The sequence below is a fragment of the Notamacropus eugenii genome, chromosome 3, assembly GCF_028372415.1.
Source record: "Notamacropus eugenii isolate mMacEug1 chromosome 3, mMacEug1.pri_v2, whole genome shotgun sequence".
NCBI lineage: Eukaryota > Metazoa > Chordata > Mammalia > Diprotodontia > Macropodidae > Notamacropus > Notamacropus eugenii.
The window spans coordinates 488,743,915-489,002,171 of record NC_092874.1 but is presented as its reverse complement, the minus strand read 5'-3'; the positions used below and the strand labels follow the sequence as shown (position 1 = coordinate 489,002,171).

Genomic DNA, 258,257 nt, shown 5'->3' with positions numbered 1-258,257 from the left:
TACTGGGGGGGTGGGGGGCTCTTGGAGAGCATTGCCCACTTTGCCCCAGCCTTGCTAGGAACAGCGCTAAGGGACATATAGTGGAAGGCCAGGGCATCTTTCTTCCTTGGTCAATCAGACAGCGTGGGGAAAGAGCATGTGCCCTGGAGAGAGCCCAAAGCTGGTAGATCCCTGGGAACCCTGGAAGAGGTGGGATCTAGCTGAGGGAAGAGACTTTGGGGCTCTAGGATGAGGGCCAGGCTGGAAGGGCACTCAGCAGGAGGTAAAGGGGACTTCTTCCAAAAGTGCCTAAAGAACAGACCTAGGAGGAGGAGAGGGAGCTGAGGGAGTTTCCGAGCCTTCACCTTACTCACAAAGGGAGCTAGGGCACCCAAGGCCTCTGGAGGTGGGCAAGCAGACTAGGGCTGTGCTAACTGGCTCAGAACAGCATGGCTGGGGTGGGCGTTCTCCCAAGGTATTCTCTCTCACTCTCATGAGGTCTCTGTGTATCTCTGTGGAATGATGAGGCTGGCCCAGCCGTCTTTTGTGGTAGAGGTCCCGCTCTCACTGGGCCCTGACTGCTTGGGAGAGCGCTCCCACCCCAACCAGAGCAGGTCTCCAGCACAACCCTCCCACTGCCTCCTGGAAGCCTACTGCAGCAGTGCAGAGAGCTTGCATCAGGCAGGTGCCATGTGACTGGGGTACTCGCATACTTCCACTGACTTCAAATGGTCACTCCTCTTCTGGGGGCTTGAATGAAACACTCCCCTGGGCATGGCCTGGAAGTCCCTGGGTCACCTCACTCCAGGCCCCTGCTTGGGAACTGAGCTTTGGCTGCAGCCCCTCTCATGGGGGTGTGGACTTAAAGTAACCCTCCCACACACATAAATAAAAATATCCCTCCTGGTTCCCAGACAAGAGGCACTCGCAGACCATCCCAAGCTAAGGCAGGAGCTCTTCTTCCCAACAGGGCCACTCTGAGGCACAGAACCTGCAGAGGGACAAGAAGGAACCTGGACGCCCACATCCCACCCTTGCCTTCTCTTTGGGTGGAGGGAGCTGCCCTTTGGGCAGGGGGCGAAGTCCTTTTGGAAGCTGCTCTTGGTCAGACAGGCAGCCTGGACTCTACAGGGGCCACCCGAGTGCAGCCTGGCTTGGGGGCTGGACACTCTGCTTCCCTGACCAACAGCGCTAAGTGGATACAAACTGACAGGCACAAAGCCAACTATCCTCAAGATCAGAACTTGACCTCTCACTTTCTCACTTTCATTCTGCCTTTCCTTGACCCAGCCAGCTCTTCATGCATGGCTCAGTTCCTCCACTCACCAAATCTGTCAAGCCATCCCTACTGCACTGGCCAGTCTCTTTTCTTTTCCCCATCTTGACCTTGGTGACCCAATGCATCTCCACACTGTCCTCTTCTGAGTCTCCTGCCTTGTTGTCATTTTGGATGTTACGCCCAGACAAGCCTCAGTCTTGGATCACATCCACTTGCTCCTGCACCTGTGCTGCTGAAGGAAGGTGCAGAAATTGCCACTGTTCTGACAGGGTCCACTCCAGACTGATGCCATACAGCATGCCCTGGGCCCTCACAGCTGCCCAGCAAAGCTTACTGTTCCTCCCCTATCAGTTCATTCTCTAATTCTCTCCAGCTGCTCCTCCAAACCTTCTCTTCCCTCTTCCAACCTCCCATGGCTCCCTTTTCCCTCCTCTCTCAGCTGAGAAAAGTGCCTCCTACTTGACACAGACAAGGTAACCCTTTCGGGGTGAGTTCCCTCTTCCTCTGCTCCTCACTTCTCCTTTACCCCATCTTACAGGATGAGCAAGTGGCCTGACCCCTCCCTCTACTCCAGTGACCCCTCCATACACTTTCCTGCAGTAGATGGCCCCTCCCCGACCTATGGCTCCTGCCCTGTTGCCCACAAACATGCCCTCTTCTCCCCTATCTAGGTAAAGACCCTTACTCCATTCTCCCATCCTCATGAGAGAATACCCCCATGGTTACTATATCTGTTTGTTACCAGTTACCTTACTAGGCAGGTGTACTGCATGGAGTAAACACATTTAGCCAGGAGCCTCAGTGAGCCAAAGTCTTGCTCACTCCCACATGCTTTGCTGGTGTTTGCTGGCTGACTTAGCTGAGCTGTGCCCCTCTGATGGTAATTTAAATGGGAAGATCTTTCCCATTCATTAATAGGCCCAAGAGACCTGATTAAATTTCATGTCAGCCCAAGTTACATGTGGTGGGAGGAGCTTGCTGAACTGAGAGGATGAGAGTGAGAGCAGTTAGAATGGAGAGAGGGAGAGGACACAGGCAAGTGGACAGCTAGGCTCCTGAGTGTTTGTTTATTTGTGGGAAAGCCCCAGAAGGACAGGGAGACTTGGGAATGGCTTTGCCCCTGCAGTGATAATGTGCATTGACTTCTTGGCTACTATGATGGATTTGGCTTTCTGGTGTCTGAATGTTTCTTCTGCTATCTATATGGAGAGTCTGTTAGACTTTGCGATTAAGAACTATGCCTGCATATTCATAGTCATCACCAGGACTGTAAATATTGCCTTAGTGATACAGGCCCCCAAAGTGACTCAAACCAGACCTTCAGTCAGCTGTTTCTGTAAAACCTTCTGCTTTTGCATCTAACTGTTCTTGGGAAAGACAATCCATTCTCTACACTGATCCCTCCCTGAACCTCTCCATTGTGATTTTTTTCCTTTGTGGTTTTCAAACCACAAATAAATTGTCCCTGACTCTTCTAAGCTGGGGGCCCCCTTGTGTTTTATGCTGGAGTGCCTCAGCACTAGTGTCTGATTTTCCTCCTAATAAAACTTTATGCTTCCAATTCAGCTTGAACTCCTCTACATTTTGAGGGAGTTTTGCCTGGTTGACATTTCTGGTGTCAGACATGGAATTCAGGGCAGAGCTAAGATGGTGGAATAGGAGGATGGACCTATCCTAGCTCTCCCCCCATAACCCACAAAATACCTGTAAAAATGACTCTAAACAAATTCTAGAGCAGCAGAAGCCACAAAATAGCAAAGTGAGACAGATTTCCAGTCCAAGAAAGCCTGGAAGGCTAACAGGAAGGGTCTCAGAGTGACGCACAGCTCAGCCTGTACCACACTGCACAGACAGGACTAGAGCAGGCTTCAGGGCACAGAATCATGGGTAGCAGCTGCAGTTCTCAGATTTCTCAACTCACAAACTCCAAAGACAGCTTCAAAGGTCAGTAAAAAAATTCTTTTACCTATGTGAGAGGGTAGCACGGCCCAGCCCAGGGCAGCGGCAATGACTGTGGCAGCAGTGAAGCATCTACTTTTGGAACCCTCAGCCTAAAGACTCTGGAGGAAAAAAGCAGCTGATCTGGGTCTCAGTCCTGAATGGCAGTCCTGGGGTGAGTAGGAGCACTGGTATGGTGGAGCTGGTGGTGACTGTGGAGAGGGAATCCTACTTGCAGTTCCAGGGCAGAAAAGAATGCTTGTGGTTGCTCACAGACCAGTGCTCAGGCCAGGGGAGAAGTAAACTCCTCTCCCTTGACTGTACCACCTTGAAGGAACTGAGAACTTATGGGTCGCTAGATATATCTCAGAGAATAGCTGCACAAAACCTGTGAGGCCTAGGGCAATATACCCTCCATTTGATAAAGGACTCAAAAGTCAAGAAAATGCCCAAACAAGGGGAAAAAAATGAGGCTATGGAAAGGTACTTTCTCAGTGGAAAGGTACTTTCTCAGTGAAAAGGTATTTTCTTCCATCCTTTCAGATGAGGAAGAACAATGCATACCATCAGAGGAAGACATCAAAGTCAAGGCTTCTACATCCAAAACCTCCAAAAAAATATGCAATAATCTCAGACCATGGAAGAGCTCAAAAAGGAATTTGAAAATCAAGTAAGAGAGGTAGAGGAAAAATTGGAAAGGGAAATGAGATTGATGCAAGAAAATCATGAAAAGTGAGTCAAAAGCTTGCTAAAGGAGACCTATAAAAATGCTGAAGAAAATAACACCCTTAAAAATAGACTAATCCAAATGGCAAAAGAGATTCAAAAAGCCAATGAGGAGAAGAATGCTTTAAAAAGCAGAATTGGCCAAATCGAAAAGGAGGTTCAAAAGCTCTCTGAAGAAGATAGTTTTTTAAAAATTAGAATGGAGCAGATGGAAGGTAATGACTATATGAGAAACCAAGAAATTATAAAACAAAACCAAAAGAATGAAAAAATAGAAGATAATGTGAAATATCTCATTGTAAAAACAACTGACCTGGAAAATAGATCCAGGAGAGGTAATTTAAAAATTATTTGTCTCCCTGAAAACCATGATTGAAGAAAGAGTCTAGCCATCATCTTCCAAGAAATTATCAAGGAAAATTGCCCTAATATTCTAGAACCAGAGGGTAAAATAGAAATGGAAAAAATTAACCAATCACCCCCTGAAAGAGACCCCAAAAGGAAAATTCCTAGGAATATTATAGCCAAATTCCAGAGTTCCCAAGTCAAGGAGAAAATATTACAAGCAGCCAGAAAGAAATAATTCAAATATGGAGGAAATAAATCAGAATAACACAGGATTTAGCAGCTTCTACATTGAGGGATTGACGGGCTTGGAATATGATATTCCAGAGGTCAAAGGAGATAGGATTAAAACCAAGAATCACCTACTCAGCAAAACTGAGTATAATACTTCAGGGGGAAAAAATGGAATTACAATGAAATACAGGACTTCCAAGCATTCTTGTTGAAAAGACCAGAGCTGAAAAGAAAATTTGACTTTCAAACACAAGAATGAAGAGAAGCATGAAAAGGTAAATAGCAAAGAGAAGTCATAAGGGACTTACTAAAGTTGAACTGTTTACATTCCTACATGGAAAGAAAATATTTGTAACTCTTGAAACTTTTCAGTATCTGGGTAGTGGGTGGGATTACACACACACACACACACACACACACACACACAGAGAGAGAGAGAGAGAGAGAGAGAGAGAGAGAGAGAGAGAGAGAGAGAGAGAGCACAGAGTGAATTGAATAGGATGGGATCATGTCTTAAAAAAATGAAATTAAGCGGTGAGAGAGAAATATATTGGGAGGAGAAAGGGAGAAATGGAATGGGGCAAATTATCTCTCATAAAAGAGGCAAGCAAAAGACTTTTTAGTTGAGGGAAAAAGAAGGGAGGTGAGAGAAAAACATGAAGTTTACTCTCATCACATTCCACTAAAGGAAGGAATAAAATGCACACTCATTTTGGTATGAAAACCTATCTTACAATACAGGAAAGTGGGGGATAAGCAGGGTGGGGGGGATGATGGAAGGGAGGGCAATGGGAGGAGGGAGCAATTTGAAGTCAACACTCTTGGGGAGGGACAGGATCAAAAGACAGAATAGAAGCAATGGGGGGCAGGATAGGATGGAGGGAAATATAGTTAGTCTTACACAACACAACTATTATGGAAGTCATTTGCAAAACTACACAGATATGGCCTATATTGAATTCCTTGCCTTCCAAAGGGAATGGGTGGGGAGGGAGGGATGAAGAGAAGTTGGAACTCAAAGTATTAGGAACAACTGTCGAGTGCTTCTTGCTACTAGGAAATAAGAAATACAGGTAAAGGGGTATAGAAAGTTATCTGGCCCTACAGGACAAAAGAGAAGATGGGGACAAGGGAAGGGAGGGATGATAGAAGAGAGGGAAGATTGGTGATAGGCGCAATTAGAATGCTCGGTGTTTTGGGGTGGAGGAAGGGGACAAATGGGGAGAAAATTTGGAACCCAAAATTCTGTGAAAATGAATGTGAAAAGTTAAATAAATTAATAAAAAAAGAAAAGACCAGAGCTGAATAGAAAATTTAACTTTCAAATACAAGAATTATGAAAAGGTAAACATAAAAGAGAAGCCTTAAGGAACTCATTAAAGTTGAACTGTTTACATTCCTACATGGAAAGATGTTGTTTGTAACTCATGAGACCTTTTTCAATATTAGGTTGTTAGATAGAGGGAATATATTTATATATATATATATATATATATATATATATATATATATATACACACACATGTGTGTGTATGTGTATATATCTATATGTGTGTACATGTGTATACATATATACGTAGGTGTGCATGGGTATTTATGTATGTGTGTATTACATATCTGTAGGTATGTGTATGTACATGGGTGCGTGTGTGTAGCAGCCCTACATGAAACAAGGTTGGCAAATGAAGGCTAGCTTACTGAAGTTCGAGCTGCATACTCATTTGTCTGGAGTAGGTGCAGTGAAGGGGAGCATCATGAAGCTGGTATGGGTTTTGCAATCAAAATTGATCTTATCAGCAAGCTGGTATGCCTGCCAAAGGAGTGAATGACAGGCTCATGACAATGCAATTGCTACTCACAGGAAAATGCCACACCACCGTTATCAGTGCCTATACTCCCACCATGATGAATCTTGATGAAGTCAAAGAAAAATTTTATGAAGACCTAGAAACCCTCATTATCAATGTCATAAAAGAAGACAGTCTTATAATTCTGGGTGACTTTAATGCTAGAGTAGGGTCAGACTATCAGACTTGGCAGGGAGTCCTAGGGAGGAATGGAGTTGGAAACAGGAACAGCAATGGTCATTTACTGCTAAAGACTTGGGCATCACATGACCTTCTCATCACCAAGACTGTCTTCCATTTACATAAACACAATAAAACTTCATGGATGCACCCTCGCAGCAAACACATGCATCTAATAGACTATGTGATTTTAAGAAGAAGAGACAGACAAGATGTGAGAGTGACAAAGGCAATGTGTGGTGCAGAGTGCTGGACTAATCATAGATTTATCCTTTCCAAGCTAAATATTCGCCTTCATCAGAAGTGCGAAATGACCACCGGAAGAATTAATGTCAACAAATTAGAGCTTTTCTCTGAGTGTGAATAGTTTGTTGCTAGCTTGGAGGGAAAATTGAGCCAGCACACAGTTGGCAACAGTGGAGCAGAAAAGGAGTTGGCAGTGTTCAGAGATTTGGTGCACAGCACTGCATTTGCTCATCTGAGGCAGAACACTTGCAAACACCAAGACTGGTTTGATGAAAATGATGGGGAAATTCAGAAGCTGCGAAATGAAAAACAGGAACTCCACAGAATTTACCAGCAGGAGAGTTCATCCACATCTAAGAAGGCAGCATTTAATTCCATCAAAAGCAAAGTACAAGCAAAGCTTAGAGAGATGCAGGATTCCTGGCTCAGTAAGAAGGGCAGATGAAATTCAGTTTTATGCTGGGAGTAACGATCCAAAGCACTTTTAGGATTCCCTGAAAGCTATTTATGGACCAAAAACCTATGGTGCATCACAACTACTCAGTGCTGAGGGAGCCACATTGATTAATGATAAGGACATGATCCTAGAGAGAAGGGTTCAACGCTTCCATAGTGTTCTCCACAGACCATCATCAATCAATGCTGAGGTCATTGACCATTTACCTCAGGTTGAAGTCAATCCCTCCTTAGCTGAACTTCCAACTGAAGAGGTTTTGAGGGCCATTAGGCTCCTTTTATGTGGCAAAGCACCTGGTGCTGATTCTATTCCTGCTGAGATTTACAAGGTAGGGGGACCATTGCTCATACAAAAGCTGACTGAAATATTCCAGATTATATGGCAAGAGGAGGTTATCCCCCAGGAGTTCAAAGATGTCTCCATTGTCCATCTCCATAAAGGTAAAGGGAATAGATTGTCCTCTGACAATCACAGGGGGATGTCTCTCTTAGTCATTGCTGGAAAAATTCTTGCTAGAGTCCTCTTTAATAGAGTGATCCTTCACCTGGAAGATGGTCATATACCTGAGAGCCAGTGTGACTTCAGAAAGGGCCTAGGAACAGTCAGTATGGTGTTTGCTGCCCAACAACTCCAGGAGAAATGCCAGGAGCAGAATAGAGGTCTGTACACAACTTTGGTAGATCTGACCAAGGTCTTTGACACTGTTAGACATGAGGGTTTATGGAAAATTATGTCAAAATAGACTATACTTCAATTTCATGATGGCATGTTTGCCTGGGTTCTGGATAGTGGACAATACTCTCGTGCCTTCCCAGTCACCCATGGAGTGAAACAGGGCTGTGTGCTTGCTCCCATGCTTTTTTAGCATGATGTTTTCAGCCATGTTGACAAATGCTTTCAATGAGGATGAACATAACATCAAGGTCAACTACTGTACTGATGGTAAGTTCTTCAATTTGAAAAGGCTACAAGCCAAGACCAAAGTGGAGGGAATGTTGGTGCATGATTTTCTGTTTGCAGATGATTGTGCACTCAATGCAGCCTCTGAAGCTGAGATGCAACAAAGTATGGATCATTTCTCTGCTGCCTGTGCTAATTTTGGCCAAATAATTAACACAAAGAAAACACAGGTGCTCCATCAGTCACCATCACACCATCCGTATGTGGAACCATCAGTTACAACAAATGGAGAAGTTTTGAATGCTGTGGATAAGTTCACTTACCTTGGTAGTGTACATTCCAGGGATGTACACATTGACAATGAGGTTGATGCACACATTGCCCGGGCTAGTTCAGTGCTTGGGAGGCTCCGAAGAAAGGTTTGGGAGAGAAGAGGTATTAGAGTGACTACCAAATTGAAGGTCTACAGAGCTGTTGTGCTGACCTCATTGTTGTATACCTGTGAAACATGGACAGTCTACCAGCACCATGCCAGGAAACTGGATTGATTCCATTTGAACTGTCTTAGGAAGATTCTGAGGATCACCTGGCATGATAAGGTTCCAGACACTGAAGTCCTTGCTCAAGCTGAACTGTCAAGCAAACTATGCTTCAAAGAGCACAACTCCTATGGGCTGACCACAGTTTTCAAATGCAAAATATATGCTTGCCAAAAAGACTATTTTGTGGAGAAGTCATATGGGGCAGGTGATCACATGGTGGTCAGAAGAAATGATACAAAGACACTGGCAGTGTTTCTCTCAAGAACTTTGAATTTGACTGTGTAACATGGGAAACACTGGCACAAGACCGCTCAGCATGGCATGCACACATCAGAAAGGGTGCTCTTTTCTATGAGCAAAGCAGAATTGAGGCAGCACAAAGGAAATGTAGGATGTGCCAATTCAGAGTATCCATCCCAAATATTCACATGGACTATCTGTCCCCAACCTGTGGTAGAGCTTTCTGAGCTCATATTGGTCTGATCAGTCACAGCTGAACACACTGAAATTTCACTTTATCATGGTGATGTCATTTTGGTCCTCTTTGGAAATGAAGGACAACAACTATATGTGTGTGTGTGTGTGTGTGTGTGTGTGTATACATAGCCAGAGGACACAGGGTGAGCTCAATATGATGGGAGAATACCTAAAAAAATAAAATTTACTCTTGAATGGAATGTACTAGGAGTAAGAGAAAGGAAGAGGTAAAATGTAGTAAGCCATCTCACATACAAGAGGGAAGAAAGAGCTTCTCCAATGGAGGGGAAGAGGGAGGAGATGAAAGGGAATAGTTGAGCCTTACTGTCATGGGATTTGGGTTAAGGAGGGAATACACACACTCAATTGAATATGGAAATCTATTTTACTCTGTAGGAAGGTAGTGGGGAAGGGGAACGGAGAGGGAAGACAATAGAAGGGACAACAAATTGGGGAAAGGGATAATCAGAAGAAAACACTATTGTGGGAGGACAGTCAAGGGAGAGAATGGAATAAACGAAGGGCAGGATAGGACAGTGGGAAATGTGGTTAGTCTTTTACAACATAACTGTTATGAAAGTGCTTTGCATTGTTACACATGTATGACCTGTATTGAATTGATTGTTTTCTCAATGAGGGTAGGTGGGAAGGGAAGGAGAAATTATGGAACTCAAAGTTTTAATAATGAATGAATGTTAGCATGCGACTGGAAATTAAGCTATACAGGCAATGGTGTATAGATATCTATTCTGCCCTACAGGAAAATAGAGGTGAAGGGGGATGGAAGAAGGGTGAGTAATAGAAGGGAGCTCAGACTGGAGGAAGGGGTGAATGGGGTGCATGCTGTCCTGGGGTGGGGATGGGGAGAGATGGGGAGAAAATTTTGAATTCAAATTCCTGTGGAAATGAATGTTGAGAACTGAAAAATAAATAAATTATATGTATACATATGCATACATACATACATATATATGTATATGTATATGTATATAAAGAAGTAGGATTCATTATGGTGAAGGGCTTCTATGTGACTACTGGAGGAGTGACCCAAGTGCTTTGGTACCAGCTCAGACCCTATGATGTCCAGCCAGCCATTTCTATCTACCCTGGAGGCAGGGCAGAAAGGGGTATTGGGTAAGTGCTTACTTTAGTGCCTGTCTCTTTTGGTTGAGCTCATTTATTAGGAGAAAAAGGGGCTTAGATATTTGGAATGCCAGGGCTGGTAAAAGCCTGACAAAGGTTGATCAGCTGCTGAGCCCAAAGGGGATCAGGGGTTTGTGGCCACAGGACGGAAGCCTGTGAAGGCTCCACAAGGGAGGAATCTGTGAAGACTCACAGGGACTGGTGAAAACCTAAAGGGTGGTTGGGACTGATGAGTCATAGATCTTACAGTTTTGTCAGGGTTCAGGACTAATTAAAGACCTGGTTTTTAATTTAGGTAGTCCATCTTACTTAGTGGAAAAAAGAAAAAGAGAACAATTTTAGAATAAAGTAAGAACTTGGCCAAATTCCCTTGGGTAACCAAGCATCTCAATATGCTGAAGCTAATCAGACACCCCCTGGCCCCAAGGGAATAGCAACTGGCCATATGTCTCTACATTATGGACCTGAAACCTGAAAGTATTTAATTAATTGACAGAAATTGACCTGTGATGACTCTTATCATTGTTGGCCAACTCAGGGCACTTTTCAGGACACAATAAATTACCTCAAAAGTCTTGATGAAGCCAGCAAGAAAATTAAACACTCTGAATAAGATACTTTCTTGTTTTTTACTTACTTTATTTATTTTTAGATTTCAACATTCATTTCCACAAAATTTTGAGTTCCAATTTTTCTCCCAATCTCTTCCCTACCCCCACTCCCTAATACCTTGCATTCTGATTACCTCTTCCCTCAGTGTACCCTCCCTTCTAGCACACCCCACCCTTCTCTTATCCCCATCTTCTCTCTTTTCTTGTAAGGCAAGATAAATTTCTATACCCCATTACCTGTATTTCTTATTTCTCAGTTATATGCAATAATAATTCTCAACATTCGTTTTTAATACTTTGAATTCCAGCTTCTCTCCCTCCTTCCCTCCCTACCCATCCCCACTGAGAAGGCAAGCAATTCAATACAGGCTAAATATGTGTTGTTTTGCAAAAGACTTCCATGATAATCAAGTGTAATACTAACTATATTGCCCTCCATACTACCCTAACCGCCCCCCTTTTTATTCTCTCATTTGTCCTTTTCACTTCCCAAAAGTGTTTACTTCTAGTTACTCCCTTCTCCCATTTGCCCTCCCTTCTTATCATCCCCCTCACCCTACTTGTCTCCTTCTCCCCTACTTTCCTGTACTGTAAGACAGATTTTCATACCAAATTTAGTGAGCAGGTTATTCCCTCTTTAAACCATATGTAAAGAGAGCAAGCTTCATTTTTCCGCTCTCACCTCCTCCCTTTTCTCCTCCATTGAAAAAGATTTTTCTTATCTCTTTTATGAGTGATAGCCTGCCCCATTCCATTTCTCCCTTTCTCCTCCCAGTATTTTCCTCTGTCACCCCTTAATTTTATTTTATTTTTATGGATGTCATCTCTTCTGATTCAACTCAACCTGTTCTCTCTGTCTATATGTCTGTGTGTGTGTGTGGTTAATCCCTTCACCTACCCAAATACTGAGAAAAGTCTCAAGAGTTACAAATATTATCTTTCCATGTAGGAATGTAAACAGTTCAGCTTTAGAAAGTCCTTTATGGTTTCTCTTTCCTGTTTATCTTTTCATGCTTCTCTTGATTCTTGTGTTTGAAAGTGAAATTTTCTCTTCAGTTCTGGTCTTTTCATCAAGAATTCTTTAAAATTCTCTATATCATCGAATGACCATTTATTCCCTTGAAATATTATACTCAGTTTTGCTGGGTAGGTGATTCTTGGTTTTAATCCCAGGTCCTTTGACTTCTGGAATATCATATTCCAAGTCCTATGATCCCTTAATGTAGAAGCTGCCAGATCCTGTGTTACTCTGATTGTATTTCCACAGTATTTGAATTGTTTCTTTCTAGCTGCTTGCAATTTATTCTCCTTGAACTGGGAACTCTGAAATTGGCCATAATATTCCTAGGAGTTTCTCTTTTTGGGTCTCTTTCAGGAGGTGATTGGTGGATTCTTTCAATATTTATTTTGCCCTCTAGTTTTGAATATCAGGGCAATTTTCCTTGATAATTTCATGAAAGATAATGTCTAGGCTCTTTTTTTGATCATGGCTTTCAGGTAGTCCCATAATTTTTAAATTGTTTCTCCTGAATCTATTATCCAGGTCAGTTGTTTTTCCAATGAGATGTTTCACATTATCTTCTATTTTTTCAGTCTTTTGGTTTTGTTTTCTAACTTTTTGGTTTATCTCATAGTCATTAGCTTCTCTGAACTTCACTCTCTCTTTTAAAGAACTATTTTGTTCAATGATCTTTTGAACCTTGTTTTCCATTTGACTGATTCTGTTTTTTAAAGCTTCCTTCTCCTCATTGGCTTTTTGGACCTCTTTTTCCAATTGAGTTAGCCTATTTTTAAAGTTATTACTTTCCTCAGCATTTTTTTGGTTCTCCTTTAGCAAGTTGCTGACATGCTTTTCAAGCTCTTCTATGGTCTGGGCCCATTTCATATTCATTTTAGAGGTACTGGAGGCAGAAGCCTTGACTTTCTCTGACAGTATGCTTTGTTCTTCCTCATCAGAAAGGATGGAAGGAGACACCTGTTCACCAAAAAAGTAACCTTCTATGGTCGTTGAAGCTACATCTGTGAACCACCTTATACACTTTCATAATTTTTATAAGTGATAGCCAAAAAACATTCAAATGACAATTCACTAATGTAGTAAACATCATTACTGTTATTTGCTTTAAAACAAAATATAACTTGTTAAATATTTAACAGTTTTCAAATACCTATTTTTTATCACATTCTTCTTAGAAGTTCAATTCGTAAGACAGCAGCATCCAGATAAAAAAAAATTGTTTTTGTAACAACATTTCTGATACAATGGTCCCTCAAATTTTACAATATAAGAGAATTTAGAAATACAATAATAACGTAAACAAATCATGTATTTAAAACATGAAACCCAATTTGTTACCAGTCCAATAATATCAAGTCAGCTAACTACAGTTTCAAAATATCCTCTATAGAAATCATTAATCTTCTACTAGGACTATATCCCCAAGAGATCATAAAAATGGGAAAGGGTCCCACATGTACAAAAATATTTATAGCAGCACTCTATGTAGTTGCCAAAAACTGGAAGTCAAGGGGATGTCCATCAATTGGGGAATGGCTGAATAAATTATGGTATATGAATGTAATGGAGTACTATTATGCCATAAGAAATGATGAACAAGAAGACTTCAGAGAGGCCTGGAAGGACTTATATGACCTGATGCTGAGTGAAAGGAGCAGAACCAGGAGAACTTTATGCACAGCAACAACCACAGTGTGTGAGAGTTTTTTCTGGCAGACTTAGATTTTTGTAATAACACAAGAACTTCTTACCAAAAAAAAAAAAAAAAAAAATCCCAATGGAGGATCTCAAGGCAAAATGCCTGCCACACTCAGAGAGAGAAATATGGAAGTCACTCACATATTGTAGCAGATCATGTTTGTGTATGTGTATGTGTTTGTGTATCATGTTCTGATCTGTTATACGATTTCTTTCATTTATCTTAGTCTGACTACATAGCATGACTATAGTGAAAATATACTCAATAGGAAAGTATATGTAGAATCTATACAGAATTGTATGCAGTCGTGGGGAGGGAGGGGGGGCGTGGGGGGTAGGTGGGGGGATAAAATCACAATTGTATGGCAGTGACTGTTAAACATTACAAAATAAAAAAAAAAAAGAAATCATTAATCTTATTAACTTTGGCATTTTAAACCCACGTTCGAGTTATCAAGCATATAACAATTACATTCAATTAAAGAAATAATAATACCAATAGTTTACATTTCTATAATGTTTACCATATGTCACTATGGTAAGCACTTTCATTATCCTTTTTGATCCCCACAACAATCCTGGGTGGTGGGCACCATTATTATTTTTTCCCTTACAGATCAGGAAACTGAGAGAAAAGATAATTTGTTCAAGTACAACCCAGAATGTAGTTAGTTTTAATTTATAAGTTGGTTGTTGTCCATCTTCAAAGAGGACCAAAATGACATCACCATTGTAAAGTGAAATTTTAGTGTGTCCTACGGTGGCTGATCAGACCCATAAGAGCTCAGAATGCTCTACCACAGGTTGGGCACAGATAGTCCATGTGAATATTTGGAGTGAATATCTCAAACCTGCACATTCTGTGTTTATTTTGTGCTGTCTCAATTCTGCTTTGCTCAAAGAGCACAACACCTTTTCTTATGTGGGCACACCATGCTGAACAGTTCTGTGCCAGTGTCTCCCATGGTGCACAGTCAAATCCAAAGTTCTTGAGAGAGACCTTGAGAGTGTCCTTGTATCATTTCTTCTGGCCACCATGTGATCACCTGCCCCATGCAAGTTCTCCATAAAATAATCTTTTTGGCAAGCATACATTTTGCATTCGAACAATGTGGCCAGCCCAGCGGAGTTGTGCTCTCTGAAGCATAGTTTGAATACTTGGCAGTTCAGCTCAAGCAAGGACTTCAGTGTCTGGAACCTTATCATGCCAGATGATCCTCAGAATCTTCCTAAGACAGTTCAAATGGAATCAATCCAGTTTCCTGGCATGGTGCTGGTAGACTGTCCATGTTTCACAGGCATTCAACAATGAGGTCAGCACAACAGCTCTGGATGGTGTGGTGGTGGCCAATGGAGCACCTGTGTTTTCTTGGTGTTAATTATTAGGCCAAAATTAGCACAGGCAGCAGAGAAATGATCCATACTTTGTTGCATCTCAGCTTCAGAGGCTGCATTGAGTGCACAATCATCTGCAAACAGAAAATCGTGCACCAACATTCCCTCCACTTTGGTCTTGGCTTGTAACCTTTTCAAATTGAAGAACTTACCATCAGTGTGGTAGCTGACCTTGACATCGTGCTCATCCTCATTGAAAGCATTTGTCAACCTGGCTGAAAACATCATGCTAAAAAAGCATGGGAGCAAGCACACAGCCCTGTTTCACTCCATTGGTGACTGAGAAGGCACGAGAGCATTGTCCATTATCCAGAACCCGGGCAAACATGCCATCATGAAATTGATGTCCAATATTGATGAACTTCTCTGGGCAACCAAATTTTGACATAATTTTCCATAAGCCCTCACATCTAACAGCGTCAAAGGCCTTGGTCAGATCTACAAATATTGTGCACTGACCTCTGTTGTGCTCCTGGCATTTCTCCTGGAGTTGTTGGGCAGCACACATCATATGGACTGTTCCTCGGCCCTTTCTGAAGCCACACTGGCTTAAGGATCAGTCTATTAAGGAGGACTCTAGAAAGAATTTTTCCAGCAATGACTAAGAGAGAGATCCCCCTGTGATTGTCACAGGACAATCTATTCCCTTTACCTTTATGGAGATGGACAATGGAGACATCTTTGAACTCCTGGGGGATAACCTCCTCTTGCCATATAACCTGGAATATTTCAGTCAGCTTTTGTATGAGCAATGGTCCCCCTACCTTGTAAATCTCAGCTGGAATAGAATCAGCACCAGGTGCTTTGCCACATGAAAGGAGCCCAATGGCCCTCAAAACCTCTTCAGTTGGAAGTTCAGCTAAGGAGGGATTGACTTCAACCTGAGGTAAATAGTCAATGACTATTGTCATTGTCAGTAGTCAATAGTCATTGTTTGATGATGGTCTGTGCAGAACACTATGGAAGTGTTGAACCCACCTCTCTAGGATCATGTCCTTATCATTAATCAATGTGGCTCCATTAGCATTGAGTAGTTGTGATGCACCATAGGTTTTTGGTCCATAAATAGTTTTCAGGGAATCCTAAAAGTGCTTTGGATTGTTACTATCAGCATAAAACTGAATTTCATCTGCCCTTCTTACTGAGCCAGGAATCCTGCATCTCTCTAAGCTTTGCTTGTACTTTGCTTTTGATGGAATTAATTTATAAGTAAAGGATAAATGAAAGGTTAACTGTTAAGGGAATGTAAGTAAAGATATTTGAGCCCTAAGTTATGGTTAGTGAAATTTTGCTACTTGAGGCAAAAGTTCTCAGGACTATAACATTGCTATTTTGAGTTTTCGTTACAGGAATGGTTGTCTGAATTGTCATAAAGCCAATTGTAGAATATGGCATATGCTGCAATCTGGGAATTGTTAAAGGTGAATCTGTGTGCCTGGGAAAAGTTTTGGGGATGACCTAAGGTGGTAACCTCTTGACTCAGTTTCCCCATTGTGCTGTTTCTTTTCTGAACAGGAAATTTCCCCACTTGGTTAATCCTGAGCCTTGTTTTTGATATCCTGTGATTGGCTGTCAGATATGACTCATGTCTGGAATCCAACAAAACTAAGGGAGTTTTTCTCCTGTTATGATAGATGGCATTGTTCATAAAATTATGTCCCTCCTTTTCCTTTTATGGTAAATTTCTATAATCAGGACAGATGAATAGTAGAAATTTTGTGAGTACAATATGTATATGAAATTGATAATTGTAAAGAAAGTCCCCAGGCCTCCCCTGAGTGTTGCTGGCCATGCTGTGGTTGGTGGCAGAGGATAAAGAATCTGGAAAGGAGGTGTGAAGAGCCATGGGGGCTGCTGTTCCTGCCTCTGATTCTGCCCAGGTGTGGCAGGCGTGGGCCACAAGTACACGCCAGGGCCATTAGGACTTATCCCCAGGGTCACGGAGAAAGCAGAGCCCATGCACCACGTGTACAATACCTCAGCAATCCTAAGCACACAGAATCTGAGGGACATACACCGCAGGGCCACAGATACCAGCTGACACAAAGACTGTGTGGTCTTGGCTGGTGACATTGGATACTTTCAGGCACCTCCTGTCACAGGTTATCTCCGAACCTCACAACTATCCTGGAAGTGGGCACTCTTCCTCCCCCCTGCAAAGAGGCAGTGGTTAGCCGGGATTATACCGCTAGAAACTAAGGTGACATTTGAACTCAGGTCTTCCTGCCACCAGGTCCAGGCGCATCAAGTTCCCCTAGTTCAAGTTAGTGTGGTTTTAATTTTCTTACACAAATTGTAAGGTGTCATGCATAATTTTCTTCTGGTATTTGTTTATTTGAACAGGGTTCTGTGATAGGGTGAGGGCACTGTCACTCATCTTGGAATTGAGAGATGGGATGAAGCAGAGACACATGTTGCCGAGATTTTTCAGAAATGGAGGAGGAGTTTTCCAGTTACTGATGAGGAAGTTGTACATCATTGTTGACATAACTCTAGAATGTATCATCCAAGAGATAGTTTGTTAATCGCAAAGGAAGCGTTTCTCCTTACAATCACAGTGGCTTTATCTAGAACATAGGATCCCTGGACAGTGTCATTTGCTTTTTATTGGACAGGGCTACTGCCTGAGAGATGAGGGGATGGCAGATATAGTTTATCTAGATCTCAGCCAAGCCCTGGGTTCAGCTGTGGACAAAATGTAAAGAAGTGGCCAGATGACAGTCTGGGTGGGTGGACTGGTCAACTAGCCAGATCAAAGAACAGGTTGAATATGGAGGAAAGTCTCCAAGTCATTGACTTGATCAAGAAATCTCCCTGATGAGAACAGGCTAGAAAAGTTAGGATGGCAAAGTTCCATAGGGGAAAACAAATGACATATTTGGGTTCTGAAATCAATGTCCCAAGCACAAGATGGGTTAGAGGACATTAGTGGGTTCTAAGTGAGTCAACAGTGGGTGCCAGCAGCCACTACCGCTCATGTTTCTCAGGTGGTATTGAAAGCCAGTGCCCAGAAGGAGGAACAGGGTTGTCCTTTTGTATTCTTCCATGGTCAGATCACATCAGATGTTTTTAATTCAGTTCTGGAACCATATTTTAGGAAGGACATTGCTGAACTCAAGGGAACCCAGAGAAACATAAAATAATTAAGCATCAACTGAAGGTGAAGGTGGCTAATGTGGAGAAGAAAATCCTAAGGTGCCATGCTGCTGCTGCCTCTGGGCATTTTCTCTCCTCCCCTCTGACTTCTGACCCTAGCTTCCTTTAGGTTCCAACTAAAGTCCCATCTTCTACAAGAAGCCTTCCCCAACCCCTCTCGATTCCAGTGCCTTCCCTCTGTTGGTTCATTATTTCCTATTTATCCTGTATATAGTCTGTTTGCATAAATCTGTTTGCATGTTGTCTCCCCCAGGGGCTGTGAGCTCCTTGCGGGTCAGGAATATCTTTTGCCTCTTTTTGTATCCCCAGCACTTGGCCTGGACCTGACCCATGGCAGGCATTTGATAAAGCCTGATTGATTACCACATGGAAGAGGAAGGAACTCTGTTCTGCTCTGGCCGGTGGGGCAGAGCAACATTCTTTAGGCATGTGCCATTTGGGGAGGGTTCTTTCCTATGGTCATTCAAAATTCGTAATTATTTTGAGAACTGCTGATATCCTTTAACCACTTATCTATGGGGCATGGCTTTTGTTCTTACGTATTTTTATTAGTTGTCTATATATTTTGAATTTCAAACCCCTTGTAGAGAGATATCATATAATGATTCTTTCTGAGTTAACCCATTAGTAGTTCTTAAATACATTAATTTTCTTTATGCAAAAACTTCATAATTTCACATAATCAGAACTATTTAACATTTACTGCAGTCCCTATCTTCTGGTTGGCACCACTGGGGGGGGGGGTTAAAATTTTGTTGCTTCAGTTACGATGAATTGAAAAATGAGAGAGTGTCCAACAATTGAGGAATTGCTGGTGCCTTATCGTAAGAAATGATGAAGAAAATAGTTTCAGAGAAATCTGGGAAGACTTGTGTGAACTGATTTGACTGAAGGGAGCAGAGCTAGAATAAATTATATGATAATACCAATATAGTCAAGACCCAGCAGGATTGTAGAGAACCAGAGATGGGCCTGCTGACCACCTCCTGATAGAGAGGAGGGCTCAGTGCAGACAAGGACAGAACTGAACTCCTGGGGGCCTCAGGCGGACTTCTCCTGTTCCTTTTCCCTTTCCTCCCTTCTCTGGCTGGAGCCTGTGGATTGGCTTATGGATCCTACCAGAGGGTGGTGGCTGGAGGCAGACGGCAGGTGAAGGCTTGCTTAGCAATGAGCTTGTTCTGTTGCCAGCGTTTTTAGTGTATTAAACTGGGGTGACAGCTGAAATCACTGTCTCTGCTGAATATTTCCTTTTTGGAGAGCTCTGGCAGGTCGTTAGGATCAGGAGAAGCATCTAATCCTCCACCGTGTGGGTCACATCCACTTTTGTCTGTGCGCTTCTAGCCCTTACCCCAGTGCCCTGCACAGATGGCACTGAATAAATACTTGTTTTGTTGCATAATGGGGACTTTTCTTTCTCGGTGATTCTGGGTTTATTAAACACACTCTGTATTTGAATTCATAATCCCTAGTCTATCCCATCGATCTATTTTCTTGTTTTTTAGCCCAGGACTGATCATATTTTTAACTTTTATATCAGTGAAAGTCTTGCTTGCTTCTTATTTTTGCATGATTTCTCTTGGAATTCTTGGCATTTGTTTTTCTGTATCAGTTTCATCTAATTCCATTGGAGGCCTCACTGCTATTTAATTTTTATAACGTCCATTCCACAGATTCATTGAGGGTTATTATCTTTGCTAATTTAGCCCAACCTAACCACAGAATGAAGTTCTTTCCTTCAGCTCTCCATCCATGGAAACCTAGTCTTTTACTTTTCTTCAAGTAGTCTGTGTGTTTTGGTAGGTTAACTGCTAGGTGTTTAACACACTTATTTATTTGAATAACATACATCAGTTGTATGACCCTAGACCACACTAGGAGACCCAAGGCCACAACACAGACTTACATCAAAACCCACTGCTATATCCTGGTCCCTCTCCCTCTTTCCACTGCTGTGGCTTCTCAGGTCTTGACAACCAGCTTGGCCTCAGCCCTTCAGGAGCAAGTCTGTGAGGGGCTACAACCCAGAAGTACCAAAGCTGCCAAGCTCTAAACAGAGCCAGTGAAGAACTAAGGGGAAGAGGTGGGACAGGTCTTCAGGACAGGACACTGTGCATGGGGGGAGCTAGAAGTCCATCAAGCCCTGGGCAAGAGCCCTGTATCCAGGGGAGGGCCCAGTTCTGACCACCTGAAAGTCGGCTGGAACAGAGACCAAGGCTGGTGAATTCTGCATGGAATGAGGCCCCAGTGGGGTTGTGCTGTCTAAGTTTGTAGTGGACACTATTAGAGTAGCTGAGGCAGATGGAATATGTCCAGCCGGGTCCCTCAGCATCAATGTTGGATGCCATGTTTGCTGTCCCACGTTGGAATCTTGATGAGAATGGGATGTATGAAAATTGATTATACTAAAGAAAACTGCCAATTGTCCTCTTTTGATCCTCTCTCCTGTCTGGGATTTTGGGACACCATTCTTTCCTGGTTCTCTTCCTGCTTCTCTGACCGCTTCTCTTTCTGCATGCCACGCACATTACCCCGGGGGACCCCACGACTAGACTCACCATGGGCTAAACTGCCCTTCCATCAGTTCTCCGCAGATTATTCCTTATCCAGCCTAATCTCTCTCCAACCAGACATCCAGCATATCCAACCTCTGGTGAAAGCATCATCACTGCCCCAGGAGCCTTGACTCCTTCTGACTCTCTCCCTCATCCTACATTATCCCATCAGTGGCTGCCATAGTTCTCCCTTTGTAACTTCTCTCAGATACACCCTTCTCTCCTGTGACACTGGTGTAGACCCCTCCCCACCCACTTCACGGACCACTGCCTCAGCCTCTCCCCACTTGCCCATCGGACTGACATTACTAAAGTCACCTCTCCCCCACAACTAGGTGTTCCCTCTTGCCTCCAGGTTCAGTGATAAAATTCTTCACAACATGACTGACCCCCCTCCTTCCTTTCCACACTTCTTATATATTACCCTTCCATCTCCCCCATGACATTTGTCTCCTGAGCCTGAGCCTTGTCCCTAGTGGTCCCCTAGGAGGCATGTGCTCCTCATCTCCCCTTTCAGCCTTCCTTTGAGACTCAGCTCCAGTCCCACCTCCTGCAGAAGTCCTTTCCTGGTCCCCTATGCTGGCACCTTCCCTCTGAGACCACCACCTCCAATCTGCCCTATGCCTCTGCTTGTCTTCCCCCACATTAGACGGGGAGATCTTTGAGGACAGGGATCTCGAGAGCTCAGCACAGTGCCTGCCTGACATAGTAGGTGCCTTTCAGAATGTGTGTTCCCTTCCCTCCTAGCTCAGACTGCAGATGGTCCCATCGTTTGTCTAGAGGTGCACAAAGCCCATCTGATGCTGACATTATACATGCTTATTAGGACCACGGACACCTGTCCGTGCTGTCACTGGGAACCTGGTCTGAAGGCCAGCCTGGGACCAGAGCCCAGCTGGCCACCGAGCGGCCTTCTCTGGGAGGGCCTTTCCAGCTCCACCTCCATCATCTGATTTCTTTCTTTTATGGAGCATCAAAGAGAATCACTTATGCAGAACACTCCTCTTTCTGGATGCTGCAAGACTGAAACATCTCAATGCAATAGTAATGTCACCTACAGTCTTTTGGGCCACCTGGAAAGTGTCACCTCTTAACTAAAGTGACCAAGGAAGCAATGATTAAGCAGAGATGACTGTTGTGCCTGGCCCTGCCCGAGCGCTGAAGGCATCCTGGCACCTGGCCAGGACGCTGGGCTCTGGAGGGGCCGAGTGCCAGCTGTCCTCAGTCACTGCTTTCTGTGCCTTCTTCCCCTTCCCAGCTCAGCATGCGGGATAATCCTCATTTTTATGTAGCTCTTTATGCTGACAACCTCAAGTACCAAAGGCTGTGCAGACAGCCCAGCCTTAGGAACCAAGCGGAAGAGATAAAAGAGCAAAGAGGACGGAAGGCATCCACTAAATCCCTGACTCTGTGAAGTCCTGCCTGGAGGAACTGGGAGAGGAAGACCGAGATTCACTAATTAGTGAGCAATTAACTGGTCATAGGCAGGAGGACAGGAAGGGGGAAGGGTGCCCTTGTGCCTTCTTGTCTGGTCCAGTGGTCAGCTCTGGAAACCACACTGGGGGAAGGATCTGGATACACCTGCAGGCTGGCAGGGCCTTGGTCCCTGCCCTCCTGAGAGAAGGCAACAAGCCTCCCTGTTCTCTTTTGCCCCCAAAAGCAGGACCCAGCCCAGAAACAGAGTTGGATGGGGAGGGAAAATGCCCCAGGCCCCAGGACAAGGGGAATCCTAGTTTCTGAGGAGTCCAGAGGCACTTTCTAGCTCCCTGGCTGATGGAGCGGCTCAGGGATTACACTTCCCAGTTCTTTCCCCATTTTTCCCCAGTCTGCTGACTGTCCTACATGGTCCTTCTTAGGCTCCCATGGGACTAGCCTGACAAATGCCAGCCATACCAGTTGGACCTTCCAACTGGCCAAGGAAAAAGCCCACTTAAAGCATTGAAAGAAACAAACGGAAGAGTTCATTTCTGTGAGAAGGTACACTGGTGGTCCCGTCTCTGTCCAGGACCTCTCCTCTCTTTTGGGACAGCCCGGGTTTAAAATGTGACAGGAACACCACTGGTGCCACTTTGTTTTCCAAGTTACGTTATGTACAGTTTTATTGCCGGGGTACGCACAATGGAGAACACAGAACCATAAATACACAGCGTAATGAACAGTTAAGGAAAATGAGGTGCGGGGAGGGGCTGAGAGGACAAGACGTCTTCCCTCAATTCAGAAGATTCTCTGTCCACCTCTAACATTGAATGTGCCAAGAGGGCTTGGCCTCCGCGATGGTGGTGTGGCAGGGTCACGACACAGAGGTGGGAGCTGCCGAGGACTCACTGCATGGGACGACGGATGGCGTGGGCGCGGGCTCGGTGAGAAGAGCGAGCTCTGCAGAGGTAGAGAGGGGGTGGCCGAGAACAGGGGATCAGCTTCCTCCCTCTCCTCAGCCCTCAAGAGTACGTCTGCCTATGGAGGGAAGAGCGAAGGAGCATGCTGCCAGGCCAGAACCAGGGAACCATTCCCGGTCTCTCTCACTCGTCCAGAAAGTTGTGCGAGGCACCTAGAGCGGCTCGGAGGAGGGAAGCTGCTGAAGCTGAAGGTGGCAAGATGCCCACTCCCACCCTGCAGGAGGCCCAGCCAGCCCCATGCCGAGGGTGGGGGGTGGTCCGCGGGGGCTCCACTGGGCTTCAGCGGTCTGAGACGGCAGATGCCGTCCACCAGCATCAGTCGCTGTTGGGCAGGACCAGGCCGACTCCGTTTGTGTCTGAGGCCCCCACACCAACGGTGAGGGGCAACCTCCAGGGGGCAGTCTTACTTTTTCTCCACATCATTTCACGTTTCTAGCAAAGGACATGATAGTCAACAGAACTCAAAGTAGGAACAGAAATATTACTCTGCAGCTGAATCAAGGCAAAAATGTTTTCAGATTTCAAACTTGTGAAGCTCAAAGCATTCCTGTTTAATCGGCAATTTAAAAAATTTATACAATCGTAACACTGGCAGAGGTTAACGGGAAGACAGGGATGGGGACTGGTGAAACAGTGAAGCAGGTTCTTTAAAGATTACTTTGTGTTCATTAACCGATATTAATACTGTTTTCCTTGGATCTGGAACCACTCTATGTGATGGGTACATGCAGGCTGAGGACAGCCACCTGTTAAAGAAAACAAGAAGGGGGGTCTACAAGTGTCCCTTTCTGTCCTGGTGGCGCTCTGCTCGGCTAGCTCTGCCCAGGCACATCGGTGGCCATGCTGGGGTCGCTCCCTCCGGAGCCCGTCTGCGCCCGCTTGATGTACAGGTTTAACAGCTTCATCTGCAGAGGGGACAGACATACGGTGCCTTTCATCAGGTGGACACAAAATGCATGGCCGGAGAAAGAGCGCACAGATGCGGGAGCACACCCAGCTACCAAAGGCCCTTCCTGGCGTCAAGCATTCTTCAAAGGAGGAGTTTCCCCAAGGACAAGAAAAGAAATTTCACTTTCTTCAAAAGAGCTGCACCCTGTCAGTCAGCACTTAGGAAGCACCTACTATGTGCCAGGGCCCAGGCTACATGCTAGGGACACAAAACGAGGCAAGAGAAAGATCCTGTCCTTGAGGAGCGCACAGCCTCCTAGAGGTGACTAGAAGCAAACAAGACACACAGAGCCTAGGGTGGGGTGGGAAATGCCCCTTCTAGTACCACCCAGGCAGGTGCCAAGCCTTGTGTCCCAAGCTCCAGTGCCCACCTGCTCACCCATGGCGGCACCTGCCAGAGCACGTGAGAGAGCGCATCATGGAGCCCATGGATGCCACAGCATTCCTCTGCCCGGGGGACCTGGGAACTCCCCAGGTGGCAGTCTCTCTACCAGGGCATGGTGCCACCTGCTTTGTAACTGAAGTCTTAGAAAAAGCTTCATGCACCAACTGGACCCGCCCCTGGCTTCCTGGGCATCACTTACACAAGACTCTTCGTCTCCAGACTCTGGGCATTTTCTCTGGCTCTCCCACCTGGGCTACGACCCCATCTGCTACAAGAAGTCTCTCCTGACTCCCTTTCCTCTGTGGATGACCTGAGATGTATCTGTTTGTGTGGTGCTGTTGGCACGTCTCACCCCTAGAAGGCCTGTTACCTTTCTTTGTATCTCCAGGGCTTAGCCCAGGGCCTGGCACACAGTAGGTGCTTAATCAATGCCTGTTGACTGACTGGCTTGCCCAGGTCACGAAACCAGGCTCTCCACTGGGCCGGCCCCTCTGGGACCTGGATACATTATTAATGCAATGTCAGTGCCTTGAAAGGCTAAATCATGAACCCAGAAAGCGGGTTTCTCTGCTCTGTGTTCCCAAGCCCTGCGTGTTCTGGAAAAGTCTCATGGACTTCTCCCTCATCCTTCCCCTTGCTAACCGAGGCCAGGAGAGGGACAAGGAAACAAGGTGCGGCACAGCTGGCCTGTTGCCAGCCCCTGGAGGGACTGGAGTCTGCACTTACTTTGCTCCCCGTGAGCTGGCTGAGGTGGGGCTTCAGCTCATCACCGATGACAGCATGGATGGCCACTAAGCAGAAGACACAAGCTTTCCGGACGCTGCTCTCCGAGTTGTCATATCCCTAAGGAAGAGAAGGAGAGAAGCCAAGACTCACTATGTGAACTGTCTCAGACCTCTCCGCACACAAAGGACTGGGCCCGGCTTGCTCAAGACAGTGTCCACACTGCCTGCAAGCACCTTCTGGCCAGCAGGCCCAAGCAGCCACTCATCCACATGTGCCTCTGCTAGAATGAGCCCGAGGTCACTCCTCTGCCCAAGGTTGACTGGTGGGCTGTCAGGTCAGCGGAGGGCTGAAGGGGGGCCTATGGGCATCCACAGCAGGCACGGACAGAGGCAGGTGACCATGGCTCTCCTCTGAGGCTTGAACAGCCAAGGTGATGTCCTCTGTACACAGGATCTCCTCCATCAAACAGGGCTCATCTTTGGTAAGCACAGGTCTCTCCTGCTGTCTGTGATCAGAAGGTCACAGGGGGATCACTCTGTTCTGATGTATGGATGGGGGAGACACCATGTTGTTGGAAGGACTTCAGGGTGGACAGACAGCATGCTGGTGGGCCTGGGTACACTCTCTTTTAGCCAGTTGTGCTTCATTAAAGATGTCCACCGAAGAAGCCTAGCCTTTCCCTGATGAGGGCTCCCTCTGGAGGAGGCCCCGTATGTGGACAGAAATAACAATTCCAAAGAGATGGGGAAGGAGCTTCTAGGCCAGTAGGTGCTGATGCTGTCTCTGCCTCCTCAGTGCAAAGATTGGAAAAATGCACAGGAAGAGGAGGGCAGGGGGCTGCGCTTGCCTCAGAAACAGGACAGGTCAGTGGCTGAGCAGGAAGCACAGGGAAAAATCACCCCAAGCAGAACCAGGAGGGCATGTGGAAGCCTGAAGATACAAAAAGTGGCCAGGCCCTGGCCGGGCTCGGGGCGGGGGGGGGGGGGGGGGGAAGAGCTCCACCCTCCAGGTGGTAGCCTCACCTGCCTACTGACTGGTGAGATTTGTAAGACTATAGGGAAATAGTCCCTAGCTGATAAATAGTCTATTAACTGACAGTTTTCTGATGAAGCAATCAAAGCTATCTATGGTCATATGAAAAAATGCTCTAAATCATTACTGATTGGAGAAATGCAAATTAAAACAACTCTGAGGGAACACCCTCACACCTACCAGATTGGTTAATATGACAGAAAAGGAAAATGATAAATGGTGGAGAGGACGTAGGAAAATAGGAACAACAGTGTGCAGTTGGTAGAGTTGTGAACTGATCCAACCATTCTGGAGAGCAGTTTGGAACCATGCTCAGAGAGCTATAAAACTGGGCATCCCCTTTGATGCAGCAATACTGCTGCTAGATCTGTATTCCAACAATTTCCAAAAAAAGGGAAAAGGACCTATTTCTACAGAAATATTTATAGCCGTTCTTTTTGTGGTAGCAAAGGATTGGAAATGGAGGGGGCGCCCATCCACTGGGGAATGACTGACAAGTTGTGGTATGTGATTGTGATAGCAAATGACTGCTGTGAGGAATAACGAACAGGATGGTTTCAGAAAAACCCGGGAAGACTTCCCTAACTGATGCAAAATGAAATGAGCAGAACCAGGAGAACACAGTCCTGCACAGTAACAGCCACACTGCGCAACGATCAACCATGAATCACTCAGCTCTCCTCAGCAACAGAACGCTCCGAGAATGTTCCCAAGGAGCCACGATGGAAAATGCAGACGTTTGAAAAACTTCCTTTATCCTTCTTTTATTTGTTGTCTGTTTTCTTTTGCAACGTGGCTAAGGTGTTAGTATATTTTGCATGACTTCACACGTATAATCAATATCAAACTGCTTGCCTTTTCAAAGAGAGGGAGACGCAGGCAGAAAACAAGGAACTGGGAACTCGAAACCTGAAAAAAGATTAAATTTTTTTTTCTGCATAAGTGGGAAATGTTCAACGAGATCAATAAATATGAGTTTGAAAACTAAAAAAATCAACATCTCCAGGGCAATCCGTTGTTACGAGCACCAGGCTTAGGCCAGTACCATCTCCAGGGCAATCCGTTGTTACGAGCGCCAGGCTTAGGCCCGTACCATCTCCAGGGCAATCCGTTGTTACGAGCGCCAGGCTTAGGCCCGTATCATCTCCAGGGCAATCCGGTGTTACGAGTGCCAGGCTTAGGCCCGTATCATCTCCAGGGCAATCCGTTGTTACGAGCGCCAGGCTCAGGCCCATACCATCTTCAGGAGATCCAAGCCCGCTCTCAGCCACGCACCGCTGGGAGCAGCTGCTCGGACACTCCTACTTCTGTGTCTTTTTGGAAACTAACCATCAGACCATCAGTTACTCCTTTATCAGGTGTTTGGCTTGATCTCCCCACGTGCAGGCTAGACTCCTGGGGCCTTGCAGGCTGTGCCCTGTTCAGAGCGAAGGACTTTTCTAACCGTCGATGAACCCATGAGGTCTTACATTCCTGACACTTGTCAAAAGCAGGGTCTCCTCGGGGAAGAAGGTGCGACAAGCCCCTCAAGGATGGGCTACATCCACAAGAGGCTTTGCGTGAGTAGGTGCTGACACTTTCCCATTCACCTTGGTCAGGGCAGGTACGGCTGCATGGCTCTCCCAATGTGCCCCTTGGCTCTCCCTGGTCTGCTTTGGGACCCCTTCCACATACTTGTGTGGCAGCTTGAGGACTGAGAGCTGAGTCCGAGCAGGGCAGCTGTTTCCTCTCATGATGAACACAAGATGGCAGCAGGGAGGGTGCCACATTCCTCCCATTCTGCCTACCCATGTGTCCTCTTGCCAGTTAAATCTGTGGTAGCTCCTGCTGTTGGATGGGGGGACAGGGCTGGGGAGTCTGCTACAGACTGGTGGAGCTACCCTCTCTCTACTAGGCAAGGAGGCTGTATCTTTGCTTATAGTGATGCGCACAGAGATCCCTGTGATGCCACTAAAACTAGTTGCAGAACCTTCTCTGGCCAGGATCCTTGTGCCATGTTTAAGGAATGCAGGAAGACCAGGAATGTTGCTGGGATTCCTACACCATTTACTAGCCAATTTCATGGGGTAGGGATGACTTCCAGCACCCACCAAGCCTAGTGCCTTCTGACTCTGCCTCCCTGGCAGTCCCATGAGGTCACTGGAGCATCAACCACACAGGCGCACCCCAGGGAAATCACCACGTGTCAAAGCCCCACTGTGCAGGCTCGTGGGTGCTGGCCTACTTCTCTGCAGCACAAAGGCTTGGCAGCCACGTGGTTACTGTCAAAGCCATGGGCCAGGAGGCTCACAAAATGACATTGTGCTTCTTTCTGCCCACCTGAGGGCACTTGTGAGAAAAAGGACTGTCCATATGGGGTATCTCAGTGGGCCTGAGGGTCACAGGGCCAAGGCTACAGACAGTCAAGATTGCTATCCCCTCCAAAACCTTCTGACACATGCCACCATCACAAGGGGACAAGAGCATTTCATATTTCCTGCTTCTTCAATGAATATGGACAGCAATTCTATTGGCTACTCCGTTGGGCTGGGTCCTAGGACCAACCAGTCTGGCATGGGCAGGCCACTGCTGATGGAGTCACTGGAGGACAAAGTCCAAAGACACTCCTGAAATTGTCTGGGCGCTCTATGTCCACCCGCAGGCTCTCCTTACCTGGATGAGGCCTGGCACAATCTCTGGCAGCAGCTGGGCCAGGGTTTCCTTGGACACCCTCTCGATCACCTTGGTCTGCATCTTGATGGCAGCCAGGTTGATGGGGTAGTCGGCTGTCTGGATGATGGGACAGAGCACTTTGATGCACTGCTCTGGGCTGATGGAGGTGGCCAGCATGGACGCTGCCTCTTCAGCAGACCTCACCACCTAAACCCCAAGGGACAAGAAGCAAAAACCAGCTTTCTTACATGTTCTGCGTGCCTTCCCCACTAGGATGCAATGCTGTCTTCGGTGTCTGGGGATGCTCACTGTGGGAACATGTGTGACGAGTTGGGCACCTACTGACTGACTTCCTGGGTGGAGGCTGGAACTCTGGGCATGGCACAAGGTCCTGGGGAGGGGGCCTTCTCTGGTTCTCCTCGCACATCCAGGGAAATCATGGACCTGACTATGGAGCCAGGCCCCACCAGGCTGTACTCTTGGAGAAGCCGCTGGGGAACCAAGGGTCGTTCAGTCCTGGGGTCTCCCACCACCCCGTCTCTCCTCCAGCTTTTGTGCCCCGGCATCAGGGAGGTGGAAGCTGGGGAGACACGGCCCCGCCTCTCCGGGGAAGGGTGAGGACCCTGATGGAGCAGGTGTGCACCATGGTGGTGATCCCAGAAAGGCCCTCACCACAAAGACTGCTTTCTCTGAGTCTCCAAGCCTACATGCGTCCTGGTCATGACCACCGCATTGTCACCACCCCCCTGCCTTCCTCTCTGCTCATCCTCTGCCTCTCTTCTCATCTCTACCTTTCCTCACCCTTCACACAACTTTTGACTCCCTGAAATTTTGTCCTAGGGCTTTCCCTTTCCAATCCCAATTTCTAGAAGGGTTGGCTCTACTTATGACCTGTGCAGATGGGGGACATGGGCACACACTTTCCTGCAGGCTCTCCTAGGCCGGCAGAGCTGCCCCTGCAGCCATGGCTGACTTGGGTCATCAAAGCTGAGCCTCAAATGAGAGCCGAGGGTGAAAGGGTCACAGATGGAGAGCGAGAGGGAATTGTCACATCCAACCCTCCCAACTGACAGAGGAGGAAATTGAGACTCAGACCTTCCTGATCCCAAGCCTAGGGCTCCAATGCCTCAGTTATACAGACATGGAAAAATCAGGTGCAGAAAGGCCCAATGCTGGGGTACTGGACACAATCAACAGTCAGGTTAGTGTCCATCCCACTGCCGGCCAGGCCAGGCCAGGGGCTGCCTCCTCCCTCTCACGCGAGCTCATTTCTTGGCTGGTGGCAGGTAGGGCTTGATGTCAGGAGGTGACTGGTGTGAACATTCCCATTTCATAGATGTGTGTGGCAGACCGGGGGGACGAGGCTGAGCTGGGAGGGGTCACAGGCCAAGGGACTTACCTCTTTATGCGGGTCCTTGTGGGCCTCGAGAGTCTTCATGATGGTTAGCTCAGCATAGTTTTTAAATCTGGCTGGTTGGTTTCTTAGGATTTCTCTTAGAACTCTTAGGGCCAAAGCCCTGACCGAGTGCTGAGAAGAAATGCGTTAGGATTATTTGGGTGAAACCTTGAGCACATTGTATGAATGCAGACAGATGCCCCATGAGGACAGACCAGGCAGCCTCCATCCCACTTCCTCCCAAAGGCCAGAATCTCCTCTATGGGGGGGAGGGAAGAGGACCTGGGCAGAGACACCAGGCTCACTCCCTGCTGTGCTGGATGGAGACAAGGGGAAAACACCAGCCTCCAAATGGCCTGCTGTGGAGCCAGGGCAAATGAGGCGGCCAAGTGAAGGTCATCATTTAAGGAGCCAAGCATGAGATCGGGCCAGGTGAAGGAAATCCTTCCCTCAGCAGGCATCCACTTGTTTCCCGAGACCCTGGGTTGCACACAGTGGGCATCTTAACCCACATGCTCAGTGTGGGTAGGGGGGCGATCGACTGAGCAGACATGGCTGGGAATCCTAAAGGGGCTGGGATCCAGCCACCTGGTACGGGGAGGGTAATCACCTCTCTGTCCCCGAGTGTCTCGAGCAGTAAGAGTAGGATGGTTTTGAAGTGTTCGTCCCAGACCCCGAAAGCATCTTCCTGCGTCAGCTTGAGGAGCTCACATAGCGCACTTTTTCTCTCTTCCACACGCTCGTTGTGGTTGGACAGCTCCTTCAGCAGCTCGGCCACCAAGTCCGAGTGGTCCAGAGACAGGTCTGCAAAGGCAGGGGATTCTATGACTCAGCACCCCAACTACCCAAAGTCCCAGCTAACCCACTGTCACCAGACCCCTTCTCCCGGCCCCACCCTGCCCTCACCATCAGGAAACTGATCTGCATCGTCATCAAACATGGCTTCCTTCAAGGCTGACTTGTTGAAGGCGCTGACACCATCAGAGTAATTGTAGGGGTTGTAGTCCCGAGAGCGTGGGGAAGAGTGTGGAGGCATCGTGTTGAGCATGGAGGTCTTGTTGTCAAGAACTGCTCGGCCTGAGTCAGGGGCATCCCCTCCAGCGCGGGGGTCACTGCCCATCTGAATGGGCAGAAGAGACATGATGTTTTACAAACCCTGGTGGCCCAAGGGTCCTCCTCCCAGACAAATCTATGGCATCTGGCCTCCACGCCCTTCACACCAGTGCTGCTGTCATGGCAGAAAGGATGTTTGGGGCTCTGTCCAAGGGGCCTTGAATGACAGGACCAAACAAAAGACAGGCCTGGGAGTACTTTAGGACCAGAGTTTAAATCCTGAGGCTGACCCTGGGTGAGTCACAACACCTCCCTTTCTCTGGGAAACGACAGTGCTGGGCGAGGTGCCTGTCAAGGCCCCTCCCAACCCTAATGACTTACACCTCAGCAGTTCCCACATTACAAAGGTGGATGAAGTCTGAAATGTGGCCCTGGGGGCCAGCGATGCTGGAGGTAGAGGTCTGCGCACAGAGAACCCTGCCTCCCCCCCCAGCCCCCCAGCCATTTAGGGTCAGGTTGCAGTGTGCGACTACTCACCAGCTCTCCATCGCTCTCCCTCTTGGGATCCCTCTTGACTGGCTCATTCATGTCCTCCTGGCTGCGGAAGCTGAAGTTCTGGATGGCTTCTGTGACACCTCTTAGAGAGCTGTAGATGTCCTCTGAGTTCATGTTCTCTGTGTCGTAGTCAAATGTGCTGCCAAAGACAGGTTCAGTCAGGCTCCAGTGCTTCTACCACAGGACAGCCTGGAAAACGGCAGTCTTCCAGGAATGCCCCACGGCCAGGAAGGGCAGGCAGCCGCTGACCATGGAAACATGGTCGGGAGAGGGCAGGGAACATCCAGACTCCATGTAGACGCAAAAGGGGCAGAAGGCATCCAGCATTTGGCTGTCAAGTTTAGACAATCTGGGGGGAATGGGCCAGAAAACTCCAAAATGTCAATGAAGGGACCCAAGTTGGGAGGGATGACAAACAATGAGTCCTGAGCCAGGCTGGCCGTGGCCCGATGAATGTGTGCCATACCACTGCACAAAGGTGCCCTCTCCCCACTTGAAGGGGCGGAAAAGGCGCCAACAGAGAAACTATCTCCTTCAGGATGTTCTTGAAGGTAAAGGACAAGGAGGATTCCCACTGTAAACTCAAGGAGTGGTCCCCACAAGCTGAGTTACCAGGCCTGGCTAACAATCAGATGCACTGGACCACTGCCCTCTCTCCCTTTTGACTGGGGGGTCTCAAGAGCCATCAAGATTCATCCAAATGTCACCGGCTCCAGAATGGCCTGGTGGCCAGGGTCTGCTCCCCGTCCCCCACAATCACCCTGAGTTCATTGGCAGGTCTCTGTGATCTGCCAGAGTCCAGCACAGTGAGGCCTGGTGCATGGCCAATGAATTCCACTTTCCCTCCCTCATGAGGTACCACTGTGGTTTCAGCTTCAGGGGGGTCAGGCACTCCCAGGCTAGGACCCATCCGCTCTGCAGGAGCACTGTGTGACTACAATGGCCAGAGTTTCCCGAGGCCAGGTGAAAGGAGTGACATGCTGCCCACCCCAAGGAGCAGGGGACATCTTACCTCGGTAACAGAGTGTTCTGGGCGGTATTTGTGGGAGATGTAAGTGGACTGGACCAATTAGCTGGTGAGCGTGGAGTAGGCCTTGTCAAGGGACTCCCCATTGAACTCTAAAGGGGAAGAAGACTGTTAGCCATGCTGAGTCAGGCCCAAAGTCTGAGCCCTTGGTTTGAACTTTATGCTTCTCTGCCCCTCATGCCCTCTACTACTATTTTGCAGGTTACTCCCTTGGCCACCTCCTTTCAAAAGGGTGGATGACCTCTAGACCCCTCCCCAGGTCCTCTCACCACAGCCTTTGCCTGGTCTCAATGCCCCCACCCTCTGTGGTTGCTTCTCACCCAGGTAACCCAAAGTGGCTGCAACCCTTCATAAACATCACCCCCCAGGGAGGTCACAGGGTGCCAATCTGGGGGGGGCTGGGCCTTTTGCCAACCTGCAGCAGCTCCAGCTACTCCCTGGCATTACCTGGTTGCCACTGCCTGTGTTCCGAAGGTGATTGTGAAGTAGTTTGGTAGCACCATCCTGAAAAGTTTTTGGTAAAGCTCCCAGCAGCATTGTAAACTCGGGAGTATTGAGTTCAAATAAGGAGATGAGCACTGCCTGAGCTGCCTGTAAAGAAGGGACCAAGGCTGGGTCAGGGGAGAAGACTGTCTATGCAAACACCCACCCTGGGACCAGAGACTGCATGGTGCGCTAGCCCAGGCCTGGAGACTGGCATGGTGAGGTAGCTCACACCCAGAGACCAGCATAATGGTATGGTCAGCCTACCCCTACATCTTACAAGGTATGTTGGGCTGCCCAGACTAGGATCCAGGTAGAAAATGTGTCTCTGTTAGCCCAACAGACAGGAAAGAGGGTTGGGGAACAGAGATCACCTTTCCCACACACAGTCTTTCTCAGCACTTTTTCACTGTCACCACGGGCATTCACAGCCCTAGCTCCTGGTCCTACACCCCTCCCCCTGTACCCCAGACAGGCCAAGATCAACCTGAAAGATGGTACAAGGGAGGGAATATGGGCAGGGTATGACCATTGGCATGCCAGGTCCAAAGGATGTTCTGACTGTATTCAGAAGGCTGACATGGAAATGGGCCACGTTGCATTCCAGTTGACATGGTTCAGATGCTGCCTGGCATGTTCAACTCTTCATGAGATGGCCAGACCAGGCTTTGCTCTCCATCTTCTTCATCTGTGACAGGTCCTGCCAAAGGTGGCTCCAGGGGTTACAGGGAGCGAGTCCCGTGGGCTATGTTCAGAAGGGGAAAGTGCTTGATGGCCCGTGGAAGATCCAAAGGTCATTGGGAGCCACCCCCACCCCGAGTTGTGAGGAAGGTGCCCATTGGCAAATCTGTGTGGCCAGGCTGTCCAGCCAGTTGACCCGCTCGTGACGCCTGAGCCCCTTCCTCAGCCAGCCACGCATGGTGCTCTCCAAAGAACTTCTGTAGTGGGAAGCATTTAGCCAGTTGGTTCACTAAATATGTGGTTTGTTCACACTCACGCAGGCACGTGCACACGTGCGCACACACACACACACACATACCCCTACATCTACCATTTATATCTCTTTCTCTCCTAGCCAGCAATAAACTGATAGATGGTTTCTGCTCAGTCACCAGGACAGCTGGGGACTGTTCCCAAATGGACAGATGGTGGTCACGTGGCCACCAGGCAGGCAGTTCCTGCTTCAGACAAGGACCAGACTCTTGTAAAGATCCAAGGAGGTCACAAGATGAAGATTCAACGCAAAATTATCTTTGGAAGAGACAAATGTAACCTCTCATCCAAGCCTGGCCCAGCATGCACGGTGGGGGTCAGCTTGCATCAGCGCAGGATACGTGCCCCTCTGGGAGCTCCAGGCCTCTCCTTCCTAGGATAGGTCTTACAGTGGTCTCCACTAAGGTAAGGGAGGACAGGCTGTGGGTGCAGCTGCACATGTTTCCTGGAGGCAATCTTCTAGGCTCTGGACAGCATGCCAATGGGCTGTGATGGAATGGATATTCCAAAGAGAGATGTGGGACACGAAGCTGACAGATGATGGACCCCCGCAGTTCTGTCTGTGGAAGCTCAATCAGCACCAAACCTTCTTGCTTGGGTCCCCTCCATGGAGGTCAGTGATCTTCACCTTGTGGATGTCACAGCCCTGACCTACCCAAAATCAGCTTGCTCCCTTCCCCTGCCTCTGCCCACCAGAGGACCAATCAAGAGACTTATGCTTCATGGCTGGACCATGCCAATATCTCAGAAAGACAGCAATGTTCAAACACACACTCCAACTCAGTACTATTCTAATCCAACTGCCAGAGGAGCCTTGACAGAACAGAGGCATGTGGCTCAGCAGAAGGGTGGAGAATAATTCCTCAGCCTGTCTCCCTACTCCTTCAGCATGGTAATAAAAACAAGAGTCAGTGACAGACAGCAGGTGGGCCAGCCCAGCCCATCCTCAGCACCTAGCTGGCCCACCCTAGGGAGGTCCTCCCAGAGACCAAGGCAGGGGAGGGCCACAGTGGCAGAGCATGACTGTCCTGAAGACAGAGATCTGTCCTTTGGAAGACCCACCTCTAGGGAAAAACAGCAAAACCTCTCAACACAGTGAGAGATGTGTCATCCAAGACCCTCAGAAGAGGTCAGTGCCTGTGGGGTGCATTGGGACAGCTCCCCACCTCTGAGCTATCCTTGTCTCCATCCTCCCTCTGACCACATCCCTCGTGTGCCTAATAACCTCACGGCTCCTCCCAGGGCACAGGAAGGCATGCCTGCCCCCCGAGGCTCACTGTAATGGGTGCCGTGGGACGCTGCCGTCCACAGCAAGACTGTCCTGGTCCCCCATGGTGGCTAAAGTGCCCCTCTCCGAGCTAGCTCGCAGTCACTAGGCTGTCACTGAAAGCCCCCGCCTCCTTTTCCAGCTTTTGACACATTAATACATCCTTCCTTGCCCTCTCCAGGGTCTGGGCCAACGCCCCGATTCTCTACCATGCTGGCTTCTCAAGCATCTTCCCTGCAGCCAGCTATGGACCAGAGTACAGACAACCTTTCCCTGAAGAGCACCAAAGAAGGGTGTATGCCTGGGGTCACTGACATCCAACCAGCTCATCCACTAAGGCCACTGGTGAGACTCTTGTGAAGGATCACAGCCCCACACCCCACTCCACACTGGAGGAAGGGGAGGGACTCCTGGCATGCCACGCTCCCTGAAGATGCTTTTACCAAGGCACTGGTTGGAGTGGGCACACCCTAGACAACCACCGTATATGGGTCTGTCCATTCCACTGCTGAAATGGAAATGTGCCACTCTTTTTGATAACGGCATTGGCACAGTGCCTACACTTTACCAATACAATCTCTCTGAATCCTCACAGCCACCCTGTGATCCCCATTTTACAGATGAGGAAATGGCAGCAGGCAGCAGTCCCACGTCTTGGCTGAGTGTGCCACAAAGCAGAGGCTGAAACTGGGCTCAGGTTTTCCTGAGTCCAGTGGCACCCCTAGCAGCCTAATGTTCCCCTCCAATCAATATACCTTCCGAACGTCAGAACTTTTGGGCTCCGTGGTCCAAGTAATGATCCTAGACACGGCCAAGCGTGTTTCACTGGAGTTGACAAAATCTCCCGGATCCATCTGCTGCGCTAACGTTTCAATGTACTTGAGGATGGCGACTTTTACCTGCAAGGTCAGGGAAGGGAAGAACATCCAGTTAGCGTGTGGGGGGAAGTGGCATAGGGTCCATCCCTTTCAGAGAATCCATGTGCCAGCCCCTCCGAACCAGTGCAGGAGTTAGTCAGTCATCCCTGAACATTCTCAGAGTTACAAAAGGAAGTGAGACAAGAGGCCCCACACAGCCCAACTCGTGTACACAGGACAAGTGGCCAAGGGGATGGACCCCAAGTGCCTCACACCTTCCTTCAGCTGGCCCCCTGAATCTCCCAGCCTTCTCTGTCCTATGGTGGGGTCTCTAGGCACCTCCAAGCAGGTTTTGTTAGAAGGGCCTTCTGGGGGAGCTGGGAGAATGCTCTGGGGCCTAGTGTTACAGATGGAAAATCTATGTCTGGAAAGAGCCCAACTCAATCAGCAGCAATTCAATTCCATCAATACTTACTATGACCAAGGAGGGAACTAAGAGAGGGTTCAGAATGGATGCTTTAGTGCTTGGCGTAAGCCGGGGCGGAGGCTACAAGATGTATAACGAATAGTTTCAACAGTGGAAGAACTGTTGATGTAAACATATAACTTCCCAAGTGGGCTGCTCGGGAAGACCCGACCTCCTTAAACAGGGAATTCAGGAACGCTCTTTAAAACAAACATTGCTGTTCTGTAGACTCTACACCTGAGATTTCCAAGAGTTTTAAGAAGAGAAACTGATACGAAACAGCCACAAAGGGACCAGTTAAGATGTGCTGACACGGAAGGAGGGAAGCTTTATGTGGCATCTGCTTTTACACGCTGTGCTGGTGCTTTATCTCATTGGATCCGCACATGAACCCTGGGAGGTCAGTGTTGTTATCATGTCTATTTTTAAGATGAGGAAACAGAGGCAAACAGAAGTGAACTAAGTTGCCCAGGGTCACACAGCTTCTAAATGTCTGAGGCTAAATATGAACTCAGGTCTCCGTGGCTCCGGGCCCAGCATTCTCATCCTCAGAGCCACCTGGCTGTCTCCTGGCTCTGTTCACATAAAAAGGATCCCATAGCCTCACGATGTTGCTTGCTCCCTCTCCGACTAAGGCTCGCCGCCACACTCCATCCTCGGGATGATGTGAACAAAGCAGCAAACACTCCTCTCAACATTTATAAAAAGCCTAAATGCCGGAGGAAGAGTGCAGGTCCTGAGGAGTTACGTGGAAGGTCTGTGTTACAACTCTGAACCCCAGAATCTCTTCCCCCACCCAGAGGGAGGGTTGGCCAGGTGCCAGCACTCACCCTGGGCGTGTCCTGCAACACACTGGGGACACGGAAAGCTTCTAAGTCCCCCATCTGAGCTGTCCAAGAGACCCGAGAATAACCCAACTTCAATACCTCAAGAAAGTGGCAACAAGGCCAGCCCAGACCTTCCCTCTCTACAACAGGAAGGAGACTGGAAGAATGAACAACAGAAAAGAGAGAGGGTGCTGTGCCAAGAACTAAACCCAGAAGAACAGAATGACTCCAAAACGCCTACAAGCAATGACTCCACGAAGAACGCAACACGGGCACAAGTGCAGCTAGAATTCCTGGAAGAGAAAAATCACTTTTTCCAAGTGCTAACAATGTTTTAAAAAATCAAATGAGTGTACCAGAGGAAAGAACATGAGGAGGAATGAAAACTATGGACCTGGAAAGAGGACAAAAGGCATCCCCAGAACAAACTCTCTGACGGACCGAAGAGAAGCTAACGATCCCATGAGACAAGAAATGAGAAGGCAAAGTCCAATGACTGAAAAAGCAGAAGAAAATGTGAGATGTCAAATGACTGGGGGGACGCGGAGCCAAGACGGCAGAGTAACACCATGCGCTTTCTAGAGCGCTCCCATCAAGCCCATCTAAAGACCTGCAAAAAATGGCTCTGAACAAATTCTGGAGCTGCAGAACCCACAGAATGATGGCATGAAGCAAATCTCCAGCCCAAGACAGCCTGGAAGGTCATCGAGAAACGTCTATTGCGCCAGGCTGGGTGCAGAGTGCAGTCGAGTGGGGGGGGTGAGTGCACAAAGGGGACCTGAGCAGGCCTTGGGGGGACTGAATCTCTCACACCTGTGATGGTTTCCAGAATTCATGCCCCCAAAATGCTGAGGATAAACTGGAAGGTCAGTGGAAAAAGCCCGTCGGACCAGTGCAGGAGAGCGGAATGGTCTGGCCCCGGTCCCTGTGCGGCAGACGGTTGAGGGGATGGAGGAACCTGCAGCAGCCACAGCAGCAGCAGGGGCAGCTGCAACCACTGTTTCTGGAAGCTTTAGGCCCACAGATTGTGGAGGAATTCAGCAGCTGACAGTACACTCCTCCACTCCCATTGGAAGCAGAGAACTATGTTAATAAAGAGCTCAAAAGTCAAGTAAATGGCTGGGGAAACGAGCAGAAACCGGAAAAAGAATCAGGCTATAGAATCTTACTTTGGTGACAAGGAAAACCAAAGCATGCAAACAAAAGAAGACAAAGTCAAAGCTCCTCCATCCGAAGCCTCCAAGAAGAATATGAATTAGTCTCAGGCCATGGAAGAGCTCAAAAAGGATTTTGAAAATCAAGTAAGAGAAGTAGAGCAAAAATTGGAAAGAGAAATGAGAGCGATGCAAGAAAATCAGGAAAAACGAGTCAACTGCTTGCTAAAGGGGAACCTAAAAATGCTGAAGAAAATAACATTTTAAAAAACAGACTAACCCAAATGGCAAAAGAGATCAAAAAAAGCCAATGAGGAGAAGAATGCCCTAAAAAGCAGAATTGGCCAGATGGAAAAGGAGATCCAAAAGCTCAAAAATCAAGAAATTATAAAACAAAACCAGAAGAATGAAAAAACAGCAGACAATGTGAAATATCTCATTAGGAAAACAACTGACCTGGAAAACAGATCCAGGAGAAACAATTTAAAAATTATGGGACTACTTGAAAGCCATGATAAAAAAAAAAAGAGCCCAGACATCATCTTTCATGAAATTATCAAGGAAAACTGCCCTGATATTCTAGAACCAGAGGGTCCACTGATCACCTCCTGAAAGAGATTCCCAAAGAAAAACTCCTAGGAATATTGCAGCCAAATTCCAGAGTTCCCAGGTCAAGGAGAAAATATTGCAAGCAGCCAGAAAGAAACAATTTGAGTATTGTGGAAATACAATCAGGATAACAAAAGACCTAGCAGTTTCTACATTAAGGGATCACAGGACTTGGAATATGATATTCCAGAAGTCAAAGGAGCTACGATTAAAACTAAGAATCACCTATCCAGCAAAAAATACTTCAGGGGAAAAAATGGTCATTCAATGAAATAGAGAACTTTCAAGCATTCTTGATGAAACGACCAGAGCTGAATGGAAAATCTGACTTTCAAACACAAGAATGAAGAGAAGCATGAAAAAGTAAACAGGAAAGAGAAGTCATAAGGGACTTACTAAAGTTGAACTGTTTACATTCCTACAGGGAAAGACAATATTTGTAACTCTTGAGGCTTTTCTCAGTATTTGGGTAGGTGGTGGGATTATATACATATAGACAGAAGGCACAGGGTGAAATGAATAGGAAGGGATGATATCTAAAAAAATAAAATTAAGGGGTGAGAGAGGAATATATTGGGAGGAGAAAGGGAGAAATGAAATGGGGCAAATTACTTCTCATAAAAGAGGCAAGAAAAAGCTTTTTCAATGGAGGGGAAAGGGAGGAGGTGAGAAGGAAAAAGTGAAGCTTACTCTCACATTTGGCTTAAGGAGGGAACATGTAAACTCAATTTGGTAAGAAAACCTATCTCACACTACAGAAAAGTGGACAAGAAAGGGGATAAGTGGGGTGTGGGCGGGATGATAGAAAGGAAGGCAAATGGGAGGAGGGAGTAATTAGAAGTAGGCACTTTTGGGGAGGGACAAGGTCAAAAGAGAATAGAATAAATGGGGAGCAGGATAGGATGGAGGGAAATATAGTTAATCTTTTATAACATGACTTTTATGGGAGTCTTTTGCATAACTACACATGTATAACCTATAATGAATTGCTTGCCTTCTTAGTGGAGATGGATGGGGAGGGAGGAAGGGAGAGAAACTGGAACTCAAAGTTTTAAAAACAAACGTTAAAAACCGTTTTTATGTGCAACTGAGAAATAAGACATACAGGTAATGGGGTATAGAAATCTATCTTGCCCTACAAGAAAATACAGGAGATGAGAATAAAGAAAGGGAAGGGTGTGATAGAAGGGAGGGCTGACTGGGGAAGGGATAATCAGAATGCATGGTCTCTTAGGATGGGGCAAGGGGAGGGATGGGGAAAAAATTTGGAACTCAAAATCTTGTGAAAATGAAATGTTTAAAACTAAAAATAAATAAACATTACAAAAAGATGTCAAATAACTGAAAAAGCAGAAGAAAATATAAGATGTCTCATAGCAAAAAAAAAAAAAAAAGCAAAAAACAGCTCAAGGAGAGCTAAATTGAAGAATCTTTGCACTACCCAACTAAAATAGGGCCTACACAGCCTGTTTCATGAAATCTTAAAAAAAACAAAACAACAAAATAAACAAACCAAGAACAACAACAAAACTGCCTGGTCCTGCTGGAACCAGAGAGCAAAGTCGCCTCCTGAAGGAAACTCCAAAATGAAAACTCCCAGGAATATCACAGTCAAAATCCGGAGCTTCCAGGTCAAAGTCAGAAAGAAAGCGTTCAAGTCCTGAGGAGCCAGTCAGAATCACGTAAGATTTAGCAGCCATCACCACAAAGCAGTGGGGAGCTTGGAATCTGTCAGTACAGAAGACCCCAAAATAAATTACCTAACAAAACTAAATATAACCCTGTGGGGAAAAAATTGGGGGCCTTTAATGAAATAAAGGGGTAGCTAGGTGATACAGTCCAACCAGTTCCAGGTCTGCAGTCAGGAAGACTCGAGTTCAAATCTGGTCTCAGATCCTTCCTGGCTGTGTGACCCTGGGCAAGTCATTTCATCCTCATCTGTAAAGTGAACTGGAGAAGGAGATGACAAACCACTCCAGGATCTTGGCCAAGAAAACCTCCAGTGGATGTAATGGAATATGAGAAACGATGAACAGGAAGACTTCAGGGAGGCCTGGAAGGACTTATACGAACCGAGGCTGAGCGAAGGGAGCAGAACCAGGAGAACTTTGTGCACGGCAACAACCACAGTGTGCGAGGAAGTTTTCTGGTAGACTTAGAACTTCACTGCAATGTAAGGACTTAGAAAATTTCCAATGGACTGTTGAGGCAAAATGCCTTCCACATCCAGAGAAAGAACTATGGACTTGGATCACAGGGAGAAGCAGACCATTTTCTATTGTATTATGATTTGTTTTGTTTTGTTTTATGGTTTCCCCCATTCATTTTAATTCTTCTATGCAACATATATTTAATAGGAATGTACATGTAGAACCTATATAAGATTGTATGCTATTTCAGGGTGGGAGTGGAGAAGGAGGGGAGAGGGAGGGGGAGGGAGGGAAAAAAATCTAAGATATATGGAAGTGATTGTCAAACACTGAAAACAAATAAAATAATTTATTAAAAAAAAAAAAAACCTCAAATAGGGTGAGGAAGAGTCAGGACTCCAAACCAACTGAACAATCACAATGAAATAAAGAACTTTATTAAACTAAATAAAGAACTTTACTAAACATTACTAATAAAAAGATTAAAACTAAGTAGAAACTTTGAAGTAAAAACAGAGGAGTCAAGAGAAGCATAAAAAGGTAAATATGAGAGATTATAAGGGAATATCAAGGCTAAATTGCCCCTTCAGAACCCTACTGTCATCATGGAAAATACCAAATTAGACAGAGCTGAGGAGTGGTTGTATTCTGCTTTGACAATCTCACAAAAAGAATGGAAAGAAAGTGGGAAAAGAATACACTTGAATGGGGTGACAACAAAGGAGAGGAACCAGGGGGAACATTATCTCCCATAACTGTGGTGCCCAAGTAGCAGTCTATACACGTAAGGAAGAGGTGGAGGGAGCAAGTGACCCTTGGAACTCACTCTCATCTGAACTCAGAAAGGGAGGGAAGAACAGGCTGAAACACAGTTGGGTATAGAAATACTTTTACTCAACAAAGAAAGAGGAGAGAAAGTGGCAAAGGGAGAGGGAGGAAGGAAAGAAGGAGGTTAGATTATGGGAGAGAGGAGTCAACTGAAGCAAAACAAATTCTAACTAAGGAGGGTGAGTTTCAAAGAGGGGTTTAAACCTCCCCCCCACCCAAAAAAAGAGAAGAATGTATTACTGGGCCTTGGGTGAGGGATTACAAAGAGGAATCCAACAATATGCTGTTTACAAGAAACACACTTGAAATAAAAAGATGTATATAGAGAGTTAAAAGAAGGGACTGGAGCAAGATCAATTGGGCTTCTGTAAAAAAAAAAAAAAGGCAGCAATCACGAGCACAGGCAAAATGACAGCAAAAATAGTGAAAGATATAAACAGAGAAAGCACATTTTGCTGAAAGAGGTACCCTAGACAGTGAGTTAATATTAACACTACACATCTATGTAACAAACGGCATAACATCTAAATATTTAAGTTTAATTACAAGAAGAGACAGTAAAGCTATAATAGTGTGATGGGAGGTGGCTCAGATTCAGACAAACGCAACCAAAGAAATAAACCAAAAAGAAGTAAAGAACTTGAACTGAATTTTAGAAAAGTTAAGACAAGGCTAGAGCCTTGAGAGATGATGGAAGGGGAACGGAAAGTAGTATCCCTATTTCTCATCTAACTGGGGGATCTCTCCAAAACTGACCTTGTGCAAGTGCATAAAAATCTCACAAATCTAGCAAAGTATTAATGCATCTCTTGTGGGACATAGTGCAATAAAAATTATGTTGAGTAAAAGACTATTTGAAGAAACAATCACAAATTAATTGGAAACTGAACAACTTAACCCTAAAGGACTGGGAGGTCAAGAACCAATTCTAGAAATTTTAGGTAATGTCATTAAAGACAAAGGCAAAATTGAGAAAACATGCTGATGTTTCTGGCATGCAGCACCTGGGGAACCTTTGCCTTAAATGAGGAGGGAGATGAGGCGATTTCAGGGTTCTGAAGGAGGTCACCAGGGCTGATTGCCCTCCTCTAGTGTTTCCCACATGGGGACACCTCAGACTCAATTGATCTAAGAACTGAACTCATTCCCTTCCCTCCTATGGTCCAGAGCACTGCCATCTTCCCTGTCAACCAGGCTCATAACTGTGGCATCATCCTTGACTCCTCCCTCTCCTTCATTGGACATAACCAATCTACTGCCAAATCTTGTTAGATTTTTTCCTTCTCATGCTCACACAACCAAGCTTACCAACTCTTCCCTTAAAAAGGATTCAGGTGAAAGAGACAAAAAGATTTTTTTTTTCTTGCTATTACCTAATTTACATGCAAATCATACTAGGATCTCCTCTCTGCTCCTTTATCAGGATTTACATAATCAACTCCTTCCACCAAGTAGGGCAGCTTTTACAGATTCAAGGTGGGCTTTGCAACCAGGCATGATACATTATCTGGATGGCTATGAAAAAACAAGTGCATGATCCAAATCTTGAAGATGCCAGTAGAGCTCTGGAAACATTCTCTCCAACGTACTTACGATCATTCACCGCGTTCAAGCAAAAAGTTTTAAAAATATCGAGTCAAGTGTCCAGAGTAAAACAAACGGAGCTCAGCTAACCTTAACTCTTCGGAAGTGATGATCCCTTTACACCCTTTGACTACTGCAACAAAACATCACGGAGAAGCCTCTGCAGCAGACAAGGGAGGAGCAGACTCCTCAGGCTCCCCAAAAGCTGACCAGGTAGACAGGGAGGCCAAGATGGAGCCTCCACCAAGAGACACTTTGCATCCACATGGGGCAATGATGTTGATCTTCATGGACCTTAGGGCCAGGGAGTGTGGTGGTCTTCTTCTGCATCCTGTTAGCATCAGCCTGAGCACAGGATGGTGAAACTGGCTAAGGCAATATTGGTGATGTCAGTGACATCCTCTCTGATAAAGTGGAAGGCAGTTTCGTGGACACTTGAAGATTCCATACCAGAGAAAGGTATGGAATGGAAGAGAGTTTCTAGGCACTCATCCTTTCTGTCAAAGGGGGCACCTGACATCAGGAAGAGCCTACGTTCCTTCTAGGGAAAAGTGCATTAACAACTTTTCACAATGTCACCCATAATCTCCTTCTTGGTCATGGTCGTGAAGCTGTATCCTCTTCCAGTTGGGAATGTGATAGGAAGTTCATCAACAAATGAATGATAAAGCAGTTATGACAAACATGTGAACTGTGCCCTTGCCCTCAAGAAGCTGATATCCTAATGGGGGAAAACCACACAAAGCCTCAAGATATAAGAGGAAGAAAGGAGCCTTTGGGGATGGTGGCCAGGATGTGAAGTAGAGGCCCATTCAAAGCTGTCTATCGGAGCCCAGGGTGGCTACAGGGTCAAAGTACTGGACTGTGTTGGGAGTGAGAAGGAGGAGCACCATCTGAGTCCTGGTGACATGTTTTGGGGGTGAGAGCTGGGAAGGGTTAAGGCCAGCAAAGATTCAGAGAGATGATAAACAGTCTTCCCAGATAGCCACAGTGTAGATCACAGCATCCCTGGAGTCCACTGAAAGACCAGTGATACAACCAAAAGCATATATAGACAGCATGGGTTTCCTCCTCTATGGTGCTATCTTCTTGGGCCATACTAATCATCACACCCAAATGTCTGGCCCCCCCGCCCCCTCCCAAATGAATGGGAAGACATCCTGAGGGTACTGTCTTTTGCACTGCCAGTATTGAGGACAACGATATTGTCAGCCACACAGGTGGAGACTCTTGAGAATCATGGGCCTGCTGCACCCAGGGGCTCAGGACTCCACAAAACTCTCTGGATTCCTCTCAGCAGCTCCATTTGCACAGAAGGTGCTGGTCGCTGTCCACTGAGACCAGTCTTGGGAAGCTTCTCATCCAGCTGGCTCAGAACACATGCTCGGGAGAGCCAAGAGACCCAGGGCCCTTAGCAGGAAGTTGCCTCCTGGCACCTGACCCTGCAGGAAGCCCCTAGTATACTCAAGCAGCTGCTTCCTCCTCACAAGGTCTAGCTACCCCTTCTCTCCTACACTGCTTCAAGTGTGTAAGACTTGTGCTCCTTCAAGCCCTTGGAGCACATCTCAATCCCCCCTCCCTTTTCAGTCCTTCCTCTGATTTGTTTTCAAAGCAATGCTTCATGTTCCATCCAACCTAGAGAAGGGTGTTCTCAGAGGCTCCATTGGGGAGGCCAGTCTCCCTCAGAATCTGGACTTCTGGATGGAGGTTTCAGGCTTTTCCAGCTTCTAGAACCCTGCCAAGGGTTCCTCCTTTATAGGATCTCTGATGTTCTTCCAATGCTCTGCTACTTTTCCAAATGAACTGTCAATCACTGCTCTCAGCTACTAGCCTCCTCTACCACGGGAGAACTCTAGCTTCACACTAAAACCCACACAAAGAAAAATCATCACTAAATCAATTTGAAAAGCAATGCCACAGTCAGGTCCCCTTGAGAAAGTCATTGCATATAAAAGATACTTTAATCAGTTCAGGAGAAGACAGACTGATACACAACAGTGAAAGCAAGTGAGAGAAAAGTGACAAAATCACTTCATGCTGCCAGCTGCCACTGACAAGGGGGATTCCCAATATTAAAACATCGATGCACCTAAAGGCATAGCAACTTATCAAGAAGGAGATAAATGGACAGCAAAAAGAACTAAGAAAAACACAACAATGACAGGAAATTTCGAAAACTCTTTAGCTGAATGGAATGAAATGGACAAATGCCAACTGAGAAAATAAGATGGAAGCCTGTGCTATGCTAACGTCCATGGACAAAGCCAAATGAGCTGAGGAAGGGGGGCTGTTTCTAATACACATGGAAGATTTTCGAAATCAAGATTACATAGAAAACCACACTGAGGGATTATGATGGGAAATAGGGTCAAAAGGGACAGGTCTGGAAGGAGACCCCCTCCCATCCACCCCCTCCACCCCTCAATAACTCCATAGTGCCTGGACTCAAGAACAAACGATACAAACAGCGCACTATATTAAAGGTCATAACAATTTAAATACAGCACACACAGGATGCAGCCCAAGCAGTCCTCAGAGGCAAACTCCAATTCCTGAAGGAGATGTTAGCAGGAAAGACCAGAAGAGAATGAGCGCAGCTCGCAGCTCGTAGTTAAAGACATTAGTAAATGAACTCACAATACCCCTCCCCCCTCCCCCAAGCAAGTTTCAGGCACAAAGGCTCTAATAAGCAAGAGAGAAATGTCTTTAAAATGTCAGTGGCCTGGACTGTAAACTGGGCACAGGGAGTAATGGCTCCTCCTCTGAATTTGGGCCACCAGGAACACCTGTATAGAAAGTCATTTGTGCTCCTGAATGCGGTGGGTGCAGCATGGCAGACACCTAAATCCGTGAAGCGTCCCCCTGGGGGAGGAAGGGGACATTGCATGCTCAAAATTCTTTGCCCAGTTAGTTAGCAGGCAAAGCAAACTTTCTTGGAGTGTGGGGGCAGGGGAGCGTCAGCAATGCAGACAAAAACCTTAGAGCTCCCAGGGGAGGAGCGCAGCTGGTCCCGCAGAGTGGGCTGGACTGCCTGAAAGTTTATAAAAACAAAATCCGCCACATGAAACATCTTTTCATATTGCAAGTGGACAGATCAATCTCTTTACTGAGATGTCTTGTTCTGGGTTCTTACCTTTAAGCTTGGAGTCTGGGTCTGATCCACAGTGAACCTCATCAGAATGTTGAACTGAAGGTCATTGGGGAAAGACTCTCTGGAAGAAAAGGGCACCAAGTGAGACCAGAACCACCGCCAAGGAACACGGACTGAGGTGGGCACAGCAACAACTTTGGTTTTCACTTAACTGCAGCAGAGCTGACTGTTCACCCAAGTGTCGATGGTCTGCGTCCTCAGCTACAGGTCTAAGCAGAACTCAAAGGCTAAAAAGCTAAAACCAAATGGGGAACTCCGAGGCAGGCAGGAGGCTTCTCCCAGGACCCAAAGGTGTCAAGAAGCAGCACGTTTGGGGACCTCTGGTCATGTGCCTTGGGAGTTCAAAATCAGCCCCTGCAGGTCAACTCCAAAACCTCTCCTGTTCTAGGCGAGGAATCACGTAGCCTTCAGGACTGCACCAAGATGAACATCATACACACTGAGGCTCACTCAGTGACTCTGGCAACAAGCCTAGTGGACTACACCAGACCAGACTGGACTGTTCCAGGATGGCCACAGAACGTAGACGGCAGCATCTCCCTCTCAGATGATATGAGTGCCCAGGAGTTTTAGGCAGAAAGAGGCAACTCTCACTAAGTACTTCAATCTGCCATGAATCTCTCATCTTCTCAATGTGGATATTCTTATCAATGGTGCAGATTGCAATTCACCCACTTCTAAGAGAGCTAATGAAAGAAATCAAATGACCTCTGAGGTTTCCCCAGGACTGGTGGGGTGATTGGAAGATTATCTTATTTAAAAAACAACTGGCAAAAACAGGAGGGTGGGATGAGAGCAGCATTGTACATTAGAGGCACATTCTTATGTAGAAGGCTGGAAATGAGAGGGGGAACCATGGTGTGTGATGGTCAATGGAGGGAGAAAGAGAAGTGATCTTATCATTGACTATGATCAAAATCACCTGAAGTTTGGGAAACAGATTCCAAGTCTGGTTCAGAAATGATACAGAAGGGAAGGAGGACTTCAATGTCTCTTTAACAAAGGCAGAGTAGGTAGAAATTTCTTCCCTTTTCACAATGATGGTTTAATTCCTCAAAAGGTAAGAGAAACCAACAAAAAGAAACCCTATTCTGGCTCTGATTCTCAGAAACAGGAGGGAACTTGGGTGGTAAAAATGATGCGGATGGGCGGGGTGGGGAAGAGAGTGAATATTCCCTCCTTGAGTCTGATAGAAACAAGGAAGGCTGGGCATAGTCTGACATGAGCCCAAGATTCTGGGGTAGCAGGCTTCCAAGGATGATGCCACAGAATTTTAGAGGTGGGAGGGCCAGGAAGGATGGGAAACTCATGGGTGAAATTCCAGAAAAGGGGCAATGGCTTCAGTGAGGAAGAAAAGCTGAGTCATCTGAAGAAAACAAGCCATCAGAGGTGGGGCTCCAAGAAGGACAGGGGAAATGGGCAAGGTCAATGACAAGTGAGGAGAACCAGCTGCTCCACTTTCATTTTGCTTCTCTTTTTCCCAGGGCCCTTGCACTGGAAAGAACAGAACTATGGTGGCGTATGCTGGCTGAAGAGATTGGCAGCTCTGCACCATCACTGAAGATGGGCCAGTGCTATCCTGGACAAAGAGGGACATGCAGGAGAGCAACAAGATTCAATCAGATTCTGAGGTTAGCTAGCCACAGAGATAAGGAAAGAAGTGAAGCTCACGAAGCTGGCTCAGTCACAGCTTGGCCTGTTAGAAGAGAGCACTGGTGCAGATACTGCTTACCAGGACTTTAGAAAACACCTATTTTTTGCCCAACTATTCCTTGTAAAAAAAGATGGAGAGACCCAGACTAGGGAACACGATGAGAGGGATTTGGGACAGGCTGAATGGACACTGGAATGATCACCATGAAGAAGTCAACACCAGGCTGGCGGGGCGTCTCCTGGGCAGCTTGGCCCTGTGCTGTTGAACAGTGTCTCAATAACTTAGTTCAAGACAAGCTTCCAGCTGTTACAAATCTGGAAAGGGCAGCTCCTGCTCTGAAGACCGAGTCAGGATGCAAAGAGCTGACAAGCTAGCTAGAGCACGAGGCTGGATCTAAAAAGATGAAATCTAATGAGATAATTCTTGTAAGGTATGTCTTGGATTTTAAAAAGATAAAACAAAACGAAGCAAAAAGCAGCTTCAAGCATAAGACATGTTTAGAAAGCAGATGGATGCAGAAGACCTGGAAGCAATAACGGATGACTAGCTCCCATGAGTCAATATGGCAACATAGCTTTCCAAGAGCTGATGGGACCTGGGGCTGTCTTCAGGAAGGAGGAGCAGAGGCTTCTTCTAGGCTCTGTCTGGGTCAGATGATACCAAACAATTATGAATCCTTGGCACCGACATTTAGGAAGGATGCTGATAAGCTGAAGTGTGTTTAGAGGAAGACAGTCAGGACAGTCAAGTCCCTTGGAAGGCTGTCATGTGGCAGACTGGGAGCAGTGGGGGAAGGTACATGGGCATCCAAATTCTTAGAGAAGAAGTTAGGGGAGTTACTGGAAGAAACAGAAAACAAAACTTTACTAGTGGGAAACCTCAACCGCTCCCTCTCAGAACTGGATAAATCTAGCCACAAAATAAACAAGAAAGAAGTTTAAGTATTTTATTTCCTCTTCTGTTGACCTGAGCAATTTGTATTTTCTGTAAATCTACCCATTTCCCTGAGATTATCAGATTCATCTGCATTCAGTTGGGCAAAATACCTCCTAATTGTTGTTTTCATTTCCTCTTCATTGGTTTTAAACTCACCTTTTTTTGATTTTTGATAAGGTAATTTGTTTTCTTTTTTTAAATCAAATTAGCCAAGGATTTATTTGTTTTATTTTTTTCATGCAACCAGCTCTTAGTTTTATTTATCAGTTCAACAGTTTTCTTAATTTCCATTTCATTAATCTTTGATTTTTCAGAATTTCTAATTTGATTTAATTGGGATTTCTAATTACTTGTTTTTCTACCTTTTTTTCAGTTGTATGCCCAATTCATTCATCTCCTCTTTCTGTATTTTATTCACGTAAGCATTTAGAGATAGAAAGTTTCCCCTAAGAACTGCTTTGGCTGTATCCCATAAGTTGTCTCATTATTGTGATTCTCTCGGATGAAGTAATTGGTTGTTTCTGTGATTGGTTGTTTGACCCATTCATTCTTGAGGATAGATCATTTGGTTTCCAATTAAATTTTGGGTTGTCTTTCCATGGCCCATTATTACATGTAATTTTTATTACATCACGTTCTGAAAAGAATACATTTAATATTTCTGCCTTAATGTACTGAATTCTGAAGTTTCTATACCCTAGTACATGGTCAATTTTTGTGCCATATACCACTGAGAAAAAGGTTTATTCCTTTCTAGCCCCATTCAGTTTTCTATAGAGGTCTATCATATCTAACTTTTCTAAGGTTTAATTCACCTCCTTAACTTCTTTCTTGTTTATTTTGTAGCTACATTTATCCAGTTCTGAGAGGAAGCGGTTCACGTTTCCCACTAGTAGTTTTGTTTTCTATTTCTTCCAGTAAGTCCTCTAACTTCTTCTCTAAGAATTTGGATGCTATCCCACTTGGTGCCACCTTTCCCAGTATGTTTTGTCTATTTACGTTTTTTCTTTTCTATTAAAAGGGCCATCCCCATGAATACTTTTAAAGAGGCCTATTCACTGAATGGGTATTACCTCACTTTAAGTGAGTACCTGAAAAGGCCTTAGCCTAAAAGGCCAAGGTCTCCCATTGCATCCTGGGCCATCTCCAATCATCCTGATGAATATCTGTTCAATGGATCCAGATGGTTCAGGAGGAGAAGGCAATGCTGGTGATCTTGCACAGCCTCCCCTCACTCAAGGTGGAGTCCAGTACAAGTCATGTCATCATTTCTCTGATGTCACAGTCCTCTTCGAAAACGAAGGACGAACACAACAACCACCTCCCTAGGCCCTGGTGGTCTCTTTCCCTTAGGACAACGGAAGTACCTGAAGCGCAGAGCCTGCTTCTTTTGCTTAACAAGGCCCTCTTCTCCCAGCTCTCCCCTGCTCCCCCCCACCCCCACCCCATACCCCTCTGTCTGTTCTCACAGATGCTAGGGACTCACTTCTTTCCTTTACCATCCTGACCACAGGGGCCCAACCTTGTGGGGAGCTGCTTTCTCTTCCCTCAATACTGCCAATGGAGGCATTTTTTCTCCTTCACTTTCCTGCCAGGCCCAAGCAGCTGCTCAGCCCAGCTAATGAATCTGTATGCCCTTTGCCCCTCTTGTTAGGCCTCCTCCTCCTCTCAGGTTTAACCACATCTCTCTCTGCTCATAAGCCACCTTGGCCAGTCTGACATTTATTCCCTTCCACCACCTCCCGGTCTAAGCCACATCCAATCACTCTTTGTCCCATACTTTGCCTTCCACCAAAGGGCCTGCTGGCTGTCTCCCTTCCCTTCCGACTTGGGGGATCCCTGGCTTCCTCCAAAGCTCACCTCTGTCCCTCAATGATCTCGAACCAACTTATCCATATACATGCTGTATCACCTAACTCAGGTCCAGGCACAGAGCCTGAGATGAGCGTGACTGGAGTGGGACTCTCTCTTTTTCCTGGTCTCCCCCAAGTGCCTGCCACAGAACAGACGTTCAGCCAGCACTTGGTGGAGAACCTACTAAATCAATGGGACTCAACTGGATTCCAAAGTTCTCTAAGAGATATCCACAAAATCCTGTGAGTCTTACCTTCATTCTGGAAGCCCAAGGGATATTCCAAGCCACAGAGGCACTAAGCTGCAGGGCAGAACCCTGAACCCCAGGTCTTGCATTCAGACTCAAGGTTCTTCCAGATGCCCATTTTAGCTCAACTCCCCATAAACTAATCTTACACCAAATGGCCACATTACCAAAAGTATGGGCCCTTTTGCTAAGATTAACAAATGTAACCCATCAGAATTATCTGAAATTAACTCAGAAGGGCTCCCTCCAGGTCATACTCAGAATGGCCCAGAACCTGGCTGGCCATCCTAGAGGGCATTACCTGGTGATATCCAGGGCTTTCTGAACTTTGGCCTGGACAGACCCAAGCAGATCTGCACCCATTTTCTTCAGCAGCTGAGTCAGCAATACGAAGAGCCAGTCCTGAAGGTCATCTTTATGTACTTGGAGGAAGTCCACCAGGGTTTCCAGAAACATGCTGAAGACCTACAGTTGGCAGAGATGAGGACGATGAGGAGAGAAAAGGTGGGGGGAGGAGGACACACTGACCCTCAGGACGCAACTCAAAACGGAACCAGGAAGAAACAAAGGAATCAGAGGCAGACGAGGCAGTGATTGGCAGCCAAGCAGGAAAACAATCTGTCTTGCTTTTCATTGGGCTCTGCGATAGAAGAGGACACCTCACACATGGCCCGACTTCGGCAGAACTCGGACAATTAGCTTCTAGTCCATGCAGCATCACTCGAGAAAGGAAACCTTGCCATGATGGCTGGCATACCTAAGGCCCCAGGCTGTGGTGGCCAAGGGCAGTGAGGGCAGGCCTCTGGTGGACTCCTGTGGAATCAGCCCAAGTTGGGCGACAGTAACTGGACAGGCCAAGATGGAAGCCATTCAGGGTCTTCCTAGCAATGACAGCAGCCTGCCTGCCATCAAAGGCCTCTGACCAGGAGGCAACAGGGGTGATTTGGATTGGACAAGTTGGCCCCAAGGACGTTATGACAAGCACATTTCAACCACATTCAGTTGCAGGGGGGAAAAGAGAGAGGGCCTGGAAGAATATTGTAGCAGACAACTGCATGCATTTAGTCCTGAGTCAACAGTATGTAATTATCTGGCAATGACAAGAGAGAAAATAGGCCAATTTCAGATTTTCTGATGTACATGAACATTCAGATTATTAATTTTTACAACCAACCCAAAGGAATGTTGAAATAGCCTCTAGACTAGCCAAATATATTAGAAAAAATGTCTAATGCCCAAGATCAAACACTGTGCCTAATTTCTAATAAAGGAAACGTTCCCTGGCATTGGGTCTGCTTGCAGAAAAGGGTCCCATCGTCATTACATATGAGGTGGATAACATAACACGTGCTGCCCCATAAGACCATTTATTTAACTGGTGGTAGCAGAATGAGGAATAATCTAAACTGATAAAATGTTTAGCCAAACAAGACCTTACAGAGAATCTGGAGAAATCAGCTTTAATGAGAGTTCTCTTCTGTTTAGCATGTGCCAGACTCCAGATGAATTAATGAGGACACTGCTCCCCTGGAAGAGGCTTAAGTCCAGTGTTTGGAAGACGGATGGCATAGGTTTTTCATTGGTTGATCTCCGAGTACGGTATCAGTGTGGGCATATCAGTGACTCCTCCCCTAGTGCTTCAAAACCTTTGTGCTGCGGATGGTGTGTGCACCAGACATTGGCTTAACCCACCCCAAGTGGAGAGCCTCTTCCAGACAATCCCCACAATCCCCACCAGGAGACATCTGCACACACAGATGACACCAAGAGTGAACACCGCCTGTGGTGCCTCCTCTTGGTCCTTTGGGAACAAAGGAAAGCATTTCCAAAACTGTCCTCCCAAACTTGCCTTTGCTCCTGAAGCCATGACATGCAGGGAGTACCCAGTCAGGGTTAGCAAGTAAGACCTGAGTTCAACTCTGGCATAAGACACCTACTAGCTGTGTGACCTTGGTCAAGTCCCTGCACCTCCATCTGTCTCCTCATTTCTAGGAGGAGAAAATGCGATCCAAATTGTAAAGTGCTTGGCAGAGTCAGTGTCCAGCACGTATAAGGAGTTTAATAAATACTCATCTTTCTTCCTTCTCCTTGATTCCTGAGAGCTTTCTGCCTTTGCGGGGCCGGAGCATGTGAGAATACACTGCTCTTTGCACGAAGCCTGAGCTTCTACTATTGCGACCGCAGCTTCTGGATCTGGGGCGGTTCCAATCAGATCCAGAATACCAAGTGCCATTTGTGAGAAGGTGCTGGTGTGTACCCTGATTTGAGAACTCTCCATGGACAGAGCCTTCTAGGGGATAAGGAAACAAGCATTTTTAAGTGCCTACTGTGTACCAGGCACTGTGGAAGAGGGTGCTCACATTATCCCTGTTTTACAGAGGAAGAAATGGAGACAGAAAGAAGGTGCCATCACTAGTGTCTGAGGCCACACCTGTCCTTCCTCTTCCAGGGCCTTCAGTTGGTGCTCAGAGGCCAGGCAATCCAAGGCACTTCTGTACCCTCACTGTTCTTCCTAAAATCAAGCACATGCCTCCGGATGGGGCCTGACCACAGGAAGCAGAACAGAAGACTGGGGCAGACCATCATGTCACTGATCTTTTCCAAAGGATCTCCTCCTGCCATGCCTGTCTGGATCTTCTGAAATAGAAGTTGAAATCTCCATGGATCCCTACTTGACTCCTTCCCCTTAGATGCTACCCAAACAGAAACAAGAGGGCCACAGATCTGTCAAGAAGGCACCCTGGAGGCAGGGAAGGAGGCTGTAGACTGACTTCATTTTAAAGTGTAATCTTACCTCTGTCTTATTTTATTTTTATTTGTTTTGCTAATGATCTCCCAATCCCACTTTAATCTGAGGAGGACGGCAGCTTGTCTCTGACACACCCTTTGGGGTCTCTCTGGACCCCGAAACACTCATCCCACTAGGGCAGATGGATGGACACACCATCTCAGACTTCATCAAGGTCACTGGCTCTTCTGGTCCCCATTCAGGTGACAGGGTCTACTGGCATCTGAGCAGCCTTTGGCTCTGAAGTTCCAAGGGCTTCTCACTCCCATGCCTGGGCCTGTCTGATGCTGGTGGAATCTGGGATGAGATGCACTACCCGCTCCCCCACGTGCTACCATAAGGGATGCCTGACTTTAAGAGCAAATCTCACCTACCCTCACTGGACGTCAACTAAGGAAGAAGCAGAAAAGAGCTTTGGCTAATGAGGTCGGGATGTTGGATTTCCTAAGATAAAACTGGAAATTCCTTGTCTAGAGATGACCACGTGCCATCTACCTCCTCCTGGAGTCTAGATTGGCAGGGCATTCACTGACAGTTGCATGATTTCATCTTGGGGTAAGAAGCAAAAGGGAGTGAGTCTCAGAGCCAACTGGTCCAGCCCTTGCCTTGAGGCCCAGTCCCTGGCCACAGGGGCACCGAGGAGCCACGCCGGGGCCTAAACCTGGGGCCTCTGATGGCTGATTCGGCACTGTTCTATGGCCCAGGGGCAGAGGCTGCCCAGCTAAGGATGGGGCAGGGCCAGCTGTTTTAGGTGTGCCAGTCATCATCACATTTAGGACAGAAGGACAGAACCCAATTACGTCAGTTAATTAGTAGATGAGAAAAGCACATCTCCAAACAGACCCACATGGTTTGCATAATTGTACAGAGTTGCAGAAACTGCAACAGGTCTGACACTGCATGAATCTTCGGGAGAGAAAAAGTAAGAGAGAAGAAGGGTTAATGTCATTGTCATGCAGCAAAGTTAGGTTTCCAACAAATATGAACCAACTTACTCTCTACCGAGAGTTCCAACACAGGAGACAGCATGCAAAAAGAAAAGGAAAAAAAAGAAAAACACACACATTAGTTGCCATCAATGCAAAGTCCCTGTGTGGAAGAAAACACAGAAAATAAAAGACGACAAATGTTGTTCTGCAAAAGTTCATCATTAACTCGAACTTCTTTTCTGCCGGGAGCCTTGCATGACAGGGAAGAGCCAAAACCTCAATTCCTGGGAAAGCGGTAGTGTCTGCCTACAGGAGGGGTGGGGTAGGGGTGGGGAGGCCCTCCCTGGCCAGTTTGGCATCTGTCCGGCAGTGGGAGGGCCGGGAAGGAAGCAGAGGGTCCCTGACCAATGAAATGTGAAATGACTGGCCCAGGGGCACAGGACGAGGGCCAGCTCTCGGCCCCTCCTCTGGAGTCTGTCTGACAAAAGGACCTTGACAAGTTTTCTGGTTTAAAATGAACTGAGAGCAGCCCAAATGAATGCCATACTTTTATTCACGCTGTTGGAATGCTTGGATCTGTTTCAGGTTAGTCCTGAGTCACTCCAGTGCCCCAGATTCTATTCCTAACCTGGCCATCCTTCTAGCCAAGGTGTGGTGTCCAGGGCATATGTGGCCATCGCCCCTCATAGGCCCAGCGTCAACAGGTGGAGAAAAGCCCACAGCTTTCCAAAGGACCTGTTGGCCACCGGAGCATCTGTGGTGTGTCTGTAGGGCATGTCATAGAGGAGCTACATGCAAACAGACATCCCTCTGCCTCCACCTCACCCAGGCCTCCAACAGTCCTCAGAAAGGCTAGGCTGCTGCTGAACCCTAGGGAGCTCTGAGCTCACTGCTGGGGCTGGAAGAAGGACACCCTCCCCCGCCGCCATCAGAGCTGGAAGTTCCTGAGTTGGCCCACTGCTCTGCCATGGTAAGTGACAGGAATGGAGCTGGCTGGCCAGAGCAGTGACGGTCCAGGGAGTAGAGTACAGACACACACACATACACACACACGAATGCATTTGTGTATCTGTGTGTATATACTCTGTGTGTGTGTGTGTTTGTATTTTATAGATTGTACTGTGTTTACTGAGGAAGCTATGTGGTCCAAGGGATAAAACTCTGGCCTTGGAAGCAGCAAGACCCGAGTTTGAATCCTGCTGGAGACACGTGACCCTAAGCAAGTCACTTCACCACTGGCTGCCTGCCTCATGCCGCAACTACAGAATGCAGACTTCCCAGGACTGCCAAGCACGGTGTCTGGCATATATTGTAAATATTAGTTATTATTATCATCACATATACTATTACATGTGATCATGTGTGCACGCGGTCCCAACTGCCCCCAGCACAGTCTACCCACAATCTCCTTTTGAGAATCACACTACCCAGGACATTCAGCCCTGGGAGAAGCTGGCAACGTCTCCCCCGCCCTCTGCCGGGCACCCTGCTCTGGCCGTCTCGCCTGGCTTGAGGCTGCCAGCCGTGAGAACTGGAGATGCCTGAATGTGGCTCATCTTGCTCAAAGCAATCAGTGCACACCAATGGGGCAGGGAAGGCCCAGGGCACTACCTTTTCTCTTGACCCTCGTCTGCATTCAAGATAATGAATCTCCTTTTGAAAACTAACTTTTGCTCCTGGTTTAAAAAACTGTCCTGCATTTCAGCATTCTCTAGGATGTCAACAATCCAAAATTTTTTGCATTATTTTGGATTAAAAAGATCCTTCCCAGAAGAAGACAGAAGGATTCCAGGAAGGGAGGGTTCAGACTCCCAAAGGCCCCAGATCCCATGGACTAGGGTCCGTTCCCCACTCTGCCTTTGAAAGGGGTTCCCAGAAGGAGCTCTTGCTTCTTGTGAAAGGGTGTGCGTCTCTGGAAGGAAGGTTCTGAAGAAGACAAACCTTCTGAGAAGGAATTTCAAGGAGGAAGTTGTCTCCACTGAGTCGCCATAGCTCCTTTTTAAGGGATAGGTTACACACAAAGGTAAGTGACAGACAGGATGTGACCAAACAGGGACAAACAAATAAAAAGTGAAAGGCGAGTGAAGGCCGGGAAGTCTGGTGAAGGGAGTGAGGCTGCCACGCTCTGTCAGGAACCTAAGTGAGGCTTTTAATTTTCACAGCAATGGGAAAAGTTCACACCCAAAGTCCTGGTTCCACTCTGGCTTTCCAGGTCTGACTGTACACTCACGTGGGCTTTGTTCCAGGAGACAGACACACAGACTTGGCTTCCAGAGAAGGGCTGCTTCCCATTAGCTCCTGGGGTTGGCACCTCCCACCCCTCATGTGGGTGGCAGCACTGGGGGCCGACCACTTGGGCTTTCCGTTGCCCATGTAGATGAATTAAGGAGGCAAGGGGCTGCGGCATCACACTTACCTTGCTGTGAGGGTCAGCGAACATCCTGGTGAAAATCTCACACAATCTTTTCAGCTCGACACGACTAGCAAAATGACAAAACGGTGAATTAATAACCAGCTAGAATTTCAAGGAGGCTTTTGAACCCTGCCTTTAAAAGTGTGACTAGGCCATAGTTTGCTGACCACCGTATTACACAGGGCCCAGCGGTGACAGTGAGGAGCAAATGGGGAAGGGGATGTGGATGTCAGCACACTAGACCCGGCTGGCAGGTCACATACACCAAGGATCCTCTGCCAGCCCGGCCTGGGCTCACGGACAGCATCTTTCCTGGGGACAGGTCACACACACCGAGGACCCCATGCCAGCCCAGTCTGCACCTTCTGCCAGGCAGATTTCATCCTTCTCATTTCTTGTGGCACTGCCCCTGTGCCCAGGACTAGCCCTCATCCCTTGAGTTTAGGGTCAGTTCATCTCCAAAGGGTGGAGTTTGTTTTCAATGACATTTGGGGATTTGGGGCTGTTTGGACTGGCTGGCTGACTTCGCTGGGCTGAACTGTGTGGCTTTTCTACAATAAAAGCCAGTCTCTGCCTTCAAAGAGTGAACATCATACTTGGGAGCCACAATCTGTAACAACGTAAAAAGGGACTGGAACATGTCCAGGACCCCAGGAAACACCACCATGCACAAAGCGCAGGGCCTGGAGTCAGCAAGGTCTGAGTTCAAATCCAGCTTCAGATCCTCCCTTCCTAGATGTGGGGTCCTGGACAAGTCCTTTCACAACTGCCAGCCTCAGTTTTTCCAACTGTAAAATGGGGATAATAGCAGAATTTCCCTTCCAAGGGGGCTGTGAGGATGCAATCAATGACATGTGCCCAGTGCTCTCTCTAGCAATGCGCGCTGTAAATGATGGCAAGGGGACAGCAGCAGGAGGGAGGGAGCTGAGAGCAGCTTTGGTGGGGCGGGCAGCAGTCATGGGCTGGAAGGCACTTGGAGAGAAAAGGCCTCCCGGCTGGTCATGTGGCCAACTCCCCTGGCTCAGGCCCCCTTTCCATCCCTCCTGTTCATCTCGAGTCAGCACAAACTGAGGGTCTGGAGCCTTGAGCCCTATGGATGCCCCTTCTAGGGGCCATGCACTTGGTTGGCTTTTCTCTTTCTATCCCTACTATCTCCTAAGAGACATTTCTTAAGGTCCAGGGTCATAAACAGTGGAGCAGGATGCACTTCAAGGCCCAGCCGGGCAGAGGCCACCTCGTCACCCTCCTCCCACCCAGCACCACACCTCTCCCCCTTGTCCTAGTGTCAGTCCTTATTTCTTCTCCATCACCAGCTCTGACATTCTTGGCCCTTGGCTGAGGCTGTCATTTCCCAGCTGATGGGTTCCACTTGATTTTAGGTTTTTGCAATCTCAAAAAGGGCCATTTTGGCATGTGCAGGGGAAAGGGATGTCCATGGGCATTTTGGTCACTTTCTGACCTAGGCCAACAAGAGGGCCTGAGAGGGCCCCTCATCCTGGCACGCTGGAGACAGGTCCAGGTAACAGAGGTCATCAGCGTGGGAACAGGAGGTTTACTTCTCTTGTTCGGTGACAGATTTCCTACACATCTGCTACCTCCCTCCTACTACTGGGGCAAATGAAAAAGGCATTTCACTTCCTCAGCGAATGCTAAGAGCTTGCTGCAGACCTCATGGTTCAGCTAATCCTCAAATTCATAAAAGATGGAGAAATGATCCTGGCCCAGCCAGGCCCCAAGGGGTGCTCTGTGGTCAGGGCAGGGGAGTCGGCTGACCAGGAAATGGAAGAGACGGACAAAAACTCCAGGGTGAGCAAAGGCATGTATACATTCATCTTGTGCAGGGTTGGTGCTGTATGCAAGATATCCTAATACTAATTGCATCTTCCTGCACTACAACCCTGACTTCCCCGGAAGCCCTGTGCGCCATTTGCAAAAGGCTACACTTGCAAGCGGCCAAGCCTGGGAAGGCCTCCACCCTCACCTCAGCTCCATGAGGCCCCTCTCCAACCATCTCTGGCTGAGGTCTCCCCAGGAGGTGGAGCCTGGCACACATGGACTTGTTAATGGAATGTGCCAAAGCTAAGCTGGGCTTCTGCTGGGGCCCAGGAGTTTGGGCCCAAGGGGAGAAGCCCCTTTGTTTTATGCCAGAGACAATGGGGAAACAGAGACAGGGGGAGAGGGAGAGACAAGGATGAGAGAGAGTGCTAAGGAGAGGAGAGAGAAAAAGAGCTGGGAGAAAGAGACAGAGAGAAGAGAAAGGGAGAGGGGAGAGCAGAGTCAGAGACAGAGAGGGGAGAGAGACAGAGACAGAAAGAAACAGAGCAGAGAGAGGCCTGCACGAACCCTGAAAGGCTACATTGTGTGCCTAGAACAGACAAATCTTTGGGGAACACACAGAGTTCAGGAAAGAGAGTATAGCTGACCCTCAAGTAAAGAAGGACTCAGACAGACAGTCCAGACTTTGCGGGGGGCCATCAGCCATGCTTGCTGTCCGGGAGGCTTCTTGGTGGGGGTCTCCCTAGGGTAGCACCTGCAGGTGCGCCAGCCTAGCACATGTTGGAGAGAAGGTGAAAAAGGTTTGGGCCCAAAGCCAGACTGCCCTCCATCCGCATAAGAAGGATGTCCTGAGGCCCTTGTGTTGATGAGGCTTCTTCGAGCTCTCAGGTAATATCAACATGATCCCCATTTTACAGATGAGAAAACGGAGGCTTGTGTGCCACCCCCCAGGCTCCCTGTGCAGTCCATGCTCAAAGGCAGTGTTCCTGACTCTGGGGAATCAAGAGTCCCTTACCTCAGCGTCCGCTGGCTCCGGAGCAGGCTCTGAAGGCCCAGCAAGCCTTCCTTCCTCTCTGACCAGTTGGAACTGGCGCAGCGGTTCAGCACCTCAGCCACGTCCTCCGTCTGCCGCATGTAGGTGGGGATGCTGCCATTCCGGGAGCTGTAGGAGCGCTCAGAGCAGGCACTCGAGGCGTCGCTGTTGGCGTCATCGTCTGAGTACATGCCGCCACCATAGAGCTCATACCGCCTGCGAGCGGGCTTTTTCTGGGCACAGCAGGGCATAGTGTGAGGAGATGTGTGTGTGGGGAGGAGGGACAACTGGCCATCCCCATGCCCCACATGCCAAGGCTCTTCCAATGGCCAGAGGATAGAGCTTGCTCCCCAGGGCACCTCCTTCATCCCTGCTCCCTCTCCCTGAGGACTGAGTCCAGGGCCTGGCCTGCATCCATGCCCTGACACGCTACAGCCCCCTGCCCTTCAACAGCAAAGTGGGCTCGCAGCCGCACCATTTCTGTAAGTCCGACTGGGCTGACCCAAGAAACTCACTCTTGGCCTTCCAAGTCAGAGCAGTAAGCAAGCATGAGTGGGGAATCTGTGGCCTCGAGGTCCTCACGTGCGGCCCTGACTGAATCTAAACTTCACAGAACAAATTCCCCTTCATAAAAGGATCTGTTCTGTAAAACTTGGACTCAGTCAAAAGACTGAACCCAAGGATGCTGAGGCTGCTGCTTCCCCATCCTACTCCAGACTCTCTAAGAGGGGTTGGGGGACCCTTCATGCAGAAAAAACAGGTGGACGGTTGTGGCACTAAGTCTGTGCTGAATTTCATTTGTGTGGGGAGAACTCTACAAGACCTGTGGATGGCAAATCCACGAAACTTCCATGAGCTAAAGTCGCGAGAGTCACTAGCAATAAGTTCTGCCTCCACAGAGAATGTGACATGAGAACCAAGCCATGCATTCATAGGGTCATGAGACTGAGCTGTTCTATCACTAACGGCCCCCTCCAGCTGATGGGTTTCCCATCTCTTTCCCCAATCTGCCTGTGGAGTAGGAATGGGGTCAGGCCCCAAAGGCCAAGAGGTATTAGTGCCCGGCTCCCTCCTAGCTTTCAATCTCTCTCTGAGTCTCCATTCTCAAGTCTACAGTTCCGATCCTGCCTGTGCACCCAGGGTGACCTGACTTGTACATCTCCTTTCTTGTCAGAGAACTAGCTGAGAGTGTGGTGTGGATACAGCACAGAAAGAGAAAGGTGTTCACAAAAGGAGAGAAAACAGCGATTTATCTACCTTGGTCCGCATGTCTCCTAAGAGCTGAGAGCAGTGAATTATCAAAGAAAAAAATGGAGAACAGTGAGAAGATATCCATCTTAGCCCTCCCTTCTTTCAAGAACATCTGGCTTCCCAATACAGGGCCAGCCCCTGGGGAGGCCAGGGAGCCACAGCAAACAGCTTGCTGAACAAGGAAGCCTGGCTGCTGACCCCTCCCATTTCTAAAGTATAAAGGGGCTGGGTCAGTCGGCTGGTGACCAGGGGATGGCAGGACGTCTCCCTCCCATTGGACGCCAAGGAAACTCCAGCAAGAACTCTGTGGTCCCCTTGGGACACATGCGCTCTATGACCCGATGGGGCAAAGGAAGGACAGTGTGAGTGTTGGAGGCATGCGAGAGAAGAGGGACTCTTCTCATTCCCCCCAAAGAGACGTGTGCACACTTCCCAAAGTGGTCAGTCTTCGACACACTTGAGAAGAGGTTAAAGCAGGCTTTGGGTTGACCAATGAGCTGACAAAAACGGTGTTTAAAACAAAAATGAAACTTGTCCTAAATGAAATCCTGACAGGGTGTGAGAAAATGAGGGTCCCCTCAGACACTCTGCCCCTGGGGTCTGTACCCAGGCAAGACTCTGGCTGCTTCTGGGAGGGGAACCTTTGCCCTCCTTTTCCAACAAGCTCAGGAGATTTTCCTTTTCCCTTTAGGAGTAACTGAAACTGCTCCCAGAGAACGGCCTGTCCCCATCAGGTTGCATGGAAGGCCATGCCTCCTTTGGTAGGGGATTGGGGGGGTCCCCAAGCACCAGAACAACTAAGAGGGAAACAAGATGTGTGCTTACCAAAGCATCAGCGACAGCTTCCTCCACATCAGAGCCTGTGTTCAGGACGCGCATGGCGCTGACGGAGGACGACAGGCGGCTGGACTGACTGATCCCATAGCCTGCCCCTGCCATGACAGAAGGAAGCCAAGTATCACATGTGCCCTGGGCCAGGTCACAGGGTTTGAAAGGCCATGGGATGGACAAGAAGCAAAGTAAAAATGAGAGAGCAACAGCGATTCAAATGGAGACACTGGAGAACTATCTGGGCCAGAGCTGCAGCCCATGCTGGGCGGCCCTGGCCTGGCCTCGTCTCAGAGCTGCCAAGGCTCCTTTGGGAAGCTCCAGCCCAGGCCGAGTGCCTGACGCCATGTGGAGCGCTGTTGGCAGTGGTGAAACGGAGTACCCCAGTGGGAGGCCACCCTGGAGGGGATGGAAGTGCGTGAGCAAGTGTGTGTATGTGCGCATGGGCATGTGCGTGCATGTGTGTGCATGTGTGTATGGCTGTGTTCAAAGCAAGCACATAAAATGGACCACAAATATGCATCTCGATGTTAGAAAATGACATGCAAGGGAAAAACCAAGAGTCTAAACATGATGGGACAGAAAACAAGAGAGGGAGAGGGACCCCGAGAAGGCAGCGCCACAAATGACCACTCTATGTGGGGGGATTCTCTAGCGCAAGGACTGGATGGAAATCAATCAATTAGGGTTTGGGAAAAAGGGGGTGGATGATTCAACGGAAACGCAGTTAGAACGAAAGCAAGATGGTGGCAGAGCCGAGAGCCGAGGGTACTCATCCTTCACCTGCGGCCCCGCAGACATCGGGGGTGTAGAGGGCACCTGTCGATCTGGAGTGATGCCTGGAAGCTGGAATAACAGGACCACACAAAGCCTGCCTGTTACCACGGGAATGGAGCAGGGGCCACGCGAGCAAGCGAGGGAGTGAGCTAGCTAGTGGGCTTGGGGGGGCCCAAGACACATGTCGTGCTGCCCCAGAGCAGAGGCTCTCTGTCCACAGGCATGCTGATTCAAAACCAAAGGAGGCTTTGGATTGGGGAGGAGAGGGAAGGCAGAGGACGGGTGGGAAGGGAGGACAGGCCCAGGCCCCTCCCTCCAGAGAGGCTTTCCTGAAATGCTCTCCCTGATCTATCCTGGATGGGCATTTACTTTGAGAAGAGGCATTTCCCACAAAATCCAGGCTATTGTCCTGAAACAGATCTGGCCGCAACCCTAAAAAATGTTTGTTCTAAAAATAGTGCAACAGGGACAAGAGCAGCAGGCAGCGCTCTGAGCTTCCCATTGGACAAAGAGGCACACATTCATTTGCTTTTTTTCCCATTAGTTCTGTGCCCCAAAAGGCAAAGTGAGGCAAGAAAATTGAAGCAAGCTGAATTTAAAAAAAAAGCGTATGTGGAACTTAATTTGTAAGGAAAAAGTAGGAAATTACAACAGCCCAATTTCAGCTCAAGAACCCTAAAGCCAAAGGATATTTTGCATAGATGAAAGAGTGTCCATTCATTCTCCCAGGCTCTGGACATGGATCATGGAGCTACATGTTGCTCCAGGGCTCAGGCCACAAGGAAGAAGCCTCCAACATCACTCAGTGGCCTGCTCCTTCCCCAGACCTCGCCACAGCAGGCTCTGAATGAGAAAGATGATGAGGGGCCACAGGGAGGAAGCAGTTTCTTGGCTAGGTTTGAAGAGGACTCAACCCATGGGTACAGTGGCAGTGCAGTGGGGAAGCTGCCGCTGCAGACACAGCTCTCCTCCAGGTGGGCCGAAGGGCCCTTGTCTGCTTAACCCTAACCCTAAATGCCCCACTCACTGCATGACTCTGCCTAACCCTAACCCTAAGTGTGCCGCTGCAGGCACAGATCTCCTCCAGGTGGGCCCGTGGGCCCTTGTCTGCTTAACCCAACCCTAACCCACCTACACCAATCCCTGGTCCTAACTGCTTGCAGAAAGTGTCCAGGGCAGCAGGAAAGGAGCAGAGATAGCATGTCCTCCAGATCCAGAAGCCAGAAAAGAGCAGAGCTCAGGAGGCTCAGATGGCTGGCCCTCTTCTCTTACAGAAGGGGCCTCCCCACACAGCACCCAGAAGGGTAACAAATACTGCTAACAACATTTGTTGAGGAAGAGAAAACATAGGAAAAGGAAACCACTTCTTTCTATCACAATCTAAATTCAGAAGTCACAAAAGAATTAGGAAAGCCATGGGTGCCTGCTACCCAAAGAACCAATACTATTTTGGCAGGACTGGCCAGCTCGCACCAGTCTATACTTCGAGTCAGGGAGGGAGGTTCCTGGGTGTGAGTGGAGGAGCTCACCCACCTCCTCCTGGGGCTTCTGGAGCCTGTGAGTAGAAGGACATGGAAGATGGGTACAAGAAAGTGCCAGCATGGGCAGGAACTGACTAAAGAGGGGAATGTTGGTTGTGTTAATAGCAATTGTGGGATTTTAGACCCCAAATGTCTGAGAGGAGAAATCTGGAGGGAGTGAATGGGGAGCTCTGCTTAGGCCACCCTGATTCCCATCTGAAGCCTTCTTCATGCTTCTACATACGCATGTACACACTTCCAGTACACTCTCTTCCCCTTCCTAACACCATTTCCCTTCTCCTCTGACTGTGATGGAAAGCACTCATGGTGGTCAGCAGACCTACACCATCACATCTGGCCAGGGTGGGTGAAGGCAATGCCATGGGTGTCCCTGTGTCCCTGAAGTTGCTTCTCTCAGGAGAGACAGCATTGAAGCTGAGCTCCAGGTGCCCCTGGGGCCTCAGCAAAGCTCAGACCCTCACTCACAGTCAGGACTGGCTGGCTCTCTCAGTCTGTGAGGACCCCCAGACTGGAGCCTTCACAGTACCTTGGATGCAGCACTTTCCACGTGCCGAGACACTCAGTCACGCTCTTCTATAACTTACTAGAGGGCAGGGGAAGACCAGAGCCATTGACTTGCTAAGGGTCATGCAGGGAGCTGTGAGCAGGATGGTATTCAAGGCCTCCCTTTTGGCTATGCTCTGGATAATGACTGGACTGTATCACAAGATGGAAATCAAGGTGGTCCATCAGGGCTTAATCATCTATCTGGGGCAGCAGAGGGTAGGACAGTCATCAGAAAATCCTGGACAACTGGCTTTCCTCCACAGCCCAGAGATGCACACAAGGCCTCAGGAAAGACCTTGGGCTTCCTCGGGGACCATCAGCACTGAGGAGGGAGGGAAGGGGAGAGGACAAGCAGCGCCCACTATGGGCCACACCCTGACGAGGCAATGGGAGACGGATGAGACGAGGTGAGGAAGGGCAGAACAAGCCATGCCGCCAGGAGGGCCTCAGTACTCACCCAGGGGCTGGAAAGAGCGAACTGGACTCGTGTCCCTGCTACTCTCCCGACTGGCCTCGCGACTGCAGCCCTGACTCACGCTGGGACGAGGGATGCGGCTGCCTCGCGCTGCACCCACAGACCAGCACAAGGGGATGGGGGGATGTAAGAAAAGATGCTCTTTAGTAGGCAGCCTCCAACCAACTCCTGGGCTCTATCTGCTAAGGGGGAACCCTTTCAAGGCCAACAGCCCATCCCCCAGGGCCTCTGAGTAGCGCCTAGGAAAGGGCTCCTCGCCATGCCATGGCATGGTCATCCCCGTCCAAAGTCTGCACAGGAGCACCTAGCTTTGAGCAGCACCTAGCAGGGAATGCCTGTGTGTGTCGGAAAAAAAGAGGAAAAACTCGACTGTTTTCAATAAAATGAAATGTCACTGGACAAACATTTCCCATGATAAACCCAAGACAAAGCTCGCTTGGTTGGGGCAGTCTGACGTTTTTCATTGCTTAATTTAAAGATGAGCAGGTATATGGTCTGCTTCCAAAAAAACATTTAAAATCCTCATCAAGGCAAGAAGACAATAGAGACAACCACAAAAATATAGAGGAAGCCGGTGGATCACACAGGTTCTCAGGAGGATGCTGGGCTCAGGAGACCCAGGGGGACATGCAAGTGAGCCTGAACAGGCTAGAGGCCACATGGGTGAGTCTTACCTACAGAGAGGCGAGAAGGGCTGGCCTCTCGACTACAGCCCTGGCTCCGCGGGATCTTGCTTCGTTTCTGGGCTGATGCAGGACTGACCAACATTCTTTGAACTCCTGAGCTCATGGTAGAGAGCGTGGTGCTGGGTAAAACTCTTCCAGGGGACCCGGAGCGACTGCCGGCTAAACAGCAGAAAACAAAAGATTAGGGTAATGCTGGGAAGAGGCGATAAAAACCTGAAAACAGTTTCAAAGGTGGTAGGAAATTATGGGAGGCTAAGTGGGATGATCCAAGAAAGAAGAGATGAGATGCTAACCAGACTCGGCCGTTGGAGGCGAGGAAGCCAAAGGGCTTCTGGGAGCTCTGATCGTCCGATGACACAGTAAAAAGCCACCTCACATCTACATTTAGGAAGCTGTTCTAAGGGTCGTGGGCAGGGGGCATGTAGAAAGGCTCAGAGGGAAAACAAGAGCCCATAGAGGGCAGCAGAGTCTGGCCATTCAGGAGGCTAGAGAAGGGACATGTGCATCAGGGGTCTCTGGGGTGGCACCAAGGGAATTCTCACTAAGACAGAGCAGAGAAGCTACCGTTCAGCCTTTGCTCAAAGCCCCCAAGAAGGGTCACCCGTTCTACTCTGGGACAGCTCTCCTCCCCTGCCCCCAGCTCTCAGGCCTGCCTGCTGGAACCCAAGAGTCTGAGCCTTCCTCTAAAGGAAAACCCTTTCACGACAGCTTCACAGCTCCTGTGAAACTTCTCTTTGGCTGCTTAGACATTTCCTGTTCCTTTGGCCAGTCCAAGCCCTGCGTCATGCAGGTCCTCTCTACTGCACATGCTGCTCCCAAGGAAGACTGACGAGGGCTGAGGCCAGTGGGGCCTGTCCCCTTCTGAGCATGACCAGGATTGACCTGGTCTTGGAGGCCTAACTCAGGCCTCTGTCAATAGGGCCTACGTCAGTCCAAGAATTTACCTCTACAACACCCTGTGCCCTTGGCTACCAGGATCCTTTGGGATTCAGGCTGCCATCCACTCAGTGCTAATGACTAAACAGTAATTGTGTCTTCCCCTCCAAGCTTGATTTTTTCTTTTTGATTAAAGGGGCCATCCCTTGAGTAACTCCTTAAAGAAGTCTATTTGTTGAATGAGTGTATCTCACTCAAAGTGAGAATGTGATTAAGACCTTAGCCTGAAAGGGCCAGGGTCTTCCACTGCATCCTAGGCCATCTCCAGTCGCCCTGGTGAATAGCAGGCCACTGGACCCAAATGGCTCAGGAGAAGAAAGTGAGGCTGGTGGCCTTGCCCAATCCTCCCTCACTCAAATCAAAGTCAACTGCAAGTCGTGTCATCATCTTGATGTCCTAGTGCTCTTTGAGAATGAAGGACAATCACAACAACAAACTACCTGCAAACTGGCCCCGTGAACCTTCTCAGCTGAGGTCTTTATCCAACTCGCCTCAGGCCAAGCATGGCTTCCCCAGGCACTCCCAGGAGACCCCCTGCTACGCTAACGGTAAGAAGAGGAGTCTGGTTGCCCAAAGAAGTCCACGTTCACATGTGGGAGAGTTACCAATTGTCCCCCTAATGACTCATTCAGGAACTTTCCCAGGATCTAAGTCCAGATCCCAGATGGAGGGTCTGCAGACTCACTCTCCCTCCCCCTCCTTCCTCTCTCCCCTCTTTTCTCTCTCACTCCCTTTTCCTCCTGCCTCTCTCTCCTCTCTTCCCTTCTCTTCTCTCCCTCCCTTTCTCCCCCTCTCTTCTCTTTCTCTCTCTCTCTACCCCCCCACCTCCCCCTTCTCTCTCACTCCTCCTCCCCCCAAACTGGGCTACTGTCTATTCTGCAGTCTCATGAAGCCCCTCCTGTTTTCTGTGATCTTTCTGCCATCATGGGCACCGATCAGCTGGCACCTTTGAAACCTGAGGGTCTAGTCTATCCAGGCTGTGGACTTGAATTCTTCAAGGGCTGATGATGGGGCCAAGACCTAGCAGCACTGACATGATGCAGTGCTAAGTGCTTTACAATATGAGCTCATGCGACCCTCCCCACAGCTCTGGGAGGGAGGAGCCAGCATGATTTCCACTCTACAGCAGAGGAAAATGAGGTAGGCAGTGTTGGTTCAGTGGCAGGCCCATAGCAACAGCTAGGAGCATGTGTCTGAGGCTGGGCCTGAACTCAGGTCTCCCCAACTCTAGGTGTGCCTGCTGGGCATAGGGGCACTCCTGATGCAACATCCCCTTACTTACATCAGGCACTGACTTTCTGCTGTTCATTTTTGTTCCCAAGATCATTCCCTTTATGGAGAAAACAGATGCAAAAAGTGTGAGGGGCAACCATGGCCCTATGCTCAGAGTCCTGAGCTTCCCCTCCACTGCAGGGAACAGAAGTCTGCCCTCCTTCTGCACCCCTGCCTTTCGCTACCTTGGGGCAGGGGGTGAGATGGGGAGTGAGCAGGCTACAAGTGGTCTTCTCACCTTAGCCTTAGCAGCTTAATCTCTTTTGGCTTGATCTGAAAGATCCCTGGCAAAAATGTCATTAACAGCCATTTCTGGCCAAGAATATGGCCAACCTGATCTATCGTCTGGTCAGCTGGTCAACTGCCCACTTCATTTATCTTGTCCACATCCTTGGCCTTTGATGAGCTCCTGGACTCCCAACTGCCCAAGACTTCCTAACTGCTGCAAAGACTTTTAAAGTTCCTTCTGGGGGTGTCATCTTGGAAGGGGATAAAGGTTATCCTCACTGGATAAGTCTCGCTTAGGCCACGGACCCTGAGCAGGGCAGGGACCAATACTGGAGGGAAAGCTGGGAGGTGAGGCATTCACTGCCAGGCCCTGAAGAAGTTTAGTCTCCCCTCCATCTCCATGTCTTCCCACAATTCCTGCCCTGGCCTTCTCTGGCCTGGCCAGCTCTGATCTCCTCAAATTGGTCCTCAGTCCCCTTCTATGCTCTCTGATGGGCCCAGAAAGGAGAAAGTGCTTTCCAAATTGTCCTCAATTTCTCCTCTCTCTGGGAAAATTTCTTCTCAGTTAAGTTAATATCTGACCAATTCCCCTGGTTCTACCTCATCCAGTCCCCTACAGGATTCTCTTCTTCTACATCTACTCAGGTTCTTTCTCTCTCCTCACCTCCTTTCCCTACAATCTTTCATGGAAGCAGGAAGTACCTGCACTTCCCAATTCTGAGATCTTAAATTGCTGGTCAATAACATGGGAAGGCACAAACTGCCTTTTTCAAGGCCCCAAGCAGGTTGAAATGCAGTTCAGTCTACACCTTGGGGGTTGGTCCTAAATTCTTCGCATTTTACATGGTACCCCCAATGCCACCAACTGTCCCTGAACAGACAGATTCTAAAGTCACTGAAGACGAAGCCATAGCAGCCCCACAAGAAAGGAATCCCCTCCCAGACAAGCAGTGATTCTGAGAAGGCTCCTCTCACAGCGTTCCCTCCAGGCAGAGGCCCCCAGGAGGGGTCTTCCACTCGATGTCAGAACTCACACACACACAACACACACACACACACACACACACACACACACACACACACACACACACACACACACACACACACACACACACACACACACACACACACACACACACACACATCTGTGGACCCTTCCCTCCCTCACCCCCTGTGCCACAGACACACAATGCTAGTATCTCATGGAGTTTGATAAGCACAGCCTAAGGGGATGCAAACTGGACAAGTGAGGTGTGAGACACAGGGCAGACTGTGAAGTCACAGATGGCTCTATTCAGCAGAGACACCACCAGGCAGAAGCTTCTGGAGTCCAAACTCCTGCCAAGAACAGAGCAGACATTCTCTATGTTTGGCCCTGGTGGGAATCTCCCCTGCCCCACAAACAGCCCCAGGGCAGCTGATGCAACAAGCAACTGCAGTAAAAATATCTAAAATTGTCCCCTCAGAGAGCCAAGGCTCCTGTTCTTCCAGCTTTCCATCAATCCCAAGAACAGCAAAAAGGGGAAAAGGAAGGCAGAGCAGGAGCTCTTTCAATCCACTCTCCCCTCCCACCTTGTCAACAAGCTGGCTGGGAGCAGGAGGCAGAATCCTGCCTTTGTTGGCCAGAAGTCTCACACCAGGGCCGCTCTACAGTCAGCTGAGGGACATGGGATTGAGGGGCAGGTGCTGGAGTGGGGGCCAGCTCTGGGGCAACCATCCTAGAAGCGTCAGTGACAGGACCCTCGGCCAGAAGGAGCAAGCACAAAAGAGGGGGCTACTGTGTGGGCTCCTCAGACTGAGGCGTGGCCACAAGGGAGGGCCAGAGCTTCTGCTGAATAGAGCACTCTCTGGGGGATGCGAATGGGTGAAAAATGCATGCGCACATCCAGGCTGCGGGTTCTTACCGCCCATAGCGTTAGCCGACTGCGATCCTTAGCAGGCGTGAGGGGAGGGAGCAGAAGCAGAGCAGATTCAACACAAAGAGCAAACAGAAAGAGGAATGCTTCAGTCAATTCACACCAGAGAAGAGGCCAAACCACCAAAGCAGCACTCACCCCGGCCTCACACGGCATCCCTGGTGGTACAAGGCACAGGGACCTGAGCCACAGAAGCCAGCCTCCCTGCTTCATCCTCGCAATGGCCAACCTGAGCAGCCTCGAAAGGATGAAGGCAGCCAGTGGGCACTGAATGGACTTGTTCTTTGGTGTAGTGGTGGTCATAGTCAAATGAGGTTTCAAGAATTCACAATGGAAAAAGCCCAATCCCAACGAACAAGGTTCCATCAGTGAGAATGGGGGCCCTGAGCCCAAACATAATGACCACAAAGGGAGTCATGGGGCTGGAGTGTGGATCCACCCCACCCCCACCCCCAGAAGTCTTCTCCCTCCCCTCTTCTTTTGCTGATCTGGGGCAATAACCAATTGTAACACACACCTGCTTTGATCCAAGAGATCTCATGGGATTTTTCTTAATGGTGATGAAAAAATATGGAAAAATCAAGCATCACACTCAAGTGGAATGGGAGAGCAGAAACTCATGCAGCAATGCCCATGTATCACAGTAAGGCATATTTCCTAATGGTCAAAGAAACCAGAAATCTCCTCAAATCCAGATTCTTGAGGCTAAGCTGTCTCTGGTTGTGAGGCTTTGTGGGACTGGTTTTTAATGTCACAGAAGGGCTACTCCACAGGAGCAGGGCCTAACCCTCATGGCCCCAGCTCCCTCCCCTGATGGGGGGGCTGTCTGGGGAAGTCGAGGTTCCCTTCTATGGCTTTTCTTCTGGTCTCCCTCCCATGCTCCTTCAATAAAGGAGGGCAGGAACCCTTCTGTTAGGTCATTCATCAGGTTATGTGTGATTGGCAGAAGCCACTGATGGGGGCTCATTTTCTGGACCGAAGAGGTTCTTGTGGACAGCAAGGTCACCAGCTTGGCTTTCTAAGGGCATCTCTGGCTCCCTATCCCCTAGCAAAGACCTTACACATACAGAGCAGGGGTTCAAGAGCAGAACCTGGGCCATCTAAATGAACATGTGCTACTGACACCTGGTCTCCTCAAGCCTGGGGGGCAGCAGAATCTACTGGAATCTACTCTACATGTGTTCTGCTCCAAGAGATTGCAAATGGCCCCCTCAGGTTTAAGTGAGTACAGATTTGGATGGGGAAGTGATTGTGCCTCAGTTTCCTCACCTGTAAAATGAGGCAGTTGGTCCTGGCTGGCTACCTAGAATTTGAATTCTTATTCTTAATATTTTTCCTTCCTGAATGCTAAAAAGGAAACCCTTCAACCACATAAAAAGTTGGATAGTCTGTCTACAGCAGAGATTCTGTGAGCTTGTTTAAAAAAAAGTGATAAACATATTTCTATATAACTGTCTTTTTCGTAATCCTACATCATTACTTGAAACATTCAATACCAGGATTCTGAGAAGGGAAGCCCTAGCAGACATGTTCCCTTTGGATTAGCAATGCCTCCATGACACCAACACAGTGAAACATGCCTAGTTGGAGGTCAGCCTTGCTCCTATCTGTAGACAACCGTCCCCTGGATGCCAGAGATGGGAAGGGCCACTGGAAATCCCCTGGAGGGAGGGCAGTGGGAATATTGCCTCCAACATCAATCACCAGAAGGAAATTTGGAATGCCATCCAAAGACCCTCATGCTTCAGGATGGCAGAGGAATTCCCTGGGGATTTACAATTTGGGTGGTAATAAGCAAGTGAGTGATGAACGAATGTGTTGTTCAGAAAGGGCTGTAGACATGTTCCCTTTGGATTAGCAATGCCTCCACGAAAAAGAAGGAAATCATGGCAACGGTGACCTCTCCTGGCACACAGCAGGCACTCAGTAAATGCTTCCTCCCACCCCTCCTCCCCCATCCTGTGAAGAAATGGAGGCAGCACATACCTGCCTGCAGTTCGAACCAGAAACAAGGTACTGTGGCAGCAGGTTCTGAGGGAGGACAAGGAGAAATCACTTTGTGTGTGTTCATCCTTTCACCCACATCAGAGGCTGAGGATCAGCTAAGAGTACGCGGGCAGGGGAGGGGGATGTAGAGCAGGGGCAACAAAGGGAAGGGGAAAGAGGGGTCCTGTCAATGACCCGGTCCTAACAACACGCCCACACCACACAGCAACACAGAAGAGGAATCACACATGCACCACCACCACGCCACGCCACGCTGGGAAAGTACCTTCATTTTTGTCAGGTGATGATGGACCTAAGACACAGAACAACAACTCAGTAGGCAGTCTTCTCTGGCAAACAGCTTGGCCAGAACCCACGCCTCTCTTGGACAGTGCCCAGCCCATAGGCCAGAGCGAGAGTGATACGTACGCTGAGACTGAGAGACCATCTTCGTCCGGCTGCGCCCTCGGGAATCCGCCTTGGAATTGGCTGTGGCCACCACCGCTGTAGAAAGCTTGGATCTCATGCGACCTGAGAAAGGAAATCTTTGTTAATTGGGCATGTAGTTCCTTGTGGGACCTTGAGAAAGGCTAAGGTCAGCATTTTCTATAGATCTGGAAGCTGGCTATGACTACCACTGAGGTGCCTGTCTAAAATCTTTACTTCTCAGATGAGTTTAGGTGAATATTTGCTGTGACTAAACACCAAACAGAATTATGCACTGCCAAATGGATGCATCTGGACACCATGTTTGAAATGGAAAAGTCATGAAGAGACTCCCATGACAAAGGTCTATAAACCGGCACTGGACTGACTGAACTATCTCATTTCCATCTCACAAATTCACATGAACGTTCTCCTTCACAGCACCCTGGCCTCCCTTCCTTCTTGGGAAGGGCCTGGGGGCTCTCACTGGCTGTCCACAGCTGTCTGACTGATGCCAGAAGGCAACAACTTTTTTCTTCCTTTATGGGAGGAGCCTGACTAGGTCAGAGACCCTCTTTTAAGTAGGCATCCTTGTCCTTCACAGCACGGGGTGTGGGTCCCCTGCAGAAATGGCCTGTGCTTGCACGCTCTGAGAGGAGCTGGGCATGGGCTCTGCCTTGTACCAGGGCACCCTGATGGCTATAACTTGACCTGTACAGATCCCTTCTCCTTGCCTCTCTTGGTAGTAGGACTGAGGGCATCTCTTCTCAAACTGACTTGAGAGTCACTGATTCTCTTCCCCCAACCCCTTAAGTCTTAGTGGGCTGCAATGGGGGCTACCACGCTGTACCTTTGGGCCACATATCAACTTAGAAAATGACATATTAACAACATCGATGTTTTATCATATTTTTATTTTGTTAACTATTTCCTAATTATATTCTGACGAGGTTCATGCTATACTTGAGAGTGTTACAGGCCATGTTTCTGACTTGAACCCCAAGAAGAGTACAATGGCAAGGAACTTTTCTTAGGATGTTAAAAACTGTCCAATCTCCTTTTTTCTTAAGCCTCATCATCCTGAAAAGACTCCTGTGGCTTAGGGACAGAAACATGGGGTGCCCCTGGCTGGTGCCGGACACAGAGAAATTGGGAGAAAAAGAAACACGTGGAACTGAAAGGGGCAAGGGAGGACACAAGAGCAGAAAGTAACAGGCCAGAGAAAAGGGCCAAGTGGCACGAGGAGCAGACTGGAGGCCAACCCCAGTGGTGTGCGGATTTCCAGCCCCTATTGATAAGGTACTCCAGAAGTAGTCTGGATCCTGACAGAATAGCAGCATGAGAAGAGATGCTCCATGGGGACCATCACTTCAGCTCAACGCGCACATGCCCAACGCCTAGACCAGACCAGGGAGATGTGGTTCTAGAACAGCCTGAATAGGGAGAGCCAAGCACTAGGTGAGGGATTGTCCCAACGCCAACCAGAGGCCCCCACTAACTCTAACCACCTGCCAGTGCTTCTAAGCCTCAATGAGGTCATCACAGACAGTGGCACACAGCGCCCCAAAGCAAGGGCAGGTTCACATCAAAGACAAAAGTAAAGTACGAAGCATTTGACTGGAAAAGATACCGGCCATCAACCCGATTTGGTACTTGATATGGTTAAACATGTAAAACAATGATGCTTGAGCAGCCCATGGTTTCCTGGGATACAAATGAAAATCACAGGCAAAGTGATGGCCCTTCCCTGGAAACACACACATACCAATGCACACACATACACACATGTACACACACACATATACAGAACAAGTAAAAAAGCCAGTGAAGAATTAGTATGAAACCTCTGAGAGATGGTCTTAGTTTACTTTGAAAATGAATGGGAATGTTACGGTAAAGGGTTCTCTACGCTATCAAAGACGGGTAGAATTCTTACCGTCTTCAGAAGCTGTCCCTAAACAGGAGAAATAAAACAACAATGACATTTCAACCACTTCTACAATACAATCTTTTAGAGAGATGTGATACTTGGGCAAAGACAGTCTTCCGGGGCCATTCAGGACTACTCGGGGCCAAGGGGGCCAGCCAGTCAGGGAGAAGGAAGCCTGGGAACAAGGGATGTCCACGTCTGAATCTGTTTCATTTCAGATGGCAACAAAAGCCGAAAAGATTCTGGGGGCAGATGGTGACCCAGATCTCAGAGGTGGTGGCTCCCTTGCTAACCATGACCAGAGAGGGCGGAGGGGTTGGGGGGTGCCTTCCTCTCCCATCTCCGCCAGTCATAGCAGGGACCATCAGAGATGGCTGAGGACTGCAATGGTTTCCCTGTCTTTGAGCATGGGGCTCTGACCAACTCAGGCTCAACTCCCCAGTGTGTGACCAAGGGCCTATTACGACCCTGCTACTATGATCCACACTGCATTTGCAGCAGACGAGGCAGTATGATATTAGAAAGCCCTTGTTCAAATTAAGTGGATATTGAGAAACCAAAGGATTCCTCATTCGGGACTACAAAATAAAAATGAACATCCAGCTAAGAGTCATAACATGTGCATTTTTGGGGCTTTTGCCATTTTCCTAAATTTCAGACTTTGAGTCACGTTAAAAACAAGGACAGTCCCCCCATTTTTGAAAAAGCAGCAATACAGCCCAGGTGGGCAGCACTCACAAAGTCCCTGAATTTAGAGGATGAGCCATTGGCTGCCTGGGACTTAGGAACTTGGACTCCACTCTGTGTGCAGCTTCAGAGAGAGGGGGGCAAGATGACCTCCAAGGTCCTTCTAAGCTTAAGGACTAAAAGCAACTTCCACTCCAGGACTCATGACAAAGACCAGTCAGTCTCACTTGACCTTTCCCAACAACATACGTTTTTTATATGAAGTCTGACACTGATAAAAACCCAAGGAGGATGCAAGTGGTGGCAGGACTGGTCTCAGGAAAGCCCAGTGTGGACAATGAGAGATCTTTCTCAACCAAGGAGGGTTAAAGGAACATTCCAGAACTGGGAGAGGCAGGGATAGAAAGCATCAAGCACCCTCTCTCTGAGCACCCACAAAGCCACCTGGCTTCGGTTTGAGGGTCAAACAGAAGAAAGCGCTTACCATCTGTCTTGTCCGATGCATCCTCTTTGGCAAACAAGTAAGCAAAAAACAAAGGAAAGCTAGGTGGGTTAAGGGAAAAGCTCAGGTGCACGTCAGACATTTTCCTCCCAGATGCTTCTCCTGACCTGGCCTTTCTTCTCCAAGGAAAGGGGAGGGGTTAAGGTCTGCAGACCTACTGGGTTCTTGGCCAGGAGTAAGGCTACAAAGAGAGGCACCAAAGGAGCATCTGGGAAGGGAAATGGGAACAAAGTCCGTGACAACCCTAACCCTGAATGCTCTCTGTCTGTCTGTCTTCTCCTCTTCTAAGCCCCTTCCCTTGGCCCAGGGCTGAATCACATCAGTGCCACTCTGAGCATCAATTTCTCCTCCAAGATGGCGCTCTCTAGTCAGGAGGTCTGCAAGCCCTCATCCCATGGCATCTAACTTTGAGAAGGAACTTTCCCCTGGTTTGCTATGGCACACTATGTAAAATTCCAATGTAAAGTGGTCTAAATGAACAAATTTGAGGGAGGAATTTGAGAGGAAAATTGTTTTTAAGGAACCTGTGACTCAGCTACAAGTTTACTGTGAATGAAAGTGACCAAACACACCCCTCATTAGCCATCATAACTGCACACATGAACATGTGTGAACACAGGAGATCACATTTCTCTCTCCAAAGGAGGGGACTCCTTGACAGGCCTTGGAGTGCCCGGAGAGGCTGGACAAAGGGAAGCTGAGTGGTGTCCGCCACAGGAGGAGAGCAGGGCTGGGGGCCCGAAGGCTGTGAGATGTGTCCTTCCCTGGCCTTGCCCAAGAGTTCAAGACTAAGAAAACTGGACGAGTATGGAAAAAAGTTAGAAAATGGAGGGACTGCTGGAGTCCTGAGTGCGCTGTGTGTTCTGAATCTCTCACTCTAGAAATACTCCAGCCGTGAAACGTTTTGAATTCTACACCCCCCACAGGCTCCTGTGGCAGTTGCAGCAGCAGCAACAGGTGCCATCTTGGCTCCAAAACCCAAGGGCAGCAGAGGAGGCAATGTGGGACAAGAGCAGACATCCTGTAGCCAGAACTCACCCCTTCTGCCTCACTGATACAGAGAAACAAGGACAAAGCTTGGGAATGAATGAACAGAGTTCAGAGTGGGCTTTGTAAAAACCTAACCCACCCAATGCACTCGCGCGCGCTCTCTCATTCTCTCTCTTACCTAGAGAAGCATAAGACCCAGGGGTGAGGGCACCAGGGCCGAGGCGCCCACTGCTGCTGCTCCCTGCCTGCCCAGCAACATGGCGGGCCTTGGCTCCTGCAGCAGTATTCACATCGATGTCACTGTGGGATCGTTGAAGACTTCCAGGACTGCCTGTCATTTTACCACCACTGGAAGACACTGGTGGAAAAGGAACAAAGCCATGTGATGACTGGCAGGGGAGGGAGGGGAGAGTTCTTTAAACCTACCTTTGATCACCAAGACGAAGCCCACCCAGAGCCAATGCCAACCTGCCATGCCTCACCTCTCCCAGGGCCGGCCGAGGCGCTCCCTGCAGACCATTTGGAGGAGAATGGGCGGCTGGAAAAGAGAAAGGGAGCCTGTCACTGAGGGGCAGGAAGGACGGTGGGCTCCTGTCCAGGACAGACACACTCAAGGTGCTGCATCCACAGGACTGAGAAAATGGAACCAGGATCTGGGATTCCCTGACAAGAAGCCCCCAAACACATGTGAGGACGCCAAGTGGGCCAGCCCCCTGCCCTCAAGATCCCTCATAGACAGACCCCAGAGAGGTGCTTGTGAGTCTTGAAGGATGATGGAGAGCTCAGCCCCCATGGGGGCCGCCTTTGGGGAGGAGGTCACACAGAGGCCACAGGCAAGGCTACTACATGGGATTCCTCCTCTTCATTGGGAGGGATAGACCTCATCAGAGAGGCATGAGCCCTGCCTCTGCCTTAGCCTCTTCCTCCCCTGCTACCTGCCAGAATACAGGTGTGGGTTTTCCATTCCCTAAACCAGCCCCTTTTCTGTCCCCCCTTTCCTGCCAGACTCCTAGAAGAGGGCTGTCTACACCTGCTATCTCCATATCCTCATGATCCCCTGTTGGTGCCCCCCAGAGACTCAGAAAGTGAGTTACAGGATGAGAGGAATGAGGAACTCTGAAGGAAGGAGGTGGCAGGCGACAGTGGGGACACCCATGACACCTGCTGACCCTCCCCTAGTAGATGGGGAGACTGGGGGCAGAGGGAAGAGGACCTGGGGGGAAAGAGGGCTGGGGAAACCTGAGACAAAGTCCACATTTGGCCCAAACAAGCTGCTGGAGGGGGGAGGGGTAGACGGCAAAACAGCAGGAAAGAAGAAGGACGTGCGGCCTCCATGTCATCTCTACCACCAGGACCACTGCACTGGATCCTGGGAGCAAAGGGCTAAGAGGATCCCTGTTTAGCAGGCGAGGAGCTGTTAAGTGGCCTCTTCAGGGTCCCACAGTTTCAAGGGAGTGTCTGAGGCCCAGAGTGCCTCTGGCGGCTGCCAGAAGTGGCAACATGTGGCGGGCCCTGGAGGGCTGGGTCCCAAGGCCATGTCACAAGATGCCCAGCACACCAGGGATCCCCAGCTGGGGCAGGGGACCTTGTCAGGCCCTGCACACAGCACCCAGCTCACTCGCCTGGCTTGCTTCCCACACTCACTTGAGGCTCTCCTGGGAGCTGGAGGAGGATCTGTCTGAGGGAGGGAGGGACGCGGTGCTGCCTGAGTTCTTGAGGTACGTCTGGAGGCTGCGCTGATAGGAAGGTTCCAGGGAATTATACAAGGTTTCAGCTTCACCAGGAAAGTGGTTTCTGAGGCCCATGTATGTCCTAGGAGGACCAAGAGAGCAATGGTTATCAGCCGGGTGGGGGCAGCCCAGATCTTTGCCCGCTCCCAGAACCTTTCCAGTTCAAGGCTCTATATGAAACACAGGAGAATGTGGGAACTGTCAGGCCACCCCCTCCCCAAGCAGAGGCTGTAAAGGGGGAATCATTTTCCATTGTTCACCCAAGGCCCTCTTCACAATGAACAATGAGCAGGGGGGCGTGGAGACCCTGAGACAGGGCAGAAAAGAGGGAGCCCAGGGGCACGAGGGAGGGGTCCCCAGGCAAGCACAAGAAAAGCTCACTTTCTGGCTTCCACTCTGGCCTCGGCATCCGCGTCATGAATCCCCTTCTTAATTGTCTCGACCAACACGGCTGCATGTCTGAAAGACAAACAGCCCTCAGGGCTCAAGTGGACATCATACTGGGTGCACATGGCCTCACCCTTGGGACCCCCAGGACCAAAGTAAAGGTCAACGGGAGGTGGTCCTTCCATGGAGGAGCTTTGGCCTGAGTGCACGGGTTGGGGGGGAAGGAGAGAGGCACTGCCAGCCACAGAGTGCGATGTCTGGTCCTAGACACTCACTAGCTATGGGACCCTGGGTAGGTCACCTCACCACTGTCTGCCTCAGTTTCTCAACCGTAAGATGGTGATAATCCTGAGAACCTGTAAGATATGTACTCAGCACAGCACCTGGCACATAGCAGGTGCTCTGTAAATGCTCCCAGCCTTCCCTGTCCCTTCCTTTGGCCATCACCTAGCCCTAGGCCTAGGCCTTGTCCTCCAGCAGCTCCCAAATGGAAGGAGGAGAAAAGATGCACAACAAACAAGACACGGACAGGGTGGGGGGGACAGCCATCTCCCACAGGGGTCATGGGGTAAGGCTTCCAGCCCACGGTGAGGCCTGGCTCAGGTCTGATCGGAGCCTGAAGGGCAGCAGGGAGAGGGGGTCGGCATGGACTTGGGGGAGGGGGCATCTGGTGTGAGAAATGGTGGAACAGCCAATAAGACAAGCAAATACCCCACCCCCCCAGCAAGATGGTGGACAGGGCTGGGGGCAAGGAGGGAGGCCCCATGGCGCCCATGGACTTCTGGTTCTCCTCATCCTTCTGATTCATGTGAAGGAGAGGAAAGGCTCCCCCAGGCCCCACTTTGTCCCCCCAGTTCTGAGACACTGATCACAGAGAACCTTGAAGAAGGAGCACAAGGGATGCTCCCACATACCTTTCCAAGGAATGGGTCTGCCACTCTTGCAAGAGGAGGTCCAAAAACTCAAAGGAACGCCTGGAAAGGAGAAAATGGTGAGGTGTGAGTGCAGATGGGCCCCAGTGTGGGCAAGTGTGGGTGTGGCCACAGGCCACAAGGACACACCCCAGAAGGGACAGAGAAGGATAGAGCTGCTCCCCTCCCCTTCCTACCCGCTCCCCCCAGCCCTGAAGGCCACCCCTTGGGGGAGGGTACTCACCTCCTCACTGCCACTGACTTGGAAGAACAGTTGCTGGTTATCAGTGGGATGAGCCGGGGCACGTGGGTGTGCTGAAACACACAGAAATAGTCTCAGCACTCGTGGGTTAAGTGTTCTTGTCTGGGCAGCAGGGCAGTCATCTCTACTAACACTACACCCCTTGGCCAACACTTTGCAGCCCCACTTGGGGTTTTCTGGACAGAGATTCTGGAGTGGATTGACGTTTTCTTCTCCAGCTCATTTTAAAGATGAGGAAACTGAGGCAAACAGGGTGAAGTGACTTGTCCTGGGTCACCTAGCTAGTCACTGTCTGAGGCCATATTTGAGCTTACAAAGATGAGTCTTCCTGACTCCAGGCCTGGCACTCCATGCACGATGGCACCACTTAGTCACCCACTCGCACACAGTAGGCCCTTAATGTTTCTTAGACAGATGTAACTGTGTGGCCGGAGGGAGGAGTTGGTGCTGGTAGCACAGGTACATGCCAGGCATGGAATAAGTGGGAAGGGAGGAGAGGCTCACATGGTGACTGTGTGCATTCTGGGTTTGTGCCCCCTAGCTCTGAGGGGTCCCCGTGGCCAACCCCTATGCAGACATGGGGTAGTATTCTGTTGGGGGAGCACTGTGGGGGCAGGCCCCACCCTGAGCATTGTTAAGAAGCACATACCCGGATGATGAAGCGGATTGCTGCGCAGCCTGATGTGGCCATGACTTTGGCGCTGTTGGGGACTAGGTTAAAAAGGGTAGGCACGATGGCTTCGGCGCCATGGTCAAACTTGTTGCCCAACACCGTGGACAGATGTCTGTGTACAGCGAGAAGGAAAAAATGGGACATGCACAATTAGGATCAAGGCACACTCTGCCCTCCCACATGTAGAGAAATGATGGGATTACATCTTTTGGGCAGTGCTAATGGACTCCACAAGCACCGCCCCCTCTCTGGGGCACGCACCAAAGGGTCTGGGGGTCTGGAGCCCCTCCAGCACCTGGCATTCCACCTTTGCTGACCACTTTACATGGCATCTCTCTAGGGGTAGCAGTGACCTGGGGCACCCTGGCTTCTCCCCAGGGGCCGCTTGCCAAAACACTGGGACATTTTATACCCCACAGCAGCTCATAGGCTGGGGAGGTCACTTCATGACCAGGTGCAACAACATGAAAACAGGCCCTGAGGCAAGCAGAGGTGAGCTAGGGGCAAGTTGGGATAACTCCTAGGAGGGTGGTATGGAGAGAAGCTGGGGGCTCTTCTAAAATAAATGAATGCTTCTTTCAAGGGCCCACTATGCACCAGGCCATAATCCCAAAGCTGAAGAAGCCAAGACTTTTGGAACCCTGCAACCTCTCAGGGTGGCACCTGCAGAGGCAGAGGGGCCAAAGGACCCCTGGTACCCCAGACCGAAGGGAGCATACCTATCCTAGAGCCTGGCTAACGCGACCGGTGCCTGCCATAACAGGCTGCAAGGGAGCACCACAGGTCGCAGAGGGTGGGGTCTGGAGGTGCGAGGCCTGGGTGGGGAGGGTTTGGGGGGGTGGAGGATGTGATGGGGTTCCTCCTCACACAACCCACGTGCCCCTGAGGGGACGCAGAGGAGGAAGGGATGACCAGCAGGTGCCAATGGCCAGCCCCATGATCTGGAGCCAGAGGCCTGGGCACAACAAAAGGGCAGGCAGGTGGGAAAGTGGGGGAGGAAGGGCCTGACACTCACGCAACGGTGATGCAAGCTTCGCGCACCACCTGGGACCGCAGATCCTTGGCGGAAAGCTTCAGAGCGCCATCCAACAGGCGCAGATGCTGGAAGAAGCAATCATACTGGGCCGCGCCAGCCAGCAGCAGGGACCGGACTTTCTTGAGCTGAAACAGAAAGACAAATGTGAGGATGGAGGACGCCGGTGGTGGCTGGTGCAGAGCCCCTGGCGGGGCCTGGATGAGAGGACCATGTCCCTACAGCTCCCAAAAGAGGACAGATGAGAATAGCCACCCCTCCCCCAAAAGAGAAAAACCCAGGGCCCAGTGTAAAGCCAGGCGGTCTGCTGTTGGGGCCAGCCAGTCACCCTGGGTAAGAGCTCACTGCATAGTCCATCATGCTGGAGGACAGTGGGCACTGTTTGGATTCCCATTTTACAGAAAAGACTGAGGCTCAGAGACAAAGTGACTGCTGCAGGGTCCCGTGGCCCTGGTCGCAGGGCTCTACAGAAGGAAGAGAGCCACAAACCAGGGACTGGGGACCCTCTCATTGGCAATGGTGTCTGACAGCCACGGCCAGGGCAGGCGGACCCACAGATCTTCCTCCAAAGGGAGAAAGCAGCAAATTCGGAAAAGGGCAGAAAACATCGGCAGAATTTGACTCTTGGACCTGCTGTTAAGGGTAAAGGAGACAAAGGATAAAAAGCAGTGCCTCCCACCATTCTGCTCCTTCCTCATCATCCTCTCTGGTAAGGACTCAAGGCACCCACCTCTGCCTTACAAAGTTCTCCTTCCGGAGCTTTAAATGCCCTTTCTCAAAAATCTCCTAAGTGTTTCTCTAAGTTATCACATACTACCTTTCATGATTAAGTTGCTAAAGTTCAAAGTGCTGGCACCATGATCTCAGCCTGAGGCAATGTTACGAGGTCAGCACTAGGAGGACACGACCTCCAACTGGGGCTTCTCCTCTTCTATTATTGGGTTCATGGGAATAGTCAACACGGAGGCCAGCCACTTATGAACCCTCAAGAGGACACACAGTCTGGGGATCATCTCCTCTGCCCTGGATACAGGCAACTGCCCAGAATCTGAAAGTGGCAACTCTCAGCATGGGGCTGGAACTGGATTAAAATCAAACCGGGAAATGTTTTACAAAATAAATAAAAATACAGGAGAGCCTTGGGAAGAACCAGGCTTCCAGCTCAGCACCCTAAGCCACTGTCCCAGGAAGTCGCCCCCAGGGACTTGCAGCCTGGGCCCCACTCCTGCAGGGCTGCAGCCACAGCCCCTCAAGGCAGCCCTGGTCAGCAGAGTCCCAGGCCCTCTCCAGTAGCTCCATTCTTTCAGTGGGGAACAATCCCCTGCTCTGCTGCTGCCCCTCAGGGCCCCTGAAGGGCAGGGTGTGCCTCATTTTAATCTGTGTGCTCCTGATGCTGGGCCCAGGGCTTTCTAGAAAGGAAGAGCTTAATAAAGGCACCCTTCCCTCTCTCCCTCTTTCCTCCATTTGTCAAATGCACCCTGTCTATTCCTTCTCCACTTGCTTCAGGGAATCAGACGCCTATCAGGGTGCACACGTCCTGTCCCCACCGCCCACAGGCTGCTTTCCATCCCCTCATGTTCTCCAGGTCACCCCCAGGACTCTGTGTTTTGCCTTTATCCATTCTGGCATCTTCTGTTACTAGCTTGAACACAGACATTCCTTGTGGAGGAGGGGATGGTGGGCGCCAGCCTGCGGTGTCTGGAGGCCAGGGATGTCTGCCCAGTCCCTTTGCTGCCACTGATGTGGTTGGCCTGCAGCAGGCCATGGTCCCTCCCATTTCTCCACGAATCAGAGGAAAAGCAAGCGAGCACACAATGAAGGCCAAGTAAAAGAGGCAGTCAGACAGACACTTACTGCGTTTGCGCGCTGGTCCCAATCATGCTTGTCGTCAGATAAAATTTCCCTGATTTTATTCAATGTCTCTTCAAGTTCACGACTAGAATATATCTGAAAACAAGAAATCACAGGGTAAATATCGAGGGGGGGGGGGGTCTGTCCTCACAGAAGTCAGTGCCATCCTCCCTCTATCTGCTCATGTATCTGTGGCCACCCTCCCTTCCAATGGGACCTCCCAGAGGCTGAGCACAGAGCGCCACATACCAAGCATCAACGTGTGCTCTGTCTCAGTGCAGGAAATGTGGAACGCTTCTCCCCCTCCATGCCCTCTCCACCTTTCTTCCATCTTCCCTTTCTTCCTCTCAACCCTGGAGAGCAGGGCCTGTCCTACACTCTCTGACACACCCTCAGAACATCCAGCACAGCGTTTCTGATGCAGGAGGGGCTTCACCACTGCTTCATTCATTCGTTCATTCGCTCATTTTAAGGTCTTGGCAGAGAACTGCATCATTTTTCAAACCAAAGACAAACATCTTCTAGAGTTTCAGAAAAAAAGGGGGGGGGGCAGTTTATCTCCTCAAAAAGACTCAAGCTTTGCTCAATCTTAAGCAAACCACGTCTAGAGAAAATATTGTGAGTCATACCTCCAGACAACACACCATGGGAGTTCCAGAGAAAAGTCTCCACAAGATTTTGGAATCCCTACCCAGGACGATACATCAGATTTTAAAGCATGTTAAATATTCTTGAATGCCGGTTCAAATTTTATGTCTCACCAGGCCTCAGCAGCATAGTCACCAGCACACAGTAGGCACTTAATAAAGGCCTGTTGACTATGGTCACTCAACTGTGGAGTTTGCTGGGGTAAGAAAAGAGTAAGGAAATGGAGGTTTCAGGCAGTCCCTGGGGATGAAGGGAGTGCACCGGAGTAGGCAGAGAGAAAGGGACGTCTTCAAGAGAGATTGTGAGGGTAGAAATCTGAAGACTTGCATTGTGCCAGGCATCGTAGGAAGCATGATGTCCCTGTCTTCCAAGAGTCTACAGTGGGTCAGGCTGACAACTCACACAAGATAGCTGGGGACTGACACAGGGGCATGGTGGTGGCAAAACCTAAATGCAGGCTCTCCAATACGAGAGAATGGCCCTGGGGTGGGGAGACTGAGAAGGCCTGGGCTCCTGGTCAGGTGATAAGGGCAGGGTCTAAGGGCCAGGCCAGTGAAAAATGAAGATGAGACATGGGGGGTGAGAGAGAGTGAGAAGCTGAGGGTGGCTCTGATGGAGAGGTACTGGGCAGCCAAGTAGTGAGTGGTCCAGGGAAAGGACACAGTGAATTTGAGATGCCTACAGGTGGCCCTCAATGTCCAAGGGGTAATCAGTCAAGATGCCTGGCAGGGGGTCTGCCAATGACAGCACAGATCCCAGAGCAGATGGGGAGAGGGTCCAGGAGGCAGTCCCACCATCTGAGGGTACAACAAAGTCAGACAGGCTTTCCACATCGTAAGAGCCTTGTTTTCCACAAGAAAGGCTTTTGCCATTCTCTTGTGCCTTGGGACAGAGGATCTGGTGTCTTTAGGGTCTCTCCTCTTTGGTCATTCTAATGCACATTAGAGCCATAACAAGAGAGGACAAGAAAGGGGTCTGTAAGACACGTGCCACAGGAGGCAGCCTTGTCTCCAACGGAGGGGAGGATGCAGAGGTCACTGCGTTCATTCTCTGTCCAAGATTTTTAAAAAAACATTTCCTTAGTAAAACAAAAACTCCAATGCAACAAGGTGTTCCCAAAAATGCACAAGATTCCTAGAAAGATGCAATAGCTGGACAAACTTAGATAATGACTGAGTTCTTATGGCAAGTGGGACATGGAACTGGGAGACAAATGCTTCCCAGGTGGGCACCAGCTCTACGGAAGAGGAAGTCACCAGGGAAGCAGCTGAGACAAGCCGGAAGGTATCATGGACAACGTGCCCTTTGACAACATGACAGAAACCAAAGGATTCCTCCCTGGAATGATGTTTTAAATTGATAAAATGTAATATAGACCATTTCAAAGGAAGTCAAAATATTTTAAAACTTTTTTTTTTTGCCAATTACATGTAAAAACAATTAATGCTCATTTTTAAAAGTTTTGAGTTCCAAATTCTCTCCCTCCTTGAGACAGTAGGCAATTTGTACAAGGTTATACTTGTCCAATCATGAAAAACATTTTTTCCCATTAGTCAAGCTATGAAAAAGACCAAAAAAAAAAAAAAAACCATGAAGAAAATAAAGTGAAAAAAGTACTTCACTCCACATTCTGACTCATCAGCTCTTCCTCTGGAGGTGGATAAGCATTTTTCATCCTAAGTCCTTCAGAACCGTCTTGGACCATGGTTTGTTGAGAATAGTAAGTCATACGCATGATCATTACGGAATCGCTGTCTGGGCTCTGCTCACTTCACTCCGCATCAGTTCATGGAACTTACTCTTCTGAAGTCTGCCTGTTCGCCGCTTCTTATGGCACAATGGTCTTCCATTACATTCGCAGACCACAACTTGTTCAGGTATTCCCCAATGGATGGGCATCCCCTTGATTTCCAATTCTTGGCTGCCCCAGAGAGTGATGCTATAAATATTTTTGTACAGGTGGGTCCTTTTCTAGTCTCTTTGGGATATAGGCCTAGAAGTGATGCTGTCAAAAGGTATGCACAGTTTTATAACCCTTTGGGCACAGTTCGAAATGGCTCTTCAGAATGGTTGGATCAGTTCACAACTTCACCAACACTGAGCATCAATGTCCCAATTTCCTCCATCTTCTCCAACATTTATCATTTTCCTTTTCTGTCATGTTAGTCAATATTTGTTTAAATCTCTCTCATCAATAGTGATTCAAAGTATTTTTCATATGACTATGGATAGCTTTGATTTCTTTGTCTGAAAACTGTTCATATCCTTTGACTATCAATTGGAGAATGACTTCTATTCTTTTACATATTCTAGAAATGGGGCCTTTGTTACAGATACTTGATTAAAAACTGCTTCCCAGCTTTGTTTTCCTAATCTTAGTTGCATTTGTTTTATTTGTGAAAACCCTGTTTTATTTAATATAATCAAAGTTATCCATTTTATCTCTCATAATGCTATATCTCTTGTTTGGTCATAAACTCTTCCCTTTTCCAAAGTTCTGAACTATTCCGTGCTCTCCTAATTTGCTTATGGGTTCACCATTTGTGTCTAGATCACATACCCATTTTGGCCTTATCTCGTTATACCGTATAGGATGTCGGTCTATACCTAGTTTCTGCCATACTGTTGTCCCAGTAGTTTTTGTCAAATAGTGAGTTCTTGTCCCCAAAACTGAGATCTTTGAGTTTATCATACATTAGATTACGGTGAACACTTACTACTGTGTCTTGTGTACCTAACCCATTCCACTGATCTACCACTCTGTTTCTTAGTCAGTACCAGGCTGCTTTGATGATCACCACTTTATAATACAGTTAAGAGATCTGGTTCCTCTGGGTTACCTTCCTTCACTTTTCCCCTCATTAATTCCCTTGATATTATGTTTATAATTTGTTTTGACAAATTAATTTTATTATTTTTCCTAGCTCTATTAAATAATTTTTTGATAGTTTGATTGACATGGCACTGAATAAGTAAATTAATTCAGGTAGAATTATCATTTTTATGATACTGGCTCAGCCCACTCATAAGCAATTGATTACTTTTCATCTGTTCAGATCTGACTTTCTTTGTACGAAAAGCATTTTGTAATTGTGTCCCTGAGCTTGTCTTAGAAAGAATTTTATATTAACTAGTTATTTTAAGTGGAATTTTTCTATCTTTTCCTATTAGACTTTGTTGGTTATACATAGAAATGCTAATGATTTATGTGGGTTTATTTTATATCCTACTACTTTGTTAAAGCTGCTAATTATTTTAACAAGTTTTTTAGCTGAGTCTCTAAGTATACCATCATATCATCTGGAAAGAATGATAGAGTTGCTTCCTCACTGCCTCTTTTAATTTTTTTCTTTCTTTTTTCTTCTCTTACTACTATTACTAGCATGGCTGTTACAATACTGAATAATACTGGTGATAATGGCAACCTTGTTTCACCCCTGATCTCACTGGGAAGGCTTTTTGCTTATCCCCATCACAGATAGTATTTGCTGATGGTTTTAGGTAGGTACTATTGACCATTTTAAGGAAAACTCCATTTATTCTTATGTTTTCTAGCAATTTTTTGTAAATTTTTTAATTTTACAATACAAAATGAGAAAAGAAAAAAAAAACTCCAGGTACACAGTCATCCATAAGAGACAATTCAATATTAAACAATAAATTTCCATTTCAAGAAAACCTATATAATAAATACTATATATTGCTTTCAAAGTTGCCCAGTTTTGCTTTGCTTCCATGTGGTTTTCTTTTGTTCTCTGCTGTGCACTTTTTACTTTATGTTTTCCCCTCTCTGGGCCCCCCCACCTCCAGAAGGCAATAATTAAGCATGAATACATACATATATACACAGATATCTATAAACATACACATACATACACATAGACACTCATATACATATATGTAAGATCACATTATGCCTATTTCCACCTATCATCCGTTTCTCTTGAGGTAGAGAGCATCTTCCTTCATATGTTCAAGTCTTTCCATGTTTTTCTAAATCAATCATTATCAAAAAGCTTATCATTTCCTATACCACAGCAATATTCCTTTCTGGATTCAACAGCAGATCTTTGAGGTTAATTCAGGTATTTATAATAATCAAAATGACTTGGTTGCTCAAGTTGTTCTTTAAACAATATTACTATAGACAAGGTTCCGTTCATTTCACTCTTCATTGTTTTGCAGAGTTTTCTCCATGCTTTTCTAAAATCACTGAGCTCATCATTTCTCATAGAACAGTAATATTCCATCATGAACATGTACCACAATTTGTTTAGCCATTCCCCCACTGACAGGTAATGCTGCAATTTTCAGTTCTTTGCCATCACAAAGAGAGCTACTATAAATACTTTAGAACATGTAGATTCTTTTCCATTTTCCCTGATCCTCTTGGGAAACAGACCTAATGGCAGTATGGCTGAGTCAAAGGGTGTAGGCAGTTTAACAACTCTTTGGGCATAATTCTAAATCTCTCTCCAAAATGGTTGGATCAGCTCACAGACAGCTCACCAACAATGAGGTAAGGTTCCAATTTTTCCACATCCCCTCCAACATCTGTTACCTTCCCCTTCTCTCACTTTAGCCAATCTGATAGATGTAATACGATATCTCAAATTTGTTTTAGTTTGCATTTCTCTAATCAATAATGACTTACAGCATTTTTTCATGTGACTATAAATTGTTTAAATTTCTTCACTGTAGAACTGCCTGTTCATATCCTTTGATGACATATTCATTGGGAAAAGACTTTGCATTCTTATAGATTTGACAAAATTCTTCATATAGCTGAGACATGAGACCTTTATCTGAGAAACTGTCTATAAATCCCCCCTCCAGTTTTCAGCTTTCCTTCTGATCTTAGTTACATCTGTTTGGTTTGTACAAAAACTTTTAAATTCAATATAATCAAAATTATCCATTTTACATCTTACAACACACTCTTGATAGGTAATATGTTCCATGTTCTTCAAGTTATCTTGTAATATTTCCCTTTACGTCTAAGCCATGTATCTATTTTGACCTTACTTGGCAAATGGTATAAGATATTGTACTCATTTAGGGTTACCCAATTCTAACCCTAACCCTAACTCAATTTCCGTTTCCCAGCTTTCCCAACAATTTTTTTTAACCAAATAATGAATTCTTATCCCTAAAATTTAAGTCTTTACCCTCATCAAACATTGGGTAACTATATTCATTTGCTGCTGTAGATCATGACTACTCTGTTCCACTGATGTATCTTTCTATTTCTTAGCCAGCACCAGATAGTTTTGATAATTACTGCCTTATAAGATCCAGTACTGCTAAAGCTCCTACCTTTACATTTTTCTCCCAATTAATTTCTTTGATATTCTTGACCTTTTATTTTTCCAAATGACTTTTATTATTTTTTCTAGCTCTGTAAAATAATTTTTCGATAATTTAATTGGGATGGCAATGAATATATAGATTAATTTTGGTAAAACTGTCATTTAAAAAATTATATTGGCCCTGCATACCCATGAACAATGAATATTTCTCCATTTATTTAAATCTAATTTTATTTGTATACAAAGTTTATTTATGGTTTTGTTCATATAGATTCTGAGTTTGTTTCAGTAGGTGTATTCCCAGGTACTTTATATTGTACAGAGTCATTTTAAATGGGGTGGCCCAAGCTATCTCTTCCTGCAGGATCCTATTGGAGATGTATAGGAATGCTGATGATTTATGTGGGTTTACTTTATATCTTGTTACTTTGCAGAAAGTTAGGGTTATTTCAAGTAACTTTCTAGTTGAGTCTTTAGGATTTTCCAAATATATCATCATTATTATCTGCAAAAAGAGATAGTTTTATTACCTCATTCTCTATTCTGATCCCTTCCATTTCTTTTTCCTATTGCTAATGCCAGATTTCCAATACAATACTGAATAATACTGGTGCCAGTGGGCATCCTTGTTTCACATCTGCCCTTACTGGGAAAGTTTCTAGCTTATCCCTACTGCAAATATTGTTTGCTAATGGTTTTTTAGGCAGATGCTTATCAATTTAAGGAAAAGTCTGCTTATGTCTATATTTTCAAGTCTTTCTAATAGAAAATAGGCAGTTTAGTGCAATACTTTATCAAATGCTTTTTGTGCCTATTGATATTATATTATCTTTGTTCCTTTCATTATTGATATAATCAATCATGTTATTAGTTTTCCTTATGTTAAGCCATTCCTGCTTTCCTGGTATTGGTCACAATGTATAATGGTTGTAATACAGTGGTGTCATCTTTTAGCCAGTATTTTATTTAGGTCTTTTGCATCCATATTCATTAATGAAATTGTTCTATCATTTTCTTTCTCTGTTTTTACCTTTCCTAGTTTAGGTAATAGTATCATATTTGTTTTGTAAGAGGAGTTTGGTAGGACCCTTTCTTTGCCTACTACTCCAAATAATTTATTTAATAATAGCACTAATAATAGTTGGTCTTTAAATGATTGATAAAATTCATTCGTAAATCTGTCTGGTCCTGGTGCTTTTTTTTGTGGCATGCTCAATTCCTTTTTCTAAAATACATCTATTTAGAAATTCTATTTTCTCTCCCACTAATCTGGACAATCTGTGTTTTTGTAAATACCCTTCCATTTCATTTAAGTTATTAAATTTATTGGCATATAATTGGGCAAAATAACTCCTTATAATTACTTTGGTTTCCTTAGTGATGTATTCACACTTTTCATTTTTGATACTAGTAACTTGTGTTTTTTAAATCATATTAATGGTTTATTGATTTTATTGATTTTTCATAATGCCAACTTCTAGTTTTATTAATTCAATGGTTTTCTTACACTCGATTGTATTAATTTCACCTTTAACTTTTAGGATCTCCAATTCAGTCATTTTCTTTAATGAAATTATTGTTTCTATTATTTGTTCTTTAACACATATATTAATATTAAGTTGTTTAGTATCAATTAGCTTTTTTCCCGTTTCCATGATCCCTTATTAAATATAATTTTTATTGAATTGTAGTCTGTAAAGGAAGTGTTTAATATTTCTGTTTATAGATATAAAATTTTTGTATATGGTCAATCCTCATAAAGGTACCATATATCACTGAGAAAGAAATGTATTCCTTTCTATTTCCATTCAATTCTCTCCAGATATCTAGTTTATCTAAAATCCTATTCACTTCCTTAATTTTTTTTTTAATTGTTTGGTTAGAATTATCCAGTCTGAGAGGGGAAGATTAAAGTCCTCCATTATTACAGTACTATTATTTTTGAGCGACCAAAGGAACCATAACTGATTTAATGAGTCATTTGCAGTTTCACTGTACCAGCCATGTGTACTTAGACATGCATGGCTTAATCTTTGAGACAAGCATATGCTACCGGCAGGATCAACCAGGTAAAATCAACTAGGTTTTTTAATCACTCAAAAACAAAGTCAAGTGCAAGTCATGTTATCATTTCTCTGATGACATGGTCTTCTTTGGCAATGAAGGACAAACACACGCTATTATTTTCACCCATTAATTCATTTAACTAAGCACTGGTCCTGAAATCAGGAGGGCCTGAGTTCAAATCTGGCCCCAGACACTTGACATTTACTACCTGTGTGAACTTGGGCAAATCACTCAACTGGGAAGTTAGTCTACAATTTTTGTTCTGATGTCACTGCCCCTGATTTAGGTATCAACACCATATCTGTGTTATAAATGAAATTTGGAAGAATTTACTTTTCACGTAATATTTTTCCAAAGAGTTTATACAGTATTCAAATTAATTGTTCTTTAAATATCTGAAAAAACTCACTTGTGAGTCCATCTGGCCCTGGAGATTCTTTCTTTTAGAGAGCTCAATGAAAGTTTGTTCAATTTTTTTTCCCCTGAGATGGGTTTATTTAAGTATTCTATTTACTCTTCTGTTAATCTGGACAATTTCTGTTTTTGCCAATATTTACCCATTTTACTTTTATTCTCAGATTTATTGGCATATAAGGGGGCCAAAATAGCTCTAATTCCTTTAATTCCTTCTTCACTGGTGGCAAATTTAGCCTTTTCATTTTTGATACTGATAATGTAGTTTTCTTTTTTTTTCTTAAATCAAATTAACCAATGGTTTATTTTTTTGTTGGCATTTTTATAAAAACCAGATTCTAGTATTATTTATTAGCAAATTCAACGGTTTTCTTACTTTCAATTTTATTAATCTTACCTTTGGTTTTCAGGATTTTCGATTTGGTGTTTAACTGGAATTTTAAATGTCTTCTTGGTCTAGTTTTTAAAGTGGCATGCCCATTTCACTGATGTGTTCTTTCTCTATTTTACTGATGTAAGCTTTTAGAGATACAAATTTACCGTAAGCACTGCTTTGGCTGCATCCTATAAATCTGGGTATGTTATCTTATAGCTATCATTCCCTTGAAGGAAATTATTGCTTTTCTCTATGATCTCTGACTCACTCATTCTTTAGGATTAGCTTATTTAGTTTCTAATCGATTTTTAATCTTCCTGTGGTCCTATCTTGAATGTAATTTTTATTACATTATGATTTGAAAAGGATGCAATTACTATTTCTGGCTTTGATTTTGAAGTTTTTACACACAGTCAATTTTTGTCTAGGTGCCATGTATTGCTGAGAAAATGGTATATATATTTTTTCTATCCCCATTAAATTTCTCCATATCTAATTTTTCTGAAATTCTACTCACCTCTTTAACTTCCTTCTTGTTTTATTTTTTTGGTTAGATTCATCTAGTTTTCAGAGCAGAAAGCTGAGGTTCCCATTAGTATAGTTTTATTATTTCCTCCTGTAACTCAGCTTCTACTTTAAAAAAATTAACTGCTACGCCTTTTGGGGCATTTATGTTTAATACTGATATTGCTCCACTGTCTACGGCACCTTTGAACAAGATATAGTTTCTTTCCTTATCTCTTCAATTAGATCTGTTTCTGCTTTTGCTCTGTCTGAGATCAGGATTTCTAGCCATGATTTTTATTTTTTTACTTCAGCTGAAGCATAATAGATTCTGCTCCAGTCCTTTACCTTCACTCTGTGTGTGTCTCTCTGCCTCAGATGTGTTTCTAGTAAACAATATATTGTAGGATTCTGGTTTTGATTCACTCTGCTATTTGCTTCCATTTTGTAGGTGAGTCCATTCCATTCACATTCACAGTTATGATTACTGTTACTTCTCTCCATCTTGTTTTTTCCCTCTTTATTCTCTCTTTTCCTCCTCACAAGTGTTTTGCTTCTAAACACTACCTTCCCTAATTTGTCCTTTCTATCATCCTCTCCCCACTTCTCTTATCCCTCTCCCTTCCTACTTCCCTATAGTGTAAGATAGATTTCTATACTCAACTAAGTGTGCATGATACTCCTTTTAGCTCATCCTGACGAGAGTAAGGTTCAAGCCATGTCCCCCCTCCTGTCTTCCCCTCCAAAGCAGTAGCTCTTTCATGACTCTTTTATGTGAGATAATTTATCCCATTTTACCTCTCCATTCCCTCTTCTCCCAGTGCAATTCTCTTTTTCACCTGAGAATTGTGTTTTGCTTTTTTTCTTTTAATATCACCCCCTCAAAGTCAACTTATTCCCCACTTCCTCTGTCTAAAGTACACTCCTTCTAACTGCCCTAATAGCAATAACGGTCTTAAGAGTTACAAGTGTCATCTTCCATGTAGGGATATAAAGTTTAACTTACTGAATCCCTTAGATTTTCTGTTTACCCTTGTATGTTTCTCTTGGGACATCTGAGAGTCAGATTTCTATCAAAGTTTGGTCTTTTCATGGCAATGTCTGAAAGTCTGCTATTTCACTGAATGTCCATTTTATCCCCTGAAGGATTACACTCAGTTTTGCTGGTAGGTGATTCTTGGTCATAATCCTAACTCCTGTGTTCTCTGGAATATCATATTCCAAGTTCTCTGATCCTTTAATGTAGAAGCTGCTAAGTTCTGTGTGAGCCATTGTTTCTCACTGGTCTGCCTCTGACTTGCCATGCCAGAGAGTGGGCGTCATCTTATCCCCTCCTCCCTCCAGTGTGTCTCATCTACTTGGCGATCAGTAGTTCTTCCCACCCAAACCCCATTCCTCATCAACTTCTGTCTGGACACTGAAGGCCTCCCTCCTTCCCATCCCTTTTCGTGAATGGCACTCCAGGCTTGGTCTAAGATACCAATGTGGTTTTCAGCTGCCATTATCTTAACTGTTCTTCCCCTCTGACCTCTGGCAAGAGCCTTTGTTCTCAATTCTGCCCAGAGTCCTCGAAGGAATCTCCTTTATGTGCCCCAGGGAGCGCCACTAGCCCCACCTCCCCAAGTCAAGACAGCAGCTGCCACATGATATCTCTTCTCCTGCTGCTTACTGATGGCTTCTTGTCTGCTAGGACCTGCACATTTAAAGATCTTGATGTTCCAGAAAGACCCTTCCCCATCTCATTCTTCGTGGGATCAGGGGTCCTTCTTCCCTTTCTCCCCAGGGGACATTCTTTCACACACCAGCCTCTTGACACAAATTTGGAATCCCTGCTCCTTCCAATTTTAGTTTTCAAATGAAGTAGAATATGAGCAAAGCCACTGCAGTAGTGGGGGCCCAGAGAGGCTAGAGACGTGTGTGGACATGAGGGAGGCACCATATGTAAGAGCAGGTGCAGTGGGAGGCATTCAGGATAAAGCTAAAGAGTCTGTCGGACTGGGTGGTTCAGCTACCCAAGGTTCCTGGTAAGAGAGACAAGACCAGCCATATGATGAAGGAAAGTTCACTTCACCACGGGGTCTGGTGAGCCATGCACATTCAAACCACGGCCAAAGTTGTGATGCGGACTTGCGGTTCACTGACACCTTTTCATCTGAATTCCTTCCATAATCAGGTAAGCATGGAGACTGGGGACCCCTCTTGGGGGTGCAGCCCAAGAGATACATATATGGAGCCTTTTCACATGGCGAGATTTAAATACCCAAATCAGAGCTAACAGGTGGCTCACAAGCTTCTCCATAGTCACCTTGGTCACTGGGTGTTGGTTTTGGACATGGATGAAGCCCCAGTTTAAAGGGACCACCTTATACCCTAGCAAGGGAAAGCCACCAGGGCTCTGCAGGCAAAAGTGGGGCTCTTCCCAGACACGCCCACTCCAGAAGCCAGGCCTTAAACTGATGCTGCTGGGATGCCCACCCAACACAATCACAGGGGCTCACTGAGTGAAGAATTAAGAGCTGGCCCAGAGATAGCAGGATGGCCAGCAAGTCAGCACTGCTCCAGAAAGGGCCACAGAGCTGCACTCTGCATGATTCAGAAGATTTGTGAGACAGAGACGAACAGAGACAGAGATAAAAGAGCAGACAGACAGAGACTATAATAGTAAGGGAATTTGAAGATCTTCCCTGCCTCTAAAGAGGCCCATGTGACCTGCTTTGATCTTTGGCCCAGCCCACAGCTTGATAGGAGAAGCCTGCCGAAGAGATGGAGCAGGCAGAGTAGAGCAGAGTAGCTATCGTGAGTGAGAGAGGCAGCAATTTTGCTTAAGGAAGCTGTTGGTGGGGAGGCCTGACAGAAGGAAGGCTTGGGGGATGGGCTGTGCTCCCTGCACCGATATGTGTATAGATTTCTTTGTTACCATGAAGGGTTTGTCTTTCTGGCATCTGAATAAATATCGTGGTTTTGTCTTTGAGGAAGAGAGTTTATATTTTGTGGAAATATGCATACGTATTTACAGTGGCTGCTGCGGATATCACATTGGCACTACAGACACAGACACAGACAGACGGACAGAGACAGAAAGAAGGAGAGAGATGGGCGTCAAAGGTCCTACCTGAACAGACGGGACTTCTGCAAATGCTTTCATAAAATCATCTTCGTCCACAGCGCCGGCACCGCCTTCCTTGGATGCACCTGGGAAGAAAGTGAACATCCTTTAAAAACCCACAACAGCGAGGATTCAGGCCACCAGCTTGGCCCTTCATGGGTCAGTTGTCTACCCTGCTCAGGGCAGGACCCTCCCAATGGATTCTTCCTCTGTGATCAACCTGAGGTGGGCTGAGAAAGTGGTCAGTCTGGTACCCACCCTTCAGAACTGCAAAAACAGCACGTTGCAGATGCTGGGAGGTACAAATACTAGGACAATAATTAAACAGCACAAGACCATCACATAAAAGAGGGTTCGAATGGGAGTACGTGTCAACCAACCAACCAGACAACACTGATTAAGTGCGTACTGTGCCAAGCGCTGGGCAAAAGATAGTCCCTGTCTTCAAGGAGCTCACAATATACCCAGGGAGACAACAAGCAAACAAACGATAATTAGGAAAATTAGGAAATAAATACCAGAGGGAAGGCTTCCTGTAGGAGGTAGGATTATAGCTGGGACTTAAAAAAAAAAAAACAAAAACCAGGGAGGTCAGGAGCTAGAGTGAAGGAAAAAGACCATTTCAGGCACACAAGACAGCCAAAGAAAATGCCCAGAGCCAAGGGACAGAACAGCCAGGAGGCTGTGGCCATTGGAGAGAAGAGTGTGTGGTGGGGAGTAAGGAACAAGAAGCCTGGAAAGGGAGGAGAGGGCTTCGAATGCCAACCAGAATATTTTGTACCTGATCCTGGAGGGGATAAGGAACCCCTGGAGTCTTCTGAGTGGGAAGTGACATGGTCAGATCTGTGTTTTAGGAAGATCCCTTTGGTGGCTGAAAGGAGGATGGACTGAAGAGGCAGAGACTGAGATGGGCAGACCCTGCCCCTCCCAGCAGGTTATGGCAACAGTCGAGGTATTAGGGGATGAAGGTCTGCCCCAGGATGGGGGTGGTGAGAGAAGAAAGAAGGGGCGTACTGGAGATGCGCCAGAAATGAAATCAACCAGAGATACTGCAATGGTGAAATTGACAGGCCTTGGCATCATCTTGGATGTGGGGTAAGAGTCTGGGGGAACTAGAAAGACTGGGGTGCACTCAATAGTAACAGAAGGCAGGAAGGGGAGCTTTGAGGGGAAGGAGAATGAGTCCTAGCATACAAGAGTGGGTCACAAGTCTGCAGGAATGAAGCCCATCATCAGAGAAGTGACACTCAGAATCATTCCTGCAAACACACACCCAGGGGCAGAGAACGCTAGCCACAGGGCCGGGGGCTCACAGGCCATCTCTGACCCCAAACCTCCAGTAAGGGCTTGATGACACCAGCAAAGTCACAGGTACAGAACATGGAACACATGACCTCCACAAAGGTTGACCAAGCAAGGCAGCTCTGGAGACCTGGTACCTGTCTGCGGGATGATATTTCCCAACCCCCCTCATTAACTGAGCCATGAGCTTTATCGTCCCTTCCAAGCTAAGAGCCTCATGCAGCTCCAGGGACCAGGATCAGGCTTGGCTTTTGTCTCTAGTCCCAATACCCAAGACAACAAAACCCTAAGATCTGTTTCATCCCCAGCTCCGCCTGTATCGACACAGCCCCTAAGGAGATGCAGTGTGGCATTGCTTCTGCTGGGGCTGCAGCCGGGGCTGCTGAGGACCCTTTCTAATGGATTTTATCCAGGACCACTTTGGGACTGTGCCCAGAGACCTGGAGGCTGTTGCCTCTGATCCACAGTAGAGATCATCCCTGCATACCTCGTCTCACTTTTCTATCTGTATTACCAGTGCTGAGGCCAGTGCCCAGCACACAGCAGGTACTTAATAAAGGCTCACAATGACTACAAGGACCAAAAACAACACACACAACTCCTCCTAGGAGGGTGGGTGACTAGGACAGCAGACATTGAACATGATGTCACGATTTCTGCACTCACAGGGGATAGCAAGGCAGGGGGTGGGGGGGATCTTTGCTCTGAACTGGCAATGGAAAAGGGAGTGGAATGTCAAGTATAGGAGACAGGCTCTGAAGTCAGAGGCCTGGGAGATTCTGCCCAGTGACGGGGGAATCTCTGCTGCTGCTTGTGGAAAGTCTTGGACAGAGCACACCTATGACCAACCCTCAGCACCAGCCCCTGAGCTTACTCTCTGTAAGGCTGATGATAGGGTTCGAAACTTGCCCCAGGGATGGCTCTCCCTGAGCAGTTGGCCTGGGATGATCTCACAAACCCCTGTTTCACTCAATTACCGCATGCTGGTTGATCCCCTGAGGACGACAGCGGACACAAGCCAAGCCACAGACTCAGCCCTGGAAGGGCTTCTGGGTAACCAAGAGGTCAGGAGAAGAACACCATGAAGGGTGGGGAGCAATGCTGGACTCCCAGGCCTGGGCGCTAGCCTGCTATTGGAAGAAAGGGGCAGAGAGTGGACTCCAAGGGGCTAGGAATATGGTCCTTCAGAGCATCCAGGAAAGAAAGAGGAACAGAGGGCAAGAGGGACCAGGAGGACATGTGGGGTGATGGCAAGAGAAATGTGGCTGCTAGCACCAAGGAAGAAGGGGGGGATCAAAGAGGCTAGAGGGAGGAAGCTGGGTCACCCAGAGAAGGCCCTGATGCACCTGCCCCAAGGCCACTCCCAGACCAGACTTCACCAAATCCTGGCTTCTGTGGACAACTCTGGCACTGAAAGCATCTTTACTGACACCTGGGTGCCTCTCCCCACCTCCCCCATTCCTAGTGAGAGAGGAAAGCGGTTCACAAGAGTGCATTCCCAGAAACCACCAGGATACGTGACAGGGAAACCAAATGGACACGGAAAGGTCATACGCTCCTCTGTGATGCCCACTTTGCAACGGGAATGGGCTGGGGTACCAGAGCTGGGCTCTAAATCTGGAAACTACATTCCCCAGAAAAGTCAGGACCCACCACTCTCCTGAGAGCCGAGTGGCATCAAGCTCCTCCCAGGACCTCTCTCCCTTCCCACCACGACCCCAGGACAGGCTCCTGGATTCCGTCTCTACCCCCTCTCAGCCATCAGAATGGAAAGTGCTGGAGGGCAGGGACTGTCCCTGAACAGAGTACAGCATCAGGTATATTGTAAGCACTTACTGCTCACTGACAGGGGCTAGAAACCTGGACAGGTAGAAGCCACAGCAAAAGACCACATGAGTCTGGCAACCACCCCTGGGGCTGCTCTGAGTTGGGGCTAGAAGGACCAAGGCCAAGGCAGTGCTGAAGTCGCAGGAGACAGGCCCCAACTCCAGGCATTCTGGCCAAGGAGGAGGGAGGGAGGATGGAAGGACTAATTTACCAAGTGCTGACTGTGGGCCCCGGGGCTGTGCTGAGCACTTTACAAATATTATCTCAGGTGATGCTCACAACAACTCTGACAGGTGGCACTGTTGTTATCCCCATCCATTTTAAGGAGGAGAAAACTGAGGCAGAGAGAAATTAAATGACTTGCCCAGGGTCAGCTGCTAGGTTACCAGTTACTCAGGGTCTGAGGCTTCCTGACTCCTGGTCTAGGGTGCTGCCCACTGAGCCTTCCACTCAATCCCAAAGTGAGGCAGGAGGAATGCCAAGCAGCAGGGGACATGGCTGGGAGAGTCTGCCCTCCCCAAATCTGAACATGGAGGCTAGAGGTGGGGGAGTGCTCATAAGAAAACATCAGACAGAGACAAGAGACAGGATGGGCTGAGAAAGATTTGTAAGAAGAGAGGGACAGGCCCAAGGACAAGAGCGAGTCCAAGAAATGTTCAAGAAAGACAGAAAAAGGGGAATGTTACTGCTTTAGGAAAAACTGGAAGGAGAAGAATGAGCGTAAAACAGAAGGTCAAAAATCCGACCCAAGGAGGGACTCTCTGGAAAACAGACTTCAATGACTTCTCAACAGAAGAAACATTATAAGAAAGCTGAGCAATGAGGAAAAACATAAGGTTCTGCTACAAAAAACGGAAGCGGATCAGAGGCCAAGGAGAGGCCCCTTAAGAGTCACTGGGCTCCCGAAAACAGTGACCAAACCCAGAGGTTCTGGGCACCACAAATCAAGAAACTGTAAAAACCTCACAGATGGATTAAAGCAAAGTGATAAAAGAGAACCTGAAGGACCCTGCACTGAGAACCCGGAGGAATGTCCAGGCAAAGCCTGGAGCTCCCACATCCAAGAAGAGATGGCTCAAGGGTCTGAAAAGAGCAAGGGAGGAGAGCTGGAGGAGTGGGCTCCCCCCCGTCATTCCAGGTCCCAAACCCTGATGAAGGGCATCCTCAGGAATGGTGCCACCCTACAGAGAATTGGAGCAGGAAGCACAAAGCAGATGTTCACAGAGGAGGGCCTGGAGGTGGATTTATTACGCTTCCAGTGAATTCAAAAAGAAACAGGGGGGAGCAATCAGCATCTGAGAGGAGGGCTCCAACAAGCCAAAGTTAAAAGACAGTAAGACAACATAGAAATCAGAGGAACATCATTCCCAAGGACTATGGTGACGCAGGATGCAAAGAACCATCTGGATCCCAAGCATGAGGTGGGAAAAGACAGCTCTTCCCAATCCTTGGGGACAGGAGCAGAGGGTCCAAGGCCATGGAATGGACAGGAATGCCAGGTCTTTCATTTGCTCAACTACTCTGTGGAATTTTTCACTTTCTTCTCTCTCTTTGTTGAAGGCATGACTCTGATAGTAGAGAAGGGAAGAAACAGAGGCACCAATGAACATCTATTATTAAAAATTACAAACAGGATTGCAAGAGTGGAGCGCCAAGGTCCTGGGAGGAAAACAGATGACCACAGGAAGAACCAGACACCAAGATGCAAGGAGCCCTTGACGAGAGAGACAGATCTGGCAAGATGAGCAAGAAAGAAACTAAGGCTATAAACAGAAATGTAGCAAAGTTAATAAATCAGTGGGAATTACTAAGTGGGAATAGGAAGGAATATACACATTTTCACTCACATGTGGCAATTTGGAAAAAAAAACAACCCACGATGTAGGAGGCCAGATAGATAATGAGCGGTCCTCTGAAGGTATCCAATGGACCCAAGCCTGCTGTCAGAATGGAAAAGGAGAGAAGGCTGGCCTGGCCTGCCCTGGGTGGAGCCCAGCATCTCTCACAGGATGCTTACGGGCCCTCTCTCCAGGGAGAGGCCCACTGGGCTCCAGTTCCCAGAGTTAGCTCTCTGTTTTTCTCCAGGTCAGTCATGTGTCCCTTTTATTCTAGGCACTGTCCCTCAGTATGACCACTGTGGAAAGGAACTTGGAGAGAAGCAGAGAACTCAATTGTGACACCTTTCCTGTCATCCAGACTGGCCCTCCATGAGCCAGTGCCCCTGGTCTCCTCGCTGTTCTGGGAACCCAATTCTGTGCATCTTCACTGGCTGATCAATTACAGGAGCAAAGCAAGGACACCCACTCCCCCTTTCACTGTTTGCTTTAAGGTTGGTAATGTTAGCAACAGCAGTAAGTCAAAAGAAAGATATTAAAAACATCAAGGCAGGCAGAGACCAAATGAGCAGATCTGCTGATGACATGGTAGCTTGCTTAGAAATTCTAGGCAATCAGCAAAGAAAAGGAGATATTTCATACCTTCAGTAAAGTAGCAGGTAAAGAAACAAGCCCACGAAAATCAACTGCATTTCCACATAACAACAAAATCCAAGAGGTTCCTGTGGAAAAGGACACCTCACTTAAATGAACTACAAAACACACAGAACATCTGGAAGTGAGTCTATCAATGTTCAGTTATGCTCATATAGCTTCAGCTGCACAGAAATCTTTAAAGAAGTGAAGGGCAGGAGGCACAGAAAAGGCAGGAACTCTCCCAAATTCCCCTCTAAACAACTCCAAATATTGCCTCAAAACAAATTCTGGAGTGGCAGAACCCACAAAAGGATGGGTAAAACAATTTTCCAGCCTAAGACAACTTATATGGTCACCAGAAAAGGTCCACCACAGTTGGGTGAGAGTGAAGTGTGGGCTGCAGAAATACAGACCAGGCCCAGCAAACAAGCAGCAGCCCTCCGGGGCCACACAACGGGGGAGAAGGAGATGCTAGAGGTCGCCTTCCTGGCACTGGCGGCTGCTGTCCAGGATCACAGTCCCAGAGTAAAGAGAAACATCAGCATACGAGAGTTTGTAGTTCTAGGGCCCAGTCCCAGAGTGGTAGCTCACAGGCCAGAGCACAAGGCAGAGGAGTAGTAAACACACCTCTCCTGAAGTTTGCAGATCCCAGAGTGAACTCTGAAAACAACCACACAAGAAACCTGAAGCTTGGGACAGTGCTCCCTCCACCAGGAAACAGAGTCCAACTTTAAGATGAAGTTAAAAGTACATAAATAGGCTGGAAAAATTAAAAAGAAAAAAAGATGCTTATTATATAAGTTACTATGGGGATAGGGAAGATCAAAACAAACTTAGAAGACAACTAAGTCAAAACTGCTATAGCCAAAGCCTCAAATGTGAATTGGTGTCAGGCTCAAAAAGAATTCCTGGAAGAGTTCAGAAAGGATTTTTAAACTCAAGACGAAGAGAAAGTTTGGGAAAGGAAATTACAGTGATGCAAGAAAATAATGGGGAAAAAAGACTCAACAGCTTGATAAAGAAGGCACAAAAAATGCTAAAGAAAATAATACCTTAAAAGACAGAATAGGCCAAATAGTAAAAGAGGCACAAAAGAAGAATGCCTAAAAAAGCAGAATTGGCTAAATGGGGGAGGAGGTACAAAAGCTCAACAAAGAAGGTAATTCTTTAAAAATTAAAATTGAGCAAGCAGAAGTGAATGACTCCAGGAGACCTCAAGAACAAATGAAATAAAATCAAAGGAATGAAAAAAATAGAAGAAAATGTGAAACATCTCACTTGGAAAACAACTGACCTAGGAAACAAATAATTATTGAACTACCTGAAAATCATGAAAAAAAAATAGCTTAGACATCATTTCAAGATATCCTAAAATCAGAGAGTAAAACAGAAACCAAAAGAATCCTCTGATCACCTCCTAAAACAGATCCCTAAATTAAAACTCCCAGGGACATTATGGTCACATTCCAGAGCTCCCAAGTCAGGGTGAAAATACTGCAAGCAGCTAGAAAGAAACAATTCAGATATTGGGGAGCCGTGGTCAGGATTGTCCAGGAAGGATCAGAGGGCCTGGAATATGATATTCTGGAAGGCAAAGGAGCCAGGGTTACAATCAAGATTCACCTGCCAGCAAAACTGAGCATAACCCTTCAAGGGATAAAACAGACATTCAATGAAATAGAGGACTTTCAAGCATTTCTGATGCAAAAATCCGACTTTCAAATATAAGACTCAAGAGAAGCATAAAAAGATAAACAAGGAAGAAAATATAGGAAATTCAGGAAGGCTAAACTGTTTACATTTCTGCATGGGAAGAGGATACGTGTAAGTCTTAAGAACTTTCTCACTCTTAGGGCAGTTAGGAGTATATAGATAGAGGGCATGAGTATAGGTTGAATATGCTGGGATGATATCTAAAAAAATAAAACTAAGGAGTAAGAAAGAGGAATGCCCTGGGAGAAGGAAGAAGGAATAGGGAGAATGGGGCAAGCTATATTGCACCAAAGGGTTTTCACACAGTAGGGAAAATGAGAGAGGAGTGCAGGGGCATTTGAATCTTACTCTCATCAGAACTGGCTGAAAGAGGGAAAAACATATAGATTCAGTTGAGAACAGAAATTTGTCTTGCCCTCCAGGAAAGCAGGAGGGGAAAGGGAAAAGAGAAATAGGGAGAAGGATGGTAGAAAGGAGGGTAGATTAGAGGAGGCAGGAGTTAGAAACAAAATACTTTTGAGGATGGACAGGATGAAAGGAGACAGAGAGTAGCACAAATGGGAAAAAAACAGGATAGAGGGAAATACAAAGTAATAACTGAAAAAAAATTTACAGCAAGGATTTGATAAAGGCCTCATTTCTCCAACATACAGAGAACTTAATTAAATTTACACCAGAAGTCAAAGGAACTAGGACTAAAACCAAGAATCACCTACCCAGCAAAACTGAGTATAATACTTCAGGGGAAAAAATGGTCTTTCAATGAAACTGGGGACTTTCAAGCATTCTTGATGAAAAGACCAGAGCTGAAAAGAAAATTTGACTTTCAAACACAAGAATGAAGAGAAGTATGAAAAGGTAAACAGCAAAGAGAAGTCATAAGGGACTTACTGAAGTTGAACTGTTTACATTCCTACATGGAAAGACAATACTTGTAACTCTCGAAACTTTTCAGTATCTGGGTAGTAGGTGGGATTACACACACACACACACACACACACACACACACACACACACACACAGAGCACAGAGTGAACTAAATAGGATGGGATCATATCTTAAAAAAATGAAATTAAGCGATGAGAGAAATATATTGGGAAGAGAAAAGGAGAAATGGAATGGGGCAAATTATCTCTCATAAAAGAGGCAAGCAAAAGGCTTTTTAGTGGAGGGTAAAAGAAGGGAGGTGAGAGAAAAACATGAAGTTTACTCTCATCACATTCCACTAAAGGAAGGAATAAAATGCACACTCATTTTGGTATGAAAACCTATCTTACAATACAGGAAAGTGGGGGAGAAGGGGATAAGCAGGGTTGGGGGGGGATCATGGAAGGGAGGGCAATGGGAGGAGGGAGCAATTTGAAGTCAACACTCTTGGGGAGGGACAGGATCAAAAGAGAGAGTAGAAGCAATGGGGGGCAGGATAGGATGGAGGGAAATATAGTTAGTCTTACACAACATGACTATTATGGAAGTCATTTGTAAAACTACACAGATATGGTCTATATTGAATTGCTTGCCTTCCAAAGGGAATGGGTGGGGAGGGAGGGATGAAGAGAAGTTGGAACTCAAAGTTTTAGGAACAACTGTCAAGTACTGTTCTTGCTACTAGGAAATAAGAAATACAGGTAAAGGGGTATAGAAAGTTATCTGGCCCTACAGGACAAAAGAGAAGATGGGGACAAGGGAAGGGAGGGATGACAGAAGAGAGGGAAGACTGGTGATAGGGGTAATTAGAATGCTCGGTGTTTTAGGGTGGGGGGAGGGGACAAATGGGGAGAAAATTTGGAACCCAAAATTTTGTGAAAATGAATATTAAAAGTTAAATAAATTAATTAAAATTAAAAAAAATTAAATTTACAAGAATACAAGTCATTCCCCAATTGGTAAATGGTCAGGGCAGTTTTCAGACAAAGTAATCAAACCTATCTACAATCACATAAAAAAAATGCTCCAAATCAGATTAGTTAATATGACAGAGAAGGAAAATAACAAACTTTGGAGAGGAAGTGGAAAATCTGGGACACTAATGCACTGCTGGTGAAGTTGTATACTGATTCAACCATCCTGGAGGGCAATTTGGAGCTATGCCCAAAGGGCATACCCTTTGACCCAGCAATGCCATGACCAGATGTGTATCCCAAAGAGATAAAAAACAATATGGAAAAGGACCTACATGCACAAAAATATTTACAGCAGCTCTTATAGTGTTGACAAAGAATTGAGAATTGAGGGGATACCCATCAATGGGAGAATGGTCAATGGCACATGATTGCGATGGAACACTATTGTGATATAAGAAATAACGAACAGGATGCTCTCAGGAAGACCTGGAAAGACTTACAAGAACTGATGCAAAGTGAAGTGAACAGAACCAGGAGAACATTGTACATGGTAACAGTACCATTATATGATAATTAGATGCAAATGACCTAGCTATTGTCAGCAATACAATGATTTAAAACAATTTCTAAGGACTTATGATAAAAAAGTTATCGATCTCCAGAAAAAGAACTGATGGTGTGTGAATGCAGACTGAAGCAGACTCTCTTTATATTTCTTTCCTTTGTGTGTGTGTGTGTGTGTGTGTGTTTTCTTTCACAACATGACTAGTATGGAAATTGTGTTCGTCCTTCGTTGCCAAAGAAGACCATGTCATCAGAGAAATGATGACATGACTTGCACTTGACTTTGTTTTGAGTGAAGGAGGGCTGTGCAGGTCACCAGCCTCACTTCTCCAGAGCCATCTGAGTCCAGTGACCTGATGTTCCTCAGGATGACTGGAGATGGCCCAGGATGCACTGGGAGATCTTGGGCCCTTTAGGCCAAGGTCTTTGCAGGCACTCACTTAGGGTGAGGCAACGCCCATTTATTGAATAGGACTGTTTAAGAAGTAGCCAGGGCATAGCCTCTTTAATGAGGCAAAGAAAAACAAAGACATCAGGTTGGGTGGGAAACAGCAACATTATGATAATGACTGTAAAGCTAGGGGGGGTCCAGAAGTCCTTGGCAAGGGCCCCTTGGAGTCCCAGCTTCAGAGTGTAGTAGGTTTAAGGTTTTGGGAGAGGACAGTGGAAGGGGAGGGGAAGAAGGCAGTAAAACCCAGGTCAACTGGGCAGCTTTTGGCCATCCAAATTTACCTTAGTTTGGAGAGGAGGAAGGGGAGGGAGAGGCAGACAGGAGAGGAGGAGGTGAGGTTCCCAGCTAGCATTCACCCAGTTGCATCTACTCACAGGATGGTGTTGATCCTTCATTGCCAAAGAAGACCATGTTTTGCGTGACATGTCAAATTGCTTGCCTTCTCAGTGATGGGGGAGGGGAAGAAGGGAATTTGGAACAGAAAGTTTTTAAAAATGACTATTAAAAATTATTTTTACAAGTAATTGGGGAATAAATAAAATATTAAAAAAAAGTAGGGACAGCTTTAATAGCTAGAGGCACATTCAGTGTTCATGGCTGAGCCATTTCAACAGGATAAAAATGACAATACCATTAAAGTTAGTTTACAGTTTTAACGCTGTATCATTCAACCTGTCCAAAACAAATCTGACAAAAGAAAAACAAAATTCGCTTGAAAAACCCAAAGATCTAGAATATCAAGAGAAATAGCAAAAACAGGAAGGGATAGATATATGGTTATTGAAAACATTTAGGGCTCAATAACTCAGTGTTCAATAAAATAGAAAACAGAAATTACTTATGGAAAAAACCTCTCTGTCGAAGGAAAACTAAAGGGAAAAACTGAAAGCAATCTGGCAGAAATTAAGTTTAGATCAATGTATTATGTCATATGCCACAATAAATTCAAAATGAATATGTGACTTTACTATTCAAGATCACAACACAGAAACAAATCTAAGAAATCAGATCAAACACCTTTCACAACTATGGGCAGAAGCCGTATTCTTAACTAAAACCAGGACAGAGGAAATCACAAAAGATGAAATTCTGTTGTTACTGTTGTGCCTAAATCCGCGACACCATGGACCACAGAACACCAGATCCTTCTGTCCTCCATTCTCTCTCAAAGTCTGTTCACATTCATTACTTCCATGACACCATCTACCCATCTCACCCTCTGTTGTCCCCTTTACCTTTTGCCTTCAATCTTTCCCAACATCAGGATCTTTTCCAATGAGCTCTGTTCTTCCTGTTATATAGACAAAGTATTTCAGCTTCAGCTTCGGTATTTGGCTTTCCAGTGAATGTTGTGGTTCAGTCATTGTTTAGTCAAGTCTGACTCTTGATGACTCCATCTCGGGTTTTCTTGGCAGAGATACTGGAGTAGTTTGCCATTTCTTCTCCAGCTCATTTTACAGATGAGGAAACTGAGGCAAACAGGGTGAAGAGACTTGTCCAGGGTCATACTGCTAGGAAGTGTCTGAGGTCAGATTTGAACTCAAGAAGGTGAGTCTTCCTTATACTCTATCCTCTGTGCCACCTAGAAGTCCTTCCAGTAAATAGCCTGAATTACTTTCTTTTAAGTACTGACTGATTTGATCTCCCTGCTGTCCAAAGGGCTCTCAAAAGTCTTGTCCAGCAGCACAATTCCAAAGCCTTGATGCTGTGGCGCTTGGATTTCCTTATGGTTCATCTTTCCCAATCACACATTTCTACTGGAAAAATCATAGGGGACTGGAATGCTCAAGTATGAAATCCAAAGATAACAGGAATAACAGGCAAGTATGGTCTTGAAGTACAAAATGAAGCAGGGCAGAGACTAAGAGTTTTGTCAGGATAATTTGCTGGGCAGAGCAAACGCAACGACCTGAAAGGCAACTCTATACACAGACATCACCAGATGGTCAATATGGAAATTAAATGGATTACAGACTATGCGGCCAAAGGTGAAGATGCTTTATGCAGTCAGTTAAAACAAGTCATGGTGCTGACTGTCGCTCAGATCATGAGCCTCTTATTGCCAAAGTCAGACTTAAATTAAAGAAAGTAGGGGAAACTAGATCCAGAGAAGACACCCCTTGTGAATGTGAACTGGAGGTAATGACTCAAAGTGGTAGAGAGAGAGCCTAAAAAGTTATGGACAAAGGTTTACGTTACTGCACGAAAGGAAGCCACAAAAAAACATCCCAAAGAAGAAGGAGAGCAAAGCAGAGAAATGGTAGCCTGATGGGGCTTTAAAACAGCTGAGGAAAGAAGGAAAAGGAAAAGGAAAGCAGAAAGGGAATGATGGCCAACTGAGGGCAGAATTCCAGAGAAGAGCAAGGGAAGATAAGGTTTTCTCAAATGAGCAATGCAAAGAAATAGAAAAAAAAAAGTGGGAAAGATGAGATCTCTTCAAGAAAACCAAAGATAACATTTGATGCAAAAATGGGCACGATAAAAAGATGAAATAGTTTATTACATAAAACTGAAAAGCTTCTGCACGAACCAAAATCAATGCATATAAAAACTATGGTCCACTGGGGGGAAAATTCTTTGGATCAAATTTCTCGGATAAGGATTGATAATCCAAGGTACACAATTTCCCAAAACTCTTAGTGTGAATTTCAAGCTACTAAATCTGATGACTTTTGGAACAGCCTGTGTAAAAAACCAAAAGCAGTTTCCCAATCTATAAATGGTCACAAGATGCAAACAGTTCTCAAAAGAATCACAAACTACTTACAACCATGTGAAAAAAATCCTCCAAATTCCTAGTAAAAGAAATGTAAAACAAAACCCTGAGGATTCAGGTCATTTCCTGCAAAGATGACAAAGATGGAGCAGTCAGTGTGGAAGGAACGCTGATGCACTGTTGGTGGAGTTGGAAATCAGTCTGACCACTGCAGGAAGCACTTTGGAATTATGCAAATAAAGGGACTAAAAGATCATGATCGGGCTAAGCTGGGTCACATGAACACAATGGAATATTATTATACTGGAAGAAGAGATAAATATGATGAATACAGAAATGCCTGGAAAACTGGAAAAGCTCTAGTGCAGCTTGGCAAAAACCACACACACAATGACTCAGCACAGTAAAGGCAAACAGCACTGGACATGCTGAGAACTTACAATTTCCTTATCTATCAAATAAGTGGGAGAAGGAAATGGCAAATGACAGTAGTATCTCTGCCAAGAAATTCCCACATGGGGTCCCGAAGAAGAGTGGGCTGACAACCACAAAAAGAAATGACAAGGCACTATGATGGGTCAAAAGAGGGAAAAGAGACTGCCACCTGTCCTGGTCACCCAGCCTTTGCCCACCCTGGCTCTGGGCGGGGTCAGGAGGCCCATCCCTTTCCCATGGATTGTTTGGTTCTGCTGGCTGGCTTCTCTCTCCTTCGGTTTCTTTTTCCCCTCTGATAAATAGTCTGCTAGCTCACATGGTACTGTAGGAGAAATTCTGTCAGCACAAAAGACTTCAGTTATTATAAGAATTGACCTTTTAGAACAGTAACACTAGAAAGACCGCACTTGGAGCTAGACTGTGGGGAGGACACTGAATTCCAAACACAGGACTATCTATCCGACCTGAGACCTCATGGAGTCCTGGCCACAGTCCTTCGATGATAAAAACCATTCCCATGTGGGCTCTCCTTCCCCTTCACCCCAGTGACTCTGCAGGCCCAGCCTGTTCTCATGTCCCCTCTCCTGGTCCCTCCTCCCTCAACTCACAGGTGATTGAGTGGCTCTCCCCTTAGGTCTTTTTCTTTCCTGCCCCCTGGCTCTGGCTCTCCTCCTCTGAGGCTTCCACTCCACAACCACTCAAAGAAGTCAGCTCCTTGATTCATCAGTCATTTTCCTCCAGTCCACCTCAGGCACACCAAGGTATGTGTAGTACACACACTGGTTCTGACCCATTTAGGAGACTGTCGGAAGAAGCAGAAGAAGTTTAGAGAAGGAGTCTGCTAGGAGGGTGGGGGTGGGGGGGTGGGGCATGCACAAGAGAGATGAGTCTTGGCACGGAGGTGAGGGAGGCTAGACTGGAGGTCAAGTTCCAAAGGGATGACAGGTGGGGAGAAATTAGGGTCGATATTCCAGGGAATGAAAACGGAACCCAGGTGGGTGGATGGGTGAGAATACAGGATGTGGATGGTCATTCTCACTAACTGAAAGGCATGAGGAAGGAGGAGGCTGAGATGGCTGAGGGGACCCCTTGATCAGGAGGGTGAGCCATTGGTTCCTTGAGAGGAAAGAGAAAGGCTAAGAGGCCCCTGTAGCCTGCCAGAATCTGAACTCAGCCATCGATGAGACACAACAGAACCTTGGGGGAGGAAAGGCGATCTGTGAGTGACCCATGAGGCTGAGCCTGGGGGAGGGGAGGCAGACAGCTGAAAGGAGGACTGAATAGCTTTTCCCAGGAGACAGAACAGGTAGGGGGTGGGCTGCATACACACAGCAGTGCTGATGTCCTTCCGAGAGACAGATCCAAGTCTGGGTAACACTGAGCACACAGACAAGGGGAAGAGACCCTTGGAATCCTGCTGAGTCTTCTGGAATCTTGGCTTCTCCTCCCTGGGCCTCCCAGCCCCCAGGGGTCTGTCCTTGGCCCTCAGCTCCTCCTGGACAGGTCACTTACCACCTCCACACAGAGGGCTCAAAGACCAATCTACACAGCCTCGGTCTGTCTCAGGATCAAACTCACAGCAGTAACTGCCACTGGACGTTTCTCATGGGAGGGTCCGCAGGTACCATAAACAGAACAGACTCATTCTATGTCTTCTTCTGTCACCTCTCAGGCACCAGGGACAGGAGCTTGGCATCAACAGTAGACAGCCTTTGTGGTTTGCAGAACACTTTACAAATATTATGCCCTTTGATCCTCACAACCCCCTGGGAGAATGGTGCCATCATTCTCCCATTTGACAGATGGGGAAACTGACACAGGCTGCCATGCAGTGCCCTGTCCAGGGCCACCCAGCTCCCATGTGAGTTCATGCTGCTCCCTCGAATTCAATGTAAGAAAGATCCTGGAAGAAAAGGGACAGCACCTGCCTGTCCTCTGTCCACCCAGCACAATGCCCATCCCCATGGGAGGCACTGAGGGTGACCCAAAACACCAAGGCAGAGAAGGAAAAGGCCACAGAATAAACTACAACAACCAAGAGGAGACCGATCAGTCATAACTTCACAAGCTTTAAGGGGCCCTACCTCCCAGCAGCCGTGCTGAATGATGTTGGGCTGGGGGCTGTGAAACAAAAAGGGAGGGACAGGCACTCCCATACCTAGGGACAAGAGGCTGAAGGAGGCAGTTAATGCCACACTATCATGATCATTTCTTGGGACAGACCTGAAGACCAGAGGTTCTCTGAATCTGGGGTCTGACTGACCCCTGAATCACATGGTCTTTGCTAGGCCAGGACCCACAAGAAATGTACTCTAATTATTCCCACTTAAAATTAGATTATTTTTCTCCACTCAGAAAATACCTTAATGAAATAAAAATGGTCAAAAAATCTCAACAAATTAGGATATCCCATATGTCACAAAGTGTTTTAAGAATTCTTCTTGATCTTGACATTTTGATAAAGAAATCTGGCCTCATCAGTGCCAAAACTGATATAAAAATGAACCAATCTTGGAATTCACATGGGTAACTAACCATACATCAGGGTCAGGTGGGTCATGTGACAGCGTCTGGAATGAGGAAAAGGATCAGACACATCGACACATCACCTTTCAGTATAAGACCGGAAAGGACAAGTGCAAAGCAATTCGAAAATTTCATTACTACCAATAAAAATTGCCAAGTGAGTGAGGATAAGGGTTTTCTATTTAAAAATGAATTGTTAATACTGAAAAGTCCTCATGGCATCTGAAATGCAGCTCAGAGGGATAAAACTTGTTCAAATCAAAAGGGATCCCTGAAAACAAACAAGCAGATTCAGAGAGTCCACAGCTGGGGGACCAAGGCCTGACCCTGAATGGGAGGGAGGGGGTACCAAACAGTGGGAGGTAGGGGGGCGGAGGGGTGCCGAGACCTGAGCCCAAATGGCTGGGGGTGCAGTGGTAGTGGGAGTGGAGGTAGAAGGGGCACCCAGGCCTTTGCCCCAAGCCCTGATGAACTGAGAGGGGCCAGGTCCTACTCCCCAGCCCGAGGGGGAGGAACTCACAGGAGGGTGACCAGGAAGGGGCATATGATGGCCAGCACCCTCTGCCCCACAATACTCTGAGGGATGTAGCCTGATAATCACAGAGCCAGCTGCACTGGGGATCCCCACAGCACAGGGGCAGGAAAAACAAAACTCAGACACTTCTCCTTGCAGGTAGCTTCACACTATGAGAGCTTCCATCTAAGTGGGGGTAGAAGGATGGTTGCCCACCGAAATTCCCCCTCTGCTGCCCATCTGGCCTTGGAGAGAAGGCGGGGCCTTAGCTGCCCATCACCTTGCTCTTCCAGGACCCAAGGTCCTGATACCAGCAGTATTCTGGCTTCTCAATGCCATGGGGCAGTGCCCAGCACCACCATCAGCTTCCTTCCCCTCCCTCCAGGTGACCAGAGAACCTGCTCTCTATCTCCTCTCTCCACAGTGATGATACCTGGAGCTGCCATGCCTCCCCCTGGGTGGGAGCATGAAGCCCAGGGCGGAGCCAGATGCCCTCGGGTGCTGACAAAGGAGAAGGAAAAGATAGAGGTGGTGCTAAGACACCCAAGCCCACTTCTCACCAGGCGTCCAGGGCCAGCCTCCTCTGGCCTCACCATATTTGGTGAACAGAAAAAAGAAGGGGATAGAACTGAAGAAGTCCTAGCCTGGCTCCTGGGGGAGAGGCAACCCTGTGGCAGAGGTCTCTCCCTGCCCAGTCCACCCTGGCCCTGGATACAGGGCCTCCCTGTCACCGCTCTGCAGGTGAAGACCAAAAGAAGATTCTCAAAAATGAATGAATGGAGACTTCCAGGCAAGATTAGCAAGCTCTCTGGGACTTTTAAAAATGAAACCCAAAAGGTCTACAGACATTCACCCTGAAAAATCACATCTGAGTGGGTTCCTGATCACACCCAAACCCCCTCTTCTATGTAAGCATCCTGAATGTGTGTCACTGCTGGAGCAGAACAGACTGATTCTCCAAGGTAATCTGGCCCTCCCAAATGCCCCAGGTGGGGCCTCCTCCTGTGTTGGCTCACTGAGGGATCTGCACTAAGAACACATCCCCCCTGCCCAGCCTAGCCCTCTCCCCATTAAGGCAGATTCTCCAGGGCCAGGGGGTCTGACTATTCTGAGAAGGCAGGTCCATCTGAAACAATACCCTGCTTTAAATTTATTGTGTCCAACAAAGCTGCCCTACCAGCTGTTCAGGCCCCCTGCTCTGATGCCCTGGAACCCTGTACACCCTTCCCTAGCACATGGGTCCTCTGAGCACTGCTACAGCCAGGAAGGCTAATCTTCCTCCCCATATCTAAGCATGGTGGGCAGAGCCAGGAACAGGAGCAGGGCTGGATGCCCGTTACCTCCAGCCTTTGGTCCCCCGGAGGAACCAGGCTTCCGGCCACTGTTGACAGGGTTTCCAGAGGTCTTCGGGGCAGGAACTTTGAAGGCTGAGGCAGCTGCTGACGGCCTGTTTCCATCCACTGACTCCTCATCATCAAAGCTTTTATCTAGAGAAGACAGGAGAAAGATGGGTGACAGCTGAGCTTTCTGCAGTTTTCTCAAAATTCCCGGAGAGAAATCCCACACAAACAAATGGTTCTTGCATGGACCCTCATTCAGGCCCTAGAATCTGGCAGTCGGAGCCGGCATCCCCAGGCCTCTGGCATTGCGTGCAGGCTGGGCTGGGCAGGGCCTCCTCGCCGGCATCCCTCCCTGCTTCCACCCAGACGCTAGCACTCACAATCACAGATGCGCTTGCAGATCAGACGCCTCATGCCTCCAGCAGCCCACTGGCCTGGCCTTCACTGGAGGCCGATCCCGGGAGCTGCCATGGCCCCACCCTGGCCGCTCAGTGTTCCGAGCTGCTGAGAGCCTGCCGGGAGCCTGCAGCTCGGAGGCAGCCTTGTGCCGGCATCTTTCTTTCTCTTCCCTGCCTGCACTAGGTACTGCAACAGCCAATCAGCTGGGAGGTGACATCATCTTCTGGTAGCCCAGCCTGATGAAAGGTGAAAATTGTCCCTGCATGTAAAAGACAGCCCCAATGGCTGCCGTTTCCCAGGATTGCAGTGGGGGGCTTCCTGCAAGCCAGGCTCCGACTTGTGTGGAGACGCACAGACACACAGACAGACAGACAGATGCGCACGCGCGCGCACACACACAGAGACACACACACACAGAGCCTGGCACATCAGAGAGGCCCCAAGGGCAAACACCAAGACAAGACAAAAGATAGGCCTTCTCAAATCCCTGAGGAAACCTTTCTTCTCTCAGGATCCCCAGGGAATGCTTCAGACCTAGCGACGCTTTAAAATGCACCATCTCTTGCTTTTATTTGGGCAGAAACAAAAAGTACCTTTCAATTCTCACAGGAACAAGTGGGTCTCGGTTTTAAAAATCCACTTTCAAACACTCTCCACTTTTGATACCACACCAGGATCACTGCTACAAGGCCCTCACCCCAAGAAATGGGCCCCTCCCCACTCCTCCTCTTGGGAGGGGGCCTCTAGGACCCTGCAAAAGCCACCCTGGCTTTGGTCTCACAAACAAGAGAGGGGAGAGAGATGCAAATTCCAGGACCAAATTCTATTTTAAAACCATTTCCCTTTCCAGGGACAGTTTTCAAATAATGTGGTTGATTCGGGTCCTGTAACCTGGGGGGTGGGGGAAGGAGCTGTGGGTAGCAGCCTGGTCAAATCTCTCCTGGAGAGGGTGTTCAGAGCCAGGCAGAGGCATGGCTAGGGGGTGCCAAGAGCAATGAGAAAGGAGGTGGGGAGAGGAGCTCTCTAAGCCCTGACACAGCCTGCATCCAGAGTTCCCATGGAAACAGGCACAGAGTGAAGATGAAAGGCTGAGTCCAAGTTTTAAAAAGAATTAACTCTTAAGATACCCAGATTTGGAGTATAGTAATGCTCCAGTCTCAGCTAAAATCTGGGAATTCCTCTCCTCCCCCCATTCTAGGCTTTGCACCCTCCTTTCCCTCGTTGGTAAAGGCCAGAAAACATCAGAATAAGAGGTCACCAGGATGGAAGTAAGAGGAGACAGAGGCCTTGGCTTCCCGCATTCACTGAAAATCATTTCCATTGAGATTCAAATGTTTTAATTCTACCCCTAGTCCTGATGAAAGATGCCTCCCATTTCCACACGGATGAGCTCCCTTGGGTCCGTGAAGTGAAAGCACTGGGTCTCAACAGGGAAGGGCTGAGTCATCAGTAAATCCTTCACTCTCCCCTCACACTCCCACAGACCCAACCAGATCTGGTCCCTCCACCTGGCTGCCAAGTGCCATGTCTGAGGTGTGGAGGGACCTGACTTCATTCCTCCCCTGATCTCAGCCCTTGCCTTTCCAGTGTGTTCACTTTCTTCCTTTTCTCAGGCAAACATGCCAAGGAGCAGAGCTCCCCGGCTTCCTCCTCTTTCTCCTTCCTTGGATACAAGGCTTGACTCAGGTGGCCTCTCTCAGACAGCACCTCTCCCTTCCCCCAGTGACCTTTGGTTTGCCTGGCAGGGTAAGCACGGGGGAAACCCTTGTGGACCAGGAGACTCAAGGAGGAGGGCAGGCTCTCTGACTCTGGTCCTTTCACCCCTGGGGCCAAGGCGTCACACCTGCTACTGAAGGCCAACTCAGAGGGTGGCAGACACTGCTTTCTAACACTTCCCCCAACAACATGGTCCCTCTTCCCTTGCCCAGCCTTTCTGGAGTCCCTGGATGGCTAGTCCAGGCTCCCAGTTTGCACCCAGGGCAGACACAGGCCAGAAAGTCAGATTTTGTCTTGTGCAGATCCTCTCTAAGGCAGTTCCAAGAACAAGAGTATGAGGGAAATCCTAATACAAGCAAGAGGGCAAAGTTTCTTTTCCTAGATTCAATGGTGTCGCACAATTTGAAAATGCCAATGCCCCTCAGGACCACCCCTAAGATCTAACCTGACACCTGCTGTGGAACAAAAGCCACCTCGGGCTCTTGAAGGCAGAGAACACAACGTGGTCCACTTCTTGGACAGGCCTAGTGAAGGATGGACATGAGGTCTGTGTTTAAAGGCCCAGCATTATATGTAAGGAGGAGCAGTGGCAGGCCCCCTGGGGAATCTCTCCTCCAGAGCCCAACTCTAGGAAAGAACCAGAGCAGGCATTGCTTCTCCCCACCACCTTTCCCAACAGTGGATGGATCCAACCACTCTAGAGGAGGTCCTGGGAACCCCTTCTAGATCCCTCTATCAAGAACAAGTGTTTATTAATGCCCTACTATGCGCACAGCATTATAGGAAGCACTAAGGACACAGAGGGGAAATGCTCTCTGCTCTCCCACACTGACCACAGAGAGGAACCCAGAGCGAGGGAGCGAGCTTCAAAGTTCGCAAAGAACTTCCTTTACATGCTGATCTCTGATCCTCACAACTACACTGTGGCACTGACACTATGCTCATTCCCATTTTACAGATGAGGAAACTGAGGCTGGGAGTCCTTATGTGAACTGCCCACAGTCACCCAACTAGTGACTGTTCAAGGCAGCGTCAGAACTCAGGTGTCCTGACGTGTTCTCGAGCCACCTCTGGCCTCCACTGGCTTTGTCCCTCCCGATGCACTGCCTCCTGACCCTGAAGAAAGAGAAGGAAAGTGTGAGCAGGACAGGAGGCTCCCATCCAGGGCGCTGCGTCCAGGCCTGGCCCATGTGGCTGTGGGTCCATTTTCAGAGAGACAGAGAGAGAGCCTGGCAAGTCTGACTAACTCTGGCTTATCTCCAGTCAGCATGGGAGCACCAGGGCAATGGGGCTTTCTTCTGGTTAAATAAAAGGAGAGCTGGGAGGCCAAAAATACACTCTCAGTCTTCCTGGACCTGGAGCACACCTGTCCCCTAGAAAATGGCTTAATTCCTTGGACACTTCCTGCCTCCCATCCATGGCTGGCCCAGCCCGGGGCAGACAGACTCCTCCTCTGAAGGGACAGACACAGCTCCCTGTCCCCACTCGCTGTCAGGGGACCACTCCTCCAGACCCAAGCCAGGCTCTCCCCTTGATGCCAAGGAGAACCTGGTGGCCTAGTCTTCTCTTCCATAAGCGGGGACGTGGCATGTTTCAAAGAAGGTCCCCCCGCAGTTCCCTCATCTTCCTCCTCAGAGCACAGTAATATTGAAATGTAAGAGATGTCAGAGCTGAGGAAGGCAGCCTCCCTGAACAAACTGAATTCTGATGAGGACAATGGGAGACTGTTTAAGGAGACAGCAGGCACCCCAGCTGCAGACGGAAGCCGGGGACAGAGGCAGCCTGGAGACACCAGAGGGCACACTCCAGCACACGAAGCACTCCACTCCTCCAGTGAGGCATCCCTACCCTCAAGGAACTTACACCACATAGGAAAACATGTGGATCCATGAACACAAAGCCTAGGAAACACACACAGAAAAGTGCTCTAATGGGGGAGACTGTGCCCATCAGAGGGAAAGGTTAGGGTTAGGGTGTGCTGGCCCTTCCACACACGGGGCTCAGGATCCACCTAGGGCCACAGCAGGCAAGGTGGTGAGGACTCACCAGGCTGGGCACATGCTCTCTCTGGCCTCTCCTTCAGGATTCCTTGCTGCCCACCCAACAGATCTACAGCCAATAAACATTTATTAAGCACCTACCATGTGCCAGATGCTGCAATAACGGCTGAAGATGTCCATGAGAAACCAAAGACAGCACCTGCCTTTGAGGGACTCACAGTCTAAGGGGAGAAGACATCCTACAGAAGCAGCTGGAAAGATGAAGCCAGCAGGGCAGCAGGCATTCCTGCCCTCCACCACCTGCCCAGTCAGACAAAGGCAAATCAGATTAGACTCAAGGACAAGAGGCCACGCTGAGGGGGAGGGCACTCCCAGGGAGAGGATCAGGAGAGGCTGCCCTGGCTTAGGCCGGGAGGACATGAACTAGGGTGTAAGCAGGTGTGATAGATAACCACAGCACCAGTCTCCCAGGAGAACACGTAACATGTGACAAACATTAATTATGTGAGCAAGCACAGACAAAGTGCCTACTGCGTGCTGGCACCACGGGAGATGCTGAGGAGACAAAAAGGTCAGAAGCCAGTCCCTTCCCTCAATGGGGACAGACAAGGCAGAGAGAAGCTCAAAGCAGGGGTGTGGGGACGCCCATTTATGCTCTTTTGGCTAGACTACTTTTTTTCTCTCTTATTTATTTACAAAACAGAAGATGTGAGTTTTAAAATGTTAAAAACAGTGTAGTCACCCTCCGGAAAGATGGGAGGCGCATCACTTTTTAGCAAGCGCCCCAGAAATCATGAAGCTGAATCCGCAAAGGAAGGTCGCTGAGCGGGCTGAAGAGAACTTGACAGAGTGGGCATGTGAGGGGCAAGGGTGGGCCAGCACCCCACTAATACATCAGCACAGGTCATTCTGCCAAAGCACAGAAAATCAAGGGCAACTAGGGGGCCATGTGGCAGAGACTAGGGGGTAAAGAAAAGGGCCCCAAACCACAAAGACCTGATGAGAAAAGCCCATTGCACAGGCAGAGGAACATGAGAGTCTAAAAGTCAGAAGAAAAAGGGGCAAAACTGTCCTGAGAAGCTAAAGGAGGAGGAGCCAACAGTGAGAAGAAGAAGGAGAGTGAGCCCACAAGGCAGAAGGTGGAAGAGTGTGGGACCTCTACCCTGCTAGAAACAAGCAAACAAACTCTGAGTAGCCTTAAAAACAGAAAAACTCACACAGCTATTGATGAATGAATTTAGATTCATATATAATTAGATTTATATTAAAGTTTGAGGCAGAAAACCAAACACAATGAAGAATTTTAAAAACAATTAGCTAATTAAAACAAATGGAATGAATAATGGAGACTTTCTGTAAAGAAATTAAAAAAGAGATTAAGAGATTTGGAACCCAAAACTACTGAAGGGATAAAAGTGTGCTCAGCTGGGTAGGGCAGTGGGTGACCCTGGACAAGTCACTTCACCCTGCCTGCCTCAATTGCCTCATCTGCAAATAAGCTGAGAAGAGAACTTACAAACCTTTCCAGTATCTTTGCCAAAAAACCCCCAAAGGGGGCCCTGAAGAGTCAGACATAACTAAAACAAAGGAATATTGAAACTCAAGGCAAGGACATGGAAATAACATGGATTTTCTATCACCCCAAGGGACAGCCCCTGAAGACAACTTAAGGATTATGGACTGACCACAAGAATGTGACTGCCCAAAACACTGGAATACTCTCATAGGAGAAAATGGTCCAGAACATTCTGGAGACAGATTATAAAAAAAGGACTGAGAGTGACCACAGATCACTGCCGGGAAACCCCACAAAGGTCTGGAGGGAGTGAGAGTGAGCCCCTGGGACACAGAAGGAAGGCAGTCTGAAGACATGTAGTTACTCAGGGGAGAAAGGGAAGGCATCCAGAAAGATACCTCCTAAAGACCTCCACCCTCATCAGCCAGGATCAAAATCAATCAAGCGAAGGGCCAGCTAGTGGCAGGGCCAGCTAGTGGCAGGGCCAGCATACACACTAAACGGAGCTTGTGGAGAAGGGAGAGTGCCCTTTCACCCCATCTATCATTTTCTGTTTCTAGAATGGGGCAAGAAGGCAAAGGAGAAGGAAAAGAATGGCCACTCTGGACAAGTGAGTCAGGGTATGTGTGGGAGGGGGCCCGAATGGGAGAGAAGATGAGGCAGCAACCTAGGACACGTGGGGGAAGCCCTAGTGGACAGGGGGCTGGCAGAAGCAGGGACCAGGCACCTGGGACTCGAGGTTTCTGAAGAACATTCTCTTGGGGATGAAGTGGGAGATGTTGTGCCCTTCAGAGGCCCATGTCTCTGAGGTCGCTGCTCTAAGAGGGTGTTCAACACTGGGGAAAGGTCTAGGTCTCACGTTCTGGGGCAAAGCTGTGCCCACTGTGCACCAGGTACTGTGGCAAGCACCCCACCTAATGGGGAGAGACAACAACACATTAAAAAGGGAGGGGGAGAATAAGCATCTATATGGTGCCTACTGTGCTCAGCTCTTTAATGATTATCTAATCAGATCTTTCAATAACCCTTAAAGGTAGGACTCTCATTTCTACAGCTAAGGAAATGGAGGTACACAATGGCCAAGTGATCTGCCCAGGGTCACCCAGCTCATACCTGAAGCTAGATTTGAACTCAGGTCTTGCTGACTTGACGCCTCTACAAAAAGCATCTGAAAGGGTGGTGGTAGTGGTGTGTCCTGCAGTCATGAGGGAAATGAGCTGGATCTGAGGGTTCTTCAGTGTCCACCTTCTCGGATCAGAGGGAAGGAGGGGCCCAAAGAACAAAGGGCTAAGGGGGGGATGGAAAAAAAGTAACAAGGGGAGCAGAGCCCAGAGGGTGGAGGAAAAGCAGGGACTTGCTTGAGCTCTCCCACCAAGCCCAGCCAAATACCTGCAGAAAATGATTCTAAACAAATGCTAGAGCTGTAGAACCCACAGAATGACGGAGTGAGGCAAATCTGCCTGAAAGCTGCCCAAGGCAGCCTGAAAGGTCACCTGGAAGTGTCTATCACACCACTCTGGGAGCAGAGCACAGTCCTAGACAGGACCCGAGCAGCGGGGAGGAGGGAATGGGGATGGTGGGACAATGGGCTGATGTACAATGACTGAATCCCTGGCACCTGTGGTGGTTTCCAGACTTCATGAGCTCAAAATGCTGAAGACAAATTGGAAGATCAGTAGAAAAAAACTGTTGGACCTGGATGAGAGTAGAGTGGTCTGGCCCCAGCCCCAGGGTGGTGGAGGGGCTGGAGGGGCCTGAGGCAGGTGCAGCAGCACCTACTGTTCCCAGAGCTCTAGGTCCACAGATTCTGGAGGAATTCAGCAGCTGACAGTACACTCCTCCACCCCCACTGGAAGCAGACAACTATGTTAATAAAGAGCTCAAAAGTCAAGTAAATGGCTGGGGAAACGAGCAGAAACCAGAAAAAGAATCAGGCTATAGAATCTTACTTTGGTGACAAGGAAGACCAAAGCATGCAAACAAAAGAAGACAAAGTCAAAGCTCCTCCATCCGAAGCCTCCAAGAAGAATATGAATTGGTCTCAGGCCATGGAAGAGCTCAAAAAGGATTTTGAAAATCAAGTAAGAGAAGTCCAGGAAACATTGGGAAGAGAAATGAGAGCAATGCAAGAAAATCATGAAAAATGAGTCAACTGCTTGCTAAAGGGGAACCTAAAAATGCTGAAGAAAATAAGACCTTCAAAAATAGGCTAACCCAAATGGCAAAAGAGGTCCAAAAAGCCAATGAGGAGAATGTCTTAAAAAGCAGAATTGGCCAAATGGAACAGGAGGTCCAAAAGCTCACTGAAGAAAATAATTCCTTAAAGATTAGAATGGAACAGATGGAAGATAATGAGTTCATGAAAAATGAAGAAATTATAAACCAGAAGAATGAAAAAATAGCAGACAATATGAAAAATATCATTGGAAAAACAACTGACCTGGAAAACAGATCCAGGAGAGACAATTTAAAAATTATGGGACTACCTGAAAGCCATGATCAAAAAAAAAGAGCCTAGACATCATCTTTCAAGGAATTATCAAGGAAATCTGCTCTGACATTTTAGAACTAGAGGGTAAAATAGATATTGAAAGAATCTACCAATACCCTCCTGAAAGAGATGTTAAAGGGAAAACTCCTAGGAATACTGTAGTCAAATTCCAGAGCTCCCAGGTCAAGGAGGAAATATTGCAAGCAGCCAGAAAGAAACAATTAGAGTATTGAGGAAACACAATCAGGATAACACAAGACCTAGCAGCTTCTACATTAAGGGATCACAGGGCTGAGAATATGATACTCCAGAGGTAAAAGGAGCTAGGATTAATACCAAGAATCACCTATCCAGCAAAACTGAGTATAATACTTCAGGGGAAAAAATGGTCATTCAATGAAATAGAGGGCTTTCAAGTATTCTTGATGAAAAGACCAGAATGAATAGAAAATCTGACTTTCAAACACAAGAATCAAGAGAATCATGAAAAGGTAAACAGGAAAGAGTAATCATAAAGAACTTACTAAAGATGAACTGTTTACATTCCTACATGGAAAGATAATATTTGTAACTCAGTATTAGGGTAGTTGCAGAGATTTTATATATATATATATATATATATATATATACACACACACACACATATATATAATATATAAACATATATACACACATATAGAGAGAGAGCCACAAGGTAAATTGAATCTGAAGGGATGATGTCTAAAAAAATAAAATTAAGGGGTGGGTGAGACAAGAATATATTGGGAGGAGAAATAGAATGGAATAAATTATCTCATATAAAAAGGGCAAGAAAAAGCTTTTTCAATGGAGGGGAAGAGAGGGGAGGTGAGAGTTTAAGAGTGAACCTTATTCTCATCAGATCTGACTTAAGGAGGGAATAATATACACACTCAATTTGATATGAAAATCTATCTTACACTGTAGGAAAGTAGGGGGAAAAGGGATAAGCTAGGTGTCTGGGTGTGTATATAAGGGATGATAGAAGGGAGGGTAAATGGGAGGAGGGGGTAATTAGAAGCAACACTTTTGAGGAGGGACAGGCTCAAAAGAGAACAGAATAAATGAGGGGGCAGGACAAGATGGAGAGAAATATAGTTAGTCTTTCACAACATGACTACTATGGAAGTTTTTTGCATAACTACACATGTATAACTTATATTGAATTGCTTGCTTTCTCAGTGGGAGGTGGGTGGGTTGGGAGGAAGGGAGAAAAGTTGGAACTCAAAGTTTTAAAAATTAATGCTAAAAATTGTTTTTATATGTAACTGGGAAATAAGACATACAGGCAGTGTCCTACAAGAAAATAGAGAAGAAGAATTTAAGAGAAGGGAGGGGTGTGATAGAAGAGAGAGCAGACTGGGGAAATGCTGTCTTGAAGTGGGCATAGAGGAGAGATGGGGAAAAAATTTGGAACTCAAAATCTTGTGGAGGTGAATGTTGAAAACTAAAAATAAATTAATTAAAAAAAATTTAAAAACTAAAAAAAAAAAAAAAAAGAATGAGCAAGCTCTACAAACATCAGATAAAGAGGAAGTCTGGATCTCATTCTTCAACAGTTCACAGAATGATGAACAACCTTCTGTTCAGACTGCAAGGTCTTGGGACAGACAGAGGGGATACTGAGGTCAGAGTGGTACCAGCACAGCACCTACAGGGGCCTAGAGACAACCCAGCCAACATCAAAAGCAGCTAGCACATCTCCCCTCACTATGCAGGAAGAGAGACATCAATGCCCACCATTTGCTGGATGTAAGAGTGTGATGACAAGGGAAACAGTATCTTCTGCTGGTTTGGTTTTAATATAATCAAGAGCCTCTGATTGAATCTTGCCCTTATCAATCAAAAGTCTTTACTAGGAGTAAAGTACAGAAACAAGAGTTTCTTTAACTAAAAACAGTATATGTATTTGTACTGTTAATTATTTTAATGTGATTAAAGATCTTCCCCACCCATTAATGGGCCTGCTCATTAAGGGGAGTTTGATTAGGGAAGATTTATGGGAAGGTCCATACCTTTTGCTAATGAGGCACTGATTCCCAAGGGTTGGGATGCCCTCTGGCTCTAAAAAAGTGAGGTTTTACTTTGGGGCTTACTGGAAGTGTTTGTTTGGCCAGATGAAGACTCTGGGAAGCAGATAAGGACCATCCCCACCCCCCACACACACACTCTCCCCCTCCTGGAAAACCCAGATATTCGTGATTCCCTCTCTGATAACTATGGTCAGAAAGTTGGATTTGTCTGGTGAATTCAGGCAGAGGAAGCCATGTTGGCTGATCTTTGAAGTTCAGGGTGCTGACTCCCTTGAACTAGGTGAATGGTATATGTGCTTGGTTACAGGAATGATACACATACTTGATCAAAGTGATTGTTAATCCCTCAAAAGTTGCCTTTCCTTTTATGAATGCAGATCTAAAACCCTGTGATAGCAGGCCCCACTGTGTATGTTGGGGTGCTTACTGATACAAAGGGGCAAAGCAGCAGTGAGTTCAACGGAGAGGCTAGAACCTGGGCATTGGAAGCCCACCCTCCAACAATGCAGAAATAACACCATCATGCTACCAGAAACAGGAAATGAACACACACAAATTCTAACATAAGAGGCACCAATCAAACTGTAAGATGACCGCTGTAGGAATCTTTAATATTTTGCTCTCATCAACAAAAACAGAATCTGAACTGTCTGAGAATTTATTGCTGAAAGATCTGTGGCATCTACTCAAGGGAACATTTTAAAGAACATGCATATTTCTCAGCAACATATGGTAACTATATAAAAAGAGACCTTGTGTTACAATACAAATAAATTATAAATACCAAAAAGCAGAAATATTCAACCCATCCTTCACAGAACAAAAATGCAACAAAAATTATAATACAAGGAACAAAACCAAAAGCTACAGCCCCAAACTGACATTTAAGTAATGACCTTCTGAATGATCAGTGTATGAAAGAATTAACTATAAAAAAGAATATATAAAAGAGAAGAATGATCAGACTACATACAAAAGTTTCTGGGATGCAACTAAAGTCCTCCAAGAAAAAAAAGATCATCTCTCTGAGGAGACACATTAATGAAAGAGAAGAGAGTAAAAATGAGCTGAAAAATATGCAACTAAAAAATAGAGGGAAAAATCAACAAGTAAAAAAAAAATTAACACAAAGGAAATTATGTTGAAAATTAGGGAGAAATAGATAAAAATGGAAACCAAATGGTTATAGAATTGATGAATTAAATGCTGAGGTCTGGGCTTTTGTCTTAGTTAAGCTAAAAAAACTGATAAGTCTTTAGCTAACCTGATTAAAAGAGAAGAAATCAAATGTCAGAGAAGATATAGGAAAGTTGGAACACTAATTCATTGTTGGTGGAGCTATGAACTGATCCAACCATTCTGGAGGGCAATTTGAAACTATGCCCAAAGGGCTACAAAAATGTGCATACCCTTTGACCCTGCAATACCACTTCTAGGGCTGTATCCCAAAGAGATCATAAAAATGGGAAAAGGAATCACATGTACAAAAATATTTATAGCAGCTCTATGTGTGGTGGCCAGGAATCAGAAATCAAGGGGATGTCCATCAATTGGGGAATGGCTGAACAAGTTGTGGTAAGTGAATGTAATGGAATACTATTGTGCTATAAGAAATGAACAGGTGGATTTCAGAAAATCCTGGAAAGACTTATATGAACTGATGCTGAGTGAATTGAGCAGAGCCAGGAGAACACAGTTCATGGAGACAGACACAGTGTGCAAGGACTGATTTTGACAGACTTCTCAGCAATGCAAAGGACCAAAGGACCAAATTCCAAAGGACTCATGATGGAAAATGCCATCCAGGGCAGAGCCAAGATGGCGGAGCCAAGATGACGAAGCAGAAAGATGCACATACACTAGCTCTTCCCCTACAACCCATAAAATACCTGTAAAAAAAGACTCTCAACAAATTCTAGAGCAGCAGAAGCCACAGAACAACAGAGCAGAGGAGATTTCCAGCCCAGGGTGACCTGAAAGGCCGGCAGGAAAGGTCTGTCGCACCGGACACGAAACGAAGCCCAGCCTCGGCCATGCTGTACTGCACTGGGAGGAGGACCTAGCAGGCCTCTGGGGCAGAATCCCCAGCAGCAGTAGCAGGTTAGCAGATCCCTCAACTCACACGGGCCAAAGGTCAGTGAGAGGGTTTTTTTCAGCTGGCCAAGAAGGAAGCAGGGTCTTCCCATAGCTCCAGCCTCAGGCTGTGGCAGCAGAGGCCGCATCTGGTGGCAGCAGCTCCCAGAGCAGCCCTCATCCACTGTTGGATTGTAAAGGCCCTGGGGGAACTGAGCAGCTGATCCTTACCTCAGTCCTGTGTGGCAGCCCTGCCCCACCTAATGCTCTGGGAGGAATTCTTTATCTCACACTCAATGGTGGCCCTGCCCCCGCCTAAAGCCCCTGGGGGAATTGAGCACCTTATCTGAATCTCAGACCCTAGTGCCAGCCTGGTGGAACTGGAGGCCACGTGGTTGTGGAGAGGAAACTACTACTCACAGATTCTGGGCACAAAAGTTTCTGGTTACTCCCAGACCAGTGTACACACTTGATTGTGCCACTCTGGAGGAACCAAGATCTTACAGATTCCCAGAGTATACCCTACTCTTGACAAAGGACCCAAAAGTCAAGTAACTGGTTGGGAAAATGCCCAAAAAAGGGGGAAAAAATGCGACTACAGAAGGTTACTTTCTTGGTGAACAGATATCTTCTCCTATCCTTTCGGATGAGGAAGAACAATGCTTACCATCAGGGAAAGACATAAAAGTCAAGACTTCTGTATCCCAAACATTCAAAATAAATATTCAATGGTCTCAGGCCTTGGAAAAGGTTAAAAAGTATTTTGAAAATCAAGTAAGAGAGGTGGAGGGAAAATTGGGAAGAGAAATGAGAAAGTTGCAAGAAAGTCATGAAAAGTAGGTCAACAACTTGCTAAAGGAGAACCCCCCAAAAAAGCTGAAGAAAATAACACCTTGAAAAATAGGCTAACTCAATTGGCAAAAGAGCTTCAAAAAGCCAATGAGGAGAAGAATGCTTTAAAAAGCAGAATAAGCCAAATGGAAAAGGAGGTTCAAAAGCTCACTTCTATAGCTCTGTAAAAATTAGAATGGAACAGGAGGCTAATGACTTTATGAGAAACCAAGAAATCACAAAACAAAACCAAGAGAATGAAAAAATGGAAGATAATGTGAAATATCTCATTGGAAAAACAAATGACCTGGAAAATAGTTCCAGGAGAGACAATTTAAAAATTATGGGACTGCCTGAAAGCCACGACCAGAAAAGGAGCCTAGATATCATCTTTCAAGAAATTATCAAGGAAAACTGCCCTGATATTCTGGAACCAGAGGGCAAAATAAATATTGAAAGAATCCACAGATCACCTCCTCAAAGAGATCCAAAAAGAGAAACTCCTAAAAACAATGCAGTCAAATTCCAGAGTTCCCAGGTCAAGGAGAAAATATTGCAAGCAGCTAGAAAGAAATAATCTGAGTACTGTGGAAATACAATCAGGATAACACAAGATCTAGCAACTTCAACATTAAGGGATAGAAGGGTGTGGAATATCTTCCAGAAGTCAAAGGAACTAGCACTAAAACCAAGAATCACCTACCCAGCAAAACTGAGTATAATACTTCAGGGGGAAAAATGGTCTTTCAATGAAATAGAGGACTTTGAAGCATTCGTGATGAGAAGACCAGAGCTGAAAAGAAAATCTGACTTTCAAACACAAGAATCAAGAGAAGCATGAAAAGGTAAACAGGAAAGAGAAGTCATAAGGGACTTACTAAAGTTGAACTGTTTACATTCCTACATGGAAAGACAATATTTGTAACTCTTGAAACTTTTTTCAGTATCTGGGTAGTTGGTGGGATTACACACACACACACACACAGACAGAGAAACAGAGAGCACAGGGTGAATTGAATAGGAAGGGAACATATCTAAAAAAATAAAATTAAGGGGTGAGAGAGGAATATATTGGGAGGAGAAAGGGAGAAATGGATGGGGCAAATTATCTCTCATAAAAGAGGCAAGAAAAAGACTTTTCAATGGAGGGAAAAAGGGGAGAAGTGAGAGGGAAAACGTGAAGCTTACTCTCATCACATTCAACTGAAGGAAGGAATAAAATGCACACTCATTTTGGTATGAAAACCTATCTTACGATACAGGAAAGTGGGGAAGAAGAGGATAAGCAGGGTTGGGACAATGATGGAAGGGAGCACAATGGGAGGAGGGAGCAATTAGAAGTCAACACTGTTGGGGAGGGACAAGGTCAAAGGAGAGAATAGAAGAAATGGAGGGCAGGATAGGATGGAGGGAAATATAGTTAGTCTTACACAACAAGACTATTATGGAAGTCATTTGCAAAAGTACACATACGTAGCCTATATCGAATTATTTGCCCTCCCAGTGGGGATGAGTGGGGAGGCAGGAAGGAAGAGAAGTTGGAACTCGAGGTTTTAGGAACAACTGTTGAGTTTTGTTCTTGCATACAACTGGGAAACAAGAAATACAGGTAATGGGGTATAGAAATTTATCTTGCCCTACAGGACAAAAGACAAGATGGGGATGAGGGAAGGGAGGGATGTTAGAAGGGAAGGCAGATTGTTGGTAGAGGTAATAAGAATGCTTGATGTTTTGGGATGGGGGGAGGGGAGAGATGGGGAGAAAATTTGGAACCCAAAATTTTGTGGAAATAAATGTTGTAAACTTAAAATAAATTAATAAATTTTTAAAATAAATAAATATTTGGAAGAAAAAAAAAAGAAGATGCCATCCATATCCAGAGAAAAAACTATGGTGTCAGAATGCAAAGCAAGCAGACTATTTTCTTTCTCGTTTTATTTCTTTTTCTTTTCTCATAGTTTCTTCCATTCGTTTTAATTCTTCTATGCAATAAGACTAATGTGAAAAAAAATGTGTTTAATAGTAATGTATGTGTAGAGCCCATATCAGATTGGATGCTGTCTTGAGGAGTAAGAGGGAGAAAATTTAAAGCTTATGGAAGTGAATGTTGAAAACTAAAAATAAATAAAGTAAAAACAGCAAAAAAAAAAAAAAAAAGGAGAGAGAGAAAATCAAATGGCCAAAATAAAAAATGAAAGACAAATTATCAGCATTAGCTAATAAAAAGAATAATCACAGTCTAATAAATACAATTATATTCCAACAAAATCAAGAATTTAAGAAAAACAGAAATACTATAAAAGTATAAACTATCCAAATTGATGGAAGGTTTTAATCCAATTTTAGAAAAAGAATTAAAGACACTATACCAAAACAGGTGTTTGGTCCATATGCAGAGGTGAATTCTCTCAAACATTAAATAAACAATTCTGATGGATCCCACAAAAGCTGGTCTCCCTACACAAGAGAGGATGCAGACAAATACCAAGGGTCTGAAATAGAATGGTCACCAAGGAAGAAGAGAATTACAAAGGACACAGGGAAGGCAAACATCGACAAGATAGAGCAGTGGACTGCAAAGAGGGAGAGAGAAGACACCACTGCGGTGCAGGGGGCAGACAGAAAAGGAATTCAGTGTTGTTTTGGACGTGGTGACTTGGCATTTCCATGGGGCAGACCTCAGGAGAGATGCTAGGGAGGTGTCAAAGCCAGAAGAGCTGAGGAAGTCAAAAGTGAGAATGGAGAGGGCCCATCTGAATGCCTGGGGACACAGCCATGGGGAGAACCAGAGAAAACTGCACCCCAAAATCCCAGAAGGGAAGTTGAGTCAGCAGAGTCAAGTGCTGAAGGTGTACCAAGAGGAATGGACATTGACAAAAGGCCACAGCAGCTGCTTTGCACAGGGCAGTCTGGAAGCAAGATAGCAAAATGCTGCTTTTTCCTTCTGCTGATAACCTCCAACCATCCTGCCGGGGCAGTCTGAAGAGTCCCTTCTTCCATCAGATTGCGAGCTCCTGGGAGCAGGGGCATTGGGCCTGGCCAGAGGAGCTGGGAGTACATGTAAGAACTTAGAAGGGCCCCAGAGGAAAGGATGCTTTTTGGAAAGTGGGCAGAGGCAGTGGGAAGCCACTGCTCCACCAACAAAATGGTGGCACAGTCCAAGAGAGAAGTCTGAGAAGCCATTATGGTGGCATCCCTCCCTCACTCCCTGGATAACCTCAGGCTGGGCCTCCATCCCTTTCTTGGTAGAATGCACCCTTGGACAAGATGTCTGTGGTAGTCTTTTCCAGCTGGATGTCGATGGTCCTATGAAACCCATTCACTAAGAACAGGCCAGGGCATTATGCTCTGAATAGTTATTCTCCGAGTATCTCCAGGTCAGATGACTGACCTTTTACCAAGGTCCTCATCTGATTCCTTTAGCCAAGATGACAGGGTAGGACCCAGGCAAAGGTGAAGAGGGAGCCAAGAGGGCTCTGCCTTGACTGAACAGAAGGAGCCAAAGAGTAATGTAAACCAGAGGGAGGTCTGCAATGGTGTATTACAAGGCTCTATGTCTATCTCCAATCTTGCGCTGGAGGAGGGGAGAGAGGGCAAAGGTAAAAGAGGGGGAGAGAGACAGAGAGAGAGAGAGACAGAGGCAGGGGAGGGAGGGAGAGGGAAAGAGAAGGATGAAAGGAGAGAGATCTCTATCTAACACAGGACCAAAGATAGAGCTCTATGTGGATATGGCTCAGATAGCTAAGTTCATAGAGATAGCAGAGCTATCTTTCCACACAAAAAGCACATTTGTGAATGAGTTTGATACCCTTGACAAGCACACCAAATGGACACTTATCCAAGTGACATGAAGCTTGGAAGACAAGCTAAGATGAGGCGTCACAAAAGTGTGACTTCAGTTTGAAGCTATTAAAACTTGTATATTAAATGGACATGAGTGAGCATTAAAAAGCCAAAAAACCCTGAAGAGAGCGCACACAAAGCATCAGCACTGCCACTGGAAGACCTGGGTTCAAATCTTTTCTCTGAGGCTCACAGCTGGTGTGATTTTGGGAAAATCGGTTTCTTCTTTCTGGACTTCAGTCTCCGCCATCATCTGTAGAATGAAGTGGCCACATCCAGTGTCCTCCGTGGTACCCAGACATGATTGCACAGCTCTTTGATATTTGGAAAATCTTTACTCTTTAAAAATCCAATCTGATGAGTAGAGGAGGGGAAAAAATGGCTCAGCAAAAGTTCCTGCAAAAAAGATCTTGTGGACTGAGTATACCCCAACATCACTGAATCAGCTGAGTGAAATGGTGGGCACAAAGCCCACCCCCTCCAACAGCATAGTGTCTCTCCATGAAGAACAGTCAATGAGAAGCAAGGCCATACAGGATTCTTCCTGGTTAGTCCCTCCCAGAAGCCTCCTGTTCATGGGCACTGCCCCTTCCCAGCCAGGCCAGTGATACCCCTAGAAGGAATCCTGGGGGGCAAGGGTGGGGGAGGTCTGCCCCAAAAGAAAGGAAGACCTGAAGAGTTACCTTCAAATAGTTTAAGGGGGCAGAACCCACTCACTCCCAGAAGCAAAAACAAGGGACAATGAATGGTTAGGGATGAGAGAAAAATGGGTCATCCATATACAGAGAATATCTGGGATGGGCCACCCTGGGATGAGGCTGGCTCCATCTCCTTTCAAGGAAGTTCCAGAGCAGATGCTAGCTCTGGTACAGGTGAGATCTGATGTATTCTGAAGTTCCAATCCCGATTAGAACCAGAGTGGACACAACACTGGGCCTGGAGGCAGAAAGGATGGAGTCTCCCATTTACCAGATGTGTCTCCCTTGGTTTCCCCATCATAAAATGGGGATCATAATAGCATTCACATCTCAGGGCTGTTGTTGGGATAAAATCTGTGAAGCCCAGTGCCTGGCATGTGGCGGGTGCTTAACCAAAGCTTCCTCCCTCTCCTTAAAGAAGACAAGGGAGGAGGCAGCTGCCTCTATAACCTATTGCCTCATCTCTCTCCACACTCCAGGAGAACGGCCTTTATTCACAAGATGGAGCAAATAACTTGGCTACCCTTGGCAATTTCCTACCACTGGCACCATCCTCAGTCACCCAAGACTTCAGGGAATGAGACCCAGCTCCAGTCGGGGCCAGGTGTGTCCCTGACACTGGAAGTCTGAGTCATCAACATGTCCGAGTTTAACATTCCCTCTCTGAAAAAGACAGAGAGACATGGGCTCCCAAGAGTAAAGCGAGAGTCTGGCTAAGCAAAGAGGCAAAATCACGTGGCAAGTCTGGGGACCTGTACCTGGCCCAGGACCAGTTTCTGGGAAAAACAGGGCAGCTCGCTTCCCCTGGTGCAGGGGCACAAAGCAAAAGGCCTGAAACACCAAAGCCCCTAACCCTGAGGCAAACCTTGCCAAGGGTCTACGTAACACCTGAGGCTTCGATTGAAAACAAAGTTTCCTAAGCAGGAGCTGGGAGTTGTAGGAGAATCTGCTCAACACAAGTCAATGGTGTGTAACAACAGCCCCCAAAGCTATCTTGATGTTTGGCTTTATTGAGAGATCCAGCCAGGACTTCCAGGGACAAGACCCTCTGTATGAGGCCCCAGTCAGACACTTGGGGAACAAAGCCATTTCTGGGTGGCTGATTCTCAGAGAGATTCCAGGAGAAGGGAACGAGGACAGAGAAGATCTCAAAAGCATGCCCAATAACAACCTCCAGCCCCTCCCATGTGACTAACACATTTAGGGAAGTATTGCCAGTTGCTTCCCACTCTTTGCTCATGGCAGAGTTTAAAGGATCAGAGCCCACATCTAGACTTAGGAGGCCCCTCTGGTGATCCAGTTGAACCCTCAGTCTCCTGCATAAGAGGAGACTTAGGACCAAGAGCAACTTGGTAGTGAATAAGTGGCTGAAACAGCAGGACTCAAGTCCAACAGCTGGGTCTACACAGGTCCTTGGGGCCCCCAGAAGACTGGGGGGGATGGACATGCGCCAGCCCACAAGCCACTTTTCCCATTTCTCATTTCTTGGGCGCCACAGTTCTTCTTACGACTTCCCTCTCTCCTGGATCCTTTCACCCTATATGACATTCATGGACCTGGGTGCTAGCTCGCAGGTGGACAGACTGCAAACAGAGGGCGTGCTCTGATGACTCTGCTAGGACAGGAGGATGAATTTTGGTGGAGTTGATGACAGAGGGATCCAGGAAGCAGGGCGCTGGGCCAGGAGTTACACAGACTCTCATTCACCCGGGCCTCAGTCACTTCATAGCTGGGTGCCCTGTGGCGGGTTGTGGGAAAGCGTTCAGTCCAGGGCCCAAATGTACACCATGGCAACATTAGCTACAATAGACCTCAATATCACTCTGCCTCTGACCTTTCTGGTCCCTCTGCTGAATTTCCCAGCACACTTTTCCGTTTGCCCACATTCGCACAGTCATAGCACTGGCCGATTTTGTTTGGAAAACCTTGTCCACCTTCTCCAGCAGACACTGGTGCCTGAGGCAGTTATGTGAAACAGTGGCGCTCCATGTTGCCTCTCCAAGGAAAACCTGGGCACCGTTCTGGCATCTGCTCGCAGAATCCTTCAGCTTCCTGCTTTGGGAAGGTGAGCTCCTGACCCTTCGCCCAAACAGGCCTCCAGGTGCCACCCCACCTCCACCTCTTGGCAAAGTCCCTCAAACCTCCGCCTCTCCTTGCTGACCTCAGTGTCCTGCCCGTTCCCTGCTCACGTCACTAACTGTTGGGCTGGTCTTCCCTGCCGGTCCCCTGGGGATTATTTAAACTCTGGCCTCTCCCGGACCTCTGGCTCCTTTTGATTCTACCTTGCTAACAACAGCCACATTCTATCCCATGGTCATAACCATGGGATAAGGGAGGCCCTCATGACCGATCAGCAAGGATGTGTCAAGCATGCTACCCACCTGCAGGCACTGTGCCAAGTGCCAGAAGCATGCACTGTCTCAGCGGAGACAACAGGGTTACATGTGACTATATCTACAAGCTGCCTGACCCTGCTTTCTCCTGGTTCTCCTCCTCTCTGCCTTCTCTATGGATCACCATCCTGGTGACACCTCTGAACTGGGCACCCTCTTCTCCTCTTCCTCCACTTGGGGGTCTCTTCACCTCCCATGGTTCCAATGATCATCTCTATGCTGATGATTCTCAGACCCAGGGTCGAGGCCCTTACCCTTCTCTGGACCTCCAGGTTTCATCTCCAGCTACCTGATGGACGTCTCAGACAAATAAGCCGAACTTTCTCACAACTGAATTCATTCCTCATTTCACCTGAGCCCCAAACCTCCCAACCTCCATACCCAATCCTCTCCTCTTCCTGATTTCCTGTTCCTGTCCAAGGGCAACACCATCCTCCAGGAGTCACCCTGGACTCCTCCCTCTCTCTCATGGTGCCAAAGCCTGCTGATTTCACTTCTGCACCATGTCTCCAATAGCCTCCCTCCTCTCCTCTGACCCTGCCCCTATCCTGGTGCAGACCCTCACCACCTCACCCCTGGACTAGGGCACTAGCCTGCTGGGGTGAGGGGTGAGGATCTCCCTGCCTCAAGTCATCCCCCTCCAGTCCATCCTCTACTAAGTCACGTCACCCTCTTGTCAGTCAACTCCAGCGGTTCTTGATCCCTTCCAGGATACAATAAAAATGCTCTGCCCGGCATCTGAAGCCTCTCTAGAGGTTGCCTCCTGCCCTCCTTCCTGCCATGTTCTCTGTGATGCAGGCCCACTGCCCTCCTGGCTGCTCCTCCACTGAGAACACCCTGTTTCTTGGCTCTGGGCAGGCCTCTCTAGCTTCCTTCAGTCCCAGCCCCAACCTCTTCCTTCACCATGCGAGGAGGGCCCTTCCCACTGGGGATGACACCCGGGGTACCCCGCTGATGGCTCATTGGTTCTTAGTGGTCTGCTCTTTCTCCATTAGATGGTCAGCTCCTTGAGGGCAGGGGCTTCTGACACGGCTTGGCACATAGTAGGTGCTTCTTCAATATATCTTATCACAGGGGATAAGTGGACAAGGGCATATACTGGTGGCCTGGGGGTGGGTGGGTTCCTATAGACTGTGTAGTATGATCTCAAAGGAGGTAAGGGACTCTGTGAAGCAAAGGGGGAGGAGGGACATGTAGAGATAGGAGATGGATGGACTACAGCAGACAGAGAGGGGCAATGCCAGACAAGACCAGGAAAGGATGCCAGAGGCTGCAGGGAGCCCTTGGAGTTACCAGACAGGGCAGTGTCTGTGTGTGTGTGTGCACTCATGCATGTGCATGCGTGTGTATGTGTGCATGTGTGTGCATGTGTGTGTCTATGTGTATATAGGAAAGAAGAAGCGAGTCCCTTCTCACTCCTGCTATGTCCTCTGCTCAGCATTCCAGATCCCCCCAAACAGGCCCCCCACCCCTTTCCTCCTCCTCCAGGCCTTTTCCCTGCCTGCAGGATGCTTACCCATCCATAAAGACCGAGGAGAAGGAATGTGTACGCCTGTGTCCCAATCCCCATCTCCATCTCAGACAGTGCGTTCCTTACACCTAAACTTTACGTCAACACAGCAGGCATATAATGAATGCTTTTCTGTCTTCAGTGACAGCTGCATGGTACAGTGGACAGTGGTACTGGGCTTGGAGTCAAGACCTGAGTTCAAATTCAGACCAGACACTGTGTGATCATGGGCAAGTCCCTTAACCTGCTTGCCTTGGTTTCCTTGATTATAAGGTAGGATCAAAAAAGCCCCTACCTCCCGGGGTGGTTGTGAGACTCTGATGAGATAATAATTGTACAGCGCTTAGTGTGGCTCCAGCATACAAGGAGGCATGATGTAAAGGCTGGCTGCTGTTATCACTGCACTCACACTCTCTCAACAAAATACTCTTTAAAGGCACACACAAGATACCAGACGCACAGCCAGGCCTGCTACGCCAAGCGATCTGTCACTCCCTCTGGGCTGCCTCCAGTCTGCGGCACTAAGCCTATAACACGGCCCTTCCCAGGCTCAGAGGGTGCCCTGGTCCCCCAGCCCCACCTCCCTGGGCCTGCCTCTGCTGGGCAGAAGCACGCATCATCTCCCCGGCATCGAGCGGACGCCCGCCCCCAAACAAAAGAGAGAGCATCCTGCTCACCGTCACCGACAGCCATCCCGCTGCTCTCCGGAGGCTCTGGGGAGCCCTGGGGACCCCGAGGAGGTCAGGCGGGCCCGAAGGAGCCTGCGACACACCCGTGTACACCACCCCACGCCAGGCTCCTGCTCCAGTGCAGCATGAGGGAGCAGTGCGTGGCCCAGGCAGCTCTGCAGCTCGCTACCGCAAGAGCCAACAGCTGCTGGGCCATTTCAAAATACAAGTCCTAAATGCGTGCTGGGTCTGGCAGAAGAGGCTCCTCCTGTGGAGGAGCAGCCAGGCTGAAGCTTTGACAGCATCCAGCCCGTCAGAGCCAGAGGGTCAGGCCAGCCTGGCAGGCCCTGAAGGTCACCCGGGAACCCCAGAGAGAGCCCCGCCATCCAAAGGACAGAGCCCGACCGGCTTCCTGCCAAGCAGTTCTCCAAGGTGATTCACACCCTTTTGTGAGTCTCTTCCCCCCTTTGTGAATAGGAGAATTCAGAGGCAGACCCTCTCGGCCATCAGCTGCCCTCATTATGCAGGACGCATTTGTGGGCAGAAAGCCCTGGCCTGGGAACAAAGGCTGCACCCTGAGCAAAACATGCAGCTGCACAGCCCACACCCACTGGGGATTGTCCTCCTCCCCCAGTGCCGGGCACTCGCAACTCCAAATACACAGCCAGGACCCCGCCACCCAACTGTCCCCCAAGCTGTTCAGGCCCCCCAACAGGGAAGCCTCCTCCAGACCAACAGGGGTGTGGGGGAAGCTCCCAGGTTTGGAACCCAGCTCAGCACGCAGCAGGACGCTGTGGGTAATGTGGGTCCCCCATTCAGAGCACAACCCAGGAACTTAGTGAAACAAGCAAGTCACACACTTGCTGCACAAGAGTCCGACCCTGCAGACTTCTTCTCTTCCAAGAACCTGACCCAAAGCAGGGCAAGGAGCTGATCGGGTGTGAAGAAGGAAAGCTACCGGGCCTCAGTGATACAACTTGGGGCCACCCTCCCTCCCCCAGCTCTCCACAACGGACCCCTCCCAAGCACGCAGCCACCAGCAGGGACAGAGGACCAGCCTGGCCATAAAGTCACCTTCTCTCCAAGAAAACTGAGGGGTCAAGGCACCAGTCACATCCCCAAAGATGGGCTCAGTCACCAAGACAGAGGCAAGCTCCAATGACAGAACCAGAAAAGACAATGCAGACTGCCCCCCACCCCCCACCAAGGGTCGCAAGGTGTGCCACACGACACTGGATGGGTTGCCCGATGCTGATGAGAGGGTGGCCAGGCTCAGCTTCCTCATCAGTAAAGTGGGCCACCTGCCAGGGTGGTGGGGAGCATGCTGAGCCCTCTGCCAACCTTCACTGATGACCAGTATTACGTGGACCATGAAGATGAGCACCAGTGGCCACTGAGAAGCGTCTGAGCGGCAGAATCATTAAAACAGAAAACAGGGGCACAGAATCAGAGAGAAATCTCCAGGGACATTCCCCCAGAACAACCCCCATGAGGCATTAGTCTGCTGCACCTGGAATCCCAACTCTGCTTTCAGAAGGGAAGTAGCTGGGCTGAAAGATGAGGAACTGGGAGGCTGAAAGGTAAGGAACTGGGGGGATTGAAAGGTGAGGGACTGGGGGGGTTGAAAAGAGAAGGATGGAGGGCTGAAAGGTGAGGAACTCACCCCACTCATCCCCAGAGGTAAGGTGGTAAGATCAAACCAGGAGAAAGATGTTGCAGGATCAGAAGCATCCTGAACAAAGGAACCCAGAGGGCACAAGAAGGGGGCTCAGAGCTAAGGCAGGTGGTTGGTGGCTTTTAGGTTTCTGGTCACCCAGCCCTGTTGTGAAGGCGTCCAAGGCTCCTCAGGTTGTTCTGGAGCTCTGCTGACCTCAGGATGCCAGCACAGATCCTGACCTCCACGGTCGTCCAATTTTCTCCTGTGGCCAAAAGGGTGCAGAGCCTTGGGCCCACTTGCTAGCTCTGAGGCTGGGCAGAACACTCCCCAGGGCTGTGAGGAGGGCCCAATGAGCCTTGTTTTTCTGTGGGGTCCATGGAATCTAAATGACATTTCAATAAAATTGGAAATCCATTCCGCAGTATGGAGAAGTCTCACTGGAAGAGCAACAGAACAGGATGTGACCCTTGCACCAAGTAAGGTGATCCTGCAGACACCAGACTGTGTTCCCACCTGAAGAAATGGCACCAAACAGGATAGACGGTGGTAGTGGCAGCATCAGCATCATTGAGAGAAGCGGCTGGGGAAAGTCCTGTCTCATGAGGCTTGCTTCGGATCTCGTTGTGGCAGAAGACTATTGAGAGACAGTGAGTGAGAGAGTGAGAGAGAGAGAGAGAGAGAGAGAGAGAGAGAGAGAGAGAGAGAGTGCTAGCCTTGCGAAGTCCCTCCTAGGTCACCTCGTCCAACCACACGTTTTCTATTACCTCTAATGCTTCTGCCGAGGTGGCATCTCATGCTGTCCTCTGAAGAGACTGCAGCCTCCATGGCAGGGCTCCCAGTAGAAACCCATAGGGGTCGGGCCTGTTCTGCTGGGTATTTTCTTGTTGTTATGTTTTTTTATTGCTGCAATTTTTATTTTTTTAAAATATAGTTTTATTTTATTAAATATTTCTCAATTATATGTAAAATGCTTTAACAATCATTTAACAAATACTTGAGTTCCAAATTCCTTCCCTCCTTTGCATGCTCCTACCCTTCTTTAGAAGGCAAACAATTTAATGTTGATTATACATGTTAAATCATGTAAAACATATTTCCATATTAGCCATGTTGCAAAAGAAAACAGACCAACATACACTAAGAAAAAAGCAAAATGGGTACACAATTTAAATATAAGGGCTGACATTATAAGTAAACTAGGAGAGCAAGGAATAGTTTACCTGGCAGATTTATGGGGAAAGCAAGAATTTAGGACCAAACAAGAGATAGAGAACATTATGAAATGCAAAATGGATAATTTTAATTACATTAAATTGAAAAGTTTTTACACAAACAAAGCCAATGCAACCAAGATTAGAAGGGAAGCAGAATGCTAGGAAACAATTTTTACAACCAGGGTCTCTGATAAATGCCTCATTTCTAAAATAGGTAGAGAAATGAGACATATTTATAAGACTACAAGTCATTCCCCAACTGATAAACAGTCAAATAAATAGGCAGTTTTCAGAGGAAGAAATTAAAGCTATCTATAGTCATGAAAAATGCTTTAAGTTACTATTGATCAGAGAAATGCAAATCAAAACAACTCTGAGGTACCACCTCACACCTATCAGATTGGCTAACACGATAACACAGGAAAATGATAAATGTTGGAGAAGATGTGGGAAAATTGGGACATTAATGCATTGTTGGTAGAGTTGTGAACTGATGCAACCATTCTGGAGACCAATTTGGAACTATGCCTCATAATGGGAAAAGGTCTCACATGTACAAAAATATTTATAGCAGCTCTTTCTGTGATGGTCTAGAACTGGAAATAGAGGGGATGCCCATCCACTGGGGAATGCCTGGACAAGTGGTATATATGTATGTAATGGAACACTGCTGTTCCATAAGAAACAATGAGCAGGCAGACTTCGGAAAAACCTGGAAAGACTTATACGACCTGATGTTGAATGAGGGAAGCAGAACCAGGAGAACACGTATACAGTAACAGCCACAGGGTTCGAGGGCTGTTTCTGATAAGACTGAGCCCTTCACAGCAATGCAAGGACCTAAAACATTCCCAAAGGACCTTGAGGCAAAATGCTTCCACATCCAGAGAAAGAACTACGGCACTGGAACGCAGACCATTTTCTGCTCTACTATATTTTGTTTAGTTTTTCTCATGCTTTCTCTCATTTGTTTTAATTCTTTTATGCAACATGACTAATGTGAAAATGTGTTTAATAAGAATGCATGTGCAGAGCCCATGTAAGATTGCATGCCATCTCGGGGAGGAGGGGGAGGAAATGTAAAACTTATGGAAATGATTGTTGAAAACTAAAAGCAAATAAAGCAATAAATTTGGAAAAAACATTAAAAAAAGAAATGATGAGCAGGGAGACTTCAGAAAAACCTGGAAAGACATGAACTGATGCTGAGTGAGGGAAGCAGAGCCAGGAGAACACTGGACACAGTAACGGCCACATCACACAATGACTAACTTTGACAGGCCTGGCCCTTTTCACAATGCTAGGTTCAAAGACAAATCCCAAAGGCCTGTGATGGAAAATGCCGTCCACACCCAGAGAAAGAACTCTGGAGTCTGAATGCAGATGGAAGCAGACTGCTCCCTTTTTCTTCTGTTGTTTTGTTTTGTTTCTTTTCCTTTCTCTTGATCTCTTCTAATTCTTCTTTACAACATGACTGATGGCAGCTAGGTGTTTTGGAGGGCCTTGTCCCTCCTAAGGATGACCACAAATGCCAGGTTTTAAAACAACTCCTTTTGCTCATTCTCGGCCTCCTCTCACAAAGCTCTTTTGGATTTCCAACCCAATGGGCTCCTCTCCCACTACCACTTGTTTCTAGCCTCACAAGGAAGGCTTCCTGCAGTAGAGGTGAGAAAAGACGCTGGGCGACTTGAGGCTCTTCAGGTTTAAGTGACTCTGCATGACTTGCATGCTGTCCAGTTGCACCTACTTCCTACCATTGCTCGGAAGTTACAGGCAGTGCCCGATGAGGCTGCAAGATGCCAGAGCCTGTGGCTGGGAAGAGGCCAAGGCACGGACCACGAAAAGAGCCTTCACCTCCTAGGGATGCATATTTCTGGTGACCTCTCTGGGGCCAGGCCTCCTAACTCGAAGCATGTCCAAAAGGTGGCCCACTGGGACCCCTGCCTCCTTCTGGAAGGACTTCATCTGGGGAGGGGAGCCCCCTCCACTACTGTCTTCAGAGACAGCAAGATGGGCTGGGTGTTCACACCTACCATACTGACTGTTAACAAGTCCGAAGGGAAGAGAGGGTGGGTGAAGAGGCTAGGAGAATGAGTGGAAAGGAGGAGAGGAGCATCCGTGAGAGCCCCACCCATTGCCTCCTCGCTAGTCTCCCCAAAGCTCTGATCATTACGGACTTCCATTTCACAGAAAAAGCTGCTAAGTGGCTACTTTCCCACTTGAAAAGAATTTCCCTCCCACACTCAACATTTCCCCATCTCTAGCCTCAGCCATGGTCCTCCTCCTCCCCGCTAGATGGCCTTTCCTGGGTGGTAGTACCCTCCTCACCACACCTCCCAAGCCATTCTGTACTGACCTGGCTCATCTTTCCTAACCATACCTGCGACATGCATGAGCTGGTCTGGCTGGCAGGCTGCCTGACAGACCAAGTGAGGGTCTTAAGGGTTCCTGTGATGTGCCAGGGCTACAAGCAGGGGAGACAGTGACACAGAGGCCCCCACAGAACACATATGAGGCCGGGGGAAGGGAACAAGAACCTCCTGTATGCCAGACAAAAAGCTTGCCAGGCAGGCGCTAGAATAATGCCCATTTTACAGTCGAGAACACTGAGGTGGACCGAGGTTAAGTGACTCATCCAGGTTCATGGTGACTCAGGCTGGATTTCATTGTTGCCACAGAGGCTCTTTTCCTTTCTCTTGATCTCTTCAGGGGCGCAGACCTAGCAGTGGTACAGCCATCTGCCCAAAAGTCTAACAGTTGAACAGTCTGTGGGGCCTAGTTCCACACGGCTCTCCAGAATGGCTGCATCAGTCCACAGCTGCATCAATAATGCATGAAGTGTGCCCATTTCCCTGCTGCCCTCCAACTGTGGTCATTTTCCTTTCTAATGGGGAAGTGCAGCGTTAATCGGCGTTTCTCAAGGCACGTGGCCAGAAGCAGCCTGTCTGTGATCTTTGACCAGAACCAGCTGGAGAAGAGCTGGGTCAGCAGTCAAGGAGATAGCTCGGGAGGAGCCCAGACCGCGAGGGTCAGAGGGTCAGCAACGTGGGAGAATCAGCGCTGGCTGTGTCCGTCTAGAGAAGGACCGCGCCTCCATGGGGGAGGTGGGCTCAGTGCAGAAGGTCTTTTCCACTTTGTTTTAAGACTCTTTATTAGAAAGAGGAGCTCTCTGGGCGGGGGGCACCAGGGAGAAACAAGCCCTGCCAATGACGACAATAAACAGATGTGTCTGAGAAAGGAGGGTTTGGCGTGGACATGCTGAGCAGATCTGAGTCCCGTGTGGGCACAATCAGCAAACACTTGGGAGTTGATGATGGTGACAAGACAGAGGGAAAAGGTCCCCCTCCCCTGAGAGTGGGGTCAGGGCTCATTTTACAGATGAGGAAACTGAGGCAAACAGGGCAATATGACTTCTATAGGGTCACACAGCCAGGAGGTGTCTGAGGTCTTCCTGAAAACAGACCTAGCATTGTACCCAGTGCATCACCTTGCTGTCTCCTCCACTGGACGGTCCCACATCATTTTAACTGCACCCAACAGTCCTACTCCAACTCAAAAGCATCACCCACAAGTGTCCAGCAGATGCCTTCCTCCATCCCCCCAGGCCCTGACCACACAAGGGGCTCTTCTGGCCAAGGCCAAGCTCTCAACACATCCCTGCCTTCTCTCTGGGGTGGACTGAAACCCGATCTTTCTTCCTTCCTCCCTCAGTGCCTCTCTTCTTCCCCCTCTCCCCTCCCCTCCCTCCGTCTCTCTCTCTCTTCTCCCTTTCTACCCCCCTCCCCCTATTTCTCTCTCTCAGAACTCTGGATTTGACATCCAAGGACCAAGGTTCGAATCCTGACCTCTGCAATTTCTGTGAACAGTTATTTGATCTCTCAGGGCTGCTTCCTCCACTTTCCCAGATTAGGGCACCACCTTGCTCTAACCCTAATCCCCAACCCACCCATGTGGTCTCTCCTGCTCCAAGCCATCTCCCACCCAATGGCTGCCCATGTCTCTCTATCATTATCAGCCCCTTGGTCTGGCTCTGAAAGCCTTTTACAACCTGGCCCAGGGTGGGGAACCTGTGGCCTCAAGTGTGGCCCCTCAGAGAACAAATCCCCTCAACAGAGGGATCTGTTCTGTAAAAACTTGGATTCAGTCCAAAGGCTGCACCCAAGGACCTAGAAGGTCCCATGTGGCCTCGAGGCTTCAGGTTCCTCACCCCTGATCCTGGTTTTGTTCCAGCCTCCTAGCACCCAAAAACACACACTACCATCTCCTGTCTCTAGGCCTTTGCCCTGACAATTCCCCATGCTTGGAGCGCCCTCCCTCTTTACCTCTGTCTGCTGAAATCCCTCAGAGAGCAAGCAATGCCTGTCACCCAAAGATGGTCCCAAACCTCCCAGAGGCCAGTGACCCTCAGCCCACTTTACCAGTTACCCCACCTCACGTAAACTGTACTAGTTCTGTGCAGATATGAATATTTACTTTCTGGTCCCACACACAAAAGGCACCATTTTCATTCCTTGAACCCATCTCTCCAACAGTGCCTTGTACACAGTAGGCACTTGTTAAATACATGCTGATTGGGTGAATGGTTAGTGCTTTCAGAAGCACAAATCACTGAGCTTTATTCCAAGTACCATAATTCAGAACAAGGTTTGATCACAACAACAGGCCACACTGCCTACAGAACCAGTTATTTCAGAGACAAATATTCTTCCAAGAAGGCAGTGTATCTTAGAAGTCTTAAAAGAAATGGTGAGACTCTTCCCAGGAAATCTTTGCTAAAAATAAGACACACAAAGAAATCAAGCCAATTTTGTACAATTATGGGGAAACTGGCCTAGCTCATTTGCGTAGGGACAAACCTGCCTGGCTGCCACATACACGAGCATCCCGGAGGGCAGTGGGGGACTTCAGGAGGAGGGGAATGAGCTGAGATGGCTCCCAGTGTTCCCTACTGGAAGGCAGCCCCACGGCCCTGGGCAGGGCTGTCAGCTCCCATCTACACCCCCACGCCCCCAGAAGAAGAGGACATGCAACACAGTGAACAAGGCAAGGCATGGCGGAGGTCAGCCAAAGAGAAAATAAAGTTGGAATCCATCAGCATCACGCACTTCCTGTGCAGAGAGAAGGGTCTCCCTTCTTAACCTTCCTGAACAACAGTCAAAGAGCACTGGACTATGGGATCACTTTATAACATCACCAAATCAGTCATCCTCCGCTGCCAGAACAGGCAATTGCAGCCCAGAGCTCATGCAGGTCTTACTGAGAACACAGAAATGCAGCAGTGTCTCTTACCATTGCTGACTCTCAAAATCGCACCGCCCAAGTCTCTGACTTCATCAAATCTGGCAAACACCGTCTGCAACCTGGAAATGAAGAGGAAAAGCTACTGTTCTGACTCGTACACTAATGAGTGGCTCTACTTCCCCAGACACATACATGCTTATATACATGTGTGTCTAAAACACATATAATGCACACATAGGGACTGACATAGACACAGATGTCTATTTCAAGCCAGTCAGTTCACCTTTTTAAAATGTCCTGGCTACTTCCCATCTCAGCCCCATAACAAGAAATCACATAAAACTCATCTATTTCCTGAGGCCACTCAGAGATTAAAGAGGTGAAGTAGGGCTATCCAATTGCATTTTTATAGAGAAAATAAATAGGGGGGAAGGAGGGACAAGGGGAGGGGGCTGGGTCGAGTCTTGCTATTTGGCTGAAGAGGGGAAGCGTCTGGGTGTGACCACTTTCCCCGTTGGCCATTGAGGTAAACTGTCTAACGAAACCCCAGACCTACACTGGAAAAGACTCCTGAGGCCGTCCAGTGCAATTCCCTGCCTTTCAAGAGGAGGAAACTGTGGCCTAGAAGGACCACCTTCCCTAAGGCCACGTGGAGGAAGCTGCTGAATGGTGCTGGAAGCTAAGTTTGATCTGCCACATTCCTGATTCTGAGGCAACTGACTTCAGTCTCTGCCTCTGTGGAGACCAAGCCCTGGGCATATATGTCCCAGGCCCATTCACAGGAAAATCACAGCTGAAGCTGACCTTCTGAACCACAGAGAAATTGAGGCCCACAAAGAGGACAAGTAACTCCCTCTTTTGGCTGCATGTCCAGGGGACTATGGGCACAGCAAGGTCCTTGCAGGTGTCTGGTGCAGTGCCCAGCACAAGCGAATGATGGACAAACTGAACTGAATTACTCAAAAGTTGACCATATAGCAGAATTAGATAAGAAACCCAGTTTTTCTCCCAACCTCCTCAATAAAATTGTTACCCAACTAAAAGAAAACAAAGTCCCCAAGCTGGAGTTAAGTTGCGCCAGAGTGGGAAGCAGAGCCCCTTCTGCCTGCAGAGAGCTACTGCTCAAATGGAGGGAAATGGGCTGGGGTGAGGGGTGAAGGTAGAGAGTCAAGAGCAGAACCTTGAGGGGACAGGCGCCCACCAGGACCTGTTGGGTCGGCCCTTCCACTGGACATTGGTCACACTACTGATTTCTCAAGTTTTTTGACTGGTGAGCCTGGTTTTCCCGAGTCAGCCCAGGCTAGATGCACACCACCCACTCTGGGGCCAGGGCCTGCTCTCCCATCCTTGGGCATCCCTGCAAGGCAGGCCGCAGTTAGGCCAGCTCTCTCTGGGTTGTTTTCTGAGGGGATACTTGTTGGCATTGTACTTTTGGTAAAGATGATGGGTGACTTAAAGGGTGTTTGCTGAGGAGAACTAGCTGAAAACTGATGACTGTGAAAAAGAAAGCCCCACCCCAGCTCTGTGGCAACAAGTCAGCAACAAAGTCCAGCCTTCCTTGTAAGATTCCCCCTTCTCTGGAAGCAGAGGAAACTGTGATTCTCAGCCCAGGTCTATTGCCTTGTCTGGGGCGAGGTCTTCTGCCTGCCATGTTTGGAGGGAGACAGTTCTCTGTCCCACCATGCCTGGGGAGGAGTCCTCTGCCCTGCCATACCTGGGGGGTGGGTCCTCTGCCCTGCCATGTCTTGGGGGTGGGGGGACCTCTGCCCCACCATGCCTGGGGAGGAGTCTTCTACCCTGCCATGTCTTGGGGGGGGGGGGGTGTCCTCTGCCCTACCATGCTTGGGGGGTGGGTCCTCTGCCCTGCCATGCCTGGGGGGGGTGGGTCCTCTGCCCCACCATGCCTGCCACCTTCCTTGGTAGCTCTGTCTTCTTTCCCTCCCCTTCAGTTCCAACCATCTCGCTGCCATGGGCATCAATCACACTCACACCCTCAGTGTGCTGGCTTCCTGGCCATCCTTGATTTCTTCTGTGGGGCAACGATGGACATGAAGGATGACTCTTTCCCCGGGAGAAGAGAGTGGTCCTTAAAGGAGCCAGCTATCCCAGGCCAGAGCATGCTCTGGGTGGTCTTTGTGGACCTGGAACCTCCTCCAGGACACACTCTGGTGTCAGGGGTCGTGGGCAAGACTCTGCCCTGCTCCCCTCACCAGCCTTGTTCTCAGTGATGCTCAATCCCTTTGCCCCCTGCCAGACTCTTTCCCTGTCACCCATTCTGGAATGAAGGAGGCCCAAGCTTCCTCTTTTGCAGATATACTGTAAATCTGACTCTCAACATACTCACAAGTGTGCTGCTGCCAGTGTGAATCTCCTCTGTATACACTGGGTGCACACAATAGCACAAGAAAAACTGGCTTTCATGACACTGTTTTGTATATACCAAACATCAAAAAGCAATGTTTCTGACTGCCTGTGAGCTCCTACCTAACCGGCTCTGACGAGCCCCTTGGCTACCCCACCAAAGAGCAAACATGAGCTACTCTCTCCCTCGGGGGGACCACAGAGGCTAAGACTGAGCCATCTTTCCACTGCAAAAGGATCTTCCTTTCAGAGTGCCAACTCAGTGTCCTCTGCTCCCAAGCCCACGACCTACAGAGGCCCAAGAAGCAGGAAAGAGGCCAAAGACATGCTGTGGGGAGCCACTGAGGGGCCACCTGGCTTTCAGAGAAAACTCAAGCACGTTGTAGCCCAGCCCTCTTCAGCTTCCCCAAGGGCAAGCATCCAAGGCATGGCTGGACTGCTCTTGCACTCGGGAGCCCATGACCAGATGTCTCTAGAACCTGTCCATCTCTTCTGTCCTGCCTCTGTGGAAGGCACCACGCTGCCCCTATCTACCCCAGGTAAGGCCCCTAGACAGGGATGGCAGTGCAATCCAGCAGGTATAGACACAGATGCTGATCTGCTGTGGGACCCTGGCAAGGCTCTGCTCTCAGAGGACTTCATTTTCCTAGCCGACAAGAGGCAAAGGAGGCTGGGTGTCATGGCTGCTATCCCTCTGGCATTCCTGGGGCTCCAGGCCTGGTGTAACACCCCACCTTGTGGCACCCTGACACAGCTCAGGCACATGCCATCCCCAACACTGTGCATGTACTTCCTCTATATCTACCTAAGTTCAGCTGCCTCATCCCCTCCTCAGGAGGCCTCTGCTGATCCCTTCAGATGTCCATCCCCTCCCTCTCGCCTGCCTATGTGGGCCCCCACATATACCCCCTTGACTCCCCAGGAGAACAGGAACTCATGCAGGTCAGGGTCCCCTCAGCTTCCCCTGACCCTCCCTATCGATTGTCCATGGGCAGGGCCTTGGACAGAAGGAGCCAGGTGTAGAAGTTGGCATCCCTGGAGACGGAGGAGATGCCATCACACCTTTTCCCTTCCTGCTCTGAGCTTCACACCTGTGCACTTCTCTCCCTGGGGAGGTGTGCTGACAGGACAGGAGAGACATGGCTATGGTGCTTACCGGGCAGCGGGCAGACCTCTCTTGCTGAGGTCTGCTCTGACTTTCTCTCCCACGTGGCGGTAGATCTCCACCATGGCCAAGATTGCAGCATCCCTCACCTGTCAAAGGAATTGGGAGATGAAAGTGACAGAAATGTTCACTATTGCCATCCCACAAGCAAACATGGTTAAGCACCTTGGGTCACTTGTCAAGATTCTTTGCTATTAAGAACTCCCGTCAGGGTTTTTCTGCACCTCAGCCAAGACCAAACATCCATGATGCACAAGACGTGGCCGCGGCCTCACCTTGGGGAGGCCTGGAGAGGTCCCATCCAGGCCTCCCACATCACTTCCACCTTGGGCAAAGTTCCTGCCCAATGTCCTGGATGTCCCCACTACTGGAACACAGAGAAGATAGAAGTCACCTCCCACAGGGGCCCAGAAGGCTCACGCCCATGTCAAAAGAAGGGGTTGTATCAGTCACTCCCCAGCACGTGCTGGTCCCTGTGCCACGGGGATCCCTGGGATCCAAGCTTCCATAACAGAACCTTGTGGCCCAAGGTGCTCCCAGGCAGGGTATGGAAAATACTGGCAGAGAGAAGTCTGGGAAGCCTCGAAGGGTCCAGCCATCCCCTCCTGTATGCTGTACCTCCAACTACAAGGGTGCAGATAGACTGTGTGGATTTAGGCCTGCATATGCTGCCTAGCCCAGCACTGAGCTCCCAGCTTCAGCCTCGGACCTCAAAGGGCCTCACTGCTGAGGTCCCCCAGTTTCTCCCACTGGGCACAGGTCAAGCTCTTGGGGGACCTTTGGTCCTTGCTTTTCAAAAAGAACAAGGAATCCGAGAGTTGAAAGGGCCCACCAAGGCCACCAAGCCCAAGCCCAACCGGACAAGGGCTCTGGTAGAGGGAGAGAAGGGGCTACAATCTGAGGGCCTGTGTTATCTCTTAATGCTGGAGGGATCCTATAACCACCCCAGGACACTGACAGCAAAAGTAGTGCAAGGAAAGCTCTCCCCCAACACAAGGTCCTCGCCAGAGGCCGCAGGACTGCAGTCATGGTGGGGCGAGGCCACAAGGAGGCTACACACACTTGCCAAGGGTCCACAAAAGCCAGGCCTGAGTGCAGCCTGAGGCCACCAAGTCACGCCTGGAAGCACTGGATGCATGCGCTTCTTTGTCCCTCAAAGGACAACTCGACACCATGTCTGCTTCAAAGATCCAAAAGAAGGTTCTAGTTGCTGAATTCCCCACTGGAACCTGGCCAGCTAATCCTCCTACCAATCTGAGAAGTGGGCACCCACATGAGAATCATCATTAAAAACCCCAATGGCTAGGGCCTCCAGGGGAGACCACCTTCCAAGCTGATGTCCAGCTACTAATGAACGCTCATGAGCCAAGTCCATCTCCCAGCCCTCTGGTAAGGAGCCATCCTCCTTGCCAGTCCCCCTCAAATAGGCCCGTGCTCTCTGTCAGCTGAAACTTTGGGGCCCCCAAAGTCCTCCTTTTTTCTCCAGATACTGCCAGGGGACAAGTAGGACGACGGACCCTCCACTGGTCACCCATCACTCTCCCTACGGGATCAGTCCATACCAAACTCATGATAAAATAAATTTCTGTAAACCAGAGTCCATAGGTCAGTCAAGCATCAATCATTAGCTACCTGAAGCTCTGGAGTGAAAAGAGAAAGCAAAAAACCAGTGCCTGCCTTCAAGGGGCTGCCAGGCTTCTGCAAACAGCAATGTCTAAACAAGGTACAGAGCGAGTGGGAATCATCATGAGACAGAAGGGCAGGGAAGGAGGTGGGCTGGGATGTGGGGGAAGCCAGAGGAGGCAGGAGGGAGCATATACCAGGCACAGGGGGTCATGAGGCCGCTGTTGCTGGGCCCCAAGGTCCTGGGGAGATCAGGCTCAACAGAGGACTTGGGATTGGAATCTGGAAGTAATAAGAAGCTGCTAGATACTGAGTAGGAGGCCTGAGCCTTAGGGAAGACCCTTTAGTGGATGAACAGAGGTGGCAGACCCCTTGGGCCAGTTACAGCAGGAAGTCCAGGCACAAGGTGATGGGCCTGTGTCAGGAAAAGGGCAGGGTCAGAGGACAGAAGGGGTGTATTGGGGAGACAAAGAACCTTGGCACCATCCTGGATCTGGGGGGTGAGAGCGAGGAGTAAGTTGGGAGCCCGAGGGACTGGGGAATGGGGGGGAGGTTAGGGGCAAAGGTAATGAGTTCTGCTTTGGATATGTTGCGTCTAAGATGTCTACTGAACATCCAGTTCGAGATGCGAGACTGAAGTTCAGCAGGGAGGTTAGGGCAAGATGGGTAGATCTGAGAGTCATCATCAGTAAAGAGATGTTCGTTAAATCTGTGACAGGTAATGAGACCACCAAGTGAAGTAGGACAGAAAAGAAGAAGGCCCAGGACAGAGCCCTAAGGGATGTGCATGGTGAGAGGTTGGAGCCAGAGGGGGATCCAGCCAAAGAGGCTGAGGATGAGTGACCAGAGAGGGAGAAGAAGCAGGAAAGCAAAAACAGCATCATGAAAATTTAGAAAAGAATCAGACAAAGGAGGAGAGAGCGAGCGGCAGTGTTCAAGGCTGGAGACTGGGCAAAGGCCACGGGATTTGCTCATGACAAGATCGTGGCAGCTTTGGAGAGAGTGATGAGCACAAGTCAGATTATCAAGAGTTAAAGAGCAAGGGAGAGGAAAGGAAGTGTAGGCCCAAGTGTAGAGAGCCTTTCTATCTACACTTCCATTTTGTGGTCCAGCCACAAAACGAGAAGAGAGAGATGGGATGACGGCTCGCAGCCATGGGGAAGCCCTGGGAATGACTATGGGCAAGGGAAAGGAGACAGGGAGAGGCTGAAAATGAGTGACAAAAGTGGAGAGGAGGAAGGCTGGAGGGGCATCTGCCAGGAAAGATGGGATGGCATAAGCTGGCCTTGGCAAGGAGGAGGGCCTCCTCTTCACAGGAGATGGGGAGGACAAGTGAGGCAGCTCAAGGAGAAAGGCCCCCATTTTTTCTGTAAGACAGAAAGCAGCTGAGAGGGAGGCATGAGGAGGGATGAGGATGAAAAGGTCAGAAGAGCCACCAGGAGAAAGGGAGAGGTAGAACCTGCCAATGCAATTGGATTCAATTCACTTTGATGAGGCAAGCTGGACAGGAGGAAGCTCAGAGCTACCCAAGTTCCTGATGCTGCCTGCCTCAGTTTCCTCATTTATAGGGTGTGAGTCATCCCAGTCCTGACGTGGATCAGAGGAGATCCTCTCTGTAAAGTGTGGGCCTCTCCTGATGGAGTCCCTCCTTAGGAATGGGAGCCAAAGCACAGCCAGGCCATTGGGTACAGCCAAAGCCAAAGAGCGCCATGTTCTAGCACCAAGAGCAAGATAAGCCTTATGTCACCCTTCCGGGGAGAAAGCCAGCGTGGAGAGGAACCAGGAGTCACGCCAGCAGTGGCCACATGGCTCAGGGAGCCCAGAACTAGCCTTCATATCTTACAGAACCCTTGGCAAGTCCGGTAATTGACAGTAGGAAACCCCACTGGCTCAAGCTGAGGGATCTCAAAGGAGTTATGGGAACTTTCAGGGTAAAAGGAAGCCAACAACTCCATGTGTGAACACAAATACACTCCTTACCTGACCATTGGAATCTCCAGATAAGAGGCACAAATGTGGCACCAACTTGCTGAGGACTAGCGAGTGTGCACCGTAGCTTTAAAACAAAAGGGGAGAAAGAGCTTAGTATCACGACAGCACCCCGTATTTCAGCATCATGCCCGCTCCCTCTCGCTTCTGAAGGGGCCATCATTCAATGCTTAGGGCAATGGTAGACAGACTGGGCAGAGGACAGCAAGGACCACAAGAATCACAGGCACTACACAGAACAAGAAGGGAAGGAATTGTATTCATAAGAGTTTTGGAAATGTAGATTAAGAAAAGTCCACATCATTCACCATGTGGGCACAAGAACTGCCACCGAGCCCAAGTGCTGAAGCCAAGCCTGTCTCCCCTGCCAGGTGGTGCGCCACCCACCAAGGTTGCAGCTTTGGGGAGGAGCCAATGGGAGAGCATCCTTAATGCCGCTGCTTTTTGCTTTGAAAATCAAAATGTCCTGGCACTGCTGAAACTTCTGTGCTGTACTTGCCGGAGCAAGAGTGGCAGAAGGACGGGGAAGGAAGGTGGGGGGTGGAGGGAGAGGGAGACAGAAGGCGGAGAGCTGTGGGAGGAAAAGGAGCAAGGGACAGGCAAGCTCACCTGAGATCCCACAGCAAAACAGAAAGAAATGGGAACTGACCCTGACACCAGATCCAAGAGAATTTGGAAAGTCCCCCAAGACTCGGAATGAGCAAAGCAGAGGTCAGTACAAATGTTTTAAATGATGACAGAACAATTCCATCGGCTCAAGGGCCAGAAGCAGTAAAGAAAGAGAAGGGGAGCAGAGAAAAGCACCTGAAGGACCATCCTCCAAGATACTCTGAAGACAGCAAGGGCCAGCCCCGCGGGGCAAGCAGCACAGACAAGGGAGAGAAGGCAGAGAAGGGGAAAACAGAGCTGAGAGGAGAACAGGGCCAGACTGACTGCTCACCATCAAAAAGACAGTTTCTCAAAGACAGTGCTGAGCCCAGTACTGGCAACCAATGACCCCTAACAACCATTCTCTGAGGGTCCAGAAAACTGAGACTCCCTCATCTCAAGGCTCACGGGAATCAGCAGGAAGTCAGGGTGAACTAGCCTGAGGCATCCATGCAAGAGAGGCCAAGGATGTGACTCCCCAGGATGTGTCTATCTGAAGGCAGAGCTCCTGTCCCCAAGGCCAAACATCCCCCAGTCAGTATAAAACCACATCCAAAAATCCTCTCAGGAATAAGTGCTAAACGTCAGAGGCATCAGGGCTTAAAAACAGAGGTGGCTACAATACCCACGAAAACATGTCACTTCTGCAGCTTAGAACCAAGGTGGGGATGAGGGCTGTGGGGAAGGGGCAGGGGAGTGTTTTTAAGTTCTTCTGCTTACGTGTTTAAGGTGGCAATAAGACACAGACAGACACCTTCTCGGGACCGATAGTTCTTGTGTTTAAAACCAGCAGTCAAGTGCTCCCAAACATACTAGTGGGAAAAAGAGAGAGAAGAATCATGAATTACTGCAAACAGAATGTCTCTGCTATCCCCTCTGCCAGAACCGCCTGGCTGCTCTGGCTAAGCTGCATTTCCATCCAGCCCCACACGGATTTCCTCTTCCCCCACATCTCTGAGGTGTAACTGCAGGAACCCTGCTTTCTCATCTATTTGATTTACCCTTGAATTAGGATTCTCCTCCTGCATGAAGCCCCTCCCTGAGGAACCTGACACTTTCCCCACATTCTCTCTAAGAGAGAGGAGTTACAGGACCCAGAAAGGCCTACACCCAGGACCTTGGATAAACATATTCCACTGTCTTTCCCTTGCAATGCAGCCAAAAGACTCTCCGTGGTCCAAGAAGCATTTCGCCAGGTCAGTGTTGCCTGGCAACAGCTGCAGGGTGATGGGAACAGGCCTGGCCGGCCCTTGCCACTGACACTGAGATCTCTGTTCAATTTCTGGACCGGCTAACAGTGGCCTTCCACACACTGCTTTCTTTTTGAAAAAGCTCAGCAGACACTGTAATGCCTAAATGATGGCCAAACGCGGGCCCCCAAGGAGGAGAAAACCAGCTTCTGAAGGAATGAAGGCCTCCCATTTTTCACAGCACTCCACAACACACACAAAGACACAGACACACACATAGGCACACACAAAGACACAGACACACACATAGGCACACACAGGCACGCACACAGACACACATGTGCACACACGCACGCGCACACACACATGCGCACGCACACACACGCACGCATGGACATGGACACATGGACACACACACACACACATCCCAAACAGTTCCTGTATCCATGGGGAATAAAGTTCTATGGTAGAGCTCATTTTTACAATAACTCATTGGCACTTAGCCAGAGGCTTGTTTTAGCGATCTTTTCTTTCCCCAACTATCACAGAATTTATTTTCATAATTGCAATATTCATAAGATCTCAAAATAAGCTTTGAGACTGAATTTTTTCCTATCAGTAATAAAAAGGAGCTTCTGGTCAAAGTATTGTCAAGATCAGCTAGCAAGAGCCTCCAGACCGGGTTAGAAGCACAAGGAAAGGCCGTTCAAAGGCAGCACTTCCCTCGAACTGGACTCTTCACAGGGAGCGCTGCTCGGCAGCTTTGGCCACCCTTTCCCAGCCCCGCCCAAACCCCTGGCCCCATGGACCCCTGGTGTCCTGGAGAACAAGACCCTAATCTAGTCTGAACCGCTCAAGGGAGCAGACAAGCCAGAAGCCAAAGTCTCAGGGGTCAGTGGCCACACTACTCTGCAGTGTTTTTGAAAGTGCGCTGTATGACTTGTATTTCCAACAGCTGGCTTTTCATCTGGTCTGAAAAGCAACAGCTGCACATTAAAACAGCACCTACTACGTACTTGGCACACAGGAGCTCCCTGGGGCCTGTGACAATCCTGGGTAAGGGTCACCCTCTACCAGACAGAGGCCAGCTGTGGACTCCAGTCCTCCAGGGGAAGAAAGCCTACCATGGGTGAAGCCGCTTGATCAATGAGCTGCAAGATGAGAGTCTGCGCCTGCTCTCGGACCTGGTCTTTGCAATCTCCCAGTCGGTCTATTAAAGCTGAAATAACTAAAGAAAACAAAACAATTAAGGACAACCAGTGACAAGCACAGGAACTCACAGCTTTCCTGATAGTACCTACTATGTGCTGACAGCTTTACAATTGAGATTTCATTTAATCCTCACAACCACCCTAGTCCTGATCCCCTTTCTGCAGAAGGGGAAACTGAGGCAGGAGAAGTTCAGTGATATGCCCAGAGTCGCTGCCCCAAAACCTCTTCCACCCACCTCACCGATGCTTTGGGGAGACAAAGGAAGGAAGATGAGAGCTGAGAACTGAGCACTCCATACCAGCCATCTATCAACTGGAGTCTGACAGGTAATCACCAAAGACGCAAGATGTGGGCACAGTGACAGGAACCACACCTGGGACATCACTGGTGGGCCCAGGGGTACTCTCGCCTCAAGCTGCCAAGGCAGGGCAGCATTGACTCTGCCCAGAGCCCCGAGACCTCAGATCATCCAGGCAGGATCTGGGCCCACAGCTCCTGGGCTTGGTCCACCCTGCCATGGCTGCATTTCATGTAATATTTGAAAAACAAACTTAACGTGTTACTACACTCTAGGTATTCTTGTCACCGCTTCCTACAGAGTATAGAAACAGGGTTTTGAGCTAGTGGGAAGCTCAGTCATCACCCAGGGTAACACCCCCAATTGCCTCCAGAGCTGGTGCACTGCAGCTGGATACCGTGGCTACCTTGTAGGGTACTCAGGACTGAGGCCCAAGGGAGACATGTAAAAACCACCTAAAGTCAGAGGCAGCTTTTTAACAGATATAGGGTGGGAGGCCAGGCCCTCTCCTTGCAATTCTGGCCACTTCAAAACTTCTCCGGATGTCAGGCCCAAGTCTAGCTTTCGGCCTCTTCCCCTCCTCCCCCACCAGATGGCCCTTCATGTCCTCGGCAATCCAGTAATGCCAACCCCTGCATCCCCTAGAACTCGCTCCCTCATCTCTACCTCCTGGCTTCCATCATACTGAGCTGCAACCCCCGCTTCCTCAGGAGACCTTGGCCAAGGCTTGCAATGTGGGTGCCTCCTGCTAACCCCATGTCTGTCTTGTGTGGACGGAGTTATTGGTACGTCCTCCCCTCATGGGAATATAAACTTTGTGAGGGCAGGGACAGCAGATGCTTGGATTGGTCTAGGCTTGCTGGAATATCTGTTGATCATCTGGCTGACCGCCCTGCCTCGCTGGAAACATGGAGAGGCCCGGAGCTGGAGAAGGAGCCGTCAGACACAAAGGAGAACCAAGATCACTGTCAAAGACAGAGCAGAGGCCAAGAGGGGCAGATCTGGCAAATGGGCCCTCGAGGTGGCAGCAAAAAGATAGCTGGAGAGCCTGGACAGAGCCATTTCAGGTGAATGATGAATGCAGACACCCAAGAACCAAGCAGGAAGGGGGGGAGGGAGGGGAAAGAGACACACACACACACACAGAGAAGGAGAGACAGAGAAAGAGGAGAGACACAGGAGAGAGAGGAAAGGCAGAGAGACAGAGAGGAAAGGAAAGAAAAGGAGAAAAGAGAGAGGGAGGGAGAGGAGACAGAGACAGAGAAGGCCTCCTCGGGATTGTGGCCTGGAACCCAGCTGGAGGGGAGCCATGACAAGAAGGCCATCAGCAGACAAGAGCCACTGGAGAGCGGACATGATGGAATGGGACCACTTCAAATGAGATGGGAAAGGAGAAGGTGGCAGAAGACATCTGAATGATGGGATGTGAGGGGGAGGGGAGAAGATAGAGCCATGGTAGGAGGGGGAGCCAAGGGAGGCAGGAGCAAGGGTGGAGAAGGGAAGGTTGAACCCCTTAGGGAGACCCAAAAGGATGAGGAAATGGACATCTATAACACCCCCCAGGCTTCAAGGTCTCATTTCTCCACCCATTCTGCAGATGGAGGGAGAAATCCAAAGGATAAGGGGGCAAGGGATTTGGGGGCTGGGGTAGAGTAGACCCTGTTCACAGGGGCTCCCAGTAGAAAAGTGAAGTGAGAGCAGTCAGTGGACAGGCAAAGGCCTGGAGGGTTGGGCTCGAGATCTTATGGCTGAGAGGGGGCATAAGACAGAGGGAAAGAGGACATGGGAAAAAGTGATGACCCCATCAGGGAATTTTCTGAGCAGGCAGGGGTGACCATCTCTGGGATGCTGGGGTGCCAGGAGAGAGCGATTGTGAAGTGGTAGCAAACTCCTAGGGAGGGAAAGGGACAAGCTGGAGGTCAGCAGACAATAGCTACCAGTCTGGGGGGGGGGGGGGGGAGACATGGCACCAGTGACTCCCCCAAGGAGGAGAGGGTGTAGGTAGCAGAGGGAGCCAGGATGGTTCCAACTCCCCTCCTCTGACTGGTGAGTTCCGTGCAGCTAGGAAAGGGGTAAGGGAGGGCACTGGGTTAGGATGTAGGTCAGCTGGTGCCCAGGCCCAGTTGAGTGTTCTCTCCAGAAAAGCTCACACCTAGGTCGGGTGACTTCCTTGCACTCAGTCACAGATTCACCTTCTGTGGCCTTCACATCCCCTCCAATGGCTGTCCCTCCATGTCCTCCCCATTGAGTCCTCGGTCCCTTCTCCCCCCACCTCCTGAGTCCTCCTCAGCCCTGATGCTGAGGGCTTTCCCCTAGTCAAAACCACTTGGCTTCAAATCACATTCTGGGATTGCTGTGTGCCAGGCAATGTGCCAAATGTGGAGGATGCAAAGACAGAAATGGAGGAATTGGGGAACTCAGGGAAGCCAGGACGCAGGGAAGAGTAGGGAGAGAGCCCCAGGCCTGGGGGATGGCCGGAGAGTGCCCAAAGCTAAGAGACGGAGTGGCTTGTTTGTGGCCCAGCTGGGAGGCTGGATGGGGGAGTGAGGGGGACAAAGGTGGGAAGGTGGGGTAAGGGGGAGAGAGGGATCCAAGATGGGGAAGGGCCAAGAAGATGGTGGGGAGAGTTTGGGGGTAAGGTGACAAGGGCTCTAAATGTCAAGTAGCGCGTTTGGGATTTGATCCTGGAGGCAATGGGGGGCTTCTGGGGTTTACTGAGTGATAAGACCTGTCAGATTTTAGGAAAATCACTTTGGTGGCTGAACATGGTAGGCCCAGCAAGCTAATATACATAACATAGGTGTGAGGGGCTAGGGGCCTGACCCCTGGTAAAGGCAGGGACAGCTGAGAGAAGGCGTGGAGTGTGTCTGGACTTGAGTTCATGTGTATATTTGAGTGGACATGAATGGATGGATGGATGGATGCATGTGTGCATGTATATACGTATATGTACATGTGTGGGTGGGTTGTGCATCTATGTGCATGCATGTACACATATGTGTATACATGTGGGTGCATGGGTAGATGGATTCTATGTGTGTGTGCATGTGTGGGTGGGTGGACTATGTATTGTACATGTGTGTACATAGGTGTGCATGGATGGATGAATGTGTGGATGGATGGGTTGTGTAGGTATGTGTGCATGCATGCATGTACACATGTGCATGTAATGGTAATTAAAAATGGGGAGATCTTTCTCACTCATAAATAGGCCCATGGGGCCTGCCTGAGTCCCATGGAGCCTGGGGTGACTGGACAGAACAGGAAGCTGGAGCAGAGCTGAGAGGAAGTTAGTGGTGAGAGCAGAAAGAGCTGGGAAGGCTGCAGACTGGCTCCCAGGAGTGATTCTGGAATTGCTTGTGGTTTGCTTCATGGATCTGCTTTATGGGAAGCGTGACAGGGGAGACGTGGGGCTGGTGCTGTCCTCTGCACTGTTATCGTGTGTAGATTTTTGTAACTGTGATGGATTTGGCCTTCTGGTCCTGCCTTCCATGTGGAGAGTTTGTGGTATTTTTCGATTCAGAATTGCAGGATAGGCACTGTGAATATCGCATTGGTGCTACAGTGCGTATGTATTGCATTGCATAAGTATGCATTATGTGGATGGATGGATATGTGTATATGTATGTGTGTCTATGTACACACACACACACACACACACACACACACACACACACACAGCAGCAGCTCCCACTAAAAGAAGGCTTTCTGATAGACATTCTGGACTCCCCCCCCCAAATAGCCCTGGGAGGCAGGTGCTACTATTTCCATGTTTTACAGCTGAGAAAGCTCAGCCAGACAGCAGGGAAGTGACCTGCCCAGGGTCATCCTGTCAGTCAGTGGCTGAGGCTGGATCTGAACTCAGATCTCCCTGACTCAGGTCCAGCACTCTAGGCACTGTGGAGCCCCTTCACGTTTCAGCACTCTCTGCTCCCATGAAGTGTGCAAACCCTCTGACCCTCTGGCTCAGGTGCGGATGGGTTCGATCATCATTTCTCTCCAGACACAGTCCTGAGTTGCCTCTGGAAGCCTGGCAACCCGCCAACAACCATCTGCTCATCTCCACCTAGATGTCCTGTCAACACCTCCATCTTGACATGTCAGAAAGAGTGGACCTCCACCCAAACTCAGCCTGTCTCCACTCAGGACCCCAATCCTTTCCTGCCAAAGAGATCACTGTGCCATGTGTCCTGCATTCAGTTTCTCCCTTTTCTAACCCATTTTTCACATATGCAGCCCCACTCTATCTTCAAAGACTGAGATGCATTGTGGCCTAGTGGTTACAGAGCAGGCCTCAGCTGTAGCTTCACAAAGACCTGAGTTCAAGGTCTACGTGGGATGTATACTGGTTGTGGGACTCTGGGAAAGTTGCTTCCATTTTCAGGGTCCCAGAAAACACTCCCATCAATCACTCCAATCAATCAGCACATGACCTTTGCAATGTGCTGGGTCCTTGAGATAAAATGGAAAAATGTTCATACACACACACAAAATCAACACCAAAAAAAGGATGGGAGGGAAGACAAAGCAGCTTGGGGAATCAGGAAAGTTGTGTGTTGAAGGGAGTATTTGAAGGAAATGAGGCACTGAGGGAGTGTGCTCCAGGCAAAGGTGTGGACATGGGAGATGGGCTGGTGTATGAGTGGGTAAGACTGGAGGGGAGGATGGGGCTTTAAATACTTTAATCACTGAATGGGCATTGTCTCAGACAAACTGAGACCTGTTAAAGAACTCAGTTTACAAAGGCCAAGGTCCCCTCCAGTCATCCCAATTCATGTCTGACCACTGGCTCCAGGTGGCTCTGGAGGAGAAAGTGAGGCTGGTGACTCTGCACACCCCTGCCTCACTGTAATCCAATCCACTGGCAAGTCATGATGTCACGGTCCTCTTGTGTATGTGTTCATCCTTTGTTGCTGAAGACCATGCCATCAGAGAAAAGATGACTTGACTTGCACTTGACTTTGTTTTGAGGGAGGGAGGGAGGGCTGTGCAGGTCACCAGCCTCACTTCTCCTCCAGAGCCATCTGAATCCAGTGACCAGATATTCATCAGGATGACTGGAGATGACCCAGGATGAGGTAACTGGGGTTAAGTGACTTGCCCAAGGTCACACAGCTAGTGAGTGTCAGGTGTCTGGGGTGAGATTTGAACTCAGGTCCTCCTGACTCCTGCACTGGTGTTCTATCCACTGCACCACCTAGCTTCCCTTTGGTCCTCTTGCAGAACACAGGAGAAACAACAAAAGACCCTTTCCTGCCACATCTCCCTCCTCTCAATCTTCATGTCACCTTATGGCCTCTACAAAAACCCCCAAAGCATGGAGCTGTTCGAAAGCTCACCACAAGCGAGCTGACACAAAGCCTTCCAGTGCTCACCTCACTCCCTTGCAAAGGCTCTTCAGTCCAACTGGCCTAATACTCATGGACAATAAGGGCATTCTATCCTGTCCAAAGCTCACTACCTGTCCCCTCAAAAAAAAAATCCCCTAAATATTTATTTCTGACAGAGAGAGAAGAGGTAAATACTCTCTAACTTACAACTCAGTTTTGGCAAAAAAAGAAATCAAATACACTAAGATTACTTAGCTTACCCGACGGTAGGTAGGATTTAAATCTTGCTGATAATCTGTCAACGAAGGCACTTAAAATTTCTAATCCAAGTAATGCCACCTGTAGAAAAAAACAAAACATTAGTGGCCACAAGGACTCCAAAAGAGCATATCCCAAATAAAATTCCAGATCTGAATTCATCCGCCTGCCCACATTTACCAAAGTGTTTCAAAAATCAAGATCAATATTCAATGTAATCTAAACTACATGGATCATTGTGGGAAACAAAAGAAAAAGTTCCGTTTCCACAGGGTCACGATTCTCAAGGGTGATAGCTAATCAGAACTGTGGCCTATCACTATCAGACTGCAGGGTAGATTCTTCTGTGCAGCCTTGGTTGGTGAACTGTTTGGGGGAAAGCCTATGAGAAAAAACATGAAGTCACTGTAACGAGATACCTAAAATCCGACTGAGCATGTTAATCACATAGAGTGGGCATGCCCAAAAGACTGTGACCCAGAAGAGAACGGACCAATCTGTCCTCTGTTGGGACGATCTGTCCTGCAGTAACTTTTTTAAAATGCCCTTGCTTCCTTATCTCTCTATTTCTCTCCCTTCCTGAAGGGTGGAGTTCTTGGCCAAGGTGTTCAATTTCTCTGAACTCTGCTGTAGTAGATTCTCCTTGACGCTTTTCAGTGTCAAGTGCGTTTCTAACAGTCATGCTAAAGATCCCTTTACAAAGAAAAGTTCAGTAGAATTCTTTAAGTCACAATTTCTGTCTCCATTGGTTTAGTTATATAATGAGCTCTTGTAAACAGTGTAGACGACCATGGAAAGGTTGCTGGTCTTTCTGAAACCAAAAACCCAGGGTCTGGTCCAAGCCCTGTCCTTAATCCCATGTGAGACCTTACCAGAGTAAAAGTAAACCATCCCGCAGGAAGGGGAACATCACGGCCCACAGGGGCTCTACGCTCTGACATAGCCAAACCAGGGCAGAGGAGCTGGATCCCACCTCAGCTATTTCTTCCTCTGACGGGGCAAGGTGAGCACCTGAATCCAGAAGGGGAAAAAGGAATTCACGTGCGGGAGCCCAGTACTTAGTCTCTAGTGCCTACAAACCCTCAGTCAGAGGGAGGGTCCAGAAGCCAGTGCAAAGCTGGTGGATCCCAACAGACAGGAACAAAAATGAGAGGCCTGCAAAGGCAAGGATAAGAACACAGCACATCTGCAGGGACAACACACTCCAAGGAAGTTAAGAGGGGAAAAAGAGAAGCTCAAAAAACAACACAATTCTTTGGTAGCAGCACTTTTTATGGTTACAAAGTACTGGAAATGAGGTAAATGTCCATTAATTAGGGAATGGACAAACATAATTCAACAAACAGGAGCCAAAGTGCAAGCTGTCTAGGCAGCCCAAAAGGATGATGGGCTCAAGGAAATGATCAGACCTCTGGAACTAAGAAAATGAAAAGCCAATGGAAAGAATTCACAGATTGCCTCCAGAAAAAAACCAACTACAAACACCCCAGGCTGCAACTTCCAAGACCCAGAGTCTTTAATTTTAACAATTCAATTCAGAAACAATCCCAGCCAGCCATCAGGAGAAAAACCTTGAAAAACAAAGAAAAGGACATCTGAATTTGGACTATTTTGCCCCCACTATAAAACACAGAAGGGAAGAATGTGTTCAGAAGGACCAATATCACGCAGAATGTCATCCAGAGTGACCCAGGCTGCAAACCTGAACTCCATCGCACAGGACAAAAGATGGACGTTAACAATAAAGAAGAGTCTGAAATATCTTTAGAAAGAATATGAGAACTGAAAAGTCTTTGCTTCTCCAACATTCCAAACCAGAGAAAGGGACGAGGAGTGAATACAAAAGGACCCCAGAGAAGCAGGACCAACCATTCCGAAAAGCCACTGGGAATTCTGCTAACAGAGTATCGAAATGCCCATCTGCCAAAGTCCCCAGGCAGGCACACACTCCAAGGAAGTTAAGAGGGGAAAAAGAGAAGCTCAAAAAACAACACAATTCTTTGGTAGCAGCACTTTTTATGGTTACAAAGTACTGGAAATGAGGTAAATGTCCATTAATTGGGGAGTGGACAAACATAAATATGATGAAATATCACCAAATGAAGAAACAAGAAATATGAAAAATTCTTATTTATATGGACCAGGGCAAACTGAAGTAAAAAGAACCAGAAAAAACAACATATAGTATGACAATAGCAGGAACAGAAAAAGAAAAAAGTAAAAGAGGCTATGCAATTAGAGGAACTGTGAGGGACAAAGAAGAAATTGCGAGTTCCAGCCTCCCTTCTAAACTGATGTTTAGACTCCTCCTTTTACCCTCCATCTACACTACAGGACAATAAAGTCAGTGAAAACAAGGAAGACATAGAAAGCCCTCTGAACAAACAAATCCACCCCAGCACTTCAGCTCCTTCCATACCAGCTGAAGACATCTGGGTTCTGAAGACTCTTGGTTTCTTTTCTTCCTATTAAAATGTTAGCACTACATCATCCAACAAGTCCTTCCAGTTGCTCAATCTCTCCAAGCATCTCTGAACTCTTGTGTGTGTGTTTGCATTTCAAAGATCCTAGACAGCTTTTACCTCTTCATCAGAAAAGCCTGAAAGTGCTCTATTCCACTCGAGGTCATTTATTCCCCAGAGGAATATTCTCAGCTTTTCAGAGTAAGTTATGAGCCTCCATTTTTTACCTCTTGCAACACTGTGCTCCCAGATCTCCGTTCTTCACCTGTGAAAGCTACCTGGTCTCCTGTGATCCTGGCTGTACTTCAAATGCTTCTTTCTGGAGGTATGCAGTATTTTCACTTTAACCTGGAAACCACAGATTGAGCTAGGACGTTTTTCTTTTGAGGTTACCTTTCAAGGGATCAGGGGAATGATTCTACCCCCATTTCGGCCTTTGGTTCTAAGCAATATTAGTTTGTAATTTCTGGAAATATAGCAACTAGGCCTTTTTAAGTCATAGTTTCATGGAGTCCTCTTCATGTGACACAGAGATGGAGAAAGGAGAAGGCATCTCAGTGATGTGAGATGAGGAGAATAGACGGAACTCTCAGCAAATAGCTTCAATATTTTGAAAACAAGTCAGAGATTTGGTCTCACACTTAGCAAACTGGCAAAGATGACAAAAGATAAGGATTGCCAGAGTTGGGGGAAATCATGGAAAGACAACCCACCAATGCATTGTTGGTGGAGCTGTGAATGAGTACAACCTTTCTGGAAAGCAATTTGGAATTAGGCAAATAAAGTGGCTAAATTGTCTATACCATATGACAGAGATTCTGCTCCTCAGCACACATCTTAAGGAGGTTAAGGACAAAAAGAAGACTCTCCATACCAAAATGTTTGGGCATATTTTGTTATGATAAAGATCTCAAACAAAACAGGTAACCATCAACTGGGGAATGGCTAAACAAATGGTGGTACATGAACAGAATGGAATATTAGTGTGCCATAATAAAGAAAAAAACTGAGGACTAAAGAAAAGTGCAGACAGGCTTGCAAAGTGAAGTAAATAGTCAAGAAAACAACATGTACATTGGATACAACATAAAGAGAAAAAACTATAAAGCAGTTAAGCAGAAATACTTCGAAATACAAAGCCCAAGCCCTCAAAGAGAGATGATGAGAAGACATCTCAAGACATCTTGACTGGCTCCTTCAGGAGGGAAAGGAAAGCAAGGCAGCCTCTAACACCGACTAGCTCTGTGACCCTGGGTAGGTCACTTCACCTCTGTTTCAGTTTCCTTAACTATGAAATAGAGATAATAAGAGCACCTCCCTCCCAGGCTGACATCTGTAAAGCACTTAGCATACAGTAGGGTGAGAAATAATTGTCTTACCAAGGATTCCACCTGAAGAGGAGCAAATTTAAAAAATAAGATTTTTATTTCACCATGGGTGACCTGACCTTTAACTCCTTGTGAAAAAGGGTCCCTTGTAGACACAAGCACCCCTTAAGACAATTACAAAAGCCCTTTTATAACCCATCCAGGTTCGAATGTCCTGAACCCCACTGGACAGGTCAAGGTTCACAGAAAACACCCATCCCCCTCATGTGGATCTACACCCTAGCTTTCTTCTCTCATGTCCACATTTCAATTCCCCCCTCACTTTTCATCTTCACTTTTCTTTATACTTAAATAAAGGAAAGGGCAAAATGCTTTGAGTTTCCTCCCAGCTGTCTACATCATCCAGAGCATGAGAAAGGAATTTACTCAATTGCTAAGAGAATTGAAAAAAGCTGTGACTAGAAAATTTGCCCAGGATACCCATAGAAAAAGTCCCACAGCTTTGGATACACAGGAAAAAGGTCTCAGAACAAAGAAACGTAGGAGATATGTTGACTATCAGGTGGCCAATATCCCCCACAAACAGTATTATCTCTGACATCAGCCACCAGTCATGTTTCAAATAACTTCTGTGGAAACAAAATTCCATCATTCCTAACAGTAGGTGCTATGCGAATGCGTATTCCTGCCCCCCTCCCCATGACTATAGGAAATTACAGATGTCAGAGGTTTTTAATGTACTAATCAATTTTTGCTGATTTTTTAAAAATCTCTTCCTGTCTTTAAAAAAAATTCTTTGCTAGATGTATAGCTCTCTGGGAGAATGGTAAATGGGGGGGGGGGGGGGCGGAGAATTAAAGGCTAGTAAAAATAGCAGGTATCAACTAAATTCATTTCTTTTTATAAAATACACTCTGGAAGCCCCTGAGTGGTCCTAAGCACTTGAGAGCCGCGCCCTGGCAGAGTCATGTGACACTGTCACCAAGACCAAAGTCTCCATCTGGCTCTGACTGGCCAGGCTGCCAGTGCTACTGGCTGCTGACTATGTGAGTTCAGCTCTGTCTCTATATTCCTTCTTTGTTTTGTTTTTCTGCATCCCGCTAAGTCTAAAGCGTATGGAACAGAGGTCTCTAGAAAGCCTCAGAGTCTGCCTAAAAATCTCTGGAAACAAACATAAAACAAACACAGGGAATGCCGGGCAAGAGAAGACCCTGTGCCAAGCCAGGCTGGCACCTTCCCTGAAGAAGGCCATGAGCAGCGCACCGGGCCTGAGATCAGGAAGAGTGAGTTCACCCTCTGCCTAGAGCCCTAGACAGACCCTCAGCAAGTCACCACCTCAGCTTTCTCACCTGAAACATTAGAGTAGCCCTACTCTTTGGTTCTAAAGACCAAAGGAGTTACTATTTGTAAAGTGCTATATGAATACTAGACACCGTCCTCTTCCTCATGGATGTGGAGCCTTAGAGAGAGATGAAGGTACCCACCCAAGGCCAGCATTTACTGGGACACATGAAATGAAGAAAAACCAGGCCAGGAATCATCACCAAGAGGACCCACTCATGAGCAGAAAGCCCTGAAATTGCACAAATTCAAAACCTGAACCCCTTGGGCAACTTCCAGATTTCAACTCACTGGGGAAAAAAGAAGTTAAATTCAAAAAACACTTAAGTGATAATCACTAAAAATACAAGGAGAACTGCTGAGGCTAATGCCAGATCCCTGTCACTAACTTGGTCAAAAACAAGCAGAAGGGGGCAGTGCCTGGTGCTCTCATTAACCGCCCCCCCCCATCCTAATGAGGAGCCCTTCATGCTGCAGCTATCCCATTCCAGTCCCTCTGCCACCAGGCCAGACCCCAAAACATGACCTTCAGCCCACCCCCCCTTTAATCCAACATTGATAACAGGTTCACAAAGCAGATCACATAGGCTAACTCAGTTGGTCCTCACAACCACCACAGCTGAGGGCACTATCGTTATCCCCATTTTACAAATGAGGAAACTGAGGTACAGAGAGGTTAAGGGTCTTGACCAGGGTCACAGAGTTAGTAAGCATCAGGGGCTGGATTTGAACTCAGATCTTCCTGCTGCCAGATCCAGGGGTCTAGGATTTATACAGCAACCACCAAACTGTTGCAGAATAAGAATCCTCTCCTATAGATAGAAAGCAGATCTGCTCATTTACTATCGGATCAAAAGTGTTTATACAGCATTTGTCATGACACACAGTGGGCGCTTGATCAATGCTTGTTCCCCTCTCCTCAGTACAGTAAATAACACTCCATTTTCTGGTTGGAGCAGAAGAGCAAAATGCCCCCCAAAAAAACAAGTCAGTCCACGATCCATGTCCTGGGGTACCAAGACACCCAAGGGGGGCTCCCACTGGAGGCAGGGTCAGTGGCCAGCCCAGCCACAGGCCTGTAGGACCAGTGCTACTCCCAAACAACCCCCCAGGACTCCTGCCTCCATTCATCGTAGTGACTCATCCCACCTCTGGGGCCTTTGGGTGTCCAATGTGCTACATCTGAAGGCCTCATTTCCCACAACAAACTGCCCGATGTGTCTCTGAATTCCCAACGGGGCAGCTTGTGCTCCCTAAGTCACTCCATTTCCTCATAGGAGACTTGACCAGTAAACAGCCAGGTTTTCATTCAGGTTCTCTCATCCATGACAAGGGCTGCCACAAGGAGGCATCTCATCCTTACTGAGGTCCTGCCTGCCTCATCACCTGCTCAAGGTGTGGGCTGACCCAGCCTTCTCTAAGGGTCCTGGCAGGGTCTGCTGGGCTGAGGAGGCTCTGAGCACACTCCCAGACCCATGGTCAGTGGGACAGACAACTACAGGATGGCCTCAGATTCCTCAGCACAGGAGGCAGAAAAGGGGTGGGCTGGGAGCTGAGAGGAGGAAACAGGAAGTTGTCCAGGGTTTATAATTAGCCTTTTCACCTGCCAGAAACAAAGTAACCTGTTCTTTTAACACCCATGGCGCATTGGGAGTCATGGGTCACACGCCAAAGGGCAATGGAGAGGCACAGGGTGCCCAGGAGTCAGGAAAGAGGACAGTCTGACCACAACAGATGTGCTAGTGATGCAACTGGAGAAAGGCTTCACTGAGGTCCAGGCAATGCCAAGGGATTTAGGACAAGGCCCCTAGCACACACAGTCAATCTGTCAGTCAACAAATATTTATCAAGAACTCACTCTGTGCCAGGCACCATGCTAAGTGACGGGGACACAAATATAAAGAAAATCAAGTCTGCCCTCAAGGGGCTAATATTCTAGTGGCGGGGGGCACTGAAGGGGAGCTGAAGAAGGAACATGCAAGGCATAGTGGGAATCTGGGTGGCTGTTCTGGGCCCTTTTCCAAAGTGGAGGCTGCAGCTCGAGAAGACCTGGATTCAGGTGCTGGGAGGGGATCAGGGGTGGTCTCTGCACAAGCTGCTGCTAGAGGAGAGGGTCCCATCCTTCTGCGTCAAAGCAACCTGGTGAGAAGGCAAACAGAGGGGGTGCCATAGAAGGCTTAATGGGGGGTCAGAAGGTCTGGGGTAGCTGCCTGCACCAGCAAGTTTCAACCACAACAAACAAGGAATGCCCGGAGGTGGGCACGTCATTCGGATCTGCACTACTCATAGTTAGGATTCTACATCAAATTATGGGCATTTGTTCCAGCCCAGTGGAAAAATGCAATGAAAATCTTAACAAGCTGTATTTGTTTATTAACGTAATGGAACAGCAAAGGATAAAACACTATTTCTGTTCAAATTTATTACAAAGTAATAAAGCAACTACAGAAACAACATTCTTAGTTTAACTTTTTATAAAACTGCTGAACCCTAAGATCAGCCTGCACTGACACGGGAATCTCAACGTTTTTGTTTAAAGTACAGTAGCAACCTAGACTGAACTGCCTTCCCTTTCTTTAAATCTTCACGCACATGCTGCTGGTGCACAGAGCTTGACCCATGGCCGGAGAACTGGCGCAGTCTCACTGACATCAGGATCACCACCCGCCTCCGTCTTCGTCTCCATCTGCATGCCTTCCAAAGGAGATCTCACCAGCTCACTCTCTTGAGTGTGACTCATTCCCAGGCCACCATTTTCTAGCTGCTCCAAACCAAGTTTTCTTCCCAGGCATGTTCTCTCTTCTATCGCAGTCTGCTTTTTCGAGGGGAAACCTGCCAGGTGAGATGGGCTTCCCCATGGCAGCAGCTGCTCTCCACTCCTCCAGCCAATTCAGCTTTTGAAAGGAGCAGAAGCACCCATGCTTGCCGTGAAAGTGTCTTCACCATCACCTCATGCATTTCCTTTCACCATCTGAAGTCAACTGGAGCTTTCATCTGCACGTGTGATGTCGGTCACGAATGGCCACAGCCAAGGCACCCATTGCTCTCACCGCAACACACCTCTTGCTCCTCATGGCTGCTGGCGAAGCCACCAGGCTGGTGAGACGCAGTCCTTCTTTTGGATTCCTCCTGCCTCTCTGCCCATGTTCCACATCACCCATCGGGCATTCCAACAGTGACGCGGACTGCTGTAATAGGAACCACAAAACTCCCTTTAGTGTTACTGCGACCACGTTCCCGCCGCTGTTCTAACACACCACGTTCGTGTTCTAACGTGACCACAAAGTTCCTTTTTGTTCTTGCTCGGACTATGTTTCCGTGAGAAGTGTTCTTCCTTTGGTCCACGTTGGTGATCACACCCACGTGCCTGTGACCAGCCCTCCGATTCTGCGTCCGGGGCCGGAGAGGGTTCAACTGGCAGACGCGGGGCCAGCCCCGAGCCCCCGAAGTGTCCTAAGGACCCCCCACCGTGAGGGACGCGGCCTTCTGCCTTGTCTGGTGCCACGTTCCCCAACCACTCTGTCCCCGGCTTCCCGCAGCTCGAGGAGACGGTGCAGACCGGGGGGGCTCACCCCGGGCGCTCGGGCCTACCGGGCGAATGAGGCCTTTACACCAGCAGACAAGCAGAGCTACCCTGGAGCCGAGCGGGCAGAACAGGCAGAGGCCTCCAGGCCAGTCCGGCCCAAGCATTTCACAACCGTGACCCGCCTGACCCTGCAGGAACCCGAGGCAGACGGAGGGGAAGGGACCAGCAGCCCGGCTGTCCTCGCTCCAGACGGGGAGCTGGTGAGGGAAAGGCGGCCAAGGCCCAGCTGGGGCACTCGCCTGAAATGGGCAGCGGGGCTGCGGAAACGGGGGGAGAGGGGTGGCAAGGACCCCCGCCCCGTCTGACCGGGCTGTCCAGACAGGACGCTGGGCCCTCCTCTGCAAAAGGAGGGGAGGGCCGGCGGAGAGGGAAGCTGAGGCAGGCAGAGGCTGGGCGGTGCAGGGCCCCCTGCCGTGAGGGGGCGCTCCTACTATAGGGGTGCCTCCCGGCAGGCTCCGGGTCTTCGGAGGAGGAGGAGCGGAGGCCTCCGTCTGCCTCAGTTTCCCCTTCTCCTCAGTCTCCACCCTCTTGGGCGGGTCCCCTTGCCTCTGGTTGGTCCTGGCCCCGCCCCCTCCTCGAAGCCCCTCCCTCGGCCCCTCCCCTCGCGCCCCTTCCCCCACCTTGCTGTGGCTGGCCGGCAGCCAGGAGGTCAGCTCGTCCACGACCTGGCTCAGCTCGGCCTCGTCCAGCTCCGGCTCCTGCCCCGCGGCCCCCGCTCCGGGCCCGGGCGCCCGCAGCCGCCGCAGCAGCTCTTGGCCCGCCAGGAGCCGGCCGCCAGCATCCCGCGTCCGCAGCAGCTGCGCGCACACCTCCGACAGGCTCGGGCCCCCCGGCTCCCCGCTCCCGCCGCCGTCCTCGGGGGCCTCCATGGCGGCCCAGAGGCGAGCACGGCCGCAGCCCGGTTCCGCTTCCGGCTCTGCTTCCGCTTCCGGCCGGACCGGCGGACCGCCCGAGAGCCCAAACGCTCAAAAGGGGCGCCCCGGCCCGGCGCGAGACACGCGACTGCGCCGCCACGCCCCGTGACGTCGACGCCGCGCTGCGGCCCGCCTCTCGAGGCCCGCGCAGGCGCGCAGCGGCAGATGGCCCCGCCCTCTAAAGATAGCCCTCCATTCTGCCTGAGGGTCCTGACCGACCCGCCCCCTAAAGGCGGTACTTCCCCTAACCCCCACCCCCCCACCCCGACCCGCGCAGGCGCATATCGGCCGACCGGGACCCGCCCCCTAAAGGCGGTACTTTTCCTCCCCCCCAATCTGCGCAGGCGATCACTGTCCCGCCCCGGCCCTCGCTGGGCCTGCTGCAGGCTCCTGATCCTGAAGGACCCCCTGCCCTTGTCCTTCCCGCTACAGCTGGGGAAACTGAGACCCAGAGAGGCCGAGGGATTTGGCCAGGCCCAGGGGAGTCTCCGAGGCGACAGTCGGACGGGCCCAGCACTTATTAAGCTCCGACTGTGTACCTAGCGCTTCCCAGTTCTGATTCCCCCGAAACAGCCCCTCCTCTTTTACAGTGGAAGAAACTCTAGGGAGGGTCCTCCGTGAGCGGGGTCCCTTCTCCCCAAAGAGCCGGGCCGTGACCCCCCCCCCTGCAGGGACCCTCCCCGTCCGTGCGGCCCTCGGGGACAAGGCCCGAGGGCTCCCCCCGCCCCCCCTCAGAAGCTGGGAGGAACACACTCGACCTTGACGGCGCCCCTCCCCCCTGGGACTCGGGCTGTCAGCTGACCCCTCCCCCCGTGCCCCGCCCCTGCTCCGAAAGTGGGGGAAGGGCTTTCCTTTCAGGAAGTGTCCCCGGAGGTTGGGAGGGACGGAGAAAAGGAGTCCCTGCTTTCTTTGCGGCCGGGGACACCCTGGCAAAGCAGGCCGGCAGCTCCGAGGGCCGGCCGGCGTGGGGGATCTCCCCGGCGGTGGGAGATGGCCTGGGGGAGCCGGGGATGGACGTGGGTGCCGGACGGAGTGAGGGGCAGAGGAGCGAGAGGACGCCGGAAAGCGGGGGCTCGGGCGGGTCTTCTCAGGGCGAGCGATCCGGCTGGGAAAGGGGGGACGCGTAGACCCGGACCTGCGGCTGTGGGGGAGGGGCGCCCTTGACCAGACGGGGCGAAGTGGGGTGAGGGAGGAGGGGAAGGACTTGGATGGCACGAAGCTGAAGAGCGTGCACGCGTGTGCGTGTGCGTGTCTCTGTGCGCGCGTGGGCTGTTAAACGTCTACACCTGGCCCTCCCGGAGAGACAGAGAGCCTTCCAGCTGCCTCTGCCGTCCCTCCAGGTGCTGACGCTCTCCACTGTGGGCCCCAGTTCAGTAAGGGTAAACTGAGGCACGGCTCCACGCCAAGTCCGTTTCCCCGTGCTGAGTCTGACCGCCAGCGACACGCCAGAGAGAAGGGTCTTGGTGGTCGTGAGTGTCACGGCGGGCTGCACTAGGAAAAGCGGGCCCCCCGCCTCTGCTCCGGCGGCTAGGGAGCGTGGGTTGTTTTATGGAACCGTCTGCCCTTGTCACCTTTGCTAGGTCAGTGCCGCCAGACTTGCCGTCCCCTTGGAGGAGACCAGATCCCCCCGAAATGCCCCAGGACGGGTAAGGGAGGGGTGGCACCGCGGGAAGCCCGTTGGGGCTGGACGACAAGTGTCCCCGGGGCTCCCAGGAGGAGCGGCCCCTCTGGCCTCTTAACTCGAGGACACGGAAGCGCCGCGTCAGCGATCGTACCAAATGGGCCGGTACCGGAGGCTCGGACCCGTTACACGTGGCCCCGTGAGGGCCGGTACTGGAGGCTCGGACCGTGAGGGCCGGTCCGTTACCCGTGGCCCCGTGAGGGCCGGTACCGGAGGCTCTGACCCACTACACGTGGCCCCGGTGAGGGCTGGTACCGGAGGCTCGGACCGGTCACATGTGGCCCCGTGAGGGAACGGTCCAGAATCCGTTTAATTTCTTCACAACGAACAGGTAAGGCCGGCTCTCATGGGCAGCTTGGGTCGCCTCCGGCGCACCCTGTGCGGGCACAAGACCAGGAGCCATTCCCCAATCTAAAAAAACCGGGGTCCCCTAAGAGGAAGGCGCCATTCTCCAAAGAAGGCTTGTGAACTAACAATATCCGTGAGAAAGGCCGCCCCAGACCCTCGTGATAACAGGAGTCTACGTCAACGCAGCCCCAAGGTTCGCCTCCCGCATCCTGCAAACGCCCGCGAGGATGGAAGGTGGTCAGTCAGAGGGTTTGTAGCAAGAGGGGCACACCGGTACATGGCTGGTGGAGCTGGGAATCGATGCGGTCATTGTGGAGAGCAATTTGGAATTAGAGATAAAGTGACCAGGACGTCCATCCCTTGGACCCAGAGGTTCCACTGCTAGGCTTGTACCCCCAGGAAAGCCACTGATAAGAAGGTCCCCATATACCCTGAAAGTCTTATAGCAGAACTTTTTGTGACGAGTAGCAGAAATTAAAGAAAATGGATGCCCATCAACGAGCAATGGCTAAAAAGGAAGGTGGCATAGAAGTGTAACGATCTTTCCCAAAGAGGACCAAAATGACATCACTACGTTGGGGTCAAGCGACAGCGTATCTAACTGGCACTGATCAGGCCAAGTTGGGCACAAGGAATCCACATGACTGTGCTGTAAAAAATGATGTCCCACAGAAGCCTAGGAGGATCCTACATGAACCGACACAGTGACTACACCGTGACTACAGCTATGGTCACACAGGGAACCATCACTCTCCAATCAGAAGTGAATGCTGCAAAATTACAAAGAACAAACACGGCCCTCAAGAGCAGACAGGAGAAGACACCCCTACCCTATTCCACCCCTCATCCCTCTGCATATGTGGGAGGTCTATGGCTATGAGACATTGCACATATTTTCAAACGTTTTTGATAGTTGACCAGTTTTTCTGGTTTCCTTTTTCCTTCAAATATGTTATTTTTCATTTGGGGTGGCTTTCTGGGAGGGGAGAGACGTTGGGAGAAATTTTGCTCATGTGAAAGACAGATGATAGTCTTTTTTTTAAGTATGTAAAAGGAATGAAAACTGAGGTTCCAGGAAATGGAACAAGGCAGAACCAGACCAAGAATGGAAGTATCTCCTTCTAGTTAAGGTTGGTTGGTTGTTGTCCTTCCTCTTCTAAGAGGACCAAAATGACATCACCATTGTAAGTGAAATTTCAGTATGTCCAACTGTGGCCGATCAGACCCATATGAGCTTGGAATGCTCTACCACAGGTTGGGCACAGATAGACCGTTTGAGTATTTGGGATGAATATCCCAAATTTGGACATCCTGTGTTTACTTTGTGCCTTCTCAATTCTGCTTTCCCCAAAGAGCACAGAACCTTTACTTATGTGGGCACACCATGCTGAGCTGTCCTGTGCCAGTGTCTCCCATGTTGCACAGTCAAATCCAAAGTTCTTGAGAGAGACCTTGAGAGTGTCCTTGTATCGTTTCTTCTGGCCACCATGTGATCACCTGCCCCATGCAAGTTCTCCATAAAATAATCTTTTTGGCAAGTGTACATTTTGCATTCAAACAACAGGGCCAGCTCATCGGAGTTGCGCTCTCTGAAGCGTAGTTTGAATACTTGACAGTTCAGCTCGAGCAAGGACTTCAGTTTCTGGCACCTTATCCTGTCAGGTGATCCTCAGAATCTTCCTAAGACAGTTCAAATGGAATCAATCCAGTTTCTTCACATGGTGCTGGTAGACTGTCCATGTTTCACAAGCATATAACAATGAGGTCAGCACAACAGCTCTGTAGACCTTCAGTTTGGTAGTCACTCTAATACATCTTCTCTCCCATACTTTTCTTCAGAGCCTCCCAAACACAGAGCTGGCTCTGGCAATATGTGCATCAACCTCATTGTCAATGTGTACATCCCTGGAAAGTACACTACCAAGGAAAGTACACTACCAAGTTATCCACAGCATTCAAAACTTCTCCATTTGTTGTAACCGATGGTTCCACATGTGGATGGTGTGGTGGTGGCTGATGGAGCACCTGTATTTTTTTTTTTTGGTATTAATTATTAGGCCAAAATTAGCACAGACAGCAGAGAAATGATCCATACTTTGTTGCATCTCAGCTTCAGAGGCTGCATTGAGGGCACAGTCATCTGCAAACAGAAAATCATGCACCAACACTCCTTCCACTTTGGTCTTGGCTTGTAGCCTTTTCAATTTGAAGAACTTACCATCGGTGTGGTAGTTGACCTTGATGTCATGTTCATCCTCACTGAAAGCATTTGTCAACATGGCTGAAAACATCATGCTAAAAAGCATGGGAGCAAGCTCACAGCCCTGTTTCACTCCATTGGTGATTGGAAAGGCACGAGAGCATTGTCCATTATCCAGAACCCAGGCAAACATGCCATCATGAAATTGATGTACAATATTGATGAACTTCTCTGGGCAACCAAATTTTGACATAATTTTCCATAAGCCCTCACAACTAACAGTGTCAAAGGCCTTGATCAGATCTACAAACGTGTACAGACCTCTTTTCTGCTCCTGGCATTTCTCTTGGAGTTGTTGGGCAGCAAACACCATATCAACTGTTCCTCAGCCCTTTCTGAAGCCACACTGGCTCTCTGGTATATGCCCATCTTCCAGGTGAATGATCAACCTATTAAGGAGAACTCTAGCAAGAATTTTGCCAGCAATGACTGAGAGATCCCCCCCGTGATTGTCACAGAACAATCTATTCCCTTTACCCTTATGGACCCTTACTTCCATGGACAATGGCGGCGTCCTTGAACTCCTGGGGGGATAACCTCCTCTTGCCATATAACCCGGAAATTTTCAGTCAGCTTTTGTGTGAGCAATGGTCCCCCTACCTTGTAAATCTCAGCTGGAATAGAATCAGCACCAGGTGCTTTGCCACATGAAAGGAGCCTAATGGCCCTCAAAACCTCTTCAGTTGGAAGTTCAGATGAGGAGGGATTGACTTCAACCTGAGGTAAATGGTCAATGGCCTCAGCATTGATTGATGATGGTCTGTTGAGAACACTATGGAAGTGTTGAGCCCATCTCTCTAGGATCATGTCCTTATCACTAATCAATGGGGCTCCATCAGCACTGAGTAGTTGTGATACACCATGAGTTTTTGGTCCCAGTTAAGGTTACTGTACATCTCTATGCCCTAAAGGATTGGGGTTTTTGATTACATAATGGAAGTATTTCTTGATTGCAACTTTGATCAGCTGGAAAGGAGAACCTTGAAGGCAATGGTGAAAGTGGGACAATGCTTCTCCAAGGATGAACCAGATATTATAGAACCCTTTCTGAGGGAATAAAACTCTCAGCTGCCCCCTTTATCACCTAACCCAATCTTGGCTGGGGAATAGTTATTGAAACCTACAAAAGTTGAAGTCAAATGGAGCCTGCATCTTTTTATTTTCTCACAAGAATAGCATGAACTGCTTCATCTAAAGCTTTGGGTAACTTGTGTCTGCACTGTTCTGGCGTGTGCCAGGTTAACTCCCCACCATTGCTCTACCCACCATTTTGATCACTGGACCTGTCCTCAACAAAACTGTGCTGTCTCTCTGCACAAATTGCTTCCTTTCCTCCATATTCCTCACCATCTCTTTAACAAGGTTTTAGACTTTTACCAAGGATAGGAATCGAGTGTCCTGATCCAGAGTTTTCCAAGCCCCTTCTCATCTGTTTCTGGGAGATTGGCCCATTTATCCTTTCCATACCTTTCTCTACTAGTTGATCATCCATTTGGATGGGGGACTTTAGAGCTGTGTGCCCTCTTCCTATCTCCTTACTGATCTTGGCCATCAGCTAACAGTTACCATTTGGGTTGTGTCACTGCCTGACCAAAAGCAGCTCTGCCTACTGGTGGTCATCAGTCATGACTTTCCCATCTGCCTTATTGGACCAAGCCCCAAACAGCTACTGGAAAGCCCCTCAATGCCCTGGGATAGCCCTTCCCCTCCCCCAGCCTCAGCCCATTCTGGCATCTCCCTGCCCTTACCTGCCCTCCCAACTTACTTCTATGCTTATCTTCTTTCCACTTGGGTCTTTGGCAGTACCCTTATTCATCTTCAGTGCTCTCTCCACATCCATTGGAATTGTTTGCTTCTCTTCCCCCAGGCTGACTTCCCCAAAGGCTCTCTCATCTGGCCTTCCTCTGCAGCCTTGGTATCTGCTGTCCCCTGCCCCTTCCTTGGCCTTTGTGTGAACCTATCCTCTGAACTTATTTTACCTTGACCTCACCTTGATCTCTAGGAATTCCTTACTCCCAGTATGGGGATGACTATCGCTGATTCCCAGGAGGCAGATGGCTGGACCTCCTCTCAGAAGGGCTTGATTCTACCTACCTGAAGGCCCCAAGATGTGCCATCCACCATGCTCAGGCCCAGGGCAGAGACCGCCAGCTCCATAGATGGAGCTCTTGCCCTCACACACCTGACGTTCTTGCCCCTTTTATTTTGCATGGTTAGACTAGTAACGGTCAAATTGTTTTATTCCACATCAGTCACCAAAGAGCCAGGCACCACCACCCCATTCTCTTTCCTGTCACCTCTGCCTTCTGGCCTCCCTGGCTTCTTTCAGATTCCATCTAAAACCCCACCCCCTAAAGGAAGACTTTTTCGATCCTCCTTAAGTCTAGGGCATCTTCTTTGTCTTGATTATCTCTACTTATCCTGTAGATAGTTTGTTTGCGTGTTGTCTTCATGATGACATGCTTACACAGGTTCTAGATAATGCTTTTGTGCTTTTCCAGTCACCAATGGAGTGAAGCAGGGCTGCGTGCTTGTTCCCATGCTTTTTAGCAGGATGTTTTCTGCGATGTTGTCAGAAGCTTTCAGCGAGGATGAAAATAGCATCAAGTTCAGTTACAACGCTGACAGTAAAGTATTTCACTTGAAAAGGCTACGAGCCAAGACCAAAGTGGAGGGAGAGTTGGTGCATAACTTTTTGTTTCTAGACTATTGTGTGCTCAGTGCATCCTCTGAGGCTGAGATGCAACCAAGTATGGATTGATTCCCTGTTCTTCGTGATAATTTTGGCCTAACAATTAACACCAGGGAAACAGAGGTTCTCCAGCAATCAACCCCATACCGTCCAGACATGGAACCAGTGATTAAAGCAAGTGGACAAGTTCTGAATGCTGTGGATAAGTTTATATACTTTGGCAGTTTACTTTCCAGGGATGTCCACAGAGTTAACGAGACCAACACATGTATTGTCAGAGCTAGCTCAATGTCTGAGAGACTCTGATGGAAAGTACGTAAGAGAAGAGGTATTAATTAGCTTGACCACCAAACCAAACTGAAAGTCTGCAGAGCTGTTGTGCCAGCTTCATTGCTGTAAGCCTGTGAAACCTGGACAGTCTACCAGTGCCATGCCAGGAAACTGAATTGCTTCCACTTGAACTGTCTTATGAAGATTCTGAAGATCACCTGGCAGGATAAGGTACCAGACTCTGAGGTCTTTTGTTGGGCTAAACTACCAAGCATTCAAGCTCTACTGCAGAGAGCACATTTGCTATGGGCCACCATGTTCAAATGTCAAATGTATGTTTGCCTAAAAAACTATTTTACACAGAACTAATACAAGGCAAGTGCTCACACAGTGGTCAGAAGAAATGATACAAGGACACTCTCAAGGTCTCTTTTAAGAATCTTGGGATTTATTATGTGACATAGGAGACACTGACACAGGATCACCCAGCATGGTGTGCCCTCATCAGGGAAGGTGCTGTGCTCTATGAGTAAAGCAGAATTGTAGCTCAGAAGACCTGCAAGATGTGCAGATTTAGAGTCATCTCCACCCCAAATGTTCACATGGGCTATTTGTGCCCAGTCTGGGGTTGAGCCTTCCCGCTCATATTGATCCGATCGGCCGCAGTCAGACGCACTGTACCTCCACCCCAACACAGTGATGTCTTTGAGTCTTCTTTTAGCGTGAAAGACTGCAATGCCAATGCAATACCCACGGCAGCCGCTATAGATATGCATGCGTATTTCCAGGGTAAATTCACAAAATATAAACTCTCTTCCTCAAAGGTGAAACCAAAATATTTATTCTAATACCAGAAAACCAATTCCACCATAGTAACAAAGAACTTTATACACATCACCGATACAGGGAGCACCACCAGCCCCAAGCCTTTCCTCTGTCAGGACCCCCTACAAACAAGCTCCCCTAGGCAAAACTCCTCCCTCTCTCACACTAGTGGCTCTGCTCTGCTCTGCCTTCTCTCTCTCTCTCTCTCTTCTCTCTCTCTCTCTCTCTCTCTCTCTCTCTCTCTCTCTCTCTCTCGCTCTCTCTCTCTGTCTCTCTCCTCTCTCTCCTCTCTCTCTCTCTCTCTCTCTCCTCTCTCTCTCTCTCTCTCTCTCTCTCTCTCTCTCTCTCTCTCTCTCTCTCTCTCTCTCTCTCTCTCTCTCTCTCTCCCCTCTGCCCTTCTTGCTCCACCCATTGGGCAAGCTCCTCCCTTTATGGGCTTCATGTGACTCAGGCTGTGGGCTAGGTCAAAGCAGAAAGCAGGTCACATGGGCCAGGAAGTTCTTCCAATTCCCTTAACATTACGAGGACAAACAACTACAATGTTGTCATCCCCATTGGACTGTTAGCTCCTTGAGGGGGAGGACCGTCTGTTGCCTTTCTTAGTATTCCCAGCACTTAGCCCAGGGTCAGCAGGCAGTAGATGATTAATAAATGATTACTGACTGGCTACCGAGTTATTTTTTAAATTCCCAATTTATCCCTTTCATCACGCTGAAGTGAATGATAAAGACTGATAGCAATTTGAAAGTCAATGGTTCTTGAAGGTAGAGGGAGCCCTCCCTGCTCATCTACATAGTCACTAAGTAGTGGGTAGAGCTGACCAGGCATTGGCATGGGAGCTTTCCTCAATGTCTCACCCCACACCCCTATCCTGATCCCACTTGATTCTCTCCTTCCCAGCAGTCATGAGCTCAAGTCAAGCCAGGGCCCTGACATCACAGCAGATGTGCATAGTCACATTGCTTCATGAGTAGGGAAGTACCCACTGTCCTTTGAATGCTCCAGTACCATTGGGCCTTCCCATCTGCCTGTCACTATATCCTCCATACCTAAGAGTATTGGCACCAGAACCATCTAGTAACTTCCTCATTCAGTAACTCCAGCAACAGTGACCTTAGATACTTCTTTTCAGAAACATTCAGATATAGAAAATGCCTCCTGAATGAGGGTGCTGAACTGACATGGGGAGAAAAGGCAAGAGTTTGTATTCTTCCTTGCAGACTAGTTAGTCATTGAGTTGTGTCCTTTTCTAGTTCTTTGTTCATTCTTTTATTTCTTTCATTCTTTGATGTATTTCTTCCTTCTTTGTGAGTCATTGCTGGTTTATCTGTGTGGGAAACATGAAGTTCTGTTTCCTCCGGTTAAAATTCTCAGCTTTAAGTGATTAGAGTTGTGACCTTGCATGGTCAGATTAAAGGTCAGAAATTTGTGTGCAGGCAAGACAAGCTGTTTGAGGGAAAGCCTATCAGAATGGAGAATATGATGTCACATGACCAATGAACAATGTGGTGGAAAGCCCAAAATTTGGAACAATATAAAGGGCTTGCATTGGTCTGAACAAATTGTAATCTTCCTGTAGCCTTACTTGGGAGCTACCCATTCATTCATGGAGGATGAACAGAGAAGGCACTCCTTCCTCCTGAAGAGGGGTAGACTCAGCTTTGACCAAAGTGTTCAGTTCCTCTGAACTCTACTGCAATAAATTTTCCTTGATACTTTTCAGTGTCAAGCATGTTTTTAACAATCTACTTAAGGACCAAGCTCTACCCAACTTTTTCCCCTTGTACTTCTTCTCTTCTGCCATTTCTCTACTGTCCTAAGTAGATGTGGCTCGGACTCCAGTGTCTGCACTTTGAAAGCCCCCTATCCACTAACTGCCATTTTGTTCTGTCCAGACTACTGAGATGGGAGGCTTCAGTAACCTCTTTTCATTGAGGAAAAGTAACCTGTTTCCTCTTTTTTTTAATCAGCAGTTGAAAATGTACATTAAAGAGAAAAATGGGGAAACTGGTAAGGATTTGGAATCTTCTGGCATGTTGCCATGTATTCTTTTTACCACTTATGAAGGCAGAACCCTGATATCCTTGCCTTTTGGGCAGGGCACCTAAAACTTAGACTATGAATGGAAAGAAAGCCTGGGGCTCTAATGGGTGTGGTGGAAACACCTGCACCTGGATGCCATCTTCCCAGAACTTATATACTTGGCCAGCTGCCCATTGTAATAGGAGGATAAGCAGCAGACTCTCACTCCACCTGTATTTGATTCCAGTGGTTCGCTTAGCACATGGAGGCATGAGGTCAAAGGGAGGGACATCCCATTTCCCCAATTGCTGGAATCTCTGAGTTGGGAGGGATCTTATGAGCAGGAGCCAAAGAATGATCTGATGGTCAGGACAAGGACCTGAGGAGGGAGGAGGAGACAGAAAGAGAGGAAGACAGAGGAAAGAGGGAGGGAGAGAAAGTGAGTCAGAGGAGCGGGAGGGAGAGAGAATAAGAGGAAGTGGGAAGGAGGAAGAGATAGAAAGAGAGTAAAGAGGGATGGAGAGAAAGTGAGTCAGAAGAGAGAGGGTGGAGGAAAAGGAGGAAGGGAGGGAGGATGAAGAGTGAGAGTAACAGAAAGAGGGAGGGAAGAAGAGAGAGGAAAAAAGAAGGGAGGAAGAAGAGGAAGCGGGGAGAGGGCAGGAAGAAAGAGGAGGAAGAGGAAGAAGAGAGAGAGAAGCTGGTTAATGGAAAGAGGTATTGGCAGAACCTAAAGGTAGTAGAGTACAGGTTAGGGCTAGTCTTGGGCAGTAGCTCTTCTTGGAGATGAAAGAGAAAGGTAAGAGTCAGAAATTCTGAGCCGAGGGGAGCAGAGCCAGGACATATCAAAGACATCAGGGATGATGGGAACCGAGATCTGGACCAGTTCAGGGGCCTGTTAGAGATGAACTTGACACACAAAAGGGTATCAAGGAAAATTTATCAAAATAGAGTTCAGAGGAGGGAGGGCCTTTTACGTTCATTCCCTTGAATGAACAGGTAGTTTCCAGTAAGGCTACAGGAAGACTATGATATGTTCAGAATAATAGAAGCTTCTTACAGTGTTCCAAATTTTGGACTCAGCATCCCACCATGCCCTGGCCATGTGACTTCGTGTTCTCCTCTCTGATAGGCTTTCCCTCAAATAGCTCATCAAGCCTGTGCATAAGTTTCTGGCCTTTACCTGACCATGCTAGGTCACAACCCTGATCACCCAAAGCTATGGAAACAGAACTTACTTGTTTCCCACAAACTTCCCCCTTTTTCTCTTTATTAAAATTTCTGTTTCTATACTTAAGTCCAATCAATACCCCTTTACTTTCTTTCCCCTATGAATTCTTCCCTTCATCTATCTCCCCTTTGTATGAATGTGGGAAGGGAGCAAAGTTGACCAACACATTGACAAATTACAAGGGGGCAGTCCCCTTTTATACGCACAGATACAGACTCAGAAGAAAAAGGCAAATCAACTAACTGACCTTTTAAAAGTTCCATCTCATACAGCAATCTGGGGAGGAACATCATCTGGTGCAATTTTCTGGTCTGGATGCTCATTCAAACTGTCTTCAGCACAGCATCTCAGCATCTTCTTCCCTTTATCTTCTTGTAGAAATCCAGATGTCCACTCTCCTAGAAAACTGACCTTAATACAATTTTAGATTACCATTCCTAAGATTTATACTATTATCACTCTAACAAAATCAAAATTGGAACTTTGGTCAATTGTCATGTTTAAGAAATTCACATCAGAACCCAGCTTTTACATTTTACATTAATTTACTATTCATTTTCCCCATCAGGAGTATGAAATTTCACTAAGGAATTAATAACAGGCTCCAGCACATACATAAATACAATAAGTAATCATTTTTAACATAGGACATATCTCTTCATAAAACAGTTCCAACTTACAGTCATGTCATGTTTCTTTTGAAGCAGTTACGAGATAGACCACAAACCATTCTTCTTTTAACATTATCCAGCTGAGACAAAAATACTATTAACTATGTATGCTAACCTCACAGACCCTCAATCTAACTGTTCACATGCTATTACTAAGAATTAAAGGACCCTAACTTATGGTTGTTGGTCTAAAATCCTAAGCCTAATAGCTTAATTTTAGACTTAACCTCAGATGTTCCCCTACCAAAAATTATTTAATAGATGTGGTATTAAGCTTACAAAATTTTTGATTATAGGAAATTGCCACTAAGAGTAGGGACATTGCAGGGAAACAACATCTCCCTCACTTCATGTCAATTCCAGGCAGGAGTAGACTGTCAACTGGCATTCAGCCAGGCTTAAAGTCTGCCAGGCGTCAGTGGGGAAATTGAGTCAGGAGAATCCTACCTCAGCCCAGGCTGAATAGCCGCTCTCCCACCCTTCCCATGAAATCAGCTTTTTGCGGTTCATACCAGCTTCTCACAGGCTCACTGCCATCATGGATCAGTGGCTCGGACAGCCTTTCTTGCTAGCCACACCTGGAGTTAGACTCAGAAGAACAGTCAGTTAAAGTCCCATGACATCTTAAAATAGCAAGCTCCAATAATCGGTTCCAGATATAACTATGATTTCACATTGGCTGAGGAACATTTTTTTTTAAAATTTATTTATTTAACTTTTAACATTCATTTTCACAAAATTTTGGGTTACAAATTTTCTCCCCTTTTATCCCCCCCCCCAAACACCAAGCATTCTAATTGCCCCTATGACCAATCTGCTCTCTCTTCTATCATCCCTCTCTGCCCTTGTCTCCATCTTCTCTTTTGTCCTGTAGGGCCAGATAGCTTTCTATACCCCTTTACCTGTATTTCTTATTTCCTAGTGGCAAGAACATTACTCGACAGTTGATCCTAACACTTTGAGTTCCAACTTCTTTACCTCCCTCCCTCTCCACCCCTTCCCTTTGGAAGGCAAGCAATTCAATATAGGCCAAATCTGTGTAGTTTTGCAAATGACTTCCATAATAGTTGTGTTGTATAGGACTAACTATATTTCCCTCCATCCTATCCTGTCCCCCATTACTTCTATTCTCTTTTGATCCTATCCCTCCCCATGAGTGTCGACCTCAAATTGCTCCCTCCTTCCCATGCCCTCCCTTCCATCATCCCCCCCACCCTGCTTGTCCCCTTATCCCCCACTTTCCTATATTGTGAGATAGGTTTTCATACCAAAATGAGTATGCATTTTATTCCTTCCTTTAGTGGAATGTGATGAGAGTAAACTTCATGTTTTTCTCTCACCTCCCCTCTTTATCCCTCCACTAATAAGTCTTTTGCTTGCCTCTTTTATGAGAGATAATTTGCCCCATTCAATTTCTCCCTTTCTCCTCCCAATATATTTCTCTCTCACTGCTTGATTTCATTTTTTTTAAGATATGATCCCATCCTCTTCAATTCACTCTGTGCACTCTGTCTCTATGTGTGTGTGCGTGTGTGCATGTGTGTGTGTGTAATCCCACCCAGTACCCAGATACTGAAATGTTTCAAGAGTTACAAATATTGTCTTTCCATGTAGGAATGTAAACAGTTCAACTTTAGTAAGTCCCTTATGACTTCTCTTTGCTGTTTACCTTTTCATGGTTCTCTTCATTCTTGTGTTTGAAAGTCAAATTTTCTTTTCAGCTCTGGTCTTTTCATCAAGAATGCTTGAAAATCCTCTATTTCATTGAAAGACCAATTTTTCCCCTGAAGTATTATACTCAGTTTTGCTGGGTAGGTGATTCTTGGTTTTAGTTCTAGTTTCTTTGACTTCTGGAATATCCTGTTCCATGCCCTTCGATCCCTTAAGGTAGAGGCTGCTAGATCTTGTGTTATCCTGATTGTATTTCCACAATACTTGAATTGTTTCTTTCTAGCTGCTTGCAATATTTTCTCCTTGACCTGGGAACTCTGGAATTTGGCCACAATGTTCCTAGGAGTTTCTCTTTTTGGATCTCTTTCATGCGGTGTTCTGTGGATTCCTTGAATATTTATTTTGCCCTCTGGTTCTAGAATCTCAGGGCAGTTTTCCTTGATAATTTCATGAAAGATGATGTCTAGGCTCTTCTTTTGATCATGGCTTTCAGGTAGGCCCATAATTTTTAAATTGTCTCTCCTGGATCTATTTTCCAGGTCTGTTGTTTTTCCAATGAGATATTTCACATTATCTTCCATTTTCCCATTCTTCTGTCTTTGTTCTGTGATTTCTTGGTTTTGCATAAAGTCCATCTGTGCCATTCTAATTTTGAAAAAACTATTTTCTTCAGTGAGCTTTTGAATCTCCTTTTCCACTTGGCTAATTCTGCTTTTGAAAGCATTCTTCTCCTCATTGGCTTTTTGAACCTCTTTTGCCAATTGAGTTAGGCTAGTTTTCAAGGTGTTAATTTCTTCAACATTTTTTTGGGTCTCCTTTAGCAGGGAGCTGATCTGCTGTTCATGCTTTGACTTCATGTCTCTCATTTCTCTTCCCAGCTTTTCCTCTACCTCTCTAACTTGATTTTCAAAATTCTTTTTGAGCTCTTCCATGGCCTGAGCCCATTGGGTGGGCTGGGACACAGAAGCCTTGATTTCTGTGTCTTTGCCTGATGGTAAGCATTGTTCTTCCTCATCAGAAAGGAAGGGAGGAAATGCCTGTTCACCAAGAAAGTAACCTCCTATAGTCTTATTTCTTTTCCCTTTTCTGGGCATTTTCCCAGCCAGTGACTTGACCTCTGAATATTCTCCTCACACCCACCTTGTCTCCTGATCCTCCCAGCCAGCGTTTGGGGTCTGAGATTCAAATGCTGCTTCCCGCCTTAGGGCTTTTGGCGGGCGCAGGGCTGCTATTCAGTGTGAGAATTAAGTTCAGGTGGTCAGGTCGAGGCAGGGCTGCCTCTCAGGCTCAGTTCCCTCAGGGGGTTTATGCACAGACCTTCCACAATGGATCCAGGCTCCTGCTCCCTTGGGGAGCCCCTGTCTGCAGCCGCCTCTCAGCTTCTACCTCCCGGGGGGGCCTGAGTTATGGGGGCACCCCACTCCCCTCTCAACCCGCCAGAGAGACTCCCCCACTGACCCCCGTCACCTGTGGGTGGAGGGGCCCGCGCCGCCGCTGGAGATCCCGTCCCTGAAGCCTGCTCGGATCTGTACCTCTCAGTGCCATGGCCGCGGCAGGTCTGGGCTGGGCTCCGCATCTGCAGCGTGACGGACCTTTTGCGAGAGGTTTGCAGGTCCCTCTGTGGGTGGAGGGACCCGCGTGGCCACTGGAGATCTTGTCCCTGAAGCCCGCTCGGATCTTTTCCTCTCGGTGCCGTGGCTGCAGCAGGGCTGCACTCAGCTCCCAGTCCCGGTGCCCAGTCCGCAGCGCGAAGGACCCCCCGCGAGAGGTTTACAGGTCTCTCTGGAACAGAAATCTCCCTCGCTCCAATGTTCTGTGGCCTCTGGGTGCAGAACTTGCCGTGAGTTACTTCCCTGTAGCCGTTCTATGGGTTGTGGGTTCGGAGCTATGTGTATGTGCGTCTTTCTACTCTGCCATCTTGGCTCCGCCCCAGGAACATCTTTTGAGGCAAGTCTTCGGTAGCTTGCATGCCTTTGTATACATGTTCTAGTTCACAAGTCATCGCTCTAATAGACTGACTTCTGCTTCCCAAGCTTTGCTATCCCTTTTTAACCATGCTCAGTCTAAAAGTAGGAGTTACACATATGATAAGTTCAAATACTAACTTCAACTTACATGCGTGAAATGAATTCAGATCAAAACAGAAACATTTCACTTTCCCATCAATGCAAAACATTACCAGAGTTTACCAGCCTCTAAGAAACTACACTGATTTTTTCCCCCAAACTGAAGATGTCTCTGATTTAGTCTCAGTAATTCAGTCAATTGTTTTCATACCAATTGCTTTTACATCATTTTGTAACATGGAAAGAGCTTATTCCAATTTGGGACCTTTGTCCCTTAGCCCAAAAGGGTTTTAGTCCCATTTGTCTAAAAGGACCCGGGAAAGCCTCACCTTGAAAGCTCCTTGGATTTCCCTACTTGATCTGGCTCTCCTGAGGCCCATAAGCTTTTCCCTGTCACTATGCCCATCCAATCCAATTCTCCAGGCTCCTGGTCACTGCCATCAAGACCATCCCTGAAACCCCCAGACCACCCCAGACTCCCGAGTCATCTCCGTACTCCTTCCTCAGTCCCTCTGTAGATAAGATCCATCTTGTTTTAGCATTACAAATGCTCAGATTCCCTAAAAGTCCACCCAATATTGAGAAACCTCAACAAACTTTGACTCTCTTTGGTTGAAAGAAGGCTTGGGTTGAATTCATTGGAGCAGGACCCAGTATGTTGCTATTCTGGGGTCCCAAGCACTCCTACCCTCAACAATTCCATGCGATTACAGTTAGCTTTAAATCCCAGTCTTGTTCTATGAAATGATTCAACATGACATTTATACTTTGATTTCCTTTCCCTTATCGAATCATTCCCATAACATTCAGAAAGGATGTTCTATCTCAGGGGTTTTACCCTTCCCAAGACTATACCAGAGTGCCCATTTGCCCAATTAATGGTAAACGGCAGGATTCCACTTGTGCATTGTGCTTACCTCTTAAACTCTCTGCTTTGATTATAGAAACATGCCAAGAAGATAAAAAGCAAGGACCTAATTAGATGTCATCTCCACTTTATAGTCAGACTCCGAAAGAGTCAAGTGGGAAAACATTCCCTTTCAAAGGAACACAATGGGGCAACTGAGTCACAAGGATCCCATCCTAGGTTGGACACAGGATTGTCCCCCAAGGCAAATTTCTTCCTGTAACAGTCACATTCCTCTCTGAGTAGTAGAACACAATTGGTAATGGTCCCAGAGGCTTTGCATCAGATGGCAGGTTTCACTAATCAAAAATTTTACCAGGACTTACATCTTAAATCTTAAATTTGTGCTAAAAGTCAATCAATAGAGAACATTTTTCACCAAAATAAATTCCTTATTTAGGAACTCCATGTACAAACAGTTAAAATCAAGTTGATACACCTTACATAGAGACTACAACTTTAAGAAAATGAGTTCACCCGAGTATGAAGAGCCACTGATTGTTAGAAGCCTCAGATGTTATAGTCACTTGGGTAATGCTTTTAGGCTTTTCCAGCCTTAGGGACCCGAGGCTGGCACCCCCTCCCTTCCTTTGACAATAGCAAAGAGTTAACATCTTTTCTCTGAGCAGCTCTGAGTTCAGATTAGACCTTAAGAAGTCCTCTCATAATAATGACTAGACTTCAAAAGGAAAGTGGGATAGGGCCAGGAGGCTGTCTTAAAATTTGTCACAGAGCTTCCTGGAGCCAGAAAATTCCTAGTCTCCTTTATCTTGTGCCTTATCTCATATGAAACTCTTCATATAACAAATATTTTCCTCTCTTAAAAAGAGTTTACAATTTATCACAAAACCCTCTTGAACCTAATTGACAAAAATTATAAGAAAAGTTCTGAAACTAAGGTCTTTGCATAATTAACCAAATTTCCTTTCACAAACATACTTTTGTAAATGCTTGATTCATAGCAAAAACAATTTTAGTCAAAACTTCTTTTGTAATAGCAGAAATAAACTTTTTAACATAGTTAATACATCCTTAGATGGAACAGACTAGAAAATCACACACACACACACACACACACATACACACACTCATACTTTCAAGGATTCTCATTTTCTCAATAGGAATTCTACAGCACAGAAACTCTTACACAGAGTAACCCATTCGTGATTTTCTTTTGTAACAATGCAACTCTTAACATAACATTTAGATAAATTACTATTTCAACAACATATCTCATTACATATTGAAAACTTAAAACAACCCATTATAAATTCAGGTGAATGCGTTCCACATCATCTTGCCTGGAAATTCATTTCCTCACCACCACATGGGCGCACACTATCACCTGATACTCATTTAATGTAGCTTCTTGATTATAGAAATTTGCTATAAAAGATAAAGAACGACAATGTCATATATCTCAACAGAACTAAAGACCTTCCCTAACTATGCTTGATTCCAGGAATGAGTCAGTACCTGACAGCCAATCATGTGATCTCTAGGTGCTGAAAGCAGAGTTTACAAGTAATCAGGTGTATTAACAAGGATGTATTAAGGTGGAGAATTTTCCTTTTCCGAAAGAAAATAGAGAAATTGGGAAACAAAGTTGGGAAGATCCTACCTCAAGGTCTTCCAAACTCTCCCCTCTTATCCACCAATTGGCTTTATGATAACTCAGACAACTTATTCCTGTAAACAGAGCTTAAAATAAAGGTAAATTGTAGTGCCATAAGGTCTTAAATAGCAAATAAATCTTGGCTTGTTATCCTTTCAGATACAGTCATCTCAAATTTGATTGAGTTATTAAATCAAGTTAACCGTAAGACAAGATAGCTCGTAATCATTACTTTTGAGCTGTCTGTACTGGAAGCCCATTCCAGCTTAAACAAAGCAAAGAGGTTAATGGCTAAACTCACAGGATGAGGGATTTATGTCCTTGTTTCACAAACAAATACAAGTTTCACATTGTCAAATTTCTATCACATCCTTTTAAAACTTCAATCTATATACAACAAAATCCAAATTTAAAAATTGTGTAACAATTACATTAATGTTGCATCTAACATGTTCCCATCCTTGTGTCAAGCACTTTACAATCACACATGCCAAATTACAATATCTTTTTCTGCTTAATCCTGATAGGAAGAGCTCTCTCGGGCACTGCTCTTTATTCCTTCAGGGCAGATTTTGAATTGCATCATATCAAATTTGAATTTATAATCACTAATGATAAACATCTTAGCCTTCCATTTTCCTTAAGTCAAATACTCTTGCTACTTCAAACAAAACTTCATTCATAGCTTCCCATAATTAATCCCTTGAAGGAACATGTGGCCATTCTCAGTTCTTCTATTTTATTTGTTTACAACGTTCTACAATCACTTCCATATATCTTAGATTTTTCCTTTCCCTCCGTGCTCCTCCCTATCTCCCCACTCTCTCTGCCTGAGACAGCATACGGTTTTATGTAGGTTCTACACATTCCTTCCTATTAAATACTGTTGGGGGTGTAAGCTCAGTTCCATGTGGACAGTCTCGGGCAGGTAAAGGTGAGAGCTTCTAAACCTTAGAGTTCTCATGAGGCCCCCCAGGGAACAGCTGGGAATTGAGGTGTGAGACCCGGGCTATCTCGTGCGTCTCCACCTCTTCTCCGTGGGATAGTGCTGGGAGAGAGCATCCCCGCCCTCGAGATTGGCCTGGGGTCTGAGCACACCTATTGTTGTCTAACAGGCACGGTATTCAGGTGCAAACTATGCGGCCGGAGAGCTTAAGTAGGGTCAGGAAAGCCTGAAGGCGCTCTTAGCGCTGAGGGGCCCTTAGGGGACAGAAGGCCCCTCTTCCCTCTCTCCTCTCTTCTCTCTCCCCTCTCCCCCTCTTCCACTCTTCCACTCTTCCATTCTCCCATTCTCCCGCTTCTATTCTCTTACTGTAAGATCTTTGCCTCCTTGGGAGATTCCTCTCTCCTCAGGAAGAATTTCCCCTGCACATGTAACCAAGACCCTGAATAAAGCCTAACCCTTGTTCGACTCTGGAAAGTCTCTTCTCTCATATGTTTATCCGGTTTGGCCAGCCGAAGACCTGCAATAGGTAAGGTAAGACTCGGGTAGCCCTTAGGCCTCTAGGCCTGACAAAATACACTTTCACCTTAGTCATGTTATATAGAAGAATTAAAATGAATGAGAGAAATCATAAAACAAACCAAAACATAACACAAAAAATAATGATCTGCTTCATTCTGTGATTGAATTCCATTATTATTTCTCTGGATGTGGAAGGCATTTTGCCTTAAGAGACCATTGGGAATTACTTAAGTCCCTGCATTGCAATGAAGGACTAAATCTACCAGAAAAATTCCTTGTACACTGTGGTTGTTGCTGTGCACAAAGTTCTCCTGGTTCTGCTCCTTTCACTCAGCATCAGATCATATGAATCTTTCCAGGACTCTCTGAAGTCTCCCTGTTCATCGTTTCTTATAGCACAATAGTACTCCATCACATTCATATACCACAATTTATTCAGCCATTCCCCAGTGGATGGGCATCCCCTTGATTTCCAGTTTTTGGCCACCACAAAGAGAGCTGCCATGAATAATTTTGTACATGTGGGACCCTTTCCCATTTTTATGATGTTTTGGGGATACAGTCCTAGAAGTGGTATTGCTGGGTCAAAGGGTATGCACATTTTTGTAGCCCTTTGGGCATAGTTTCAAATTGCTCTCCAGAATGGTTGGATCTCCTACTCATTTCTGAATAGCCTTTCCACTTTTTACTCTACTTCCTTAAAGAGATAAAACACCATCTTCCGGCTCCCCTCTCTGAGGCTCATCTGACAAGCTCTCCCAATCCCATTGCAGCTTTTGAATCAGATTGAGGGGTAGGGGGTAACTTCCCCTAGTAAAGTGCACATGGAAACTCTGCTGTTCCACACATGTCTTTCTCCCTTGGGAATTTCAGGCTATATACCAGGAAAGCATATAAAGTTCTACAAAGAATTTGAAACTACACCTGTTCTCCTCAGGGTAGCCCCAAATATGCCAATATTCTAAGACGAGGCTTTTGAACCACACAGAACCTAAGGAGGCTGATGGGGCATTGCAAGTCTCCCCAGGCAGAAGCCTTCATAGTTTCCAAAGATTAAATAATTAACTGTCTAAGTACTCACCCTACTTATCTTCATCCTTCAGAATCTGGAGTCAATGCTTCCAAAAGAAATCACCGAAATTCCAAGGAGAACTTGCAATTTTAAACACACTGTCTGGTATCAGATACATTGACCCAATTCAAACCTAAAGTACAGATTTTAGCTTTGAGATCTCATCAAATCAAAACTGAACTTTTCACTGCAGACTGAGGCTCATTTTCCCTTATCTTTCTTTTCACATTCAAAAACTTGGCCAGGGTTTAGAATGCAGAAAGAAATATTTTTTTCCCACCCCACTCACTCTTCTGAAACTGCTTGAGGTGGGGGGTGGCGAGAGAAGGGGAAGATAATGGGGAAGGCTTACTGGCTGGCTGCATTTACAGTTTAACAAAACACTTCATAAACACATGGACAAGACATTTAACAAAGTATTATTGTGCACATCAATTTCTCCACCATTGTTTGAATTCCTAGGACTCTGTCCAAGTTCTCTCCTTAGCTTAGGGCCAAACTGAAACGGCTGGATAGGGATATGACCAACAAAGAGTTTGCCATGCTGAACTTCACTCTGTCAGTAAAAAGCTGAGCTGGAGTGCAAGTTCCCAGGGTGACCTGATCCTTGCCCAGTATACTGGCTCACCTGATCAGCCAGCAAATTTTAGAGATCCCAAATCCTCTGGCCCTCCTTACCTATATGGTTCAACATCGCTTGTTTGAACTGGAATAGATTTAACTTATGAGGATTGTGCAGAAAGCACAGGAGTGTTTCCCCGCTCCCTCAAGTCAGTGAGTCAAGCCCCATGTTGGGCACCGTTGTTAGAGACAAACCTAATCTGCAAAAGGGTATCAAAGAAAATTTATTAAAATAGAATTCAGAAGAGGGAGGGCCTTTTATATTCATTCCCTTGAATGAACAGGTAGTTTCCAGTAAGGGAACAGGAAGACTATGATATATTCAGAATAATGGAAGCTTGTTACAGTGTTCCAAATTTTGGACTCAGCATCCCACCACCCCCTGGCCATGTGACTTCATGTTCTCCTCTCTGATAGGCTTTCTCTCAAATAGCCCATCAAGCCTATGCACAAATTTCTGACCTTTACCTGACCATACTAGATCACAACCCTGATCACCCAAAGCTGTGGAAACAGAACTTCCTTGTTTCCCACTGGTCCAATCTGAGAGCTAACAAGAGAGAATGTGAAGATGCAAAGGGTGATCTGTGACTTGGAATTTAGATCACAGAGCCCAAATGCCAGGATCCCAAACTTGGACTATGATTTAATGAAGTCATAGGTGAGGGACTGATGGAACTTCATCCTTGGTCATGGGGCATCTTAGAAGGTATTGAGCAAGAAGCAATCACCTCAAACATGTCCTGCTCTTCTCTTTTTGGGGAGAATGTGTGGTGTGGATTTGGGGGAGTGTGGGAATGGATGGTGGCATGGAATGGAGGCTGAAAGACTGACTGGTGGTTATTATGGTGGTAGAAACAATGTCACCATGGCAGTAGGGAGGGAAATGAAGGGAGGGGTGGAGGCTTGGCATCTGGTTGGGTGTAGGGGCAAGGGCAAGGAAGAAAGTGACCCTGGGACCTGAAGTGTGGATGTCTGGGAGCCCAGTGGGGCCACAGCCATCTTCAAGCACATTTAACAGGGTGAGGAAGGAGCAACTGCTGCTCCCTCTGTGCAATTGGGACAAGTGGCCAGGATGAGGAGGAGGTGGGCTCTGCCCTTCACAAGGTTTTCCAAAGGGATTCTCTCAGCTATTGAATGGCTGTGGCCTCAGCTGATCCCCATGCCTATGATTTCAGAAACGTGCCAAGCTCATTAGCTTTCTTACCATTACGAGCATGTGATACCTTCTAATAGCAGTGACCCTAAGAAGAGAACAGGGCAGAGTGTACCTTGGGTCCACCGGTCAGGGGTAAGAGATTAGCAGGGTGCCAGGGGCTGCGCTGGGGTCTCCACTCCTGTTTGATATGTCTGCTCTAGGTTTCTGAGAGGATCGAGGTTAGAACCTGAGGAGTGAGGCTTGGTTTTGGATGCTGATTGAGAAAAAAGAAAAGCAAAAAGGAGGGCTGTGCATCACAGCCTACCCCTGCCCTGGGATTGGTCTCTCAGCAAGGACCAGCCTATAATGAAGTAAGGCATCGTCTCTTGCCTGGACTGTTCCAAGAGCTTCCGACCCCAAGTCAGCCCTTAGTCTCTCTCACTCAGAGCCATCCTCCACACAGTACCAAGGGATATTTCTAAGCACAGGCTACTCATCTGCAGAAAGAAGGAAGAAAGGAAAATGCTAAGCACTTTACAAATATTATCTCATCTGATTTTTACAACAACCCTGGGAGGTAGGTGCTGTGAATTATCCCCATTTTACAGTTGAGGACGTTGAGGCAGACAGGTACAGTGACTTAGCCAGGGTCACCCAGCTAGGAGGGTCTGAGCTCAGGTGCTCCAGTCTCTAGGCCCAGCACGTCTGTCTCCATGCATTGTGGCATCACCCAGATGTTTCAGAAGAGCCAGAGTGACTCCCTTTCAGATAGAATACAACCTCCTCCTTTCAGGTGAGAGGTATTTCATTCTACTCAGTCTCTATCACTGTAAGTCACAAGATGTCTTGCTTTGATCTTTCAAGTATTAGAGGAGCAAGTGTGAGGTGATCGCTTCTTGTTTTGATGGATGTGAGGAGGACGGCCTTTAGAAGTGTGCATGGGGCACTGAGCATCCCCACTTGGTCCTTGGGATGTGCCCCAACATGTGATGTGAAGAGGAGCCTCATTCCCAGTGTTCACAATGGGAGTCAGACCAAGACAGGACCGGCTGGAGAAGCTGACCCTGACACACTAGAGGCCTCTCAGCCCACCCTCACAGAGAGGATCCTTCCCTGACGGGCATCTGGAACATCCTTAGCCTGGCTGGTCAGCATTCGGTAGGCCTTACGCCTCCTCCTTCTTCAGAGCAGAGGACAGCCCAGTGATACGCAGTGGGCCAGTGTCCCCTAGGCCGCCTCTCCCCCTCCCTGAATCTTTAGCAGTCTCTTCTGTCCAAAATTACTTTGTAAGAGAGGAGTGGTACATTGGGAAATGTAAATGAAATATGTAAAACATACTGATAATTTTTTAAATTTAGAGGAGAATTGACTTTGTAGAGACATTTGGCATTTGGTTCTCCACATGCTGAATTGCCCCCCTAGACTTTCATCTCCCTGAGGCAAGAAGAGCCTTGTTGCTCCTTGGAGACAAGGTGTCCCCAGGGACCAGCTGCCTGGGTGCTTAGGAAATGGTGCTCAGTGTCTCAGATGGACGGCAGCAGTGATGGGCACGGTACAGAGTGCTGAGTGACTTGTTGTCAGCTCCACTTAGGGAAAGAGACTGTATGGGAAAGAGCAAACTGCATGGATGCTAAGACACCACCAGAACATTCATTCTCTTTCTGGAAAATGGCAGGTGTCTGAGAACAAAGAACACGAAAGATGGGAATCTAAGCACTTCAGGAGCCAACCTAGCCTAGTCACTGGAGACGGATCTGGTGTGGGCTCTAGGCTTTATCAACAATCTATGAATAAACTTCCTAAAAATATCAGAGCAAACACTCCTTGGAGTTGGGCCAATCTATCCCTAAGCCAAAAAGAAGAATTAACATCTCTACATGTAGCAGACAGGGCAATCTCTCTCTAAGCCTCACAGAAGGAAGAGGCATGACAGAGGGCCAGGGAGGGAAGTCTCCTATCACAAGCAGGAAGAGATGATATAGTCCAGGAGGATGCAGGTTTGTCCCTAAGAGATGTGAAAGGCCTCCCCCACAGCTGTACCTTGCCCTTCCTGGTCCCACACTGCCCTCCCCTGCTGCACCAACTGGTTCCATTGCCTCGGATCCAGAGAGCTCAGGACAGTGCCCAACCTGGAGCAGGCACCTTATACATGGCTCTGGTGAACTGAATGTGCAAAGACCTTTGATTGGCCATCAGAAGGAAAGTCTGCCCCAGGGCTGTCAGAAGATGAGGGAAGGGAGGCACAAGCCTTAAAGTGACTTGGAAAGGTCCATGGTGGTGGTGGCAGTGGTGGTGGTGGTGGTTGCTCTTGCTCTTGGCCTCCAATATGGTGATGGCTTCACTCCCTGAGTTTTCTACTTACCCCCTCAGAGCTCAAGTAATGTTTATGGAGCAACAAAGGGGTGTGCTGGTAAATGTTTAACAACCAGGTTCTGGGGTGGGGGTTTGGGGGGATGTAAAAATGTATGCACACACACTTTTCAGTTTAACAGGCATTACAGAAGCTTTTTTTACATCTAGACAATCAACAAAGTGTTAAATGAAGGCCTGATTGGTGGTAGTTACCCATTTTTGAGGTGCAACTTAACTGCTGAGATATAATTAGCTCCAGCATGCCCCTGACCTGGGTCCAAATCTGCTTCTTCTACTTACTGTCTTGGTGACTTTGGCAGGTCACTTTCCCTCTAGTGACCTCAGTTTCCCTATCTGTAAAGTGAAGAACCTAGAGAAGATGGCCCTACCCAAGTGTAAAAAACAATTCTAAATGCTCGCCTTGAGTTAGCTGCAGAGCCAGTGCCAACAGAAGATACAGTCCTTGGTGACTGGAGATTTCAGGTGAAATTCTTTTGGCATTAGGGCCTGGGCTCCCTCTGGTCATGTCTGGCTGATGGGAAACTGGGATCATGACTCTGCGGTTCTGCCTTCAGTGCTTCCATGACTACCATCATATGGCATCTTTGGAAATCCCCACATAGCAGAATTATAGTCTCAGTTCTCACATATCCCAGTGGCCCATCATCCATTCAGCAGGGTTTTCCCACCATCTTGATCCCAGCCTGAGTCCAATGTGCTAGAGGCCTTCCTCACTTTCTGTAGATACTGAGAGGGGACCAGGAGACCACTCACACTCACCCTCTTTCACCACAGGGTCAATCCATTATTTTTGCTGTCCTAGGCTTCTTTGACGATGTCCTTTCCACATTGGTCACACATGGCAGCTGCTCACACCCACCACACACCTCTCTAATGCTCATCTTTGGCTCTTCAGAGTCAGTGGTGTATGTGGTCTCCCTTCCACACTTCAACAGTGGCCAAATGTTTTCATTTGAAAGGTGGGCCCTTGCTTTCCTGGAAAGTTTGGGTCAGTTAATGGGCTTTGCATTTTTGTAGGTGTGATCTAACCCTGTCTCTTTTTTGTGTTCTACTGCTCATCTTCCCTGACTAATCCTACCTTTGGTTGGACTCCAATTCCAGGGCATCCATTCAAAAGCATGTTGAAACCTGGGTAGTAGGCAGGGAGAATTATGGCATTACTGAATTTATACTGGTAAATCTAGTCATTACAGAAGGTAGAAGCAAGCAAAACTGATTTATCCAGGATTCTACCCATGGCGCAGCTTCACGAACACTTGCTTTCCTGGTATCACCATAATTAGTGGCTTTGGTGAACCATAAGGCCTTGAAGAGCACTCAGTATCATCACAGAAAAAATGTTCAGTTTGGCATCATTCTAGTATGAGAGGCAGCCAGGCATCTGGATAGAGGAATCTGGATAGAGGCAGAAAGTCCTGGTTTCAAGAGCCTGCCCTCACACAAGCTCACTAAGTGGTCATTAGACCTTTGTATTCTCAGCAATTCTCTAAATCTATAGGGGACAGAAAAGGTGTCAGCATGCATTAGGAAAGGGAGTTGCCTCCTTTGGGATTCCCTCATGTATCTGTGAAATCCCAAATCCAGTCTCCAACCTTCCATTTCATGGTGTTTTTCCTCTACTAATGTAGATGAATGACTTGGTGTGGCGGAAAGAGCACAGAAATTAGGAAGACTTGGCTTCAAGTTCTCCCTCAGCCACTCACTAATTGCATGACCCTGGTCATTCAATTTTCTGGATCTCCATACTCTTATCCGAAAATAAGTGTTTTGCAAACCTTAATGTGCTAATAAAAGCTGTTCTTGTTAGGGGAGCAGCTGGGTGGTTCAGTAGACAGAGCACTGGGCTTGGACTCAGGAAAACTCATCTTCCTGCTTCAGACACTTCCTAGTTGTGTGACCCTGGACAAGTCACTTATCCTTGTTGGACTCCGTTTCCTCATCTGTAAAATGAGCTGGAAAAGGAAATGGCAAAGCACTCCAGTATCTTTGCCAAGAAAACCCCAAATGGGCTTATGAGGAGTCAGACATGACTGAACAACAACAACAAATGACTTGAAGAGATAGATCTACCAAGACCATAAGGACAAGCATTTCTCCCAACATCTAGGTGTTTTCTCTCCTCTGTGCTACCTCAGTCCCTGGGGAGGGCCAACTCAAATTTAAAGTAATTTCTCTGAAGTATTTGCCTCACCAATGTCATCTGCAAATCCCAGACAGATTGTACACCTCCCTCAGGATGAATCCATCGGGAATGGAAGGGCCATGACCAAGTGCAGAGACTCTGTTGAATGGGGAAAGAAACTGAGATGCTCCATGTGCAGCAGAGACCCAAGGAGGGAGAAGAGGGATCTGCAAAGAGAGGAGGGCGGTGTTGCCAGTTCATTCATTCGCTCACTCAACAAGGACTGATGAACCATCCATTGGGAGCTCAACACCCCCCTAGAATGTGTTGGATTCCACTCCAATTTTTAGAATGCTCTTCTGTCACTGTCTGGCAGGTGGCGCTGATACCTTCCCTTGCTATTGGTTCTCTGGCTGTCAAGGCAGCCGACAAGAGCCCTAGCTCTAGGCTCTGGTTATCGCTCAAGACTGAACAGCAGCCTCAAAACCCGAGCCCCTCTGTGACTCTTGGAGCACTGTTAGTGGCCGCCACTCCTACAAGTATTGACCCAGAGCTCAGCAGGAGTGAGGTGTTTTGCCAGTGATGAGGCTACCTCGACAAAGAAGAGCCTCCAGTCCAAAATCCAGAAGGACATGGCAGGAGGTCTTTGTGGCAAAGCCAGTCAGGATTCTATCTGATCCAAGGCCAATGTTGACCCAGGCGCTTTCCTCCCCTGCAGTGCTGAAAGATGAATGTGTGTTTGGCACAGAACATGAGTCTGCTTGTCAGATGCAAAGATGCCTGGATTTATTCTATTCTTCTAAAGCTGTTTGTGAGCATAGTTCACGTTTTGGGAGATTTTTTTTGGGGGGGGGATTTGTTTTGGAAAGTGGTTCTGTAGGGCCACCTTTGAGAACACCAAGAACATCGAGCTGTACTTAGAAATTATGCCACCCTAATCCCTGAGGCCTCCAGCAGTAGAGGGGAATGTCTACTGGGGGGCACCCAGAGGGACAGGAGGAAGCTGTGGCCTAGAACCTTCCCACAATGTGAACTGAACCATGAACAGCGATGAATGTGGAGACTGGCTTCTTAGAAATGCCAGTTCAGAAGGGAGCAAGGAAGGGCGTGGTGGAGTTCCCTTTGTTGATTTAATTGAATATTTTAAACTCTCTTGTCCACTCTGTCTTGGGGTGCCCTGGGCTGCTGCTGTTTCCTTTTTGTTCAACCCCAAGTTTCGGTTGAGATTGGATTACTGTGTGAGGGTTATGTTCTGTAGGAATAAACAGTGCCTATGGAAGCTCCCCAGATACAAAAGAGGGAACAACACCTGATTACTCCACAGTGCTCCCCAGCTACAAACAAATTAGGAGCCGTTCCCAAGGGTGCAAGAAAGGAGACAGGGAACCAGTTGCACAATCATGTCACTTGATCTGTCTTGTGTTGAATTTTTGCAAATGATGGCGCTTGTGGAGGATGGAGCCCCTGGGTTCCCCCTTGCTTCTTGCCCTTTGCACATGATTCAGTTTTGACCATGCTTTCCTACATTGGGGTCTGTTTGGCCTAGAGACCGATGGGCTACCAGAGTCTTACCTTACCTGTCGTCCAGGTCTTCGGTGGCCAAACCGGATAAATGTATTGAGAGAAGAGACTTTCCAGAGTCGAACAAGGGTTAGGCTTTATTCAGGGTCTTGGTTACATGTGCAGGGTGAATTCTTCCTCAGGAGAGAGGAATCCTCCTCCTCCCAAGGGGGCAAGGATCGTACAGCAAGAGGATGGGAGCGGGAGAGGGGAGGGACCCTCTGCCCTCTAAGGGCCCCTCAGCACGAAGAGAGCCTTCAGGCTTTCCTGTCCCCACTTAAGCTCTCCCGCCGCGTAGTTTGCACCTGAATACCATGCCTGCTGTCAGCCCTTAGCTAGACAACAACAGGTGTGCTCAGACCATGGATTAATCTCAAGGGTGGGATGCTCTCCCCAGCAAGTTTCCCACGGGGAAGAGGTGGAAATGCACGAGATAGCCCGGGTCTCACGCCTCAATTCCCAGCTGTTCCCTGGGGGGCCTCATGAGAACTCTGAGGTTTAGAAGTCCTCACCTTTACCTGCCCGAGACTGTCCACATGAGCTTACACCCCCAACAGGGGTCAAGCCCCCAACTCTTGTAGGACCCAGCACCTTGGCTGTAGGGTCTGTCCACTGCCAAGTGGGGTCCCAGCTGCTATAGGACTGCCTTGGTGGACCCCAGCCTCTGGTCTGGACCTCTGCTGGCCTGGTGTCCTGACAGCTCATAGCTCACAAGGTCAACTAAGAGCAGGAAAGGATAGATACAGCAGAAGCAGAAACAACGCAGGGCCACCAGGTGTTGCTTGGGTGGGGAGGTAAAGACCTGAGCCTTCTCTCCTCTGGGGCTCTATAGGATCCTTGTCTCAAAGACAGGAAGGAGAAAATGCCTTGGAGTTTGGTGCCTTTTGAATGTGTTCTCACCTCTGGCTCACTTCTTCTTCCTTGGAAAGCAGACCAGGAAACAACAGAATTCATGATCTTGTGAGGCCTGGGCTCAAGGGCTGGTCTCTACCCCACACAGGTTAGTACAGAACACATAATAATGGCAATGGGGAGAGTAGCTGACGGCTGAGGAAATCAGGAAAAGCCCAGTGATGGGACGCAGAGATGATAGTGAGGAGGGAGTGTTTCAGGGATTAGGGCTAAATTGTACCATGGCCCCAAGGCTGAACCTTTGAGCTCAGCTGGAGCACGTGGCGGGGGGAGGGGAGGCTCAGGTGGAATAGGTAACCAATCTAGAAAGATGGGTGGGCCCAAAGGAAGGGGAAAGTAGGGGTGGGCAGGACCTTGGAGATGGATGAAGTCCTTAGAGGTATTTAGGGGCTGGAGCCAGGGAAGGGGCTTTTCCTATTGGAATCATAGAGAAGAAGTCCTTTGATTTGGCAAGGTAAGGGTGTTTGGGAGAGGCTGCTATAGTAGGATGACTAGCCAGAAGCTGGATGGTCCTCCTATGTCTGGGGAGGGGGTATCTATTTGAGGGACCCCAACTGTCCTGGGGCAGGGAGCCTAATGGTTAGGACAGTTACCACCACATCACCACCCTTCCAATACTAGAAGACAGCTATTGCAGCCCTCCATGACTCTCCTCCAATGCCATGGACTCCAGGCTCCTCACCGTACTAGTTACTGTGCTTTGGACTTCAGCTTCTCAGTGAACTTACACCATAATGGAACAGAATAACGATTGTGAATAGTCATGAAAGACATGGGGCGAAGGGCTTTACAAATATCATCTTGTTGGATCCTTAAAACAAATGACCCTCATTTTACAGTTGAGGAAAATGAGGCAGACAGAGGTTAAGTGACCTGCCTAGAATCTCACAGCCAGGGAGTGTCTGAGGTTGGTTTTGAATTCAGGTTCAGGTGCCCCGTGTGCTATGGTGTCCTCCAGGTCTTTCACAGTTGAACACGATACTTCAGCTGAGGCCTGACCAGGGCAGGGGACAGTGGGAAGACCGTCGCCCTAGTCCTTCAGCCCGAGACTGCATCAGTCTTCTACAGTCTTATGACTGCCTCATATAACACTTGGATTTTGCAAAAGCCCCCAGTTCTTTTTTAGAACGATTTCTCTCCACCCATGACTCCTTTACCTTCTACTTCTGAAGATGGTTTTTTGCTGTCCACGTTCGAGGCTTTCTGTTTATTCCTACTGAACTTCATCCGACAACACTTAGCCTTTGGGATCCAGATTTCATCATCTCTGCTGCTCTCTTCTCAGTTCTGTGTCTGCAGATTTGGTGCATGTGTCCTCTCTGCCTTTACTCAAGTCCCTGGTAAAAATGTGAACAGCAGATTCCCTGGGCCCCTCACTGGATTCCTCCTGCTATGCTGGCTAGTCCTTGAGAAACTAGTCCTTGCTTGAGTCTGGCTTTCCTTCCACCTTCCTCACCAGAAGAGTGGGAAAGAATATTAAAAGCTTTGCTCAAATCTGGGTAAAACAAAGCCGTTGCATTCTCCTCATTTACATGTTTAGTAACCCCAGTTTTTAAAAATATATAATTTATTTATTTTCAATTCTTAACATTCACTTCCACAAGAATCTGAATTCAAAATTTTCTCCCCATCTCTCCCTACCCCCCACCCCAGGACAGTATGCACCCCATCCACTCCTTCCCCTCTATTTTCCTGTAGGGCAGATTTCTATACTCCATTGCCTGCAGAGCTTGATTTCCAGTTGCATGCTAAAACAATCTTTAACAGTCATTCTTAAAGCTTTGAGTTCCACGTTCTCTCCCTCCCTTCCCACCCCGCCTTTAGTGAGAAACAAGCAGTTCAGTAGAGGTCATGCCTGCGTAACAAGGCCGAGTGCTCCGAGCCCAGCCTAGACCTCTCCTGTGGGCCTTTGGGCCTGGGCCTAGACCTCTCCCGTGGGCCTCCCGGGTCAGCCTAGACCTCTCCTGTGGGCCTCCCGGGTCAGCCTAGACCTCTCCCGTGGGCCTCCCGGGCGGCCCTGGACCTCTCCTGTGGGCCTTTGGGCCTGGGCCTGGACCTCTCCTGTGGGCCTTTGGGCCTGGGCCTGGACCTCTCCTGTGGGCCTTTGGGCCTGGGCCTGGACCTCTCCTGTGGGCCTTCGAGGCAGGCCTAGACCTCTCCCGTGGGCCTCCCGGGTGGCCCTAGACCTCTCTTGTGGGCCTTCAAGACGGGCCTAGACCTCTCCCGTGGGCCTTTGGGCCTGGGCCTGGACCTCTGCCGTGGGCCTTTGGGCCTGGGCCTGGACCTCTCCCGTGGACCTTTGGGCCTGGGCCTGGACCTCTCCCGTGGGCCTTTGGGCCTAGGCCTGGACCTTTCCCGTGGGCCTCCTGGGCGGCCCTGGACCTCTCCCATGGGCCTCCCGGGCTGTCTTGGGGCAGGAGTCCCTTCCACTCTGTCCCTTGGTGGCCTCTGGGCTATAGGGTTTGTTTAGAGCCATTTCTACAGGTATTTCGTGGGTTCTGGGGTAGAGCCAGAGCAGGCCCGTCCTCCACCCTCTCAGCTCTGCCCCAGTGTCCCCAGTTCTTTAGAAAGTGCGTTCAGTCTGCCATGACCTCCTGTCTCTGTCATGGGATAATGACACACTCTGAGGCTAGGGCAAGGACAGACATCTGCCATCTCGGTGGGGGGCTCAGTCGGGCCGATCCCGCCAAGCCCCTGCCAGCTGGCACCTAGGGAATCAGTCTGGGATGGGTGCAGAGCCAGCATGGACCAGCTTCGGAATTCCCAGCCACCGGATGGCTGCCTCTCTCCATCCCCCCCCCCCAACCCTGCCGGTACAAGGACGTAAGAAATGCCAGAATCCGCTCTCCAGGAGGTGCCTGCAGCCTCACACGGGCACTGCCAGGGAGGACTCGAACCCAGGGCAGAGAGAGCCCGGGATGAAAGGAGGAGAGCCAGACGTGGGTGCAGGCCACGGTAGAAACATTCTTTATCTCTATTTGTCCTGATTTCCTTTCCAGCTTGGCTACTCTGGAGATATGCCAGGCACGAACTGAAATAAAATGCGGGAGAGAATCTGGACGTCGAAGTTTTAGAAAATGACTAACTTTTTTACATTTCATTGGGATAGATTTCATGAAAAAAGTAAAAGCGAGAGAGAGGAGGGGGAGGGGAGGGAGGGAGGGAGGGAGAGGCTGCGCACGCGCATTGGCGGCTTTAAGGACTTTCACCGGAATTTAGGCGGGGGGGGGGGGGGGGGGGCGGCTGCAGAGTCCGCGCAAGCGCATTGGTAGCAGCCCTTCCGAGGCTCCAGGCCTGTACTTCTAGGGATTCCTGTCTAGGGAGGAGTCCGCGCACGCGCTGTCGTGTCTGCTCCTGGTCGCTCCGATTTTTTTCCCCTACCATTGTACAGTATATAAGAACGCGGAAGGTGCGGGCGCAGGCGCAGTGGCTTCGCAATGGACTCCCACGACGGGGGTAGCGCGAGCATTTGAGCACGCGCACTCGATCCGAGACCTTTCCCCTTATCGTTTCCGGGCTCCTCGCCATGAAGAGGAAAGCCTGGGCGGGGAGAACCTTGCGCATTCTCACTTGGCTGGAAGAGGGCATCTGGGGGAGGAGAGGTATTTGCGCAGGCGCAGCTTCTTCGGGCCCCGCCCCGCTCTGGTCGCCACGTCACGGGTGGGCGGAGCCGGGCCCTGCCGGCTGCAGGGGCATGCGCACGGCGCCGCGCCGCCCCGACGCAGCCTACGTGCGCGCCCGCGCGAGGCCGAGAGCGGAAGCGCCGGGCTGAGGGACGGGGCCGGAGAGTGGGCGGCGGCGGAGACGGCTGCTCGGGGTCGTCGCGATGGCGACGTTCGTGACGGTGCAGCTGAAGAAGGCGGCCGAGGTGGACGTGGCGCGGCCGCTGAGCAAGTTTATTCAGCAGACGTACCCGGCGGGCGGCGAGGAGGCGGCGCAGTTCGGCAAGGCCGCCGAGGAGCTGAGCCGCCTGCGCCGGGCCGCGCTGGGCCGCCCGCTGGACCGGCACGACGCGGCGCTGGACACGCTGGTGCGGTGAGTGGGGGCCGGCCGCGAGGGGCGCCATCCCGGGCCTGCCCACGCCGTGGGGGGCTCTCCGGGGTTCGCCGCCTCCTCGTCCGTGTCGCTGACCGGCCCCCCGGATCCGGCCGGCAGTCCGCCCCAGGGCTGGGGGTCTCGGCGCCCCTGGCCCCGCCTGGAAGGGCCCGAGGCGGTGACCGGCCGGAGGCAGGGCCGGAGGCGGGGCGGGGCCTGGCCGTGCGCCCTGCTGGGGGCCGAGTGCCCGCTCCTGGCGCCTGCGGCTCAGCCTCCTTGGAGGCCCCTCCGCACGTCCGAGGGCCGGGTCCCGGGGAGGGCAGGCATGGCCGCGGAGCTGTGGAGGGCACCGCGGCGCCTTCCGAGGGGGCGGAGCGGACTGGGCCTCGGGCTGCCCCTCCTTGCCCCGCCGCCGCTGGTGGGCGGCCCTTGTCCGCGCTGATGCCCCCGAGCGGGCTGTGGCCCCGCGGGCCGTTCCCGGGGCTCCCTGGCCTTTTCCTCGGGACCTCGGCCCCAGAACCAGAGGGGGTCCGGCCCGACGCGGGGGGGGCGCCGCCTTGCCTCGCTGCGCCGCCCGCCGTCTCCAGCCCTTTCGCGGTCCTTTTCCTTCGTCCTCCCCTGGCTGAACGCCCCCAGGCCCGGGCTCTCTCCAGCCCTCCGGCGCGCCCACGGAGCGGTCCGTCCCCTTTCCCCTTCTTTGGTGCTGCGGGCGCCGCTGCCCTCTGAGCGCTCGATCCCGCGTGCCCACGGGTGCCCACGGGGGCCGCGCCACAGGCGTGCCCCCCACCGCACGCCCTGCTGGGCCGTGGCTCAGGCCGCCCTGCTTCAGCCTTGGGCTGTCTGGCCCATCCCAGAGGACACCACAGACACCTGCCCCTCAGCCCCCGAGCCTTGCACTTGGTTTGCGTGCGGGGGCCTTTGTTCTGTCTTGGCCTCCTCCCTGCCTGACACAGGGCCTAGGCACTTGATGTCCCACTCAGAGGGAACTCTGGGAAGACCCCCTCTTCCTGGGGAACCCTCTGACGGCCCAGCTCCACCTCTCCCTGTTTCCTCCTGCTGCAGAGAGAGCGCTGAGCCGGGCGCTCCTGATCAGTAAACTGCCTGTTGCCTCTAGGGAGAAATACCCCTTTTTGGTATTTTTAAGTTTGCATCGTTTTGTTGTCTCAGGCCTGTGACTGAGAGAGGGGCTGGATCGGAGGGATGTCTGCTGGGAAGCTAGCGATGGCGAGGGTTGATGGCGGGAGGACCAGGGAGGGAGAGGGGGCTTCCCCCAGCACAAGGCGGGCCACTTGGAGGGAGGGAGACGAGGAGCTCAGTGCTGGGTATTCTGAGGTCCTGATTCCGTCAGGACGGCGCAGTGTGGTATCTCCGTTAGACAGGGGGTGATGTGGGTCTGAATCTCAGGGGAGTTCTGGAGACTGAAAGGTGATAAAATCGAGGGGAGGAGAGAGGAGGACCCAGGACTGTGTGCTGGGGTGACTTGGGGCCTCGGATGTTGCCACAGAAGGAGAATCGCCTGTCTTGGGGCCGTTCCCTGTCCCATATTACCCTGAACCACTCTTTTGTAGTTTGTAATACACGAATTTTTTTAAGGGGGGAGGGGAACTATGGGATTGATTTTTGCCTGTTTGCATCAGTCATTTCATGTGCCAGCTTAATTTAATTGGTTCTGTTAACATCGTGGGGGATTGCGGAGCTTTAGTGACTGACCTTATACTGCCCCTGAGATTAAGACCATCTGTCCGTCTGTGGTCTGCTGGGGATATGTGGTTGTGAGTCATCTAACATGACAGTCTTCAAGGAATTATGATTGAATATGACTCAGCGGATTCTGAGCACGATAGGGAAGTGGGTGTGAATGGCTTTGAATCCAGGACAAACTCGACCTTGCACGGAAGAGTGGGAACAGAGGCTGTCATTCAGGAAATGGATGATGAAGGAAGATGCCTGTGGCATTGGCCAAGAGCTCCCTTGGGTGTCCTTGGGATGTTATGGGCAACCAGAGGTGTGCAGCACTTTGAGTGAGAACTTCTTGGGATGGTGAACCCTTCCCACCCCGCCAGGAGATCCTGGATCGCACTGGAGTTTCTGTTAAGAGGGCCAAGGGTGAATTGACTGGTGGGGAATAAATTGGCTTTGAATTGTCCAGAATGGGTTGGAAGTGATATGTAGTATCTCACTGTATTAGTTGCTCATTTTGGTTTTGCTTTTTAGGTATTATGATCAGATTTGCTCCATTGAGCCAAAATTCCCATTTTCCGAAAACCAGGTAAAGACTTATTTTAGTTTGCTTAACAACTGCAGCATGTGAAATCATCCACTTGATTTCACCTATGGGATAGAACTGGAATTGGGCGTGGGGTGGTGTTGTCACTAATGTTTCATGAGGGGGAGCCATTATCGGGGATGTTTTTAAAGGATGCCTGTTGGACACAAGTCTCCTTCCTCCTGGAGCTTAGAAATCTGTGGTGGTGAAATCTGGGGCCCATTTGTGCCCCTTCTCTCCTGCCTGTCCCACTAAGAGTCCTTAATTTCTTTCCTTAGCCCATAAGGAATTACAGGGCATGATTTTACATGGAGTGTAGACATCCTTGCCAAGTGCTTGGGCCAGTCTCCTTGTGTGTATTTTCTTAAGTATAAAAGAGTAGTAGGGTGAGTCACTTCAGACTCCACGCCAAGGGCTCAGCATCATCTCTTTCTCCAAGAGCCTCTTGGATGCTGACCATGTCATGCATTTTTATTCTTATGTTTTAGAGACTTAGTAAGTCTTCAGGCAGGCCAGGAAGCCGTGAGGTTGGAAACGCCGGCTCAGGGCGTGCCCAGGGTGGCATATTGCTGGGTGGAGTGTGGGGTCTTTTTCCAAGCTGGTGGGCAGGGGGGCATTTTTCTGTTTGGGTTTTGGCCTAGGTGATTTCTTAGTCTGAGCCCCAGCCGCATCACCTTCAGGGATTGCTTTTCTGTTCTTTCTCAATATAGATCTGCTTGACCTTTACCTGGAAGGATGCTTTTGACAAAGGATCGCTTTTTGGAGGATCTGTAAAACTGGGTAGGTAATTCTTGTGAAAATAAATTCCAGGACATTTGGTCTAAACTCTTTATTTTTAACTTGTGTTACTTTCCCCCAGAGGCGGATAGTGGCTATCGCTTGCCAGGGGAAGCACCCTCTGCCTCTGTCCCTGGGTAGGTCTCGCACTCTCAGGAGTGGCCTGAGACTGAGACAGCTCTTGTGACGTGCCTAGAGAGTTTCTGCTGTGAGGCTTGAGTTCGGGTCCAGCTCCTCATGCTTCCTTCTTCACCTGCTTCACGTCTGCTCGATCTCATAGCCCACCTTCTTTCCTTTGGGCTGTGACTCAAATCGCTTGCTTCTGGTGACTTTGCTTTCCGATGGCACTTTGGATCCTCTCTGCCTTCCTAGTATTGCCTGTGACTTTTCTGTTGGTCCATCCCAGCAGCATGTGGCTGGTTATTGTTGGGAAAAACAGCCAAGAGTGAGGGGGCCTGTGTCCAGTTATCACCATTCCTCCAAACCACTTTCTAACGTATTTAAAAGAAGTTCAATTCCATTTTTTCCCCAGAAGGTTCTTGTTCTCCAGTCCCCATATAGGATTTTTTAAATGGTATTTTTATTACTTTAATTTCCCAAAATCTCCCTCCCTCTTCTTCCACTTAAGAGAACCATCTCCTGTAACAAAGAATAGAAAAGAGAAAGGATTGGCCAACACCTCAGCTAAGTGACATTCTGTGCCGTTAATTACTCTGCATTACCCTCAGCTCAGGACAGAAAGAGCAAGATGTGGTTTTTCATCTCTCTTTCTGAGCCAAGCTCACTCATCATAATTATCCTAAACACATCGAGATGTTTGGTTTTCATTCCCACTTGGTGTGGTCTGGTGGAGAAGGAGCTTGGTGCTGACTGGCATTTCTAGTGGGGGTTTCTTCCCCTGGGAATTCGGTCTCCTGCTCGTTCACAGTACTTATCTAGTCTTGGTGAATGAGGTGTTTTTTCCTGAGTTGACATCATTTCACAGAGGTCTTCCCACACTTCCTGGCCTGCAGATTGGGTAGTCAGTGGGATGGTGGGGTTTAGCAAGGGCTTCCCTGAGCAGCCCTCACATGGCCAGACGACGGCAGCCTGACCCCATCTGCATACCCACCAGCTCATTCCTCTCCTGCCTTTTTACCCTTACTGCTGCTGCTGTGCCTGCTTGGATCTTTCTTCTCTCCATTTTCCCTGCAGCCCTCTGATGCCTCCTAGACCAGCTTGAGTCTGGCCCAAGTGCTCTGTCCCCCGTGGCTTTTCCCTTCCCCTGATCTCCTCCATCTCTCAGAATGGGCTGCATCTGCAGCACTTAATTCAGGAGTATTATGCGTAGTATAATTAGGTAATGTTTATGTAGTAGGTGTGTGTATTTCTGCAATTACAGTTATTAAACTTTTCTTTTTTGTGAGCTGGGCTGAACCTCCTCAGAGACAGCCTGTTGTAGTGACTGGGTAACTGGCCTTGGGGTCTCTGACCCTCTCCACAGTTCTGCACCAGGCAGCTCTCTAAGCCTTGGAAGGTGCAGAGGGGTCGCTGACCTGCGTTGGGAGAGGGGGTTTTCCTTCCTACTGGTGAAAGCACAGCCCTCCATGCATTATACTGTGTGTGCGTGTGCATGTCCATGTGTGCATGTGTGTAGAGGGCAGGGCACAGAGCCTTGTTGGGTTTTTTGAACCTGAGTGTTTCAGATTTGACTTCGTCTGACGCCCCCGCTCTTGGTGTCTGGCTCTGCCTGGGCTGTGCTGATGCCAGGCTGCTCTGCCCCATAGGGTCCTTGGCTTCTTCCTTCTCTGGTTTCCTGTCCCTTGCTGCCTTTTCCAGAAGCCTTCCCCTTTGGCCTTGCTGTTCCTGTTTTGTGTCTGGTGGTGTCACACTTCTCAAGGACAGGGACTTGGTTTATTTTTCTTTGCTTAGCAGGGTCTGGCCCATCTCCAGTCAGTGCTTGGTAAAGACTTTTTTAGACCAACAGTTGCTGACCCTTGTTCCAGCTTTGGCTCATTTGCAGGTTGGTCGGAGATGTTCTCTGTGTCGATAGCAGCGCCTCTCCTGGGCACTTTGCTGGAGCCTTCCCGCCATGATGCCATCTTGCTTGTAGCCATTCAGCCCTGTCAGAGCCCAGCCCACATTTATTTCTCTGTCTCCATGAACACCATGGGAGACATTTGTCAAATACCTTGATAACCAAGATCTAGGGAAATGGGCGAAGGTGCTGGGCTGAACATTTTCGTCTCAATTGTTGTTATTATTTTTTAAACAGCTCTTGCAAGTTTAGGCTATGAAAAGACATGTGTGTTATTCAACTGTGCAGCATTAGCAAGCCAGATCGCAGCGGACCAGAATCTGGATAACGATGAAGGATTGAAAGTCGCTGCTAAGCATTATCAGGTAGGCCGGATGTTCCCTAGCTGACCGTGACCTCAGCATCTCGAAGCCCGTGCACAACCTATGGCTCCCTTCCATCGGATCTCTGTAAATGTACTTGTGTCTGAAATGCCCTTGAGGGAGGGGTATGCTTGGAGGCTGGGCTCTCCCTGACGAAAGGGACCCCCTCCTCCCCTCAGTCTGTCCCTGTCTGAATAAGTGCCTGTCCCTGACAGGTTAAGCAGCCTTTCATTTGAAGACCTCTGGTGGGCGGAAACCCCCAGCCCATTCTGTAGACACATACAGGGTATATTTTAGGGCTGCTCCAGTCTAGACCACCTGGGCTGAGTCTTTGGCACTGGCTTCACAAGAGCACCCCTTGGCTTGCTGAGGTCATCACTCCCTCGCTGCCAGGAATAGAGCTGTGGCCTTTTCCTCTTTTTTTTAGTTTTGATTTTTAAAATGTTGATTTCTTTTCTCTCTCCCTCCCTGCTCTGAGAAAAAGAGCAGCAAAGCCTTTGTAGCAAATGTGCCTCATCATGCTAAACAGACTCCTCCCAGATGTGTGTTGGGGCTGTAAGCTCAGTTTTCACGTGGACAGTCTCGGGCAGGTAAAAGTGGGGACTTCTAAACCTCTTTGAGAGTCGCTACTCTCTTCCACTCTATGGGTATGTGGCTCCTCCGAACCCCACCGGGGACATTGGGGTCCGCTATTTCTACCACAGGGAATGTCCCTACGTCTTCTCCATTCTCTATGGTCTTTCGTATTCCCTTTTCCAAACTGGACTGTGGCCCTGGACTGTCTGACCAATGGAACGTCCAATAAGGAGGCGCAGAGGGAAGACATGGTATATGCTCTCCTGCATCACCTTTCCCGGCTGCTAAATGGAGCTCCGAACCTATTTTTTCTCTACACTCCTTAACTTTCTGCTCGCCAGGGCTCTCTCCTCCCCTCTCTCCGTTCCCATTCTCATTCCAATCCTGCCTCGGTCTCTCCAGGCCTTTCAGCAGGCTCTTAATCACACCGAATATCAGGAAATCTAATAAGCGGTCATTTGTTCTCCCACCACTCCCCATCCTTCTCTTGATACTCTGGTGTGCTCGAGCCATGGAGAGACCTTCCAAATCCTGTTACAAAACTTTCTCGGAGGTCATTTAACCCTATAGTGGCCCCTGCATTCCTTGTAAAGTGTCTTAGCCCAGACCTCCTGTTCCTCTGGCTTTATTACTAGCAATTGATTCCCCATCCCTGCCCTTTTCCCATGGGTATGGGAAGCTGCTCACTCTTTCTCTCCTTCCGAATCTAGGATTCGGGACTCGCAGTCTTTCATAGCCCCTTCTGGGTGTCCCACCACCCAGGATTTCCGCGCTTGTCCCTGTTGGACGTGCCAGCTGTTCCGCCTAGAGGCCGAAGGGCTACCCGAGCCTTCTTACCTATCGTCCAGGTCTTTGGTGATCATCCAGATAAACATGTTGAGAGAAGAGACTTTCCAGAGTCGAACAAGGGTTAGGCTTTATTCAGGGTCTTAGTTACGTATCCATATGCAGGGTGAATTCTTCCTCAGGAGAGAGGAATCCTCCTCCTCCCAAGGGGCAAGGATCATACAGCAAGAGGATGGGAGTGGAAGAGGGGAGGGACCCTCTTCCCTCCAAGGGCCCCTCAGCACGAAGACCGCCTTCAGGCTTTCCTGTCCCTACTTAAGCTCTCCCGCCGCATAGTTTGCACGTGAATACCGTGCATGCTCCCAGCCCCTAGCTAATCAACAATAGGTGTGCTCAGACCACGGGCCAATCTCAAGGGTGGGATGCTCTCCCCAGCAAGTTTCCCACTGAGAAGAGGTGGAAATGCATGAGATAGCCCAGTGTTTCACGCCTCAATTCCCAGCTGTTCCCTGGGGGGCCTCGTGAGAACTCTGAGGTTTAGAAGTCCCCACTTTTACCTGCCCGAGACTGTCCATGTGAAAACTGAGCTTACACCCCCAACAGATGTGTATCTCCTGCTGCTCTCTCTGAGGAGGTGGGAGTGTGCTTCCTCCCTGGTCATTGTGCCAACCCCAGCTCTGGCCACTTTGGTGGTTTTTTTATGTCATTGTCTCAGTCGAGATGGTTCTCCTGGTTCTGCTCCTTGAATTCTGCATCACTTGACAAATCTTTCCAGGCTTCTCTAACACCATCCCCTTCATCATTTCTCACAGTCCTGAATTGTTCAGCATTCCCCACTGGAGGGGCTGGTACCCCTACAGAAAGCTGCTGCAGATATTTCCGTAGCTACAAGTTCTTTTCTTATTACTCTCTCTGGAAGGGGGGCAGGGGGATTCCTAGTAGGTCACAGGTCATGGTGTCTTTGGGGGAGTAGAGTTCCACATGTTGCCACCCCCCAACTCCTCCCTGCAGCCTTTCCTTGCCCATGGTTCAGATCCTTCTTTGTCCTCTGAAAGCCCTGCTCTCGACTTTACCTCCCTCCATCAGCCCAGGCCATCCTGACTTCAGTCTCCCATGCCATCTGTGATCCCTTTGGGGCAGGAGGAGACAGCTAAGTAAGATCATCCTCGCTCTCCCTGGCTCTTTCTCCTCTAGTCCCTAGATCCTCTGGCCTGGATTCTCGTCACAAGCATCTATGTGCCTCTAGGTCATCTTCCCTTTTTTTATTTTTTTTATTTTTTTATTTTTTATTTTTATTTTTAATGTTTAACAATCACTGCCATACCATTGCGATTTTATCCCCCCCACCTACTCCCCACTACCCCCCTCCCTCCCCACGACTGCATACATTTCTGTATAGATTCTACATATACTTTCCTATTGAATATATTTTCACTATAGTCATGCTATGTAGTCAGACTAAGATAAATGAAAGAAATCGTATAACAAATCAGAACATGATACACAAACACATACACATACACAAACATGATCTGCTACATTATGTGAGTGACTTCCATATTTCTCTCTCTGAGTGTGGAAGGCATTTTGCCTTGAGATCCACCATTGGGATTTTTTTTTTTTTTTTGGTAAGAAGTTCTTGTGTTATTACAAAAATCTAAGTCTACCAGAAAAAACTCTCACACACTGTGGTCATTGCTGTGCATAAAGTTCTCCTGGTTCTGCTCCTTTCACTCAGCATCAGGTCATATAAGTCCTTCCAGGCCTCTCTGAAGTCTTCTTGTTCATCATTTCTTATGGCACAATAGTACTCCATTACATTCATATACCATAATTTATTCAGCCATTCCCCAATTGATGGACATCCCCTTGACTTCCAGTTTTTGGCAACTACATAGAGTGCTGCTATAAATATTTTTGTACATGTGGGACCCTTTCCCATTTTTATGATCTCTTGGGGATGTAGTCCTAGTAGCGATATTGCTGGGTCAAAGGGTATGCACATTTTTGTAGCCTTTTGGGCATAGTTCCAAATTGCTCTCCAGAATGGCATCTTCCCTTTTAAAAGCAAAACTCCCTCTCCCGCATCTAGCCAGCATTGTACTTTGTAACAAAAGAAAACCCAATAAAGCTCAGGAAAGAGCAGTTGAGGGAGTGAGGACAGTCCACCTTCCTTCCCTCCTTCCCCCCCAATCCTTAGTTCTCTGTCAGAAGCAGAGAGGCCTCTTCCATAGCTTCTCAGGACCAGGTCTGCCTCTTTTTGTTTACGTTGTTGTGTTCTGATTTCTGCTTTTGTCATACAGTCTCAGTTCTTTTTTCTCCCCCTCCTCAAGATGACGTGCAGTCTTACATGGGTTCTACAATACATTCTTTTTCAAAAAATTTAATTAATTTTTTTGTTTTTGGTTTTCAACAATCACTTTCATAAGTCTTAAATTGTCTCCCCCTCCCTCTCCATTCTTTCCCCAAGACAGCTCTACATGTACATTCTTATTAACCACATTTTCACATTAGTCATGTTGCATAGAAAAATGAAATGAATGGGAGAAACCATGAGAAAAACTAAACCAAAACGAAACATAACACAAGAGAAGATAGTCTGCTTCATTCTACGTTCTGATTCTATATTCTTTCTCTGGAGGTGGATGGCATTTTGCCTCAAGAGTCCTTTGGGAGTGTTTTAGGTCCTGGCATTGTGGTGAAGTGCTAAGTCTTATCAGAAAGAGTCCTTGCACCCCATGGCTGTTACTGTGGATAATGTTCTCTGGTTCTGCTCATTTCACTCAGCATCAGTTCATATGTAAGCCTTTCCAGGTTCCTCTGAAGTTTGACTGTTCGTCATTTCTTATGGCACAGTGGTATTCCATGTTGTTCGTATACCACAACTAAAATATACTTCCAGCTCTTACAGATCAACCTATGGTTATTTCTCACTGCCCAGTAATAGTTCATCTCATTCTTTTGTCACAAAATGTGCAGGGGACACAGAACCTCTCTGCCTTTGCCCTGCCTACTAGTGGCATTTCCTGCCCGTAGACTACTTCCCAGCTCTGCCCCTTCTTGATCATCCTGAGCAGCTGCCTGGATGTGAATTGGCGTCATTTCATTTCTCTTTGTGGGTTGGTGTCTTTTATCATGTGGTCTGTGAAAGTCACAGTTTTTCTTTTGGAAACTGTCTCATTCGCCCACTTTAAACAACTGCTAGATTGACTGTTGGTCTTAGGCGTTTGTGCTCGTTTCTCTGTGTCTATTGGATGTCAGACTTTTCCTCAGAAATATTTGATGCATTGATTTTCCCCCAGTTGACAGCCTCTTATCTTAGCTACATTGATTGGATCCATCTGCAACTTTTAAATGGGAGGTAATTGAAATGATTGATCTTTTTAAAGATTCCAAGCTGGAAGAAGTCTGCTGCTACGATACACTCTTTTTACAGATGGAAAAATGGAATCTCAGAGAAATGGCTGTTACTGTCCCAAAGTCCCAAAGTGGCAGAGATGGGAGGTGAGAATATCTCCATTATTGGGGAGCTCAGCTCTGGGGCATTATCTAATTTAAACCCCTCAGCCTTCCCTTCACACTTGGAGACTTGTGGCTTCCCTGTGTCTCTGTTGCCTCAATTCCTTAACTTTCTTCAGCTCCACCAGCTAAAGCTTAGCTTTGCCTCCGTGCCACCCACAGGGACATCATACTGGTGTCCAGGAGCCTGGCTTTGAATCTAAGCTTGACTGCTTACTCTCTGTACAGTGACCCCTAGAAAGGGGGAGCCCTGAGGTCTCTCAGGCTTTAGGTTTGTGTTTGCACCTTGGATCCATCCAGCCATGTGCCACACACTGCCCTAAGTACAGGGATACAGCCCCTTCGTGCAAGGAATTTATTCTCTGTTGGGTGTGTGTATGTGTGTGTGTGTACATCTACAGAGAGAAGGCAACTGCATCCTGCATGGTTAGGGATGGAGCACACCAACAGTTGGGACCAGGAATGATGCCTCGGAAAAGGCTTTGCTTGGGCTGTGTCTTGAAGGAAGAGAGGGTGTCCGGGACAGAGGAGGGACAGTGGGGCAGGCAGGACTTCGCTGTCTGTATGTGATGGAGTGTTGGCTCAGGGGAGTGATGATCAGGAGACTGAAAAGTTTGGCAGAGGCTGGGTCACCGAGGCCTTGGGACACCCCACACAGGAGCCTAGATTCTGCCCTCATGGTCCCATTGATTGAGGAGGGGGTCACATTTTCAAATGTGTGCCTAAGGAAAACAGTGTTGGCAGCAGTAGGTAGCAACTTAGGGCAGGCTGTGGCAGTGATCTTGGTGAGAGATGATCGGACCTGGCCAAAGGTGGGAGCTGTGGGGAGTCACATTAGTGAGGTGTTGTAGGGCAGCTGACTGGGTGTGTGTGTGAAGGGAAGTGAGGAGCCCAGACTAATGCTAATGAACCTGTGAGCAGACTGATACCTGCAGAAGTCACTGAGTTGGTGGGGAAATGTAGCAACGATGTGTTGTGCTTGGGATGCCTGCAGCCTGAGGTGGCCAATAGTCAGTTGGGGATGCCAGCCTGGAGCTCAGGAGATGTCCTGGGATTGCATGGCTAGATCTGGGAGTCATCTGCATAGAGATGCTATTTAAATCCATGGGAGCTGATGAAGAGAAAGGAGCTGAGGACAAAACCTCGGGGGGCCCCCAGTGAGGGGGTGTGACTTGGATAAAGATCCAGCAAAGGAGATTGAGAAAGAGTGATCAGACAGTGGGAGGAGAACCAGGTGAAAGCAGGGTCCAGCAAACTGAGAGGGTGGAGGTTCTGAAGTAGGTCCTTGGAGATGCCCCTCGGGGTGTGTGAGAGGAGAACCTTGAGTTTCTCTGTTGCCTGCGAGTTGATGGTCCTCCTAACTCTCCCATCATGTCAGTCTTTGACAGTTAGAGGCTGCAGAGAGGTCAGGAAGAAGAAGGCTGAGCATTGAGGAAAGGACTATCAGCTTTGTGGATTAAGAGACCCCTGGTAGCTTTGGAGCAAACAGTTTAAGAGGTGATTTGACTGATGCCAAGAAACATAATCAATTTGACTGACCCATCCAATAAACTGCACACAGCTCTTTATGTCTTCAGAAAAATGTTAATGCTCTGGGCTTTTACTGCATCTGCTTGTTGATATAATTTGGCCTTGAGTTCACAAGATTTGAATGTGTAGCTGTTAATTCTTCATCATCTTGAAGCTTTCCACTTCTGTCACATCAGCACACTTCTGAGAAGTGTTCGCTTCCCCAAGCCTGGCCTTGGTGGAGTTCCTGTGTTTCCAGTGAGGTTTCCAGGCCACTGACGCTGGTTTATCTCTCTATCTCTTATATCCATTTCTTAACTGGAGGAGGCCTGTGACCTGGTACAAGGTGCATTGTGGGATTCCATCTCCATTTGGGAAATCCTGTAATTCTGGAACAGTTCTGTTTTTAGAACATTGTTTTCTTGGTCAGAAACTGTCATTCAGTGGGGATGAGACACCTGGGGCCATTGGAAGGGAGAATTCCTCCAAACCTTTTTGGGGGTAGCTGGGAGCCCAGCTCTTCAGGGCTAATGGGTTTGGTCTAGCTGTGTGGAAACTGCCTTCCTCCTGTGATCAGCGCCCCAGTCTTTGTCTTGTCTTCCTTTCTGTTTTCATGCTTCTTCTGAAATCAGGTCCCTTTGCTTTGAGCAGCAGGACCTGGTGGCTGTGTCCCCACTGGAGCCATACTTGACCCGCCTGTTTCCTGTCTCTCGTGAGCTTTTTCAGAACTTGTACCGTCCTTGGAATGAGGAACAGGGTCTAGCACCACGCCAAAGGAAGGGCCAGGGTTGGGGAGGCTGGCGTGGTGTACCAGGGCCCCAGGGAAATCATCACCCTGATGGCACCCTGCCTACTTTGGAAGGACAAGCTCCTGGGCTTTGTCCCTGGGCCTCAGTCTCCACCTTTTGTATGCCTCTGGTTGCAATATTTGGCTTTTGTAATTAGGCTGCTCTGTCCACAAGGGTCTGCAACCCACAAAAGGCCTTCTTCTTCTTTTGCAGTTTGCTAGTGGTGCCTTCTTACACATCAAAGAGACAGTTTTGTCTGCATTGAATCGAGAACCTACTGCCGACATAGCTCCAGATACCACAGGCGCCTTGAGTATCATCATGCTGGCCCAGGCCCAGGAAGTATTCTTTCTCAAGGCCACAAGAGGTGATTTAGAATTTAGTCGTGTGTGTGTGTGTGTGTGTGCACGCGCGCACGCATGTGTGCATATGCTTGCGAAGTGCCTTCCCTGGTCTGGCATGGGGCAGCCCTGATGCAGGGTAGAGCCATCACTCAGTCTCCAGACATCTCCTGTCCACCTACTGTGTGGGTGCTAGACACCAGAGAGGCCAAGGCCTTCAGTGAGCTCACAGCCTAGTTGACAGGGACCTGCACAGGGTCAGGGTCTGAAAGGCCTCCTGTCAAAAGGATCCTTTGAGGAAACTTGGGGATTTTAAGGTGGGGAACGAGCAGAGGTGAATGAAGATTTGAACTCAGGTCTTCCTGGCTTGAAATTAGATCCAGCTATCTCTCCATGACACCAAGTCTTCTTAAGACCTTGCATACTGGCGAAGCTTGCCCATAGGGGCACGTTTCTAATACTGCTTTCTTAATCTGGCAGGCATAGATTATCTTGGTGAAGCAAAAAGAATATTAAATTTGAAGTCAGAGTTCAAATGCCAGCTTTAGACTGGGTAGGGCCCTCCATCTGTGATGTCCCCTTGAGTCAGCTCCCGGGTCCTGATGCCTCCAGCAGCTGGGATAGGGGAGAGGGGGCTGTTCTCACAAGCTAGCCCCGTGTAAAGTAGCTGAAGAACTTTGCCAACCGCTGGCCCGCCATCTCTCGTGAAGCTAGTGACTGGTGTCAGGGACAGGCAGCGAGCCTGCTGAGGTGTCTCTGCCAAGGAAGCTCAAGGCAGGGCTGTGGAGCTGTGCTTGGGCACATGTGCGCTTGTGCGCACGCTCAGGCTCACTCCTGCGGAGGCGTAGAATCGCTCTTCATTCGATGCCCCTCTGCTGCTTTCTTTCAGATAAAATGAAAGATGCCATCATTGCAAAACTGGCCAATCAAGCGGCGGATTATTATGGAGATGCATTCAAGCAGTGCCAGTACAAGGACAATCTACCCAAGGTTAGTTTTCCTGGCCTCGGAGTCATTGATGGTGCTTTGGTCTGCACATGTTGCTGAACACTGGCTGAGGGTTCATTGGGAAGCCACCTTTGTGGAACTTGGGCCGTCTGGGCACATTCAGAGACTTGCTTTTTATTTCAATTGTGGGCATACCTTTGTCTTTGAATGCTTTCCTAATCTGTTTTTTAAGTTCACACGTTCGTTTTTTTCTGGAAACTTCTTTCTCCATGTCTTACCATCTTGTCAAATCAAGGAATTGCAGGACTTTGGATTCCTGGAGGATTGGCAGGAGTGTGAATTCTTAGTGTGCTGATCTGCTCCCATTTTCTTAACCCCAGACCTCACCTTGTAGTGTCTTAATAACTGGACCAGAATGAAGCCGGTCTTTGCTTTTTAGGATAGGAGATATGTGACATGGATTCTGCCAAGCTCTGCATCACGTTAGGGATTTATTGTGATGTCATCAAACAGACTCTGGGCTGTGGCTTCCATCTAGGATTGAGGGGGTCTTGACAATCTGGCAGCACTTTTTTAGTCAAGCTACTAAGATTTGACACCAGACTTTACGTTTGAAAAGAATGCTAGGAACTTTTCCGAGAGAAACCTAGAAACATCCTGAGAGTCTTAGGGTCATTCTTAGGCTTTGTCGTACAAGGTCATTCTTAGGCTTTGTCATACGTGATAGAAATCACTGTGTTTGTCCAACAGTCTTGTATAAGGATGTGAAGAGCAGTCCTTTGTACCTAGAGTGCCACCATGAGCTGGGCAGGTGGGTGCATCACCTTGCACCAAGTCCTCAGGAACGTCTCCATGTGTACGGGCTTGATGCTGCAGCCAAGCTGTGGGGGAAAGGCAACCCTGAACGCTGTGCCTCAGCTTAGCCAGAAAAGAAGGAAGGAGGGATGTCTTTGGGATGCTGGGAGACTGACGCTGGGCAGGCTGCTGGCTCTGCCCTATCTTGCTCAGGCGAAGTACCCCTTGGACTGGGCCTGGTGAGGGACTGCATGGAGCTTTGGTCTGTGCTCACCAGGACCCTGAGGCATTTTCATATTGTCGGGATTGCAGGTAGTGATTGAGGAAGCAAGGCAGAAAAGATCCTGGCTAGCAGCTCAGGTTTAGAATTTCTAGTTTTTGTTGTTTGAGTGGGATAGGGGCGGCTTTCTGTGGGGCCGTGTGAGCATGGTGATCCAGGACTTCAGGATCCCAGAGGGGCCTTTTCTTCCTGTGTCTCAGGCATGCCTTGGAGTCAGGCTTCTCGACAGAGGGCCTGCCTCTCCTCTGTTGAGCATCTGCGGGCAGTTGTTTGTCTGCTGGGTGCGGGTGTGTGTGTTTGTGCATGTGTATACGTGTATGGGAGTGTGTGTGTGGGGGGGGGGGGGGGAGGGCAGTTGGGGTTGAGTGACTTGCCCAGGGTCACACAGCTAGTGCCTGAGGCCACATTTGGGCGCAGGTCCTTCTGACTCCAGACCCAGTGCTCTGTATGTCATGGTGCCACCTTACTACCCCCTTGCCCTCCTCTTTAATCCCGTGACGCTGGGTCACAGTTGTCTCAGCTCCCGTGAGGGACGGGGAGCCTTTCTTTCTCTTTTGGTCCACTTGAGTTTCTCCTTTATAAAGCATTCGTTGCCCTCGTGGCTTGGTCACAGTGAGTTGTGAGGCTAAGACTGGCCCGTGAGAACTGTGGAAGAAGAAACCCCTTGTCAGTCTCTGGGCTGTCATGTCCAGGGCCATTGTTGGTGACTTAGCTCCTCTGGCCACTTGTTGCCCGTTCTTGTGTCCTTTTTCTTCCTGCATCTCATTTTGTCTGTGGTGGCTTTTGTGGTTGAACTGGGCCCTTGTTGGCCTCTCTCTTTGCAGGAGGTGTTCCCTGTCCTGGCTGCAAAGCACTGCCTGATGCAGGCCCACGCGGAGTACCACCAGGCGGTGCTGGCCAAGCAGCAAAAGAGATTTGGGGAGGAGATCGCCAGGCTTCAGGTGAGCTGGCTGCCTGAGGAATGGAAGGCCCAGGTGCAAGGACCTCAAAGTGGCCTTTTTTTATTTCCAAAATGCCTCTTCTGCCTTCCCTCTCTCATAACAAAGAATAAAAATGTGGATGAAGAAGCAGTTTGGCTGAGCTGGACACTGTATTTAGCATTCTACTCCCATAGTCCATCCCTCACCCCCGATGATGAAGTGGAAGAAGGAAGAAGGAGCATGTGGTTTTCCCCTGCTAGCTATGTGTAGTTTGTGCGTCTGGCCTCTAGTCATTAGAATCCTAGTCTTGCCAGGCATCCCCATGGTTCTCTGATGACCCTGTGTTGTAGGGGCTGCCTGTAAACCACCCCCTGCCCCCACCATGTTCTAGAGAAGGGCACTGTGTCTCCAGCAGTTACTTTACTGGGGTCACAAAGGAACTATTGTAGACTCCCAAGCCAGGGCACTATGGGTGCAGTGGTGTCTAGGTGGGAGAGCTGAGGAGAGAGGGAAGGAGCCTTCACATAAAAACAATAGGTGGCTCTTTGCTACCCCCACCCTCACCCCATTCTTGGGTGGACCTCAGGGACTGGGGTTAAAGTTCCAAGGGAAGGGAAGGGACCAGGCCCTAGGCCTGGGCTAAGGAAAGGCTGGGACAGTGTTCCCCTTTGTACTTGTGTGACTTCTGGGCCTTGGCTTCCTCCTCTGTAAAGGGTAGCAGGGGCTCTGTTCCCATGACATTTGGGAAATGAGACACTTTCTTTTTAGGATGTTAGTGAATTCCAATTTCCAAGCCAGTTTACAGATAGACCTTTTTTCCTCTTCCCTCCACACCTCTTTTGGACCCATCCCTTGGTGGGGAGGACTTCCTCAGTATGCATTAGCAACCCCTTTCTCTGACCCTCAGTACAGCCAGCTCATGGCTGCTCCTTGTGGGGCCATGCTCCTGAGTGTTCTGTGGACTAGGCACTAGACAAGTTCCAAGGGCTTGTAAGTGGCCCGATTTCACTGGGCCATTTTCTTTATAGCATGCAGCAGAGTTGGTTAAAACGGTGGCATCTCGGTATGATGAGTATATCAGCGTGAAGGATTTTTCTGACAAAATCAGCCGTGCCCTTACAGCGGCAAAGAAGGATAATGACTTCATTTATCATGATCGAGTTCCAGACCTTAAAGACCTGGAGCCTATTGGCAAAGCTACTCTTGTGAAACCTACACCCGTCCGTGTGCCGCTCAGTCAGAAATTCACTGGTAAGCCAATCTTTAGAAACCTTTAGCCTCCCTGGAGCACACTTTGTGCCAGGTCCCTTTCCCAGTTGGGGGTGGATGGCACTGCAGAGCTCGTTCTTGGAGCCATTTGTGGCCATCACTACGCTGGGCGTCCTCCCCTCCTCACTGACTACTGCAGGCAACTTTTCATCACCCCCTGCCATAACTCTGACTTCCTTCACCCCAGAGCTTGGAAATACCCAGAAAGGGGCAGGCAGGTTTGGGGAGCAGAACCAGGCTTGGTCTCACTGATGGTTCTGTTCTGCTTATAGACCTGTTTGAGAAGATGGTTCCGGTGGCTGTGCAGCAGTCTGTGGCTTGCTCTAATCAGAGAAAGGCGGATCTGGTGAACAGGCTTATCGCCCAAATGAGAGAATCCACCAATTTGGCCAATGGGTGAGTGTGGTTTACCCTGTTCTGACAGGATCACCTTGGTGCACCGTGCCTTGCCCCCATCACCTGGTCCAGCCCTCTGGCCTCCCAGCCTCCTGGTCCTCCATCCCCTCCCCTTCTACTCCTGTCACTGGGGTCCTGTGATCTCCCCTCCTGGACCCTCTTTACTCTTCTGATTACCCAGACAGGCTGCTGTGCGGCCTGTTTTGGGGCCCCCTACATCCCTGCTCCTCTGACCCGCTTGGCTGAGGGCCTCCTATCTGCTTTGGCCCCATCTCAGATTCCCTCCCTCTTCCTCTTCTCCAGTCTCTGAGGAAAAGACGTGTGGTTCCCCCATTCTCTCTCCTCCTTGCTTTTTGCACTTCTCTCTCCTCTTCTTCTGCCTCTCATTGCTGGTTATTCATCCATTCCAGGCCCCCCAGGCTCAGTCCTGGGCTCCCTGCTCTCTCACTTGATGACAGGTGGCCCCCAGGTCTGTCTATCCCGACCTTCCTCACACTATTTTAGCCATCACGGAACCTCCCCCTTTGGGTGGTCCCAACAAATCATGTTCTTTGCAGCCTCACTGTTGGCTTCCCCTTGCCATGTGTCTGACTTACTGTGTGGGCCTCCTCATCTCTGACCTAGATCATCTTGGCCTCTTTTCCTCTTGCTATCTGGGCATGTCTGTTAGCCCTTCCCCACCATCGTGCCTGGGTGCCCTCCCTGCACTCTTCCTGTGCCAGTCTTCCAGCTTGGCTCATGGGCCCTCCCAGGCAGAGGCCTTATGTTTCCTCAGAGTTGGAGATTGGGGACTTTGACCCCTGTCCTCCAGCACAGGGCCCACCTGGCACCTGGAGACATTTGTAGGTTAGTTGCAGCCCTCGGAGCCAGGTGGGAGACCAAGGGAAGGAGGCGAGTGTACCAGGCCTGACTTCGTCTCATTTGTTGGTGCCACATCCAGCCAGGGAGCCCTGGATGCTCTTGGTTGGTGGTGTGATTCATGTTTCCTGGGCTGATCCATCCCTGAGGAAGTGGGATTGATGAGAAACAGGCGTGTGGTCTTCCCCTGCTAGCTATGTGTAGTGTGTGTGTCTGGTCTCAGGAGAGAGGGAGTGAGGGTTCACCCCTGGGCAGCCAGGACCAGCAGGGGGTATCCTGGGTGCTGAGGAGTGGTGAGGCTGTGGCCCTGAAGTAGCAGGGTTCAGAGGCTGATTTGGGGTATAGGACCTGTAACTAACTGACTTTCCTTCCTTTGCTGTGTCCCCTTTCCTCCATCCTCATCAGAGTCTATTTGCAGATGCAGCCGAGCTGGATGTTCCCACGGTGTGCGTGCACAGGTGTGAGCCTGGCTTTGGCAGCTTGTGGCAGCGCCTGGGCTTTTGCTTCATAGATTTGGCTGTCTTAAACGATTGCACATGGAAGACGTGAGTGTCTAACGTTAAACCCCTCCCTTCATGGGGTGTGATTTGGCATCGCTTTTCTCTAGGGTCTTGGCTTCCCTCAATCTGCCTGCAGCAATCGAAGATCTATCTGGGGATACTGTTCCTCAGTCTATTTTGGGGAAATCAGCCTCTGTGGTTGAACAGGGAGGGATCCACACGGTCGACCAGTTGATCAAAGATCTGCCTGAACTGCTGCAGAGAAATCGAGAAATCCTTGATGAGGTAAGTTGTGCTTGAGGCTTTCTTGTGAGGATGAAGCGGGGGCCCTGGGATGTGGGGGAAGGTGGGTCTCAAGGGTCCTGGACCACAAGCCGGGAAGGCGTAAAGTCACTTAGCTTCTCAACTCTACAGTGGAAACTGTTACAATGTTGCAGGCTTTCAGGTGGAAGGGGCCTCACCCCAGACTGCATAGACTCTTCCCCCACATTGGGCCCTGGCCCTGCTTGAGCCCTCCAAGGATGGGGAGCCCTTGTCTCTGGGCACTTGCAGATTTTCTCTCAGACAACTTGGCTTGGCTTTTTAGTCACTTGCTCTGAGATCTGCCTACTGGGTCCTGCTCCACGTGTCCACCTTCCCCTCATCTCAGGAGTCTCCCTCTTCTGTCAGGTCCAACTCCCCAATCCCCCAGTAGTCAATTGCCACCCTGGCTGCCCTTCTGTGCGCATTCTGGCAGGTCTAAGACCGTGGCCCCCAAGATAGGACTGCAGGAACCAGGGCCAAGGAAGGGCACTGCCCTCTCTGCCCGTGCCTGCTGCCCTCCCAGCACTGTAGTTCACCTGTAGACCTCATTTGGAAGCTAGATCCTGTCATTTCATTTATCTCATGGTCTCTCTGGGACCTTCCAGCTCCATAGGATCTGTCCCCTTTCTAGCAGCAGGAGCAGCTTCTGGGCCTTAGCCTTGTGAGTCATCCGCACCCAGCGCACCACCTCACTGACCGGCAGAGGGGCAGATTGAGGGGGTCCAGGAATCCTGGGAGCATCATCATCAGGCCATAGACAAGCAGAGGAGTAGGCTCAAGCCTTCCTCCCCCAAGGACCTTAGTCAAGTTAGGGCCCCTTTCTGGGCGTCAGTGTCCTCCCTGGTAAGATGGGGAGCTTTGAAGTAGAGGGTCTGTAAGACCCCTTGAAGTGTCTGTCCTTTTTATTGTTTTGGACTGGGGCAGCACGGGATCTGGCCCATCCTTTTGAGAGAGCCTGCTAGCTAGTCCATGATCAGAGCCCTGCGACCCTTCCCATTACAGGTGCTCCCTGATCCATCTTCAGGCTTCTCCCAGGTACCCTGGGGCAGAGGAGAAACTCGGCTTAGAGCAGAAGTCTCACCCTTAGCCTGCACGCTTAGCCATGGGCTCATCTGGGCCTTGGCCAGAATGGTCAGAGGCCTAGAATGGCACAGCCTTGACTCAGAGAGCATGAATATCTGTGAAGACTTCCCATCTGTTATTGAATGATAGGGAGTTGAAAAGGGGCAAGAGGTGGGCAGGACCGGGAGGCCAAATGGAGAGAGCTGAGTTCAGGAAGCCTGGTTCTCAGCGGGGTGGAGAAGAGCCCCAGCTTCTTGGCTGGAGGTCACTGTGATAGGGGCTGACGCTTGTGTTGCCAGGGATTGGCTGGAGGGTTAGATGCAGGGTCCAGAAGCCCCCTGCCTGGCAGTATGACCCTGGGCAAGTCACCTGGTCTCTGTGAACCTCATTCAGCAAGATCTGCTAAGCCCTGGCTGTGTTGGTATTGTGTGTGCTTGGGACAGGGGGTGAGCTCAGGTCCCAGCTCTGGAGGAGCTCATAGAGAAGACCACACCTGATATCTGAACCCCAAGGGGACCAGGAAAGGGCACCTGCAGAGGAGGCATGATGCCGGCCACCATCGCTGCTTTTGCAGAGCATGGGCCGGGGGAGGCTGGGAACGACAGTAGGGCCTTCTGTGCTGGATCCTGCAGGGGGTCAGGAGCCTTGGGCATCTGAGCAGGCAGAGGAAATAGCAGTGGCTGCTGCGGAAGTGAGCTCATATGCCCAGGTCAGGGGGAGGAGGGGGTATGAGAAGGTGGCAGAGTATGGGGTTTCTAGTGCTGGGTCACTGTGTGTCTGCCCCTCCAGCTGAGGTGGCTGGTGGGCTCAGCTCTTCTGTTGTCCCCTCTCTTGGCGGCCCTTCCTCCTGAAAGGGAGCTGTTTCCAGAGCTTGGTGTTGGTCTGCCCAGCCAAACTGGCTATGTCTTGGAAGGGGCATTAAATGGAGGCTGCAGGGTCCGATGCAGGACGATAGGTGCCCTCCTAGACCAGAGTGTGACAAGTCTCATTATTTCTCTAGTCGTTGAGATTGTTGAATGAAGAGGAAGCCACCGATAATGAGCTGAAAGCCAAATTCAAGGAGCGCTGGCAGCGAACGCCATCCAACGAGCTCTACAAGCCTCTGCGGGCAGGTGGGACAGAGCTGGGGGGAGGGGCTGGTGCTCTTAGGAATGCTGCCTTTCTATGGTAGTTTGGAAAAGTGGCAAGGGGAGGTGTGGCCCCCTTTAAATGAGATATCCCGGCTGCATCTTTGTGGAACCAAGGTCATTGTCTGTGACAGAGGCTTTGGGGGGCTGGGATCGGACCCAAATGTTTGTTGGTGCTGCTCCCCTCACTCCTTTGACCCAGGGAGGCGTCAGGGGTTGGTCCGGCTGTGTCCAGATTTCATCGGATGGGTCAGACTTTGTAGATGCCTGGCACGTTGTCCGCAAGTGCCGCCTTCATGGGTGCCCCCCTTGGCAGTTGTCAGAAAACTCTGGCCTCAGTGCCCGACTCCCTCCTGAGCCTGGGCTCCTCCTTCCTGTCCCCCCTAACCCACAGCCTTTGGGAGTGGAGGCAAGGTTTCCTAAGGTGGGACTTGGCATTCCGGGAACACGGCTCTTTGTTCCTGTTTACAGAGGGAGCCAATTTCAAGGGTGTGCTGGACAAGGCCGTCCAGGCTGATGGACTTGTCAGAGAGCGCTATCAGTCTCACCGTGACACCATTGCCCTGCTGTGTAAGCCTGAACCTGAGCTGAATGCGGCCATCCCTTCTGCCAACCCAGCTAAGACAATGCAGGGCAGTGAGGTGAGAAGCTGCTGCCCCTGGGGTGATGCCCAGAGATGGGCCCTGTCCTCACACGCTCAGGTTCTCTGAAGGGAGACAAGCCCCAGAGGACCATGGTTGCTGGGGGGGACATTTGGTCTGGGAGTAATCCTAAGGACAAAAGGTGAAAGGGGCATGAGGAGGCGAGGTGCCCTCGATGACCTCATGTTCTTTCTGATGAGCAATGGGGACAGCTGTGGAATGCCCCAGCTCAGTTCGAGGTGGCCTCAAAGGCATCACCAGAAGTGTTGTGGAGGATTTGGCCCTGGAGTTTAACTTTGGCAGAAATGGGGTCCCCTTGGGGATCGGGGTGCAGAAGGAGGAGGGGCAGGTCGGAGCACCAAAGGCTGGACTCCCCCTGGGAGGGGGGAGCGACTGGCTGGCTGGTCCTCGACTGGACAGTGCAGGTCCTGCCCCTTCTCCATGGGCTGATGGGCTCTTGTCCCTTGGTTCAGGCTCTGCCCTTCCCATCGCTTTCCTCCCTGCACAGCAGGGAGCCTGTAGTCAGGCCCTGCCACCAGGCTCTCCCTCCTTAAGGCCTACCCTCCCATCCTCCATGCTAGGTCCTCAACCGAGTCATCTCCATTGATCCTCATCATCTCCCTGGGTCCTGATGACAACCCTGGGAGGTCAGTGCCTGGGTCACCCAGTTCAGAAGGGCCTGGAGCTGGATTTGAACTTGGGACAGTGCTATGTGTTCTGGGCCCCCTCAGCTGCCTCTCTACAGGGTTGTGTGTGTATTGTCTCTCCCATCAGACTGGGACCTCCTGGAGGCCAGCGACTGGCTTCTGCCTTTCTTTGTATCTTCAGCCCCTAGCAAAGGGCCTGGCAGAGAGGGCTCTTTATGTCAGTGCTCCTGGTGACTGACAAGCGATGTAGCACAGGCCCTGCCAGAGAGGGTTGGACAGCAGACACTAAGCAGGGGACAAGACTGACACTTAGTAGGTCCTTTGAGATGACTTTTCCAGAAAAACCATAGCAGGCGCTATTGCTTGTGTCTGCGTGACTTTGCTGCTGCTCCCTGTCGGCTGCACATCTGGTGATGGGAGCATCAGGCCCAGGCCTCGCCCTCCTTGTTCTGAAGATCCCTCTTGAGTTTGCCCAGAAAAGGAGGTGCTGTTGTGGCGAAGTTAGCGGAGGGTTCTTCCTGGCTGCCCCTGTTGGGCTGGGCTCTCAGGAGAGCTGAACTGTCTCTGCTTCGGGCATTTGCTCTTGGTCAGTCTGAAGGCTGGTGGACACGCAGGCTCCAGATCAAAGCCTCTGTCTTCTCTGTCTTCATCACTTTCTGATTCTGTGTGGGTCACACAGAGGTGTGTATATGTATGCATGTGTGCATCTGCACATGTGATGATTTCAGCTATCCTGCATGAAATGAAACTACTCCAGGAGAGGTTCCCCAGAGGCACCTCATAAAGAGTAAAGAGTGTGGGGTCATTTCTTGTCATGGGTATTTTCTCAGGCGGCTGGCAGACAGGATACTGCCATTGGGGAGAGGAGAGGGCCATCTTCAGCCCCTAAAGCTCCCAGAGCTCCTATCCGAGGGCACTGCACACTTGGGAAAATGAGACAGAGGGTGGTCTGAAGTAGTGGTCTCTGCAGGAGACCCAGCAAAGAAGGGATGGACCCTCTTGATTCTGTTGGCCAGAGATCTGGAATGTGTCTGGCATGCTTCTCACCCATCCCTTAAATTTCCTTCATCACCCATCTTTGGCCTTCATTTCCCCCGCATACCCCTCTGCTCTGTGGGTAGGTGGTTCAGTGTCTGTGTCTCTCAGGTGGTGAATGTGCTGAAATCCCTGCTGTCCAGTCTGGACACAGTGAAGAAGGACCGTGAGCGTTTGGAAAATGACCTCAAGGCTGTGACCTTTGATATGAGAAGCCAGTTTCTGTCGGCGTTGGCGAAGGACGGTGCTATAAACGAAGAAGCCCTCTCTGTTACGGAATTGGACCGTGTCTACGGGGGCCTCACGAGCAAAGTTCAGGAATCACTGAAGAAGCAGGAAGAGCTCCTGAAAAGTATTCAGGTGGGTCTCTGTTGGGCTGTTCTGGCCTGCCCGTGCTCCTGCAGGGCAAGTTACTGGAAACCAAAAAGCTGGCAGAACAGATCTGAACAGAAGGACCTGCTGTGTACAAAACTTATATAAAAAAAGGAACACAGGAAGCCCAGCCCCTTGGTCCAGGTCCCCTATAGTGGGGGCAGAGCAGTGATGTAAAATCCCATTTTGTTTTGGTAAAACCAACTAAATAGAACTTTCCTTCTCCAGAAAACCTGGCATCTTAACTTGTTTTGGTTAGGACTTGCAGAAGGGCAAGTCTCCCCAGTCCAGAGAAGGTTAATCGCTACAAGGCTAATCCGTTGACTGTAGGCTTGATATGGATATGACCCAGTGAGAAGGTTGGAATGACTTTGGATCGTCAGCATTTCTGAAGCTTTCTGACACACGCAAATCAGGGAGAGTTGGGATAGTGTGAACTGGTGTCTAAGAGCTCCATGTGGGTTAGAAAGCCAGGCTTTACTGTGTAAAAGGGACATAAAACTACATTTGCTGGAGTGATGAAAATTGGCTTTTTTAAAAATTTTATTTATTTTCAGTGTTCTACATTATGACCATATTATAACTACCATATAACTTAGATTTTTTTTCTCCCTTTCCCTTCATCCCCCTCCTCCCCCCTTACCCTCCTTCCTCCTCTAGACAGCATACAGTTTTATATAGGTTCTACACATACATTCCTATTAAGTACATTTTCATAATGGTCGTGTTGCCTAGAAGAATTAAAATGAATGGGAGAACTCATAAAACAGACCAAAATGTATTACAAAAGAAAATGATCTGCTTCATTCTGTGATTGAATTCCACAGTTCTTTCTCTGGATGTGGGAGGCATTTTGCCTTAAAAGACCGTTGGGAATTTTCTAATTCCTGGCATTACAGTGAAGTTCTAAGTCTGCCAGAAAAACTCTCGCACACTGTGGTCGCTGCCGTGCACAGAGTTCTCCTGGTTCTGCTCCTTTCACTCAGCATCAGATCGTAGAAGTCTTTCCAGGCCTCTCTGAAGTCTTCCTGTTCATCATTTCTTATGGCGCAGTAGTATTCCATTACATTCATATACCGTAATTTATTCAGCCATTCCCCAGTGGATGGGCATCACCTTGGTTTCCAGTTTTTGACCACCACAAAGAGGGCTGCTATAAATATTTTTGTATATGGGGACCCTTTCCCATTTTTATGATCTCTTGGGGATACAGTCCTAGAAGCAGCATTGCTGGGTCAAAGGGTATGCATATTTTTAGGAAATTGTTTTTTTTATGTGTGTCAGGAGGTACCTGTTTGGAGCTGATGTAGTTTGACTCTCCTGCCTTAGCCCCTTCCCCGGGTCTCCTGGCCTGCCCTTCCCCCTCCCCTCCCCTCGCCCCCCAACAGCGAACCTTTGGCCAAGGCTCACCTGAGGTGGTGTCCCTGAGTGGCAGTGGTTCTGCCCCTCTTGCAGGGGCACTGGGCCCCATTTGCTGTGTGGGGATCTCCCTAGGGTCTGACCGAAGTTCGATGTCTTGCCCCAGGTCAGGCACTAGGTGGGTGAACAGGGTAGTGGGCAACTTGTGCTAACTGCTCTGTCTTTTGGGCAAGGTTTCACATCAGGAATTTTCCAAGATGAAACAATCCAACAATGAAGCCAATCTGCGAGAAGAGGTCCTGAAGAATCTGGCAGTAGCCTATGACAACTTTGTGGAACTTGTCGCCAATTTGAAAGAAGGCACAAAGGTAAGGGTGGTCAGTGGAGCTTTGGGGTGGATGAGCCTAAGGGTTCCTGTGGCCCTCCTGCTGCTCTAAAAAGGCTCTCAGGCTCTCAGAGGCCTAGTCCAGCTTGGACCTCCTTGGAGACCTTAACTCTCAGTCTGTTCCAGCTCAGGGTGGGGTGCAGTCAGCCTCTTTTGTTCCTTCCTGTTTGCTTCCTGCTTTGGCCCCCCACCTTCTTGTTGAAGGATTCCTTACAGGGTGGGTGGCCTTCCCAAGGCTTCTGTTGGAGGTCTCAGTGGTGCCCACATCCGGACAGGTCACCTGTCTGGCTTGGAAAGCAGGGGAATCGGGGTTCAACTCCCACCCAATCTCCTGTGTGAGCTGGGGCTCTCAGTAAAGGGGTCCTTGGAGACCCTCCGTCTTTGATTCTAGGACTCAGGGGAGAGGGCTGCACTCTCTCTGTCATCTTCAAGGGCCTCTGGTGCACAACCTTGTCAGAAGAAGAGCCTGATCAGTGTCAGCTGGCACAGCCTCGGGCGAGCTTGCCTGAGGGTCACAGGGCAGGGCCTCTGATCCTCAGTGGGCGCGGCCACTCCCGCACTCAGAAATGTTAACCTGGCATCTGCCCTCTGCTCCTAGTTTTACAACGAGCTGACAGAGATCCTGGTGAAGTTCCAGAACAAATGCAGTGACATCGTGTTTGCCCGGAAGACAGAGAGGGATGAGCTCCTTAAGTATGTGACCCTGGGATGCATGGGTGTGGGTGTGCGTTTAAAGCATCTGTGTGTGCGTTTGAGCATCTGTGTGCATGTGTGTTCGAGCATCTGTGTGTGCATGTGAACATATGGGTGCATATGAATGTGTGTATCTGTGCACACATGTGCTTCCCCCTGCTGATCCCTCTGCATTTGTATCCCTGCTTGTTCTGCTCTGCTGAGCCCATGGGGCAGAACAACTGGCCCAGCCCAGGCTGACCGCCTGCCTCCCCGGCTGCTCCCACCCCTAGAGATGGCCGTGTTCCACTTGGGGATGTCTCTGACGGTCAGGAAATAACTGTCTTCTGTCTCTTGTTCTTTGCTTTGCCCCCCTGTGAGTCTTTTTCCTCTTCGTATTACAACCTCCCTGTGCCCTTTGCCATCCTGGTAACCCACCTGCTTTTCGAGTTCTTCTTGGGCCTGAACAGCTGTGATTGGCCCTCGGCAGAGGACATGGGACTTCTCTTTTCTGTCTCTTGTGACTTGAGACATTTTGGCTGAGCTTACCACCCCACTGAGACCTCCAGATTGTTTTTAGGTGCATTGCTGTCGAACTGTAACCCTGGGCTCCTCCTACTTGGGTTAACAGAAGTCAGCTTCCCATTTACCCTTGTTAGATGCCCTTATCTCAGATTGGCCTCCAGGTGTAGCCAGACTGTCCACCATCTGCAAGTCTTACAAATATGCCCCCATACCTTTATTCAGGCAATGATGAGCCAGCCCAACCCCCTGGAGCCCCCATTCAGTGTGTGATTGGGGTAGGAGAGTCTCCTTTGGAGGTCCTCCTGCTGGTCACCGTGCTGGCTCTTATAGGCTGGCCACCTTCTCACTTCCTCCAGCTCTTGGATGTCCATAAGGAAAGACCTCTGTTGGACAGTAGGCTTTGTGGGAAAGGCCCAGGTGGTGCCACACTTCTTATTTGGGGTGTTTTAGACCCACGGTGCAGGTTCCACTTGCCAGGGTGTTGTGTTCGTCTGACGCTTTTCATGAAAGGACAGATGATCTCTCACCCCTTTCAGGGTCTGATCCTTTCCTTCTTTCAAAGGGATTTGCAGCAGAGCATTGCCCGGGAGCCCAGTGCCCCGTCTCTCCCAGCCCCTGCCTATCAGACCTCTCCTGCGGCCGGGGGAAATGCACCACCTCCTACGCCAGCGCCCAGGACCATGCTGGTGAGTGACTGCCTCCTCAAGGGCATTTAGCCTGGGCCTGACCACCCATCTCTGTGTTTCTGTGCAGCTATTTTCCTTATAATACTGTGTGCTTGATTCTGAAAAGGGGTCTCAGCTTTCTCAGACAGCCTGCCCAAGATGGCCAGGACTCCAGCAAAGGCATCCATATGGTTGGCTCCTTTCTCCCTAGTTGATCATGAGTGGGTTGGAGGAGGAAGGGTCCTCTCTTGTGCCTGTTCTTTAGGGTGTTCACTAATGAATGATTTGTGGTTTCTCATAGCCTTCTAAGCCCCAGCCTCCAGCTCGCCCTCCACCTCCAGTTATCTCAGCCAATCGTACTGTGTCTGCTTCTACTGTGTCTGGGACTCCTGCTTCTGCTCCAGCTCCGTCCCCGACACCTGGGCTCCCTGCATCTGGCACAGCCCCCAGTGTGGCCCCATCTCAGGCCCAGGGACCACCATACCCCACCTATCCTGGATACCCAGGGTAATGCTCCCAGGATGCTTAGGGCTTGCTGAGGGTGGACTGTAGAGCTTCCTTTGGGGGAAGCCTCAGGAGCCAGTCTTGGGCCCATCGCCCCTCTGGATGGGGTGAAAGGGTGGGGTCACCAGCGTCTTGTGCACCAATGCCTCACTGATGCCCTTTGTCCTCCACAGGTACTGCCAGATGCCAATGCCCATGGGCTATAACCCTTACATGTATGGCCAGTACACCCTGCCTTATCCTCCTGTGTACCCTCAGAACCCTGGACAAGCACCCTACCCAGGACCTCAGCAGCCTCAGTACCCGTTCCCCCAGGCTCCCCAGCAGCCTCACTACCCCCAGCAGTAGGGTGGTGGAGAGGAGGCTTGGCTTAAGGTTAGGGGGAAATGCGCAATATGCCTTCTACAGATTAGCTCCCCTAATGTACCGTACTGTATCCTATGGACCCGTCTGTGTTTCAAAGGCCCCGTCGGATTGCCCTGCTGGGCTCTGCAACATGGGACAGAGGTTAGAGCTGATTGGCAGTTTGTTGGGAGTGGAGGGAGAAAGGAAATTGGAACTGGAGATGTGGAAGTGGTCCAGTCACCTTCTCCAGAGAAGGGGTGATGCCAAGGCATGAACTGGGCAGAGGAGAGGGGTGAACACACGGGGTCTCCTTTGGGTTTGCATTTTTGATTTAGTTTTCAATATATTATTTTGTGAAATAATCAAAGGCTTGTAAATCTTATAACTTAAAAATAAATGACTTAACTGGGTTTTTATTATGCTTTGTCATTAATTCTCACCATGCCTTGGTCTGTTATTTTGTGGGTTCCACGTTGGCCACACTGGGTTCAGGCCCACTCTGAGCGGTGTGTGTAGGCTGGGGCCATTTGGGCAGAGTCTTGGTGGTGGTAGAATGAGGCGTTAGCCAGCAGAGTCCTAGAGAGGAGCCTCTAAATCTTAAAAATAACTTTTTTATGTAGAAGGAAAATTATTAGTAGACTTTGACCAGAATACCTTATTTAGCTCTTTTTCATTTGGTGTATTGAAAAGTCTTCCTTTCTTTGACTGTACTTTTAAATCCAAAGGAATTACTTGTAAAATTTGGTTACTCCCTTGGACTCCATTTTCTTTCTACATGAAGTCTTTCCTTGTCCCCCCCTCCTGGGAGATGGGACGATGCGAGGGTGCAGGGCGCCTGGGAAACAGGTACATGAGCACTTTCTGCCTCTGGAGCAGGCAGGTAGGCAGGCTGGGGCTTTGGCATCTGTGTCAGGGAGCAGTCTCAACAGGAAAGGGCCCTCATTGTGGCCCATAGAGCAGGCCTCGGGAGGAACTGGTAGTGCTGGAGGCGAGGATGGAGGGTCCTTCCAGGGACCATGCCAAAATACGCTCTTTGCAGGATGGATTTTATTCCAAAGCCCATGAGTGTACTTCACGTGTATTTTCTGTGACAGTACAGCCTAATCTCTTTTTTGTAAAAGGGTTGGATTGATCAAAGATCTTGTTTATGTTGTCTGAGAAATGTGGAAAAATGCGATGTCACTGGAAATAGCTTTGGATTGTGTGGAATTCAGAAATTCTCTTGAGGTTGACTTGTGCCTTGTCAGAAAGGTCTTAAGTCTTAGCTTCTGGCTTGTGGTGATCTGATATCAGCAAAGGGGAACGTGCCTTTTACTGTGGGGAGTGGCAGCATCGCAGTAGATAACCTCGCAGAGGGTAGTGGGACTGCGCCAAATTGTTCCTTTGCAAGAATGTTCCGTTGGGCCAGGCCAGCTTTCACGTGAGGGCTTAGAAAGGCACTCGACACATTCCGTTCCTGTGTCTCCTCCCAAGAATGTTGGTGACCCACCTCCTGGGTCAGCAGAGGCCTGTCCACAGTGTGGCGTGAGCAGCGTCTGCTCCTTAAGGACAACATTCTCTCTGGTCCCACTGGGTTCCCTGAGCTCATGGGGCTGGAGAGAAGCTGACTTAGGAAGAATTCCATTCATTAGGGACCTGGCTGACAGTTGGACCCTTATCAGCTGGAGACCCCCTAATCACTGTTACCCTTCTTCATGCCTCTCACGCTGAGTCCAGTCGACCCCTTGTTTTCCCCTCCTAGACTTGCTTACTTACAGAAGAAAAGAAAAGGGCAGGAGACCTGGAGGTGGGGTCCAGGTCTGAGTCCTGGTTGGCCTTGTTCTTTGTCTGGGTGACCTTGACCAAGTCATTATGTAAAATGAGGGCCCTGAGCTTGTCTTCAAAGATCCTTTCCAGCTTGAGAGCTGTGACCTGTGAAAATGAGATACTGGAGTGGTCCACTCCCTTCTCCAGTGTGTCCCCATTTTACATGAGGAACTGAGACTGATAGGGGTTAAGTGACTTGCCCAGGGTCACACAGCTAGTAAGTGTTGAGGTCAGATTTGAATTTGGATCTTTCTGACTCCAGGCCTAGTGTTCTATCCATGGTACCACCTAATTACCCCTTTTTCTTTTAGGAGGGGGACCCTAAATTCTGTTCAGACTTTGGGGATCTTACTACTTCTCCAGGAGATCTCAAAGACAATTATTAGTAGTTCCTTGTGACTTCAACAGGGAAGCAGCTTAAAGGATTTCCAGTTAGTTGCCTCTGTGATGCTTAAGTGGGGTTGTCCATTCTAGTGATGTCTCAGTCTGTTGTTGGATCGCTGGTGCCATTAGTTGAGATGAATCCCCAAACGTTCTCCACCCCCTCCGCCCAGCATCTCCCATGTCCCCCGTACTAGACTTGTCACTTCATTGGTCTCTGTTCTTGTCACTAACGGGGCAGAGTTTCTACTTATGTTATATCCAATATGTCCTAAAATATTTTTCTAATTCCTCTTCTAAATTAAGAATATTTTAAGACTAAATGCATTTATTTGCAATGTATATATTACAATGTAGTTAATGTATTACAAGATGCAAATGAAGGAGAGCACAATCTTGTCATTTGTAATTAATGTGTAATCCCAGATACTGTTGCTGGTTGGGAAGTAGCCTTTAGATTGGGGCCAGATACAGCAGAGGGAGATGAGGCTCATGGGGATCGATGGAAAAAGAATTCTATTTTTAAAGAAAAAGAGTGTTCAGGCTTTGTTGCTGGCTTGAAATTTATATTTTTTAAAAAAACAATCCTTTCTTACCACAACAGAGACTTCAGATTCCTTCCTCAGTATAAAAATTGTTGGATGTTGGATTATATTTTTATTGTATATCTTTCTTTTAGGGAGATTATAAAGAAATAAAAATGTTCCAATGACTGTACCCTAAAAATAAAAGTTGGAAGATTCTTACTTATCCGTATGATGAATTCTTATTTCATGTTAACTTGGAAGCATTTCTTCTTTGTTCATCCTTCAGCTGTATAGGTATTAGTCAGTCGTCAAGCATTTAGTATGCATTTACTATGTGCCAGGCACTGAGCTAAGCATGGGTTGGGTAGGGTAAATCCAGTTCCTGCCCTCAGGGAGCTCACATTCTAATGGAGAAGACCCATACAAGCAATTGTATACTGTGGGAATTGAGTGACATCCTGTTTCACATCTGGGGAAGTCCTGAAACTCACTCCCTCCCCCCCCCCCAAAGTCCCCAATCTTTCTTTCAATAAGAAATCAGATTACCTGATCTTACATTCTGGTTGCAATTGGGGGCAAATATAGGGTGTAAAAATCTTTGCAGAATCTCTTTGGGGTCCAGTGCTTACCAAGTGCCTGGTTTGATTGGTTGTGCAGCTATACTCCTTGCCAGTAAATCTATGTGTTCAGAACTTGAACCTTTGTTTCCTCAGTTACTGCAAATTTCACTCCCAATTATTCCTCTTTGGCAAACCAGCCAAGATGGAGGAGGAGGTTTAAGGGCCCTGGGACAGCCTCTTAGAACTCCCTAGAGCAACTCCAGTTGACTGAAGGACTTCTTTGCAGAGCACTATCCTGGAGGTCCAGCTCCCTCTGGTTCTCAAATTCTTCCCAGCCAAGATAAGCCTTGACAGTATTGGGGAAGTAGATAGCTCTGCAAAGTCCCTTTTAAAGGAACAAGGCAAGCCTCCTCACCTGGGAGATGTCCTCTTAGGGAAACGTGAGTTCCCTCTGGAAATGATGGGATCTGTAGCAGCATACCAATGGGAGCTCCCCCGGAAGAATTTCTTTAGGCTTGGGACCTGGGAAGTTACTAGTTGATGCAGAACGATCAAGGAGCATGCTATCGGATAATGTGAAATTTGGTTTAAAACTAAGAGATTCAACTGTTAATTTATTTTGGCTCCATTTCGGTACTTTTCATTGTTGCAAATTGAAAGATATTGAAGAAAAAAAGGAACTTCCAGTTACTACAAACTTAAAGGCTTTGAAATGACTTTTAGAAAATTGTGTGCACTAATCTTTTCATCAAACCTTCTGTGGGAGATAAACCAGTAACTGGGTCTGTCTTACTGTTTTGTCTGTTTTTATGTCTCTGCAAGCTCCTATGTAGTCAGCCGGGTTACATATAGCTGTTTGAGGGCCAAATGCTCATACCTAGGAGTAGGGAATCCCTTTTTATCCCTTTCTACCCTTCCTGTGAACTTCTCAGGAAACTCCCCCCTTTTCTTGGGTCTAGTATTGTTTGTAGATTCTGCTACTTTGAAAAATTAATAAAGGAAACATGCAGCTAGCCAAAAAGACTGCTATAAAAAGTGGCCGCCTAAGAGTTTAGAGCTCAGGGGACAATTCGTAAAGTTTCCTCCTTGAAACAGTTCTGCCAGCTTTCTCTTGTCTTTTCAGCCCTGGACAGGTTGGGATTACAGAGATACAGTTGGATAATCAGAGACAGGAAAGCTTTTTCCTGGTTTGTAGAAATGTATGACATTAACTAAATTGAGACTAAATATGTAGCTGACATGTATGCAGTATCCTTAAATTTCCAAATTATGCTAACTGCTAAAAAAGATCTTAGCAGACTTTAGGGTTTGTAGATTCAGGGTTAAGCACCTCTCCTCTTTCAGAAGTGGGAGACAGCTCTGAGAAGGGTGGATTCCATTGAGATTAACAGATTTGAGGAGCCCACCCTCTTCTCTTTATCCTTTCTAATAAGGCACTTAGCCGAAGCTTGACAAGTGATGAAATATCTTAGTGAGTTTAGGGAATAAGACACTGCTGACTCTGCTGGAGATACAGGGGAACAGCACTTAGACCTCCCTTGCACTGAAACAGTAGATTTGTTCCTTGGAAATTAGACAGGTCTGTTTTGGTGAAAAGGAGAAAGATGATTGATAGTTTGCAGTTTAGATTTACCTGGTACTTAAGAACTGGCTGCTATTAACTTTTTTCTAAATCATGAAAGAAGTTTTTCTTTAACTCAGGAAACAACTTAAAAGTAAGTAAAATTTAATGAAGGAATGGAAAGAGAGATTTGAAAAATCAAAACAAAGAAGGGTCCCACTCCCACCATTGTTTGGGCCCAGACCCTCTTAATAATGGGAATAGATATTCACAATATCTGTTGTGGGGAGGAAGTGACTAGGAACTACTAATGTCTAAGAACTTGCAAAGCCTTATTGAAAAGAAGGAATTGTTGAGGCAAACTAGAAGCAAGGTCACCAAAGGAAAAAGGAGAAGACCATGTATTTTTAAGCTCTTAAGATAACCTAAAGAGATAACAGCATTGCATTAACCGAGATCATGTGAAAACAAAACTGCTAAGTTACAAAGGAGTGAAGAGAAGTTCTTTAGGGAGTCTGGGATATGATTATTCTCTGAAAGACCATTTTAAAGGTTGTCTCCCAGTCTTTGGAAAATTCCCAAGCTCTTAAACAGGGGGTAGGAATTTGAGGCTGCCACTTGGAGCATTTCCCCATCTTTCACCCTGGATTAAAACTGAAAAGTCCCAGGGGAAGGTGTGAGTGTGGGGTTAGGTTATGAACACAAAGGGAATTTGATTTGGCTTTTTGGGTAATTTAAAAGGAAAATTTTAAAAAGTTACAGGGAGCTGGGACTGCTACCATGCTTCTTTGAAAATGACCTGAAGTTCCATTCTGAAACTAAATGGCATAATTGTGGTACAGAGCCTAATACAAACTGTATTTGCTATTTGGCATTAAGAAATTGATTATCTGTGTGACCTTAGGTAAGCTACTTCACCTCTGCCCCTGCCTCAGTTTCCTGATTTGTAAAGAGAGTAAAAAAGTAGCACTCACCTCCCAGGGTGGTTGTGAGGATCAAATGATAAAGATTGTGAAATGCTTAATTCAGTCCCTGGCATATGTATGGTAAGCACTATGGGAATGTTGACCATTGTCCTTATTGTTTCATCTATTGAACATAATTATGCCACACTGAATAACTCTAGACTGGGTTTTAGATGTGGTTAGTATAAAATGCTCAGAGTGGTAAAATAAGTGCTGTTCTATGTAAAGACAACTTGGACATACATTCAATGGAATTCACGGCATCTGACTAGTAGTGAGTATTTTATATACGTGGTATTGTGTATGTTATTGTGTTTCTAAAGTTTTTATGAAATTTGTTGAACTATGGCATTTAATGGAACTGGACTGGAAGAGAAGTTACTTTTCTGTTTCAAAAGTGCTGTTAGAGAGGAGGCTTCTCTGTTGAATTGTGACTCGTGCTGTTGAAAGAATGTCATAGAAAAGAGATATTTGAAAACTGTTCAATATTTAATGAGGCGTATTTTGTTTTCAAGTAGATGATACTTTGCTGTTTGTACAAAGCCTTTTAGGTATCTTTATCTGTAACGTCCCTTGAGACTTTGTATTTCAGATGGAATCATAAGGTCTTACAACCCCTGCTGATTGCATAGTGTAAAATTGGGATGCTGAAGTTTGAGAAAATCCTTGTGCAGTCTTGTCCTACTCTTCAGGATGCCATTTAGGGTTTTCTTGGCAAAGATACTGGAGTTGTTTGTCATTGCTTTCTCCAATTCACTTTACAGATGATGAAACCGAGGCACAGAGTGAAGTAACTTGCCCTAGGTCACAAAGGTAGTAAGTGTCTGAGGCCAGATTTGAATTGAGTAAGATGAATCTCCCTGACTCTAGACCTGGTACTCTAACCACTGTGCAACCTAGCTGCCCCAAATTGATGATCATAGACTTATTACTGCTAATCTTTAGAAAGAATTCCCACACCAGGAGTTTCCTTCACAGATCCATTTCATATGTAGGTATATGTTTTGTGTGCCTTTTGTTTTGTCATTTTTCAGTCATGTTTGACTTTTTGTGGCCTCATTTGGGGTTTTCTTGGCAAATATACAGGAGTGGTTTGCCATTTCCTTCTCCAGTTCGTTTTATAGATCGAGGAAACTGAGGCAACTACACAGCTAGTAAGTGTCTGAAGCAGGATTTGAACTCAGGTCTTCCTGATGCCACATGTGGTGCTTTATCCACTCTGCCAATTAGCTGCTGAGAAAACTGGATCCTTTCTCCTTCTCAAAGGAGGGGAATTTGCAAGTTTACTGTAATAACTGGGTTTTTACCTGGAAAAATATTTGACCCTCACTTGTAAAAAATTATGAAACTGTAGAAGGTGGTTTAAAGATATCATTTCAGTCCATTAATGGTATGTTTTGAGGTTGCATTTTTGAACCAACTTAAGTACAATAGATCTCAGATTCAGAGATTTCAGTCTTGCCTGAGGGATGAATGAATGGGCAGTACAGGTTGGAGGCTTACAGTAGCCAGAAGTCTTCTGGTGCTTTTAGTCAGCTATCATGTATTCACTGTGTGTGAAACCCCTAGAACGTGATTATTTTTAATTTCTAAATGAAGGATAAATGAAATGTCTTTATATTTTTATTCACTGTTAGCTGTTGCTTGAACTTAATAAAAATAGTAACTTATCCCTAAACTATGATTTGTGTAATTCTGCTATTTAAGGTAAAATCTCTTGGGATTGTAATTTAATATTGTTCTGAGTTTGATTTCAGATATGGTTGTTCAGAGTGCTTATTAATCTAGTACTGGGGCAGCTAGGTGGTGCAGTGGATGGAGCACCAGTGCAGGAGTCAGGGGGACTTGAGTTCAAATTTCACCTCAGACACTTGACACTCACTAGCTGTGTGACCTTGGGCAAGTCACTTCACCCCAATTGCCTCATCCTGGGTCATCTCCAGTCATCCTGATGAATATCTGGTCACTGGATTCAGATGGCTCTGGAGGAGAAGTGAGGCTGGTGACCTGCACAGCCCTCCCTCCCTCAAAACAAAGTCAAGTGCGAGTCATGTCATCATTTCTCTGATGGCGTGGTCTTCTTCGGCAACGAAGGACAAACACACATAATCTAGTATGTCATCATTCAAGGAGACAATGGCATATGCTACAGTCTGAGAACTACTATGGGTGGATGTCTGTGCCTGAGCTTGTTGGCTCAGTTTCCCCATGGTGGTGTTTCCTTTTTGAACAGGAACTTTCCTACCTGGTTAATTCTGAGCCTGGCTTTTGATACCCTATGAATAATGTGGAGCTTGCCTACGTGACTGCTGTTAAATATGCCTTGAACCTGAAATTAAACAGACCTAAGCCCTCGAGGGGACAAGTCTTGGTGTTGTCATAATTATGTTCCTCCTTTTCCTTTCATGGCAGACTTCTCTAATCAGGCAGAGGAACTGTAGACATTTGACTTATAGAAGTTTTTGTTGTAGTTCTGAGTCTATTAGGGGGAATTAAACAAAGTTATCTAAGTTGTAACATGACAGTTTTCTAATTAAATGGACTAGCAACTTTTGAGGAAGCAACAGGATCAGAATTAAGATACACACATGCATATACACATATGTGTGTATGTGTATAGATGTACACACATACAGGTACACATATATGTATATGTGTGTAGATATACATACTCACACGTACACATGTATGATTGGCTTCCAAATGTTTCTAATGGTAAATTCAGTCTTTGAGTATGGTATAGTAATAAGTTCTGAAAATTGGATTAAGAATTTTTACGTATAAAATTGTATTGATAATTATAAAGAAAATGAAATCCCTTTCCTACTTTGGAGTATCTGTTCAGTCAGGCCCTCATGGATCTTTTTTTTCTTTTTTTTAGATTCTTCCTTTAACTTGTCCATAGTGTTGTCTATGTCAGGTACAGAGTTTTTGGGTCAAGACAGAAGCAGCAAGGGGTATGTAAAACTTGAAATTCTCTGAAGTGGTGGGTGAATTACGAGTTCCAAATCTGATGTTTCTTTTACAGCTCTGTTAGTAGGATCAGAACCATAAGGCTTGATTGAGCTGGTTTCCCCCCAGTTTCAGAGGTTGTACTAAATTGTACGGAGTGTTTCTGGCAGATTTCAGCAGAATTACCTGGGAACCTGAGAAGCAGACTCCCTTTCAGAGCTGTCCTGAGAATGACGCCTCTTCCAGAGAGAGAAGACCTTTCCAAAGACCAAGGACGTGGGAGTGGGTTACTAGCAAACAAGGAGACAATGCTGTTGAACACTGGTGATTGTTTTGGGTTCTTGGGCTCTGAATCAGCTGTTTTACAAAAGCTGTGCAAGAGGCTGATTTCCAGTGGTCCTTTCTTGGTGTGTGGTGATAAGAGTGAGCAGGAGCATATTATAAATAGTGATCTATTGTGGAGGGGAAGGGCATACCCTATCCCTCTCTGCCAAGGATCAGAAGGGGGGATTGAGGGAATTAAATGACATCCTGTTTTACATCTGGGAAAGTCCTAATGTCCCCCACCCAACTTGGAATGGTCCAAATCTGCCCTCCAATAAGAAATCAGATGACCTAATCTTACCTTCTGGTTTCTAGCCTATTGTTTTCATGTACTGTATGAAAACTTGTGTAAGATCTACATTCAGGGTCCAGTGCCTGCTATGGGGATAGGGGCTGGTCTGGTTTGTTCTGCAGCCTTGCCAATAAATCAATATGCTTAGAAGTGTGAACCTTTGTTGGCTTTGTTATTGCGGACCTCACTATCTACAGTCCAAAGAATTCTCTCCCTAGCTGGAGGACTGAATGTTGGCGGTGAGCTGAGTCTTGTAGGAAGCCCAAGATTCTGAGGCCAAGGAGAGGGGGCAGCACATTCCTGGCATGAGGGATGGGGGATGGGAGATGGGAGATGGGATTGCCATGAGCAGTGTCACCTAGCTGATCTGGATTGCAAGGGGTAGGAAGACTGGGAAGATAGGAAAGGCCCAGGTTCTGAAGCACTTGGATTGAGGGTGGGGGTGACATGGTCAGGGCTGGCTAAAGAGCTGGCCTGGGGTGGGGGATACTAGAGGCCAGAAAGCTGAGTCCGTAGGGTGGGAACAAGGTGTGACAACAGTGATGCCTGGAGCTTTTTGAGCAGAGAAAGAGTTTGCGTAGGTAGGAGGGGACCAGGCCAAATTGACAAGACAGGGGAGGATCCCTGGAAGGGTGGTGGTGTCTTTGATAGTCAGTGAGAGGAATATTACAGGTGACAGGTGGTTGTGAGATTCCTACAGGACAGGCTGGACTGAGAAAGCCCAAGGTGGGAAGGGGAATGTTTTCTGAGAATTTTGCCTGGGATGATCCTTTGGACAGTTGTACAGGACTCCGGGGACCCTGCCCCTAATGGTGACCAGCCTTTGTGCAGCCTGATCCAGGGCCTCACTGAAGCTCACAGGCCACAGCCCCAGGGTTGCAGTTCCCCGTGTGTCCATTTCAGAGATGAGAAGGTGAGAATGTTGGGCGGTGCTCACCCAGCTGGGCTCCAAAGTCCATTGCTGCAGGGGAGGGGGCTGGGACTAGCCCTCATCTCTTCCCCATTCTGTCTCCAACTCTGAGTCATTGGTGCTGTGACCTCAGCAGAGCTAGTGATGGGCAGAGGGTCTGGGGAACCTGGGAACCCATCTTAATTGGGGTGGGGATTGACCTGGGTCTCAGCAAACTGGAGTAGTTCCTGGGACATCCTTGGTTTCTGAAGGTCAGCCTTGGGCTCTGACTGGAGGGCTGGCCACAGCTGGTATGGCCTCTGGATCTGGGGGGAGGGGACTCATCCCCAGCCTGTCCCCAAGGTCTGCTTTCTTGTCCTTCACTATCCCATTGGGTCAGTTCTTTCTGCCTTGGGCTCCTTATTTTGGACGCAGAGGATCACAGATTTGAGGCTAGGGGGACGCACCCCTCAGAATCCTGGAATCCCAGACTCGGAAGAGACCTCAGAGGTCACTCAGTAGAACCTCTGCCTCTGCCTGCAAGACGAGAGCCCAGGTGGATGCCCTCCAGCAACCTAAGAGGTAGCTGCTGCCCTCATTCTGACATCATAAAGAGCAAACTGAGGCACAAAGAAGCGGGAAAGCTTGATGATCACACAGCGGGCAAGTAACCCCAGGCCTCACCGCAGTTGGCACAGAGTAACCCATCGCCAGGGATCCATTGGCAGTAACTGGTGAATAGACCCAGGTCATTTCCCATACGAATAAAGCTCAGTCAGGGCTGAAGAGTGTCTGCAGCCCCCAGACCCAGGAAATCCAAGAGAACTGAGGTGTCATTTCACTACAAGTCCGGAAGGTGGCGCCAGTGTCCCACGTTCTGCCCAAGCAACTCTGCTTTCCAGGGGCAGCCAACCCAACCCAGAGGCTCTTGGGGATGAGCTTTGCATCCATCTCTTCTGGGTCCAAGCTGGACAGAGAGGTCAGACCCTCGGGCTGCATGGTCTCCTTGCCTGAGGGGGATGGATGAGGTGAGTGACCAGTCAGGCATGGATGCCTGGCCAGCACTCCATCCCCATGTGCCTGAGCTCTGAGCTGTCCCTGCTGGAATTAGCATGTTGTATGACCTAATGGCATGTAGTTTAAGGATTCACAAAATCACGGGTCATCAACAGCCATCTCAGCCACCTTGTATGCCCTCGTCCGTGCCCTGATTGAAGAACTCCAAGGATGGGGAGCTCACTGTTTCTTGGGACAGCCATTCCACTTGGGGACCACTCTCCTTAGGAGGACATCTTTCCACCCCTTACCCCTTGTGCTTTCACAGGACAGCCTTTCAAACCCTTGAAGACAGTTGCCTCACACTCCTCCCTAGCTCTGAGTCTTTCATCTCTGGGTTACGTGTTTTAAGTGCTTCTGACAGAGGCCTGGCCACATAGGAGCGCTTTCCAGTGGGGCCGAGTCAGAGGTATGAGTGGCCCCTCTGTGTGTGTGCCCATCTGGCATGAGGAGTAGGAGCCTGCTTGTTCACTCTTTGGAAGGCAGGGCCCACTAGTGGCTTTGCTTCCCACGCTTTTGCTTTGAGCTGACTCTGCCCCACCTGACTGAGAGGCAGGCACAGGACCTGTAGTTTCGGGGATGCCTGGCCAGGCTTACTGTGGGCTTGAGAGTGCTGTCCATGGGAGAGCCAACCTTCAAATGCACAAAGAAAGTGTGGTTGAGCTGGCTTCTGTGACTGGTACGGGAGCCTGAGCTTGTATGTGCTTGAAAATAGAACTGACAGCCATCTCTACAGCGGAGGGACCTCTTCACCACCAAACCTAGAAAGCTTTGGCAAGCCAAGGGAGGCCCCAGAGCTGGGGCATGAGGTCACATGGTGCAGCTCCCAGCTCCCCCGCCAGCATCCCAGATATGGGGGCCCTTCAGCCTGAGCCCATTACCTACTGAGCCCACTCATTGCTCTTGGGGAGAGCTCTGCTTCCTTCAAAGTTGTCTCTTCCTTCAAGTGCTCTACAGCATCTACTCTGCAGCCTACTTCCAGCCCTGCTCCTCCTCCCTCTCAGCAGAGTACTTCTCTCCAGGCCTTTGTAAGGAGGAGTTCCACTTGGACCCCCTTGAAGGTTTCCTAAGGGTGAACTTTTACACTCAGGACCAATGTTCACATGACAGCAGCTACCAGCAGGGGGCTTAAACTCCAGCCTCTGAGGAGGTAGGGGCCAGCTTTTGCCTCAGCTCTAGGACTGACCTGGGGTATGCTGGGTCTCATGGTGTGGTCCATTGGGCAGTGCCAGGTAGAGAATGGAAAGTGGGTGGGTGAAGGGTGGCCCCCACGAGGGAAGCACCTGCTGTACCTCGCTGGGGCCCAGACCTGAACTGGTGCAGTGGGGTGGACCCCCAGGTTCTGCACCTCCCCATCTTGATTTCTGTGGGAGTCTCAAAGAGAGGCAGGGGAGGACCTTCCCTGGTCTGAGCACCAAGTTTAGCTTGAGCTGGGGCACCCTCCCTTCCCCCACCCCCCAGATGAAAATATTTGAGGTTAAGGGTCCTCAACCCTCTTTGACTCTGCTGTGATAATGGAGTTAGAGCAGGAAGGGAGGGACGCTGCAGGTTACTTTGGCCAACCACCTGTTTTACAGATGAGAAACTGAACCCAAGAGAGGTCATGTGACTGGCAAGCCAGGATCTGAGCCCAAATTCTTTCCAAGTCCAGCACTCTCTGGGGCTGCCTGCTTTAGGAATCATGAGGGATGGAGTTCATGAGCCCTTTATTTGTTAGGTTCATGAAGCAAGTTTTGGATTCAGAAGCCCTTTGGTTTTCCTGGGCAGGGGATGTGGCCAGGCCCTTGCTGGACACAGGGACACAGACGTGGCCAGGCTCTTGGTCTGCCCACCCCTGGGCCTGGAGAGACCCTGGTACAGTCAGGGCCCTCCACTTGGCACTAGATGGCAATGCAGGGAAGCAGATGGATGGAGGAGAGAGGCAGGCAGAATGACCACCCCTTGGGGTGAGCAGATAGGGGCTGGAGGAGGGGAACCAGGGCCCCATGAAGTCCTAGAGAGAATGAGGGAGAGCCCCTCCCCCGGAAGTGCCCTGGGGGTTGACTCTCTGCCCCCAGCTTGGTAGAAAGCAGGGTCTCATTACTGTGGAGGCGGGAGACAGAACCATCCCCCCTTTTCTTTTAGGGAATTCTGCACGATCCCACAGTCATTTCTAACAAGGGGCATCTGATTCCTTTCGTTTTAAAGCCTCCCGCGGTGGAAGTGTCACCTCTGGGGAGCAGAGGGGTCCGGAGGCAAACATCTGTGGATGTGGGCTTTTTGTTCCAAACTACGAACAGAGCTCACATCCTAGACAGCCTCTGTGGCTTTCTGGATAGAAAAGCTCCCACTCCCACAGCAAATCTGAGACACTCTCTGGTGACAGCGTGCATTCCGGGTGGAGGGAGGGGGGGCCAGCCCAGCCCCTGGATTTCATCCCTCCAGGGCAGAGCCTTGAGTCAAGCTTCCAGGTGGGAGGCTCATTGGTTAGAATCCCAGCTGTGCGCCCCTTGCCGAGATCCTCCACAGGGAAGTTTCCTAACTACCCAAGCACGCTCACACGGTCTGGTGTGGTCCAGAGAGGTCCAAATTGTTCAGTGGAAGGAGTCTCCCAGTCTCCCCCTTTTCCCTACCTCCCTCCAGACCCCAACAAAGCTAGCACCTTGGGACCATTATATTAGCAGGAGAGGAGAGAGGCCCCAGGTGTCCCACAGATTTCAGCATCAGTGACTGCTGTGGTGTGATTCTGAGGGGCAGGAGGGCTCCCCGCCCCAGTAAGGGTCAACCCTTGGGGCTGTTAAAATGGGGAAGGCTCATTGCCTTGAGGCTCTGGGTTCATCTGCTTTGTTCCAGTCATGTTCCCCTCTAGGCCTGGTGTGGGGGCTCACTCTTCTTCCTAAGGTTTGGCCAGCTTTCCCAGGCCCCAATTCTGTTTGTAGCCTGAGCCCAAACTCTGGAAGCACTCAGCCAGAAGTGGCTGTTCTGAGGCGTTGGGGGTCCTTAGCTTGGGTTGTGTGGCCTCTGCAGGGAGACTTGAGGGAAAAGGTAGGGAGAGGCAGAAGGGGGAGGGAGAGGGAGAGACAGAGACAGAGAAGTTGAGACAGAGAGAGGCAGAGATGGGGGTGGGGGGGTGGGAAGGACAGAGGGAGAGACAGAGACAGAGAGACAGAGACAGAGGCAGAGCTCCTACCACCTCTGGGGCAGCCCGGATCACTAGGAACTGGCCTGTCATCCAGCCTAATTCTGCCTCTCCGACTTCCACCCACTGGCTCTGGCTCTGCCTTGGGGGCCAAGCTGATCCACACTAGTTGGTCCTCCATGTGACTCTTGAACAGGTCTTCCACATCTTCTCTTTAGGCTGAATGGGCCATGATCCTGCTTTTATGAGTTCATGCAGCTGAGATGCAGTAAGTAGGACTTGGTCTTAAATCTGATGGTTTGTCTCCACTGCTTGAAGAAGAAAGGCTGGTTGACTTGGTCCTCTCCACTCTCACAAGCGAGTCCCACCCCACCCCTCCCTTGGGGGTGCCTAGGAACAAAGATGGGGTTCACTGGGAACCTAGAGGGACTCATGTCTTTGACTCTCCAGAGCCGAAGTGGGGTCCACTGGAGAGGTAGCCCAGCAACGGCTGCTCCCTTGGGTCTAGCATCTGGGCTTATGGGAAAGAAGCAGAGACAACCTCTAGGCTGTCCTAGGTTTGTCTAGAGTCTAGACCATCTAGGCCAGTGAGTCAGAGACCCTCTTCTGTCCAGTGACCAAGGCAGGGCAGTTGGTCAAAACTTGACTGCCGCCCTGCAGTTCTTGGTCTCACCAGGGCTTTCCAGGTGAGACCTCTCAAAATCTTGCTCACAGTCCTTCCTAGGATCCACTCTGGCTGTCTTGACTGGTGAGTGAGGGATTGAAAACTCTTGTGGATCCCTTGATCTACCTAGGTTCAGACTGGCCATGCTTCACAGCCCATTCATTCTCCATTGGCACCATCTTGCCATCTGTTGGCGACAGCTCATCTCTCCCCATCCTAAGCTGTTTCCCACTTTTTGCTCTGGGCACAAGTTGGTGGGATCCTGACTCTGGGTGTGGCTGAGGCAGTCACTGTTCTTTGGAGCAACTGCCCCTCCTGCCGAGGCTAGTGGGGGCCCTGGAGGCTGCAGGGCGGCTCAGAAAACCGCAGGTAAACAGGAGGCACTATGGTTATCTTGAAGGACATTTCAATCAGGTTCTGGCTCCACCTGGGAGTGTTGTGGACTGAGTGTGGCCCTGGTTTGGCCTGTGCCCTAGACAGCCCTGCGTGTGCTGCGTCCTCCATCGGAGATGGGGGGGGGGGGGGGCAGGCTTCCTCACTTTGTACGGAAATCACTTTTCTTTTTTCCTTATTTCTTCTTTACCTCCCTCCCTCCTTCTTTCTTCCCTTCCTCTCCCTCTTTCCTTCCTTCCTTCCTTCCTTCCTTCCTTCCTTCCTTCCTTCCTTACTTCCTTCCTTCCTTCCTTCCTTCCTTCCTTCCTTCCTTCCTTCCTTCCTTCCTTCCTTTCCCAGCTTCCCCCTTCCAAAAAATATCTTCCTTGTAACCAATACTCACAGTCAAAAATCATGTTAGCTGTTCCTGACAACTGTCTCTCATTCTGCCCTTTGGACCCCTCCCACCTCTGCGCCCAGAGGAGGAAGGCACAGGTTGTAGGATGAGGCCAATGGAAATGTGCTGAGACCCTAGCTGCTGAGGGCCCAGTCCTTGGGGAACCCTCTGATTTGCCCTTCCTGGCAGTTCAGATGGGCATGTCCAGATACATAGTCCCTCCTTGGTTACCATCTCACATGTGCATCAGGGGCAGAGCTAGAACTGATGATTTAGCAGCCAGCAGCACCCAGGCTGCATACAAAGCAGATGACTCGCCAGCCAGCCGTTCTCGCGGTCTCTTTTCCTTCCTGGCAGTGAATGAGGCAAGAACAGTGGGGAGCCGGGGGCAGGAATGAGAGTGGGGAGGGGGAGGGGGAGGGGTGTCGGCTCTTCTGTGAGCTTGAGCACAGGCATCTTTGTCCTCCTCTGACCAGACAAAGTCCTGGGAGCTCCGGAGGCCTCCAAGGCCCCAGGGACAGAGCCAGGCCCAGAACCCTAATATTCCCGAGTACAACTCAGCCCTCTCCATGGTAGCAGGTCCTCCACCTCTCCTTCCCACCTTCCTGAACATTCCTTTCCTTCATTCCCTGTCTGTGCCATGACCTGTTCACTCTTCGCCTTGCTCAAAATTCCAGCTCCCTTCTCTGGACTCTGCCAGGGCTGGCTCCCACACCTCCTCATCTCAGCCTTCTGCCTCAGGCACAGCTCAGCTGTGGCCTCCTCCTTTAAGGCCATCCTGATCCCCACCTTCCCTCAGCACCTGCTGAGCTCCTTGAGGGCAAGGACCAGGACTCTGCTCAAAGCAGGAAGTTAAATGCTTACCGAATTGAATTGAAATGACAACACCACACAAGGCATTGCAGTCCACAAGTCTGTTGGAATTGCATATATTTTTCAGCAAGTCTTTCGAGTTTTTGAGGGATTTTATTTGCAGGGACCACACCAGAATGAATTAATGAGCGTTGATTTAATCAATGACTGCCCTAGTATGCTTGGGTAAATAAGACTCTATGGAGATGCTAAGAGGGTAGACAATTTATTGGGTAAATTAAGTGGTGGTGTAAATCATCACACTTTCTGAATAAATGTGGGGCCCAAACCATCTTTTCATTTCGGCTTTATGATACATGGATGTCTTGGTTTAAAAATAGCCAAATAGAGCAGGAGACAGGGGGTCCTGAGGGATGAGCTGATCCAGGAGGAGAACTCAGGGCTGGGAAGATGAAGATGGGGTCGGAAGTAAGCCAGGGCATCAACTGAGGTGTCAGGACAGCAAGTCCCATCGGGTAGGGGACAGAACAACCAAGGCACTGGGCCAGGAGCTAAGAGGAACACTTGTGCTCCCTCTCCCTACATCTGGGGAGCAAGAAGAAATGAGGATCCTAGAAGATACACAGAGGGCCTAGCCCTTCCCAGTCCTGGCTAAACCACAGACATGTGCAGGAGGTGAAGGAATGAGGTATTCTAAAAGGCAGAGGAGAGAAAGGAGAGTGAAGGAGGTATGGAGGGCAGTTTGGGTAAAGGAGTGGAAGTGGGAGATCAGCAAGGACAGTCTGCATAGACCATAGACTGAGGCACAGTGTAATAAGCCGTACTTGGTAAAGTAGGTTGGAGCCAGGTTGTGAAGGGCTCACAATGCCAAATACATTTGTATTTTGTCCTAGAGGGGTTAGGGAGCCACTGGACTTTACTGAGTAGGGGTTTGGTCAGACCCGAGCTCTTCAGAATGATCCCCTTGGCATCTGTGTGGAGGCGGACTAGGCTGTCAGAGGAGAGAAGGGGGCATATTAGAGGGATGGTGCAAAAGTGAAGTGAACAGGCCTTGGCACCATGCTGGATATAGGGAGAGAAATAGTGAGGAGTCCAGGGTGACTCCTGGGTTGGGAGCCTGAGGCACTGGGAGGAGGGTGTTGCCCCATCACACGGTGAGTTCTGAAATGGACCGAGATCCGCCAAAGAACTAATGCTATCAGCCTCAAAGTCCTTGGAAAAGACTCCAAGACAAAATGTTCATTAAAAAAACCTAAACATGTTGAAAGCTCCAGGGTGTGGCTATGTCTGTGTGGATCTGAGAGGAATCTCATTTCCATGAATTTAGTCATTTTCAGTCTTGTCCTACTCTTCATGTTCCCATTTGGGGTTTTCTTGGCGAAGATACTGGGATGGTTGGCCATTTCCTTCTCCAGCTCATTTGACAGATGAGGAAACTAAGGCAGACAAGGTTAAGTGACGTCCAATATCACACAACTAGTGAGTGTCTGAGGCCAGACCGGAACTCAGGAACATGAGCCCTTGTGACTCCAGGCAGGGTGTTCTGTGAGATGCAATTCTTCATCCAGATCTTGGCTAAAGCGCATATGAGCCCTAGCCAGAAGGCATCCTCGGGTCACCTGGTGGGTGTGAGGGGCTTGAGAAGCAGGGAGTCCCCAAAGGGTCCCTCCTGGGCGCCCTCTCCCGCCTTTGAGACTCATCAGCTGAGACCCAGGGACCAAGTGGCGGAGACCCCCTTGATGACGCGCGGCTAAGGACACGCCGGGCGGCGGAGGAGCTTCTCCAAGCTGTTCCTGCTTTAAGTTCGCGCTGTGTTGTTTGAAATGCTAACTGAGCGAGAATCCTCAAAGGTCCTCACTGAGCCGCTCTTCTGTTTTTGGGGGGGATGGGAGAGCAAGCGGTTGGGGGGATGTCAGCCAACGAGAACGCACTTCTCTCGTTGCGGGGTGCACAGTGCGCCCTGTTCTCCTTATGGCAGAATCAGGAGCTGGCCCGCGGGTCGTCGGGCCAAGCCGGGATGGGCTGGCTGCCGCGCACAGTAGGTGTGTCTCACAGTAGGGCTCTCGCATCCCTCCCCCACTGATGATGAGAAATGTGACCCCCCCCCCCACATCCCCCCAAACGCTCTCATCATGAAAACCGCTAATTAGCAGAAGCGGTGTCAGATCTTTCCGGAGTCATTGATCATCCTTAGAAAGTTTCCGCTTTCCCCGTAACAAAGAAGGGGCGGCCGGGGCTGCGGCCGCTCCGCTAATTGGCAGCGCTGCGCTCCCAGCGCCTAGTTCGGGGCCGGCCCCCGACGCCCAAGGACGGCTCAAGGTCGGAAAGCCGGCGCTTCCTTGCGGCAGAGGGAAGTCCTGGAGGCTCCCCTGAGCTCTTTGCTGCCCCTCCCGGCTGGCACGATGGGGAAGGCTCCCGGCCTCCGCCCCCACCAGTCAGCAGCCCGTCTTCCTCCGGGCACATTCTGGGGGTCCCTCCCTCCAGGCCCTTGGTGCCGGCTCCCAGTGTCTTCTCCGCCCTGACTCCTCCCCTCATTCCAGGGGACTTCTTGGAGATGGGAATGCTCCCTCAAACACCCCCCCTTCCAAGCTCCCCTCTACTCGGCTCGCAGGACTTAGCCTTCATCCCACTGAGATCCACGCAGACGTAGCCACGCCCGGGAGTTTTCAACACGTTTAGGTTTTTTAATGAACGAAAGTCCATTTTGTCTTCCTGTTATTTCCTCTGTCTCCACTGGAAGAAAACAAGGAAAAAAATGAAGCCCTCATAATAAATGTCCCTGTCGGTAGAACCTAACCGGCCCCCATTGGCTACATCCCAAGGGGCACACCTCATCTTTCACCCACTGGCTCCCTCTCTCAGGGTGGGCCGCGCCTTAGTCCAGTGTCCCCTGGAATCGTGGCTGGTCTCTGGCCCCTTGAGTGTCTCACAATGTCGCTGTTGTGAACGGTGCTGTCCCCTCCATTCCACCTCCATGTGGTTCCTTTAGCTGATCAGAGTCCGTTGTCATTCCAACTGACCCCTGACTCTGTTCTCCATCCTCGCCTCCAGGGAGTAGTTCCCCTAGCTTGTGGTCACAAATGCTCCCGTACTATGGGCATCAGACCCCTTGTTCCTGGACTGGTCTTGTCCTGGGAAAAGGCATGAAGGTGTAGCCCAAGATCAGACCAGTCATGGGGAAACACAGGCTGGAAGACAAAGTGGTGGGGAATAGGATTGTTCCAGAAGCTAAAACCCAAGCGAAGTCAGGGGGCCAAGACAGCCATCCCAGGAGGCCACTCCCCTATTGCTGGTGGCAAAGGTGCACCATCTGTTTAATCATAGCAAGCTTGTGGTCCTCTCATCCCCCTAGGTCTCTTTCAGATACACTGCTCTCAAATGAAGCCTCCCCCATCTTGTGTTTCTTGTACTCACACTTCTAACCCATATATAACTTATGTCTCCATTAGCTGAGCCCCTGGGACAGATGTTGTCAGGCATTTTCTGAGATAGGTTACTTTCCAGCTGGCCACAATCTTTCTGGATCTTGACTCTTACCTAGGGTCTTTGTAGGTTTGTGTGGTCTCTTCTGGCCAAGTTATTGACAAAAATAGACCAGTGCCAAACACAGATCCCTGGGGCACTCCACTGCAGACCTCTTTAGGTACCTGGCCATCCAATCAGTCCCAATTCCACTGAAAAGCCGGAGATCTCTCTTCTGTCTGACTCGTTTGAAAGGTTAGTACAAGAGACTGTGTCAAGGGCTTTGATAAGAACTAGGGAAACCCATAGAGGCTATGACTAACCTTAAAGGGAAGGGGGCCAGTCTGATCACACCTTTCTCCTCTTCCTCTTCTCCTTCCCTCCTGGTCCTTAGATACCTAAGGGCAAGCCTAAACCCTCATTCTTAGTGACATCACGCCAGCACTCTGTGATCCCTGCTTCCTTCTTCTTCCTTTCAGAGTGACCAGTCAGCTGCCCTCAAACCTGGGAAGACCTAGTCCTAGGTCCTTTCTATGGGGGATCATCATCACTTGTGCATTGAGGTGCCTGGGGGCATGACTCAGCAAGTCAGGGACCTCTCTGTGTCCGGATATTCCCCAGGGCACTTAACTGACCATGGTCATGAGACCTCTTGGAAGCCTGTTTTTTCATCTTCCAAGTAAGTATAACAATACTTGTAGTATCTACTTCACAGGATTGTTGGGATAATATTTATGCTGTACCGGGGACACCCCAACTCATAGGTGCCCCCCAAACACTTTCTATACCTGCCTCAGGTAATAGATACTGTTAGTCTATGGGATTGTTTCCTCTCAAAACCAAAATATACAAGCCCCCAACAAGGTTTATTTTTACTGATCTGTCAGCCAGAGGACACGATTAACTCCAGAAATAAGCACAGTAAGAAAAGTCGTAAGAGAATAGCACCCCATAAACTTGGAGTACATACCCCCCCAAAGGCACCATCTGTGGGAAGAGTGAAAACACCTAGACATTAACGATGGAGAGATTCCCTACCCCCAGAGGACTATGAGAATGCACACAAGTGGGTAGCCAGCCAAACATGGCTGGGGGCTTGACTCCTCTGGTCCAGCAGGGTTGTCCATGTCTCCTGGCCATGGTTCTTGCTGCTCCTGGGGGGCTGGGTGATGTAAAGTCTCTGCCAAGCATGTAGGCATGGCGTGGAGTCTCTGGGCTGTTTCTTGTTCCACTTAAATAACTAGGTAGGGATATGCTGATCCAACAGGCCCTGCTGGCCACATCAGGCAGGACTGCACCAGACACAAGGTTGTGCAATTCCTTTCTGTTTCTGGCTCCTAGATTCTGAGAACTGAGGGGCTTTTCTGTAAGTGAAAGAATGGACTGAATGCGCTTTTAGAAAGGCAGGGCCTTTGCACACCCAGGCATTGTACCAGGGAGAAATATGGAGCTGTTTTTTCCCTTGACAGGAGGTTCTCTAAGTTTTCAGAGCTTTGGCCATGAAGGACCACTTCTCTCATTATGCCAAGTCCTGTAAGCTGTTTGCAACACAGAAGCATCTTCCTCAGAAGTGGCTGTGGGCATTATGTGTTTTTGTTGACCTCAACTTCCTGGTCATCCAGGGCAGGGCCTTTGTCCTGAGTGTCCTCTGATATAGAGTTAGAAAGTCCTAGTAACTCTTGCTTACTTCCCTTATAGAGATCCTGTGCCCAGGACATTTTCGGGGGTGGAGTTCTGCCACAGACCTGTGTGGGCCTGACTCTGTGCAGTCTTTCTGGGGGCATTTTCCTTATTCTGTTTTTACCTCTTGTCTGTGAGTAGTGAGGACCCCAGTGCCATGAGTGCCCAGTGTTAACAGGGCACATGGAGGGAGTCCTGGGTATGAAGAATTTCTGTTGTCCTGGCCCTGATGCCTTGTTGAGATAATTACATCTGGGTCCTGATGAGTGGCTAAGGAACCCCAAAGGGGTAGTATTATTGGCATTTGCCCTGGAGGCCTCTGATCACCTCCTTCTGCAGTGCACTAACTTGGCACAGTGCCACTGTTGGACTCAGGGTTGCTCCTCCTCACCAGGCCCTTCTGACTTTGCTCCCACCTTCCCTCAGAGATGAACCCTCGATTCAGTTGTCCATACCTTGGGCCTTCGCAGGTGTTGGGACATTTTCTTCCCCTCCCCCTTCTACCTCTCTGCTGCTCAGGAGCTTGGCACATAGTAGGTGCTTATAAGAATCCGTTGGTGTGGCTTGGGTGCAGAGGTAATTTCTAAGGTTACTGCCCTGGCCTCTTTCTTCCCGGCCTGCACACTTGCCTCCCTCTGCTTCCTGCTGAGGCTGGAGGAGGGAGAAGCTGACCTCAGTCTCCCAAGTCTCCCCTCCCTCCTTTGAACGTGGGCCTTGGAATTGGGGCAACTTTAAATAGCACTTGCAGTTGAAATGTGCTGATGGCAGCAGCCCTCGGCCAACCTGCAGCCTCAGCAGGGTGCCTTCGGGACCTTTCCATGGTCACTGTCACTCAGGGATCCCTGCGAATTCCGGGCGCTAAAAATAACCCTCCAAAGTGCTGAGTGAAGGGCACCAAGCTGGGCTAGAGAAAGCCCAGCTGGGTTTGGCTCTGTGGATCTGGAGCTGGCCCTGGTATCTTCAGAGAGGGTGGGGATTGAGGTGAGGAGCACCGAGGAAGGGGCTACAAGAGGGAACCCTTTGCCCCAGATTCCTCAGAAGCACAGTGGGTAGGCTGGGCAGGTGCTGAAACTAGGGCAAGGCAAGCGGGGTCCTGTCCAGCAGGCACACCATTAGCAGGGGGAGCACCACGTGATCTTAGGGGCATTGTACTGTCTGGCATCGGGGGTTTTGGACTATCCTCCACCACTATCGCCGTGACCTGGGACATGTGACTTCAAAACTTCAGGGCCTCAGGACAGGACCTTGAAGGTGCCTCCAGGCTCTGACTTTACTTTGGACAGGGGCCTGTCCTCACGTCCAAGCATTCCCCCCAACCCCCAGGAAGCTCTGCATCTCTCCAGCAGCATTTAACATGTTGAGGGGCTTCGAGAGGGGACCCCCAGTCATCTGGAATAAGACCGTTGAGCTTCCCCTCTGAGCAGGGACCTGCTCTGACATGCTGAGCTTGGGAGTCAGACTTGTTATCTCTGCCTCCCCATCTCCTTCTGCAGCTCCCACAGCTGTCCCCCCTGCTCCCCACCGACCTGGAGGTACAAAGACCTGCTGGGAGCACCTCCTGACTGTGTGACCCTGGGCAAGTCAATTCACCTCTATCTGTCTTGGTTTCCTCATCTATAGAATGAGGATAAACAACAGCATCTGCTTCCCAGGATTTACGTACAGTGCATAGAGTGCCAGACTTGGAGCCAGCCTCAGACACTTACTAGTTGCGTGACCCTGGACAAGTCACTTTACCTTGTGTGCCTCCATTTCCTCATCTGTAAAATGAGCTGGAGACAGACATGGCAAAGTGCCCCAGTATTTTGCCAAGAAAACAAGTGTGTCCTCTAATTGGCCTAGGAAGGAGAGGCCATAGCTGGGAGTATATGGACCTGGGGGCGGCTCCAGGGGCACAGAGTGGCCCTGTTGTCCAGGAGCCCAAAGGTGAGGGAATGACTGCCTTTTGCTGACTAGAAGGAGGATGTGACTGGGAAGATGGTGTAAAAGGCCCATTAGGGGAGGGGGCTGGCACTGGTGGGCACCTAGCTTGAGGTGACATTCACATAGTGTGACATCTGCTGGCCACCCCCTTGTTCCCAGGAAGGCAGCCTTGGTGCATGCTGGATCAGGCTGGAGGCCTCTCCCCTGAGCCCCTTAGCCTTGGAAACAGTTTTATGGATTTTCCACTTATTTGGAATTCCAGGCCATTAGCTAGTGGCCTATTTTAAGGCCAGAGTGCTTTCATCAACTTTGCCAGAGGTAAGACACCAACTGAGAGCTGGGAAGGGGACTGACCCATATTTGTGTTCTGAGACATGGACAGTCTGGTTTCTTCCTTTGTTTGGCTGGCAGGGGGAAACTTGGGAGCCCAGGACCCTAGAGTGTTGGGAAAGGGGAGGGTTCCAACAGTGAATTCCAGTCCTGCTGGCATAGAAGTCCGAAGATCACACATGTGCCCATTGCTCCGATTTTGTGAATCAAAGGAGAAGAGGATGTGCAGTACACCATTGACCTAGAGCGGGGTGTGAATTCTGGCAGATCCAGGCTGGCCCAAGGCCTGGGTGCTATTCATCCTACTCTTTACCGTTGAAGGCAGACAGGGGGGTTCCCTCAAGGGAAACAGCCATGGCCCCATTCTGCAGATGAGTCACTCAGCTGCTGGTGCCCTAACCCCTGGCTCCTGGTTCTGAGACCTGGCCATGCTAGGCCACCCTGTCCGACTGCTAGTCATGGCAGAGCTGGAGCTGGTGATCCAGGCCTTTACAGTGGTCCCCTGGCTCCATTAAAGCAGGACTCTGGGTGCCAAGGCTTGGCTGACTCTGGGAAAGCTTCCCTTTGGATTCAGAGTGACCTGCATCTGTATTCTTGGGGAGATAACATCGGGGAAGGCCCATCTGGGTAACCATATGGTGAAGAGCTCCTTAACTTTTAAGGAAAAGACACTTTACTGAGTGAACCCTGGCCACAATGCCCCCACCCCCCAAGGAAAGAGAACATTTAGAGGGAGATCTCAGCAGCAGACCTCACATCAGCTATCAGGCCTGGCTCAGGTCCGAGGGAAGGGCAGCCCCATGTGGTGGTTTCTCATCAGCACCATCTTAAGGCTGAGGGTCACTTTCTGAGTTCTGTTTCTGACAAAGCTGTGGCCCCAGCGAGAATCCTAGGGAAGACATGGGCCCCAGGGCCCCCTGGACCTCTGGAGCAAATAAGCTCTGCCCTTAATAGATGCTCAGTTCTGTGACCTTTCCCACTAGGTCCCCAGGGAAATAGGGAAGGTGTGTCCCCACCCCCACCCTCAGCTCCCAGAGGCCCACTAGGAGTGTGTGATGGCTGTGGCAGTTCCCCCTTGACGAGGTAGAAGCAGTGACTGAATTGCAGGCAGAAGTGAGAACAGAAGAGGAGGGATTACAGGGCATCATGACAGGGGAAAGAAAGGGCTTTTCATTTGGCTCCCACTGACCCCCTTGGTGGTCTGTGCCTGGAGCTTAGGGGGTGCATGAACAT

At 48.4% G+C, this 258,257-nt stretch overlaps 2 protein-coding genes across 48 annotated transcripts; one reads left to right on the top strand and one right to left on the bottom strand.

Moving 5' to 3' along the window:
• Positions 1-22,791: 22,791 nt before the first annotated feature.
• On the bottom strand, positions 22,792-170,950 carry CLASP2 (cytoplasmic linker associated protein 2). 46 transcript variants are annotated; one of them, XM_072599246.1, is made up of 44 exons: positions 170,556-170,950; positions 161,221-161,299; positions 155,245-155,348; positions 153,651-153,742; positions 152,274-152,349; positions 148,662-148,759; positions 145,193-145,263; positions 114,844-114,990; positions 97,147-97,226; positions 84,720-84,812; positions 82,848-82,993; positions 81,809-81,944; positions 81,142-81,212; positions 80,901-80,960; positions 79,981-80,058; positions 79,514-79,681; positions 78,352-78,407; positions 78,048-78,227; positions 76,862-76,885; positions 75,697-75,714; positions 73,764-73,865; positions 73,621-73,647; positions 73,335-73,379; positions 71,337-71,363; positions 66,985-67,155; positions 66,293-66,400; positions 63,755-63,817; positions 62,969-63,075; positions 62,150-62,173; positions 60,875-61,125; positions 58,087-58,150; positions 52,255-52,418; positions 47,245-47,323; positions 47,089-47,142; positions 36,392-36,535; positions 33,341-33,484; positions 32,879-32,985; positions 31,849-32,005; positions 31,165-31,378; positions 30,869-31,062; positions 30,262-30,390; positions 28,863-29,069; positions 25,179-25,295; positions 22,792-24,024 (listed from the first exon to the last, which is right to left on the bottom strand). In XM_072599246.1, the coding sequence occupies exons 1-44, from the start codon at positions 170,802-170,804 to the stop codon at positions 23,932-23,934; spliced, it is 4,818 nt and encodes a 1,605-aa protein (XP_072455347.1). In that variant the 5' UTR covers positions 170,805-170,950; the 3' UTR covers positions 22,792-23,931. The 46 variants fall into 46 exon arrangements, with proteins under 46 accessions (XP_072455347.1, XP_072455353.1, XP_072455348.1 ...); XM_072599252.1 differs by lacking the exon at positions 47,089-47,142; XM_072599247.1 differs by lacking the exon at positions 62,150-62,173.
• Positions 170,951-204,110: 33,160 nt separating this feature from the next.
• PDCD6IP (programmed cell death 6 interacting protein) lies at positions 204,111-235,889 on the top strand. 2 transcript variants are annotated; one of them, XM_072599244.1, is made up of 18 exons: positions 204,111-204,403; positions 206,618-206,672; positions 207,380-207,449; positions 209,701-209,828; positions 217,217-217,370; positions 218,234-218,334; positions 220,192-220,308; positions 221,316-221,538; positions 221,829-221,952; positions 223,418-223,595; positions 225,676-225,787; positions 226,274-226,443; positions 228,237-228,485; positions 230,090-230,224; positions 230,840-230,934; positions 232,001-232,124; positions 232,405-232,610; positions 232,781-235,889. In XM_072599244.1, the coding sequence occupies exons 1-18, from the start codon at positions 204,195-204,197 to the stop codon at positions 232,953-232,955; spliced, it is 2,625 nt and encodes an 874-aa protein (XP_072455345.1). In that variant the 5' UTR covers positions 204,111-204,194; the 3' UTR covers positions 232,956-235,889. The 2 variants fall into 2 exon arrangements, with proteins under 2 accessions (XP_072455345.1, XP_072455346.1); XM_072599245.1 differs by lacking the exons at positions 204,111-204,403; positions 206,618-206,672; positions 207,380-207,449; positions 209,701-209,828 and adding an exon at positions 214,596-214,691.
• The last annotated feature ends 22,368 nt before the right edge of the window (positions 235,890-258,257 follow it).

Excerpts from the sequence above, each read along its gene's own strand:
- CLASP2 (XM_072599246.1), bottom strand. The coding sequence starts at position 170,804 with ATGGAGGCCCCCGAGGACGGCGGCGGGAGCGGGGAGCCGGGGGGCCCG. Across the intron at positions 161,300-170,555 it reads TGCCGGCCAGCCACAGCAAG|GTGGCATTACTTGGATTAGA; the intron begins GTGGGGGAAGGG and ends TTTTTTCTACAG. Across the intron at positions 80,961-81,141 it reads AAGTCAGTGGCAGTGAGGAG|GCGTTCCTTTGAGTTTTTGG; the intron begins GTGAGTACCCTC and ends TCTCCTTTCCAG.
- PDCD6IP (XM_072599244.1), top strand. The coding sequence starts at position 204,195 with ATGGCGACGTTCGTGACGGTGCAGCTGAAGAAGGCGGCCGAGGTGGAC. Across the intron at positions 204,404-206,617 it reads GCGCTGGACACGCTGGTGCG|GTATTATGATCAGATTTGCT; the intron begins GTGAGTGGGGGC and ends TTTGCTTTTTAG. Across the intron at positions 223,596-225,675 it reads ATCGAGAAATCCTTGATGAG|TCGTTGAGATTGTTGAATGA; the intron begins GTAAGTTGTGCT and ends TTATTTCTCTAG.